At 43.7% G+C, this 288,358-nt stretch overlaps 3 protein-coding genes across 8 annotated transcripts; 1 reads left to right on the top strand and 2 right to left on the bottom strand.

Moving 5' to 3' along the window:
* Positions 1–38,311: 38,311 nt before the first annotated feature.
* pipox (pipecolic acid oxidase) lies at positions 38,312–77,208 on the top strand. 2 transcript variants are annotated; one of them, XM_080460214.1, is made up of 8 exons: positions 38,312–38,461; positions 49,712–49,860; positions 52,451–52,664; positions 54,116–54,298; positions 61,954–62,106; positions 71,504–71,653; positions 72,551–72,626; positions 75,376–77,208. In XM_080460214.1, the coding sequence occupies exons 1-8, from the start codon at positions 38,351–38,353 to the stop codon at positions 75,504–75,506; spliced, it is 1,167 nt and encodes a 388-aa protein (XP_080316340.1). In that variant the 5' UTR covers positions 38,312–38,350; the 3' UTR covers positions 75,507–77,208. The 2 variants fall into 2 exon arrangements, 1 of the variants encoding a protein (XP_080316340.1); XR_013935231.1 differs by having other exon boundaries at positions 38,340–38,461; positions 71,520–71,653; positions 75,376–76,710.
* A 37,050-nt stretch (positions 77,209–114,258) lies between these two features.
* Positions 114,259–238,453, bottom strand: LOC308107792 (unconventional myosin-XVIIIa-like). Of its 5 annotated transcripts, XM_080460297.1 has the most exons (43): positions 238,342–238,453; positions 236,209–237,316; positions 185,821–185,908; positions 184,928–185,034; positions 184,555–184,731; positions 182,732–182,942; positions 181,630–181,772; positions 181,442–181,542; positions 180,754–180,817; positions 180,456–180,600; positions 177,080–177,250; positions 174,820–174,910; positions 174,309–174,501; positions 173,878–173,964; positions 171,504–171,633; positions 171,258–171,417; positions 170,493–170,679; positions 167,016–167,220; positions 165,722–165,831; positions 163,576–163,641; positions 160,500–160,628; positions 158,789–158,932; positions 157,567–157,656; positions 156,333–156,452; positions 153,997–154,108; positions 151,387–151,514; positions 151,061–151,215; positions 150,230–150,353; positions 149,654–149,761; positions 149,470–149,562; positions 148,119–148,229; positions 146,606–146,710; positions 145,850–145,996; positions 145,061–145,174; positions 134,111–134,227; positions 133,550–133,633; positions 132,437–132,574; positions 126,952–127,137; positions 126,717–126,856; positions 125,389–125,433; positions 119,116–119,238; positions 116,527–117,956; positions 114,259–115,654 (listed from the first exon to the last, which is right to left on the bottom strand). In XM_080460297.1, the coding sequence occupies exons 2-42, from the start codon at positions 237,235–237,237 to the stop codon at positions 116,531–116,533; spliced, it is 7,404 nt and encodes a 2,467-aa protein (XP_080316423.1). In that variant the 5' UTR covers positions 237,238–237,316; positions 238,342–238,453; the 3' UTR covers positions 114,259–115,654; positions 116,527–116,530. The 5 variants fall into 5 exon arrangements, with proteins under 5 accessions (XP_080316423.1, XP_080316426.1, XP_080316424.1 ...); XM_080460300.1 differs by lacking the exon at positions 116,527–117,956; XM_080460298.1 differs by lacking the exon at positions 125,389–125,433.
* LOC308107350 (uncharacterized protein) lies at positions 187,693–198,839 on the bottom strand (the record flags this gene model as incomplete). The annotated part of the gene is made up of 6 exons (XM_080459671.1): positions 198,715–198,839; positions 193,761–193,840; positions 193,253–193,285; positions 190,887–192,068; positions 188,569–188,631; positions 187,693–187,827 (listed from the first exon to the last, which is right to left on the bottom strand). Exons 2-6 carry the CDS (start codon positions 193,821–193,823, stop codon positions 187,693–187,695), a joined length of 1,476 nt encoding a protein of 491 aa, XP_080315797.1. The 5' UTR covers positions 193,824–193,840; positions 198,715–198,839.
* Positions 238,454–288,358: the final 49,905 nt, after the last annotated feature.

Raw genomic sequence — 288,358 nt, 5'->3', positions numbered from 1 at the left:
TGTGCCACTGGACTTTAATTCAAGAATCGAGATCATCAAAATGAAGCTGTTACCCAAATATTAAAACTCTCCAGCTGCTCAAAGATAAAGATTGAATGGTTTTACCAAAATAAACTTTCCAACTAACACCTAACTATTTTTGGTGCAACCCTGATTATGGAGATAAGTGGAAAGAAATTATAAAAGAAAATACACCAGAAATCAATTGAAAACATGATTGGAGACAAAGACACAAAACGAAATGAGAAAAGATAGAGATTCAATAACAAATCACACACTCGAACAAACCCCGGCTAGCTCAGTTGGTAGAGCATGAGACTCACAATCTCAAGGTAGCGGGTTTGTGTCCCACGCTGGACGCTAACTTCCCGTGGGCTCACCACCTGCAGGAAAGGTTCTTAATGGGTGCAATGTGATCTGGGTGACAGTGCTCAGACTGCCACCCCCGCGACCCGGAAAGGGATAAGTGGGACAAAATGGATGGATGGACGCGAGAACAAATGTTTGAAATATTAAAAATGTAAAAAAGCTTCAACAATTATTAAATAACATATCAAGGACTAAACTTACAAAATAAACACACAACTACTTATATAAACGAGAATTGGGTGTAGGAGCTTAACGTGCAAATCACAGCAGATGATTGACTTAACATGTGTAATACACCAAACAACCACTAGTTGGTGGAACTGGAGGGAGTCTCCTGGAAGAGCCTGCTTCGTTTCTTTGTTACTCCAAAGTTTAAAAGTACAGAGTTAAATCAACAGCATAAATGTTAGAGAGAATGTGGAGAAGTTGATGTCGATCATTCACATACACGCACAAAAACACATACTCTACTAGTGTTGTCACGATACCAACATTTTGGTATCAATACCGATACCACCATATTTTTCAATACTTTCAATACTTTTCGATACATTTCCAAATAAAAAGAGAACACAGTTGTGGCTTTGTGGATGTAGCGGCAGCCATTGTTTCCCTTCTGTCTCTCTCTGTCTCTCTCTCTCTCTCTCTCTCTCTCTTTCTTTTATTTCTCTCTTTCGCCAGACTCTTGCTCTTTGCTGCTCTGTTAGTGATACACTTGCTGTCTTTTTACGGAGTTTCCACGGGTCGTTTGAGTCAGTTACGCATGCGCAATCTCACGTGGACGCAAAGCGCTTATTCAGTTGCGGATCTCGGGTTTTTTCTTTTCACACCTCTCGGAAACCGGAGTGCAAAAAAAAAAGTTAAAATTAAAATAAATATAAAAAAAGAAGCGATATTCTCCGCACTTTCAATTGTCCAAAACATCCCGTTTTGTGATCTACAGTGAATGAAACTATACTGTTGTGATACAACACAGAACCATATGCAAACTGTTGGCATCACTAAGAACAAGTTCTCTAAAAGTAACTTTATGGTGACATTCAATTGCAATTACATTGTGTGTATGGAAGCATGTGTGTAATGACAATAAAATGTTTGTGATTGTGATGTACAGTGAATATTTTAGTGGTGGTTTGCTGCTGACCACTGTCCAATAACTCCTCACTGGCTCGTGTCCAGCAGTCACAAGTCCAGGGCAGCGTAGCTCTGAGCCAGGCGTCATGCTGAACATCACTCACATCGACCGCTGATTTGCAAGAAATGTCCCCAGGTGCCCCGGGTGTGAAGATGAGTGGCAGCCGCAACATGACAGCTATCAATTAGGCTGTGCTAAGTATTAACACAGCAGCTGGGAATGTGAGATTTATTCCTGGAGCTAAGGTAGCATTTAGCACATCTGTGAGCAAAAATAGATTTAGAGGATCATCTATTGTCAAATGCAGACATAAATGAGAGACATTGGGCTCATTGTGTGACTATTCACATCACAAACTGTCATTTAAAGCCCAATACACTGGAGAGATGCTCAGAGTCGGCAGGATGTGGGATGTGATTATGTTCAATACAGCAGGTGCAGTTCAGAGCCCATCGCTTCCAATTTGCATCGAGTCTAATTAAACTCAGAGAAGCTCCGTCAGGAGAAATCTCCAACTGGAGGAGGCAGAGATATTGTAAAGCATCCTTCAGCCTGACTGACAGTGATGAGGGTAAACACTTCAGAAGCACGTCATACGCCTCAGAGGGGCAGCTATGCAAAGACCAGGGAGAGACAGAGAAAATGGAAAATGAGCCTACTCCATCCCTCCACCCCCATCCTCTCAGGAGGCGTCAGGAGCTCATGCCCCTTTTCCTGTGAGAGGAGAAACTCTGAAGCGTTCAATTGGAAATGGCTGTTATCAAAATTCAGAGAGGAACATGATCGGAGACAATTATAATGAAAGAGCAGTCTAGGCACCCTCAATAACCCTTGATGAGGGCGACGGGTGAGTTTGGATAGGTTAATCAGCCCTAATCAGAAAGCAGGTGTTGAACATGCAACCCTCACAATCCTCCCAGCAAATTATTTGATCGCCTCATTCACAGAAGTACGTCTTTTAATTAAACACAGTGTCCTTTTCTGCAGTTTTTTTTTCTTATTCAGAAGCGTGAAGCAGCTCTGATTGCATCAGATCACCGACACAAGAACAAATTACTTTTCTGCCATGGCAGAGACGATGAAGGGGGTGCGTGAGTGCTCACGATGTGGGGACTTCTCCTCCAATACATTTTCACTCAATTCTCCTCGTGCAATACTTGTGTGCAATACCTATTTTGCCTACGTGCAATTATGTCAATTTTAACTAGTTGACCACGGTACTGTATATACTGTTCATACGCGTATTTATTTTTTATCATTGTTTTGTTTCTTTATGTTGCTCCCATTTGTTACCCCCACCCCTCTGTACTTATATTGCCTGGTTTGTAGGGTATCTGTGCAACTGTCCACTATGCAGCTGTGACACTGCAAATCTTATTGTGTCGTCTCTTGTCTTCAGACGATGTGTTTTAATCTTCGACCACAGTTCGAGAGGTCAAAGGACCTTTGAAGTAAGTATTAGACAGCTCATAAACCTGTACACAATATCACAAACACTGCATCAAAGCTGTAGTTTATGGACATAGAGCTGGAGAATAGTCTGGAGGGGGGGCTAGAGGGGGAGTGTGGACATGACTCCTGGTCAGGCAGTGCCTGTACATTTATCTTGGATGTTATTTGAAGGGAAGAAGACAGAAGGTTTTACCTCTAAACTCAAGGGACATTGTCAAAATTGCTCTGATCCAGGTTCTCTCTCTCTCTCTCTCTCTCTCTCTCTCTCTCTCTCTCTCTCTCTCTCTCTCTCTCTCTCTCTCTCTCTCTCTCTCTCTCTCTCTCTCTCTCTCTCTCTCTCTCTCTCTCTCTCTCTCTCTCTCTCTCTCTCTCTCTCTCTCTCTCTCTCTCTCTCTCTCTCTCTCTCTCTCTCTCTCTCTCTCTCTCTCTCTCTCTCTCTCTCTCTCTCTCTCTCTCTCTCTCTCTCTCTCTCTCTCTCTCTGTTGCTGTTTCACACGTGACACTTGACATGAAATAAATGTTTGAAGGAGAATGTCCATCCGTGTGAACATCATGTCAGCCTCTGTGCTGTGAAGCATTACATGCAGATTCATTTTAAATGCTTCTGTGGTATTAACAGGCCAGTTGTGAGGATCGCTGTGAGCTTTTAGGCTTGTGCATATCAATTTCTGTATCAGACCGACAGAAACAGACTATCAACAGTCTATAAACGGACTTTCAAAGCAGAACTCATTGTCAGAAAGGCCTGCTGGAAAATGTAAAGCATCCAAAGTTCAAGGACAGTCAGTCACTGATCATCAGCCAAAAAGCCCGCAGTGAAGGTCTCTGCAGAGTTTTATTTAATGCAGATATGATTTCATACAATGCAGTAAAACACACTCTTCTTCGCACCAGTATGAGCAAAGAGCTGTGAATGTGTATAACAACGATAAGTGGCTGCATGTCGAAGCACTGCAGATTACAGACTGATCAGAGGATCGAAGGAGGGCCAGAGCTCACTTTTCACTCATCCTTGTCAACTGAGCCTAAAATACTCTGTGAAAACCTGAGCAAATATTTAGTGATGCTGATGATGGGCGCTGCAAAACCATGAAGAAGTGCAGGATGAGATGTCCCACAGCGTTCTGTTGTGTTGTGTCATTACTACGAGAAGGAATCAGTCTGCTAATTTACAAAGTGTTTCACACAGTGACTTCTCTAAATATGCAAACCATGTTATAAGCGTTTTAATCATTCATATATCAAAACTACACAAACACAAACGAGTGAAAACCAAGCACCATTCCACTCTGGAAAAACATTTTTCTCAACATGATGTGATGGTTTAAAAAGGTCAAATGTTTTGAATATGTTTCTTCTGTGGAGGAGTCGTGTGTTCAGCTCGCAATTTAACAGAATAACAGTTGTTCTCATTGCTGACCCGGAGTAATAATAAACTGATGCATATTTATTAAGAGTTTATGGTTCATTATAGACAGAAATATGAGGTGATGGTGAAATAAACAAGCAAATCAAATAAAACATTTCAGTTTCATCAGAGAAGAACCAAATAATTACATTCAGCAAATGTTTTTATCCAAACTAAGATATACCTAAGAATTGAACAAGATCGACATAATTACAGTTTCATGCTGATTCAACACAGACAATTTACATAAATGTCAGTGTATACTTACAGAAAATAATGTAGCTAAGCCTCAGTCTGACTTTTTACTACATCTTTATGTCGCTGGTCGCCACGATTTTCTGCTATTTATTTTCTATTTAAAGCAGTGATGAGTGTGTTCATTCTCTCATTGTGGATTCATACTGTCAGCATAAAAACAAACATCTTTTCTCTTCTATACACTTTTTTTTCATTTGCGCTTCTGAACCAACTATACGGGTAAATCTTTCCTTTCTTTGACGTGTAGTTTTGATTGAACTGAGCACAATTCGATAAATGAATTTTTTATTGTAGAATCACCACAATAAAAATAAAAAAACACATTAAAGATATTCTGCTGTTTGGACATAACAGCTACATGCTACAGACTGCGAACCTGAATCCTGCATATTGTCCATGATGCCAGGCTGATTACACAAATTGCAAACACAACTGCAGGTATAAGCATCCATCACAAGCATCCATCACAAGCATCCATCACAAACAGTCTCTGCATGACAAGGTTCGGACTTCAGGAAGCAGAACCGGATTTTATGAGAACTCCTTCATGTATGATGATAGTATTTGTATGTTGTGCATGCAGAATGATGGAGTGTGGTTGATTTAGAAGGATGGGGGGGGAACAGTGTGAGTTTAGGTTGTTTAGTAGTTGCAGCTATGCATGAAAATGTTTCTGTTATACCAATCCTTCTGTTTCGTCACAGGAAATGAAGATTGTAGAGGCTGAAAAACACTGACCTCACATCGACCAGGAGAATTCTTGTATTTCTCCTTTTTCTTTTGTTGTTGTTTTATTAAGCTGGTGAATGATTCTTTTTCCCTACACGCAAAGACCTGAGGCACAGATAAATAAACTCCAATATAGACCAGGAGCATTAAACAGGCGGCTTACGCTGACTGCTGTCCACAATAGTCTGAAGAGTGAATCTGGCAGGTCACATTTTATATTTTTTTCTTAAGCCTTTATTGACATACGCCTATATTTGGAAAATGCTGAATTTGTTCTTATAACCTCTAAACTAATGGCGGGAGTAGATTAAAGTGGAGCTGGTCACTGAGGTTAGTGTAAGCAGTGCAGGGCATGGTGAGATTCATGAAAATAGGTTTCACACTGAAACTTGCCCTCTTGACTTCTTTACACAGTGCATTATTTGGTATGTTTCAAGTGTGATGCCATTTCAATTAAAAAATGAATAAACGTAAATAACTATGATAACAACTACAATAACTATTCCTCAGTGTTTAATCGAGTGGTGCAGAAAATTCTGTTGGTTCAAAGACGATTCTGTCTAAAGTGCATGGAAAGTGAACATTTTGTAGATGACTCATGTTGTTTGATCTCCCACAAACGAACAACACGGGATGGTGTGTATAGTTTGACCGTGTGGAGCAGCAGGGATGAAGTGTGAGTGAGATGGAGAAGAGCAGAAGTTGTGAGGGTTTGTGATGCTTTTCTTCACACTGACTGTTTCACAGGCTGTGGCTTAAGGTGTTGGATGTGTGTGCAGACTTTAACAGGTATGTCTACAATCTGACTTTGTTTTGGGAGGAAAAACGTCCCCAGCAGCACAAGAAGGAGCGACAATGGAAATGATCAACATCGGCATGTGACTGGGCTGAAGATGATGTTCCGTCTGATCAAGCAAGGAGAAGCAGTGAACACATGAAGCGTCCTTACCTGCGGTGCAGATGTCCGTCACCACTCCGCTCAGAACAAACACGACAGCTAAATAGGCTTTCATGGCGGTCAAGTCTTCTTTGCTCCACCGTCCTTCATCAACGCTTTCCCAGCGGCGACACGGCGGACTGATCGGAACGATGCCGTGGAGCAGACAAGCGTCCGGAGCTGTGCGGAGGCGGAGAAGCCTGGAGCTGCTGCCGCCTACCGCCGGGCGGCGCTGCTGTGCGGCCACACAACACTGAAGACACCCCCACACAGCGGCAGCGGTCAAGCCAGCCGTCCCTGGGTTCTGTTTGGTGAAGTGAGCCGCTCCGAGATTGTTATGGTCGCTCGTATTCGGAACTTTACGGGAACGTCTCGGAGTGGAGTCAAGCTTTCGGTTTTCAAAATAAAAGGCAGTTTGAAACGATCTGGTCACCACGTTACCACGTTGTTGTTCTTTTTGGTTTTTTTTACCGCTTAAGGTTTTTTTTTTCTTGTAAAAATATGTGAATATTATTAAAAACGACAATTTAAAGTTCATAGAAAGAGCTGTACCTTTATCAGCTTATGTACTTATGGGATCCAGAAGGTCACATGACCTGGTAGATATTGAGCAAAAATACAGTATTTTTCATGGAAATGTGAATATTGTTTAAAAAAAAAAAAAAAAAAAGTTAGACCTTTAAACGCTAAATAAACAACATGTGTCTCAACAATCATTTAGTAGTTATACAATCCAACACTGATTTGGAGTCAGTGGGTCATATGACCTGGGAGCTATTGAGCAAAATTACAGTATTTTTCATACAAATTTTAATATATTTTTTTTAAATACCATTAAACGCTGATTAAACGACGTGTGTCTCAACAATCATAATTTGTTCTATAATCTATCACTGGTCTGGAGTCATAAGTCACATGACCAAGCATCTATTGAGCAAAATGACAGTAATTTTCAGAAAAATATGAAAATTCTTCATGGACACTATTAAACAATAATTAAAACATGTGTGTCTCAACAATCATAAGTAGTTATACAATCCAACACTGATTTGGTGTCAGTAGGTCACATGACCAAGAAGCTATTGAGGAAAATTACTGTATATTTAATAAAAATGTTAATATTTTTCATAAAGACCATTAAACACTAATTAAATGACGTGTGTCTCAGCAATCATAAGTAGATATACAATCCAACACTGATTTGGAGTCAATGAGTAACATGACCTGGGAGCTATTGAACAAAGTTACTGTATTTGTCATACAAATGTGACTTTTTTTCATAAAGACCATTAAACACTAATTAAAAGATGTGTGTCTTCACACTCGAAAGTAGTTATACAATTCAACACTTATTTGGAGTCAATGGGTCACATGACCAAAAATCTGTTCAGAAGTTCATCAGCACTGTTATCTTCTGGATTATCACAATGAATATTAAAATCAACCAATTACCACAACAGAGTCATAATCAATACATCCAGCAGACAGCAGTTTGCTAAAGTCACGAAAGAAGTTTGCATTGTCTTTGGGTGGTCTGTAGATGGTTATTAATATTGCCCGACAGGAAGAGCTCACCTGAAGAGCAACATGCTCTTCAGGTGAGCATGTTGAAAGAGTCAAACTTTCCATACGATAGCTGTTTGCATTGATACATATTATTATACAAAGAAGCTACTCCACCTCCTTTCTTCAACACTCTGACCTCACTGATTAACTGAAGGGTGGAGGATGGAGATTTCCCAAAACTAAGAGACCACACCTGGCGATAAATAATCCCAGGTTTAACAGTTTTGGTCGGACCGTGTGTGGTGTGCAGCCACTCGGCAACATCAACACACGAAACATGAACCGATTTCACTCGCGAACATCCTCACATCAGATGGGAAATCTCGCGAAACCTCTCGAGATCAAACGTGATTCCAGACATCAACAAACATGGAGGACAAAGAGGAAGTATTGGTGATCATCTGTGGTGTGTTTTTATCAGAAAAAAACACCTTTTAAAAAGAAGAGGCATTGGTCAAAGGAGTGGAGTAGCCATCCGCCGTTAATAAATCAAAGAAGAAGAAGAAAGGAGTGGAGACAACGGGAGCATGGTTGTCGGTCCGATCTGGCGTTTCCTCGCCACTACGTCACCTCGCCAAAATCGGCCTAATTGTCCTGCCGTGTGAACCGGGCATTAGGCTGACACACAACTGTTGTCAGATTAGATAGTAACTGTATGTTTGTTCTCACTGATAGGCTTTTGACCATGCTGCCGGATACTTGAGATGATCGGCATGTTAAACAAAGTGTTGTTAATTAGGTGGTGAATATGTGAAGAAGATGAAAACGGACTTTGCTGATGCCTTCTTGCATGCACATAAAAATATTTATTTACAAGGTTGGTAGCATCAGGAATCACAGACGATGGTGTAAGTCTGGGAGAGTCCACGCAGTCATTATGCGTTTCACCATCAAACAGCGGACTCTCCCCACTATTATACCTTTTCTGTCACACTCCGCCAGACCAGAATGTCAGGACATATGGTTCCATTTGGGGGAAAGAATTACATATCTTAACACCATTTCCTATCGAAAAATTCTCTTCCAATGTCTCACACAGACTAGCTGTCAAAACAAGAAGAAAATGATATACCTCATAAGCTGTTATTTATTTATAACATCATCAAAGGGTGTATATATATATATATATATATATATATATATATATATATATATATATATGGATTTGTATGTATATATATATACGAACTATATGGCTATTGGTTTAAGTATATGATTGTACAAAAGTGAAGCACCATATGCCTGAAATGAATTAATAATAAAAAAAAGTAGAGTTTTTTTCTGATTGATAACTTGCCTTTTGGATTGTATTTCACATATGGGTTTATCATTATAAACTTTCATTATAAATATTCATATTATTTTTCAACTATTTAAAATATCTGTGCAGTGCACCATCTGCTTCTCCATCATATATTTTTGTGTGTGTATTGTGTTTTATCATATATCACAAATCAGAACATTCTATTATTGTTTAGCCCATTATGAACATTAAAATACTCCAAACAATGTAATCAGTATCAGACCCACATGTATGACGTTTGCAGGAAAGAAAATCAGTTTAGTATTCAGCGAGTTATGATTGATTAATAGTGATGACACGTCATTGCTCCTGCCAAAAAGATTAGACTGAGCGGACAAGGCGACCGGACCACGATGGCGGCGCCACCATGCCCCGCAAACATTGTAGAGATCAACAACACGAACAACAAACCTGCGTTAATCAGTCCATATGTTGTCCACAAAACGAGCAAAACATGACTCGGTTGCTTTCTATCTTGGTCCATTAAAGTTAACCAGTCGGATTTACGCGCTCCCGTTATCACTTCCGGGTCATCACTGGGTCACCTCCGGACTTGTGCCCCTCCCTTTCTGGTAGAGATTGTATTTGTAAATTTGTATCGCAGATTGTAAAAGTGTTTAGCGTTTTGTTAATTTGTTTTCTAAAAAGTAAATATGTTTCGGGACTTGTAAATGTGTTATGGTAATGTAATTTTGTTTTATGATATGTAAAAATGTTTTCCAAAATGTAAATTTGGCTTATATTTTGTAAAAGTGTTTCACATGTTGTAATGTTGTTTTGCACTTCTCGGCCACCGTATGTTGTTGTGCAATCAAATAAATAACATTTATGAATAATACATTTTAAATCTATTAATCAAATTCATCGAGTGGGTTTCCATTATGGAGGGCTGACGGTGCCAAAATTAAATAATTAATTACACCATTAAATAATTAATTAAATGTGTCATTAATTAATTAAAATTGGAATTGAATATGTAAATGTATCATTAAATAATTAATTAAATGTGTCATAAATTAATTAAAATATTAATTCATTTCAGGGGGAAAAAAACCCTATAGAATTATTTCATTATTTAATTATGTCATTGCCTAAATGCACCACAATTAAATAAATAAATACACCATTAAATAATTAATTAAATGTGTCATTAATTAATCAAAATTGGAATTCAATGTATAAATGTGTCGTTAAATGTGTCATTAATTAATTAAAATATGAATAAATTTTATGTAAAAACATATCGAATTATTTCACGATTTATTAAATTATTTAATGGTCCGGTGTTGCACGGCTTCATGAATTAATTTTATCTGTCAAACTCGCCCATCAAACTTACGCCTGATTAGTTCCCCTGCACATCAAGTCAGAACACTACGTTGGGTTTGGCAACCGGTAAAATCCAAGAGGAAAACGTGGGCCTTGAACGCCTCATAAACATGTGATTTGCAGGACAAAATGTCAAAAACTTGCCCAGAGCTGCTCAGAGAAGTAGCAAATTTGATTGAGGAAGGTCTGAGGGCTCCGGCTCCGGCTCCAGCTCGGGCTCGGGCTCGGGCTCGGGCTCGGGCTCGGGCTCGGACTCGGGCTCGGGCTCCGGCACAGCTAATCAACACTTCGGAACACAAGTGTGTGTAAAATTTGACAATTTGATGTCGGATCTGTAGAGGAAAAAATCATATTAGCCGGAGTCTGGAAGGACCTGAAAGCCATCCCGGGTCACAAGGACTCCAACACCGAGCGGGTTCGGGACCAGGAGTGGGTGAATGATCTGAACAGTTTCTTCAACAGATTTGAACAGCCATCCAACCCTCCCCCGACCCATTACATCCCGCTGCAATCACCACCACCAGCTGTCCCCACCCCCATCCCACCCCCCTGCACACCGCTCTCTGCTTCCCTCAGTGTCAGCCACACCCTCACTCCCACAACTACCAACACACAGCCCCCATGCTCCAGCCTGTCCTTCACAACAGCCCAGGTGAGCAGAGAGCTGAGGAGGCTAAAGGTCAGGAAGGCAACCGGTCCAGATGGCATCAGTTCCAGACTCCTCAGAACCTGTGCAGACCAGCTCTGTGGGGTCATAGGGCACATATTCAACCTGAGCCTTCAACTGGGGAGAGTACCACAGCTCTGCAAGACGACCTGTGTGGTACCGGTGCCAAAGACCTCCCACCCCAAGGACTTCAACCACTTCAGGCCGGTGGCACTGACATCTCACCTGATCTCACCGGTTGGTCCTTCTCCATCTGCGCCCCCTGGTGAGCTCATCGATGGACCAGCTGCAGTTCGCCTACTAGCCAGGCATCGGGGTGGAGGACGCCGTCCTCTACCTCATGGAGAGATCTCTCTCTCACCTGGAGAGGGCTGGGAGCACTGTGAGGATCATGTTCTAGGATTTCTCCAGTGCTTTCAACACCATCCAGCCCACGCTTCTGGGGGACAAGCTGCAGCACACTGGAGTGACCCGCACCTCACATCCTGGCTCCTGGACTACCTGACCAACCTGCCACAGTTTGTGAGGACACGGGACTGTGTGTCTGACCTGGTCATCTGCAGTACGGGAGCTCCACAGGGGACGGTCCTGGCTCCCTTCTTCTTCACCCTCTACACTGCAGACTTCTCCCACAACACATCCACCTGTCACCTGCAGAAGTTCTCTGACGACTCCGCCATCGTCGGCCTCATCACCAACGTCGACAAGAAGGAGTACAGAGAACTCAACCTGGACTTTGTGGACTGGTACCAGCGGAACCACCTCCTGATCAATGCGGGTAAAACCAAAGAGCTGGTGGTGGACTTCCGCAGGCAGAGACCCACTCCCCCCACACCGGTGAACATCCAGGGAAAGGACATTGAGATAGTGGACTCTTATAAGTACCTGGGTGTTCACCTGAACAATAAACTGGACTGGTCTGACAACACACAAGCTCTCTACAAGAAGGGCCAGAGAAGACTCAATCTGCTGCGGAGACTCAGGTCCTTTGGAGTGCAGGGAGCGCTCCTGAGGACCTTTTATGACTCAGTGGTGGCATCAGCCATTTTCTATGGAGTGGTCTGCTGGAGCAGCAGCACTACGGCTGCAGACAGGAACAAACTGAACAAACTGGTGAGGAAGGCCAGCTCTGTCCTGGGCTGCCCCCTGGACCCTGTGGAGGTGGTGGGAGACAGGAGGATGTTGAAGAAGCTTTCATCCCTGATGGAGACCGTCTCCCACCCCCTACATGGTACCGTCACATCACTGGGCAGCTCCTTCAGTGACAGGCTTCTCCACCCGCGGTGTCTGAAGGAGAGATACCGCCGGTCCTTCCTCCCTGCTGCAGTCAGACTCTTCAACCAAGCCTGCTCCCAGTAGACCACTGCACACCACAACCGGACAATATCACTCCACTCCAACTGGGCAAGAAGTGGTGCAATAACTATAATAATCCATAAAAATTTATTTACTATGTGCAATACATCCACCCCCATATTCTGTACATGTCCACACTTATATGCACCGTGTGCATACTATTTGATATCTATTTCTATTTTATTATATTGTATTTTTATCAGTTTTTTTAGTTTCTGCTATGTGTGCTTCCTTTCTTTTTACTATCCTATCATTTGTACCACTGCAAATTTCTCCACATGTGAGATAAATAAAGGATATCTTATCTCATCTCATCTCATCTCATCTTATGCATGTAGTAATATAGAGGTGAAAATCATACTTGCTCATGTAGAAGGTGTCTAGAGACATACCAGCTTATGTAGTAATGTCTAAGCAGATCTATCAAACACCTGTGTTAGAGAGCATGTCTGTGCTGCACTCATGTTCTGTTTTATTGTCATAGCTGTTTTTTGTTATACATCCATAACTGTGTTTTAAAAAAAATGGAGCGCTCTATCAATGGTTCTAATCGTGTCATAAGCAAGGCCAAAAAGCTGAGGGTGGGTCAAGATGGCCTATAGGCAGATTTTTAACACTACGACACCATTAAAACTCCCAAACAAGGTAAAAACCCAGGGGAGGGGCTTTCCAGAGGGGATTTTTGAGGACACGATTAGATTCAAGTGTAGGATGGGCGTTTCAAAAATATAAAGGCAGGACCAGATAAGGGAATAAAAGAAGGGGTCAAGCTCTGTACAAACCAGTCTTTGACCGGTCTAAGACTATGAGTTTTGCCTGTTTTGGGGAATAAAACTCATTTGCAATCAAGTCCAGCTTCTCATCTGATTTTTGCTTCGAGGATCAGTTTTTACCAGTACAGTTGGAGAATTAGAGACAAATGCTCGTGGCATCACCTATCTACTCATCTGGCCCAGAACAACATACCTGATTAGTACCACGACAGACATCAAATCAACATCTGCCATTGTGCTGGAACTTTATTCTCAATATGTGTGTCACAGTTACCAGTGAGGTCCAAGCAGTCTGTGTCCCGGAGCTCTGTCCCAGATAAAAACCAGTGTGACTCGTAAAGCAGCGTTCTGCTCTGCAGTGAGGAAAAGCCAGAGTGTGACGGCATGTCCACTAAACATGTCTCTCCTGGTCCAGCAAAGATAAATAATGACCCATACCAGCATATATCTCCACTGTTCCACATCTTTTTCTTTTATCCTGTCATTTTTTTGATTGCAAGCTCATTTTCTACTAACTTGTCATTAAGTTCTCCAATTAATGTTGTAGGGATCTCTTACCTCATAAAGATCACGCGGTACCATTTATGTTGGGTTTTGTCAGTTTGGCGATCGATCAATTTTTTCTACTGCCGAGACCGATGATCACTCTCAATACAGGAAGAGTTCTGTTCCTTCATTTTATTTTTAGATTAAATTTGATATATTTGTTTATGTCATGTCCTGCTCCTCTGCAGTCTCATAGGACATTCATGGTGCTGCAGGTGTGTCTCCCTCTCCTCTGCAGCTTTCAGGTGGACATGCCAGGTGGTTGTGTTCAGAGAGGGGAGAGCCGGCGGGGTAATTACCTGGATTGGGCGCAGCTGCGGTTACCAGGTGAAGGTGGTTTCAGGATGAGAAGCTCCGCTATTCAACCGGGCTCCTCATTCCACCCAACGCGGGACCGTAGAATCTCATCAGTCATTCACCTGATCAGTCGGCTTTCTCTAAAGATCTGTTCCTTGCTCCTGACTAATCTCTGCACTTACTCTCTTAAAGCTCATGCCACTCCGGATCTGTTCGTCCGGACACAAACCAGCCTAAGTCTGACGTCAAGGGTCCAGCCAGTAAAACCCGCTCTCCTCTCGCCGCCTTGACTTCCGGCATCAAACTGCCGCCGCAGTCCGCTCCGTCCCGCTCTGCTCGGCTCTGGTGCCGCTCTGATCCAGTCCGTGTGTTACCTCTCTCCCAACCTACTCCTTTGAAGGGTCACCGAGAGAGACAACTCGGACCCTGGCAGCTGGGAGTGGATGGAATGACCATTCTTTCCAGTTCACATTCTATCATGGGCTGCAAGATTATCTCCAGGATGAAATCGCCACCCGTGACCGAACTGCGAACCTCGACCAGCTCGTAAACCTCAGCATCCAGATCGACAACCGTCTCGGTGAGCACCGACAGGAGCGAGCTCTTCGGGGGGCTCTCTCTGCTTTCCCCAGACAATCTCGGAAGGACTCCTCAGTTCCTGCCTTTGAGCCTGAGGCCATGCAGATTGGACACGCCCAGCTCACCCCACAGGAGAGACAACTTCGCCGGGCCAACGACGCATGCCTCTACTGTGGAGAACCTGGACACTACATTGCCCGCTGCCCCACGTGCCCGGGAAAAGGACGGGCTCCCCAGTTGCTAGGGGGTTACTGGTGGGCCGAACCCTTTCTGATGCCCCCCAGCGACTCCAATTATCCGGAACTCTCTGTTTTGAGACCCAGACTCTACCGGTTTCTGCATTGGTAGACTCTGGAGCCGAGGAGAACTTCATGGATTTCCAGTTGGACCAACAACTGAACATCCCATTGGTTCCGTTGGCATCCCAGTTAGAAGCCCGGTCTCTCAATGGTCTCCATCTGGCTCATGTCAGCCATAAGACTGTCCTGGTCACTCTGGTCCTGGCAGGAAACCACCAGGAGAGCCTCTCCTTCCACCTCATTAAGCACTTGTGCCCCCCCACTTGTTCTGGGATACCCTTGGTTACGCCATCACAACCATCCGATCGACTGGGTGAAGGAGGAGGTTAGTTCCTGGAGCTCCTACTGCCTGAATCACTGCCTAAGAATAACTCTGACTCCGTCTACTCCCCCCAGGACTGCTCCTCCTGAAATCACGGACCTCTCACCGGTTCCTAAGGCTTATCATGACCTGGCTCCGGGGTTCAGGGACAAGGCTCTCTCGTTCAGCAAGGACAAGGCTCTCTCGTTGCCTCCGCATCGGCCTTATGACTGCCCGATTAAACACTTACATGGAGCCACACTTCCTCACAGTCATCTGTATAACCTGTCTTGACCCCAACGCACAGACATGGAAACCTTTCGGGAGTCTCTGGCTGCGGGCATCATTCAACCATCATCGTCGCCGGTCGGAGTTGGGTTCTTCTTTGTGAGCAAGAAGGACGGCTCACTATGACCGTGCATTGACTTCCGGGGACTCAACGACATCACAGTCAAGAACCGGTATCCGTTACCCCTGCTCAGCTCCAACCTTCACTCCTCTCCACGGCGCCACTATTTTCACCAAACTGGACCTTCGGAACGCCTACCACCTGGTACGCATCCGTGAGGGGGATGAATGGAAGATGGCGTTCAACACACCACTTGGACACTTTAAATACCTGATAATTTCCAGGGTCTTATGAACAATATCCTAAGGGACATGGTGGATCGCTTCGGCTTCATCTACCTCGACGACAAACTCATTCACTCCCGCAACGCAAAGGAACACACTCAACATGTCCGCCAAGTCCTAGAGCGCCTCCTGAAAAACCGGCTCTATGTGAAGGCAGAGAAATGTGAGTTTCACAAGACCACGGTGTCCTTCCTTGGCTACATGATCTTGCAAGGGGAGATGAGCATGGACCCTTGCAAGGTCGCAGCAGTTCAGGATTGGCCACAACGTGAGAATCGGAAGCAGCTTCAGCGATTCCTCGGGTTTACAAACTTCTACAGGCGAGTCATCTGGGACTACAGCATGACTGCTGCCCCCCCTGACCTCTCTGACTTCCACTACAGGAAAATTATATTATTTGGTGTCACAGTAGTGGAATCACCAATAAATGAAAAAACAAGCGATTGGCAGCTCGTTGTCACCGCTGGAAATAGTGTGAGAGTCACAGAGAGATCAGTGAGTGCAGAGGTGGAGAAGAAGAATCTGATTTGAAGGTGGAGATTAGAGGAGAGTGACATCATGAGGTGCAGCACCAGAGCTCACTTCTGGACCCCAAAACTATGGAATCACAGGAGTGCCAAAATTAAAAGGAAATATATGTAGAAATATAAAGAGAATCAATAATACAAAAAATATACAAAAGTAGTCATATTCCTTTTCTGTATTGTCTTTGCTTATTCCATTTTGTCAATGCTTTTCCTGTTTTGTCTTTTCCATTTGTTTTTTGCCACTGCATTTACTCAATGAGTCAAGCCGTCTGGAAAAGACAAAAGCAATACAATGCAAATCAGCAAGGGCTGTGGGCAGGACTTTCTGTTCAGGGTGACTAGTCCTGCTTGCAATATTTGCACGTTATGGTAGGTTTTTAGGAAGAATTATTTTATCATCTTTGTCCTTGTTTTCTCATATTGTTTTCATATTTTTCATTGTTTTTATATGTTTATAATCCTGTGGTTTTTCGTGAGACAACGGCTGGAAATTAGCATTGTGCCAAATCTGGCATATTGGCAGACCTAGAACACGCTGGAGAGACTATGTCTCTCAGCTGGCCTGGGAACGCCTTGGGGTCCCACCATTGTCCAAATGGAACAAAAATAGTTTGTACTGCTTCCTTTTCTGAACTTAAACTAACCTCAAGTTGCCTTTTAAGAGAATACATGCATACATTAGTACATTTCATACTTGCCTGTAAAGAGGAGTTTATTACAGCCTCATATAAAGTCAACAATAATGATAATAATAATAACATTAAAGCAAACAGAGCTCTGGTATCAGAATAGTATCAGCAGATATACAAATTTGGGTATCAAGATCGGATCGGAAGTGAAAAAACGTGGATCGGTGCTTCCCTACTGCAATGTAGATGAGCAAGTTCCTGAAGCTGACACCTTCATCAGACACCTGAAATAAGAACATTTGATTGTCATGAATTGTGCTTCAGTACTTGTTTTCAAAATATCTTAGCTCAAAATCCTTAATGTCAAGCCCTGATAATCAAATATCAAACGCATTACTTACTCCAAATACTTTTCTACAAATAACGATATCGTTCCAAATAAGTCAAATCTAACATTTGTGCATAATTACTCAGCTACCCTCTTAAATACTGCATATGTTGTCAAGTTCTGTCTCTGTTTTAATTTTCTTATAAAACATATAGTAACCAAATATAATCTAATTTAGAATGTAAGTATGTTATAAAAAATATTTTTATGAATCAGCAATTTTTTTCTTTCCTGATCTGTTATGAAGGCCATTGTACAGCCTGACTCTCCTCCAACTGAACGATGTTTTGTATATCCTTTTGCATGACAAAAAAAACTGCACAAAATGCATTCTCTTGTTACAAAGGTGCGTAGACGCAGTTAGTTTTATATTTACTCGAAAACATTTACTTCTGAAAATAAAGCACTTATATGATTATTGTTTTTACTTCTATTTGATTGTTTTGAAATATCACTTGAATGAAAAAAAAATGATTACTGTTACATATTGAGAGTTTTTTTGAAAAGCTTCACTTTGACATAAAATATCCTTGAACCAAACTTTCAGAATAATTAATTTTATGGAAATAATTACTTGCAAATATAATTTTTTTCACATTTTGTCTCAAATGAAGTGATGCTCCTACCAATACATATAAAAAACGATTTCAAGATGTTACTCTAGTAGTATTCTCACCAAATACTATTCTACTATTTAGATTTTTATACCACCGGTATGAAATAACAGTGGGATATAGTCATCACCTCGTCTGTCTATCCGTCCGTAATCATTTTCGTATCTGGAGCATAACTCAACAACTATACTACTTACAAACTTCAAATTTAATATGGACCTTGCCCTTATTTTTACCCATTGTGCCTTTTGGGGGTTTCAATTCCATAGGGCAACAACTTTTCGACAGGACAGTATAATTAAGAAGCAATTTGATTCTTCGGAAGCAGTGGAAATTCCTGTTGCTCAAGTCCTATACAGGACAAAAAGTGCCGACAACGGTATCAAAAGCAAACAGTTTCACTATGTGCCACTAGTTGAAAGTCTGGAGCAATTTCTGTCACATCCCAGGGTTTGGTCAATGGTTGAAGTAGGCCCTAAAAAGTGCAATGAAGGATTTGTTTATGACATTACTGATGGTGATCTTTTCAAGTCACACCCTATATTTTCTATCAAACCAGATGCACTGCAGATAATTCTCTACACTGATGAAATCGAGATTTGCAATGCCCTTGGGTCATTCGCTTCAAAAAACAAGCTGCTAATGGTGAACTACACATTAGGGAATATCAACCCAAAATGCAGATCAAAACTGGCTGCCATCAGGCTCCTTGCAATGGCAAAATCTGCAGATCTTCGACAGTCTGGGGTGGACCTCATATTGGACATAATTAGGGAGGACTTGGGCAAATTGCACAGAGGTGTTGAAATGCACACAGCTGGTGGAAAGAAAACTGTATATAGTGCAGTGGTCTCGCTCTGTGGAGACACCCTTGCACAGCATGAAATGACAGGTTTTAAAGAGGGAGTTGGCTTTGCCTTCTGTAAATGCAGACACTGAGTGTTCCTTTGAGGACATGCAGGTCCATTTCAGTGAGGACATATTTACAAAAAGGACACTGGAGAGGCATGTGAAACAATGTGATGAAATTGAAAAGGTACAAACAGACTTGCTTCGCAACAGTCTAAAGACAAATTATGGAATTAACAGGAGGAGTAACTTGGTAGAGTTTCCACTTTTTGACATCATCCAACAAACGCCACAGAGCATTATGCATATGATCCTGGAGGGCATAGCTCCACTCGAAGTGAAATGTGTTCTGAATCATCTTATTCAGTCAGGAGAGGTGGATCTAGACTCTGTTAATTCTGTTATACTTGGTTTTGCTTACTCCCCTCGAGATGTTAGAGCTCGACCCACACCAATATCTGTTAACACGTTAACCTCCAATGACAACAAGCTGAAACAGTCATCTGGTCGAATGGTTGTGTTTTTACGGATTGTGCCATTCATTTTGCCAAACATGGATGTAAATGTACAAGGTAGGCTGATACTTGAGCTGATTGACATTGTGCAAATTGCATTCGCCCATGTTCTTTCAGTTGCAACCATCTCAAAGTTAAAAATACTGATTGAGAATCATTTGAAATGTTGGAAAGGGCTCTTTCCTGACCGCAATATTACACCTAAACAACATTATCTGATTCATTTGCCATCACAGATACAATCTCTGTGTCCAATGGTTCGGCACATCTGAATGCATTTCGAGTCAAAGCATGTCTTCTTAAAGCAAAAGGCCACAAAACAAAACTTTAAAAATATCTGCAAGTCTTTAATTAACCAAAACCAACTATATGAAAGCTGTCAAAATGTTGATCCTACAGTTCACTCTGTTTTTTCAAATGATCGTGAATTGGGACCGGTATCAGAGGTTGTCAATTTACAAATTCTCACTGAAAAATTAAGACTTTTCTTGGTCTTCAGTGAAGTTCAGCATGCTGTGTCGGTGAAATGGGTGACCATTAATGGTAAAAAATACACAGCCCGAAAGAGTTTGGTCTTAGCTAAAGTACTTGATACCAATGTCACACGGTTTGGCCAAGTAAAGAGCATATTTGTTGTCAATTCAAAATGCATTTGTTTCGAGTATCAGCTGTGTCGGACTATATGCTTTGACAGACATTACATGGCTTATCAGGTAGAAGTGCCACACAATGATCAAAACACGGCGTTAGTGGAGGCTGATAAATTGGTGGATTATATGCCTATTTTGTATTAGTTAAATACTACCTGACAGATGTTATAGAACTGCACCTTCTTTCCATGTAATCGACATCACTGTTGATGTAAGTGGGTACATTTATGTAGGATATGTAAATATACTCATGTGATATAATGTATTGTAAAGTATGATGGACCCGTAAAAGCAGCATTGAACTAATGTCATGTGAACTGTAAAATAAAGAGCTCTGACAGAATTTACATTTTTGTCTTTTTTGCTTTGATACTTGTAATTTTCCATCTATCATATTACTAGATTACGCAAAATCTTAAAACAAGAAGACTGGGCTTATGAAATGCCGGTTCAGGTCCTTTGATTGCTGGTCAGTCATTTTAAAATGAGAAAAATGCTTGTTTTAAGCCTCACAGTACTTATAACTAGTTTTTAATACTCAATGCCAAGACCATTTTAGCTAATAAGAAAATAAAGTCATAATCATCTTAAAACTAAATAATAATCTTAGCGGACACTTATTTTAAGCAAAAATGTAAAGTAATTTTTCACTTAATTTAAGAAATTATATCTTGCCTATATTTCAGTTTTTGCAGTGTATCATAATGTTTATACATGATTAGAATTTGGAATTGTGATTTTGGAAGAACTTTGACTGGAATAGTCGGGAACCATCAGATATTAATTATTAACATTCTTCATGCAGTGTTTGGTGTAGTAAAGTTTTAAAAGGTCTATATTTAAACACCTTGTGAGGATTGTTATCCTACAGCTGTGCCTCAACTGGTAAGTGATTATATAGAAGTAATGCAAAATGTTGCATTTTGTGATTTTCATTAGTCATGAAGCATTTTATTTTTACACACTGCTATAATAGATATGTGAATGGGAAGTATTTTTAACACCACACAATCTATTACGAAATTCATCCATTGGTCTAATCACATATCTTATCATTCATCAAGGAAAGTATAGCTGAATTAACATTTAATTACTGAAAGATGTGCGATTACTGACATCTATTTTACATTTAAGGTTGAGCGGTGCTGAAAGGAAGGACATGGGAGATTAACGTAGTGTGTGTGTGTATGTGTGCGTGTGCGCGTGTGCGTGAGAAACCGTGAACCACGTTGTGCTTGACCATCCGACCCTAAAGCTGCAGACCCACTGCAGTCTGAGCCACAGTGGGGCGGGGCGGGAGGGTACAGTACGGTAAAGTGCACCCAGGCCCAACTCTGTGGCGCGGTCCCACCACAGACAGTACGGTTAAGACATAGGCGGGGTTGTGAAAGACGCGAAAGCATATGAGTTTACGGTCCATATGGGTTTCCACGGCTTTGATAGCCAGTTCATGCACATCCTTCCAAAAACGTTTTAGTTTTCTGCATTCCCAGAAAATGTGCATAATTGAGTCAATATGTTTTACACCGATGACATTCAGAGAAAGAATTTACAAATGCCTACTTCATGCGAAGCGGGGTAAGATATATCCTATGCATGAACGGATAATTCTGTTGAATTATTTTATTACAAGACAGAGTGGTAAAGACATTACGACATATAGAGTCCCACTGGTCTTTGCTAAGTTCCTGCCCAAAATCCTTTGGCTATATGGTCTTTAGTGATGTCAAAGAAGAGCAGTGATATTCTAACAGAGCACCATAGATTGCAGAGACGTTCCCTTTTAGTGATGTCATCAAGATCTTCTCAAGACTTGTCAGACCCAGAGCCAGTCGTCCTTCCCTTATCATTCTATCGGTTAGATGGCAAGTTTGTAAATATTTGTATTAATCCTGTTTTGAGATTTCATATTCTCATTTTAGGTTTGCAAAGGATTTTAAAGTGCCTTGGGTGAACATATCTTGGCATTGATGAACATCAAGCTCTTTCCATTTTGTGATGAGGGATTTTCCAATTGATGCTGGCAGTTCTGGGTTACAGGATAGAGGGGGCAGAGCGCAGCAGGCCTGTAAAACTTGTCAGAAATTTAGTTTTTTTATATTGTTGATGAAAGGTAGTTATATTATAGAGTTTAGGAAGCGAAGCTATTTCAATCCAGTGAGTATTGCTGCATTTCAGTGTTCAATTAATCAAGCCTGTTGTCTGAGCTGCCTAGTAGCGAATCAGTAGGTCTGGTAGTTTGAGCCCTCTTTTTTCTCTGGATTTTGCTAAGGTTTTTAAGGCTATTCCAGGTTACGAATTTTTACAGATAAAGGGGTTAGTATTTTATTTATAGATTTAAAAAAACACTTTATCTAAGTAACATGGCAGTGCCTGAATCAGGTAGCTGAAATGCAGCTGTTTGCCCTTTTGATAACATTATTACGTCCAAGAAAATAAATAAGGTGTTATGGCTGGAGGCTGGTATGATGACAGAGAACCCAGAAGCAGACCAGAGGCGGAGTGGGTGCAGTTCGATGGTATTTTATTTACTATTAACACAAAAATAGACTTTCAGGTCCAGCAGTAGAAACAAATTCAAAAGGAGACCCTTAGTCTTTGTTGCCGGGATACACGGCGAGGGTGAAAAAGTAAACGGAAACACAAAAAACCCCAAACCTTGGGACAGCTGCTGCGAGTTCTCGACCCGAGAACCGGTCGTGCCTCCAGCAAGGGAGAGGCGGTGTCAGTGAAGGCAAGTCGGGAGGCTCCCAATGAACCCGAGTCGGAAGGCGCCAACAGATCGGCGCTGGAGCCCGGGAAGTTGCCGGCGGAGCGGCACTAGCGACTCGGAGAGAAGGTGCTAGACTGCAGGGGTGTCGAACTCCAGGCCTCGAGGGCCGCAGCCCTGCACGTTTTCAATGTCTCCCTCCCCTGAATGTCCTGATGGTTCATCACCACATTCAGCACAAAGCCAGATAACGAGCTGCTCATTGCAATCAGCTGTGTTGAATATGGGAGACATGCAAAACGTGCAGGGCTGCGGCCCTCGAGGCCTGGAGTTCGACACATGTGTGCTAGAGTGTCTCAAGTAGTAACTGGTACTGATCAGGATCATCTGGAAACTGGGTGGCTTGCTGCAGTGCTTAAGTAGAGGCAGCAATCAGGGGGCAATCAGCCACAGCTGCGGCAGAGGGGAAGGACCCAGAGAGAGAGAGAGCGACGCCTCCTCTGTGGACTCGTGAATCCCTACATAGGGAGCGTTTTCCAATGGTCTAGTTCAGTGGTTCTCAAACTTTTTACACCAAGTACCACCCAGAAAATACTTGGCTCCCCAAGTACCAGCATAATGACCAACACTATACATTAGCCTAGTAAGCCTAAGCATTCATCAAAAACAACTCCTAAAGAAGTATATTTAATATTGTCAGCCATTGTAACATTTTACACAGTTAGATTAGTAACACTACGCTTAAATATAGGAAAATAAAAGAATGCACTTAAATAATGATTCAATTAAAATATATTGAACAGAAAAGTTAAATAAACATTGTACTTAAATAAATGAAAAACAAATGAACAAAAAACTGTTCTTAAAGATTAAATAAAACTGTACTGTACTTAAATGTTAAGTAAAGAATGTACTGTACTTGAATAAAAAAAAATCAAAACAGGCTGCCTGAACTTCACACTCTGCTGTATGGCTGCTTTCTGAAACAGAAACACACACACACACACACACACACACACACACACACACACACACACACACACACACACACACACAGAGGAAGAACAATAAGATTAAGAATAAAACTATGATAAAAAAGATGGTCAATGGATTCTAGCGAATGTCTCTCTATCATTCTACTATAGATCTGGGATCCCCCCTCCCTTCTCGTGTCACATGGCCCCCGCTTGAGCCAATCGAAAATGAAATATGGCTGGCATTTCAGGAAATTATGTTTTATTCATGGACTGAGTGTTTCAGACGATAAACAATATGAAGAAGGTAACGGCTTTAAAAGCGATCGAAGCATCTCCTCTTCCACCGTCCAATTCATCCATATTTGTAATCAGCCGGCAGCGTAACGGCAGTTGCGGCACTTCGTGTCACGAATGCTACGCTTAGCGACCCGCTAACCTCCGGGACTCGACGTGAAAAGTCATTTTACACAAAAAATACTTAACTTTTTTCATGAGAATCAGCTTCGATAGGACTTTTCTCACAGAGCTGGCTAAATCCCGTGTTTTCAGGAGCAGTACAGACTAAGTTACGGGTATAAACGCTCTACCGTGCGTGGCCGTGATGCGAACCCAGAAATGAGGTCCCTTTGTCGGGGTCAGTCCACAGAAAGCACCGCTGAATAACCGTTTTCACATAAAAACTTTATTTTTTATAAGAACTCGATTGTATATGTCGTTATTCATGGTACAGTGGAGGAACTCTTGGAAATTCATGTTCAGAAACGTTGTCCGGCGCTGTATAGGCGGAGATGCCCACCTGTGCCCACCATCAGTTGGGCATGACAACGCCGACTAGCACAGCCTGTGACCCCGCAACTGATTAGTTAACGCGCCGGTACCAAATTTTCAAGAAAAACACTTTATATAGTGAGATATGAACGTAAAAGCAACAGCAGTGAAACCAGTCAAAATGAGCTTTAGGGCCCAAAGGGTTAAAAACCTCCTCCTCTTGCCATCAATTCTTACCTGCTACCGTGAATAACTGTTGATGTCAACGCATTTATATTTATTTCAGTGATCCTTTGGCGTACCACTAGAGGGAGCCCCGAGTACCACTAGTGGTACGCGTACCACACTTTGAGAATGACTGGTCTAGTTCTTCTTAAATTTTTTGGAGTAGTGGAGCATAATTTATATCATATAGGCAGGGGTGGACTGGGGCAAAAAATCAGCCCTGGCATTTTTGGCTCCAACCGGCCCACAAATCTGCAGATATATATATATATATATAAGAGACCGCTGCAAAATTATCAGTTTCTCGGATTTTACTACTTCTAGCTATGTGTTTGAGTAAAATTAATATTTTTATTTAATTCTATAAACTACTGACAACATTTCTCCCAAATTCCAAATAAAAATATTGTCATTTAGAGCATTTCTTTTCAGAAAATGACAAATGGTCAAAATAACAAAAAAGATGCAATGTTTTCAGACCTCAAATAATGAGAAGAAAACAAGATCATATTCATTTTAAAACAGCACAATACTAATGTTTTAACTCAGAAATCAATATTTGGTGAAATAACCCAGCTTTTTAATCACAGCTGTCATGCCTCTTGGCATGCTCTCCACCAGTCTTTCACATTGTTCTTGGGTGACTTTATTCCACTCCTGGCACAAGAATTCAAGTAGCTCAGCTTTATAAAGGAGTGGAGGCTGTTTCTGCTTTTCCCCGCCCACGCTCGGCCCGAGGGCTCCGGGAGTTCCTCGGGATGGTTACATTCTACTACCGATTCATCCACCGGGCAGCTCGCATCATACGCCCATTGTACGAGGCCCTCAAGGACAAGACCCCCAAGCAGGACATCGACTGGACTGCCGAGAGGGTCAAGGCATTCAGGGACATAAAGACCGCATTGTGCCAGGCCACCATGTAGGCCTGCCCATCACCTGGGGCCCCAGTCGCCCTCACAACCGATGTGTCTGACTACGCAGTTGGCGCTGTGTTGGAGCAGTGGGTCGATGGTGCCTGGCAACCACTTGCCTTTTTCAGCCACCAGCTGGTCCCAAGGGAGCGTAAATACAGCACCTTTGACAGGGAGCTGCTCGGCGTCTAGTTGGCAATCTGACACTTCTGCTTCATCCTGGAGGGCCGTGAGTTTACGGTTTTCGTCGACCACAAACCCCTCACATTCTCCATGTCCAAGGTGGCTGAGCCGTGGTCTGCCCGCCAGCTGTCATTCATCTTGGAATACACCACAGACATCCGACACATCACCGGCAAGTCCAATGCAGTCACGGATTGCCTCTCCAGAGCGATCATCAGCAAGATGCAGCTGGGTCTCGACTACTGACGTATGAGTACGGAACAGGCCTCGGACCATGGGATTGAGTCGCTCAAAGATTCGGACACTGGATTGCGCCTGGAGGAGGTCGCAGTCGGTAACTCGGGGGTCAAGTTGTGGTGCGACCTCTCAACCGGCAAGCCAAGGCTACTGGTCCTTGTCGGCTGGCAGCGGGCTGTTTTTGAGGCAATACACAGCCTCTCCCATCCCGGCAGAAAGGCGTAAGAGAGGCTGGTGGCTCAGAAGTTTGTCTGGAGGAGGCTGAAAAGGGACGTGCGGGCCTGGGTCGACTCATGTTTGGCCTGTCAGTGCGCAAAAGTGCACCGCCACACTAAGGCCCTGTTGGAGCCTTTTGCTGTCTCTGACAGTAGGCTTGAGCACGTCAACATTGACCCGGTGGGCCCACTTCCCCCCTCACATGGTTTCACCTACCTCCTCACGATGGTGGACAGGATGACCCGCTGGCCGGAAACAGTCCCCCTCGCCTCAACATCGTCTACCGACGTGGCTGAGTGTTCATCAGCACGTGGGTCGCGCACTTCAGGACACCTTCAGGTCTCTCCTCAGACCGGGGTGCGCAGTTTACATCAGGGATCTGGAACGTGATCGGCAGGGATCTGGGGGTCAAGCTGCACCGCACCACCGCATATCACCCCCAGGCAAACGGGTTGTGCAAGCGTTTCCACCGCTCCATGAAGGCGGGCCTGCGTGCCAGCTTGACGGACGGCAACTGGGTGGACAAACTCCCCTCCCCTGCGTGATGCTTGGCCTCAGAACGGCCCCTAAGGAAGACCTGCAGTCCTCGTCCGCCGAGCTCGTCTATGGCCAGGTGCTGCGAGTTCCGGGAGATTTCATTCCTGATCCCACGACACCCTGGTCTGCAGCCGGGCAGTGGTCTTCTCTGCTGGAAGTCGCCAGAGCGTTCGCACCTGTCCCAACATCACAGCAGGACACCCCTGTTTCCCGGGTTCCCCCCAACCTGCGCTCGGCGGAGTTTGTGTTCATCCGCAACGATGCCCACCACAAGCCATTGCGACCACCCTTCGATGGGCTGTTTAAGGTCTTGCAGGACGGGGGTAAGAGCCTGGTCGTAGACATCGGTGGTAGGCCTGAGACTATTTCCATCGATAGGATTAAGCCTGCCCACGTGGACGTTTCCAGGCCATTGGAATTGGCCCAGGCCCCGCGCCACGGTCACCCCCCGGTGCTGCGCCCCCTAACCTGGCTGGGCCCCCTCCCGCGCTGTTGATGCCGTTGCTGCCCAACCCTGTGGTCTGTCCGGCTGTGCCAGCCACCCCTCTCCCACTCTCAGCCCCTGCCACCTGTACTTGCCATGGTCGGGTCATCATCCCTTTCCGGCGCGGGGACTTTGACTATGGGTGAATTCTGGGGGGGTGCTTGTGTTGTGAGTTTGCATAATTCACCCATGGAACCTAAGTTAAGTTACAGAGTTCCAGGGGGACAGTTTATACCGTTGGTAATTTCCTTGTGTTGTTCTGTTTTGAGTAATTCATGGAGTTAAACGTCTGCTACGTAGTGGTTGTAAATGTCATTAACAGTCAGCTTTAGCATCGTCTTTTGACACGCCGCTTCCGACTCAATTATTGGCGTTATACAAAACCTGAAGAATATTATAATCAACTATATCATTAAATTTTAATGACTTGCATTTGTTAAGTAGTGGGTTTGATGGATCTTGTTGAATAATTATTCATGTATCTCGAGAAGCACTAACACATATTATGTATGAAAACTATACCAGAGCAATGTACTGAACTCATAAAGGTTTTTTAAAAATTGGAATGCAAACATGGGCGATTATAACCGTGTCAGCTAAAAGGTGCTGGACGAAGCCCAAAATAAACCAGACAGGGCCAGACGAAAACACCCTTAGTGTCAACAAGAGAATGAATTTATGACGGAAGGGGTCTCAAAACATGCCCAAGTGAAATACGGTTATTTTTGCACTAATGCTGAAATGGCAAAAAGAGATATGGGCGGCACCAGATGTGCACGGGGGACCCCCCCTTCGATGAAAATGGGAAGTACATGTTTGGAAGGAGGAACATCTGCAGTGTATATAAAGACCAAGCCCAAGCAAGTTATTTTTGTGTTCGATCGTGCCTAGCGAAGTGTCTGATCGTTGGCATCTGTCTGGGGACTGATCTGAGCACCGGGTTTTAGCAATAAAACTCTATTTTTGCATCCTGCTCCGCTCTCCCTGTCTGTTTTGTACGAGTAGACTAGCTGAGTACCAGTATAGTTACGACCATTAGTGTTACTATGTTCGATTGGTCTTCCACCCACGCATCTGGCCCAGGACAGCGTTCCACCAAGAAGACCACAACAATCTCTACAACTTATATTTTGTTTTCAGAGCCCTTTTTTGTAAAGTTTTACAGGTCGAGCCCCAAATTTCCACTTAATAAGTTAGATATGTTATAATCATTGTGTTATATAGAGTGAGTGAAGAAGATTGATTTAGAGACCATTTGACTTTATCTTAACACTGTGTGAGAAGGTGATATTCCTCTTTTTACAAGCATTTTTTTATCTATTTTGTGATCCATCATCTTCCTTTTTCTTGTTATAATATATGATTTTACAGTTTTTAATATACAACTCTATTACTTTTTCAATGACAGAGTTATATGCTGCATTGACATCATTTGCATATATTGCATCCTAGTTCTGCTTTTTCAGATCTTCATTTTTTGCTTCCAGGACTTTTAATGATCTAAATACTGAAAAAAATGGGTAGATGAAGTCAGTTGTTTTCTGTTCATTCAAATTTTCTAAATTGCCAATCTCTGCATATGATTTGCTTCTTATTTTTTGTAGTCTCAATTCCTTCAGTTACTCGTTCCATGAACAACTCTACACAAGACTCTGGTGGTTTATAAACACAGCTTACCAAAATATTGTTTGCTGTTGTAGATATTATTTCCACAGTTATCATTTATATTACATTATTTTATATCACAGTCATCTCATTAACCATATTACATTTCAGATTTTAATTTACATACAAAGCAACTCCACCTCCTCTCTTTTTATTTCTGTTTAGTGAGTAGCGATTATATCCCTCCATCTCCATCTCACTGCGATAATAGTCCATTTCTTTTCAGACTCACTTAGATAGTCATTTTTTTGTAAATTTACTGGACATACTTGAACTATTTAGATGGATAATGGATAGAGTTTTGTCTTCTACATTTTTCTCATTGAACGCTTCTTCATTATAATATTCACAGGTATTTGCCATTTTAAATATATTTTCAGCTACATGTGTATCAATGTCATATATTCTGTCTTCCTGTTCCATCACTTATCCATACTCAACATACTCAAACCTTATTATGATTGATGGCTTTACCTTACGGTTTTTGTGTGGAATATTGTGACATGCAGATACCGTGTTGTTCCTAAAACTGTGGCTGGCTTAAGGACAACAGATCTGAGATAGTTACGAATTAACAGAATTATTTATTAAACAAAGACATTCTCACCACATGGTCAGCTACACAGGACGGCCGTTCTCTCCCCAGCTTAAGGATGGAAAAGAGAGAGATTCTACACCAACATTGACTTTTGAATCAGAGAGGCGGACTTCCTTCCATCTCTGTGTACCGCCTCCTGTGACCACTTCCTGTGTTACACTCTGCACCAATCACAATGGTCTCTGTTCTCTGAGGCGGGCTCCAGTTTGCAGTGACTTCCTTGTTTACACATCAACAGGCTATTGCCTGAGTATGAATGAAACTACATTGTACAAAATGGAGGGAAAAACACATGGGAGGATGCAAAGCTTTTGTCTCTGTAACAGTGAAGCTAAAATGGCAGACTCCATAGAAGAATTCAAGTTAAAATAATCTGACAGTGTCTGGTTGGACATTGATTCCTTTTTTTTTTTCAAAGAAGTGCACGACTTGTTTAAGAGAACGAAGCTCCTCAGGTGGAGCATCTTCTCCTGTCTCTCCTTCTTAGTTCACAACTCTTGCATCTGAACAATGCTTTGTTTCCAGGCCAGATATAATCAGATCGTCTTTCCTCGAATATTGTTCCAGATCATCCACACGTTGTTGAAGCTGTGTTATGATTGCATCTTTTTTGCTCAACAGTTTTTTGAGTCCCTAAAGTTCTGCAACCAATTCTCTTATACTGGACATTTCTTTCGTCTTGGAGTTCAAGGATTGTTTGATGTCTTCTATATCTTGCTCCAGTTTATTATAGTTTCTCTGAGGTGGCATTTTATCCAGATATTATCAGTTCTAACGTCTGGCAGTCTTCACAAGGAGTTGTAGCAGCAGACAGGAGCACTGTAGATGTGTTCGCACAGCTGACAACCTGATGAGGAACTGCTGACGATGATTTGCCAACAAGCCACAGATGAGCCGAATAGCCGCTGTCGAGCTGCCAAGGACAAGGAACTGTTGCCGAGCCACCGAGGAACTCACAGATGTGTGGACGGAGGGACACAGCCGGCCGCTCCGGATGTCCACACGGGGATGTATCCTTGAGAAGCTCCCACTGGAGGCTCCACTGAGGTGCAGGGTGCTGCTTCATGTCTCCCAGTTGCTATACACTGTTTTAATCCAACCAATACATTTTTCACCAAGATTCGATATGTTCAGAACTGTGAATAGGTTTTGCCACATGACCTGAACACCAGGAAGGTGGCACCCGGCATTTGACATGAACCCACTACCTTGAGATTGTGAGTCTCATGCTCTACCAACTGAGCTAGCCAGGGGCTATTTGGTACTCTATAAATCAAATTCAATTAAGTTGAATATTTTATTTAATTTATATTTAATTTATATTTTATTTTATGTGATTATTTGAGGTTAATGTTCTGCTCCATGCTGTGAAGGTCTGTAACATCTGTAACATCCCTCTGACAAGAGAAGTGACTGCTGATGTTACAGTTGCACTTGTTAAGGTTTGAGAGCACAACCATGATTTGTTTGTTTCTTCTTTGGACAACACACTAGTCTAAATGAAGCCAGGCACATTTTCTCATCAGCTTACAATCGCTGTGTTCAACATATTTTCCTGGTTGATGTCAGTTAAAAGGGGGTGCAGGGTGCAACATGAGCTCAGAGGCGGAGCAGAGGATGCTGGAGCAACTTTATATTCAATCTAGAAACTATAAACCTCCCCGGTTGTGTGACTTTGTGCAGTTTGAGAGCTGAGATGAGTGGAATGTCTGCTGTATTTGAAGCACAGTTCTTCTGAAACCTCTCGCGATAGGGCCGTTTGCGCAAAATGGCAGCCACGCCTCTGTCAGCATGCCCCAAGGGCAGCTGTGGCTACAACGTAGCTTACCATCACTGATGTGAATAAATAATGGTCTCTGTACGCACTTTGAGTCAGTGTGAAAAAAGTGCTATATAAATCCAAGCCATTATTATTACTTTTGCCTTTGTTGATCTATTCTGATCCATCCTCTCTCCCACTCTGATGACATCACCAACTGTGGTCAGAACACTGTTTCATCATTCACACCCAGGATTACACAATACCATGAAAGTCATGTTTATGAGCGAACCTCCAATCATGTGCTACAGAAACAAGGTAACATGCTAATGTGTGCTTTGTGGACTAGCTAACATGCAATTGTGTGCTACATAAAGAAACCAACATGCTAATATACAGTTCATGGACTCGCTAACATTCTAATTTGCGGTTTAAGGACTAGCTAACATGGTAATGTTCGGTTTGTGGACTAGCTAACATACAGTTTATGGACTAGCTACGATCCTAACATGTAGTTTGGGGACTAGCTGAAATGCTAATGTGCACTGTCACATAAACAAGCTAACATGCTATCTTGTGCTACATTAATTAGCTAACATGCTAACATGTGGTTAGTGGAAGAGCTAACATGCTAACGTGCACTTTGTGGACTTGCTAACATGCAACATGTCAAAGACCCAAACTCCTTGTTTTTTATAATGACAATGTAAACCTTCAAAGTGGATATTAAGTGTTTAGTTAGGCGAGTGGTGACCTGGCTTTCAAAATAAAAGCCCCCAATCTTTTCAAAATGAAAGTCCTTAATTATTTAAAATTACACCACAACCCTAAAAAATAGATATTTAGGAATTAGCTAGATTACAGGTTAGTTGGTTAGTTTAATGCTAACGCTTTCAGTGCTTTTTAATTCTAATGCTAGGCTAGTTAGCTTAGCAGATTAGCATTTGAGATAAAACCATGGATACATCCGAATTGTCCCTCCTATCTCCTAATCTATCGATTTATCCTAAACCCCGGAAGTGTTTTGTGTGGCGGCCATGATAAGGAATGTCCAAATTCTCAATAAGCAAAGCAAAGGAGGCTCGTTGCTTCCTTTAGCGCCTCCTTTAGCATAAGAACCACCGATGCATCCTTTAGGAAAGGATGCGAGCTCATGCTGCCCCACAATTCCTTGCAGTGTCAACATTTAAAGGGACCCTCTCATCCTAGCGTTTACGGAAACTCACATTGTCAGAAAAAACACACAGATCATGTAAGTTACCAAAGCAATAATCTGCCTTGAACAACTTTAAATCATATAAAACCCATATGCGCTTTTTGTAGTCCATTTTCGGAAGCTTGTAGTGCTCTCCCCCACTATTGCAGACGTCAATAACTTGCGCCACCATCGGAATATCATGACGTCACTAAGTGAAAGTGCTGTCCGACTGCCACACCAGCATGATCGCCTTTCACCATCTCCTTTAGGAAGCCCTGTAACACCTTTCCTTAACCCTGTGACATCATCTGGGACTACAGATGAAAAATAGCCTGTTGGCTAATTCTGGCATATTTACCGGAATGTTTATTAATATGCATTGTCCCTGAAATAAAAAGGTATATCCACAGGGCTTAAGGTAAAGTCGATAGATAAGGAAATAGGAGGGACAATTCGGATGTACCCCTTATTCTAGATCAGGGCCACCTGGGGAGTAACCTGTCATTTTCAGGCAGATAACAGGTACCAGCCTAGCATGCTAGTTAGGATGCTAACAAGATTTGTTCAATTGAGTTGATATTTGGGGGTTGGTCTAAAGGGAGGGCTAGGGTTACGGATCACTAGCCGGGTCCCACCCACTTTTGACCCCACCCTAGGATTAGGATTACAGGACAAACCCTAGCTGAAAGTGGCTTGCTTTGCTTTATCTAAACACCATCCCCCACCATCCACGCCCACTATAGTAGATCCTTATCTCTGGAAACCAGAAAAATTAGAGTTAGGGTTGGGGTTAGGTGGTGGCCTGTATGCTACGAGCTAGATTAGAGTTTAATTGGTTTTCAAAATAAAAGCCCCCCACATTTTTCAAAATAAAAATATTTTTTGTTAAAACCTTCAAAATGTATATTTGATCAATATTTACAGGGGCCAGAGGCCATGATTGGGCCCACCCCGATGGGCCAGAGTCCAGAGTGCGAGGTTCCGATCAAGGCTCCTTGCAGCTTTAATTATTATTATTATTATTATTATTATTATTATTATTATTATTATTATTATTATTATTATTATCAGGGATGTATCATTGCAGCGCAATTAACCAACTTGAAATTCTTAAAGCAAAAAACTGCATATGCAAATAATTGTAGTATAAATGTATTTCACCAAACAGATAAACAGCAGCTCACTGTATGTGACTGTAACAGGCTATAGTAATTGTGTATGTTGTTTGGTAAATATGAAGCTTAAATTTAGCCAACAATTTGAGGATTTAACTATAAACAATCACCAAGTAACACACGCAATGATGATTGACAGGAGATTCTGAACAAACAATCACAAATCCACAAGTTCATTGTTTTCAGCTTAGTCATGGATTTGGGGCTTTTTATGTAGTTTCAGAACAAACCTTAAAACGAGGAGAGTCTCTGGATTTTTGGAAGTAAGAATTCCTATAGGCCCCTGGCTAGCTCAGTTGGTAGAGCATGAGACCCACAATTTCAAGGTCGTGGATTCATGTCCCACACCAGCTGCCACCTTCCAATGGGCTCACCACCTGCAGGATGGTTCTTAATCAGTGCAATGTGATCGGGTGACAGTGCTCAGACTACCCAGAAACAGATAAGCTTTCTTTCATAAATGTTTATGAGCTGGAGAGGCTCAGTAGTTTGTACACTCTTGTATAATGATGACAATTTTCTTTGTCCCAGTCTGTGCAGGTTTCTTGTCAAGGCTGCAGCACTGACCTGTGGACTGAGAAATAAATGATTAATGAACCTGCCATGTGCACTTTGACCAGCCTCTAGTGTGGCCAGCACAAACTGCTCACATCTCATAAATTAGTACCAAATCTTTGTTAATCTACAGTTATTCAGTTCTTAGGCAGAACAGCAAAAACACCGTTTTCCTTTTTCAGGTAAACTTGTTAAAGTAACTTGTGAACGTTTTGATTTTACTCAACCATGTCAGTTTCAAGCTGCCTTTGTTTTAGGCTTTTCCTTCAGCTTTGTTCCTCTCATAAAAGATTGATCCCTTATGGTTTTTCAAGTGTACTGGTGTTATGTTTCAAAATATGAACACTGTGTGTTCAAGCTCTAACCCGGGGAGTCAAACATATGGCCCAGTGATCCAAGTTGGCCCTCCAGAGGGTCCCGCAGGAAGAGTTTGTGTTTTATTACTTTTTATGATTATTTTGTACAGGAACATAATTACCTTCGCCAATGAAAGTTAGGGCAACGGTTATGTATTTTCCTGTTTTTATTTATTGGTTTATATTAATGCTGTCAAAAAGATTGCATTTATTAAATTAATTGATTTGAAATGTTTAACTCGTTAAAAAAATGTAACATAATTAACATAGTTTAGTTTACTTCTGCTTTGTTTTTTTAGTTTTTTTAACTCCCTTACCGGAGCAGCATGTGCAGCGTCTCTAGGCGCAGCACCAGGAATACAGAGCAGCACAATATAGACTGGAATTATATTAAGGCAGAAAGTTTCACTTTAAAAAGTTACATGACGGCTTATTGAGAAAGTGAAAGTCATTAGCTTTACTTTGAAAAGCGAATGTAACGACCACGGAAGTAATTCGACAACAAAACAGCAGGCTGCTATGTTGGCTGACCAGCAGCCACCAAACTGCTAAAACTGGAGGAAATACCGCAGGTAAAATATTGTGTGTGTGTGTGTGTGTGTGTGTGTGTGTGTGTGTGTGTGTGTGTGTGTGTGTGTGTGTGTGTGTGTGTGTGTGTGTGTGTGTGTGTGTGTGTGTGTGTGTGTGTGTGTGTGTGTAGTCTCTCTCTCTCTTGCTCTCTCTGGGTGTTACTTTCTCTCACACAGTGATGTTGCTACATGACAGGCCAGTTAGCATAGATATAAGCTAATGGATAATGTGCTAACTTGAGTCCACAAACCTATGTGGCGATGACAAAGGTATGAGCTCTACCGAGTGGAGTTCTAGTTTATTTATTTGTTGGTTTGTATGTATGTATTTTACCAACTTTTTCAAAAACTATTTACCCGAATCACATGAAATCTTCAAGGATGATTTGTCATCATCCAAGGACCAATCCATTAGATTCAAGAATGTTAACGGTTAACCGTGCAATGATCTCTCCTGCTGGTTCCAGTCAGGACTCTCCCTGCACTATTTTGAATCAATTGAAGACTTCTGAAGCAGTTACTGTTTCACCCTGATAATAGGGAGTTACAATTGTCTACTCAGGAAGTAACAAATGATGGATTAGTTTTTTAGCGTCACTCTGAGTCAACATGTTCCTGATTATAGAAATATTACAGGTGAAAAGAGGCAGTCCTGTAGATTTGTTTAATGTGGGAGTTGAAGGATCAGTCCTGGTCCAAAGTAACTCCCAGGTTCCTCACAGTGGTACTTGATGTCAAAGTAATACCATCCAGTGGTACTACACGTTTAGATCGTTTCTCTCTCAGATGTTTTGGGCCAAATATTATAACTTCTGTTTCAGAAGTACAAAATTACATCTCATCCAGGCTTTCATGTCTTCAAGACAAGTTGATCAGTATCATCTGGTTTCACTGATCAATAGATTTGTGTATCGTCTGCAAAGCAGTGGAAGTTAATGGAGTGTTTCCTGAAAATATTCCCCAGAGAAAACATGTATAATGTGAAAAGCATAGGTCCTAAGACAGAACCTTGTGGAACTCCATCTTTAACTTTAGTCTGAGCTGAATACTCATTAACATGAATGAAGTGGAACCTGTCTGATAAATATGATCGGAACCAATTTAGTGCTGAACCTTTAATCCTGATGATGTGTGCTAGTCTCTGTAATAGAAAGTTATGATCGATAGTATTAAATGCAGCTCTGAGATCTAACAGGACCAGAACAGGACCCGAACAGAGACCAGTCCTTTGTCTGATGCCATGAGAAGATCATTAGTAACTTTGACCAGAGTGTCTCTGTGCTATGATGTAAAACCTGACTGGAAAGACTCAAACAAGTTGTTTGTACATAAATGGTTATATAGTGAGTGAAACAACTTTTTGTAGGATTTTCGATATTAAGTGCCCAAAGATGACATGTACTGAAAGGACATAACATGGAAGAAATCCAAACAGGCAACTTCTTACAGGGTTTCAGTGTTAATTGATTAATTTAAATCAGAATGTTTAAATTATGAGAAACATATTTTTTGTCAAACAAATAGTTGTGGTGTGATCATCAGGAGACAAGTGAAGCTGCAGTGATGTTGGTGACACTACAACGAACACCAGTGCTGTTATTAAATATTTTTGTAGTAAATCTGTCTTCATAGTTGAAGCAGTTTGTAATTTGCTGCACACTGTCACACAGCCACTACTCAGAGAGAAAAATGTAATTTCTGCTGCTACTTTAGGTAAAATGAGCTTGTAGCACATTGCCGACCTCACACGGAAGGAAAAGAAGTGTTTGTGTATTGCTGACGTTTGTTAAAGAGTTATTGATACTGGAATTCAGAATCTGTCCAAATTTACAGAAGTCTATTTTTTGAAGTAGAGAGTTTCCTTAGTGTCACACGCAGTCACTTGACTATAAACTTGTCATAATGGGAGTATACCCATCTCGCAAATCTCAACTCCTGCACCAGCTCCACTGCTCTTGCACCACTTGGCTCCCTCCACCGCGTGAACAATGCACTGCTCCCTCATGTTGGACTTCACGGGTTGTGTGGCCATGGAGCACTAACCGGATGAAAAAAACCCTTCCAGGTCTGCTGGCACCTCCAATAAATGAAAGACTGACTGAGAAGATTAGCAAGGCACAGAGGACTTACTGGGGCAGTATGGAGACCCATGCTACCCCAGTGAAACACAGACAGCTAAAAGAATATATATAACATTGGGAAACCCCAATGTTATATATATAACATATTTAGACATTTACAAAAACACAAGACTTTTGAGAAAATGGGAACAGAACGCAGTAATATTAAGGTAGATAAAAACTTAATACTACCCACTGGTGGGCAGGAGGCAAACTACAAGTGAAAAATTAACCATATACAAAATCAAGATTACTCCCAAAACTTAGATGCTGACAAGAACTCGGGATTAACAAATTTCAAAAACACAACAAGTCACTTAAAAGGAATCTAGACAATGCATCAACTAATAAGCACCAAGTTGCCAGAATAAGATATAAAATCCAAGCTTGCACAAGACAGTAAACAATGACTGAGACTAATCCAGGCCGAAGTATCGGTCGGAAGCCTGCAACCACTATCGGATTATGTCTGATATTTGGAGAGTCATAGCTGCAGCTGCAGCCTGCACAAAAGGAACAGTTTTGTTTAAATGGAGTGTGTTTTGTTGAAAAATGAAAGACCCCAACAGTAGACACTAACCCAAAATGCTAGTAGATGTTAACAAGACTTTCTTCAAGCTCCCGTTGCAACATGACCCTCCAGGTTGTTCTCTCTCTTTCTGACTCACGACCGTATGCAGATTCTCCTTCTCTTTTTTGGGGATTTCTTTCTAAACATATCAATGCCACAAAGCTGAGGCTACATTCATGTGTATATGTACATGATCGTAGCGATTGTGCAACAGAGGAACAGCTTCTTCCTACATGTGTTTTTACTTTTCATATTCAGTTGTGACTTTTTTGTTTTTCAGAGGAAATCCTCCTGGTGGAAAGAGAGCAGGGCACAAGGCCCCTCCTGCATTAAGGCTGAGGGCGGATCTAATCTGTGTCTTTAAAAGCACACAGGGTTCACAGTATGTGTTTCAGTGTGTGAGTGTGTCAGTTGATACTTTCCCGACATGTCGACCAGCAGAGACTTTGACTGCATAGTGATTGGAGCAGGAGTGCAGGGCTCCTTCACCGCCTATCAGCTGGCCAAGAAGAACCAGAGAACACTGCTGCTGGAGCAGGTCAGTCACATTCACACACTGTAACACACTGTGACACTATGTAACAAACTGACACACTGTAACACACTGTGACACTATGTAACAAACTGACACTATGTAACACACTGTGACACTATGTAACAAACTGACACACTGTAACACACTGTGACACTATGTAACAAACTGACACTATGTAACACACTGTAACACACTGTGACACTATGTAACAAACTGACACTATGTAACACACTGTGACACACTGTGACACTATGTAACACACTGTGACACATTCACACACTGTAACACACTGTGACACTATGTAACAAACGGACACACTGTAACACACTGTGACACACTGCGAAACAATGTAACGCACTGTGACACACTTTAACACACTGCAACACACTGTGAAACACTGTGACAAACTGTGACAAACTGTGACACACTGTAACACAATGTGACACAATGTAACAAACTGACATAATGTGACACACTGCGACACACTGTAACACTGCAACACACTAACACTATGACACACTGTAACACAATGCAGCACACCGTGACACACTGTAACACACTGTGACACACTATAAGACACTGTGACACACTATAAGACACTGTGACACATTGTGACACAATGTAATGCACCATAACACGCTGAAACACACCGTGACACACTGTGACACACTGTAACAGACTTTAATACACTGCAACACAATGTAAAACACTGTGACACACACACACTGTGACACACTGTGACACACTGTAACACACTGCAACAAAATGTAACACACACACACACACACACACACACACACACTACAACAATGTAACACACCGTAACATGTTGTAACACACTGCAATTACAATGTAACACACTGGCACACTATAACACACTGTAACACACTGCAGTGAAGGAAGGAATGCTTGTATTTAACAGGAATGTTTCATCTGTGAACATTATTGTAATGTAGATGTTTGTTTTGTGCGTTATACTTGGTGGACCTGAAACTACATTGTTTCGTATTGAACTTCTTTTTTCATTTGTCTGTCTATTCACTCAATAATTTATTGTCAGATCATTGATAGCACCACAATGTACAGCGATGGCCCTCCATCACCTTTTATTTTATGAGAGCAAATTGTTAAATAAATACCTCAGATTTAATTACAGTCAGTTGATTTCTTTTATTCTTGTGTTAAATCCTAAAAATACATTGTAGATTGTACTGACAATCTAGAATATCTATATTCTACATATAATCCATGTATTTTAGAAGAATACTCTTCTTCTAAAATACAGTAGAACCTCTGAGGAGCAGACCCGGTAAGAGGGGACAACCTGTACTGAGCGGAAACGTCACTGTGCACAGACACATATTTAACTGTTAACACACCGTGATGAGGGGACAACCTGCTGAACATGGACAACGGACAGGTTTTCTTAGCAAATTTCAAGCTGAGCAGACACTAAAGTGGCCAGAATACTTGGGCTGGACCCGATTATTAGAATATTTAGGCTGCGGGTGCTACACGATTGCATTCATACTACACTCCAGGGCCTGGTTGTTCAAAACTGGGTTATTTCAACCACTGGTTAAACCCTAACCGCTTAACCTAAATCCCTAAATCCTGAACCCACTGTTAGCTAACCAACTGTTAAATATGCGTTGTTTAAAACATGGTTAGTCATCCCGTTAGTCGACGTCGTTGTCAAAGTCAACTGTGAGGTTAACAACAGTGGTTAACGTCCCTGACCCCACTCCGCCCAAGGCTCCGCCCACTTTTAAGTCTCTGCACTTCCGTGTTTTGTCTTAAGCATTGTGGTGGACGGCAGCACAGTGTTTTTATCTGGTCTATGAAACTACCATAAAACATGACAAACTACGCTGCTCCCAGAATATTAAAGTGGAACATGAAAACTGAGCTGGGATGATCGACGGCATAATGGTGCCTCATCTTATTTTTATTTTGACCCAAAATAACGACATAGAAAGTGGACTGAGTGACCATAGAGAAAAAAAGATAACAACGCGTAGGAACGAGATCATTTAATCTCTGGCCGTGACATTCCCATGAGAGAGGTCTGTATGTGGGCTGCGTTGCTCCGCTATGAGACACTCAACAGTACTTTTTAATGAAGCGATACTTTTGGTTCATCAGTAACTAAAAAACGAATTACATACTACTGTAAATGAAAGCTTGGATTTCTTTAGCCATAAAATAAGACTTTTAATGGCTTCATGTGAAAGAGAACTTTAATTGTCGATCAGCGTGTGTTTACATAGGTTGCTGTTGGAGACGGTTGTAGAGCTGCGTTCTATCATTGTACACCTCCATTCTTCCTCATGTTGAAGCATTTGATTCAGACACATCCAGAAATAAAGTGAAAGGAGCAGAAATTCACTATGTAATGCCGAAATGTTGAAAAATAAGCCCCAGCCTCCCTCATTTATTTATGGTAAAGAGGGTATATGTGATTCGGAGCTGCTGAGAATTAGATCCTCTCTTTATCGACCAAGGTAAGTTTAACATGTCTGTATTTCACATGCTTTAGTTAGAAAACACCAAGATCTAATGTGGTCAGTATCATTTGATCTCAAAGCTCCATAACGACAAATAAGACGGTATGGAGGTGACATTGGTGAAAAAATAGAATACGAGGGAAGGAGATAGTAACTCGGTGTCTCGAGTTATTAATTTGAGGTTACGAATGCTAATCTCATTCACTCGTGTTATAGTTTATTTTGTTCTCTATGGCCACTCCGGGGCTCCATAGAGACGTATCTCTTCATTAGAGTATTGACTTATATCAAAGTTAAGTCCACGGTACACGCTATCCTTCCTTTGTTGAACTGGCATCATGAACGCAGCGCTGCCAGTGAACGCCATGGTGAGGGTTAACCACAATGTTTAAAAGTTTGCGGAGGCCGGAGGTGAGTTAACTTTAACGTCAAGATAACACCCGGTTAAAATTAACCAAGTTTTGAACAACAAGATAGCAGTGCTGTTTAAGTTAATGCTCAGTTAAATGTATTCAACGGCTGGTTAAACGATAACCCAGTTTTGAACAACAGGGCCTAGGTTCACTTCCATAATCTAACGATCCCGAAGATCTCCGCAGAGGGTCATAGCGGAGCAGAGCGCACAGGGTGGAAGATGATTTTGACATCAAGCGTACTTAAGTTTCACTTTCACTTAACAGCAGAGAATATAAGGCCCATGGGCCAAAACCGACCAAGAGGCTCCAATCTGGTCCCATCAAGCAAGAAGGCTATAAAGGATTTATACAAGTTTGTTTTTTTTAAATTTCATTGTATTTTGCACCAGAATGTTTCATCAAAATTGACTTTATGTTGAGATTGTAATAATTGTCAGTACTAACTGTTTGATCTTGTAAAAATATAGACAATTTAATTACATACACCGTGTGCTACAACAGAAAAACTTTGAAGTGTAAATTTAAAGGTTATTATAGCAACATTTTACCAGTCTGGTCCACTTAGGATGAAACTGGACTGTCCCTGAAGTAAATTAAATCTTATTTAATAGTTATCTTGTATACATATGTATATATGTATTTATATTGTATAAATCTTGTATTGATTCAGGTATGTGCTTTTAAATAACCATAACATATTTGGTGTTTGGTTTGTTCAATATCAACTGGTCCTACAATTTGTCCTCGTGACCCGTCCCTCCGAAGAGAGGACACCTGTCTTCAGGGGACACTTGCCCTTGGATTTTAGGGCATCCCTACATCAGAGGTTTTACTGTATATGGAGCATTCTGTACATCCTGATTCACATCTTTAAAATCACTTGTGTTCTGCAGTAGTCAGGGATTTATGTTCATTTACTTGAGAATGTGATCTTTGGCATTCAGGCAGCTCCTGGCTCCTGGCTCCTGGCTCCTGGCTCAGACACAGGCAGCAGATACCAAGCTGTGCCATGCTGTGCTCTGGGTCATGTGACTGAAAGTGAGGATGTGCTGCCTATTTCTGGAAATTGTGGGAGTGGAGAAAAATGCCCACAGGGACTACTGATCACATCTCAGGATTATTTAATAACATGTGAATACTTTAGAATTACTTGTATTCCTCTATATCAGAAGTCTGCAATATTAATGACCAACAAGATGTTTTTACCACTTTACACCAAATATAATTCATCTGGAGCCACAAAACTTGTTTCGCCTTTAAATTGAAGAAATTAAATATACATTTTTATGTAGTTTCTGTAAAAAGACAGATTTGTGACAGGATTGTGAAATTGAAGAATTTTAATCCCGAACTGACGATAATTTATCTTCTTTTTACTGTTTTGCCTTTTTGGGGATTTTACAGTATCTGGTTTACACTGCAGCTGATTTAGAATTTGCTGTTCTTTTTTTTTTTTTAGCTGTTTTAGCAATTTCAGCAGATATACCTATTTGAATAGTTTGATCTGTTATAGACATTTTTAGAACTTTTAGCAAAGCATTTCTGCAGTTTGATAATAGCTCTTTAGTTTATAATTGCTTTACCCACATCAAACAGAGGTAAACCTGCACCACTGACAGTAAAAGTAACTCAACTTTTTTCAGTTGCAGTGAAAGACAGGAAGCGCAGCCTGCTCGACAGTTAAATAAAAGTGTTAATTTCCATATGATTGAAGAAAGCTTCATGGAGCCGCTACAAAAGGCTACTGGCATGTTTATTTGATGTGATTGTTATATAATATTCTCCAGATGTCTTTTATTCACACACCAAAGTTAACTTGTCTTGCTTCACAGACATTAATTTTCAGTCCTCATGAACAAATAGTATTTGGCGTGAAGGTGTTAACTAGCACAGCTGCTTAAACATAAAACACAACAAGTTTTCTTATCTCTGCTGATGCTGATATCGATGTGGTAACACAAAGAGTGAGTGAGTGTGTGTGTGAGAGAGAGAGAGAGAGAGAGAGAGAGAGAGAGAGAGAGAGAGAGAGAGAGAGAGAGAGAGAGAGAGAGAGAGAGAGAGAGAGAGAGAGAGAGAGAGAGAGAGAGAGAGAGAGAGAGAGAGAGAATTATTAATTCCGGCCTACTAAAACTCCCTGATTTGGTAAAATTCGAAACAGCTGAATAAATGCACAAAGCTAGAAACAAGCAACTACCAGAAAATGTACAGAACAGTGAGGGGGGTTATAACTCCAGGAGGAATCTGGACTTCAGATCCATAAGTGTTCAAACAACAATGAGGAGGAGGAGCTCTGCAGTCAGTATAATGAGGATTTGGAATAAATTCAGGCAAGACCACAGATTTACCCCAATGTAAACGACTCCTGTAATAGATGCAAGCAATTTCCAGTTGACCACTCCCACATGTTTTTTTTTCTGTCCGAGGCTTGCCACATTTTGGTCTGACATTTTTATGTCCCTTCGTGCAGCATACAAGACAACTATTACGCCTGATCCTCTCCTTGCCCTGTTTGGTACCCCCTTATAGCCTAGGGCAGGGGTGCTCAATACGTCGATCGCGATCTACCAGTCGATCGCAAAGGTAGTATTGGTAGATCGCATTACATTAAAAAAAATTGACGCCAGCCTATCATCCATCCCGTCTTTTGATTGATAAACAGGGCAGCCAGTCAGATGACATCTGCGTTTTTCTGACACTTAGGTCACTGCGCATGCGCAAACAACGGCGGTTAGTGCAGCAAAACTAACAAGCTTGTCAGCGAGTTACCGCCAATTTTCAGCCCTCGGTTTTTTCTCTTAAACCTAAGAAAGGGTAAAAAAATGAGTGGGGGAGCTGGACCAAGTAAGAAGACAAAAACTTATCACTTTCATACGGAATGGGAGGAGGACTTTTTTTTCATGATGACATTTTCGAAGTGCGTTTACCTCATCTGCCAGTCTACCATCGCAATACCAAAGAAGGGAAATGTGGAGCGGCATTTTCGGACTATTCATGGAAAATACGACACCGACTTCCCGCTGAAAAGCGAGCTGAGAAAGAGAAAGGTGAAGGAACTGAAATCCCAGTTGTCCGGACAGCAGTCATTTTTCACACAACAAACTTCAAAAGCGAAAGCCGCCACCGAAGCATCGTTCCGGGTGAGTCACATCATCGTTAATAACAAGAAGTCCTTCCAAGACGGAGAGATGGTAAAGGAGGCATTCGTTGAAGCAGCTGACTCATTGTTCCGAGACTTTAAAAATAAGGCAGAAATATTATCTTCGATCAAAGCTCTCCAGCTGTCAAGAAGTACAGTTCCACGGCGCTGTGAAGCCATGGCTGTGGATTTAACCCAGCAACTTTGGAAGGACATCGGAGATTGCGAGTGTTTCTCACTGCAGTTGGACGAATCTACGGACGTGAGTGACACAGCCCAGATGTGCATTTTCATTCGTATGGTGTTTAGTGATATCACTACAAAAGAAGAGCTATTAACAGTACTGCCCATGAAAGAACAGACGCGAGGAGAGGACATATTTCAGTCGTTTAAAAACTTTATGGAGAAAACTCAGCTCCCAGTGTACAAACTGATGTCTATCACCACGGATGGAGCTCCCGCAATGGTTGGCCGCTTGAATGGATTTATTGCCAAGTGCAGGCAGGACGATGATTTCCTGGACTTCCTAAATTACCATTGCATAATCCACCAACAAGCGTTATGCGCTAAAATGCTCAACATGAAGGAGATCATGGATGTTGCAACGAAGATCGCCTGTTCTATTCGCGCCAGATCTCTTCAAAGATGGTTATTTCGTGCACATCTGGAGAAGGCTGACTGCGACCACTCTGAGTTGTTGCTGCACACTGATGTGAGATGGCTTAGTCGAGGGAAATTCCTGCAAAGATTTCGAGAGCTCTGTCCAGAGATTAAGGAGTTTTTCCGTGTAGCTGGACATGCAGAATACACGCAACTAAATGACGGTCAGTGGCTGTTAGACTTGGCATTTTTAACCGATCTGACCAACATGTTGAATGAGCTTAATCTAGAGCTGCAAGGAAAAGACAAAACAGTGATCAATATGATCAGCTCAGTTAATGCTTTCAAACGAAAGATGCAACATCGCTCCTCAAAGCTGCAGCGCCATGATTTGGCAAACTTCCAGAACCTGGCGTCAGAGCTGGAGATGCAAGGGAAGGCCTGTGTGCAACTTGACAGTGCACACTACACAGAGCAGATTGACAATTGTCTGTCAGAGTTTGACAAACGCTTTCAAGACTTTTCTTTGCTCGAGCCAGTCGCTACATTCATGTGCTATCCTTTTCGGGAAGATGCTGAGGTTGATTCACTCGCATCAAAAATTGCAACACTGTTTCACCTGAACTCTTCTGGAGTGGAAGATGAGATTTTGACACTGCAAGCCGACATTGAGCTGAAGTCCAGAGCTCATGGACAGTTCTGGAACTTACTCACAGAGGTGAAGTACCCCAACATCAGGAAATGTGCTACCTCCTTGACTGCATTATTCGGCTCCACTTATTTATGTGAGTCAGCCTTTTCCCACATGAAGATCATTAAGTCCAAGTACCGTTCCACCATGACTGATGAACATTTGGAAGTGTGCTTGAGGCTGGCTGTCAGCAGCTACTGTCCGGACTATGCATCCCTGGCTGATTCAATTCAGTGCAAGTCATCAGAGTAAACTCGGGTAATGACAAAAAATGTACATAGTTAATTGTGTTGTGTTGTGCAATATTGGCTCATGCGGTTATGCATGTACATCAACATACATTGTAGATATAAAGAATCCTCAATATATTTAGAAATAAATATATGTTTTGCATTTTTGTAGTAGGTAGATCATTTTGACTTGATCATTTTATAAGTAGCTCGCATGCTGAAAAAGTGTGAGCACCCCTGGCCTAGGGCCTCCAAACCTGTGCAGACTGTCCTTGCCTTCACCACCCTGCTGGCCAGGCGACTCATTCTGCTGAACTGGAAACACCCTCAACCCCCGTCCCACCAGAGGTGGGATAAAGAGCTTGTATTGTCATTTAGACTGGAGAAACTATGATTTTCCCTTAATGGATCATTAAAGTCATTTGAAAACACTTGGAGACCTCTCCTAAATTATATAGACTCTCTGACACCTCTGTCTGATGCTAATGACTGAGCGCCCCCCCCCCCCCTGTTGATGTTGTTGGTTTGTTTTCATTTATTACTTAAATGTACTTTGTATCATTGATATGTCCTTGACCATTGTGCACTGATAAGTGCTCTCCTGTGGGTGGTAAACGAGGTTGGGAGGGAGGGAAGAAGGGTTAAAAAAACAAAAGGAAGTGTTTTTTTTCCCTGCATTACACTGTATTTTTGGAGTAGCCTGTGAAACTACTTCCAATAAAAAAAGTTATTAAAAAAAAAAGGGTTATGCAAGGGTATATGTACGTAGGTATATTTTTATGTTGGGTTTGGGTGTGAACAGGCAAATTGGGAAGGGGATTCACTGTGTGAATGAATGTATATTAATGCAAACTTGAAATTTTGTGTTTATATATGTGAATGTGTGTATGTAAATGTGTACAGTATATGTCTGTATAATGTACGTGTATATATAGTCTTCTATATTAGATAACATTCTTACTGTTATATTTACATGTATACTACTAACTATTCTCAATACAGAAACATAATTCTAAAATATAACTATTAAATATTGGAGAAGGGGAAGGATTTGACAAGATTACTTCTTCTTCTTGGATGTGTGGGATTGGATACCGGTCATGCGTTGTGATATTGTTGAGGCGCCGAAAGTCCCCACAAGGCCTCCAACTACCATCTGTTTTAGGGACCATATGCAAAGGTGAAGCCCACGGGCTGTCAGAGCGCCGCACATTCTCAAGCCGTTCCATAGTGCCAAACTCCTCTTTGGCAATCGCCAGCTTAGCAGCATCCAGCCAGCGAGGACGTGCAAAAACCAGCAGGCTAGTCGTGGAGATATAATGTTCCACACCGTGTTTAACAATGGAGGCTGAGAAGGTAGGGACTGTCAGTTCATGAAACTCAGCCAGCAGCCACTGGTACACATCTCCCTTGGCCAAGATATAGGCGAGAGATAACATCCCCCCTCCCCAACGTGCAGGAGTAAGACACAGCTGGCTGTCCTCTTTGCGCCGGTCTCTCGCCGTTGCGATGGCCACCAGTGCGTTCTCCTGTGGCTGGTGTTGGGGCTCCGCTGGCCACACGGCATGTACTCCGTACGGGTGTGCTGTGAGCAGAATCTGATCAGCTTCCTTTCCTGGGTGAAGAGGAATGAGGAGTCACCTGATCCCAGCAGCGCCAGCATATTTTCCATCAGCTCCGAGGGTTTACTGTCCCCCAAACTGTTGAGTGACAGCAGGCACTCCGCTAGTTCCGCGTCGGACAGCTGGAACAGACGGAGGAGCTGATTCTTGAGAGCGGTGAATTTGCTTTGCGCCGGCAGGTCTCGCAGCAGCCCCATCACTCGGCGGGTGGTGGATGAATCCAACGCCGCTACGACATGGTAGTAGCTAGAGCTGGAACTGGGCTTCGACATGCTGAAACCACGGCTCCGGGTCATGTTGCCAAAACTCAGGTCATTTGATGGTAGCGGCAAACTTTGCGGCCCCGCCGGCTTGTGCGTTCTTGATAGACATGTTAAAATATCAGATTCACCAATGTGGAAGCCATGAAAGAGGAGACGGACAGAGTTGTCGAGTTGTATTCTTTATTGCTTGACACAGCCGGACAGTAGACCTGTCAAACATTTCACCCGTGACATCACCGCACTTCCTCCTTTAACACCTACCGCATCACCAACCACACACCCCACACGTCACCGACACACCCCTTCCACTCTGAATGAGAGAACCTCTCTCAAGGTGCACCACAGTATATATATATTTTCATAAGCTATAATTTAATTATTTAATATCATCAAATGGTGTATATATTTTTGGATATGTATGTGTGTGGGTGTGTGTATAGAAATGTGACATTCCTGAAATAAATTTAATTAGTGGCTGGTTCTGGCTGGCTGGAGGGGTGCTGGCTCCTATTCCCCTGGCCAGGTGGAGAACATGTCCCATTGTAATAAGAACAATGCATAGGTTTAAAGTACCACTTTTCGGGACACTCAAAGATGCTTTACATTGCATACTTGACTGTGGTAAACTACATATGTAGCCGCAGCTGCCCTGGGGCAGACTAACAGAAGCGAGGTCCCCATTTTGTGCCATCGGCCCCTCCAACCACCACCAACCACTCACTTTCATAATGCATTCACACAGGCATTTTGGGGTTCAGTGTCTTGCCCAAGGACACATCATCAACCTGCAACCTTCTGATTGAGAGACGACCGCTCTATCAACCGAGCCATGCCACCACTTGTGATTTGACTCCCTCCCTGGGTCAGGATGGGCCTTCTTGTTGCGTTTGGGGCTGATACTTCTAAATCAATGTGTTAGGGTTATGGCTGTTATCGTTCCCCTTTATTACATGGAACAGTGGCCTGGAAGTGCAAAATACTACAAACGTCAGAAAACACTTCCAAATCCAGAAAACACTTCCCAATTCAAAAAACACTTCCCAATAGAAAAAGAACACTTCCCAATTTAAAAAAACGCTTCAAAATTCTAAAAACACTTCCCAATTCACCACAACACAACAGGAACCTGTAGTACCTGCTGAAGACAGGGTCGTCATAGATTGGATTGCTGTCAGTGACTCCTTATTATTGTATCCACAACAAACCATACAATCATTTTGTGTAGTTAAACAGGAACGGCATATTAAATCAAATCCAAAACAATCTATGAACCCGTCAACAGCATGTCTCCATTGCACTTAATTTTATTGACCACTAGATGTCCTCAAGCACTGTGTGTCATTGAAGCCTCCAATAATGAAGCATGCCCATGGCTAGCTCAGTTGGTAGCGCATGAGACTCACAATCTCAAAGTAATGGGTTCATGTCCCATGCCAGGCGTCACCTTACCATGGGCTCACCACCTGCAGGAAGGTTCTTAATCGGTGCAATGTGATCTGGGTGACAGTGCTCAGACTGCCACCCCTGTGACCCAGAAACAGATAATGAAGCATGAACTATCAAAGCTTCAATATAGCCTCGACCAGGCTTTAGTACCTGTAGACAAAGTATATTGTCTCTTAACTCTATTGGGAAGTGTTTTCTGAAGTTTGTAGTGTTTTCCACTTCCAGGCCACCGTAACATGGGGATGACAGGAGCTTGTTTTAAACATGTAAAGCAGCATGTGCCATGTGTAAATGAATAGTGTTCTGAGAATTAAGACTGATTGATATCATCGTCTCCTTCAGTTTGTCCTGCCCCACTCACGAGGAAGCTCCCATGGCCAGACGCGCATCATCCGAAAGGCCTATGAGGAGGATTTCTACACTCACATGATGAGCGAGTGCTACGAGCTGTGGGCTCAGCTAGAGAAGGAGGCGGGAGTCAGACTGTACAGGTAAGCAGTCAGTACAAACACAGAGAAAACCTATGAAAACGGAACATAGCAACAGCTTCACCACAGTACAGAGATTTGATATTCAAAGTGCTATGTGTGCACAAGAGCAGCAACTCAATCTACAGGAGCCATGCATGCATGACTTTCTCATTACCTCAAGCATCACTGAATCACCCGCCGACAGCTCGCAGGCCTTTCAACGTGCAACTGGGACCTTTTCATCTTTCAACTTTTGATTTCAGCAGAGCAGAGCAAGGGAGGGTGTTTGTGTGTGTGTGTGTGTGTGTGTGTGTGTGTGTGTGTGTGTGTGTGTGTGTGTGTGTGTGTGTGTGTGTGTGTGTGTGTGTGTGTGTGTGTGTGTGTGAGACATGACAGTGCCATGAAATGTGTTCTATCCCACAGCAACACTGATGAACTATTCACATCTCAGGATGACAGATAGTCATATCACACCCACGTTGTGTTCCCAAGAGGCACAGCGCAGCACAACATCTCATGACTGATTGGTCTGCATTCAAAAGCCACCTGTGCCCTTGTGCTGGGAAAGATATCTGCATCATGAAGAGAAATGTGAGAGAGAGGAAGGCAATGCTCACTTACCTCTGATCTAAAGTCAACCCTCCACCATTATTTTAAAAACTTTTTTTACATAGATGACAACATGTGTGTACATCTGCCAGCTGAATCAGTGTCACTGATCGCTCGTTTTGTCCAGTTGAGCCAGATAAAGTATCATATTTATGAGCCCACATACCCTGGTGTAGCTTTTCCTTCCACCGTCACACAGTCGTAAACACACAAGTGCACAGGGAGACAGAGTCATAAAATTCTCTGACAAATGGCCGACGCCTTAAGCTGGAGCTGTCTGTGCCTTATGGCTGCTGACAGATGTCGGGGCATCCTTTAGAAAACACTGCTGGCGCAGAGTGAGTCAGCCATCTATCAGGCAGATTACGGGATCAAAACCTGTTTCACAACCTGCCACTCTGAGACTCCATCACCTCAGCGTAGAGCCGTTGTATCACTGTCAGCTGTTTGGATAATGTACGCTATTTATGAGTATTTATCGCTCACTGGAGCTTTGCTTTTTTAATTTGATCCACTATTGCTGTTTTTGTCGAGTTAATTAAAATATTGCTGATAATGGAGGCAGCCAGCCTAGACTAGTCCAGCAATGTCAGAAGGTGGAAATTCAATGAGTTGTGAAAAAACTAGCTTATAGGTAGGACTGAATGATGTACTGCATATACACTGCATATTTATATACGTATGAATAGTAGTCCCCAGTTCATGACATATTGGTGGAAGAAGGTATACAACATATTGGGGCTTTACAGCAAATATATCTGAATTTAGCAACAACAAAATATGGGAGATGTCACATCGTCAAAGCTGTTGCGAAAAGAGAAGCACCAAAAGAAATTTTAAAAATGATTGAAAGACCCAATGGACAGTACAGCATGGAAATGATCTTATCATAAATCCCATAAATAAAACTTGTAAATGGCCAGCTGAGGTCCAAGTCCAGCTTGACACGTGGACTGGGTGAGATGGGGGATCAAAGCTCCAACCTTTGGATCAAAAGACAACACTCAATCAATTGAGCCTCATTCTCAGAGAGGCATTTTCTCTAACCCTAACCCTCTTAGCATTCAAACTTTAACTGAACCAGTCTGGAGTTGGTTTTGTTTAATCAGAGTGTCACGCATTTCAGCTGGCAGCATTTACATGTTACAGTGACACAGTGCCTTTGGAGCTATCAGTTGAAATAATGAATAATACATTTTATTTATCAACACCTTTCAGGACACCAGATGAACATGTAAAAATACAGTTAAAAAGCAAGCTAAATAAACATAGCAGCAGCATTGAAACATTCAAGGATTAGAAGTAAGCCAACATTTTTAGCATGAATACACTTGTTTAAAAGTATATAGTTTAAGATGAGTGGAAAGGTAGAGTTGGGTGACATTCGTATAGCAGGGAAATTGAATATTGTATTTATGGAAATATAACCAAGAAGGAGGAGATAAGATAATGATGAGGATGGGGCTTTGGACAGAGCCCTGGCAGACACCAGAGGAGAGGGGAGATGGCTGGGATCTGAAAGATGTTTACTGAATTAACTGAGTGTGATGAGAGAGGTAAGATTTAAACCAGTCCAGGGTTGTGTGATGATAATGTGATGGATGTTAATCTTTGTTAGACTTCACAATGTTTTCCACATTCTAGAATATTAATATAAATGTCCTGTGATTAATATGTATCAACAAGTTTTCTCTATTCAGATACTCTAAATTTGAAACATGGAGTAAGGCTTCGTAGCATGCAACCTTTATACCAAGAAATATATCCAGTACATTTCTTTCCCTCCCCCGATCTCATTTTGACATGATTTGTTTCAAACTCTAACTGATGTCAGGCTGAGAGCAACCACACTGAAAACCAGGTCTAGAATATAAACCACTTTTGCAAAAGATATGAACAAGTTATACAAGCAGTTATGATTGAAAAGCTTCTATATTTAATTGTGTCAACACTACGTCATGCAGGAGATGTGTGTATGAACTCTGCTCTCCTTCTCCTTCAGGCAAACAGGGCTCCTGGTTACAGCACCAGAGAAGGGACCGAGCTTCCAGCTCATTAAGAACACCCTGCAGAGGAACAAGGTTCCCATTGTGATCCTGACACGCAACAACTTCAGCCAGCATATCCCCAACGTTCTCCTGTCTGAGGGATACGGCGCCCTGGTAGATGTTAATGCTGGAGTTTTGTATGCAGATCGAGCTCTGAAGGCTGTCCAGGTACTCACACCGTGAGCTCTCACTGTGGAAACTAAAGCTTCTCTCATGATCGCTCTTCTTCTGGTGCTCTCAATGATGTTAGAGTACAACTTTTTACTTTTGTTTAACTCTAGAGGTTTCCACAATAGTGACAGTTTCTCACTGAATCCCATTTTTTTTTATGTCATTACAAATCATGTTGTCTAACTGCATCACAAACAAGAGAAAATTTAAATGAGAAACCAAACAAAGTAAAGATGAGTGGGTGAACCTGGTAGATAGTTCATTTTATTTCAAAGTAATGTTACGTGTGCTTACAGAATCAGATTGACCAGTATAAAATATCTTATTTTTCTATTAGTAGTACTGAGTGAAAAGTAACATCTGGTGCCAAATATAATGTACAACTCAGAACATCTGCGAGGATGGGAATGTTTTAAAGGAATATCCAAATCTCAAGTGTTTTTTCAGGGGCTGCCTTGAACATGACCTTTTAAATTCCTCATGTTGTAGTTCCATTTTGCAATTTCTAAAAATGTTTTCACAAACAAACAACACATCTCAACCAGGTACATCTTCAAATATATATTGATATATTTGTTGTCTTTATCGTGCAGGGCTGCAGTGGAAAATCAGCTACAGTCTACAATATGCATCCAACATCACAAAACATATCCTAGGAAAGAATGGCTGTTTTTAGACTGACAGTACTGAGTCCTGACCTACATTTATCTTAGAACTTTTGAAGAGAGTTGAAATGTGTCACTCCTGAAAGTGATGCAAACCTAAAAGAACTAAATGCATCAAAGTGGAGTGTGAGATATGTATAAAAGTACCTTATCTGGATCTCCAGCTTCCTCCTACAATCTGAAGACGTACCGGTGTGTAACTGATTACTCTAATATTGTGAGAATTGGTGTGTGGGTGTGTGTGTGTGTGTGTGTGTGTGTGTGTGTGTGTGGTTGTCTCTGAGTTTGACTTGAGATGTGCTGATTATCACTTGGAACATGCTTTACTTTGGTTTGAGGAGTGAGAATGGTTGATCTGGGACTTTGTAATTTTGTGGTGATGAATGCAAATGAGTTTAGGAAGAGCTTTATGGGTCGTTCAATGGTTTAGTGGAACAAAGGACCAAAACATTACCTCTTCCTGTAGGACTGCGGGGATAACATTATTCATCAGGCAATGACCTTCTGTTTGGTTGACCTAGTTTGAGAGCAACTGAAGTACTTTTAAAGTCTATTTGAAAGCATCATATTACCTTTATTCACAATAAACATAAATTGTTTCACATTGCAAACCATTGTAACATTGAATTAGTGTTGAACCTTCACAATAGGGAAGCATGGTTGACCTTCTGGGGCCTGTTCTGCTCTTGGTCAATCTCCACCACATTTCTTTGTTTCACACAGAACAAGTTGTAACCCGTCGAGCTGAAGGAAGTTTAATTTTCTGTTAATCTGTATTTCCAGGGCCAGTTTCAGAAGTTAGGTGGAGTCATAAGAGACCAGGAGAGGGTGACAGACATCAAGCCAGGCCCTGTGGTCACAGTGACAACCTCTGCAGGCGTTTATACAGCCAGAAGTATAGTGATCACCGCTGGACCCTGGGCCAACCAACTACTGGAACACACTGGTCTACACCTGCCCCTGGAGGTACTTAAACTCTCTGTGGCCCTGCTGCAAATATCTTTTATTAAAGGCCATTTCTTTTCCAAGGTGCAATACGTGTTGGTTTGTAATATAAAGAATTATAAATTATTACCCATTTTTCTAACCATGGGTTTATTTAGTTTTGCACAAGAGTGAATATGCAACATTTTCTTTTTAATACAATCTGAGGTAATGTCTAGAGATTAACAAGTAGATTCACTTCAAAACAACAGGTTTGGGTGCAAACAATTTACACAGCAAAGAGATGTCAAAAAACACCTTCTCTTTCACATCAACTTGAAACAAGAGACATAATTGTGTCCTTTTATTGAGGCCAGCCTAAATCACACCTGTGCCTGATCAGCATCTTGATCTGCCATCTGTGAGGTGGAGGGATCATCTCGGCAAAGGAGAAGTGCTCCCTGAAGGCCAATTCATCCTCCATAAGAACAAGAAGAAAGTTCGGCAGTGTGGGGTCCTGGCGAACAAAATGACGTCATTTCCATCGGCCAGCTCCCTAGAGCCGAACAAATTTGTTGCTGTGCCAACCGTCCTGGCCGAACTGTGTAGGTGCTGCACTGCCGAAACTTCTGTACTGCCGTGTGCTGCGCATGCGTGTTCCAGTTCGCTAATTACTATCAGTCATATTTTTATCATATTTAGCTTGTAAAATCGCCACTGTACGAGCGCCGCAGCTCGTTAAAATGTCGGAGTGAGGACTTACATGATGCACCTGAACGCATCACGAAAAGCTGTCAGTTCCTGTAGTTAATACTGGACCAACATCTCGCTCGGACAAAAACTCTCTTTTATTACTGAAACAATTCAGAGAAATGCATTTCTGAAAGCACTGGAGGCGAGAAATAAACTGTGCAGTTGGAAAATTAAAACGCCGCTTCACAGACGTGTGGCTGCTGTGAGGAGGCGTGGCCTGCAAGTTCGGCAGCTTCTTATTGGAGTATGATCAATCCTGCTAAAAAAGCTTTTTGTTCGGCAGCTGGTTGACGTCACTGCCGAATTTTCTTCTTGTTCTTAAGGGTTCAAAAAGGAAGTATGAAGGGGCTTTAACAGCGATCGAGAAATAGGACTTTCAAATGTCCTAGGTCTCATGAAAAATGGGAGCAAAAACAAAAGTGTTCCGTTTATATTTTTGTTTCAGTGTATATTGTTTAAATTTCTCAATATAAACTGTGAAGGTGCAACTGATCTTGAAATTAGCTGTTAGTATTGTGAAGTCCCACTCATGATAATGGAAAGGCTCCTTCAGAAAAGAAAAAGCTGCTTGTTAAACATTTCAGATGGTCACTGTAGTGACAGAATTACCTGTGGTGGTTACTTTGTCCAATGCAGCCTTTTTTCTTTGGTTTTTTCTCCCAACATTCAATGAACCAAACAATAGTTTCTGGTTTGTACCTCAAGTAGTTCAATTTCAGAAAAGTTCCTTATTTTCGTCCTGTTTGCCCTGATGAAGAAAGGTGAGAAAAAAAAAAATCTATAAAGAGGCCAGTTGTTGCCATATGTGGTCAATCAGAGTCGTTTTTCAAGGCAAATTATCCTGAAAGTACACGAGCACGGTGACCTACAGCAAGTTGGATTTAGCAACACTGATGACTTACTAAAGTGCATGTGACCCACGTACGCATATTTGATGAATATAGATTGTTTTTGTACTTACACTCATTCTAAATCTAACTTGTGAGACAGAATTTAGAACCTTTTCTGCACACTGATGATAAATGAGGCCACTGGCCACCTACAAATATTTTTCCGTTAACAGGGGTTGCCGATTCTTTATAGGGAAGCACTGATACCGATACCAGCATCGGGTCGGATACTGTACAGAGTACTTGACCTTGTTACAGATCCCCGACAAAACCGGCTAGGATTATGTGACATCATGTATCAGCAACGTCACCAACAGGTTTGCAACAGAGGGCAAACAACGTTCGGAGATTCATTAAAATTGATGTGAAAGAGAGAAATAAGTGAGACTAAGTTTTGTTCTACCGAAATATGAAGAGGAGGAGAAAGAGGGGGTCATTACTATACAATCATAGAATAAAATCAAGTAAATATAAAATACAAATAAATAAATGGACCCCCACAAACGCCCGAAAATCTTGAAAAAAAAAAAGGGACCTCAAATGGTGCATCCTAATGCATTGTGTACTACGAAATACTGCATTGTGACGTGATAAATTGTAGGACCAGATGATATTGAACGAACCAAACATCAAATATGTTATGTAAGAAACATTTATTTAAAAGCACATAACTGCACCAATATACAGATGTATACAATAAATATACATATATATAATATATACAAAGAGGTATACAAAATAAATACAAAATAAAATTTTACTTCAGAGGCCACATACAGTCTTGAGTTTCATCTTGAGTGAACTGGACCAGTAAAATATTGCTATAATAACCTTTGAATTTACACTTGAAAGTTTTGCTTTATTGTGATGCACAGTGTACTTGATGCATGGTTTTAAGCAGAAATCTATGTTTTGGGTGTCCATTCGAAACATCTGGGTGTCCATAGAATTAGCCCCACCTGTGTGGATTCTGCAAATGTAATTCCTCAGCATCTTGGAAAGAAAATTTGCCCAAATTCCTCCCCTCTGCCCCAGCATTTGAATGCATCGGGATGAGTCAGAGAATTTCGATCCAATCCTCTGATGACACCCTGTACTGGCCAGACACATCACTGTGCACAGACACATATTTAACTGTTAACACACCTTAATGAGCGGACAACCTGCTGGACAAGTTTTCCTGGCAAATTTCAAGCTGAACGGACACTAAAACAGCCAAAATACTTGGGCTGGATCAATTATTGGAATATTCAGACGTTGTGGTGGTGTCAGGAGATTAATTTTGAAATCGGAATAATCGCCGCTTCCTCGCAACACGGTGCTGCACTGTGAAGCTCCTCTCCTTTCCTCACACAAGCATCCAGTAGATCTCTGACGCATGCACAGTCGTAGAGATCGACCGCAGAGGGTCGGAGCCTCACCCACAGGGCGGATGACGATTTTGATGTCACACATACTCTGCGCACACGAAAGTTTAACTTTCCCTTTACAGCATAGCACATAAGGCCCGTGGGCCTAAACCGACCCGTAAGAGGCTTTTAGCTGGTCCCACCAACCAAGGTGCTTATAAAGTATAAACATATCCATACAGGTTGTTTTTTTTTACATTTATCTGTATTTTGCACCAGAATGTTTCATTAAAATTGACTTTATGTTAAGATTGTAATCATTTTCAGTACTAACTGTTTGATCTTGCAAAAATATCGACAATTTCATTACATACACTGTGACCACAACAAAAAAAAACTTTCAAGTATAAATTTTAAAGGTTATTATAGCATTATTTTACCAGTCTGGTCCACTGAAGATGAAAGTGGACTGTATGTCGTCCCTGAAGTAAATTAAATCTTCCTTCGATCCATCCATCCATCCATCGTCTTCCGCTTATCCGGGGCCGGGTCGCGGAGGCAGCAGTCTAAGCAAGGATGCCCAGACTTCCCTCGTCCCAGACACTTCCTCCAGCTCTTCCGGTGGGACCCCAAGGCGTTCCAAGGCCAGGGCGAGACATAGTCTCTCCAGCGTGTCTTAGGTCTGCCCCAAGGCCTCTACCAGAGGGACATGCCCGGAACACCTCCCTAGGGAGGCGTCCGGGGGGCATTCAAAACAAATGCCCGAGCCACCACAGCTGGCTCCTCTGGATGTGGAGGAGCAGCGGCTCTACTCCGAGCTCCTCCCTGGTGTCTGAGCTCCTCACCCTATCTCTAAGGGTGCACCCAGCCACCCTACGGCGGAAACTCATTTCAGCTGCTTGCATCTGGGATCTTGTTCTTTCGGTCATGACCCAAAGCTCATGACCATAGGTGAGGGTAGGAACAAAGATTGACCGGTAAATCGAGAGCCTCGCCTTTTGGCTGAGCTCCTTCACCACCACGGACCGATACAGTGACCGCATAACTGCAGACGCTGGACCGATCCGCCTGTCGATCTCACGCTCCATCTTGCCCCCACTCGTGAACAAGACCCCGAGATACTTGAACTCCTCCACTTGGGACAAGGGCTCCCCACCGACCTGAAGGGGGCAAGCCACCTTTTTCCAGACGAGAACCATGGCCTCGGGTTTAGAGCAAAGGGTACCGGACTCCATACTCCCGGAGCACCCCCCACAGGACGTCCCGAGGGACACGGTCGAACGCCTTCTCCAGATCAACAAAACACATGTGGACTGGTTGGGCGAACTCCCATGAACCCTTGAGCACCCGGTGGAGAGTATAGAGCTGGTCCAGTGTTCCGCAACCAGAAAGAAAACAGCATTGTTCCTCTTGGATCAGAGGTTCGACTAATGGCTGGATCCTCCTCTCCAGTACCCTGGAATAGACTTTCCTGGGGAGGCTGAGGAGTGTGATCCCTCTGTAGTTGGAACACACCCTCCGATCCCCCTTCTTCAAAAGAGGGACCACCACCACTCCAGAGGCACTGTCCGCGACCGCCACGCGATGTTGCAGAGACATGTCCGCCACGACAGTCCCTGCACATCCAGAGACTTAAGGAACTCAGGGCGGATCTCATCCACTCCCGGTGCCTTGCCATGCTTAGCAACTACCTCGGTGACTTCAGCTTGGGCAATGGACGAGTCTACCTCTGAGAACCCAGCCTCTGCTTCCTCAACGGAAGACATGATGGTGGGATAAAGGGGATCCTCGAAGTATTCCTTACACCGCCCGACGACATTTCCAGTTGAGGTCAACAGCTCCCCACCTCCACTGTAAACAGTGTTAGTGAAAAACTGCTTCCCCCTCCTGAAGCGCCGGACGGTTTGCCAGAATATCCGCGGGGCCGACGGATAGTCCTCCTCCATGACCTCCCCGAACTCCTCCCAGACCCGAGTTTTTGCCTCCACCACGGATCGAGCTGCGGCCCGCCTGGCCTGCCGGTACCTGTCAACTGCCTCTGGAGTCCTATGAGCCAACAGCGCCCAATAGGACTCCTTCTTCAGCTTAACGGCATCCCGTACATCCGGTTTCCACCACCGGGTTTGGGGGTTGCCGCCACGACAGGCACCAGAGACCCTGCGACCACAGCTCCAAGTAGCAGCTTCAACAATGGAGGTGGAGAACATGGTCCACTCGGACTCAATGTCTCCAACCTCCCCCGGAATCCGTGAGAAGCTCTCCCTGAGGTGGGAGTTGAACTCACCACCGGGTGGTGATCAGTTGACAGCTCTGCCCCTCTCTTCACCCGAGTGTCCAAGACACGTGGACGGAGATCAGATGACAAGACCACGAAGTCTATCATCGACCTCCAGATTAGGGTGTCCTGGTGCCAAGTGCACTTATGGACACCCCTGTGCACAAACATGGTGTTCGTTATGGCCAAACTGTGACTAGCACAGAAGTCCAATAACAGAACACCGCTCGGGTTCAGATCAGGGAGGCCGTTCCTTCCAAGTCTCACTGTCGTTGCCCACGTGGGCGTTGAAGTCCCCCAGTAGAACAACAGAGTCCCCAGTTGGAGCACTTCCATGTCCCAAAAGTCAGATCCTGTGTCCAGGGATTGGGTCGTCGAGGCCCCTGCCGTTAACTGCCACCCAATCCACATTGCACCTGACCCCTACGGTAGCCTCTGTGTGTGGTGGGCTCACAGGAGGAAGAGGAAGAGGGACCCACGTCATTATTTTGTATACATCTTATGCACATATATATGTATATATATTGTATACTCCTTTGTATCTGTTCAGTTATGTGCTTTTAAATAACCATAACATATTTGGTGTTTGGTTCGTTCAACATCAACTGATCCTACGATTTGTCCTTGTGACCCGTCCCTCAGAAGAGAGGACACCGGTCTTCAGGGGATTCGATTTTAGGGCGTCTCTACTTCAGAGGTTTTACTGTGCACCACATGGTATCAATTGATCAATCACGTTGTTCATTACTGGACATAAAATTAAACCGGAAGTCAGTTTGGAGTTTTGTACTCAAGCCAATAATTTGTTATATTTTTGCGAAAAAAGGTGAATTTAGGCAAAATTAGATGGTGACAAGTAGTGACGGACATTAAACACATAGTTTAGATGGCTTTAAGCAACATGTCTGCTAAGTTTTCGGCTGTCTTTTCCAAAAATTGACTGTCCTAAAACCATGACTTGATAAAACTATAATTTTGCAAGATCAAACTATTACTACTGAAATTACTCCAATCTCAACAAAGTCAAACACAGTGAAACATCAAAAAAACCCTCCTAAATATCCTATACAACCACCTTGTTTGATTTATGGGGCCAGATGTTTGACTGAAGTAAACTTCACAGCAGCACCGAGCTGCGGGAGAGGGTGTCCGCTAATTAAGGTGCTAACAGTTAAAATCTCTCCGTGAACCTGTCCGCTCTTATCTGGTCCCCTCACCCGAGTTTTGACTGTACACATATTTTAGACGGCTTTGAGCAAGCTGTACGCTATTTTTTTCAGCCGTCCTTTTCGAAAATTGACCATCCAAATGACGGCTGGAAGGTTCGCTTCCTAAAACTGTGCACTGATATGGACCTGCTGCTACTTAAACTGGCTTCAGCAACCAAAATACTGCCTGTGTTCAGTCTGTTCCACTGACCCTGTGTCCGGTGTTGTTAGGTGATGTTAGGTGATGGCAGCTATGTCTTAATCCAGAAGGCAGGAACTTCACTGCTGAGTGTGTTTTAGCAGTCTCTGTAGATTCTGTATACATTTTCACATTCATGCAGATAGACTATGCTTTCGGTTTGCGGACATTCTGATCAAATAATCATAACTAATAAAGAGACATCACATGCAAACAAAATTTTCAAATGAGAGTTTTTCATACAGTCAACACAGTTTACACAAGAAGTATCCACATTCTTTTTATAGTGTTTTCTAGAGACTGATTGGATGGAGCAATGAGCTCTCGAAGCTCAAAATGAAATGTGACAAAGTCTGCAAATAAAATAAATGGCTAGCCAGCTGAATAAATGTCTCTCACCACATTAACGGCTGTTTATGTTTACTAAGCTGAGCGGATCTACACCTGCTATCCAAACAGTTCCACAATGCAAAAAATTTCGGATGCACCATATTGCATTGTGTGTTTAGCATAGCCTCTACCCAGTATTTTGCATCTGAATATTCACAGCATATTCTATATTCATGAAGATAAATGTGCTATAGTGCATCTAGTTAGTGAATCAGCTTTTATGTGTGTGTCAATCATATCAAGTTCGATACACCTGCAGATATCTATTCAAGCTTTTTATCTCGGCAAGGTTTGCATTTAAGAGCTTCCATATCCTCTTCAATATAATAAATGAAAATACTGACACGATTCATATGTATGCCCTGAAGTTAGTAACAGGCAAGACAAATGACAAAACCGAAGCATTTTCTGGTGTGTGAAACTCTGAATGCTGTGGATCAAGTAATAGTTTCCTGGAGAGGTGGGACGACAAAGCCAAGCTGTCGATGCTTGTGCAGTGATGGGAAACTGGTCTGTACTTGGGACTGAAACATGTTTATGATAATGTTTGTAGTACAAAATATAAGTAATTGTTTATATGTGACAGTCAGGGCTGCCGTGAAAGATTCATCCATGGTTATTGTGTGACTGCAGGTATTGAAGATCAATGTGTGCTACTGGAAAGAGAAGGTTCCTGGCTCATACAATGTGAAACAACGGTTTCCCTGCTTCGTCGCACCTGAAAGTGAGGAGACCAATGTGCACATCTACGGCCTCCCATCCAATGAGTACCCGGGGCTAATGAAGGTATGACAGTTACTCAATCGCAATAAATCCCATTTTAATCTCATCTCAGAATTTGATTCAAGAAGCCACATTTTTGCAGTTTAAATTGATTTTGGTATAATAATGAATTAATAAATAGACTGACATACTTTACACAATAAAATCATATTTTGTATTTAGGTATTCTCATTTATATAGTTGTGTATAGTGTAAATATAGCAGAAGTAATACATTTAGCATTTAGCATTTGCAAGAGACTACATGTTTACTGTTAGCTGTTGGCTACACGTTAATATTACCTGGTGGCTACAGGTTAGCATTGTCTGGTGGCTACAGGTTAGCATTAACTGGTGGCTACAGGTTAGTATTAGCTGGTGGCTACAGGTTAGCGTTGTCTGGTAGCTACATGTGAGTATTAGCTGGTGGCTACAGGTTAGTATTAGTGGTGGCTAAAGGTTAGTATTAGCTGGTGGCTACAGGTTATTATCTGGTGACTACAGCTTAGTATTAGCTGGTGACTACAGCTTAGTATTAGCTGGTGACTACAGCTTAGTATTATCTGGTGACTACAGCTTAGTATTATCTGGTGACTACATGTTTACTGTTCGCTATTGGCTACGTCAGGGGTCCTCAATGCGCGCTCTCCTCGGATGTCCACGGATTTCAATTTCACGAACCGCAAAGTAAGTCAAAATTAAACAAAGAAACAACAAGAGCTGCAGCATGAAAAAACACAGTCAATCAGGAAAAGCTTCAGTTGAACTCTGACTGGACTGAACAGGTTAGTTTTATATTACCAGCCCATGCTTGATCTGCATGCAGACTGGAGCTGTGCGCTGCGGCAGGCTGCTGTTTGCCGTTGTGTATCGAATTGTTCTATCATTAATCTGTCAGGAATGTGGCGAATCGTGAGAATTTGTTATATTTAGTTGTGGATTTTGCTATGAGAGATGTGTCCAGCTGCCCAGAGCGCACTGCGAACCAGAGGAAATGAGAATCACCTTCTCAGGTGCGTCTCGTGGAGGCGGGTGTTCTCCCAGGGTGTAAAACAAGTCAGGTCTGCAACTGGGTATAAATATATATGACTCCACACACCCCAGTTATTCTACTAACAGCTACTGAACAATTCAGAAATTCCATGGAGTTGATCAGAGAGGAGGATGCTGCAGGGAGCGAATGCTGTCACGCTGTAGAACACATCGATGCACATCACAACTAATCCACACGCTCAGTTACAAACTTCACCAATACAGGTGATTCTTGATATTCTTGGAAGATTCATTGGCAGCTGAAAAGATGTTCCAGAAACATCAGGAATGTCAGGCCCATTTAAGAACTATATTTAGATGCATTACTTCACATTAAGAATGTGGCAGGAATGCTGGAAAATGTTATTGGTAACCGTCTGATAATACTGCGACAAGAAGAGTGGAGGATTTAGCGGAGGAGTGGTCTTCACCTCTGATCACTGACTTAAAGAAACAGAATCCAGAAACAGACTTTCTGATACATACAGAGGAATTTTATCATCACATCACTGTCACCTTTCTCACTGGTTTGTGAGTGAAGTCATTCGTTTTTGTTTATTTGGCATCTAACTGGTGTATTAGAACAAAAGTTACAACAGTAGTAATAATAAGTTCATTTATATAGCACTTTTTATACTTCAAATAATTAAAAACAATAAATGGATGAAATGAGAACAGAAACAAATGCAGCACTGAAACAACAATTACGGAATTTAAAAAGTAACAAACTGTAAATCTCTCCCTGTATTTCTGTTTCTGTCTTTCTCAGTGGGTAAATAATTAGATAGTTGGTTTTGTGAGTCCTTTTTTGGTTTTACACTTACTTTTTCAAGAGTGCTTTTTCATGTGACCCTCAACACAAACTTTGAAAATCCCAGGCTTAAATTATTACTACAAACACCTTGACTGCTACTACTATAATAATAATGATGATAACAACAATAATAATAGTAATAATGGTAACAGTAGCTAACATTTGCAATTAAAACAACTTTTACTGACATCGTGCAAAAAACCTGCAACAGTTTCGGCCCTTGATTTGGCATGCTGGTCTGATTTTGGCCCTCGGGGGGGAAATAATTGAGGACCCCTGGGCTACATGTTAGTATTATCTGCTGGCTACAGGTTAGCATTAGCTGGTTGTTACAGGTTAGCTTTATCTGGTGGCTACAGGTTAGTATTAGCTGGTGGTTACAGGTTAGCATTATCTGGCGGCTACAGGTGAGCATTATATGCTGGCTACAGGTTAGTATTAGCTGGTTGTAACAGGTTAGCATTATATGTTGGCTACAGGTTAGTATTAGCTGGTTGCTACATGTTAGCATTAGCTGGTGGCTACAGGTTAGCATTATATTTTGGCTACAGGTTAGCATTAGCTGGAGGCTACATGTTAGTATTAGCTGGTGGCTACAGGTTAGCATTATCTGCTGGCTATAGGTTAGTATTAGCTGGCGGCTACAGGTTAGTATTAGCTGGTGGTTACAGGTTAGTATTATCTGGCGGTTACAGGTTAGTATTAGCTGGCGGCTACAGGTGAGCATTATATGCTGGCTACAGGTTAGTATTAGCTGGTTGTAACAGGTTAGCATTATATGTTGGCTACAGGTTAGTATTAGCTGGTTGCTACATGTTAGCATTAGCTGGTGGCTACAGGTTAGCATTATATTTTGGCTACAGGTTAGCATTAGCTGGAGGCTACATGTTAGTATTAGCTGGTGGCTACAGGTTAGCATTATCTGCTGGCTATAGGTTAGTATTAGCTGGCGGCTACAGGTTAGTATTAGCTGGTGGTTACAGGTTAGTATTATCTGGCGGTTACAGGTTAGTATTAGCTGGCGGCTACAGGTTAGTATTAGCTGGCGGCTACAGGTTAGTATTATCTTGCGGCTACAGGTTAGTATTAGCTGGTGGTTACAGGTTAGTATTAGCTGGTGGCTACAGGTTAGCATTATATGGTGGTTACAGGTTAGCATTATCTGGCGGCTACAGGTGAGCATTATATGTTGGCTACATGTTAGTATTAGCTAGTGGCTACAGGTTAGCATTATCTGGTGGCTACATGTTAGCATTAGCTGGAGGCTACACATTAGTATTGAGGTGATACATTGGATAAGAACAACAATTTACATATCACCGAGAAACTCAAGTCAGACTTCCATCACACAGTTTTTTAAACTGAAACTCCCCTGTTTCATCCACACAGATGCTCTTCTGCATCTGTACTGCAGCTGAAAGAAGGAGCAGAAATTGTCTTCATACACGGTTTTTACATTTTATTTGAGACCCCTGCTTTAGGGCCTCCACCAAATCAATGGAAACTACAATCAACATTATAACCCTGGACAAAATAAAAACAACACTCATCTTCCTGTAGAGTCACTACAAGTGGATGAAGTGAAGGAACTTCCTCTCTGAGAAACCCTCTATAATGAAGGGTTAGAAATATAGCAAAGAATTGATCCAAGTATTTTCTCACTCTCAAACCAGGGATCTTGATATTATTGTGACACGCTGCCAATCACTATACCACACCCGGAGCAATGCACAATAATATTTTTGTCCTAAACATCCAACTCGGCTCATATTATTACAAATCCAAATAGTAGATAATACATTAGATATATTTTTCACCCTGCTCACATATAGTTCAGGCCTGAGAGCATGTGAAGTGTGATTAAAGTCCTCTGCAGAGGACGGAGACGTTATAGGGCCTGAGAGGATCCTTGGGCAGAATGACGACAGTCTCCTTGAACTGCAGCTGGTCCAGGACACATACTTGTAATTAACATGTACGCACTGGCTTTGTGAAATATCCGCAGAGCTAAAACAGGCTCCACCTTCATGACAGCATATTTCCTTCTCAAGTGCAGACGTCAGGAGCAGGATGTCAGACCCACACCATAACAAATGTTGTCAGTGATAATGTTAATGGTTCGGTTTCTCAGTATTAATTCTGAAAACAAGCAGTAACCTTCACTTTATTAAGGACAGTATGGTTCTATTTTTCACATTAACAATTTTGTATCATCTTGTGAAAAAGCTGGCATATCAAATGGAAGTGTTTAATTGATTATTTCCCCTTATTTGCTCCTTCCTTTAACTTCCTTAGCTACTGCACAAACATGAACCTGCTATAAGAAGTGATTCATTCTGCTAATATCAGGTTATCAGCTATGTGTCCTCTGACGGCACATCTTTATTTTTGGCTACTTGGTGCTCCAGCAGGGGATCAGTTGAACACATGCAGGGAAGAGAGGAGGACAGATGGCAATGGCAATTCATATTACTCATCCTGAGACACTAGAGCCACTGTGTGATCTGACCATTTAGCAAAGCGTTGAAAGGAAATACCATCATGGAGTAGAGAAGCAAAATCCATCCTGTGTCATTTTACAGAAAAATACATCCAGAGGAATAAAAGTAAAAACAGCACTCCTCTTTAATCTCTCCAGTTCTGTGCTGTGCTTGTTGTTTTGGAGTCTGTAGTATAATAGTATAATGTAGCTTCAGAACGATAGTGTGACACATGAGGCCCGTGGGCCACAACCAGGCCACCATTGGACCAACCACCGGGCCAACATCGGGCCACCACTGGACCAAAGACTGGGTCACTATTGGACCACCACCGGGCCACTTCTGGACCACCACCAGGCCGCTACAGGACCAACCACCGGGCCACTACTGGACCACCACCAGGTCCCTACGGGGCCAACCACCGGGTCACAACTGGACCACCACTGAGCCACTAATGGATCACCACAGGGCTGCCACCAGGTCCCTACTCGACCACCACTGGGTCACTCCTGGACCACCACCGGGCCACTACAGGACCACCACCAGGTAATTACTGGACCAACCACCGGGTCACAACTGGACCACCATTGGGCTACTAATGGACCACCACCGGGCTGCCACCGGATCCCTACTGGACCAACCACCAGTTCACTACTGGACCCGTGTCTATGGGGTCTGGTCAACAGGTCCCCACCCACAGGTGCGGATTAAAACATAGGTTGACGGTGTTATGGAATGCGCACTGACGTGAACCTGGAAATGTAGCATGAACAGTCAGATTTCTTTTTTTTTTGCTGGTGCTATGGAGGAGCTCGATCTAAACAATAATAACAATATTATAAGACATAATAAACAAGATATTTAGCCAAAGTGAAAAAGATGAAAGGGTTACAAGCCTGCCACTTAAACACTAACTAAAAGGAAACTTTAACACAAGTATGTCACTAATGGAGCCTCAACAGCAGCAGTAACCAAAACACACAGCAGGTTTTCATTTAGGCTTCACACACAAAGACACTAAACTCATGCTGCCAGTCACCAAAACCTCCACCGAAAGAAAAATATTTGGTTCAATGGATCTAATGACATATTAATAAACACTGCATAGAGATAACCAGGAGTCAGAATTCAGATCTCAAACACCAAATAGGCAATAATCATGCACTCACCATGAGATGTCAATAAAACGATACGTCGGTTGTTGTGGTTTAGAGCGAAGGCATCAGTGATTTCGTCACATTCTTTTCCATGTTTCATTACAATTAGTCAGTTGCACAGTCACCAGGAAAAATGTGCTCCAAATAACAGGAAGTTGTAAGTTCAGAGGTTAATGCATGCACTGCAGCGATTGGCTGAATCACATTACACTGCTTTTTAGTTTTAAAAAAAATACATAAATAAAGTGATTCAGTAGTAGTAAAGTGACACAGTCTCTGTTGATTAGTGCTCTTGCCAAATTCTAAAACTCTCCAAATTCTAAAAACTGTCCCTGAGTCTGTGAGCATGTGAGAGGGCAGCAGCTCAAACAGCTGTTGACCTGGGCGTGTTCTGGGTGTGTCCTGGGAAGTGATGCCGGTAACGTGTTACTTAAGGCGTGTTTCCACAGCACAAAAAGTGCGGGATTGGACTGGTATGGTCCGGTACGGTTCGGGTTTCCACCACAAGAATTTGGGATTTTCCGGAAAATACCGCTCCAAAGGTGGACGCTTTTCCGCTACCCCATCCATCGGGGTACTCAGGACCATGGAATGGGTCCGGTTTTGAGGAGTCGTTTGCTGATTGGTCAGAGAGTTACTACACGCCCTCAATATTTTAATATGTCAGCTGTATGAATCCTCTGCTGTTAACATATTCAGCTTTGCACTGGTTGTTTTTCTTGTTTAGTTTTTTGCTGCGCAACTTTCATGTTGATCCAGAAAGAGCAGACACGAGGCAGGACGGAGAATGGGACTCGCTACGGCCATAATCGATGCACTACCGAGTCCACACGTCGCATTGCTGGCCGGTGCTCCATTGCGTGAACCGCCGCGTGCTCCGGTTCCCCGACGCTGGAAGCTGCCGGTGCGCCGGGACGCCGGAGCCACGGTGTCTGTCCTGGCATCGCATCCGCGATCTCTGCCTCCATGCAGAAGTTGCAGCCATCACATCCAGCGGTGCGACACCGGCAGCGACATTTGCTCTCTCGGAACCAACACGGAACTTGCAGCTGCAACTCTGTGGCTGCAAAAAAAAAAATCGAAATAAAATAACTCAACAGCTAGTGCAAAGCAAAGTATGTAAACAACAGAGGATTCATAAGGTCCAAATCTGTCGCCCCGCCTGAGATTACTGTTGCAACGTTGCATATATGTGGAACTCTGCATTTTAGATTTTAACCCTCCCCTCTGCGGTGGAAACGCGACCCAAATTTCAGTCGGGATCTCCTTTGTCGTAAAGGCCCGAACCGCTCTATTCCTTCCCTGCACTTTTTGTGCGGTGGAAACATGGCTTTTAGTACTGTGTCTCAACGCCATGCCAGGAAGCTGAATAACTTCCACACCACCAGCCTCAGAAAACTCCTTGGCATCAGGTGGCAAGACAGAATCCCAGACACTGAAGTGCCAGCCTACTCAGTATACACACAATCCTAATTCAGTCACAGCTGTGCTGGGCTGGCCACATCATTTGCATGTCAGACCATCGGCTCCCAAAGAAACTGATGTATGGTGAGCTACAACATGGTAAACACTCCAGAGGAGGCCAAAAGAATCATTTTAAAGAACCTTAAAGCTTCACTGAAGGCCTTCAACATTGAGCCGAGCTCTTGGGAGAGCACAGCATGCGACAGATCACAATGTCTTGTGGCATCTTGTGATTCAAAACGGCGCCAAATCCTGTGAAGCTCACAGAACAGCTGCAGCAGAGCATCGCAGGCAGATCAGTAAGAACTGCACTAACAGGTCTACATCATCTGCCACAAGTCCCTGACCACGCTGCGCAGATTGGGCTCACGAGCCATCTGCTTACCCACAGATGAACCAATGAATCGATGGTCCTCGTATTGACAGACGAACACAAGAACTCTCATATGACCACTTTTTTCAGTAACGAATAATCTAACGCGTTACTATTTCAAAACCAGCAATCACATTAAAGTTACTTCTCCAAGTCACTGTGTTTTGCTATTGTGGCGTCCTGCACGACACTATTTTATTAAACAGAACCGGGCGCTCCTCAGTTCTCCAAACGGACAGAGACACACACAGCGCATGCAGACACTGCACGCTCACCTGATCCGCGCATTTCTCTACTTTCAGGCAATCACAGGCCAACTCGCTCTAACTTTGCGTTCAGATAACACAAAAGAATTGGAATTAACCACCGTCATCAATAAAGGTAAAGTCGATAAATAAGGAGTTAGGAGGGACAATTCGGACATACCTTGAGTCTCCTCCGCCTGTCACCCGTGTGTCTGGACGGCTCCTCCTTTATGGGCAGAGAGGTGAGGCGGCACACCTGATTCACATCAGGGGCTGAATCACCTCTCTGCCATAATGATTTAGAGCAGGGGTGTCAAAAACTCATTTCCACCAAGGGCCACATCAGCATAATGGTTCCCCTCAAATGGCCAAATGTAACTGTAAGACAGTATAAATGTACCTAAAAGTACACAAATATAATGTAAAATAAATGTAACTACTCTTTAATTTTAAATAACTCTGACTTTATTATTTATTCATATTACCAATATTACATATGCACTTGCATATATACAAAAAATGTATTTGCTAGTTGCATTGGCGGGCCGTGCATTTCAGACCTAGGCCTTCACTAGTGCTGGCCTGAGTCAATCCACCCCCCAATAACTTTTTATGGCTACAAAACCCATGTTACCATGCAGAAATGCAGTATAAAAAGCCTTTGCATCACAGATAGATACATGTGTAGCCAAAATAAATACCTTTATTAATGAAAAAAAATCCAAGTTCACATCTCTCCTGCTGCAGCTGCATAAAAAAGCGGCTGCTATTCCCGAAGCGTCTGGGGGTTGAGGAGGGTGACAGACGTCAGCTTTTCATGGTCTTGAAAATAATATAATGGCAAATAATGTAATCCTGAATCCTGCAATGGAGTTTGCAGTGAGCACAAGTAAGTTGCACCGGACCACCATGCGCTAGGAGCACTGTGGTGCGTTCAAAGACCTCTTGGAAAAGAACGTCTTAAAAATTGTTTTGACAGTAAATCTGCAACCAAATGTCTTCATCTTCCCCTTTAACCATTGTAGGTAAAAAATTGCATTGAGGTTTTTACAATACACATCTTCACGGGTAATTTAATATTTATTTCTTCATTTGATTGGGACAACACACACTAATGAACAATCATATACAAATTGGAAATGTGCCAGAATGTAGCAAAACTACAAATATACATCTTTAGTATTATAAAAATAATAGAATCGACATGCATTGTGGGAAATGTAGTTTATGGTCAATGCAGTTTTACAAAGATGTGGCAAGCCTGAAAAAACAAACCTCACTACTTGATAAAATGATTTGCAAAACAACAGTCAATGAAAGCGTTTTTTTATTCTTAACACCACTTTGCCCTGACCTTGGAGGGAGCAGTCGCCCCATCCCTCTCCGAACCTGCCGCGTGGCGCACCTCCTTGGGCCCCTGTGTCAGTGCCTCAACGCACTGCGCCCGGTGGGTGTGTTTGCCGCTCACGGCCGTGTGTGGTTTCTCACGTGGGGTAGTCCGCCGTCGGGTGGAACACGATTCGGCGCGGGGAACATCTTATTCTGGATATGCACAAGTGCAGAACTACTTCCGTGTCAACAAAGGCATATGTAATTACCGTTTTGTTCCCAATAGACGTGCTTCCCAAGGCGTGCTCTGCGCGTCTATTGACAGCAATACGGTAATTATTTTAAGCCAATCAGATATTTAAGCCCTCGCGGGCCACATAAAATAACATGGCGGGCCACACTTGAGTTTGAAACATGTGATTAAGAGCTTGTTTAAATAAAAACATGTTTTACACTTCTGTTATTCTCTATAATGCAACGTTCCGAGCTTTTGGTTCTCGCAGTAGTAACATCATATGATGTGTGCAGGTGTGCTTACATACAGGTAAGAAGGCTGACCCAGACCAGAGGGACCAGCAGAGCGACCGCTCTGACATCGCTATCCTGCAGCGCTACATCTCTCGATGTCTGCCCGGCCTGGTGCCTGAGCCGGCTGTGGTGGAGAGCTGCCTGTACACGGTAAACTTTTCTACATTCTTTACCGTCTCACTCACCTTCATGCCACCAGAATACATATTTAAAGGAAACACACCCAACCATTATTTACTGTCCTCTCTGTATCACAATTGCTAGTTTTACCATCCTTTTTTCATGAAAGTACTTCGTTACCTCCAGTATGTCACTTTTACATTATGATTGTTGAACATGAGCATAGTTTGGTACTGAAAGCTGCATAAAGCTTCACATTGATTTGAATCCACATTTCAGATGGACTTCTTGTGGTCAGAGTGGATCTCCTGCTCAAGACCTTTGGAGAAGCACAGCATTCCTCCTATTCTGTGTTCCCACCCAAAACTACACATCTTAAAAAGAAGAGGGATTGTTTTTTTCTAATATAAGAAACAAACTTGTTTTTCCTTTAAAACTGACTTCTGTAAAAAAAAAAGTATTAGCTGGATTAACTATAATTTGCTCATTTAAATCTCACATGTCTTATTTTTTAAGCCATATTTTGAGTTCAGCATGCTTTAAATACCTTGCGAGCAGAGCCGTTACTCAGGAGGTCATATGTTTCTGTCGCTTGTTTCTGAAGCAGCTGGAAAATCAGCAGCCACAACATGTGTTTATTTCTGATGGAATATGGAGGATCTTATAAGGATGAACTTAATTTCCCGTGTTACTATTTATATCTGTGTGTGTGTGTGTGTGTGTGTGTGTGTGTGTGTGTGTGTGTGTGTGTGTGTGTGTGTGTGTGTGTGTGTGTGTGTGTGTGTGTGTGTGTGTGTGTGTGTGTGTGTGTGTGTGTGTGTGTGTGTGTGTGTGTGTGTGTGTGTGTGTGATGGACAATGTTTTCTCAGTTTTCTTGAATCTGATTTGACAGTGAACATTGACGTTGTAGTGTTGGTCGGTTTGCAGGTGACACCAGACAGCCACTTTGTGTTGGACCGTCATCCCACCTACAAGAACATTGTGATCGGTGCAGGATTCTCAGGTACACTCAAATCAAAAACAACAAAAAGCAGGTGAAAACACAAGAGGGGAACCTCACCCAGCAGCGTGTCATCACCGAAAGACAGAATACAAGTGAAAGTTCAAGACTTGGGTTTGTTCTGGAAGGACCATGGCACAAGCCAGCCAAAGCTCCATTCTGATTGTAAACAGTTTTTTTACAGTAAGAGACGCAGAAATAAGATGGAGAATCGGAGCTGACAGAGACAGAGCTGCTAACAGAGTGGCATCAATACAAAACCACTCCGAATCTGAAAGGCTACAGAAAGCATGATCTCACATGTAACTTTGGTTTCATGAGCTGTTAATGGAAGACAGAGTTTTTGAACATTTCAATGCATCATAAAGGTATTGTTAAAAACCAAAGTCTTAATACTGAAATGTCACTTGTTTTTTTTTTGTTTTAGTTTTTTGAATAAATGCTAAAGACTTCTTAATATAGCAAAAGAATGAAACAGTGGAACCAGTGGCAAACGTTCCAAATGTTCCAAACGTTCCAAACACTCCGTCTCATCAATTGTTTGATCTTTGGGAACGATGAGAAACAAAACCACATGGAAAATGGCATCATGACAATGCATAGAGTGTGGTGTGCACTGGAAGGTTTTAGCTCACATCAGAATGGGAGTAGAGGGCGGTGTTAGGTGACAGGTAGGGTAAGAGGATGTGCTTGTCTTGTGTAGAGGAAATAAATCAGAAAGTGGAATGTGTTGTTTGGGGTTAGGGTTGGGGTTATTTGTCTTGGACAGTGTCCGAGCTACGGGGTGACGTGTACCAGCGACTCCCAGTAGAGTTTCCTGACCTGACAGTCTGACGTTCTCGGCCTCCATCACTAAACTGGAGTGGAACATTATATCACCATGCTGGTGCACCCTACACGTCCTTAACCTAATTACAACTGTAATTAATATCCTGCTCACAAAGCTGACTTTTCACTTCAGTGGGCACTGACAGGAGCCTGATGTTGGTAGAATAAAGAACAAACTAATGATTTCTGCTATTCTTGGAGTCCTGGAAGTGTTTTTGTGAGCTGTGCTCACTGTGCAGGGGAGACAGAGACAGTACCGCAGGTCTGGGCTCAGTGTCAAACAGGAGCTTTTGCAACACAGCACCAGACTCCTTTTGTTTTTACTCTTATCAAAGTCTGTTTGTTGCACATGTTAGTTTTTGTACATCAGTTAGAGAAGTGACTTGTATTCAATCAGAAGGCAAACATTAAAGATTAATGTCAGCAACATTTCTCCGGAGCATCGGTCAATCTCAATTAAAAAAAAAAAAAGCATGTTACACAGACAATGTTAAAGCTACTGTGGCATTGACGCCATGATCCTCTGGTCAGTGAACAGTCTAATCCCCAGGTCAGTAAACATTCTGATCCTCTGCTCAGTTTGATCCTCTGGTCAGTTTGATCCTCTGGTCAGTGAACAGTGTGGTCCTCTGGTCAGTGAACAGTCTGATCCCCAGGTCAGTAAACATTCTGATCCTCTGCTCAGTTTGATCCTCTGGTCAGTGAACAGTGTGGTCCTCTGGTCAGTGAACAGTGTGGTCCTCTGGTTAGTGAACAGTCTGATCCTCTGGTCAGTGAACAGTCTGATCCTCTGCACGTTGTCATGAGGTGAAAAACCTCTTCGTTTTTCTTTGTATAGGACAGCTCTGGTCAAACATGCGGGTTGCCACGGAGGCAGAGATGCTGTCCTCCGTCAGTATGGCCACTAAAGGAGGGTGTGGCTAGAAGCTACTATCTAGCAGTCGGAGATTGGAGCTGAAGAGGGTCTGTTGTGATGCTGCTCACATTTAACAGTTCGTCAGGACAGAAAATGTTTTCTTTAAACATCCAAACACTCAGGAGATGCATCTGATGGAGAGAAGTCCCTGGTCATTTTAACTCCAGACCACTGCAAACATTATGGAGTTTCACTAAGTGTTAAACAGCAGCTCCTTACATGCAGTTTCCACAGAGAAGTTTAAACCTTTTCATCATTTCTGTCCTTTTTGCAAAGCCAAAGGTGGCGGAGATGTCACGCTGGAATGCCTGAGTCACTTTGTATAATGTGTGTTGTGTGGAGGGCCGATCCATCACAGGAAAATAAAGGTTTCCTTCCCCACTTGTTCACTATGTGCCTTATGCATTTGTCATCAAAGCCCGGCCAAAGTGCTGTGCAGGGTGTTGCCATAGCTACACAGTCATGCTGTGTGCTTTGGCCATCTCCTGAGATTTTACATTCCGCTTTTCCAGTGAGATGAAAACGCATGTGTCCACACTCTCAGAGCCCAGTTTTGAGGACTTCAAAGACGGGCTGAATCCACAGGAGCTGAGAGACCTTTGTCTGATGCTGCTGCGCTGCTTTCTTCAAGCCCTATTGACATCCACGCTTTTCCTCTCAGACCTCAGCAACAGAAAGAGTCAGCCTGCTGCATTTTGAAAATAGGCTTCCTCTCATCTCAACACGTGCAGCTGTTATGCAGGGAAAGGACAAATCTCCCTTAAATTAATGTTTTTCACGTGTTCATGAAGTGAGTAAATGCTTGCTGACAGGCATCGAAACAGCTCTGCTCCTGCTTTCATGTGTTCACTCATGTGGAGTTTGAACCCGTGGCCTGACTCAGAGCCTGTATGTACTTATAGGCACAGACTGGAGGACATGTGCTCACGTGAGCACACTGATTTGAGTAACGCTGTTAGAAGGTGTCCATACCTACAATAGCTCACTAGAACTATCTCTCTCCTCTAGGTCACGGCTTCAAGTTTGGACCCATCATTGGAAAGGTTCTGTGTGAGCTCGCGCTGGGAGAAGTGCCGTCCTACAACCTGACACCTTTCAGCGTCACACGTTTCCATGGAAAGACCCAGTCAGCATTGTAGAGCTGCAGGTTTAGCCCAGAGAGAGCTGGACATTTTGATTCAGTTCAGCACTGAACCTTGATTTCTGATTCCCAGGTTTAACTAACCTAATAAACAGATCCTTGCTTCAGTCAATAAAATCTTTTTTATAGTATTCACAACCTTTTATTAAAGTATTTGCAACTCTCTTAAGAATATTTTCAGCATGATACATATGTGTTTACAGATGATGGATTAGAAGTAGAATCCTAAAATGTGATTCTATGATATTGACTGAGACAAAGGTCATGTCATTGTAAGCATGAATCACTATTTTAGTTTGTCTTTGCAGAAAGTTCAGAGTAAGAACTACTTCCAGCACAAAACTAGAGAATCTAAAATCATGGAGTCAGATTTAATTTTAAATGCCATGTTCAGCGGATTATAAATCACAATTTTAATCTGTTTAATAAAGCAGCAGTGTCATTTGCATCTCTGATAAAGAAATACACTCCATTGTGGTCTAGGGGCCTCATTTATAAAACCTTGTGTAGGATTCCTACTAAAAATGTAGGTTCGCCCAAAAGCTGAAAATGGCAGTCACCCAAAAAATTTGGATCTATAAAATCGTGCGTACGCACATCTGCACGCACCTTCCTTTTATAGATCTCAGTCCACCTGGAAGGTTGACAGCTCATCTCCCGCCCTCAACACGCCCACTTTCTACCATAAATGGTCAATGCAAAGTGCCTCATCAATATTATTGCATCTCAATCAGCCCGTCGATCACCAGCATTTGATGCTAAATCCTGACAGAAAAGATAAAGAAAATGAATTTTCCGGAGAGAGAAATAGTCATGGAGGAGGTGGAGGTCAGGAGAATGATATTATTAGGTGTCACAGTAGTGGAATCACTAATAAAAGAAAGAAATTATTGATCCGCATCACGTCATGACCGCTGGAAATAGTGTGAGAGCTACAGAGAGATTTCTGCCTTCACAGGCAGACTGAACAGTCCAAAAAGAAGAGTCTGATCTGAAGGTGGAGGCTCAGATGAGATTGACATCATGGGGGCAGCACCAGAGCACACACTGGACACCAAAACAGCCCCCATGGTTGTGACGGCCACCGTGTGTCAGAGTGTCGCAGAGGGAAGGAGACATTTTGGTGGAGACACAGCAGACCGATAAAGTTCAGTTTTATCTGTTTATTAAATGTATGAATTAAATATTTGAACATGGACTTGTGAAAAGGCTCAGTGGACTTGTATTGTACTTGACTTGTCTTGTATTCTCAGTCACTGGAGTTGGAGGCGGATGGTGGAGGAGGTCGTCTGTCTCCAGCAATGGTGCACTCCGAAACAGTGCGTCCATAGCGCATGGCTGTGCAGAGCATCCACACTGCAGCTCTACTCACGGCTGTCACCGCACTATTTATGTGCTTACTCTGAAATTAGACTGATTGTTACACACTGTGTCACAATTGATAATCAATCAGTTCTAGCCACCGCTCTGTACCATTTGAAGATGAAACTATGACATATGAACATGGTGCTGCTGATTCAGTTGTAATGTTCCACTAAAGAAACATCTAGAATATTACCTGGATCTATAAGTCTGATATTTGAAGATAATAAATGTATGAGATGAGTCTGGCTTCAATTCTCCACCTCACAATCAGCACTATCAGGTTCCCCTGTCTCCAAAATGTGCGTGTGCAAGATTAAAAGTTTACGTAAAAGTACACACATTCTGCCACCGATTTTTTTTTTTAGATCACAAACTTTGCGTAGGAAGTGGCGTACGCATCTTTCAGGGCCTGTTTTGTGCGTAAGCAACCTTTTATAAATGAGGCCCCTGAAGTTTAATAGAACTGAAGTCAAAATGTTTCCTATAGTACATGCATATAATATAATATAATATAATATAATATAATATAATATAATAAAGTCTGCCGCCCCAGGTGGCTCAACATCCCCTCTGTAGGGGCTTTGTTTTTCACAAAATTATATGTGAATCTCACACAACCTTATCTTTCTAATGGACAAATGACAATATTGAAAATAACAAAGTAAAGGAAACATATACAGTTCTAACTTGTAGTTCAGAAACTTCATAGATACAACACAAGCAAAGTCTTTATGAGCTGTGTTCTCTTCATTTTAAAGACATGGCTTGTGGCTGCACATAAATTTTAATTTAAAGTGGTTAGAAAGGTTACAGAGTTTTTATTCTTAACTGCTTTATGATATTGATGTTTTTCATCAAAATCAAAGTGCCTCTTTGAATTGAATGAAGTTGTATGAAGTGTGACAAAGTCAGAGAAGAAAAAAAAAGCTCCTCATGATGTTTTGGTGCATCTAATTTGGTTTCATCACATGTGTGTTTTTCACATTGAAGCTTTGTCACAAACACAGTCAGTTATCAGTTTTAGGACTATAAGAGACAGTGCAGCCTGCAGTGTTGTTCCGCCGCGGAAGTTTGTCGAGTACGAAGGACAAAGACACGGATCGCGGGGTGTTATTATTAATCAAGAAAATCCTGCTAAAATCACATGTCCATAAGCAGTAAGCAACCATATATAGTCAGAATTAAGTGATTTAATGTGATTTCACATCTATGGGCAAATGATGAGGGATGGATAGACATCTCTCCGTGAAAAAAAAAAATCTAGACTTTGATTTTCCACTTTTTCTGAAGCGCACAAATGTTTTGGGTTTTTTTAGCCCCCCAATTTTGTTTTTCCTTCAGTGGCATAAAACTCGTCCGTAGAGCCACAGACGTGTTGCAGAGAATCGGATAAAAACACACAGAGATCTTCTACCCACACATCTACACCATGTGACTGGTAACTCATGTTCTAACCTTGAACATTTCTTGTTAAATGTCAACAAAATGTCATTATTGTGAAAATTGTACCGTCAATGACAAATAGTAATGAATAAAATAAAATATGCAGCATAGTAACGTCTCCTCATTGACTCATGATGGTAAGTTGTGTGTGTGTGTGTGTGTGTGTGTGTGTGTGTGTGTGTGTGTGTGTGTGTGTGTGTGTGTGTGTGTGTGTGTGTGTGTGTGTGTGTGTGTGTGTGTGTGTGTGTGTGTGTGTGTCTGTGTCTGTGTCTGTCTGTGTCTGTGTCTGTGTCTGTGTCTGTATCTGTGTAAGCATCTACCTATCTGGTCGTCTGAATAAAGCTCGTTTCTAATGGAGCGTAAATTCACAATTTTTCATTTGTTGCAACTTATTTTTACAGAAGCTCTGAGAGTTCAGGCCAATGTTAAATCATTAAATTGTAGGAGGATACGAGGAGACGATTATTCTTGTCAAGCTCTGTACCTCGGCTGCCACATAGGGGGTGCCATTTTCCTTGGTTTTGGTTTTTCTCCCTTTCTTCTTCCTATCATATCCAGATGGGCATGTCCAGCTGTGGCTGTGGGAGTAGAGTGCTGGCTGGACAACGATCTGGGCTCAGTTGTTCAAAACTGGGTTATTTTAACCACTGGTTAAGCCCTAAAAGCTGGTTAAATCCTTAACCCGCCGTTAGCTAACCAACTGTTAAATATGCGTTGTTTAAAACATGGTTAGTCATCCCGTTAGCTAACGTCGCAGTCAAAGTTAACTGGGAGGTTAACAACAATGGTTAGAGTCCCTGATGCCACTCCGCCCAAGGCTCCGCACACTTTTAAGTCTCCACACTTCTGTGTTTTGTCTTAAGCATTGTGGTGGACGGCAGCGCAGTGGTTTTATCTGGTCTATAAAACTACCATAAAACATGACAAACTACGCTGCTCCCAGGATATTAAAGTGGAACATGAAAACTGAGCTGGGATGATCGACGGCATAATGGTGCCTCATCTTTTTTTTTATTTTGACCGAGAGAGCGACATAGAAAGTGGACATAGAGAAAAAAAGATAATAACGCGTGGGAACGAGATAATAAGTCGTTACCTTAAATTAATGAAGCGAGGGAACGAGAGACGCTCAACAGTACATCTTTATAATAAAGGAATACTTTTGGTTCATCAGTAACTACTATACAAAGTACATACTACTGTAAATGAAAGCTTGGATTTCTTTAGCTATAAAATGTGCCTTTTAATGGCGTGTCATGTGAAAGACAAATTTTATTGTCGATCAGCGTGTGTTTACATAGGTCACGGCTGTAGAGCTGCGTTCTATCATTCTACACCTCCATTCTTCCTGATATTGAAGCCTTTGATTCAGACACATCCAGAAATAAAGTGAAAGCACAGCGCTTGTTTGTTTGGACGCGGGTGGTGCTGCGGTCTCTCTGCTCCAGTCTGGCTCGGCACGAGCTTGTCATTGTTTCCGAGCTCTCTGTGCAGCTGTGAGCTGCTGTCATCGTGGCGCCTGACTCTTCCCACTGCAGCTCGCGCAGCACACGGCAGTGCAGAAGTTTCGGCAGTGCGGCTCCTACATAGTTCGGCCAGGACGGTTGGCACAGCTGAAACAAATTTGTTCGGCCAGAAGGAGCTGGCTGAAGGAAATGACGTCATTTTGTTCGGCAGGACCCCGCACTGCCAAACTTTCTTCTTGTTCTTATGGACGATGAAGAGGCCTTAAGTTGGGCTTCAGTTCTGTGTCTTGTTGCCAGCTTGTCTGTGTTGTTTCACCAGTCGCTCCAGCCTTGTTCCCTGTTTCTAGTCTCATGGTGGTTTTTGATCCTTTTTCTGTCCGATTAAGATTCCAGTCCAGCCCTCCTCTGACTTTTAAGATTTGTGATCCTTGCCTGCACAACCTCGACTCAGCTTCAGCGTTTTCCACCTCCCCTTTTCCCTTTACTGTCTAATAAAGAGACCGCGTCTCGCAACCAGCTGTATCCGACCTTTGAGTCCACACTTCACCCGTGATATAAAGCTATTTAACTTTACTTTAATGTTTAAATTGAGAGGTGAAGGTACTATTGACCATATTGTTTTGTCTCAATCATACAAATGTCTTCTACTGGTTCTACTGGAGGATGCTGTGGATTCAAACTAACACCATGAATTATGTTAATCCAGGACTGCTGAGGAACCTGAAGCCTGATCCGGTTAAGAAGAGGAACTCCTCTAGATGTGGATGGGAGTGAGGATTGTTTTTGAATGCTTGAATTATTGCATGCTTACATATTTATACAAGTGTTAATAACTTATTGAATTGGTAGTGTGTTCTTTTTTTGTTTTTATGGCCTTCTCAGAGAATTCATGATTGCTTCAGGGTTGGACGTGATTGTCACATAGGAAAAAAAAAATAAGGGGATACTCTAAAGGCCATTTGAATTACGAGAGAGAGAGAGAGAGAGAGAGAGAGAGAGAGAGAGAGAGAGAGAGAGAGAGAGAGAGAGAGAGACTTTTCAAAAAACATATTTATGTTCTTATTGAGGTGTACAAAATAACTTTTCACATCTATTTTGACATGTTTCATTTCATTCGTTCAGCTCAGTCTGGTTCAGACCTTGATGCTCCATCGATACAAAGTCTGTTCTTCCAGTGGAAACAGTTAAAAAATTAGCCTGACTCCACCCGGGTCAGGACCAGAACAGAACAGTCTGCCAGACCTCTGCAGATCATTAAATAAGGGTCCCCTGAATCAGGGGTTTCGCCCCCACACACTGCACATCCTCCACAGACTGGTCTTCAGATGGTCTCCAACCATTTCCCCAGCAAACGTTCTGCGTGGTGGACCAGGTGGACCAACCTCAGTCCGAGAAGATCGGCAGCAGCACCACAGTCTTTTGAAGCCCGCCAACTGGGTGGACCAGGATTACTGGTGTGAACTGGGGTCCCAGGTGTAACAGTACTCTTGACAGTGTGAGGTGGAGTCCTGGTGTCGACACTCCTGGAGGTCCAGTCCCACCCCCCAACAGGAGGTCCAGTCCCACACCACCACCAGGAGGTCCAGTCCAGCCCCCCAGCATTGGGTCCAGTCACACCCCCCAACAGAAGGTCCAGTCCCACCCCCCAACAGGAGGTCCAGTCCAGTCCCCCAGCAGGAGGCCCAGTCCAGCCCCCCATCAGGAGGTTCCACCCACAGCCAGTGAAGGAAGCAGTGGGAGCAATAAAATCATTTAAAACATTGAATTTTAAAAACACTTTGATAAAACAGGAACATTTCTCTCAGGTTGAAAACACTCAAATATGTTCATTTTAACAGAAAACAATCACAGTGGCGCATTCTGGTCTTGGAGGAGGTCTTGGGTGACTTTCACCATAAACCTTTCAATTTGAACACTTCCTGTTCATTGAGCCCCGCCTTTCCTTTCACTTTCATGTTGACTTTGGCCATGATTAACAAATGTTTTGGGTCTGGAAAAAACTCCTTAATACGTATACCTTTTTTGTTTGTTGTAGGAACCATTTCATTCCTGTAACTCCGTAAATATTTTTCACAGTCTCTTCTTCAGAGGAGTCACTGCTCAACTCTTCATTCTCCTCAGCTCAACTTCGATCAGCTTCAGAATCCTCTGGTGAAGTCACGGCTTTGCCTTTGTTAGAGTTCACTTTTTTTCCTTTAGGGCCGCTCTCTACGTCCTGTTTCCTTTTGGCTCTGAGCAGCCTGTCACTGTTCTCCTCCTCCTCCATCTCCACATCCAGTCTTGCTCCTCCCTTTACAGTTTTTTCCGACTCCTCCTGAACCTCAGTGCGACTGCTGTCCTCCTGAGAGGCAAGATGAGCGTCAGAACCTCCTCCACCAACCTCTTCTCCACCTGCACCTCCTTTAACAGTCTCTTCTCCACCTGCACCTCTTCCACCCATCTCCTCTCCACCTGTACCTCCTCCAACAATTTTTTCACTGCCTGCACCTCCTTCAACAGTCCTCTTCTCCACACACACCTCCTCCACAAACCTCTTCTCTCCACCTGCACCTCCTCCACTAGTCTCCTCTCCGTCTCCAGCTTCACTGCTATTCTCCACCTCCACCTCAACTCTTTTTGTTCAACAATTTAAAGGACCCTCTGCACTATTCCCCCTGCACTCCTTCCCTCCTGCTTCTCCTCCTTCCACTCCTCCTCTCCTTCCTTCACTTTTTCCTGTCCCACTGGCTCTTCAGTTTCTCCTCAGTCACTCTGCACACACTCTACTCAGAGAGAGAGAGAGAGAAAACATTGTTGTGACAGTCGGACCTCACTTCGACTAGGTGATGTAATAATAATCTGCCAGCGGCGAAGGTTCGTGACGTCTGCCGTGGTGAAAAAAACTACAAATTTACACAAATGGACTACAAAAAGCGCATTTCGACCACTTTCCCCTGTACCTCTAACTGCTGATATAAACTCAAATATCTCAAGGTTTGAATGTAACTCAAAGGAAAAGAGGCTGCCAGGCTACATGGAACTAAAGTGAAACTGCTTCCAGGTGAATAAATAATCAATGCAATCTGAGAAGAGGCTGCACAAAAAGTTTACTGTGTTTGTTTCACAATATCTACATAACATTCATAGTTGGGATCTGGGTTTTAGATAATTTAAAGTTGTTCAAGGCAAATTATTGCTTTGGGAACTTAACATGATCTGTGTTGAGTCATTGTGAGTTGCCCTGATGAGCGGGTCCCTTTAAATGTTGTCGCCACAAGAGATTGTGGGGCAGCATGAGCTGGTCTCCTTTTGGTAAAGGATGCATCAGTGTTTTCTATGCTAAAGGAGGTTGTAAAGCAGGGGTCTCAAACTCAATTGACCCAGGGGCCGCTGGAGGCAGAGTCTGGGTGAGGCTGGGCTGCATCAGGGATTCCACAAAAAAAGTTGTACAAAAATAAACATATAGAGACAACATCCAATGTTGTGTATTATATTAATGAAACTTTTGTCCATTGGACTAGTTCAACTAACAATGGACATGATATGTCCCGTGCTTCCAACGAATAAAATTGTTAAGTTCTTGAATTTATCCAAGTAAGTAAACACATCGTTTACTCTCACTTCGCGCATTGGAGGTCCACTTCAATCGTGGACCGCAATAACGTTACACTTTTGCAGCAAGGTGTGGGCTACAAAATATCGTCTCGCGGGTCGCGAGTTTGAGACCCCTGTTGTAAAGGAAGCATTGAGCCTCCTTTCCTTAGCTTATTGAGAATTCAAACGTCCTTTATCACGGCTGCCACTTAAACTCTTCCGGGATTAAGAAAAAGTGGATAGGAAAGGAGATAGGAGGGACTATTCGGATGTACCCATGGAGAACATGCAAACTACTTTCAAAGGAAAAGTGTGGGAGAGTGCCATCCACTGCTCTGCCGCTTCAAATGTAATAATGAAGGTAATGATAATAAAAGATGGATTAAAAATGAATTATTATCTATCAAGAAGCTCAGCAGCTCGTCAGTGTTAGGGTTAGGGTTAGTCAGAGTTAGGCAGCGGGCTCACTACGCTGCTGAGGAAGTGTCAAAGTAAGATAATCCCTGATTAGGTAGGTTTTCAATCACGGCTGTCAAACTCATCTTAGTCCAGATCTTTTGGATCAAACTCATTTGGAGTTGGAGATTTTGAAGTCAGACCTACAGCCACGTCTGGAACACCAGACTGAAGTGTGAGGCTGTGACAGCCTCTGGTTCTGAGTCACACACAAAGTTCAAAGAGACAAAAGTATAAAGATGGTTCCATGATGTGGAATTAAGCAGAAACTCAATGAGAGCAGACTGTGTTCATTCTTTATGAGCTTCACTCGTTTCAAAGCGGATATTTTAGCAGAATGAGGATGATTTGACAGAATTACCAGTAGTGAGTTTAAGATGATCTCAGAGGGGAGGAAGCCAACTGTTAGATCCATCTCACCAGTTACAGCTGTGACACCAGACAGATAGAGAGAAACTCTGAGAGATTGAGAGTGACAGTGGTACAATTTTCCACTTGGCCAGGCTTACAGTCTGTCTCTCAGAGAGGGAAATCTGCCACTGCTGCCACAGAGGTTTGAACTTTGAAGCTAAAACAAGCTTGAGATTGGAGGGGCATGGGCATTTTCCCAGAAAGCACAGAAATCCTGATGAATATTTAGAGGGTGTGTGCAGCCTGAGGGACCCTGTGCATGAGGCACAACACCCAGCAGAGTGTGACGACCGCTGGTCCTGAGACTGGATCATAACTGGACTCAAGAACAAATATGGAAACAAAACTCCAAGGCCAAATGTACCCTCAGTCTGACAAGCTTGAGCCTCAAACCAGCAGAGAAGGAGAGTAATGGCAGATCAAACTGCTGCTGGTATGCTTGACCTTTTATTTCCTGTTGTACTGCTTTTAGTTTTCATTCTTAGTCCCTGTCTGGTTTACATCTATGTGCAGTTCAGTCCTGTTTCTGCCCTCTTCTCTAATATCTACTCTGTGATAGGGCAGTTTGAATCAGTTCTCTTCTCCTCCATCATGTCTCCTGAACACACACCATATCTCCCTTCTGTCCTTCATGTCCACCAGCTCTCTGTCTTTCAGTCTCTCATCTGCTGCTGACCTTCCTCTTCTCTGGTTGTCTCTCAGGCTGTGTTCACACTGCAGGTCCTCATGCACAATTCAGATTTTTGCTGAGATCTGATTTCTTTGGGTGATCATTCACACTACATTTTAAACTCTGCCTACTTTAGACTGCAGTGTGAGCGTTATCCGACCTCAAACTGATCACATGTGCAGATGAAGGCATGACATCTTGCAGAGTACGTTGTTTACAGAGTGAATCTGAAATCAAGATTCAGACACAAAACCTCACAATCTTTCCAAAGATCCATCTCCTTTGTCTATGACATCCATTTCTTCCATTCTTCACTCAGATCTGAGTTGCAACCATATGACGGAGGCCTGGATCTGCTGTGCAAACATCAGAATTACAACATTCACACTGTCCCAGAACAGATAGATCTGGGTCACTTGTGAGTAGAAATTGCAATTGAGTCGCATTAGGGCCCCTGCATGCTCCCATAAGAACAAGAAGAAAAGTTTGGCTGTGACGTCAGCCAGCTGTAGGAAAAAAGAAATTGCTTGTTTTGGCAGGAGAGTTCATACTCAAAGAAGAAGCTGTCGAACTCGCAGGCCACGCCCCCTCACAGCAGGCCACGCACATTTTCTTCAGCCAGAGAGAGCTCGCCATTTTCTTGGGCAAGACCCTGGAGGGCCGAACTAACTTTTTATTCTTATGAAGTCTAAAGGGGACTTTACACACCTCCGCTTCTAGTTTCTTCCACCAATAGTGAACCAATTTACACCCTGATCATCAGCACCTGAGCTGCTCGTCAACTCCAACCTCACCAGTCCGATTCCGCCATGATCAAACATCAAACATGATGTTTGTGATCCGATGTTGAAACGTTTCTCTGTCTGTCTGCTCTTCCCACTCCCAGCCTTTATCCCCAGACGTTCACAGAAAGAGTCTCTCCAATGATGAGTTCTCTCAACTGTCAAAGTGGAAACACCAAACAGCTATGTATTTGGGAGCAGACGAGTGTCTGTTTCACATGATGGGAGGTTTCATAGCTCCTGTTTGTACCGAAGTTGCAGAGTGACTGTGAAAGCTTCTCCCAATGGTCCTGAATTATTACTAACGAAACTAATGAAAATCTCCCGTGAGCTGGTGAAGTTTAGTGGAATATGTTGTGAGCTGTCCTGTTTACTCGCTGTAGTCACTGCTCTCCATCTGGAAATAGACTTTATATTTTCATACCAGATCATTCCGTTTCTCTTGGTTAAAAGGCCTTTAACTGTACAACAGGGGTCTGCAATTAAGTTTGGCTTCCGGACAAATTTCTCTGACCAGCTTAATGGTGGACCAAAATTTCATTTTCGATAGGCAAACCTGTATTTCCTACTTAAAAAAACTTTTTTTTCCTCATCTATACTATTTTATATTGCACAGCAATGTAATTTAACAAAGTTATTTATTTAAAATTAATGAATTTGCTACAGGCTGTTATTACCGTGTTACCGCTTTGGCTCCACACTGTGTCTACATTATGAAACAGACAGTAACCCGCCGATAACAAGGCTGCTGTCTTTAATCACTTAATCACTCACACACACTGTCTCTAAGACTTAACGGTTAAATAATTACTATTTTAAGTGATAAACACTTATTTGAGCCTTACTGATGTATTAATCATTTCAAGGACATAATTATTTGGCTGTCTATTCGTAACGCAGCCTATTCTCAAGAGACATCCTGATGCTCCCCCTTGAACTGCCACCTTATCGCGGTGGGGGAGTTTGAGTACCCGAATGATCCTAGGAGCTATGTTGTCGGGGGGCTTGCCCCCCAGTAGGGTCTCCCAAGGCAAACTGGTCCTAGGTGACGAGTCAGACCAAAAGCAGTTCAACAAGCCCCCTATGAAAATACAACGAAAGAGGAAAGTGACGTCGCCCGGCGAGGCGCAGCCGGGGCCTCACCCTGGAGCCAGGCCTGGGGTTGGGGCTCGCATGCGAGCGCCTGGTGGCCGGGCCTTTGCCCGCAGGGCCCGGCCGGGCCCAGCCCGAAGGAATGACGCGGGTCCCTCCTCTTCCTCCTGGGAGCTCACCACCCACAGAGGCAACCGTAGGGGTTGGGTGCAATGTGGATTGGGTGGCAGTCGACGTCAGGGGCCTCGACGACCTGATCCCCGGACACGGAACCTAGCTTTTGGGACATGGAACGTCACCTCGCTGGGGGGGAAGGAGCCTGAGCTTGTGCGGGAGGTAGAGAGATACCGGCTAGATATAGTCGGGCTCACCTCCACCCACAGCTTGGACTCTGGAACCCAGCTCCTTGACAGGGGCTGGACACTCCACTTCTCTGGAGTTGCCCGCGGTGAGAGGCGGCGGGCTGGCGTGGGCTTGCTTATTGCCCCACAGCTCAGCCGCCATGTGTTGGAGTTCACCCCGGTGAGCGAGAGGGTTGCGTCCCTACGCCTTTGGGTAGGGGACAGGTCTCTGACTGTTGTCTCGGCCTACGGACCGAACAGCAGTACAGAGTACCCGACCTTCTTGGAGTCCCTGGGAGGGGTGCTGGATAGTGCTCCAACTGGGGACTCCATTGTTCTATTGGGGGACTTCAATGCCCACGTGGGCAACGACAGTGTGACCTGGAAAGGGGTGATTGGGAGGAACGGCCTCCCTCATCTGAACCCGAGCGGTGTTCTGTTATTGGACTTCTGTGCTAGTCACAGTTTGGCCATAACGAACACCATGTTTGAGCACAGGGGTGTCCATAAGTGCACTTGGCACCAGGACACCCTAGGCTGGAGGTCGATGATAGACTTTGTGGTCGTGTCATCTGACCTCCGGCCACGTGTCTTGGACACTCGGGTAAAGAGAGGGGCAGAGCTGTCAACTGATCACCACCTGGTGGTGAGTTGGATGCGCTGGACGGGGAGAAGGCCGGACAGACTCGGCAGGCCCAAACGTGTCACGAGGGCCTGTTGGGAACGCCTGGCCGAGCCCTCTGTCCGCGCAGTCTTCAACTCCCACCTCCGGGAGAGCTTCTCACGGATTCCGGGGGAGGTTGGAGACATTGAGTCCGAGTGGACTATGTTCTCCACCTCCATTGTTGAAGCTGCTACTTGGAGCTGTGGTCGCAGGGTCTCTGGTGCCTGTCGTGGCGGCAACCCCCGAACCCGGTGGTGGACACCGGAAGTAAGGGATGTCGTCAAGCTGAAGAAGGAGTCCTATCGGGCGCTGTTAGCTCATAGGACTCCTGAGGCAGCTGACGGGTACCGGCAGGCCAGGCGGGCCGCAGCCCGGGCCGTGGTGGAGGCAAAAACTCGGGCCTGGGAGGAGTTCGGGGAGGCCATGGAGGAGGACTATCGGTCGGCCCCGAGGAAATTCTGGCAAACCGTCCGGCGCCTCAGGAGGGGGAAGCAGTTTTTCACCAACACCGTTTACAGTGGAGGTGGGGAGCTGTTGACCTCAACTGGAGATGTCGTCGGGCGGTGGAAGGAATACTTCGAGGACCTCCTCAATCCCACCATCACGTCTTCCGCTGAGGAAGCAGAGGCTGGGTTCTCAGAGGTAGACTCGTCCATTACCCGGGCTGAAGTCACCGAGGTAGTTGCTAAGCTCCTCGGTGGCAAGGCACCGGGAGTGGATGAGATTCGCCCTGAGTTCCTTAAGTCTCTGGATGTGCAGGGACTGTCGTGGCTGACACGTCTCTGCAACATTGCGTGGCGGTCGGGGACAGTGCCTCTGGAGTGGCAGACCGGGGTGGTGGTCCCTCTTTTTAAGAAGGGGGATCGGAGGGTGTGTTCCAACTACAGGGGGATCACACTCCTCAGCCTCCCTGGGAAAGTTTATTCCAGGGTACTGGAGAGGAGGATCCGGCCGTTAGTCGAACCTCGGATCCAAGAGGAACAATGCGGTTTTCGTCCAGGTCGTGGAACACTGGACCAGCTCTATACCCTCCACCGGCTACTCAAGGGTTCATGGGAGTTCGCCCAATCAGTCCACATGTGTTTTGTGGACCTGGAGAAGGCGTTCGACTGTGTCCCTCGGGACGTCCTGTGGGGGGTGCTCCGGGAGTATGGAGTCCGGGACCCTTTGCTAAGGGCTGTCCGGTCCCTGTACGCCCGGAGCAGGAGTTTGGTTCGCATTGCCGGCAGTAAGTCGGACCTGTTCCCAGTGCACGTTGGCCTCCGGCAGGGCTGTCCTTTGTCACCGGTTCTGTTCATAACTTTTATGGACAGAATTTCTAGGCACAGCCAGGGACCGGAGGGGGTCTGGTTTGGGGACCACAGGATCTCGTCTCTGCTTTTTGCAGACGATGTGGTCCTGGTGGCTTCATCAAACCTGGACCTTCAGCGTGCACTGGCGCGGTTCGCAGCCGAGTGTGACGCAACTGGGATGAGGATCAGCACCTCTAAATCCGAGGCCATGGTTCTCGACCGGAAAAAGGTGGCTTGCCCCCTTCAGGTCAGTGGAGAGCCCTTGTCCCAAGTGGAGGAGTTCAAGTATCTCGGGGTCTTGTTCACGAGTGGGGGGAAGATGGAGCGTGAGATCGACAGGCGGATCGGTGCAGCGTCTGCAGTTATGCAGTCGCTGTATCGGTCCGTCGTGGTGAAGAAGGAGCTAAGCCAAAAGGCGAGGCTCTCGATTTACCAGTCGATCCTCGTTCCAACCCTCACCTATGGTCATGAGCTTTGGGTCATGACCGAAAGAACGAGATCCCGGATACAAGCGGCTGAAATGAGTTTCCTCCGTAGAGTGGCTGGGCGCACCCTTAGAGATAGGGTGAGGAGCTCAGTCACCAGGGAGGAGCTCGGAGTAGAGCCGCTGCTCCTCCGCATCGAGAGGAGCCAGCTGAGGTGGCTCGGGCATCTGTTTCGGATGCCCCATGGACGCCTCCCTCGGGAGGTGTTCCGGGCATGTCCCTCCGGTAGGAGGCCTCGGGGCAGACCTAGGACACGCTGGAGAGACTATGTCTTTCGGCTGGCCTGGGAACGCCTCGGGGTCCCACCGGAGGAGCTGGAGGACGTGTCTGGGGCGAGGGAAGTCTGGGCTTCCTTGCTTAGACTGCTGCCCCCGCAACCCGGCCCCGGATAAGCGGAAGAAAATGGATGGATGGATGGATGGACATCCTGATGCTGTTTTTATGCTGAGATAACATTGTGTGAGACAGTTAGAGATTGCGAGTTCGCAAGAAAAAATGTCACTGTCAAAAGCAATGAAAAGAAAAGATTCTAGTGAAGGTAGGACATACAAAGAAGAGTGTAAAGAAAAGTATGCATTCATCCTGCCTGATTTTATAAATTCCAAGCCAGTCTGTCTCGTCTGCAATGAGGTTGTTCCAGTTTGAAAGGAATATAATATCGGAAGGCACCACGAAACGAAGCATGGAAACCTCAGAAAAGCTGATCCACTCCAGACAGAGGCGTGGAAGCAGAAACTTAGCGCACTAACAGCAGCAAGGTCCTGGTTCGAAGACTGTGCATGGAATCATTATCAGTGGTCTGAGTCAGCCCAATTACTTTTCTCTGGCCATTGATGAGAGCACTGACAACACTAATGTAAGCCAGATGTGTGTCTATGTGCGATATTTTGATGGTAAGGACTTCAGGGAGGAGTTGCTGTCTCTAATTCCATTGGAGGAGAACATCACCGGGGACATTATAGTTACCAAACTGGAGCAATTGTTGAAGCTGCATTCACTGTCATTTGAGAAAACCAACCTGATTGTGACAGACGGGGCTCCTGCCATGGTTGGCGGTCACAGAGGTCTGGTGAGCAGACTGAAGGAGATTGCACCCCAAAGGCACCGATTGCATTGTCTCATTCACCAGAGTGTCCTGTGCGCCAGGCTCACTGGAGGGCTAAAATGTGTTATGAATAAAGTGATGCGTTTCATTCATTTTGTCAGGGGTACATCAAGCACTCAGCATTGGCTTTTCTGACGACTTGTGGCAGAGTCAGAGGAGGCCACTTACGATGACCTGCTGCTTCACAACGACGTGCGCTGGTTAAGCAAAGGCAAAGAGCTGGAGCGCTTGTGTGCGCTACAAGATGAGAACTGCAAACGACTACCTTGCCTTTCTAAATTGCCCCCATTGGAGTGACAGCGCCTCGCACGACTGCAGCCTCCAATGGTGTGTGAATGTGTGTGTGAATGGGTGAATGTGATGAGCTATGTAAAGCGTGTTGGGGCTGTTGTCAGCGAAAAGGCTAGTCCATTTATCATTTATTTATTTCTACAAGATGAAACGTCCATGTCTAATGTAGCATTTTTAACGGATATTCTTGGCCTGAACCAGCTTGACCTTCAGCTACAAGAGGGGGGCAAAACCATTATGGACCTGGTTGAAAAGCTGGAATCATTTACCAAGAAACTGGAGTTGTTCCAGTCAGACTTACCAAGTGGGAGGCTCCTGCACTTCACTACACTAAACTCACAGGGACGGGGACAAGGGACAGGGCAGATGGTTGATTTCATCAAACAGCTCCAACTTCAAGTCCAGTTTTGAGGACTTCTTTGTCACTGTCACTTTTTACACGTTACAGGTTTTATATGTTATAAATAAATAGATAGATAGATTACGTGTACACAACTGTTTGAAAGCAGCAGTGGACTGTGGGCCGACCCACACTGGGTTGGCCCACAGTTTGTTTTGAAGTTTTTTTCAACAAGACTGAGTGAAAAAAAAAAAAAAAACGTACTCAAAGTTTAATACTAAGGATAACAGGTTGTATGGGATGTGGGGTGTCTGTGTGTGTGTGTGTGTGTGTGTGTGTGTGTGTGTGTGTGTGTGTGTGTGTGTGTGTGTGTGTGTGTGTGTGTGTTTGCAACCATGCATATGTCTGAAATAGTTACAAAAAGTTAAATATACTCACAAAAACAAAAGTATGAAGACGTGTGTTATTGGTGTTTACACATGTATGAGAGAGTGAGAGCAAACTCCAAATAATCAATCTCTTTCTTATTGTATACATTTATTAATGTGCCATATCATATGGCAGTCTTTGTGAAAAAGCATAATACAAATTGTTTCAGGATGAAAACACGTACTTTTTGTGTGTAAAAATTCAGTGAGTGATGATTATTATAGTTGAACTAGAACTTCCTCAATAGAAATAAAGGGACTCGAGGCGCAGGGTGCCCCATCCAAGATGGCGTCGTGCTGCGATGTCAGCTCCAATAGGCAGCACCAGTAAATGAGGCACCTCTGTATATTATGTCCATGGGCTGCACACTGTTTGCTCTCATTATATTGTAAGTCAGCTAGGAAACAAGGCAGCCTGTCAGCAGGGAGGCGGGGCCAGCAGGGAGGAGTTGCCAGCAGGAAGGTGGGGTAAGCAGGGAGGCGGGGCCAGCAGGGAGGCGGGCCAAGCATGGAGGTAGCAGGGAGGAGGGGCCAACAGGGAGGCGGGGTCAGCAGTGAGGCGGGGCCAGTAGGAAGGTGGGGTAAGCAGGGAGGCGTGGAGGCGGGGCCAGCAGGGAGGCGGGGTCAGCATGAAGGTGGGGAAAGCAGGGAGGCGGGGCCAGCAGGGAGGCGGGCCAAGCATGGAGGTAGCAGGGAGGAGGGGCCAACAGGGAGGCGGGGTCAGCAGTGAGGCGGGGCCAGTAGGAAGGTGGGGTAAGCAGGGAGGCGTGGAGGCGGGGCCAGCAGGGAGGCGGGGTCAGCATGAAGGTGGGGAAAGCAGGGAGGCGGGGCCAGCTGTGAGGCGGGGCCAGCAGGAAGGTGGGGTAAGCAGGGAGGCGGGGTCAGCAGGAGGAGGGGCCAGCAGGGAGGCGAGGCCAACAGCCATGTTTGTAAGGTAGTGACCTGGGTTCTGAGGCTGCAGGAGTGAACACCGAAACATCTCCATTCGGGCTTTTCCACCAAAAAAATCCAAGCTTTCATTTACTGTAGTATGTTGTTTGTTTTTTAGTTCCTGATGAACTAAAAGTATCACTTCATTATGTAACCTACTCAAAATATCCTATGAGTTGAGTGTATTAATAAGCTGAATGCTATAGTATTGATTTAACTATGTTCTGTTTTGATGTATGATTTCCTGGTGAAATTTCCTACATTAAAATAAACAATTGGAGAAGTTATTAATGAAAGATTAAGTCACGTTGCCCTGCTTATGCTGGTTGTTTGTTTTTTGTGTGTACATGATTCGAATGCGAGAAGGACAGCCTGATTTCCTTGGGTGCAATGCCGGTGGAATAGAGACTGGCAGTGGACAAGCAGTGGATGAGTCTGAGGAGCCTCATCAGAGGACCGATTCATTCTGCATCCCTTCCATCCGTCGCACAGCTCATCCCTGAAATCACACCGCACCCTTTTCAAGGAAGGAAAGAACACACTACCTGGGTAGATGAACATTTTTTTTTTACATTTCATTTAGTTTGTTATTTTATCAGAGCTCTGATCCCAATATTTTCTTTCTTTATTTTATATTTCTGTTTGGAAAGGACCTGAGTGAAAATGAAAGTTTCCCAACTGAAAGGACAGTATAAAAAAAGGGAAACAAAAGAATCAAACTGGATCTAAAAGAATACGAAGTGTGATTTGTTCTGTGTTGTTGTTAAATAAATGCCGGCTATATGTTTTGACTTCTAAACTCGTTTGTTCTTTTCACATATTCTCCTCATTGAAAGTACATCTGATGTCTATCACCCTGAACGTATTAACGAACGGTTACATTATTATAAAAGTTCTGTGGGTAGAAAATAATAATGGAGCGTCTTGCAGCAGAGCGCCCCCTGCAGCCCAATGCAGACCTCAGCCTGTGGTCATAACGCCAAACAAGACCTGGAAGTGGAGTTAGTTACAATGATGTTACCATGAAAAGCCTGAAAAAACCACAATGGAAACTGCTTCTAGATTATGTATCGACAGAGCTGACTGACAGCAGAGGAGCTCTGCAGCACTCTGGAGGGCCACGGCTCCAAGACCGCAGACTAAATGAGCTTGTTCCCTTGTATTATTAACTTCAGGGAACGACTTATTATATCGTTCCCACGCGTTATATTCATTTTTTTCTTCATAAAAACTCCGGGGCTCCGTGTTAACTGTAGTTTTCAGAATGATGGTTCAGCGTCTCCTCCGCCTTGTAGGTAGCAATACCTCCAGCGATAACTCCGCCCCCAGCTGATGGCCCCGCTCTGGCTCCGCTCTGGCTCCGCTCTGGCCCAGCAACGATGTGGGGCCAGTGTAGCACCACTTTAGCCCCTGTTTGGTCGGGGCTTTGGCAGTGGAAAGACAAAGAACTGGTGCTAAGTCTGGCCCTGGATCCGAACTAGCACCTGGTTCTCTCAGGTGGAAAAGCCCCCCTTGGCACTGAGTCTCACCACATCCTGCTCAGGAGCTCTGCCTCACGCTGGAAGGACCAGATCCAAGAGTCAGCTCATCAATAACAATTGAAAGGTCTGTTTGAATGTGGGAAGGTTGCAGACAGCAATGTGCAGTCTTCCACCAGACGGAGATGGATTTCCCGGAAAACCCACCAGAGCAATACTGAGTGTGAGATTGACAGAAGGAAACTATTCAGGAAAGAAAAGGCTTTCATTTCAGTCCAGATATGAGTGAAATAGAAGGAATGACGACCGGTGGGAGCTGAGAGCAGCCTCACCTGGAAGTGCTGAGTCAGCACCGAGCTGCCTGTTGTTTCAGGTGGTTTTCCTCAGCGGGGAGGACGAGGGTCGCATACAGCTCCACAGCAGCTGATCCCCTGCACAGCGGCCTGCTGGTCCCAGGAACCTGGCTGCAGGCACAACAACACAAACAATTTGACCCGTCCAGGGAAAAGTGCATGACGGCCCCACCAAACATCAGCTGCCCCTGCCTGTCCAGGTGAAACCTCATGAACCGTCTGACACATTCTCAACCAATTCCAACTCAATCAAGCTCAATGGAACTCAGACCCTGAGGTGACATTTGAACCTTTTGAAGATACTTTTACTGGTTGTTGTTTGGTTTTCAGCCTGAAGCCCGGCCTGAAGCTCGGCATGAAGCTCGGCATGAAGCTCGGCCTGAAGCTCGGCCTGAAGCTCGGCCTGAAGTTCGGCCTGAAGCTCGGCGTGAAGCTCGGCCTGAAGCTCGGCCTGAAGCTCGGCCTGAAGCTCGGCATGAAGCTCGGCCTGAAGCTCGGCATGAAGCTCGGCCTGAAGCTCGGCCTGAAGCTCGGCCTGAAGTTCGGCCTGAAGCTCGGCATGAAGCTCGGCCTGAAGCTCGGCCTGAAGCTCGGCCTGAAGCTCGGCATGAAGCTCGGCCTGAAGCTCGGCATGAAGCTCGGCCTGAAGCTCGGCCTGAAGCTCGGCATGAAGCTCGGCCTGAAGCTCGGCATGAAGCTCGGCCTGAAGCTCGGCCTGAAGTTCGGCCTGAAGCTCGGCATGAAGCTCGGCCTGAAGCTCGGCATGAAGCTCGGCATGAAGCTCGGCCTGAAGCTCGGCATGAAGCTTGGCCTGAAGCTCGGCATGAAGCTCGGCCTGCCAGCGACGCTCAACACTTTCATCTGTTTCATTGATGAAGAAGCTTCCAGAGAAAAAAAGATGCAACAAGTGTAGAAAAGTTTTGAGGCCAGTTGAAATAAAGACTCCTGCTGGGCAGTGGGAGAGAAAAGCCGAGAGAATGCCCTCCACCCATCACTCCAACTCCATCCACCCATCACTCCAAATCCCTCCACCCATCACTCCAGCCCCCTCCATTGTCACTCCAACCCCCTCCACCATCACTCCAACCCCCTCCATCATCACTCCAACTCCTTCCATCCATCACTCCGACTCCCTCCATAATCACTCCAACCCCCTCCATAATCACTCCAACCCCCTCCATCATCACTCCAACTCCCTCCATCCATCACTCCGACTCCCTCCATAATCACTCCAACTCCCTCCATCCATCACTCCAACCCCCTCCATAATCACTCCAACTCCCTCCATCATCACTCCAACTCCTTCCACTAGGGATGGGAATTGATAAGATTTTTCCCATTCCGATTCTATTTTTGATTCTGTTTAACGATTCAATTCTTTATCGGTTGTCTTATCGATTTTTTTAATTAATATTATTATTTTTAAAAAGGAGAATTAACAGGTAGATTACTAGGGGTGGGAATTGATACGATTTTAACAATTCTTCTAATGATTCCTGAGTATTTTTTTGAGGGGAAAAAAAGTAGTTTTATACAGTCTTCTGCACCAAAAGGAACAAATTATTTTTTTCCAAACATGAAACTTGAATTACAATTTTTCCCTTAAAAAAGACAGTCAAATGTGTATTTGCCTTCATTGGATGCCCCCTGGAATTTACACTTTTTCAAATGTTGTGCTATTGACAAGTGAACCCTCTCTGGGAGGCGGAGCCTGGAGAGGAATGAGGAAGTGACGTAGCAGGAGGAACACGTTCTCTCGGTCTGCAGGGAATTCTGTTTTCATATTGTGTTGGTGCTTTTTTTGAGGGGATATTCAACACAGAATGATCAAATACATAGACATACAGTAGTTATCCTCTACTAGATGGTGTATGTCTACATAGTAGACATACTCTAGTAGATCGTTTACTGCTGTACATGGTGTGAAAACTAGAGGCTCACACATAGAGTGAAGATCTACTAGCATATGTCTATGCTGTCGGCTCGTTGGAGCAGACATTCACACACGGGACAGATTGACGGCAGAGTTCATTTTATTAAAAGTCCCTCATTAGTCCTCAAACAGGACATTTCTTCACTAAATGGACCATCTTCAGCAGCCATACAGTGCAGCGCTCTGGGAGGTGATGGAGGTCGAGGGTGGAGCTCAGGGAGCCATGGTGCAGGTTGTTTTGACTATCAGAGTAAACCGGAGTACCGGAGGAGAACCAGCACACGAGGGAGAGAGAGAGAACATGAAAACTCCACACAGAAAGGCTCCTGCCGGGATTTGAACCCAGACTTTTTTTGTTTTTTACCTGGACCTTGTGGCTGTGAGGCGAGAGGCTGTGGACTCTGTGGATTCAGGATGTGGTGAGTGAACATGTATTAACGTATCGTATTATTTTGTCATTTATCGTCTCCCACTTTAGACCTTCTTCCTCTCCATGTTTTCTCCTGGTTGAAGGAGCTCTGCGTCGCAGGGAGTGTGACGTAATGCAACATACCGCAACGTGACTTGACGTCGTGCTGGGAAATGAATCGTTAAGAAGAATCGAACACATATAAGGTGTACGATTCCCATGGAATTTATCAATTGGAACCGGTTCCCAGTCAGAACCGGTTTTCGATCACCATCCCTAGCCTCTAGTGGTCGCGTGGGTCATCGCAATCCCTCTTGACATCCACCTGGTGGACGCATCAAGTCATTGCGCCCTCCCTCTGTGCGCCGCTGGGTGCCCTAGTGGTCGTCACGGTCACCACACTGACCCGCCAATGTCTGCCTCCACCTGGTGGACGTTCGAGGTCATTACACCCATCACACACCCATCACACGCGCACACACACACACACACACACACACACACACACACACACACACACACACACACACACACACTCTTTGTACATAGTGTTTGCTGTTTAATAGATTAGATCTCCGTGTTAGATGTCGTTTGCTACTTGAATGTGTTGATTTATGAGATGATTTCCGAATTATTTATGAATTAATAAATTTTTTATTAATAAACGCCTGTTAGCTAAATTGAACGCTTCTTGGTGATTATTGTGTATTTATTGTTGACAATTCACTGGTTTGTAACAGTCTGTGCTCGGATCTCACACCTTCCATTCTATTTAAGATTGTTATATTTTATGCAGAAATATTAACTAACTTAAATAAACCTTTTTCCAAATGAGACTGATATTTTGGTATTAGCTATTTCCAGTTTATCTGGTGGTGCCACAATTTAGTATTAATAATAATAACAATAATAAATAAAAGGGGAAGGTGCTGCTAAACATACAGATTGTCTTCAGAGCTGCAGGTCTAATGTGCAGCATAAATGTGAACCATTGGACCACTCATTGGTCATGATGGAGCTTCTCACCATATAAATACTCAGAACACTGGTGGGGTATTGCTTCTGATCATCTAATCAAAACTTAACCAAACCTTTATAGTACTGTGAAATAATGAAATAATTATTGAAAATGTATCTTTAAATACAAATCAACCTGACATCAGTGGTCTGTGTCGGACCAAGGTACGTTTTGTTCGTTTGATTTGTTGGCAAAATCTACACAATCAGAAACAAAGAAACTGGTCGTTCTTTTCGTTTTCGAATTTGGGTCAGAAAACAAAAAAACCAGAATTCAACTTGTTTTTTTTCGTTGTCTGATTTTTGGACAAAAATCGAAAAAACAAATTCAAATCAATTTCCCATTTTCTTTTGTCATTGATGAAGTACATTAATGCTGTCATTGATGGGCGGAGCTTCAGCTACCCTTTTCTTTCTGATTGGTTCACGTTTGCCTGAACTTTTCACAGTAAAACTCTACGTTAACGCAACATACCTCAATGTCAAATAACCACTGCAGCCTCCAGTCTGTGTTGTCACCACTGGAAATATCGTGTTTGGTTATATATCAATGCACACATGCTCACTCTGCACTGGGTTATTTTTCCACACTTACTCCTGATTAACCCCGCAACTCCTGGATGTTAAACTGCCGTTTGCCGGCAACTAGCTGACACACCAAAAGCAGTTACAAAACAATACCTGCAGGTGGCAGTTTGGAGACATGTTTGTCCCTTAAAGACCTGATTTAATGAACGTTAGTGTATGTAAAAACGTAATATAAATCAAAAGACATGTATATGATCATCACTTTAAGATAGAAATATCAGCAAAATTGAACAGATTTGTGTTCTTAGACAATACATAATAAAAACCTAATTTTGATTTTCATTTAAAAGTGCAGTCTCTTCTAAATTACTTCTGGTGTGGTCTTGGCAGGTTTTGTCTTGAAGGTATGTCTCAGAAATATCCATATATAACATCCATAATATCAGTATTGTTTCCTTTTTAAAGATACAGTGACTCAGCCAATGTTTTCTTCTTGCTGCTGAAGCCTGGCGGGCTGTCAGGGTGGTGTTGGAGAGTGGAGCCGCACATCAAGCCACTGTCTGAAGTGTCGGGAAGAACAGCCTGTGTACACGGAGGTGGCTGGACTTTCCACAGCAGTGGCCTTCTTTAGGTCGCTGCCCTAAAGAGGACAGCAACTCACTGTGGTGCTCATGATTGTTCATATAAATATGTAAATATGCTCATTATTTCTGTTGTTTAGTGATCAAAATGATTCTGTTGTGTGATTTTGGTTGTTGCACTTGTTCTTTCTTTGATTTAACTCAGTCTTTAAAACTCTTTTTCAGTTCTTTCTTTATGTGTTTGAACACAGGCAAAGGTGCCGACACCAAACTGTTTCCTACATCTTTGAAAGACTTTTTAAGTTTAATACTCTGAATTATGAAAGCCAAGAACCAGATTTTTTTTCCGAGGTGTTTTTCATTCTTCTCTGGACAAAAAACATTTCATCACTGTCTATGTGTACAGACTGACAATGTTTATGCCTGAATAAGAAACCAATGACATTATTTCCTGTGGATCTTACAGCTAAATGTGTCAAACATCTCCAGCAGGAGAAACATTGTGAGTCTCCACAGTTCTTTAAGATGCAGGACTGGCGTTGCCATGCATGTATACTGTACTAGCATGTTGTTTTCTGTGACATAAACTGAGATCCGAGTCTCTGCATCGCTGAATTCTTTATGTTCGTCACACCTCGGCTGCAACAAAGTGTGCAAAGCACAAAAATGTAGATTCTAAAGTAATAGTTTATGTATTTAGTGACAATCGGTACCTATTGCAAATCACATTCACATTATATAAATTCTAAGTAAATATTTTAAGTACTGTAAAGCTCTCAAACTCCTCCAAAACTATCATGTAAAAGTTAAAAATGTATCTCATGAGTTACCACAATTAATGTAGAACAATCCCCAAAATGCTCACAATTTGTCTCTTGATGATCTCAATTCAATTCAATTCAATTTTATTTGTAAAGCGCTAAATCACATCAACAAACATCTCAAAGCGCTCTTACAATGATAGAGTACAACAGAACCCAACTAAACCCTTCCAAAGCAAGCAGATGTAACAAGCAACAGTGGCCAGGAAAAACTCCCTCGCATGGAGAGAAGTTCATAAGAACTCCCTCTTCAGGAAGAAACCGTGGGGCGGACCCTAGACTCTGGAAGGACGGCCATCCGCCTTGACCGGTTGGGGGGAGAAGTACATGGGATAGGACAGGGAGAGAGAGGAATAGAAGAGGGAGAGAGAGAGTGGCAGACAGGCGAGATAAGTACAAATACTAAGAAAAGTCTATGATGAGCGTTGGTCTGATGATGAACCAATCTCAGTCTGGAGTTTAAGGGCCGTGCCGTTGCGGTGGGGTCCCGGTGCTGTGGTGGGGTCGGGTAGTAGGACCGTCGTAACTCCACTCTGTGAGTCTTGGGTCTGATCCCCTGGATCCTTCTCCCCTCCTGTCAGGGAGAAAAACAGACGGTGGCAGTATCTGGTGGCTACAGTAATGTTGTTACACAGAGAGAAAGAAAGAAAGACAAGAAACAGAAGAGTTACTCCCTTTAACGGGAGAGAGAAAATCCCCTCAGCAGTCTAGGCCTATAGCAGCTCAACTTAGTGGTCCTATTTTATTCCTAAGGATAAGCTTTATCAAAGAGAAAGGTTTTTGTCTACTCTTAAATAAACTAATGGTGTCGGCCCTTCGGACCGAGGCTGCTAGTTGATTCCAGAGTAAAGGAGCCATATGGCTGAAACTCCTGCCTCCTGTTTTACTTTTATGGACTTTAGGGATTACCAACAGTCCTGCATCCTCAGAGCGAAGGGCTCGTGGAGGGTGATAAACTTCTAGAAGTTTCTCCATATAGGACGGAGCCTTCTGATGAAGAGTTTTATATGTGATCAGAAGGATCTTGAATTCTATTCTAGATTTAATTGGAAGCCAGTGTAAGGATGCTAAGACTGGAGAGATGTGCTCTCTTCTTCCAGTTCTGGTTAGTAAACCTGCAGCAGCGTTCTGCACTAGCTGTAAGGTCCTAACAGAGGAGTTTGGGCATCCTGACATTAGGGAGTTACAATAATCTAATCTTGAAGTCACAAAGGCATGAATCATTTTTTTCTGCATCTTTGAAGGACAAGAAGTTTCTAATTTTTGCAATATTCCTTAGATGGAAGAAGGCTGTCCTGGAGACATGTTTAACATGGGAAATAAAGGACAGATCCTGATCAAAAATAACCCCCAGGTTCCTAATATCACTGTTAGAGGTTAAGGTACTATTATCTAAGGTAATCAGACTATCTGAAAAGTTATCCCTGAGCTTTTTAGGACCTACGATTAGAACCTCAGTCTTGGATGTGTTGAGCATTAAGAAGTTGATAGACATCCAGGACTTAACGTCCCTGAGGCAGGACTCTAATTTAACAAGTTGGTCGGCCTGATTGGCTTTAATTGATAAATATAGCTGAGTATCATCTGCATAACAATGAAAGTTAATGTTGTGTTTCCTAATAATATTTCCGAGTGGTAACATATAGAGATTAAACAATATGGGTCCGAGGACGGAGCCTTGTGGTACTCCACACAGGACTCGTTCATGCATTGAAGATTTGTTATTTACATGAACAAATTGAAAGCGGTCAGATAAATATGATTTAAACCAGTTTAAGGCTAAGTTTTTAATGCCGACGGCATCTTCTAATCTCCTTAAAAGTATATTATGATCGACAGTATCAAATGCGGCACTAAGGTCCAGAAGAACTAAAACAGATAGAAGACCTCTATCTGAGGCCATTAGAAGGTCATTAGTAACTTTTAGCAGTGCAGTCTCTGTACTGTGGTTCATTCTAAAGGCGGACTGAAAGTCCTCTCACAGATTATTCTCCTGCAGATAATTATTGAGTTGTTTAGCGACTACTTTCTCCAGAACCTTTGACAGGAAAGGAAGGTTGGAGATCGGCCTGTAGTTTGAGAGAAGGCTTGTGTCTAAGTTTGGCTTCTTAATGAGAGGTTTAATAACTGCTAGTTTAAAGGATTGTGGCACATAGCCTATTGTTAGAGACTGGTTAATAATTGCGAGTATAGAATTATTAATTAGTGGCAGTGCCTCTTTCAGAATTCTAGTAGGAATTGAGTCCAACAGGCTAGTAGTTGGTTTAGCAGAAGAAATAAGGGAATTTAGTTCGACTAGTTGTATTTGCTGAAAGCATTCCAGATGACTGTTAGGTTTAACCAGTTCCTCTGTTATGGGGCTAACGGACGGTAGGGTTTGATGGATGTTATCCCTAAGCCTTGTCATTTTATTTTGAAAGAACTTCATGAAGTCCTCACTACATATATTGATAGGAATGGTGGGCTCAACGCTATTTTGGTTCTTGGTCAGTTTGGCTACAGTACTGAAAAGAAACCGGGGGTTGTTTTTGTTTTCCTCTATTAAGGATGAGTAGTAATTAGTTCTACTTCTACTCAGAGCTTTCTTATAAGTTTTGAAGCTATCCTTCCAGGCTATATAATCTATGTCTGTTTTTGTTGAACGCCAAGTTCTTTCTAATCTACGGGAGCGTTGTTTAAGCCAGCGGGTTGATGAGTTAAACCATGGGGATGACTTTTCCTGTTTTTTCATTTTCATTTTTTGAGGAGCTATGTCGTCTAGCGTTGTTTTTAGCATATCTGTCAGACTGTTTGTTAGGTATTCAATATCTGAGCTAGCAACAGTATACGGGTCAGGAAGATTCACTACTGATTCTATAGCAGAGGGAATTCTTTCCTTGAATTTAGTTACTATGTTATCAGAGAGAGACCTGGTTAACGCGGCTTTAACCAGAGGTTTATAACTATTTAGAACAAAGGCAAAGGTTATTAAGAAGTGATCTGACAGGAAATCATTGTGAGGAGAAATGGTCAGATGCTCTATATTCAAACCATAAGTTAGAATAAGGTCTAGGGTATGTAGATGTTTATGGGTAGGCCCGTCTACTACCTGAGAGAAACCTAGAGAGTCAAGTGTAGATCTAAAGCTGGCACTGAAACTATCATTTTCTACGTCAACATGAACATTGAAGTCTCCTACCATGATAACCTTATCTTTAGTCAGGGCTAGATCTGACAACAATTCAGAGAATTCAGTTAAAAAAGTTGAATAAGGTCCAGGAGGACGATAAATGATTACAAATTCTACAGAATTTACTATTTTATTTGACGGGTGTCGCATGGTCATGCTCAGACTCTCAAAAGAACTAAAGTTGGATTTTGGGTTAATATTAATTAGTAACTGAGAGTTATAGATGGCTGCCACGGCCCCTCCTCGACCACTTTCACGAGCTATTTGAGTGTTAGTATGACTTGGAGGAGAGGCTTCATTTAGACTAACATACTCATCTTTACGTAGCCAGGTTTCTGTTAATCCAAAGAGATCAATGTTGTGTTCGGTTATCAGATCATTGACTAGAAGAGCTTTGGATGATAAAGATCTAATGTTTAGGAAACCACATTTAATTTTTTTGTCTTGATTTTGTCTAGTTTCACACTTGATACGGATTAAGTTTTTGTAGTCATTAGAAGTTATTTTCCTAGGTTTAGATAGTTTTATACTTGTGGTGGTCCGAGGGATAGACACAGTCTCTATGGGATGTTTAACTAAGTTAGCTATGGTTGGTGACTGCCGAGAGGGAAACTCAGAGAGGCGTGTAGGACTGCGACTCTGTTGCCTGGTCCCCACTCTGGTGCGTCAGGATGGAGGAGCTAAGCTTTTAACTATGTTTCTAGATAAGAGGTACGCTCCATCCAACGTGGGATGGATGCCGTCCCTCCTGATGAGACCAGGCTTGCCCCAGAAGGACTTCCAATTATTAATGAAGCCTACCGAGTTACTGGGACACCACCCTGACAGCCAGCGGTTAAAAGATGAGGTGCGGCTAAACATCTCGTCACTGATTAGGTTTGGGAGGGGGCCAGAGAAAACTACTTCGTCTGAAGTTGTTGGTCTCAGAGTTGTTGGTTTCAGGCTTCAGCCCGTCGGGCCTCACTACTGATTTTACTACTGAGACTCGACTTCCGGGTTTTCCGACAAATCAAACTTGAAATAAAGAATTACCATCGAGAAGGTGGATTGGTGGTTCTGACATGCGCAGTGAGTAATTCGAGTGAGACGTCATCGAGTGCAATCCAACATGGCGGCACCCTGCCTGTAGTACAAACTTTTCCGTCTGACGGAAGGAAAAAACAAAACAAAACAAAATAACAAAAGGGAAATTAAGATCACAAACAACGCTGGAAGAAGAAACGATCGAAGATCTTCAAGCTTACTTGGACGAGTGCTACGACCGTCTCGTCATGCCTAAAACACCTCAAGCCGCGTCATCTAAAAGAAGCCGGCCGGAGAGCTCTTCACCCATGAGTTCCCCGCCGTCCAAACAATTCGAGGACATCCTGGACAGCATTAACACCAAGCTGTCCAGCTTCGATGCCCGGCTCGCCCTGGTCGAGGTGCTCCACCGCGAGTTTCAGGCTCTCCGGGACTCGCTGGAATTCAGTCAGCGGCAGGTGGTGGAACTGACCACTGAGAACCAGGGACTTCGGGACGAGGTGAAGTCACTCAATAAAGGACTGACCGGGCTGACGCAGGACAACAAGAAGATGAAGGAGTCCATCCTCGATCTTCAGAGTCGGAGCATGCGGGACAACCTCGTCTTCGCGGGTCTGCCGGAGCGGGCGGAAGAAGACACCGAGGCGTCGCTGCGGGACTTCATGCAGGTAAGTCTGAAGCTTCCAGCCGACACCGTGAGCAAGATCACCTTCGCCCGCGTCCACCGCCTGGGAGGAAGACGACAGGACAACCAGCGCCCGCGGCCCATCGTCGCCAAGTTTGACCATTTCAAACAGAAAGAGCTGGTGAAGAGTCGCGGCAGGGAGCTACGAGGGACGGACTTCAGTGTCAACGACCAGTTCCCGAAGGAGATCCTGGACCGCCGCCGCCTGCTTTTTCCGGTAAGAAGGAAGTTAATCGCTGAGGGATCCCGGGCCGTCATCACCGTGGACAGGCTCTATGTCAACGGCCAGCTGTTCCGAGACCCCGCTGTCACTCCCTGGCTCTACTGATGGTCCTCACAAGCTGAGTATGACCACTCTAACACACACACATCACAGGTTTACTCAGGTCCAGGTAAGAGTTTAACTGTAACATCAGTAAACATCATGAACAACGTATGTTAAAGCGAAGCTAATTAATATTACATCATTAATGTACACGATGTTTGCTATATTGCGGTAGTAATAATTATTATGGACTTGCACTGTCAGCACTGGGATATTAAAAAAAAAAAAATAAATAAATAAAAAAAAAAAGCACTGGGATATAATTAAAAAAAAAAAAAAAAAAAAAAGCACTCGTTACGTCACCGCTAAATGTCACCTATGGGTTTGAATTGGTTCTTTTTCTGTTTTTGGTTTCTCACTTTTCTTTTCTATTTCCACCCCCCCTCCCTTGTTTTGATAACAATACACTTCCACTGTTTTCACCACATTAAAACCTCAACATCACAATCCAACTGTCACCATATCACACACTCATATACTGACAGACACACACTACTACGTTTGAATAGCCAGTCAGACTTAGGGATCCTAAGTACACACGCACAGATATATGCATCCACACACACTCACACACACACACACATGCGGACAGACACATACAAAGATGCACGCATGCACACACGCACACACTCACGCATGCACACACACACACACACACAAACACACCCGTACACGCACGCGGACACACAGACACACACACACCCACATATACAGCATTAGAGAACCCACCTAGAAGATGAGTGTAGCTAGAAACACGCTCAGGTTTGTCACCTGGAATGTACGAGGAATGGGCACGCAAATAAAAAGACCAAAAGTTTTTGAACACTTAAACAAACTACAGGCAGACATTGTCTTGTTACAAGAGACACACACACCTACAACAGGACATCACAAATTGATATCACCACAATTCCCTCACACATACTCAGCTTGTTTTAACTCCAAGCAGAGAGGTGTAGCTATATTAATCAACAATAAAATACAATTCTCGTGTAAAGACACAATCACAGATCCAGAGGGAAGATTTATAATTATTCACATCTCTCTTCAGAACATAGAGATGTGTATCGCAAACATCTATGGCCCAAATGTTGATGACCCCTCCTTCTATCATAATTTCTTCACCACCCTCTCAACACACTCTGACAAAACACTGATAGTGGGAGGAGACCTCAACATCGCCTTCAATCAACAAGTAGACAGAGTTAGTAAAGCAGCAAACACCCGACACTGGGAATCTACAGACATAGTCCAGCAGTACATGAGTGACTATGGTCTTTGCGACGCCTGGCGCACCTCTCATCCCACTCTTAAAGAGTACACCTTCTACTCAGCAGTGCACCAATCTTATTCGCACTTAGATTACTTTCTGGTGAGTAAATCAGTGATTAAAGACATCTTGGACACACAGATTCACCCCATTACTATCAGTGACCATGCACCTGTCACTATGACAGTTACTAATAGAACAATCACCCCTCCTATTAGACAGTGGAGATTTAACACGTCACTGCTTAAGGATCCAGATTTCCTCACATTCTTTAAAAAACAATGGACAATCTTTTTAGAAACAAATGACCTGCCTGGTGTCTCTCCCTGTGTCCTCTGGGAGACGGCTAAAGTTGTCATGAGAGGTAAAATCATTTCTTACTCCTCATACAAGACCAAAAGAGAAAAAAAAAAGGAGAAAGAACTGGAAGATAAAATCAAAACCATGGAGACAGCTCATGCTGCCTGCAAAGACGACAGCCTATTAATGGAACTAAGAAAATTGAAAATAGAGTTGAACAAAATAATTGAACATAAAACACAATTTCAACTGCAGAGACTACGCTGGGAGAACTTTGAACATGGTAATAAATCCAGCAAACTTTTAGCCAATCAGTTAAAACGAAATAAAGAAAAATGTACAATCCCCTCAGTCCAAACTCAAAATGGTAAAATCACTTTTAACCCACAAGAAATAAACAATACTTTCAGAGAATTCTACAAAAAACTTTACTCTTCACAAATTGATCCTTCACAATCTGAAATAGAGAGCTTTCTGAGCACAGTCGACCTCCCAAAATTAAAAGAAGAACAGATCCAAGGTCTAGAAGCTTCCATCTCAGTAGAAGGACTGCAGGAAGCTCTCCAGCACATGCCTGATGGTAAAGCTCCAGGACCTGATGGATACCCCACTGAATTTTACAAAGAATTATGGTCTTTACTCTCACCTATTTTTTTCAGAATAATTGAGGAAATTAAAGAATCTTCAACTCTCCCCCAACATATGAACTGTGCAAATATCAGTCTTCTTCTAAAACCGGATAAAGATCCCACACTACCATCTAGCTATCGGCCGATATCACTAATCAATGTAGATCTTAAAATAATTAGTAAAACATTAGCAAGCAGACTGGAAAAAATCACACCCCACATCATACACCCAGATCAAACTGGGTTTATTAAAGGACGACACTCCACAAACAATACACGTAGATTAATTAATCTTATAGACCACTGCCACCACAATAAACAAAAAGCCATTATCACCTCCTTAGATGCAGAAAAAGCCTTTGATAGGGTAAATTGGAAATTTCTACTTGCTACACTACGGAAATTTGGATTTAGAGAATACTACCTCTCCTGGATAAAAATACTGTATACCTCACCCAGTGCCTGTGTTAAAACCAATGACCAAATGTCCTCAAGGTTCAATCTTGAGAGAGGCACCCGACAGGGGTGTCCACTCTCACCATCTCTCTTTGCAATTTTCATCGAACCACTAGCAGCAGCCATCAGACAGAATAATAACATAAAAGGAATACGAACAGCAAATATAACACATAAAATATGTCTCTATGCGGATGATGTGCTAATTTTCCTGCAAAACGCACAGACCTCTCTTCCAGAAACAATAGGGTTGATAGACAGATTCTCCTCAATCTCAGAATATTCTATAAATTGGAACAAATCAGTAGTCTTGCCTATCAACTCTACATTTCAGCAGACACCTAACACCCCACTAAAACCAGGGAACATCAAATATCTCGGCATTAACGTCTCAGCCAAACTCTCAGACTTGGTACACTTAAACTACACCCCCCTTATTAAAGCAATAGAGGAGGACCTCACTCGATGGAGGACACTCCCAATTTCACTTATGGGGAGAGTAGCAACAATCAAAATGATGATCTTGCCTAAAATTAACTACATCTTCTCAATGATCCCAGCAAAACCACCAAAAACCTGGTTTAACACTCTTGATTCTCATGTCTCAAAATTCTTATGGAAAAATAAACCATCACGTATAAGTTTAAAAACACTCCAGAACACCAAGGACCAAGGTGGTTTAGAACTCCCAAATTTTTATAATTATTATCTGGCCAATAAACTACTTTATGTTGTAAAATGGATCAATCAGAAACCCTTAGATGGAGGCTGGCTAGATGTTGAAAAAACATTCTGTGAAGATCTCCAAGTCAGAGAAATACCCTTCTTCAGTCCTGTCATCAAAAAGCACAGCTGCTTCAAAAGCATCAATATAAACACGTCGCTGACAGCTTGGTGGGAATTTCTTAAAATAAATGGATCTACACTCATTCCCTGCAAACTCACACCCATCTGGAACAATCCCGACATCCTGCAAAGAAAGAAACCAATAAACTTCCCAAGATGGCAAAATAAAGGAATAAGACACTTAGAACAACTTATCTCCAATAACTCTTTTATTCCATTTAATGAGCTAATAGAAACATATGGTATCAGTCAAAACAACTATCTGGAATATCTTCAGCTTAAGTCAATAATACAAACTAAGTTCAAACTAGAACAGATTAACTTGAACTTACCTCAGACAGTGACAAATCTCCTGAAGATCTCAGCACCTAAACCTCTTTCTAAAATTATCTCAATCCAGTCAGGTTCAAATATCTCAATATCCCTTCCCACCTTCAAATGGGAAGAAGATCTCAACATCAACAGAGACCCAACGTTTTGGTCAGAAATCTGTACAAATACATTCAAAATGAGCAAAAACCCCAATATACAGCTCATACAATACAAGATCCTTCACAGAGTTCATTACACGGGACAAAGGATGTTCAAGATGGGGCTCACTCCCACTAACATATGTTCAAACTGCACAGGTGATCTCCCAGATACCTATCTACACGCACTTTGGCTGTGAACGCCAGTCCAAACCTTCTGGCAAAAGATTTGTGAAGATTTATCGTTATGCCTGGGCCACCCTATTCCAGTCTCACCTTCACTTTGCTTGTTAGGAGATCTCACAGAAATTAAAAGAGAAAAAAATGAGTCCTGCATGCTCCTGGTTTCCCTAAGCGTCGCAAAAAAGGCGATCCTCATGAACTGGAAATCCAAAAGTAATTTGAATATAAAGTTATTTAAAAATTTACTTCTAGACCACATCACATTGGAGAGAATGTCTGCTTGTAGGAAAAATCATTTGACACAATTTGAGTCCACATGGTCTCCAATAATTAAATACACCATGTAGCCCTGTGGGGGGGGGTAGTGGCTCCACCCCGGGGCTCTGGGGACCGTCCGTGGCTGGGGCGTCGTGGCTTTGGTGGTTGGTGGCTCTGTGGGCTCGGGGGTGTCCTGGCATCTATGCTGGGGGGCTACGGCCTGGCCTGGGGAGTCCTGGGCGGGGGTGTGGGGGGGGCTCTGCTCTGGACCGGGGTCGGGCCCGCTGGGGTGGGATGGGGGGGCTGGGCGTCGGGCCCCGGCTGGGCTGTCGACTGGGGGGGGGGGTTGGGGGCGGGTTGTCCGGGCCCTGGGGGTGCGGGGCCTCCCCCTTCCCGGTGGGGGTGCCTGCTGCCGCGCTCCGGGTCTGCCTCATTCCCGGATTGGGGGGAGCGGGGGACGGGGGGGGCTCCGGGTTCTGGATGGACGGTTAACTGAGAGTGACCTCCAGGGCCTGATAGGGGTGTGCGTGTGCGTGTGCGTGTGCGTCTGCGTGTGTGTGTGGGTTGGGGTGTGTGGGTTGGGGTGTGTGGGTTGGGGTGTGGGGCTGTGTGGAGTGGGCGAATGAGGGGGGGTGCCCTGGCCACTGGCCTCCGGCTGGGCTCACACTGGGCCCTGCGGGTCTCGGACTCTGCTGTCTGGCCGTTGGGTGGGGTGGGGGCTCCCGGCCCGGGTCCCCTTGCGGCGCCTTGTTTGGGGGGGTGTGGCCCCCCGGGTCCTAGGCCGGCCGCTCGGGGGGTGGGGTGGGGCAGCGCGGGGGGTCCAGCTGGGCCAAGGTCCTAGCGACGGGGGGACCCCCTCCCTCAGAACCCTCCCTGCCTTACCTCACCTTATATTACCCCACAATAGGGAACAGTGGGGCGGTGCCTAGGTGGGGGGTCCAGGCTACTTAATGTCAGCGGTAGAACGCCCGGGCCCCGCTACCCCCCAATTTTAAACCGCACCATAGACACACACATCGCATCCACCTTTTCAAGACACAAAAACACACCCTTACATACATCCAACACACATATAGGGCAGGGGAAGGGCGGGAGACGTGGCTCCCCCCAGCACCTCCCGCTGGGGTCCCGCCCCGGCCCGGGGTGAGTGCGGCTGGAGTGCGGGGGGCGCGCTCCCTCGGGCGTGGCGCTTGTGGGGGGGCTGGGGTGCGGTGCTCCTTCTCCACTTGCTGTTGGATTGGTGGAGGTTGGGATACCGCGGTGGCCGGGAGGGGGCCCGGCCGGCGGCCTGAGGGTGCGAGAGTCATCACTCCCCCCCCCGTTCCGTGTGTGTGTGTGTGTGTGTGTGTGTGTGTGTGTGTGTGTGTGCGGGGTGGGTCATGGGTTGGGTTTCCCAATCAAGACCCGGGGGGAGGGGTTATGGGGCGGGTGGAATATGAGGCTCCTGGGGGTGTAGAGTTGACTGTTCTCCGACCGGGGCCTGCGCCGGACTTCGCTTTCCTGGGTCTGGGGGCGGGGCTGGTCCGGGGCGCGGCGGCTGGGGCCGTCTCTGCCTTGCCGGGTTGGGGGGGGCGGTGGGTGGGCCTGTTCCCGGGGGTGCGGTGGGACTCGCCGCCGGGGTTGGGGGGGCTCTCGGCCCGCTCGGCCCGGGGGCCCTGCTCCGGCCTTTTCTCGGCTTGGCGGCTTGGGTCGGGGCCTGGGGCCCTGTGCCCTTTGTCCTTCTCTTGTGGGCCTCTCTTGCCTGGGGGGGATTCCTCTCTGCATTCTCCGTCGGGTGCTTTTTGGGCGGGGGCGGGGCTCTCTGGGGTGGTTCGCTGGGGTCTCCCCGGGCCTGGGGGGCTTCTGTCTGCCGGGGTGGCGGTGTCCGGGCGCGGTGGCCTCGGACCCCGGGGTGTCACCACGGGTCCCCCCACAACAGTTCCGGCCACACCCAGTGGACAAGCCACACGCACTCACACACACATACACGCACACACACACACACACACACACACTTTCACTCCTCACGAAAGGTGCTTCTGAAGTTGCTTGTTGTCTGTCATCATTTGCTCAAACTTTAAAAATCATGTTCCTCTTTTGTTGTTGCCTCTTTGTTATTTCATGTTCCTGCTTCACGTTACTGTCTAGATAGGGCTGCTCAGGCTGGTTAATCTAGAAAATCATCTTACTGTCTAGATAGAGCTGCTCAGGCTGGTTCAATCTAATAACAGCTGGAAAGTATTTGGATGAGTGTGATTATTGCAAATAATATATGTAGCACAACAAGGACATTGTATGCTATCCCCTTCCCCCCTCCCCCCTCCCCCCTCCCCCCTCCCCCCTCGACTTTCTTCTCTCTCTTCTCTTCTCTCTCTCTTTGTGCGTTCCCCCCCGGTCGTGTACGGCAGCCATGCCAACTTCTGACGGAGAAGGCAACAGGAGGAGACTCCAGGTCTCTCCCTGTTGCAAGACCAAAATCTGTTCTGACTCCGAAGGCTCTCAATCACATCATATTGTTGGCCCAAGCTGCCGAACAGGACAAGGGCGGAAAGAGAGAAAAAAAAAAAAAAAAAGAAAAAAAAAAAAGATAAAGGACCAATGGCCGTCCCAGGATTAAGACTTCATTCAACAGATTCTCTTCCTAAATATGAATGGAAATGAACAACACAACGTAATAAATGAGCCATATTCGTGGCAGCGTTCCCTACAGACTGTTTTACCTCCTTCAAAAGAAGTCCTGTAATTAAAAACCCCGCTATCCTCTGCTGCCGTCTCCCCCCGAAACACTCACGGTACGTCCGAATTGTCCCTCCTAACTCCTCAACTATCGACTTTTCCTTAACCCCGGGAGTGTTTTGTGTGGCAGCCATGATAAGGACTGTCCGAATTCTCAATAAGCAAAGGAAAGGAGGCTCGTTGCTTCCTTTAGAGCCTCCTTTAGCTTAGGAACCACTGATACATCCTTTTGCAAAGGAGGTGAGCTCATGCTGCCCCACAATTCCTTGCGGTGACAACATTTAAAGGGACCTACTCATCCGAGCGTTCAGGGAAACTCATGATGTCGGAAAAAGGGAGCAGATTATGTAAATTATCAAAGCAATAATCTGCCTTGAACAACTTTAAATCATCTAAAACCCAAATGTACTTTATGTAGTCCATTTTCAGAAACTTGTAGTTCTTTCCCCACAATGGAGGATGCCACTAAGTTGCGCCGCCGTCGCATTATCATGACGTCACTAAGTGAAAGTGCGGTCTGACTGCCACATTAGCATGATCACCTTTCACTAACTCCTTTAGGAAGCCTCCTAACACCTTTCCTTAACCCTGTGATGTCATCCATGGGGTTAAGGTAAAGTCGATAGTTTAGGAGTTAGGAGGGACAATTCGAATGTACCCACAGAGGAAGGGCTTTGACAAGTAGCTGTGCTGCACCATCAAAATAAAAGAACGCTGCAATGTGATCTGGGTGACAGTGCTCAGACTGCCACCCCCACGACCTGGAAACAGATAAGCAGGAGACGATGAATGGATGGATGGATATATATATAGTGCTGTAATAAGTAGTTGAAAGTCATACTTCAGTGAAAGTACAGATACTTTGCTTGAAATCTACTTAGGTAAAAGTAAAAGTCACCCATAAAATAATCAGTTGAGTAAAAGTCTTAAAGTAGGTCATATGACACATACTTAAGTATCAAAAGTAAAAGTACAAAGAGACAAAACAGCAAGAAATATTTTTTTCTCAATATGTGCCACAAAAATGAACATAAGCTGTAGCAACCAAATTCAAAAAGAAAAAATATATTTGTACATACACAGTATAGGCTGCACTTGTCAATAAGCACATGTCCATGTTGTAACAGGGCATGAATTTCACTGTGGGATTGCGTTTTTTTTTCTTCTTTTTTAGGAATAAAACAAGTTTTAAACTGCCTCCGTGGCGGGGCGAAGGGCTGGACTGGAGGGAAAGAGAGAGAGGGAGAGGAAGAGAGGGCAAGTAAATTACTGCAAAAATACACAAACACTGAGGGTTTTATCTCTGGTCATAAAGTATTTGCTGATTGTGATTCTGAGAGATTTTCCTTTGAGGATGAAGCTCAGCCACTGAGGACAGAGCTACATGATGCACCTGAATGCATCACCCCTGTATTGTTGGCATGAAGCTTGTTCATCCATAATCCATAAATTAGCCTCATTGTTTAAGCCGTGAGAGGTGTCAACTTCCCAAAAAAACCCACGTCTCTTTCTCATCGCCACGGCCACATTTCTTCCTCTTTCTCATCATATTATACATGAAAACGTAGCTAGGGCCTTGTGCTTATAACAAGGGGCCACTTTTGTCTGGGAACTAAACGGTTCTCTCTAAAGAATCCTTAATTGGCAGCAAGTGCGCGATTTCCTCCGATTGACTCTAATGCATTTTGGGGAGACATTCTATTAAAATAAAGTGTATCATTAGGAAATCACTTTACCAGCCCTCATCTGTGAATGAATGTGTCTTTTTAACTATTTATTTGTCTAAAATCTATTTCCAGGGGCGAAATTCCCCAGGTGCTGTTGTCTGCATGTGTTTTTAACAAACGGCACCCTACCACATTATTATTAAAAGTCCTTCATATGTTGGACCACATGTTGGGCCGATCTGCTCCCTGGACCACGTTAGATCGTCTGCTCGAGGGTCCTGGTTCAGATGTGCATATCTGTGCTGAGGGAAACTAAAGAGAAACGTCAGCAGGATTGTGTCGTTTGGTGTTAAACTGCCCTGAACTCAGACTGGTGAGCCTCGACTCGTCATCCTCATCCTCCATCTTCACCGTGAGCTGCAGTGATTCAGAGCTGAAAACTGTAGTTTTTTTCTCCAAAATCACAGAAATACAACAAAGAAAGAACAGACTTTGTCTTTGGGTGTGTGACACTTGTTGAACACAGCAGTCAATCACTGGTTGTACAATCACCATCATTTATTTACAATATATTAAACTGTAATGCAAAATTTATAACAAGCAGTTCCATAATGAAAATAAACAGAAGCTATCTTCAGAGCCAGAATGAATCATACACATATTTATAGAGAAATACTGGGAGCAGTCAATTTTCTGCTGAAGCCAAACAGGTCAAAGGTTAAAAACATGGAAGTCAACTGCACAGAGAATAAAAAAGCAGAAATTACAAAAATCCAAACCTCTTTTATTCCACAAACTCCCAAACAGGTCGAAGCTCCACGCACGCGCGCACGCACGCACGCACGCACGCACGCACACACGCACGCACACACACACATTTCAAGTCTGCCAATCTTTGAACCTGATTCATGAGAATATATGATGAAAAACTTCCTCACACAGTATTTCCTTTGTTTTTCCCCACAATGGATTGAAATTGAAAGATGTAAAGAAAAGTCAAGGGGAAGCTGCCGCCTTGAAAAGACAAGCAGAGCAGGTGGATTCGATTAGTTTTTTCTTCTGATGGACTGTGGAGACTGTGTTGTCCTGCTCTGTGGAGGAGCTGATCACACTTATCACAGCTTCAACATGTTGCTCATTTTATCGGCTTATTTATTTTACCAAAACAAAAACATGGTGAACATTCCAAAAGAAGAGAACGCAGCTAATTCACGATTATAGATTTTGCTGTTTTTATCAAAACTGCAGCTTATGTTGACTTTTCCATACATATTTAAAGCATTTTAATTGTTTTATCTTTCTAAGCTGATTTAGCAGTTTTATCCACTTTTCATCCACGTCTGTTGTTTCTCAGCTTCTCTCCACATATGAAGCAGATCAGAGTGCCTTCATGCTGCAGCAGATAAACTAAACAATGTGAATTTAGGTTTGAGCATCGTTGAGCTGATGACATTTTATTCATGACAGGTTAGTACAGACCAATGTGTGAGAAGACTTTTCTCCTTGAATGTGCTGGTTTTCTATGACGCTGGTCTGTTCCCTTTGGAAGTCCATTTCAACAACATGCAAAGTTTCTTCATGAAGACAGAAGCCTAGTGAAAGCTCGCGTGAAGTGGAAATAAGACAAAGTGTGTGATGGAGGTAAAAGTCTGACTGAGGGACAACATCAACATCAACATCAACAAGACAAACTCAACAAAAGGCTTTTTGGCAACACGGTATAACGTAGTGTACTAGTAAATATAAAGAGAAATCGCTGCGACGACTCGGCTCCACTCCGACAGAGTCCAGCTCACACAGGATCAGGACCGAGATGAGGCTTGGGCTGACCCACCCCCTTCCTCCTCCTCCTCTTCATCATATCCATCAAAATAGTAGCGCGTTCGGCCAAGCGGGCTGGAGGGCAGACAAGGAGCACAAAATCACTATTTATTAAAGAAACTATGCAGACATGCACATCACACAACTATACGTTAGTTTAAAAGTGCAGAGCAGGTTTTAAAAACTGCTTTCTGTCCTCACCAACATCGTGGATCATCATAACATCTACAAACAGTAAAAATCTCATTCTCAGACACATTTTGAAACATGAACCCAGAAAATCCACAAAGTGGATTTATTTACACCAGCCCCTCCAGCGCCTGGAGCCAAAAAACACGTTGAACCTTGAAACTAATAAAGTTGAATGTGTTAACAAAAGTGTTGGCTAAAACAGCTAAAATCACTGAAAACGGCTAAAACTGTTCAAATGAAAGAAAACATTAAAAAAAAACCATTAGAAACGGTCATCCAGTAAAACTAGCTACAAAAGCTAAAATAGACAAAGTTGTAATAAAATCCTCATTTCATTGTGTAGTTATAAATATCAGAATACTTCAGTAATATCAATTGAACCTCTGACAGGACTTGCAGCATGTGAGCCGAGTTTAGTCTTTATGTTTTGAGGCTCCAGATGAATTGGACTTGTTGTAAAGTGGTCAAAATGACCCGTTGGGCTTCACAGACTCGGCCCATCGTGTGAATTGATGTTAGACTTCATTGGAAGGAACCGGGCTGAAAGCATTTTCACTCATTTTGATCAAAGTGATGCATGCAGAAACATCTGGGTGCCGTCGGAGACAATTTGAAACTTTAAATGTAGAGAAGTAAAAAGTAATTTCCACAACAAGCAAAGTTGCAGCACACGTGTGATCCAGGTCAGAGGTTAGAAGGTTAGGTCACACCATGCGACAAGACGTCCTCCAGCTGAAGTGGACGATGAAACCTACTGGCTCAGTCACTGTCGTGCCGGTACAGGTACTTCATCACCAGGCTGTCCACCTTCTTCTTCCTCTTCTTCTCCTCCTTCCTGTTGGGTGGCTGTGGCCCAGCCTCCTCCTCTTCTTCCTCCTCGGGGCTGGATGGCCTTCGAGTCGGGGCCTTCTTCACACTGCTGGAACTTCTATAGGAGATGGTGGAGGCGTCGGAGCTGGACTCAGAGTCTGAAGAAGAGTCTGAAGATGATGAGGAGGAAGATGAAGACTCATTCTTCTTCTTGGACTTTTTCTTTGCTTTCTGATGCCTCTTCTTGGAGCTGCTCCTGTGGCGGCGTTTGTCCGCGGAGCTGTCGGACTCTGAGCCGTTCTTCTTCTTCTTCTTGCCCCTGCTTTTGCTGCGGTGGCGGCGGCTGCAGCTGCTGGAGCTGCGAGACGACTTCCGACAGTCCACCGCAGATGCAGAACGCCTCAGGCTGCTGGCAGGCCGAACACCGTCTCCACCCCCTGGGCTTCTGCCGTGGATGCCATTCTGCGGTTTGTCTTCTTCACCGTCAGATTCTTCCAAGCTCCTGCGCTTGAACTTGATGGGTTTAAAGCTCAGCACCTCATTGATGGCCTTCTCCAGGTCAGGGTCCAGGTAGTTGCGGTGACTGACTGGTTTGATGTCCATGACCTCGTGGGGGTTGTCATCCAAAGCTGACCTGGCCTGTGGGGGGGGCATGGACATACTGCGGCCCGTGGAGAAGTGAGGACTGTAGGCCGATCTCTCAGTGAAGGCGACACTGCGACTATCGTCCATGTCAAATTCGCTCAGACGGCAGCTGTGTGCCAGAGACATGTGAGAATCAGCCTGACTGACGCTTCCGGGACTACGACCTCCAGACCTTCTGCTGAAGCAGGGGCTGCTGGGACTGCTGGCATACTGAGAGCGCCCTCTGCTGTCCTCTGTGAAGTATGAGCTGCTTCGACGTTGTCCTGCTGCGACGCTCTCTGGACTCAACGCGAGACGTGTGGACGCGCGACTGTGAGCCGGGAGTGAAACGGTGGATTCTCTGTCAAAGTGGCTCAAGCGGCTGTCGAGGCTTCTCCTGGTTCTGCTGGCTTCTGAGAACACCTGGGACTCTCTGCCACCCATCTCCTCCAGGACCTGAGACTTCCTCCTGGAGCCGGAGGAGAAGATTGCCTCCTGATCAGAGCTTTTAGCTTTGGATCTGTGGAAGGACAGGATGTCTTCTGACGCAGCGTCCTCCTTCAGGGCTGTGAAGAGGCCGTCTCCTTTACCATCAACAGAACTGAGGTTGGATCTTTTTCTGTAGCTCAGTGAGCTCATCACTGACACCGGCCGCTGGGTTTCTACCTCTTTGCTCTCTGTGTTCGCCTCTTTCCATTCCTTACCCTCTTTCCATTCTTTCCCTTCCTTTGCATCTACATTGACAGCATATCTATGAAGAAACAACAAAGGAGAGGACAGGAATGAAGACAGAGGGAAATGAAGGGTGAAGATGAGAGCAGGTCAGGAGGAGGGAAGTGAAAAGAGAAGACAAGCATGAAACTAGACAAATCATCAAAAAACACACAAGATGAGGAAGTCAGAACTGAAAATGAACAGGATGAGTGTAATGAAATAAGAAAAGAGAAGATCGGAGACTATCGGGAATCTAAGAGCTTCCAAACCTTCACCAGCTGGAGTAACGGCTTGCTATACCACCATCAGGAAGCTCCACCCCCCTTTACACACTGTGCCCCCCCCAATGTGGATGTGGCACCAGGTAAACACCACAACCCATCCAACTGAAGAGACGTCCAGTCAGTGTCTGTCCACTCCTGCCTGTCTGTCCGGGACATGTTCCTGCCAATACTGACCACTAAACACCCGATGGAGCAGCTCTCTCTAAGAAATAACTGAACTGATCATAAAGTTGAGTTTGATGAACAACATAAAAGATAATTTTGTAGTTGTAGGCACAACATTGGACTTTTTGGACCGTTTTATAACAAGGTTGGTCTTTCCTGCTTCAGTGGGTGAATGAATGAATACTTGCCCACACTGACTCAGTCAGTCGGGATTAGAGCCATGACTGGATGTTCTAGAACCATCCACCTAGTCAATGTCCCATAAAAAACATTAGATATCGATGGATTACATTTTATTCTGATCAGTGAATATGTGTAATTCTGTCACGTTTTTTTTTTTTATATTGAAAGAGACGATTCAAAGGTTTTTGGTATGATGGGACATCCTGGCAGGAACTGCCACATGCTCGGAGTTATGTGGTCATCTGAAGTGAAAAGAGACTACACAAGTCAGTATGAATGAATGAATCTCTTTCAGCAGCATGTCCCTGAATTCACCACCAATCAGACTCAAAGTTTCTAAGTTGAGTCAGCTAGGCTTAAGTTCAATCTGGGACAATCGAAGCCGTCAGCTTGCAGACACCTTCATTACATCCACTGGCCAATGGCTACGTCAATGAATCTACCACTGCTAGAAAAAGAGCCAGTGACAAGAAAGACTAATCAGGCTGAAAAATAGATTTGAGTCTCTTGTGGGTGAGACAATGTAAAGTTCTCATGCTGGTTAAACCGCTGCTTCATACTGACCTGGAACTCTTGAGGCTGCCATCATCTGAAAGATTCTTGGGAGAACCTTTATTTTTGGACAACCAAGACTTCACCCCGTCAATGCGATCCTCCACCTCAGAGTCTGTGTCTGAATCCCCCTGACTGAGGAGTCAGAAACAGAAGAAACACGTCAGAGGAAAGACAGAGAAGCAGGAGAAAAGAAACCACAACAGGCAAAGTCAGACATTTCCCATTCAGAGAAGACAGAACAAGGTCTGAAGGTCAGAGAGAGACGACAGAGAGAGGACAGAACAAGGTCTGAAGGTCAGAGTGAGACGACAGAGAGAGGACAGAACAAGGTCTGAAGGTCAGAGAGAGACGACAGAGAGAGGACAGAACAAGGTCTGAAGGTCAGAGAGAGACGACAGAGAGGAAAGAACAAGGTCTGAAGGTCAGAGAGAGACGACAGAGAGAGGACAGAACAAGGTCTGAAGGTCAGAGAGAGACGACAGAGAGAGGACAGAACAAGGTCTGAAGGTCAGAGAGAGGACAGAACAAGGTCTGAAGGTCTCCGAAGGCTCGGGCCGGTTAGTGTGGCAGCAAACTGTGGTGACACGTCTGAATAGAAGTACAAGAACAAGTCAAACATTACAAACGAAGCTCTGCTGCCGCGCAGACAGACAGACAGACAGACAGACAGACAGACAGACAGACAGACAGACAGACAGACAGACAGACAGACAGACAGACAGACAGACAGACAGACAGACAGACAGACAGACAGACAGACAGACAGACAGACAGACAGACAGACAGACAGACAGACAGAGGATTTGAAGCAGAGGTGGTACTGATGTGTGTGATGGCTGGAACCCGGAGCAGAGCGGTGATGATGTTGGTGAGCAGCTCCTGACAGCGGGGCACTGCACCGCTTCTCCTCTCAACTATCATCACACCTTCACTGACTGCCAGCCATGCAGTAAAATGGCTTGTCATCAAATTTGACACAGATGAAGAGAGCGCTGCACTCATTAAGTGCCATCAGAGCCCAGTGCTCGCATGGCACTCTGAAATTAAGTTGTTACAGCTTAATGGTCCTACAGAGACACGAGACTGTGGCTCCATATCTCTGCATCTGTTTCACAAAGCTCCTCTCTTATCGAGCAGCGCAGAAAAATCCCTCCTGTCTCTGGGACAGAGCACAATAAGCTGTATTCACATAAAGCCATGTCTGGAGGCCACGTCCTCAGCTCTGATCAACACTCGACTGCTTCCTGCTGTCACAGTCACACCATTGATTTAAATCGATTGAAACTCCTGAAACATTGTAGGTGACAACTGAACTGGACAGTCAATGACATAATATCAACAATATTGTATTTAGCCAAAAGACAGCTATTACTTTCTTTCGTTACATCCTATCATCTCTGATAAATAGTTGCATTTCAGTGCTGTTTCTAAATAAAACTGGGATTTATGATGTTATGTTGATATTTATTTCAGATTTTTATGCAGGAAGTGCAAATGAAGGCAACTGGACCTGTTGGGCTTTAAAGTCTGTTGTGATGCAGGTTTTGTGCTATAATTAGAAATGTGGCAGGATGAAGTTGGTGTGAAGGTTGGGAGACGACTTCCTCCCACCCCAACACATATTACAGAACATAAATGAACCTCTGAGGTAGAAAACAAACCACAGTAGTGGGCTCTGTTTAATTGAGCACTTCACACATGGTGTCAACCACAATTTATGTCCCGGACCAGCACAGCATTAGTTTTGCTGCTGAAGGCTGCAGGACACAAACACAGGCTGGGGAGATATTAATTGTGTGTGACGTTCTGCTGCCATTGGTTGTACATCTCTGTTACACACTATTACATTTATTATTAGCTTTTATAGACGGGCCAACTCTGCTCTGTGTGTCCCTGGCTCCTAAATCCAACATGATTTGATATGATCAGCATGGTCTTTAGAAAACAACTGAACTCATTCTACTCCCAGACTGTGTTTGGTTATTTCACACTTAATATATAGACTGAATTTTATCTGGTTTACTTTTGCTTTTCAGATCATAATGAGACATAAGGGAAATAAATCCTAATGTTATATAGTTATATTCTGGGCACATTAATAAAAGTCTAAATGTTACTGATTGTTCAGAGTATTTTCATTAGTAGATACAATGAAGTAAGTTAATATATGTATAATTACTTCAATAAAGACTGAACACGTTAGTCTGCTAGAGCCATGTGTCTCTTTGTTCAGCAGCATGTTAGAGACTGCTCTAGAGCCATGTGTCTCTTCGTTCAGCAGCATGTTAGACTGCTCTAGAGCCATGTGTCTCTTTGTTCAGCAGCATGTTAGAGACTGCTTTAGAGCCATGTGTCTCTTCGTTCAGCAGCATGTTAGACTGCTCTAGAGCCATGTGTCTCTACATTCAGCAGCATGTTAGAGACCACTCTAGAGCCATGTGTCTCTTTGTTCAGCAGCATGTTAGAGACTGCTCTAGAGCCATGTGTCTCTTCGTTCAGCAGCATGTTAGACTGCTCTAGAGCCATGTGTCTCTACATTCAGCAGCATGTTAGAGACCACTCTAGAGCCATGTGTCTCTACATTCAGCAGCATGTTAGAGAACGCCTTCGCGCCACGTGTCTCTTCGGCTGTAACCAGGTTCTCTTTCATGTTGCCTTGTATGTATAATCCACATTCATCGTAAACACAACTCTTTTCTCCTGGATATACAAAGTAAAAAAGTAAAACTGATTTGATAATGTGCTATGTCTCTTTTTTAACCTTAGCTTTTATTTACTGCTTTGATCCCCGTCGTCCTCTGGATGACCTTCATGAGGTCGTTGCCTGAAATGGTTTTCCAACAATCTTGAAGGAGTCCCAGACATGTTGAACACTTGTTGGCCATTTGGCCTTCACTCTACGGTCAAGTTCATCCCAAACCATCTCACAGGTGACTGTGGAGGCCAGGTCATCTGGAGCAACACTCTCACTTTGGAGGTGTGTTTGGGTTCATTGTCCTGTTGAAAAATAAATGATGGTCCATTTAAACAGAAACTGGATGGGATGGCACGTTGCTGCAGGATGCTCCGGTTACCATGTGGCTTCAATTTTGATTAAATCACCAGCATGGTGGGAACCATGTAGAAATCATCTGTTCACCTTTTCTCCATCGCACCAATACATGGCAGGTGGAACCAAAGATCTCAGATTTGGTCTCCTCGGACCAAAGCACAGATTTCTTCTGGTCCAATGTCCATTCTTTGTGTTTCTTGGCCCCAACAAACTTCTTGTGATAACTGCTTTTCTTCAGGAGTGGTTTCCTCTCATCTATTTGACCATAAAGACTCAGACACAGAGGAGACTGTGTGAATTAGACACAGTCTCCTCTGAACAGTGGATGTGGAGAGTGTCTGCAACTACTCCACATGCCTCTGTATGGCATTAATCTGAGCTCTAATCGGAGCTGCTGTTAACCTGGCTGGTGACCCGGATGAACTTATTCTTAGCAGCACGGGCAACTTTTTGTCTTGCTGTCTGTGTTTTGAATATGTAGTTATAAATTTCATATTTCAAATGATTCCCATATTTATACTGAGAACTGCCTTTCATCAACTGGACAATACAATTTCATCTTTCATCTGAAAGGCTCAAACACCAGAATAAACAGGTTTCTGGAGGTGCCAAAGGAAGCGGGGATCTTGGTCTGCCTGTTTTAGTTCTTTGTTATTGGGCAGCTAATGTAGTAAAACTTTTGCATTGGATTGCTATGTATGAAAATGAAGTGGACACAGACTAAACTCCGATGGAGCTTCTCTCCAAGCCTCACTCTCACTACTTGCCACAGCCATTCAACCCGATCAAACCCAACCATCAAACCCCGTGGTCACGCCTCACTTAACACACTTCAGTTTAGGAGGTGTTTTGGTTTAAAACAGGATAGTGGATTTCTCCCAATTGCAAATAATTTCTTCGCACCCTCTATGCTAGATAGTGCATTTCAGTTTTCGCAGAGACACAGGCTGTTTTTTTTCCAAGATATCTTTTCTCAGAAGATAACTTTTTTTGTTTTGAAACATTAATAAAGGATAATAATTATTTAAAATTCCTAGATTTGCAAAAAAGTAATTTCTCTCTTTTCCACATTCGATACCAAGAAGTCAGTTAGATGCAATACCTGATATGGGTCTCCATAGTTTACGAAATGATGCAGAGATTAAATAAAATATCTTGGGACAGAACAAAAGCAGCATGGGAGACGGATTTGGGGGAGGAGCTATCAGAAGTGGATTTAGGAGAAAAGCATTCGGAGGATGCCTGGCAGAAAAGAGCCCCATCCTTCCTCACTGGCTGAAGGATATGTTTTCCTTTCTACCTTTCAAAAAGTTAAAAAAATGAAATGTATTGAATTTTATCTTGACCTGAAGTCCGTTTATTGATTATGTTGAGAGCTTTTGTTTTGGTTGTAACTGATGATCAGCTGACTGTAACATTTATTCGGTTGAAAAACCTACTATACGGCTGAATCTGTCTTTAAATGATTTAAGTTGGACTATGAGACCCTGTCCAGAATGTTTGGTTTTGTTTTCTTCCATTTTGGGAGCTTTGAGGTGGAGGAAGAGGAGAATAGTACTGAGTGGAATAATATTAAGGCAGAAAGTTTCACTTTAACCAGTTACCTGATGGCAGATTGAGAAAGTGAAAGTCATTAGCTTTACTTTGAAAAGCTGAATTTAATGACCACAGAAGTAATTCTGCAGCAAAACAGCAGGTTGCCATGTTGGCTGACCAGAAGCCACCAAACTGCTAAAACTGGAGGAAATACTGCAGGTAAAATAGTAATTTCTCCTCTCTCTCTCTTTCCCTGGCTCTCCTGTGTACTGTGTGTGTGTGTGTGTGTGTGTGTGTGTATTACAGTATATTATTGCCACTCTGTTCATATAATAAGTTCACAACTTTGTTTCTAGAAATATTCAAATTTTCAAAGTGGTGGACCTGCACTCTAACAAAATGCAGACTTATGTTCGATGTTTATTAATTTATTAATGTATTTATTTAGGTTTTTATTACTTTGCTTATCTTGGAGAGAAACAGTTTCACCAAAAGCTAAAAGGACGTTATAAAAATAGTCTTTGAATTTAAATATAGTCTCTGTGTGTTGAGTCGACATTAATTCCATGGTTTTCCCTGAATAAATATCCATTACAAGCTTCAGTCTTGAGTAGAAAAACAATGCGATTAATCGCAATTAATTACAGAAAATTGTGTAATTAATTAGTTAATTTTTTTCATGGATTGACAGCACTAATTTCTATATATATATATATATATATATAAAATAATCACTTTTGATGAGTACTTGTCAGGTGGAAAGACATTTTTTTTTAATCATTTTGTGTATGTTCAGGGTGATATTTGAAAATAGAAAGGCAGCATGCCCAACAATCTTATTTTGCTAGTTTTCCCTATGTGTCAGGATACTCAATTCAAAATTTCATGTTTATATGACAATCTATGTAGTTGCTCTACTTTAATATTTCCATTTCCATAAATTCACCAGAAACATTTCTGTAAAAGGGGGTTTTCTGGCCCCTGAGAACAAATGGCCCCAAGGTGGGAGTGGTCGGTGTGAACTTGTGATGGCCCAACGTACAGGTTAACTGGAAAGAATAGTGAAAGATAAGTAGCAAAAAAACATCCCGAGGGATGGACCTGGCTCCCAGCCTACTCGTGATGGACACAGAACAAGCTCAATCTCTATCAGGCATAACGTGAGCTTTTTCTAAACAAAAATGTGTGTGTGTGTGTGTGGTGCTGACATGTCTTTTTCTACTCTCTCACTGTTGGACCTTGGTGGGGTCAGTGTGGACCTGCAGGAAGCTGCAGCAGCACAGTGTGGAGACGATGCATTAAGATGCTGAGCGCCTATCTTCATGCAGCTCACAGCTTCAACGCATGCAATGAGGGGAGCATCAAACAGAGTCGCTGGAGATGATGCACCATCCTGAGCCTTCACACACCCTTGTGTACATCAGTACATCTGACCCAACACGTCTTGGCTTCACACTGACGGCTGGAGTTTTAAAATTCAATTAAGATGCTTTTCAAAACTGGTATGTTCTTTCCAATTAGCCCAACATCTTTCCTTTGAATAAATGAACTGATTTCTGTGTATCAGCCAGAAGAGAAGATGAAGGAAGCCAGCGGAGGAGAAGATGTCTGTCTGCTCTCAGTGTTCACAGGCTCAGAGACGCTGCACCACTTCCAGGACGAAAACACAAAATACAGGCGATCAAGTTCCTCACGTTCTGTTCTTTCTTTTTTGATATTTTGTCACCATGTCTTGCAAACTGGTCGCGAAGATGAAGATGATGTAAACAAGGAGGGAAGAGAAAAGAACAGAAAATCAACAAAAACAACTAAAGTAACATTGAAAATGCACATAGAACATGAGTGATGTTGAAATCATCGCAGTGATTGTGGAAAATGTGATGACCCAGTTTAGTGTGTGCTGTTTTCAGCTCACAGCGTGATGAAAAGGAGCTCCAACTGTGACTGAGTGCAGAAATGACCACATGCAGACTGTACAGATCATATCAGTGCTCATTATCACAGCTTAGATTCACCTTCAAGATCTGCTATGGAAACACTTCAACCTGCAGTATTTCAAAGAAAGCAGCAGCAGGAAGTGGAAGTTAAAGCTACAATGGGTTTTAGAGTAACACAGCCTCTTACTCCCCCAGTGGATTGTTTTCCTGTGTTTGACATGTAACGATCAAAAGTCCAGAGCTGCAGTCCAAACAAGGGGAGCTTTGCTGAACATAGTCTTTTGATTTGAGTTGAAGGGACCGAAATCTCAAACCAGAGTGTGAATCCCTCCCCACTGTCTAGCTGTTTTCTCCTTTTCTCTCTGTCTGTCTGTTAACTCTAACCAGAACCGCAGGAATTCTCCTTCTCTGAGTCTGGTTCTGCAGAACATGGTGAATTGTTGGTTTTTCTCTGTAGAAGTGCCTTGGCATGACTGTTGTATTCAGAGCTGTTTAAATACAATTTCATTTACTAGAAAGTCTGACATGCTCTTCATTGTGTTGAACCAGTGAAAGGACTTCCACTGATATATTTTAGTGTGTGTTGAATAAATCAGCTAATGTTGTCTTTGTGAGGTATTTCCTTTGCACAGTCAGCGTCCCACAGACTGGCCCCTCTGGCAGGCCAGAAGGTCCTCATGAAGATATGACAAGAAAAGTCACATCATCTGAAACCCTCTGTTCACCCCACCAGTACGGACAAAACTGTGCAAACATTTGAGGAAACACTCAGATATTTGATTCCCTGAGGAGAGATGCTACTATCCACCACTGGAAACAATTCATTGCCAACTTTTCTTCAGTGTAAGCTCTGGCTGCTCTTCATCACCGAGGACTTCATGGAGGTAAAACACTCTTTTTACATTTGAAGGATAAGAACGTCCTCTATTTTTCAAGCTTTTCACTTTTGAAAAACACACAAGTTAATGGAAATGTTTTCAGTTTCTCAAGGAACTTTTTTAAGGAGATAAATTTCTAGTGAGTCTGGGCTGGCTGTCTTCTTCAGAAATGGCTTATTAAAGAGAGTCTCTGACAGCAGTTCATACCTGTTGATGAGGTCTTCGTTGTCGTCGCTCTCCATCTCGTCCTCGATGGCAGCCTGCAGGTCTCCAATCCGTTTGAAAGCCAGCTTAAGATCGGCCTGCAGGCTCTGATTAGCAGCCTCTAAGCTCTCAATGTCCATTTCCTGATAATTGAAGCAGAAACAGTGAATGGCGCAACGATAACGGTGTGGTCGGACTACAGTGCCTCCTGCTGAGGAAAAAAGGTTATCACACTCACCAGCTCGTGTTTCTTGCGGCTGGCCTCAGCCTCTTTCTTGGCCAGTTCTCCCATCTCCTCCTTGATGTCACGGATCTGCCTCTGCAGACGTTTGTTCTGCTCCTTCTCTCGGTTCTCACAGCTGCTGCGCTGGTCCCGTTCCTCCGTGAGCTTCTCCACATTCTCTTTGAGACGAGACACCAGGCTCTAAACACAAACAGCCACACACAGCTCAGTGATACTGGAAATAACACTGATTAAAACACTGTGTGTGTGAGTGTGAGTGTGTGTGTGTGTGTGTGTGTGTGTGTGTGTGTGTGTGTGTGTGTGTGTGTGTGTGTGTGTGTGTGTGTGTGTGTGTGTGTGTGTGTGTGTGTGTGTGTGTGTGTGTGTGTGTGTGTGTGTGTGTGTGTGTGTGTGAGACTGAATTCAAAAAGGACGAGGTGAAAAGTGTAATCTTAGAAAAGCTGGGACGGGATCATTAAAAGCCAATAAAAGTTAATAAAAGAGAACAAAAAAAAATTCCTTGTAGTGAGCGAAGGCAAAGTGTAAAACAAAAAATCCCCAAATTATATTTTGATGTTTAAATGTGGTGTTAACTGGATGGTGCAGATTAAAACGTTGTGGTGCGACTTGTTGGGAGCGCAGCTAAAAGTATTGGTGACACAAACGTGAAGAACACTCCACAACGCAAAGGTCACATCACTTCTGAAACCTCTTCAGAGGACAGAACGTCCCACGCTCTTCATCACTCCTGAAGCAGTTAGCCAGCATCAAGTCCTGTCAGCTAGGTTAGCCGCGGTTAGCAGTTGGCCACGGTGTCTGGACCCTGCTGCAGACTCATGTATGGAGTGTCAAAGACAATTAGTTAGTCATTTAGTTCTTTTCCACGAAAAAGAACCAGGTTCTAGTTCAGGGCCGGTGCCAGAGCCAGTTCTTAAAGGCCACGTCATTGCGTCACTCCAAAACATGACACGTCACTGATTTCACCAATGTAGCGCTGACAGCGCTCATACAAGAACCAGGAGACGGACTGTAATAGCGGTTTGGTCCGGATCGCTCCACCTAGTTTGGCCTGAACCTCGGCTGCAGACCAAAGAGCCAGAAAACATTGTGTCTCCCCACCGCTCTATTGTTGTTTTTTTTCACGTCAGTCTTGCTTTAGTCCAGAGCTCCGGAGTGGCCATAGAGAGAGAAAAAAATAATGCGTGAATGAGCTTGGGGTTTATTTTTCAACATTTCGACATTACATTGTGAATTTCTGCTCCTCCTTTCACTTTATATCTGGATGTGTCTGAATCAAATGCTTCAACATCATCCACGATCACGGATTAAATTATCTCGTTCCCTCGTATTATCAACTTCAGGGAACGACTTATCATATTGTTCCAATGGGTTATTACTTTTTCTCTATCACCACTCCGGGGCCCTGTGTTCACTGTAGTTTTCAGAAAGCCTGTTCAACCTCTCTTCCACCTTGTAGGTAGCGATAACTCTGCCCCCCGCTGATGACGTGTCTGGCTCCACTTTGGCCCAGCAACGATGTGGGGCCAGTGTAGCACCAGTTTAGCCCCTGTTTGGCCGGGGCTTTGGCAGTGGAAAGACACAGAACTGGTGCTAAGTCTGGCCCTGGATCCGAACTAGCACCTGGTTCTTTCCGGTGGAAAAGCCCCGTCAGAGACAGAGTGTGGGAGAAATGGAGGAATGTTGACTTTCAGTGTGAATTCAGAAGGAGCACCATCCTCACCGGCTCTCTGACTTTGAGCAGGAGGTGTCAGAAAATTTAGGATGACTTGAAGCCTTGGCTCAGTCCGCTGACAGAGAATGTGAGCTGGGTTTATCAGTATGAGAGGAACCACAGGTTCACATGTGATCATCACCTGTGGTATTTGGACTGAAGTCCTGCCTGGATGTAAAAACACGAGAGCTTTGGTTGATGTGGACTGGCCAGCCGCTGAAGTAAACAGGTTGGAGAACGGACAGAATGGGGTCGGTGTTGGAGCAATGAGCTGGACTTTGTGTGTGTGTGTGTGTGTTGGTATTGGACGTTGAACGGAGTTGAACTGGGTAAATTCTTCATGTGCCGAGACTGCGGCTCCTCTCTGAGCAGCGAGACCTGACCAATGGGTCTCTGTTAGCCACCGGCCCCATCCATATTTCACACCCTGAGTGGGCGCTGTACTTTACTTCCACACATTTGTATTGATTGAGCTCTGCTACCTCCAGCTTTGATGAGCTCTCTGAATCAGGCAATGTGAAATATTCTCTCCCTGCAGCTTCTATTGCTGGTGAGAAATGAGAAAAACAAGGAAACTGCAGAATAATAACCAGAGCCTGCTGTATATTCTTCAAACTGTGTACATTTCACCACAAGCAGGTAAAATGTCAAAAAGGCTCATCAGATGTGTTTATTTTGTGATGGAGGGCTGCACACAGAGACCAGGCCTGGCCGTGAACACATCACAGCCTAAACTGACCCTGGAAACTGAGCAGAGGGTCATTTCACCAGTTCCTCCCTCCAACTGCACAGATGGTGAGTTTTCCTGTCTCACTGGAGCTTCTGGGCTGAAGCAACAAGCTCAGCAGCTTCATCTGGCTCCACAGCCCCTCTGGACCGATGCAGATGTATTTGAATGATTGTCGGTGAAAACCTGTGCTGTGTTGTTGTTTCACTCAGTCACATAAAAATGAAAATTTTTTACTTTATTTGCATTTTCACAACAGATTATCTTTCAAAATTACTCTTCTTTCCCTGTTGTCCAAATGTCTAATTCAACTAATGAAAGATTGATAGTTGATCCAGTGTAATCTGAGTCTCCTCTCACTGCGTCTCCTTCCACCTCAGCTGAGAAACGTTGAGTTTCCAAAAAAAAAAGGATTCACTCAAGTCTCAGAGGAAAACATTATGCACGATTTACTTTCAGACAACCTGTTGCTTCCCCACAGGCAATACCGGAAAGGTTATAATGGAAGAGCGAAAACTGATAAAATTAAGCTGCAAGCACCCTTGATCGGGACCTCGCACTCTAGCCCGTCGGGGTCGGCCCAATCGTGGCCCCTGGCTCATTTAAATATTGATAAAATATACATTTTTAAGATTTGAACAAAAAATTATTATTATTATTTTGAAAAATGTGTGGGCTTTTATATTGAAAGCCAACTAAACTCTAATCTAGCTAATCCCGAAATATAAATTTTTAAGGTTTTTAGTGTAATTTTTAATAAACAAGGACTTTTATATTGAAGGAGTTTGGGGCTTTTATCTGGAAAGTCTCCTGCATACTCCCTTTTTGAACCCATAAGAACAAGAAAATTCGGCAGTGACGTCAGCCAGCTGCCGAAAACAATGTTTTTTCAGGAGGACAGTTCATACTCCGATAAGAAGCTGTCAAACTCGCAGGCCACGCCCCTCACAGCAGCCACACGTCTGCGAAGCGGCGTTGTAACTTTTCAACTGCAGTTTATTTCTCGCCTCCAGTGCTTTCAGAAACACATTTCTCTGAACTGTTTCAGTAATAAAAGAGAGTTTTTGTCCGAGCGAGATGTTGGTCTGGTTTTAACTACAGGAGCTGACCGCTTTTAATGATGTGTTCAGGTGCATCATGCAAGTCCACCCTCTGACATGTGAAAGAGCTGCGGGGCTCATAGAGTAGCGATGTTACAAGCTAAATATGATTAAAATATGACTGATAGTCATTAGCAAGCTGGAACACGCATGCGCAGCACACGGCAGTGCAGCACCTACATAGTTCGGCCAGGACGGTTGGCACAAATTTTGTTTGTCCAGAGGGAGCTGGCCGATGGAAATGGTGTCATTTCATTCGGCAGGACCCCGCACTGCCGAACCTTCGTCTTGTTCTTATAGAGTATGAATTGGCCTTTAGTGGTCACAGTTTGATGGACATAGTTTTGTGTAATTCTTCGTGTGAATGAAAATAAAAAATAAATAATAAATAAAGAAATGACAGCAATGTTCTCTCTCATCAAAAAGGTCATGATTTATGGAATTATCCCCACACGTGTTACATCGTCTTGTTCGACAGGTTCTTGTCGCGCTTCTGATCTGATCGCTTTTTCAATCAGTCACGGTTTAGCCACAGTCGCTGTTTGTTCGAGGTGTTCTATCACAGCTTTTTTTGAGGAGATATTTTTGTTTTCCCACGTAGTTGAATAAGTGGAGGCAGGCGGGGGATTCGGCATTTGGAGATTTGACGACTAATAAAATCGAAACCGCTCAAGATGTACTGAAGTTTTGAGCCGAAGCGTTTCCTCTCTCATTTAATAGTGTTTTGAAGCTGATACGACATTCGCCCTCAGAGGAGATAGTGTTTGTGTGAGGGCCTTTATTGGCTGAAAATGTTATTTTGAAAGGCAAATTGCGGACTTCCTATTGGAACAAAGGAGTTTTGGTTTGATCTCCCTACGACATTCCTACAGGCTGTAGTGGCAGTTTTAGTATTTCTAGGTGGCTCGAGAGAGCACATTTTGGCACTCTGGGGATTATTTTTTACATTTTCTTAAATTTTTTTGCCAGTTTTGAAGAACGTGTATGAGAGGTCAAAATGGGTTTAATGACGCAGCAGAATAATAATAAAAAGAAAGAAAGAAACATTAAAATTAAAATAGGAACCTTGCTTCAAGGCCTTCCGGGCTTCGTCCCTATCTATGAGAAACTACTACTGACAGTGACCTCTGCAGTAACCTCCACAGTGACCTTAGTGTTCTCTGCAGTGACCTTAAGCTGCTGTTCCACCGCAGTATGGGGCAGAGCGGGAGGTTACGATACGGCAAAGCACACCCAGGCCCAGGTTGTGAACGATTCGGAGACGCGTCCAGCAAAGAACACGGAAGCGGCCGGTGGCCGTCCAAGTTGTTCTCTGTGACTCAGGTTAAACTTTCTCATGGCAGCGTCCAGCTCCTGTTGAATTTCCTCCTCTCTTGTTCCTGAGAGGAACGTCTGTATCTCGTTAAAAGACCGCGACGTTGTGTTGCGCACCAACGTTTCAATAAACCCAGTTAACAAATCAACCAGCGAGCACAAAGCGGCGTATGTAAACAAAGACGGAGGATTTACGGCGGATGAAATAGTTAAATATTATGGGCAAGTCGAGAGTGGCGATCGTCACTACCAATCAGCAGACGGCTGCATTGTAGCTTCTCCTCACAGACCTGTTCCTCTGTGCCAGGTACCTCAACAGAGGGGTAGGGGTAGCGGAAAATCGTAGCCGGCGGTCGCGGGTTCTTTCCGTATCATCCACAACTTTTCAGCCGGACCGCGCGAAAACCAGTCCTGCCCCGCGGCGCTCTGGCACAGAAAGTGCAGTGGAACGGCAGTGTCCTCTGCAGTGACCTCCATAGTGACCTTGGTGTTCTCTGCAGTGACCTCCACAGTGACTTTAGTGTTCTCTGCAGTGACCTCCACAGTGACTTTAGTGTTCTCTGCGGTGACCTTAGTGTTCTCTGAAGTGACCTCTGCAGTGACCTCTGATCCTCCCCTGACTCTCACCTCGAGGCGTTTGACCTGCGTCTTCTCGAACTCCAGTTTGGTCTCCAGCTCTCGGCTCTTCGCCTCTTGGCGGCTGACCAGAGACTTCTCCACCATGGACTGCTCCTGGAAGTCCAGCTGGCTCTGCAGGGCTTGAATCTGACACAGGGATGTTTCTGTTAATGCTGCTGACAGACTCATGAGCAGAGTGACACTTTTGCTCATCATTTGTGGCTCCATATGAGAACATCTGTCTCACCAAACTGTCACCAATCACAACTTCTTATTCAAAGCTTCTCTTTGCTTCAGTGACCAAACCAACAAACAGCTCAGCTTTATATTCACTGCTGTTTTAAAGCTTTCTGCAAATACTGCAGTGATTTTAGCATCAGATACCAGTTTGAGCTCAGTAATTAGTGGAATCCTGAATATTTCTTGAGGTTTCGCACAACACATGAAGGCTGAGCATTCAAAACAATCTCATTGTCTGTGTTTACGTGGCCAGACATCACACTCCGTTTACATAAAGACTGAACAAAGTGATCATATTGATGAACCAAAAATAACCTCCCAATCAGTCAGTGGCTCCACCCCATAATGCTTTGTGACATGATCACATGATCACACATCCAGCTTCAGCAGGAAGTATTAAAGATGATTTGTTAGCTGGTTGTGTTTCTTTAGAAAATGAAACTCAGAGAATCTTTTCTCTCTTTCCAGAGTCTGATCAATAAAACGAAGCAGTGCTTCTTCTCAGTCCTCCACTTCAGCTTTTCTCTCAACAGCATCGTGAAGCAGCAACAGACATGCTCAGTGAGTAGAATCTGACTCTATGGAGACCGGATCAGAACCAGAAGAAGGATGGACAGGAACCAGAACTCTGGTTCTTCCTGAACAGATCGATCAGATCAGGATCTTATGATAGACCTGGTTATAGGAAGGTTTCTACTCTGTTCATACTTTACTTCACATCATTTGTTGTAGTTACACACAAAGGCAGGAAAAAAAACTTGAACAAAATAAATCATTGAAATCCTGGCTGCTGGTTGTCAGTCAGATTCTCTGACTCGGTATACAAACACTCAGGTGTGTAAGGGTTTGTTGTGTCAATCAGAGAGTGAATAACCAGAGTACCTTCTCCTGGATGTCCTGCTTCTCTCGGAGAGCCTCCTCCAGCTGAGCCTGCAGGTCACTAATCTGGGCCAGGTTCTGAGCCGACTGGAGCACAAGAAGAATAAAAACAGTAAAAAAGATGCACTTTTAGTGTTCAGGACGTCATCCTCCAGTCGAACCTGCAATCAAGGCCCAGAAAGCCACAGGAAGTCTGAGCAGGGAGGAATGAAGATACAGCGAGATCAGCTGACAGACGAGAAACAATATCAACCATCTTATGTTCATGTGACATGAGAGGAAGTGATGCGAGGAGGAGGAGGAGGAGGAGGAGGAGGAGGAAGAGGAGCAGGAGACAGGAGGAAGGAGGGGGTAGGAAGGGCAGGAGGAGGAGGAAGGGCAGGAGGCAGATGATCTGATTGACAGACGCTGTTCACACTGATATTATTATTATTATTATGTGTGTGAATTCACCATGTGACTCCTTCACATTTACTGCAGGTTTACTGGACTATCAGGATAAATTCAGTCCCAATTCAAATGACTCCTTTACATCGTTAAGCTTCATTTTACATAAAACCAGACCTGAGCAACAGCAGCCTTGTGTTTCTTCATCAGCTCGTTGAGGTCCTCCTGGTCCTCCTCCATCCTTGACTGGAGGTCGTTCTTCTCCCTCTGCAAACGGCTCAACTGCTCCTCCAGCTGCACACACACACACACACACACACACACACACACACACACACACACACACACACACACACACACACACACACACACACACACACACACACACACACACACACACACACACACACACACACACACACACACACACACACACACACACACACACACACACACACACACACACACACACACACACACACACACACACACACACAGAGAGACAGAGACAGAGACAGAGCGAGAGAGAGAGAGAGAGAGAGAGAGAGAGAGAGAGAGAGAGAGAGAGGCAAATTTAGATTTACAGGAAGTACATAACACATTTTTTTATCCGCCACTCGCACGCCCTGATTCGTGACTACTAAGGATTTATTATCTTCTGGTGCAGAGTATTAACTTATATTACTTCAGAACATGTCAGCAGCACTCTCAAACCACATGGATTTGTGGTGAAACGCGTGGTTCCCGGGGTGCAGTGGCTGTTACAAACATGGCGTCACAGAGTTCAGCAGAAGGTTTCCTCCGAAGAAAACCTTGATTAGCTTCCGTATGGCCCGCTTTGATCACAGTGCCCACCAGGGGTTACTCAAGGTCACAAGCAAAAGCAAAAAATCCAATTAGCGACTAACAGCTCGTCGCCTCGCACCTTCATTGGATGGGTGTCTGCCCAAGTGATCATATTTCCGTCACCACTGCCATATCTGTATACAAAAACCGAGTAGAGGTGGCAGCGGCAGGGATTTGGATAATTAATGATAACTAATCTGAAGATGTGAAAAGGCTAATGAATCCATTCATACAGTGGATGAGTCAGCAACAGACTCTCCAAACAGACTGCAGAACCAGGCAAAAACTGCTGAGATCTATTTATTCCTAATAAACTACCCACTGCTGAGATATAGCAAGGTGTACTTCAGTCACTAAAAATATCCATGTGGAATCTGGGGCAGGTTCATTTACATATCACACTCTCACAGTTTAAATCCACAGTTGGCCTCGCTGAGCACCAGCAGCTTCGGCTCTTTCTCATGTGGAAAACATTGTGATGGACACTTGAAAAAAAGGTGCCAGTCGACAGCATCAAATTGTCATTCAACACATAATGTTGAATGACTTCACAACACACAATAGGCTGGCAGAGCAATCTCAACACAAACACAGGGCTCAGCTCTTTGTTTTTTACTACTCAAATTGCCTTCCGTGAAACAATAACACTGTCGAAAAACGTGCACAACAATTTTCTCAGTACACTGCAATTACAATGAAAGCGGCCTCCACCTGAAAGCAATGTTTGCATGATTGGATCTTTGGTAAATTGCAGTGCCTGATGTAGCCAGGGTCGCAGCAAAGACAAATTCTCTATTTCTGAAATGACCATCTCTGTCATTCAGTCCTCACAGCAGAGCTGGCATGAGCCTAAAGGTCATCTTCAAAGACATGCCTGGAAGCAGCTGGCGGCGCCCCCCTCCCTGTCTGACCACCGCCACAGTTCTGAAGGCTGCACCAGCTGAAAAGCAACACTCAACTTCGTCAGACCTCCTAAAACTCAGCCAGAACGAACAGACTCCAAGCAAAACACGAGCCAGACTCATTATTCCACAATCTTCTGCAGGACGGGGATTTGTTTTTCTGATGCACACATTTTGACAATTGCACACCAGCTTGTGCCAGGGCACGTGTTCCCATGGTCGCCATCATGGCTGAGGATCACAAATCATTGGATTTACAACATGTTTTCAGCTGGTTGGCTTCAGTTATACGGTTCGTTTCTTAAGAAACGGAAGAACATTTTGTCCGTGTTATGTGGCAGCGATGTCTCCTCCATCCACCAGGCAATAGAAGCAAATGTGGCACAAAAATCAATTTGAAATGTATTAACAGAAATACCTTTTCATTTTCAGATTAAACTGCATATTTTGACTCATAATTAAAAATTAATAATCAATCATCCAAACTGCAATTTCATTTTCTTCTACAAGGCTGCTTATTCTGTGACTTAATTAAAACGAAAAAGAAAATGACAATGAAGATTTAATTTTCAAAAGACACTAAAGCAAATAGTGACTAAAATTCATTTTGAAATGTCAATTTTTGAGCCATATTTGTTTCCACACCAGGCGAGCTTTGCTTCCATTATTTTTATGAAGTATCGCAATACAAAGTGGTGATGTGGTAACATAGAACTTTTACATAGAATGGGATAATAACCAGGGCTCATCACCGATCAGTTCAATCAGATAGAAGTGTTTACATGACACAAGTTAATCCGAACAGTGTTTATTTCTGATTACATAAAGTCTATGTAAGCACAACTAATGTCCTCATTTATAAAACATTGTGTAGGATTCCTACTAAAAATGTAAGTGTGCCCAAAAGCTGAAAATGGCGTGCACCCAAAAAAATTCTGATCTATGAAACCGTGCATACGCACATCTGCTCGCACTTTTCTTTTATAGATCACACTCTAACTGGAAAGTTGCGCAGCTCATATCCCGCCCTCAACACGCCCACTTTCTACCATAAATGGTCAACGCAAAGTGCCTCAGTAATGTTTTTGCATCTCAATCAGCCCGTTGATTGCCGGCATTTGACACTAATTCCTGGGAGAATAGATGAAGAAAAGGAATTTTAAAAAGAGCAAAATAGTCATGGAGGAGGTGGAGGTCAGGAAAATGATATTTGGTGTCACATTAGTGGAATCACTGGAAAAAGAAAAAACAAGTGGTCAGCAGCGCGTCACCAGGCTGGACCCCTAAACAGCCTCATGGTTGTGACGGCCACCGTGTGTCAGAGTGTCGCAGAGGGAACGAGACATTTTGGTGGAGACACAGCAGACCAATAGTTTGTTTTATCTGTTTATTTAATGCACCACTCTGTATAATTTGAAGATGAAAGTTTGACATATGAACATGGTGCTGCTGATTCAGTAGTAATGTTCCACTAAATAAACACTATCTATCTATCTATCTATCTATCTATCTATCTATCTATCTTATCTATGATTATGTGGATCTAGGAGTCAAATATTTGAAGATATTAAATGTATGAGATAAATCTGGCCTCAATTTTTGGATCACAAACTTTACGTAGGAAGTGGCATACGCATTTTTGAGAATCCGTTTTGTGCGTAAGCAAGCTTTATAATCGAGGCCCCTGATCTTTGACGGAAGGATCTTGAATTAAAAATGTAGTATTTCTGATTAAAAGCCCTTTTAGAGTGAGAGACAGTGGTTTCCCTCCCCCTCAAGATTCAAGATGCACAGTGTTTATTGTCATGTGTACAGTAAAGAAAGATGTTCCCCTGTACAATGAAATTCTTACTTTGCTGCCCACACTGAACACCACATAATTTAAAAACTATAAAAACTATAATAAACTTAAGCAACAGAAATATAAACCTATACATTAAAACCGTGCAAAATACAAGTGATATATACAAGTGAATATGGAATATACAATTTAAGATGGAAGTAAAAAAATGCTAGTTTGTACATAAATGTGCAAGGTAGTCAGCAGTAGATGGGACAGATGTGAAATGTACACATGCACATCTTAAGTGCATATACAGTACAGAAATTGTGCAAATTCAGTGTAAATGAGAGGTATGGGGGCATGAATAATCCATTGGGCTCCTGTCAGCTGTTTCGGAGTCTAATAGCAGAGGGAACGAAAGAGTTCTTGAGTCTGGTGGTCTTGCATTTCACACTTGTGTACCTCCGGCCTGAGGGTAGAAGTGTGAACAGTCCATGTTAGGGGTGAGTGGGGTCCTTGATGATGGCAGCAGCTCTCCTGTGGACTCTGCGCTTGTAGATGCTCTGCAGAGAGGGCAGTAGAGTCCTGGTGATCTTTGCAGCGGTCTTCACCTCTCTTCAGGTGTTTGCAGTCCATGACAGTGGCGCTGCCGTACCACATGGTGATGCAGCTGGTCAGGATGGGCTCAGCAATGCAGCTGTAGAAGGCGCTGAGGAGCTTTCTTCACCAGCTGTGTGGTGTTGAGGGTCCAGGTGATTGTCCTCACTGATGTGGACCCCAAGATATTTGAAGCTGCTCACCCTTTCCACTTCCAGCTCCCGGATAGACAGTGGCTGATGAGGGCCCCTCTCCTTCCTCATGTCCACTATCAGCTCCTTCGTCTTGTCCGTGTTGAGGATGAGGTTGTTGTCACCACACCATGTCACCAGACTGGACACCTCCCTCCTGTAGGCCGCTTCGTCTGCGCCAGTGATATGTTCGATCACTGCAGTGTCATCCGCAAACTTCAGGATGGCGTTGTCCTTATGGGACGCGACACAGTCGTGGGTGAACAGGGTGTAGAGGATGGGGCTGAGAACACAACCCTGAGGAGTGCTAATGTTCGTGATAATGCTGACTGAAGTCCTGTGCCCAATCCTGACAGACTGGGGCCTGCCAGTCAAAAAGTCCAGGAGGCAGTCACAAAGGGTGGGGTAAGTAGAAAGTACAAAGGGAAAGCGGTTTGTGGGTGATGACTGTGTTGAAAGCAGAGCTGTCGTCAATAAAGAGAATCCTGATGTAGGAGTCTTTATTTTCCAGATGGGAGAGGGAAAAGTGAAGGGCAGCAGCAATGACATCCGAGGTGGACCTGTTGGGACGGTAGGCGCACTGCAGGGGGTCCAATGTGTCCAGTATACTGCTCTGAATCTGGGTCAGCACCACCCTCTCAAAGCACTTCATAATGATTGGAGTGAGTGCTACTGGCCTGTAGTCATTCAGGCAGGTGGGAGGGCTCTTCTTGGGGTGGGGAATGATGGTGGTGATGGTCTTGAAGTAGGAGGGGACGGTGATCTGGCTGAGGGAAATGCTCGTTGGCACATGCTATGAGGGCCCACCCAGGGATGTTGTCTGCTCCTGCTGCTTTGTGGGGGTTGATCTTCCTCAGGGCTGTGCGTACCAGGACTGATGAGACGACCAGTTTGGGGGGGGGTTATGTGGGTTCCTCCTCTTTGTGCTGGGGGTGGAGGTCTCAAAGCATGCGTAGATGGGGTTCGAGGTCGTCTGGCAGGCTGTCTGAGGGGCTGATGGTGCTGGAGTTGGTCCTGTAGTCAGTGGTGTGCTGCAAGCCTTGCCACATCCGCCCGGAGTCAGCAGTAGAGCAGAAGTCATCCAGCTTCTCTCTGTACTGCTTCTTGGCCGCTGTGATGGCCTTCCTCAGTTCCTACTTTCAGCTTTGTACTCACCCTCATTGCTAGAAGTAAATGCAGTAGAGCGAGCATGCAGCATGTGTCGTACCTGACTGTTTATCCAGGGCTTCTGGTTGGGAAACTTCTTGACTTGTACGGTGGGTACGATCTTGTTAACACAGGTGCTCATGTATCCAGTCACATACTCAGCACAGTCCTGTATACTGACAGAAGAGTCCTCCAGTGTGGTGTCAGCAGTATTTCCTGTGGAAGGCAGGGCTGTGCACTCAACCTGACAGATTGATCGGACTTATGCTGCTCAAATATTGATTTATATACACTCATTCACTTTTAATGAGGATGGGGTCTTCACATAGAGAAAATAATCCCATTTCCACCTGGATCAGTTTGTTACAAACGAGACATAATGTTATAATGATAATGATGAGGGACAATGAAAACATTTGGACTTTTATTCTGAAGTACTTTATTAGAATTGGCTAAACTGATTTCGTTTCCAGTGTTCTAGCTAAATAGTGTATATTTTTGTTACCTCAAATTGTGCAGGATCCTAGCATTATGTCTCCTGATATTAAAGCACTGATCCAGGTGGGAATGGGATTGTTTTCCCTGTGAGGAAGACCCCGTCCTCATTAGAAGTGAACAAGAGTGTGTAAATCAATATTTGAGCCGGGTAAGTCCAATCAATCTCTGTCAGGTTGAGTGCACAGCACTGCCCTCCACAGGAAATGCTGCTGTGTGATGCGTTTGAGTGCGCTTGGAAATACGGACTTCTTTCGAAGCGCTCTTTCACTTGGGGTGTGGACAGTGGCAGATTTGAATGGTTTACTGTGTTGGTGCTGAGCTCAATAAAGCTGCTGTGTGCATGTACATATACGATATGAGTAATATATTATTAAAGTAAACTGAAATTATTATAGAAAATTGTACTTGATCAACTAATATGTACTTTAAAGAATGTTATGTATATTTATATTACATCAAAGTGCTTGAAAAATTATAAACCAGCATGTTTATTTAGGATAAATGATTAATAATTTGACTCAAATAGTTGGTATTCTAATGTAAAAATATTGAGTACTTGCTAAATTGACTACGATAATTATGATCATATTTCTGTAACTTGTTTTGTTTGATTGATGTGATAATCATATTTCATCTTGTATAGTTACACTGGTGTTTGTTTAAAGGTTTTTCATCTGCATAAAATAAATGAGGAAAAGAAACTAATGGCCTCATAATTTGGGAGTGAATCCCAGCAGAAAATCTTTAGTGTGAGAAGTGTGCATACTCAACCCCAGGACTTAACAGTACTGTTCATAGTATTACAGTCCTGCACTACAGAGTCTGATAGAGCTGAGAACGCCACTAGTGACTCCCCTATCTTGTTTAAAAAAAATTTTAAATTATGAGGTGCAGTGTCATGAACCGGATCGAGCAGAGAACGGCTCTAGAAATCCTTATCAGATTAAGTAACAGTTCAGAAACAAGTAGACCGCAGTAACTTTGTATAAAAACAAGCAACCCAGCCATAGAAAAAACATTACAAGCTGAAAGCAGCTGCATGACAAAATACAGGTACATCTAAAAAAATTGGAATATCATGAAAATGTTCAATATTTTTTGTCACTCTTTTCAGAAAGTCAAACCCATATATGATATAGGCTCATGACGCAGAGTGAAATATTTCAAGCCATTATTTCTTGAAATGTTGATGGCTATGGCTTACAGATAGTGAAAACCTAAAATTAAGTGTCTCAGAAAATTTGAATATTGCATAAGATCAAGAAAAAAAGGATATTTTTGGGTTGTTCGCTGCCGTTTCTCCCGGGGGATTGTCCGCCGTCGGGGGGAACACGGGTCGGTGTGGGGAACATCTTAATCTGGATATGCACAAGTACAGAACTACTTCCGTGTCTGTGTGTCGTGGCTCTTGATGCGCTGACTCCAGCCTCAGTCCACTCCTTGTGAAGCTCCCCCAAATTCTTGAATGCATTTTGCTTGACAACCCTCTCAAGGCTGCGGTCATCCCTTTTGCTGGTGCTCCTTTTCCTACCACACTTTCTCCTTCCACTCAACTTTCTATGAAAATGCTTGGATACAGAACTCTGTGAACAACCAGCTTCTTTAGCAATGACCTTTTGTGCCTTACCTTCCTTGTGGAGGGTGTCAGTGACTGTCTTCTGGACATCTGTCAAGTCAGCAGTCTTCCCCATGATTGTGTAGCCTACTGACCCAGACTGAGACCATTTAAGGGCTCAGGAAACCTTTTTAGACGTTTTGAGTTAATTAGCTGATTAGGGTGTGACACCATGACTTTCCAAAATGAAACTTTTCCACAATATTCAAATTTTCTGAGACACAGAAATTTGGGTTTTCACCATCTGTAAGCCATAGTCATCAACATTTCAAGAAATAAAGGCTTGAAATATTTCACTCTGTGTAATGAGCCTATATCATATATGGGTTTCACCTTCTGAAATGAGTGACAAAAAATATTGAACATTTTCATGATATTAACATTTTTTGAGATGTACCTGTAAATGTGATAAGGCCAAGCGTTTTCGGCTTGACCTAATCACATGTAAAAGTTAAGCTGAACACATACATTTAGAGCAGCACAGCATCCAAATGTTTACAAAACAAGGAGAACAGCTGTGCGTGTTTAACACTGATCAGTCAGCCATCACATGATCAGACACCAGCAAAAAACAGACTTTCAAACATAAAAAACATTTAGAAAAGACATCTGAGCAAAGAAGTGAATGGAGACATTCACAGGATCCCGAGCTCAAAGACAGCAACTATAATCAAAACAAAACATTTAACAAGTCTTTCACTGAGCCGTACAAGTCTATTCAAAAAGAAATAACTCTATAAACTCAATAAACTAATTCCAAAGAAGAGGAGAAGTGTTTTCAGTTACTGCACACAGGTATTGTAGTGAAAAGCCTTTTCATTTTAAGTGTGTGTGTGGAGCTGAAAGCAAATTTCCCTCATATTCACTCCATCCTCCTCTTCATACACACTTCTGACCTGCTGCTTTGTCACTTAATTTTCTTTCTCCTTGACTCCACAGAGAACATTAACCTTTCTGAAAAAAATGTAACAATATGTAAAAAGCAATGTGTTCACCAGCCTTCAAAGGCAGAGGAGAAAAGATTAACCTTCATGGATGAAGTCATACTGACAGTGGCTCAGCTGAAGGAAAGAGAACGATGAAGAAGAGCTGGAGAAAAGACGCTGAATATCTTGTGAAGTCCAGGCCGCTGTGCAGAGCCACAACAAAGTACAACCATGAAAACCATAGCAAGTGAAAGAGAAAACCGATGAGCGGAACAGATATGAAGAAGAAAAATTTGAGGATCAACTCTAAGGTTTGTCCTTCAAAGCGTCTTCTCTTGCTGAAGGTCGAAACACACTGGACACACACTTACTGGACACACACACACAGTGGACACACAGTGGACACACAGTGGACACACACTTATTGGACGCACACACAGTGGACACACACACACACTGGACACACACACACACAGTGGACACACAGTGGACACACACTTATTGGACGCACACACTGGACACACACACACAGTGGACACACACACACACAGTGGACACACACACACAGTGGACACACACTGGACGCACACACACAGTGGACACACACACACACAGTGGACACACACACTGGACACACACACAGTGGACACACACTGGACGCACACACTGGACGCACACACTGGACGCACACACTGGACGCACACACACAGTGGACAGTTTAGTCTCAGTTTGAAAACCACATTGGAAAAAAAATGTGCACTCTCAACACAGCTTGTGGAAAGAAACTGTTCGAATGGAGCAGTGGAACATTTGATTGAGTGATATCTTTTCCCTGAAGGAAGCATTTCAAAAATGGCCCCGGCAGGATGGCCTGAGGCATCATTTACAATTTGTAAAGCTCGATTCAAGAGTCTAGCTTTATGTGTGGCCTCCAGGAGCGGCAAAGTACAGCCGATAGTCCTGCTGGCTGAGCCAACCACTTTGTTCAAAGCATTTTTTTCTTCCATAGACTTTCAAACCACACAGAAATACAATTGGTTAAGACACTCTCGATTACGCAATAGTAGAAGTTTAAAAGAATCTTAGCATTTTGAGTAAAATCACGGAGCTTGTATAAAAAGAAGAGGCGCTGTCTTGCTTTTTTTAGCAATGTTACTGGTATTGGAGCTCCAATTCAAGTCATGAGAAAGAGTCCTGTCCAAGAATTTAATCTGCACCTCAGAATCATTGATAGTAATAGGCACCTGATTGCCATTGTGACAAAAGTCGATAACAAGTTCATATGTTTTTGATGTGTTCAGAAGCAAGTTGTTTACCGTACTCCATTGAACTACATTTTCTACCTCCCCACAATAATGTAATTCATTTTTTGAGCTGATAAGCCCGATGATGGTTGTATCATCTGCATATTTAATTATCACATTACTTTCAAGAGATGCTACAAGGTCGTGAGTGTACAGTGTGAACAACAGGGGGCTCAAAATACATCCCACTGGGAACCAGTGCTAGCATACAGCTCATCAGAAATACAACCATTGATTTTGACCCTTTGTGGTCAGCAAGTCAAACAATTAAAAATCCATTTACTTTGAGTTTGTGAATAAGATGTGTTGGGACCATTGAGTTAAAAGCTGAACTGTAGTTTATGAATAGCATTCTAGCGTATGATTTCCCATTGTCAAGTTGCTTGTAGACAGAGTTCAAAGCAAAGGAAATGGTGTCCTCAACACTTCTACTTTCTCTGTATGCAAATTGGAGCGGGTTCACAGACAGAGGGATTTGATCTCTGATATAATCTAGCACCAACCGCTCAAAGGTTTTCATCAAGACAGACGTGAGGGCCACTGGTCAATAGTCCTTCAGACACGTCACAGGTGTCTTCTTGGGCACTGGAATTATAATTGATCTTTTAAAGCGACGTGGGACAGTGCACTTCCTGAGTGACATGTAACTGGTAACGACTTATTACCTCATTCCTACGCGTTATTATTTGTTTTTCTCTATGGTCACTCAGTCCACTTTCTATGTCATTCTCTCGGTCAAAATTAAAAAAAAGATGAGGCACCATTATGCCGTCGATCATCCCAGCTCAGTTTTCATGTTCCACTTTAATATTCTGGGAGCAGCGTAGTTTGTCATGTTTTATGGTAGTTTCATAGACCAGATAAAAACACTGCGCTGCCGTCCACCACAATGCTTAAGACAAAACCCGGAAGCGCGGAGACTTAGAAGTAGGCGGAGCCTTGGGCGGAGCGGCATAACGGACCCTAAACAGTGACGTTAACCTCACTGTTAACTTTGACTGCGATGTTAGCTAATGGGCTGACCAACCATGTTTTGAACAACACATATTTAACGGTCAGTTAGCTAACGGCGGGTTAAGGATTTAACCAGAGGTTAGGGCTTAACCAGTGGTTAAAATAACCCAGTTTTGAACAACTGAGCCCAGGTCACTAAGTGATCGCTAACTTAACACGAACAGCTGATCACTAGCTGATCACTAAGTGATCACCAAATGATCATTAACTGATCAACACATCACTAACCGATTATTTATTGATCAGTTACATCAGCAATTGATCACAACAACACAGTTTGTTTGTGAACCTCGGAGAAAACTCACCGCCTGTTTGGTTTTGGAGATGTCCTCCATCTGGACGTGCAGGTCTTCAATCTCCACCTCCATGGACTTCCGTGCTTTAACTGCAGCAGCACAGGTAAACTCCGACTCCTCCAGCTGAACCACACATGTGACAGGCGATCAGCCCACACTCATCCATTCACATCACAAGCTGCTTCCTCCACCCTGGACTAGATAAAGTGTGGTTTCACTCTCAGTCAAGATGAAGCTGTGGTGAAACATGTTGCTCCATCATAAAGCAAACACAAACTGCTCCATCCCTCTCAAGAAGACCTCCAAAGTGTCCTTTTCTTTTCAGAAACTCAGTTCTGTCTGTAACTTTGAGATGCTTTGGCTGGCAGATGAATGAAATAAAAACTGCACACAATTCACATTGTGAAGAGAGAAACATACGAGGAAAAGTCACAGGCCCAGTCAGGCCGCTACCTAAAATATATAACTAAATCCATACTAAAATAGAACAATGAGTACCAATGAGTGTGTTTGTGTCCAGACTCCAAAAGCATTTGATTAAATCCAACTTAGATCTGCAGAAGGTCAGACAAACCAAATTTTGGGAAACCTGTGATCCGATATTAAAACCTCAGATTGTAGTTACTCCAGTACAGAACATCTTTAAGTCTAAAAGGATTTGAAAGGGAAACTAGGAGCTCCAGACAAATGGAGTGGCTGGCAGAGACACTAAAACTGCGCAGGATGTTTGAACTCCCCCTACACTGCATCCGTGTGTCTCACACCGGTGAAGGCCAGATGAAGGGTGTGGGTCTCTACCTGGTTCTTGAGCTGGGCGATCTCCCTCTTGCTGGGTGCGTTGTTCTTGATGTGGTCCAACATGATCTGGGCGTCAGCCAGCAGAGCTTTAGTTCTCTTCAGGTCCTTCTTCAGACGCTTCTCCGTCTCCAGGTCACCTCCTCTTACCTGCACACATGCTTGGTGATCTACATGGTCTACACACTACAGGACTCTGAAACTAATCTAACAACCAGGCTGGACACATTCCAGACCCTGTGTGAAATGTGCTAAGTTACACACTCACACACAGATTGGAAGAAATAAACAAAAGCAACAGGAGATAATCAGAAAAGATATCAAGACTTAAGAAAGAACAGCAGAGAAAATATCAAATAATAAAGTCCAAGGCCGAGTCTTGGAGATCCAGCTGAGGAAGGTAATAACTGCAGCTGAAGGCTGAGCTGGTTTACGGCTTCTCAAACACCATCAGGTGTCATAAATAACACAAACGTTGACAGGATCTGAAAATCACATTGTGTGTTGTACATTTATTTATAAATTTCTATTAGTTAAACTCCGACCAGTAAAGGATGTAATAATACTGTGTGTGTGTGTGTGTGTGTGTGTGAGTGTACAATATTATTTGTGCCTATTTCTATATGTGCAAACTTTCAGTAGATCATTAGGTCAGTAGATCCTTCAGTCAGGAGATCATTCGGTCAATAGATCATTAGGTCAGTGGATGTAGTTTGATCTGGAGGTCAGTGGTTGGCGGAGGTGTGGAGGTGCTGTTACCTGGTCCTGTGCTGACAGAAGTTTGGACTCCAGCTCTCTCTTCTCCTTGAGCACCTTCTGCTTCTCATCGTACTCTTCCTCCAGCTGCACCTCCATTTGTTTCAGCTACACACACACACACACACACACACACACACACACACACACACACACACACACACACACACACACACACACACACACACACACACACACACACACACACACACACACACACACACACACACACACACACACACACACACACACACACACACACACACACACACACACACACACACACACACACACACACACACACACACACGATGATTTTCCGAGTCTGATTAGAATGCTGCTCCAACCCTTTCCATCTTTCCCCTCTACGTGTGTTAATGCTGATCATACTTCATTAACGATAAGGATAACGCTTTCACAGCTCATCTCTATCGCAGGTGTTGCATCCACTCCAACCTAACACAGAAATCCCTGATTGTTTGTCCTTCCTGGTGGAAGTGGACCATCTTTATCGTCATCTAACTGGAGATGTGGGTGCGGAGGTGTTGCCAATCTGTACCGGAAGATTCTGGGACATTGTGGACCAGATCAGCAGACGCTGATTTGCTGCTTGTGGAATGGTGCTTGCGTGTCAATGCGCTGGGCAGCTGCTTTGCCGCTCGCCCATCACCACTCGCCCATCACCGCTCACCCATCATCGCAGGACTTGGAAGGGTGAAGAATTGTGGGTGATGGAGATGACTTACACAGAATTGGATTAAAGTGAGGGAGAGTTGTCCCGATTGTCAGCCTCACTCTCTTGTCCAGTGCCAGACGAAAGGAGAGAGGAGTGAATGAGGGAGGGAATGTGTCCTACCCCAGTGAATGAGTGAGGGAGAGAGGGAGGGAATGTGTCCTACCCCAGTGAATGAGGGACGGAGGGAATGTGTCCTACCCCAGTGAATGAGTGAGGGAGAGAGGGAGGGAATGTGTCCTACCCCAGTGAATGAGTGAGGGAGGGAATGTGTTTTATGATAACAGGTAATTGTGAAAGAGATATTTACTCTGTGTATTCTGTGTATTTCTGCTTGTATGATGTATCTTGGTGTTGTATGTACTGTTGTTTCCTCTTTTACCCTCTGAAAAGCCCTTCCAGGGACCAGAGTTGCAAATTAGTGTCGAGCTATATACTCTATGTGCAACACATCAGATTTTATCTATGTATATTGCACTGTCCCTGATATATATATATATATATATAAAAAAAAAAAAAACTAAACAAAAAAAAACTAAAAAAACACAGTGGATGTCTACACCCCCTCCTCACCAGTCAACATCTGGTGAGAAGAGGAGCCGGTTTAGTTGCGGACGACCTGGCCCATCTACAGGTTTACATTGTTTACCAGCAGCAGCAGGACGATTCCATCTGATCTGAACAAAGACCTGACAGAAATCTCAGATACGTGTGTGTGTGTGCGTGTGCGTGTGTGTGTGTGTGTGTGTGTGTGTGTGTGTGTGTGTGTGTGTGCACGCAGACCTTCTTGCTGCAGGACTGTCGGATCTCCTCCACCTCGTCATCCTTGTTCTCAATCTCCTTTGAGTGAGTCTGACGCAGACGCTCCGTCTCCATTTCCAGACGCAGCTTCGCCTGAAAGAAGCCAAAGAGCCTTCAGGTGAGACGTGAGCAGCAGCCTTCAGGTGAGACGTGAGCAGCAGCGTTCAGGTGAGACGTGAGCAGCAGCGTTCAGGTGAGACGTGAGCAGCAGAGCTCAGGTGAGCTAAAATGAGCTCTAACAGCTAAAAGAGCTCGTTATGTGGTTCATGGGTTCGGGTTAGCGTTAGCTCCGACTCAGCACAGAAACCTGCAGTCACAGCAGCACTGTGTCGGTGGTTAGAAAAGCTTTCACAGAGCTCAGCTTGTCCTGCGCTGACAAACCTCCACAGCATGGTTGTGCTCACAGATCTGTCAGGTCAGAGATGGAAACATCTGAATCTTTCTGGGTAGATTTAAGTCTGAGCCCTGCAAACCTTCTGACCAAAACAGACTTTTTAATAACATTCTACCAGGTAATATTCATCTGGAGTCATACAACTGTATAACCTTTGAAATAAAGATAATAGAGCTCATTGAACTTTAGTTTTTCTGGATTTTAAGTTGCAGTTTATTAGTTTTGAAATGTTATTTGTTATTAGTGATTTTAGCAGTTTTATCTATTTTAGCAACTTTGCAATTTCAGACATTTTGGACAGTTTAAACACTTTTTAAGCTGTTTTACCTGTTTGACCGATTTAGGCTATTTCAGCAGATCGTTTTTCTATCCAGTTTTAGACACACATAATTCTGATTTTTGAGTGGAACTAGTCAACATGAGCTCAAAAAAGTAAAATATTAATAACACTAAGTGCACTAACGGCTCATCCTGTGAGCTTCATTTATCTCTGATGGACAATTTACTGCATCCTACACTTTATACAGACCGGCCTCACAAACAGTCTTTTAGTATGTCAATGACACTACAGTATATTCACTTTTTTCATGTTGGAAGTGTTACAGTGTCAGAGAACACATCCAAAATATGGAAAGCTTCAATAAGGGTAAATGTATGACATCTACTAATGGGACATTAATGCGTTTGTGATCAGCAGCTTCACAGTAGAGGGAAGAAAAGATTTGAGCAATAAAGTTCATATTGTCTGCATATGAGTACAGAGAGCATTATAAAACAGGTAATATGTGTGTGCGATTTAATCATGTTAACACCTGAAGAGCTGATCTGTTTGTGTGTTGAAAAGCATGAGTGAATGAATGGTGGCTGACTGCTGGTGTCTGGTGGGATCCGAGCTGCACGTTTCATCAGCGTGTCAGACTGAAGGAGACGAGGTCTTACCTGCTCCAGCATCTGGATGGTGCCCGCCTGCTCGTCCAGCTCCTCCTCCTGGTCCTTCACTTTGGCCTCCAGGTCCCGCAGCTGCTTCTTCACCTGCAGCAAGCAGGCACATGCACAAACATGAACTCATGAACCTCAGTTCATCATGTCCACATCACAACAAAGAATCCTTCAAGACACAAACCTTGGCCAGAGACGCCTCGTCCTTGGACTCCTGGGAGTTAAGGTCCTGCAGCTCAGCGTCCAGCTGGTCCAGCTTCAGGTTGACTGCACACACTTCCAGGTCTTTGTCCTGCACACACGCACGCACATTCAAAAACACACACAGACTTTTTAATCCTCTTTTTTATGATTTGTTGAAAGCGACGTGAGCAGGTCAGCATGAGGCTTATGATGTAACACAAGCTTCAAATATTAATACTCTGAAGCTGCAGGTACACCTACGTGTGATATTTAATACTCCAGATACAGACTAATAAAGAATACTCCACGTATTCTTTATTAACTCGGAGCAACTACAATCACACCAAAACAGGTTTTCAGGTAACAATCTGTGTGATCGAAAGACCTTAAGCTCATGATTCACAGGCTCCACACAGTGATGAGCAGGTCTGTATTGACAATACATGATGTCGATCAAGTGGAGTGGATGTGACGTGACACATCTTCAAATGTGAACTGAAGAGACCCAACGGAGGAGCTACACTTGGACACCATGTTGAAACTCTTCTGTATAAACACTTGTGACGTAAACACTGACCTCCAGCTGCTGCCGCAGGCTGAACAGGTCTCCAGCCAGGATGTCCTTCTCCCGGGCCAGTTTTTCCCTCAGAGTCCTCTCCCTCTGCACCTCCTCCTGCACCCCACTGAGCTCACCGTCGAACCTGGCGCAGACGCAGGCGCACACGCACGCACGCACGCACGCACGCACGCACGCACGCACGCACGCACACACACACACACACACACACACACACACACACACACACACACACACACACACACACACACACACACACACACACACACACACACACACACACACACACACACACACACACACACACACACACACACACACACACACACACACACACACACACACACACACACACACACACACACACACACACACACACACACACACACACACACACACACACACACACACACACAGGTTCAGTTCCACATAAGGAAAGAATCTCTCCCTTTGCTCATAATTCAATGATTTTTCTCAGAATTCTGAGAAAAAAGCCAGAATAAAAAAAACCATTTGGGACACATGGAGGCTCTAACCTCTGTGGGAAGCAGCCAAGGCTCCTCGTTGTCCTACTTTGCTACTTTTGACACTGAGCTGCTCTAAAACTCAACTCTGGCATGAAGGCGGCCTTAAAGATGTCCGACTATTCTCTCATCCTCAACTGCTCACACACTCCCGGAGCAATCTGTGACTCGGTTAAGCTGCTGAGGGTTCACACTTGATAGCGACTGGAATCCAGGCTGAACTGAACCATCCGTATCTGCCAAACCTGAAAGAATGCTGACGGGCTTTGTGTGTGTAGTTTCAGCTTCAGACACACTATGTGCTCACCTTCTCTGCTTCTTCTCCAGGTCATGGTTGCGGCTCTGTTGACCCTCCAGGTGAAGCTTGGTATCTTGCAGCTCAGCCGTCAATCTCTGGGTTTTCTTCTTCAGCTGCTGGATGTTTCTCTGGGCCTCCTCGTTGTCGGCCTGCAGGTCGCTGATCTGCATTCAAAACACACAAGCCATTAAACAATGAGTGAAAGAACCTGCTGTCATCTGGAAATAGAAGAAAAGGTGTTAAAGTGTAAAAGGTGGTGATGGAAGCTGCTCCGAGGAGCCCCAGTCTTGGCTGGTTTCTGTCCAGGGAGTTACATCCTCTCATCAAACCCTCACCCTCCTCTCCAGCTGCCGTTTGGTCTGCTGCTCCACCTCCAACTTGTCTTCGCTCTCCTGCTGCAGCCTCTTCTTGGTGAACTCGATCTCCCTGATGGCTCGTTCATACTTCAGCCTCCACTCCCCTCCTGTTACAAACACCACCACACATGAGCCTCGCAAGACTTAATCACGTTCATCTGGAGCCACAAAACATGTTGAACCTTTAAAATGAAGAGAACAAAGCTCATAAAAACTCGATACAATTCACATATACAAACAATGACGCCTTAATCAAGCTTCATAGCAGCATCAAACCTGTTATTATTGGTAGTTATTGAGTGAAGGTGGATGTGACAACTGCTCTGAATCCCCTAATGTTAATGTCCTCCTCTTTCTGGAGGACCTCTCACTCTAGAGCTCAAAGTTCTAGTTCACCATTTGTTCATTCTGCCTTTTGAATTGTTATCTTCTGTCTTTGCTAATGCCAACTTTCATTTGTTAGGTTTTTTCTTCCAGTTGATGGATGTGTTGAGTGTTAATGACTTACATCTGGTGCTAAGCTGCTACATGAAACTCCAGTTTCAGTCAATGTCAATATATCATTTTAGTTTTTCAAAAGAATCCTCCAGTCTAACTATAGATACAAGTACAAATATGAAGCTCATCTGAACTATGTTGTAAGTCTGATTAGTTGGTGGTATGTTTGCATAGAACAACTTCATAATGGCATTCATTATCTGTAATGATTTCATTTTAACATTTTGCTCAAAAACTTAGCTATGTCACTTTTTTAGAAAAATACAATTATATCTCAGCTCCAAAGAATTAACCTATACAAACTGGCTGTACATCAAATCCACAATAAAACCTCCATCATTTCACTTCTACCATTGTCCAAACACACAAAGCTGCATCCTCTCATTATGAAGATACTTGGAGTAATCAATGCTTCGTTCACAAAGCCTGCACGCTGTACAAGCACCACATGCAGCTCAGGCTGGCCTTTCTTTTTCACTTTGAACGGATCCATTTCTACCGTACTTCTTCACATTGGATTGTTGAGGGCTTTTGTCAGAGCATCGATCAGACGCCCACCGCAGCCACTCCTGCACCTCCTACAAAGAACACACACAGCTTTTTTTCCAGTCTGGAGGGATGTTTCTTCGATTGGACTGTTTGTGTGGGAGTATCTGGATGTACGGTTCATTGAGGGAGAGGGAAAAGTTCTGCACTGCTCTGTGTCGTACTGTAAACTAAAAAATATGAGCACTTCTCCGACCAGCACATGAAGTTAACCTGAGCTGCTTCGGTAATAGAGTGACACAGTGACTTCTCCATTCCAACAGGGAAAGAAACTTTGAACAAAATCATATTTTAGGATGAAGAGCTTCATGTCGGGATAGGTTGTCTTTTTACTTTAGAAACTAGTTGGAGACTTCTGTTGGGCTGAAGATTCCATTGAACTCCTCCAGAAGTTTCTCTGACAGAGGAGAAACACCAGGGACAATGAACAGGCCATAAAACAGCAGGGAAGAGGCCAAAGACCCTAGGAAGTTTCAAACCCCCAGGTTGGCAACCAATGGTAATGGTCAAACCCGACCCAGACACCACAGGGGTCCAAAATTCAACTTGGTGAGAATCCCTTCCTACCAACTCTCTCTGCTTCTCAATCCGACCACCAAGAGGGACACATGTCTCTGCTGCCTCGGGACGGTAAAGAGACCACCAAGTAGGTCCAACAGACAGAACCAATGCCAGCCCGCTGGACGAGCAGGACACAGTTTGGACTATTTGTCTTTCCTTTTTCCCTTTTTTGGGGGGGGGTTCTGGAGACTCGAGCCAGTGTCCAGCCCCCCACCTTCAGCTTTCACTGTCCACTCCTGCAGCTGAAGCCAGGCCTCTGAATTCAGGATGCTGAATTCAGACCCGGTAACAACCAGTTACCGCAGCCTCACAGAACCGCACAGCACCACGGACGGTGCTGTCCAGCACAGCACAACCGGACAGTAAGAGTTTTTGTCTGGGCAGAGAAATTGTTAGATTTGTTAGATAGAACCCTAACCCTAACCCTAACCCTAACCCTAACTGCCATGTCTCCTAGAAAGAGCGAGTCAAACGCCTCTAGTGGTCGCGTAGGTCATCGCAATCCCTCGACGTCCACCTGGTGGATGCATCAAGTCATTGCGCCCTCCCTCTGCGCGACGCCTGCCTCCCTCTGGCGTCCGTTCGAGGTCATCACACCCACTCACATTGACCCGCCAAAGTCTGCCTAAACCTGGTGGACATTCGGGGTCATTATGCCTATCACCCTCATCACTCCAGACCCAAACTAATAATTTTTCATTAATACATTATTTTTGATAATTTATTAACTTTTAAGTAATCACTCAATTACTTAAGGAGTTGTTAATGAGTAAATGACCGTTTACTTCCATTAATAATTTTTCATAAATTACTTCCAGTGATTTATTACTTTCAGTAATCTTTTACTTACAGTAATTTAATGCTAATAACCAACCATAAATCCCAACACTTCATTTAATTATTTGGACCATCCATCCACCCACCCACCCACCCAAGCTTCCTGTTTAAAGACAAGAGTTGGATGAGACGTGTTGAGTGTCTGACCTGAGTCGTCGTCGTCCATCTCTCCGTTGAGCTCTGATGCCCTGATGAGTCGTGCCTCCATCACTTCCATCTCCATGGACTCTGTCTGTTTCTTCATACTGTCAAACTTAGCCTGGCAGATGGAGGGTGGGGAAGCTGTTACTATGACAATGTCAAAACTCCTGTCGCCACAAATCTGAGGGTTTTCATGTGCTACGTTCCAAACAGACCCAGACGTGGTTGAAGTGGTGGTTAAACAGTCAGTGTTATCATGAGGGTCTTTGTTGAGACCATCTCCCCTGCAGCGCTGGGTAATCTGGGATTATTGACCAGTTTTACAAGCATACAAGCATAATTTCCAACCCCTCTGGGTGTCATCTGCTTCATTATGAACCGATGTTTCATTTTATTTAATAAAGCTGCTGTAGGTTGAGACTGTTGGAAGACCTACCGTAGACTGAGCTTCTATTTTTCCTCACTCACTGTTACGTGTTTATTACTCCCTCCACACTGGATATCCAACAGTGCAAAGGAAAGTTCCTTGTCAAAGCCTCCTCCCCTCATAGTGGATCTCTGTCTGCTGAACTGAATAGTGAATCCTTACCCTCCTACCCGAACCAGGGTTCGAATCCCTCTCCACAATCTGTCTGTCCTGCCCTTTTCTTCCCTTCGTCCCCTAACCTCAACCGAAACAGCAGTAAGTCGTCTCTGGCTTGGTTCTGCAGGTTCCTTCCTGTTAAAATTAAGTTTTTCCTTTCCACTGTCTCGCCACTCGCTTATGTGGATTTGTTGGGTTTTGCTGTTAGAGTGTCTTGAAATTACTGTTGTGATTGAAATAAAATTTTATTGAATTAATAACTAGCACAATTGTATAAGCACAGAAGAGGAAACTCTTAAATACAGACCATTTTGATCCTGAGCACACTCGACTAGTAAAATGTAGCCTCAATAATTCAAAATGTTTGTCATTGCTTTGGAGCAAAGTGTGCCATCTGTCACCTAATCTGCCAGCTAAGGTCTCAGTGTTGTGTGATGTCTGCTAATCTCACCATAACCACAGTACAAAGTGAGGTCAAAGAAAAGAAAAAGACTTTTCCATGGTCTAGATTAGACTCTCTGCCAGGGCCCCACATGTTTAGCATTGAGTATTTAAATTGAGTTATGTTTCTTTTTTAAAGACACTTATGTCATAAAAACACAACATAGCAGATAAATTGTCTTAGGATTCTTCTCTCAAACAATTGAAGGCTAATGTGCTACTTTTCAGTTTGTATGAAGGGAGGTGTATATATAAAGTGCCTGAACATCAAACGCCATTGTGAACCACAGACAGCCTTAGTAGCTTACTGCTAAAAGCCTAACTGTGCCATAAAATCTTATGCATCTCTGCTTGCCGTCACAACGTGGAGAGCCCTTTCGCATCAGCCTTCAGACTGCTCAGCTGGAGTGAATAATACTTCAGTGCTTCAATAGACACAGCAACATGGATTTGATGGAAAAATTTTAAGATTGTGGCTGTTTTGTGACGGTAAAAGAAGGAAAGACTGAAAACAACAAGCAGCAAAGAGCCAGTACACTGATGAATACATATCTAATAATACCCATGATTCCATGCTGGTTACTCGGGTTCAAGCTCATCTTCACCGTTTCTTCATGTGAACTGCACAGCAGAACCGAGTGAACTCTAACATGTGACACTGAGTTCAAACTGACCACAAAGGAAGAAACTGAGAAGACAATGCAGGGAAACGGCCTGGTTTGTAATGTAACGTACTGTAAAGTTTGCATCACATGGACTGATATTGACTGCTGTGTCTCAGATCTGCTGAACTTTCCTTAAATATAACCCATAAACATCATTCATGCACAGGCTGAAAGCTTCTCAGATGTATAGAAGACGAGGCTCTGAGTGGAGTCACTTTTGGGACAGAGAGCAGATCCTGATGAGGGATGAGAAAGGGATTTCTTTGTTCAGCTCCGTTCATCATAGAGAGCCACTCTGACATTCAGAAGGAACAGGCTTTAATACTGCAGGTTACTGTATAACTACTGAGAGCAGCAGATGGAAAAACACCAGTGCAGGTTCCTTTCCTGCATTCACCATCTCAACATTTTCTTTAACCAGCTTGGTCTCGTGGAGAAGCGCCCTTCTTCAGAACTCTGGTAGAATACAGTGCAAGTTTCATGTCCTCTGCATTAACGGTAATCTGTGGTGTGTTAGGTGACTGTACTGCACATGTACACTGATGGGGTTTCACTGAGAGCAGGGTCAGATGTGACGCTGTTCACCATGAAAACCTATAAAAATATTACAAACAACCATCACGGTGACAACGGTGCTACAGCTGTGTGTGTACCTGCATGTCCTTCATGTCCCTCTCCAGACGGAGTCTCTCAGATGTTTCTGTCTCCAGCAGCTGTGAGGCCGACTCCCCGGTGTTACGCTCATCAGCCAGCTCTGATGACAACTCTGTGATCTGAGCACGCACACACACACACACACACACACACACACACACACACACACACACACACACACACACACACACACACACACACACACACACACACACACACACACACACACCCACCCACCCACCCACCCACCCACCCACCCACCCACCCACCCACCCACCCACCCACCCACCCACCCACCCACCCACCCACCCACCCACCCACCCACCCACCCACCCACCCACCCACCCACCCACCCACCCACCCACCCACCCACACACACACACACACACACACACACACACACACACACACACACACACACACACACACACACACACACACACACACACACACACACACACACACACACACACACACACACACACACACACACACACACACACACACACACACACACACACACACACGAGGTGATGAATTCCTCGTATTATTCCTAATGGCCAAAAGAAGTTCAACTAGAAGCACAAAACGTTTTAGCCTGTCAAAGGAGCTCAGTGTTTACATGAGCGACATGTGATACCGTGTGTGTGTGTGTGTTACATCAACCAGCGTTAAAAAATAGCTCAATAATACAATAACTGCTTCACTTGATGAAAATGTCTATTAGTCTACGATGAGAAAATTGATATTTCAACATGAGAAATCATCTGAAAGCACACAGATGTGCATTTATAAGTGTCAATGTTCAACGATACCATCATTTTACTACACCTACCAAAAACCGGAGCTTTATTACAGTTTCTAATACTTTAGCAGTTTAGGCCATGTCATTTAGCATAGAGCCACTACGGAGGAGCTGTAGAGTCACTCCAGTCACTACAGAGGAGCTGTAGAGTCACTACAGAGGAGCTGTAGAGTCACTACAAGGGAGCTGTAGAATCAATACAGAGGAGCTGTAGAGTCACTACAGAGGAGCTGTAGAGTCACTCCAGTCACTACAGAGGAGCTGTAGAGTCACTACAGTCACTACAGAGGAGCTGTAGAGTCACTCCAGTCACTACGGAGGAGCTGTACTTATTGGAAGATAAAGCACATTTGCAGCTATAAAAGTAGAATTTCGACTGTGTGTGTGTGTGTGTGTGTGTGTGTGTGTGCATGTGAGTATGTGTGTACCCGGCTCTCCAGACGGTCTGTGTTGAGTCTCAGCTCGTTCCTCTCTTTCTCAACCTTCTCCAACTTCAGTTTCAGGTGCTGGATCTCCTCCTGGAGGAAACACAGGATCAACATGGAGACAATTCAGCAGACAGTTCACCATCATCAAACTCCTAGCACTAACAACACCATGGAGAAGTCATTTGACTTTTCTTCCTCTAGATACCAAAGAACAGTCAATTGACTCACAGACTTTCAGCTAACACCTCACCCTCAGCTGTTTGTTATGTAAACAAGGCCAATACTGGTGCACCACAGGAGGGGGAGCCAGGTATTGAAATGCACATGTGTACATGTATATTTATTGAAATCAGGAGAACCACATTGAGATTACTCACCTATTTTAGTACATAAAAAAGTTTGCTGTGTCTTATATTAATTCTAAATACAAAAATATTCTTAAAACAAATAAATAGCACAAAAGACAAATAGATGGAAACAATAAAAAGTACAGTCGCAGAGAAAGACAAAACTATAAAAGCCACCAAATACTTAAATATAAGTTAGCTAAAACAAGAACAAGGTTAGGTTTGTGTTTACATGTGCTGTAAAACGGCCCTAAACTCGCCCAGCATGACAAACTGTGAGTTTTTAATTTTTTTCTGTACAGCATTCCATAAACATGGAGCAGAATACATAAAGGCTTTTTTGCCCAGTTTATAATGGATGGTCGGAACTGTGTGTAAAAACAAGTCTTTAGACCTCAGACTGTAGTTATTCCTGGGACACATTATAGGTTATCACACACGCAAATATTCTACAATTTATTGCTGAGATTTATTGAGTGTGCTAAAAGAAGGTCTGAGCTTTGCCCATCCCCAAACACTCCAAAACATCCAAGGTGTGAAAAATTCCAATGCGCAAGTCAGATTCTCATTTTCACTCCCCTGCTGATCCTCAGGTAATGTCCTTTCATTTGTAAATAGAGTCATTTGACTTAGAGCTGGGACTTAGAGGAAGTCTGAAAAATCATGGTATTGCTAGTGCTAGACTGGGGATATCTAGAAGATAAGACTGCTGTGGAGTGGATGTTCAGAGACAATGTGGAGAGAGCATCATTCAATTCAAGGAAATACACTGAAATAGTCTTTAATCAGACTAAAGTAATAGAACAAGAGTCAATACATGGTGTTGAGGAGTTTTGTGGAAGTCATCACTCTCTCACTTCACTGGGTGAACCTACATCCTTTCCACGGATCTGCTCCTCCGTCAGCTGGACCTCGATCAGAGGACGGACCGTGGTAAACAGCTTCCACCACGGCCAGTCCTTCACGCCACCGTTCTTCTTGATGTTCTTCTGGATACAGCGGATGGCCAGATTCTGGATCTATGACACACAGACAGACAGACAGACAGACAGACAGACATACAACCTTCATTGTTAAACACCCAAAGTTTATCAGACAGGACATCAAATATCAGTTTAAAAATATTTAACTCTCAACAAGTGAGTTTCCCCATCATGTGTCAAAGACTGTTTAGAGACTTTCTCCTGTAGAATGAAGTTCAGAGGCTGAGCTTTAGTGTTAACCTCAAGCTTCTATAAAACGTGATCAGGTGTGTTTAGCTTCAGTTGACCTCTGATCATGTGTAAGCTCCTCTTTGCTTCCTGCATGGAATTTAATCTGTGTAGGTAAATGCTCCTTTCTTCTGTGGCTCTTGCTTCTTTATGATCTCCTGAAACAATGTCAAGAAGGTGCATTCAGACACAAGAGCCCTTCTCAGACTTGAAAACGATGGTTGTAACCATGGAAACGTGGGGAACGTTTAAAAAAAACTGTAGTTTGTGTGTGAGGCTACAGAGAGCAGTAGGATGTAAAGCTGTCAGCTCCTTGTCTCTGTTCTTCCTCATGGTGGCGCTATACTCAGTGTCTGGATGAAGAAATGTTCTCCACACAGCAGATGGTGGTGCAGTGAATGGAAGGAAATGTTCTCTTTGTTGAAGAGCTGCTCAATTCTAACAAACACCCTGAAGCCTCTATTATTGTTGTTCATCTCCTGACACATAAGGAGAAACACTGCCACACCTCAGAAACACTCATGCTTATGAACAGTTGTTTTATCTGTTCAGAAAATGATGCAAGCTATTTTTTAGAGACTCACAGCTGTTGTTGTGTAAACGTCGAGCTAAAATGCTCTGAAAGTTTCCCATTTTCACTTTAAAGCACTACATAAACAAAGATCCCAGTGACAACACAAGGGACAGGGATCACATGATCACAGCAGGAAACATCACGTCCAATACACAGAAGAGTGAACTGTGCTGTGAGGATGGAGAATTGTATAGAACGCCATCACGCTAAGCCCGGTGTCCTGTTAAAATCTGGTGACATCACCAGACAGCAGCTCAAAGAACAGCTTATTCACAGCTCGGTTACCTTGCATGAGGTTGTACGGAGGGACAGGAAGCTCACTGAGGACTGCCCTCTTCCTGTCTTTTACAACTCTGACTTCATGACTTTTTCTGAAGTCATTAGTAGAACTGCGGTCCTGAACACTTCATTAAAAAACTCATAAAGCCTGAATAAAAGAAAGAACAGTAACTGTGTCTTACAATTCTATAAAACCAAGATAAGATGAGGCTGTATCTTTCAGCTCTGTAATTACAACATCAGCACTATTCAGCCACAAGGACTGCAGATCTCAACATGATCATTTATCCTCGCAGAGAACCCACAGTGGCTTCACTCAGATGGAGGTCCAGGGACAGTGTGTCTCTCTTCTCCTACAGTGTGTCTGTCTCCTCCTACAGTGTGTCTGCTTCCTCTTACAGTGGACCAAAACCGTGTGTGTGTGTGTGTGTGTGTGTGTGTGTGTGTGTGTGTGTGTGTGTGTGTGTGTGTGTGTGTGTGTGTGTGTGTGTGTGTGTGGGTGTGGGTGTGTGTGTGTCTCACCTTCCTCTTCTTGAAGGCCTGTCGAGCGAGGTGTCCCCTGCAGGCGGCCTGGAACATGGTGATGTTCCTCCTAGTCTGAAGGTCCCGCTGCTCCTCCAGCCTGGACAGAGTCCCAGCCCTGAAGAACACCTGCAGGGAGGAGACAGGGGGTGAGGACACACACACCTGAAGACACACACACTTGAAGACACACACATCGAGCTGCAACTCTGAAAACACATACACGCACACACACAGTTTTAACTCGGAAATGTAGATGAATGACTTTGTACTTCATGATTTACATCCAGGAGAAATGGGGAACATTCATACATGTCACTTCTTCAAAGCTCTTGGGAAACAGTTTAAAATAACACATATCTCATCATTTCTGGATGTAGAATGATGTTTGGGCAGTCTTCTATAAAAGACCTCATGTCTTTTATAGAAGACTGCCCAAACATCATTGGAGTGATTGGGAGGATGCATTCCAACACAAACTGGGATATGAGAAGCTGAGCTAAAGTAAATGAGTCACACAGTGTGTTCATTAAAGGTCCCATAATATACCGTTTTTCAACAATTTCACATACTGCAGGTGTCAGAGGTCCATCAACATTGTTTTCAAAGTGTATTTCTCCAAATCAAGCCTTGGTCCTGAAAAGTCCCTCCAGTGACTCGCTGAGAACAGGTTGTTTCTGTGTCTGTCTGTCCACGCCGACTCCAGGCCTGGCTCGGAGAGAAGAGCTCTCCAGTGTTTCAGATTAAGTGGTTTCAATGTTAACTGGTGACCCTTTTAGTGTCTCTTATTGCTGCTAAGTAATAATTAATTCATCAACAGACATTTAAAAACCCGACATAAATCTGTAGCTCTTGTGGTGAACTTTGTTTAACAGCATTTACAGTGAAGTGTTCTTTTTGTGAGTCTTATTTTAATATATGCTGTTATGAGCAGCAACAATGGATGCTAAAGAAAGTCAGTCACCATTTAACATAAAAACCAGTTAATCCGAAACACTGATACAATGTGTTAATGTCTACGATTTCTGCCAAGAAATGTCTGGAGGTAATAATAATAACAATAATAATAATAATAATAATAATAATGCATAGGTTTCATATATACATATTCATTCATTCCATACTCGATGGCGGTAAACTACATATGTAGCCACAGCTGCCCTGGGGCAGACTGACGGAAGACAGGCTGCCATTTTGCGCAATCGGCCCCTCCGACCACCACCAACCACTTACTCTCAAACTGCATACACCCAAGCATTTTGGGGTTCAGTGTCTTGCCTAAGTACACTTCGGCATGTGGACAGACTGAAATGGGAATTGAATCTGCAACCTTCCGATTGTGGGATGACCGCTCTACCAGCCAAGCCATGCCGACCCGAGTAACAGCTTGCTGCTCTTTACTCCAAACACTGCCACATCTGACGAGTAAAGATATGAGGGATATAGATATCCTCCTCAGAACAGACAACTTTTTTTACTGCCAAAATCAGAGAAGCTGGGTAAAACTGGGACCTTAATGTCTTAATTTAGGCCACATCCACATGAGCCAAAACAATCTTTTTTCTCCCAGGGGTTCTCAAAAAGAATTCCGTCCACACCTCACTATGAACACGGCTCAACACGAGGCTTCAGGGCATGTAGTACATATGCCAGGCCTATAGGGGCGCTGTGAAACACCAAATACACCAAAGACACAGAAGAAGACATGGAGCAAATAGAAATTTAGAAGTAGACTCCTGCTCATAGACTTCAATATAACTCCAAGTTCTATAGGTCTATGGCCCTGCTCCTCTTCCGGCTAGCGTCAGGAGCTTCTGCAGCTCGACTGAAGCCTGCAGTCCGTGATTGTTGTGGTTATTAGATGACATCGCGGACCGCAATGGGGGTTATTGACATCATCATTTTTTTCACAGATGATTGTTTGATGATTACGACGGTCCTACTACCCGACCCCACCACAGCACCGTGACCCCACCGCAACGGCACGGCCCTTAAACTCCAGACTTAGATTGGTTCATCATCAGACCAATGCTCATTATAGACTTTTCTTAGTATTTGTACTTATCTCGCCTGTCTGCCACTCTCTCTCTCCCTCTTCTATTCCTCTCTCTCCCTGTCCTATCCCATGTACTTCTCCCCCCAACCGGTCAAGGCGGATGGCTGTCTTTCCAGAGTCTAGGGTCCGCCCCACGCTTTCTCCCTGAAGAGGGAGTTCTTATGAACTTTTCTTCCTGCGAGGGAGTTTTTCCTGGCCACTGTTGCTTGTTACATCTGCTTGCTTTGGAAGGGTTTAGTTGGGTTCTGTTGTACTCTATCATTGTAAGAGGCTTTGAGATGTTTGTTGATGTGATTTAGCGCTTTACAAATAAAGTTGAATTGAATTGAATTGTCTTCGCTGTCCACACCCCATAGAAAAGCCAAGGTTTTAGAATTTCCCCAATCTGGGACCCATGTTCAAAAAACCCAATTTTCGGGCTTCTAAAACACCGCCTCGTGTGGATGATCGGCCAAAAACGGTGCATTCACATGAACCGGCGTTCTCGTGTGGGCGGCTTCTTAGATTTGCAAAAAAAAAAGAAAAAAAGAGATGTGCTTCAAAAATGACATTTGATTGTTATATTTTTACACTCCAACACGGAAAGCCACACCACCAGCTAACTCCAAGGTCATTACTGTTACATTTAAACTACAATTTAAAAATACACTGTATGTAGTTGACGAACGATATACGTATTTATAGATTCAATCAGCTCCTAAAATCAGTTTGAATTATTTAAAAAAAATATTTTTATTGTGTCCACTGAGATGTGAATAAAATAAGATTGATCGCTATCATTTATCCACAGAGTAGATACATATGTCAGACTTTACACACTAAACATGAATATAAAGTCAGCGTGAGACATGAAGCTAGCAGGGTGGGCTTTTTTTGTGGTTTTTTTTAAAAGCTCAAGTTATGACAGTATTCAAACTAAAACTTACAAACAGGAAGACAACACACTATGTGTGGATTCACGCCTGAGTGAACACACACCTCTGATGATCTGTGTATGTGTGTGTGTGTGTGTGTACTCACCCTGCTCAGCCCCATGTGATAGTTGCTCTTTTCCAGCTCCAAAGACTCCAGCAGCTCCTCCACAGCCTGAAAAACAACAAGGCTCAGATGAACAACACCTACACACTCCTACACACACACACCAACCCCAGGAGCATCTTTACATTCATCATTTATTACCAATGCACGGGTAGTGGCTCTAGAGGTACTCTGTACAGCTCCATGGAGTGGCTCTGCAGGAACTAGATCTACTGACAAACCAGGCAGCAAAAGTTGCTTCTTTTAATCAAATTATTTCTTTCACATTCTGCTCTGAGAAACAAAGCTTTTATATAATTCCTCCAAATATAGGCCCTCCTCCTTCATCCCTGCTGTTCTCTCCCAGGAGAACACGGAACCATCAGTTCTCCCTCAGTGAGCCTTCTGAAGACTCATGAGCCTGGTCCACCACCAGCGCTCCATTTCAACACCCACACCCACCCACCCACCCACCCACACACACACCCACCCACCCACACCCACACACCCACACACCCACACACCCACACACACACACACACACACACACACACACACACACACACACACACACACACACACACACACACACACACCCACCCACCCACCAGAATCCATCTGAAAGCACACAGATGTGCATTTATAAGTGTCAATATTCAACGATACCAAAAACCGGAGCTTTATTACAGTTTCTAATACGTTAGCAGTTTAGGCCATGTCATTTAGCATAGAGCCACTATGGAGGAGCTGTAGAGTCACTCCAATCACTACAGAGGAGCTGTAGAGTCACTACAGTCACTACAGAGGAGCTGTAGAGTCACTCCAGTCACTACAGAGGAGCTGTAGAATCAATACAGAGGAGCTGTAGAGTCACTACAGAATCACTACAGAGGAGCTGTAGAGTCACTACAGAGGAGCTGTAGAATCAACACAGAGAAGCTGTAGAGTCAATACAGAGGAGCTGTAGAATCACTACAGAATTGGCTGTAGAGCCACATGTGGTTGAACAGCTGCAGGTTCTAGACCTCTGGTCTCAAAAATATTGTTTTTCCAAAGATAAAGGGAATCCAGTTTGGTGGATGAGGTTTAATATAGACATGTTTCCTCCACTCTGTGAAGGCTAATCAGTGCTGAGCTGCACGCCTGCTGAGCACAAAGCAGAGCAGACATTAATCATATGTTCAGGGATGTTCTTAACAACTCAGCCTCTCATACAATGGAAATGCAAAGATAATGAGACAGGAGAAGAAGAGTGGGAAAGAGACGAGGAGAGGAAGGAGAGAGTCGTAATTAATTAGTACAATGTCCGTAGGCTGCCAGCCGGCACAATCATAATTAATTACACAGACCAGCAGTCCTGCAATGGCAGGGGAGGAGGAGGATGAGGAGGAGGCAGCGCTAACCTGCAGCACCACCACACCAATACATCCCACGTTACTGTCCTGCTGTGCTTCCATATAGATACAGACTCACAGAGAAATCTCAAGCTTCAAACTGACTGTTGTTTGAAGCCACATTCCCTCAGAGCACTTTTGTGTGTATTGATTTATTAGTCATCAGGACTGTGGTGGAGCGTCAGGACGTCAGCAGTCATGATAACTTTGGATTGAAATGTGTGCTGTTGTGTCTGAAGGTGAGACAGGTTCATAGACTGATCATGTATGACTGACATTCTATATATTTAACTTTTTAGCTTTCAGGCACATAAACTCTAGAATTAACGGGATGATGCAGATTATTTCCTTTTCAGGTCAAACAAATTAAAACAAATCTATCAGAGGTAAATAACTAAAGAAGAACTCAAGGAAGAAAACAGCTGAAATGACTGGACAGAGAAAATAAAATAACTCGATGCGATAAAACAACTTTTGTTTTCAACTGTTGTTCTGAAACTTCATGACAACTAAACAAATAACGTGCAGGTTCACCTTCATAAACTGTGTTCAGTTTAAAGGCTCCATGTTCTGTTGCTTCACAGGAAGTTTATTTAGTGAAATCGTCTCTTTGGGTCTTGAATGTTTCTTTATAAGACTTCTTGAGAGAACAGGAAGTCACGGTGACCCTGATCTCATCAGATCCTACCTGATCCTACTGGGTTTCACCCGATCATGCCGATCCACACCATGTGACAACACCGGGTCATACCCACCCTCTTCTCGTCCGTGACGATGTAATGGCGGCCATGTTTCTTGGTCAGATGAGGAGCCAGAACATCAAAGCGTCGGCGGAATTCGGAGAATACCATGTGGTCCGGGTACCCTGCAAGAAGAGAGAATACATCTGAACCCAGCACACACCTGAACCCAGCACACACCTGAACCCAACACACATCTGAACCTGACACACACCTGAACCCAATACACACCTTAACCCAACACACACTTGAAACCAATACAGCGGAACCCAATACACACCTGAACCCAACACACACCTGAACCCAACACACACCTGAATTCAACAGCTTATCCCATCACACACCTGAACCCGACACACACTTGAACCCAACACACACACCTGACCCGACACACACCTGAACCCGACACAGCTGAACCACACACACACCTGAGCCAAACACACACCTGAGCCCAACACACACCTGAGCCCAACACACACCTGAGCCCAACACACACCTGAGCCAAACACACACCTGAGCCAAACACACACCTGAGCCCAACACACACCTGAGCCAAACACACACCTGAGCCCAACACACACCTGAGCCCAACACACACCTGAGCCAAACACACACTTGAGCCCAACACACACCTGAGCCAAACACACACCTGAGCCCAACACACAGCTGAGCCCAACACACACTTGAACACAACAGAAATCTGAAGTTATCTTTGTTGTTATTATTATCATGACAACAAAGTTTTCATGTTAACAGGTAAGATACCTGTTAATAATGCAAAGACTCATTACAATTAACTGTGTTTTTTTATCTGCACTCACTGACTTCACATTATGTCTCTTTAAACGCAGGCGTCAAACTCCCACAGCAGGATTTTCCACTGGTGGGTTATGACCCAGAAGTAGGTCCGTTTTCAGAGGGCAAGTTAACAGAAGCTAATATCACCTGTCTACACTCTGTAACAGCAAGCGATGATAATGAAATGTGAGTTTACAACTAGCAATTCAAACAATTTCCATTAAAATGCATCTAAAGGGAATCCTTAGACACAGATCTCTGGCTGCAGGAACCTGTTGGCCTGAAGGTTGTATGTTGAGATTATGTTCTGAGATTAGATATTGTGTGTGAGCTGCTTCAGGTACATCAGGTCTTACATCAGGCGTTACATCAGGTAGTCACAGAGACACTATCAAGCGGTGTCCTGAGAGAAAGATCAGTGCAGATGGTAACAGCATGAGTTCACTGCTGCTTTAAAACGAGTGAAGAGTGTGAGCGGGATTGTCTGCTTCAGGTGCGTCAGCTTGGTCACCTTGTCGGTAGATGCGCAGAGCGTCCAGCAGCTTGGACCCTCGAAGCTGAGCCCTCAACAGGCCCAAGTCCAGAGTCATGAGGCCGGCGTCCGGACTCTCTCCATGTGTCACTCGCAGGTCACTCCCGGCCACCGCCTCGGCTTTGGGGAGCAGACAATGGACGAAGTGAACCTTGGAGCGGCGCACCATGTCAATGAGTGCGTCCTAAGAGCAGAGGGAGTACAGTCAGAGGTATATCTACTTTATTCTACTATCTGCTATATTCTACTGTCATCTACTATCTGTTCAGTTCAATTCAGTTCAGTCCAGACAACTTCATTTATCCTACGAGAGGCAATTCATTTGTAGCTTCCCAGTGTCCATTCACATGCATGCATTGCATTCAGTCAATTAATATATAGTCAATAATCAAAACAATTTAGCATGGGACACAGAGAAATGTCAGAACAGCAAGATAAAAGATAAAGAACATAAGATAAAAAACAAGGCAGTATGAAAAACAGTAATAACAAAAAGAAAAAACACAGGAAATATAGTAGAAGCTCTGATGAGCTGTAATGAGTAGATGTCTCACCGTGCATGGACAGGTATTTAACTGTTAACACACCTCAATGAGAAGACAACCTGCCTGACGCGGACAACCGACGGGTTTTCCTCGCAAATTTCAAGCTGAGCTAAATGACCAAAATACTTGGGCTTTTTCTTTTACATTTCACTGTGTTTTGCACCAGAATGTTTCATTAAAATTGACTTTATGTTGAGATTGTTTTTATTTTCAGTACGAATTGTGTGATCTTGTAAAAATATACATGTACACTGTGCGTCACAACAACAAAAAACACACTTTCAAGTGTAAATTCAAAGCTTATTTTGGAAATATTTTACCGGTTCGGCCACTCAAGAGTAAAGTTGACTGTATGTGGCGTCTTTCATAACTTATTTGGTGTTGGTGTTGATATCAATTGGTCCTACAATTTGTCCTTGTGACCTCCGAAGAGAGGACACCCATATTCAGGGACACTTGCACTTGGATTTTAGGGCGTCCTTACACCAGAGGTTTCACTGTACATAACTTACTCTAAATAAAGTATTTTAAAGGTAATCTAAAAAGTCATTTAAAACAGGTGTGGTCTGTGTTTAAGAGCTTTATGGCAGATGGAAATAAAGGACTTTGAGTAGCGGTTAGTTTTCCTATGGGGCACGTCTGCCAGAAGGCATCAGAGAGAATTCTTTAGACAGAAAGCGGTCTGGTTGGCTGATGATTGTGCTTTTCCACCTACTTGTTGCTGCCGGATTGAGCCCAAATTCCTCTGAGGAGTTCCAATAGTTTTGATCTCACCTTGACGACACTGTTTCAGCTGTTTCTGTCTTTCACAGACAGCCCATTGTACCAGCAGGAAAGGAATTGTTTCCTTCTTAAATGAACTCTTTGTTGACCCCGTTTGACAATCAGCTCAGTGTTTATGTCGAATTGAAGCTGAGTCAAGTACAGTGCCAAGATGGAGAGAACAATTTCAACCTTTTAATTGTGAGTGATGCTTTCCTCTGGCATGTCATTGTTCAGCTTGAAATCAACAATTAGCTCCTTGGGTTTTAGTACATTTAAGTCCAAGAAGTTATCTTCACACCATTCCACAAATGCAGGTAAGGCCTTGAAGAAGACTTAGGGGGACTGTGTCACGGGAACATATTACAATATGACTGCCTTCCTGTGAAGTTCTACTGCTGTCTGTGTACAAAATGACAACCAACGGTGACAGGACACTACCCTGAGGTGAGCCCGTGTGTGAAAGTCTGGTGCGGGACTCAAGTCTGTTCACTAACATCTGCTACTATCTTCTACTATCTGCTACCTCAAACCTCCTCCAGGATGAGAAGACTTAAACCTGGTGCAGTAAAGAAGGATTATGTGCAGGAACACCACTGTTGAGCTTTAACAGACTTCCTGTTTTACTCACATGAATTGGTGGCGATTATTAATTTTACTGAATTGATGTCAAACACTATCCAGGTTCAATCCAGCCTGCTTAAAATTACCTGCAATTCCTAATTTGTCCACTGGGAGTTTCAGACTTCCAGTAACGGTGGAGTTAAAAACCGAACAGACTCAGGACTGAAGACGCTGCTACTTCAGAGAACGTGGATGCAGCTTGTAGGGATGTATCGGGTTCTGATACCAACGTATTTCACGGATCGGAGATTTCAGATAAATGAAAACTCGACTGTGCTTCACTGTTGCTGAAATCACTGCACAAGTGATTCCCTGCCGCTGCTCTGCTCGCTGGCTGCAAAATGTGAACTGGATTTCCTGAAGGGAGGCGGGTCTCAATGAGACATGGAGTAATGAGTCAGGACATCCAGTCCACAGTTTGCAGCCAGCCAGCAGGCTAGGGAAGTAGCACTGTGCCATCCAACTTTTCATGACAACATGTTGCTCTTTGGATGGATTTTACGCTCAAAACACCACAAAGCAACACAACAACGTGGATGTTTGCAACGCCATTGTACAGCGAGGTGGTTGCTCTGCCGCCAGACGTCACTGTTTTAAAATGCCAGCTCGCTGAGGAGAACAGCACTGAGAGAGGCATCGAAAACAGCTCGCTCCTCCGCTGTAGCAGTCGATTCACACCTTGTGATCGGGAGTTCACAGGTTAGAATCTTCCTGAGAATGACCCGTGACCTACCATCAGCCTGCCAGAACGCCGTAATGTGGCTCCTCACCACATCCTGAATATTGAATGGGTCAATGTGTAAAGAAGGAATTTAATAAAGTATGACTAGTTTTAGCTTAGTTTAGGAAGACGTGGATTTTTTTAATTTGGAGGAAAACATTTAAAATTCAAGATATTTATATCAGAGTTTATCAAAAGTGCATTAGACATTGTGGATGTGCTTATTCAGAGGTTAAAATCACTTCATTGAGGTTTGTTGCCCCGGAACAGACTTTTACAGTCACTGTTCTCAAACTGAAGTCCATGTACCAGCAGCAATACATGAGCTCCCTCTAGTGGTATATAGGTTAAACGTATTTATGAAAATTAAATTAATATAAAATAAGACACTTGATATTTAAAAAATAAAAAAATTGGCATAAGGTACATCAAATTCATATATTATCTGGGTATTATTTGTCCTTAATGTGTTTCTGCTCGACCCCACATCGAGTAACAGACTTAATCTGAAAATTTCGAGGTTTGGATGAATCAAGACTTTTGATAAAGAAACTGAACTTTCCTGTGTCTGTGAGTGAATTAATGAAACCATCAGTTCGTCATGTTCCTGAAAGATAAAGAGGAGCTGCATCTTGTCAGGATGAAGCTCAGTGTATAATCCTCATGTTGGGGGGAACTGTCAACAGATCCTTACACTACCAGTTCAGGTTGGTCGTAGTGGACACACTTGGTGAGACCTATATGTTCACGGGAGTAAGAAGTCTTTCTTCTGTGACCGGTTAAAGCTGTTTTTTCTTCACGTACCACTTGGAGTTTGACCTGGATACACAGACTCCTCTTCTTCACAGCAGCCACACCGGTGGTGAAGGTCTTCCTCATGCTTGTGGCTCTGCGCAAGGCAAGCTGAGAGCTGCCCTCCAGACCGGCAATGGAGCCGGATAGCACCGTGGCCCCGCTGGCTCGGCCCAGGAACAGACTGCTGATGTTCTTCCTGAGGAGGTAGGAGGAGCATCACATCAGCACATGTATAGAAACATTGCGGGCTACATCAAAATCATAAACCCTCGATTTGAAACAGAGGAAATACAAACTAATTAAATCACACTCCTCAACTTTTTGAAAAACCTGCTTTGCTTCATTGTTAACTGAATGAAGAGATCACTTTTATCTGACAGATACATGTGCCCTCCAAGTGCAACACACTGACATGAATCTTAAGGAAAGAAATGCAGGGGAAAGACAAAAAAATAAATATTTCTGCAACTCCATCTCATATCTAGAGAAAGGTTTACTGTGAACCCCCCGTTTCATTCATGTAATCGCCACTAAATCACTTCTTCAATAAGTTTCTCAAATATGTGACCACTATTTTAACTTGAAGGTGTTCAAAAAATGAATGCACAGATTAGGACACTAAAGTTTTAAAATTCAAATTACCCCTCAAATTACAAAAAGATGACAACAGGTTATAATCTGCACCTCCTTGGTCTCAAACAGTATTTTAAGTGGTTGTACTTTATATGAGTTAAAATTAAGGTGGAGTCGTTGTTTATAGTGTGTGTGTCTTACTTCTGTGAGTCCTGCAGCAGTGTGGCAGCGTTCTGAGATGCCGGGTTGTGTTTGGCGTGGTTCAGCCAGCCCAGCGTGTCGTACTCCACCCAGTCCGTACCGTGGCTGTGTCCCAGCAGGAAGAGGTGAGGCCTGTCTCCCCGCAGCAGCAGAGAGGTTCCTGCAAGGGGGACAGACACAGAGACACAGAGACAGTCAGCCTGGCTGCTGGACTGTTGGAGACCCTGTGACGAGTCGGCCCTTCACCCTGTGCTGAGCCGTAGTAGCTGAAGAGTCTGTCCAACAAGGTTTCCTCTGATCCTCCAGGCTGGACGGCTTCCTCCTCCATCAACCACAGCAGCCCCCGAGCCTCGTCCGTCCTCGCCAAAGTGCGGACCTGCAACCAGCAGCCTCTCAAATTCAGAATCACTCCTCTTATTATGCAGCAATCACAGTAGAGAAATGTGTGGCGAGCGGCCATCACAGGAACAACTGTGCAAACTTGGGATGTCCCGATCAGATCGGTAGATATTGGATCGGGGTCGATATTGGTGATTTGTGAGTGATCGGCAAATCCAGCCAATCACCCCGCCGATCTTAAAAAAAAAAAAAAAAAAAAAAAAGAAAACGCGGTCCGCAACGTCACCTAATAACCACAACAATCAGGGACTACAAGCTCCGGTCGAGCTGCAGAAGCTAGAAGCAGGCAGAGCGGGGCCATAGACCTATAAAACTAGAGTTATACATAGTGGTTTATGTGCAGAAACCTACTTCTAAATTTCTATGTGGTCAGTCTTCTTCTGCTTTTTTGTTGTGTTTGGTGAGTCACAATGCCCCTAAAGGCCTGGCATGTGTACTACATGCCCTGAAGCCTTGTGTTGAGCCGTGTCCATAGTGAGGTGTGGACGGGAGTTTTTTTGGGAGCAGACCAGGGAGAAAAAAAGATAGTTTTTTCGTCGTGTGGATGTACCCTCAGTTTACAACAACTAAAGAAAAAGCCGCACTGAAGCAGCAAACTCGGTGCAGCTTTAAAATAAAGGATTTTAAAATAAAGCATCAGTACCCACGGGGGAGCGATATGGCGAAAAAAATAACCCAGAAGGTAATGCTAGTTTGAAGGGAGACTGGGATATTCTGAATAGGTTTTTGAGAGAACTATGTTCAGAATACTTTTGTCAAATAGGTTTTACCACTTTGAAGTGGAATTAAGTGTTTATAATTCACATTGAAATGTAAATGTTTTGTGACAATTCAGGTCAAACCTCTCATACTGCTTTAAGTTAAACTGAAATTTAATACACAAAGAAGTTACATTGCCTAAGAGCATTTATGTTTAAGTCATTCTGAGAAGAATTTTGATTCAATAAGTGAGTTTTACAATAATTTCTAGCTAAACAAAGCTTCTGCCAATAGTGCTTTTAGCTTCAGACATCTTAGTTGCTCCAAAAATAGACTATTGAGTACCTTTGCAATAGCAATGTAAGTATCGGATCGGAACAGCATCGGTATCGGCCGATACTCAATTCTGAAAAATCGGATCGGTATCGGGGGCAAAAAAGTGTCATCGGGACATCCCCAGTGCAAACGTTTACAGTGGATGGCCTGAGGCATCTCTCTGATGACAGCTCGAACAGTTAGCATCTCATTTACTCTTTTTAACTCTTCTACACATCATTCAAAGCCCTCTTTATGAGCCATCCTTCCTGATGTGCTTTTCTTTCTATTCCAACGTGGAGACATTAAACCTGAAATGAAAACAGGCTTTAAACTGCCTGTTCACTTCAGAATGTGTCACAACTCTCATCCACTTTACCACCAAAAATCATTTAAAACATGTTTACCCTTGACTATGACTTAAATTTAATACAAACTACAATTGTGCTACACGCGGAGACTTAATCCGATGTGTCCGATTGATTAAAAAATAAACTTTTGGTGTTAAAGAAGTCTGCATTAAAAATCACAGATTTGATCCCAATTACTGAAGAATGTGGCATGAGTTTAAAAGAGGAAACTGAAGCAAGTGAACAGTTTCAGTCTGGATAGAAACGCTGAGATGACGAAGAGTTCATAAATTTCAAGTGTTTTTATGTTAACTTTTGTTAAATACATTCAGAATGTCAGTCTCTGCTCTAAAACAGAGGAAACAAATGATTCTTTAGTATTTCTGTTTCAATATGTTTTCATGATTTAAATACGGTTTTTTTTTTTTACTCTGGTTTGTTTTTATGGTGAAAACATTTAAACAATTGAAGGTCGTTATTGAAGAAGATCTGAGGAGACAAACACATTCACCACCTAAGAAGGAAAATTTGTTTGACTTGCAGGACCACATATTTTGGAACAGCATGGATTGTTATTTATGTTGATATTTTAACGTCTTGTAGGTTGTTTGAATGTGTCGTTTAGGTCTTAAATCAGTGGACCAACAAACGTTCAGACACTCAGTGACCCGTGTGTTGAGATTATAACAGCTCATGATGACTGAATGAACGTTTATATATGAAAGGTTTGGTTGTGGTGAACGTGGATATAAAGTAACTGTATGTCAGTGGGGGAGAATAGCTACAGCTGAGGGGAAGATAGGGCTGAAGGTCTCCTGTGAACACAATGAGACGAGCTGTGAAGGAATAGTGCTTACCAGAGCTTGAGCTGAGGCTTGATCAACAGCTGCTACAGACATAGAGGCACTGGACTCTATGTCATCTAAAGCGAGCTCTATGTTCTCCTAGACGCAGGAGGATAAAGGATTCGGTTAATACACCACAAGAAGAAATCACAAAGAGATCAGTTCTCTGAAATGTAGTGCTGGGATGATTCACATGCATTGTCTTAGCTTTTGATTTTCATTTGGAATAAAAACTGCTTTTGAATTTTCCACATAGAAATGTGCTTAATTACAGTTTTACATGTAAAATTCAACAAGGACTAGCAAAGCAGACTATTGTGTGATTAAATCATTTCCTCGCACAACAAATTATTACTACAAATAATCAATAATCCACAGATTAGGTTATGAGAGAGCTTCTGAAATATTTCTATAACAGGAATCAGCACTGCTTGTGTGTGTACCTCCTTGTACCGGTCCAGCTCGTGCACAAAGGTGCGCTCGTGGAACAGCGTTTGCAGCCTCTCCTGGGTGTAGTTGTGGCAGAGCTCCTCGAACGTGGCTCCACGCTGCTGTTGGGCCCAGCGAGGGTTCTGGAAACCTGGTGTGTCCACCACCAGCAGCGAGCACAGGGAGTGCTGGCTGGACTTCAGAGCCCTGATGCAAGCACACGTGCACACACACAAATCGTGTGTAAGTTGAGTAAACTGCTATTGCGAAGAGTTTTACATCAGCTGGAAGGAGGACCCGGGTGAAGTATAAAGGTAGAAGTATAGAGATCGGGATATTTGGGGCAGAAGGAACCAGAACAGTCATAATCATGAGGAGCATAGATCTGGCCACAATTCAGATGGAAACAGCAAACTCTTGCTGTGTCTTCGCCGTTTTTCCAGAGTAACTCACTACAATGTGATCAGTACTGAAGCTACTGATATAAAACTTTAATTCAGTTTGCTAAAAATGTGAAGACTTTACCTGTTGATGAGGGAGATGACGAGTGTGAAGAGCTCAGAGTACAGTCCTGATGCCATTGCCTCCAAACACTCCAGAGCAGTCACCTTGGAGCCTGAGACACAATCAGCAGACTCAGAGACCAACACTGCAACACTGAGCATAACACTGAACACAATTCGGGCTTTTCCACCAAAAAGAACCAGGAGCTAGTTCAGGGCCAGTGCCAGAGCCAGTTCTTAAATGAGCACCACCAAAGAATCAGTTCTTTTTCCACCGTTACCGGAGCCAAGTGAGAGCCACGTCATTGCGTCACTCCAAAACGTGATACGTCACTGATTTCAACAATTTGGCGCTGACAGCGCTCATCCAGGTACAAGGAGACGGACTGTATTCATTGGTTTAGTCCGGGTCGCTCCATCTAGTTTGGCCTGAACCTCAGATGCACCAAAGAGCCAGAAGACATTACGTCTCTTCTTGTCTCTATTCTTGTTTTTTCACGTCCGTCTTGCTTTAGTCCGGAGCCCCGGAGTGGACATAGAGGGAAAAAAATAACGCGTGTATGAGTTTGGGGCTTATCTTTCAACATTTGGGCGTTACATAGTGAAATTCTGCTCCTTTCACTTTATTTCTGGGTGTGTCTGAATCAAATGCTTCAACATGGAGGAATGGAGGTTTACAGTGATAGAACGAAGCTCTGAAAACGGTTTCCAATGACAACCTATGTAAACACACTCTGATTAAAGTTCTTTCACATGAAGCGCCGTTAAAAGGCTCATTTTATGCCTATAAAATCACAGCTTTCATTTACAGTGGTATGTAGTTTGTTTTTTAGTTGCTGATGAACCAAAAGTATTAATTCTAAAGAAGTTCTGTGGGTTAGAAAATAATATTGGTGCGTCTTGGAGCGGAGCGGGGCAGCGTCATACTGCCTTGCGCAGTGGCTGCAGCGCCTCAGCCTGCGGTCAGAACGCGAAATAAGACCTGGACGTGACGTTAGTTAAAATAATGTCACCATGAAAAGTGGGAAAAATAAATGACAATGGAAAACTGCTTCTAAATTATATCCGACGGTGCTGACTGACACCGGAGGGGCGCGGCAGAGCTCTCGAGAGCCGCGGTTCCGCGAACGCGAATTAAATAATCCCGTTCCCTCGTATCATTAACTTCAGGGAATGACATTATATCATTCCCACGCGTATTTTTTTTTTCTTTCTCTATAACCACTCTGGGGCTCCGTGTTCGCTGGAGTTTTCAGAAAGCCGGTACAACCCGCTTCCGCCTTTTAGGTAGCGATAACTCCAGAGATAACTCCGCCCCCAGCTGATGACGCGTCAGGTCCCAGTCTGGCTCCTCTTTGGCCCAGCAACGAAGTGGGGCCAGCGTAGCACCAGTTTAGCCCCTGTTTGGCCGGGGCTTTGGCAGTGGAAAGACAAAGAACTGGTGCTAAGTCTGGCCCTAGCTCCGAACTAGCTCCTGGTTCTTTCCGGTGGAAAAGCCCCTAATGACACTGAATCCTACAAGATCAACAACACAATAGCACTGAACACGATAAGTCTGAACACGATAACGCTAAACACGATAAGACTGAATTCTATAAGATCAACAACACAGTAACACTAAACTCTAGAAGTCTGAAAACAATGAGACTGAATACAATGAAGGCTCCTCCATGCTTTCTGCATTGCGCGTCTGCAGACCGTGCGCCGGCCGTGGGTGTGCACACAATTGTGTCCATCCTCCACTTCTGGGTTCGCTCGTTGTACCGCCTCAGGAACATCAAACACCTCTGCAAGACGTCGTTGTACCGCCTCAGGAACATTGCCAAACTGCGCCCAACACTGTGGCTGAAGCAGAAATGCTTGTCCACGCCTTTGTCTCCTCAAGGCTGAACTACTGCAACACACTCATCATCTGGATCTTTGGCAAGCGACTCCAGAGACTAACAGTACATTCAGAACCAGGATCTAGAAACTGCAGTACATCCAGAACCAGGATCCAGAAACTAACAGTACATCCAGAACAGTACAGATTGTTATAATGTAAAGTGCGTTATAAATCAAATGTATTATCATTATTAATATTATAAGAGTAAGCGTGTGTAAGAAAGTAAATGCTGCGAGTCCAGCTGAGACCAGAAAGTGTGAAGTACTAAAGGCTGTTCTTGATGTTTGGTTGATGGTTCCTGGTTTCCGCTTGTCTTTATTCATCTCTGGGCATTCAAGAGAATCTCACTAAATCTGTATTTTCTCATCATGTCCTCAGATTAAAGGAGAGTTTGTACCTGCACCATCTCCGTGCCCGCCATCATCTGCCCCCCCCCTGAAGGAAGTGGAGTGCTGCAGTCCTTTGGCCTGATGCTTGAAGATGGAGGAGGACAGCTCCTCTAAGGTGCAGCCGAGCAGGTACGCTGCTTTCTGGGCCCATTCATGACGAGCAAACTGCCGCCTCCCCGCTGAAGACAAAATAGAAAGTCAAAATGAAAAGAAAGTGGTGGTCACAATAAAGACAACAAGTAGAGTAAAACTAGTCAGAAACTGATTTTCTCTGTCTTCGTTAACCCAGAGAAGTATGAATGTGGCAACTCTGTACAGTACTAATATATATATATATATATATATATACGACATACAGCTGCTGCTCACAGGAACCACTGTCATCTGTATGCATTCATGCTTCATGCTTCAGTTCCACATCAACACAATGTTTCTACATCACTTCCTCTCCACACAGAGTAGGCCGAGAAGGAATGAAGATGACTGAAATGACTACAAAGGACAACTCACTGTAATCAATGTCATCAGGTTGTTTTTTTCAACAATATCAATTCTTTTTCTAAGTTCTGGTAAAACGACAGCCCTGAAATGAACACATGAAGGTGTTGTTTCATTTCCACATAGATCAATGTGTGGCTGAGGCTCTTGTATTCAGCTCCAATAATAACACAATGACATTTTCACACATCAGGTCTTTGAGAAACTTAAAAAAACATTTTCCTTCAAAAGCTATAACTGACTTTTTAGGAATGGAGAAACAATGTGAAAGTTCACCATAAGAAGACATATTCTTTCACAAGTTGTGCTGTTACAGGTATTGACCTATGTGCATGTGACCTATTTTCCCCAATACAACAGGAATGTGACTCAGATTATGAGAGGCCTGGTTAGGACCGTGGCTCAGTGGGTCATTAACACCTGTCCAGTTGTGAATGGATGAGTGAAGAGAGTCCAGTCAGTAATTCACACAAAACACTTTATTTTGATACAATTAAAAGAAACTCTCATGAAGCTACTACAGAGGAGCTGTAGAGCCACTTGTGGCTGTAGAGACATTACAGACCTCTGATTCAGGATTGAATGCACTTTTATAGTGTTGAAAGTCCGCTCTCTGTACCGTGGTGGTTTTCTATAAGATTTATGTGTGAACAACCTGCCTGAAGGCGTAAACGTGTGTGTGGTCTCTGTCTGAGTTGGCTCTGTGGAGTAGTGTGTGTCCCAGATGTAGTGCACGAAGAAAATAATCACAGAAAACTGTGTACTGAATCGTTCTCAGAGAGTATTTAAGACGTCAGATTGTTCAGGGTGGAAACCTGATCCTGGTTATTAAAAGGGAAATTATATTTGCTGCAGTGTCACACATGTTAATAAAAGCTGCACACTGCTGGATGAACCCTGAAGAGACGTCTCCATTCGGTCTCGAAGAGGTTCAAAGCTCACGTGATAAAGCTGCGACAGAAGCAACATGGGACTGCACTGGGAAATACACTTCTGAGGGACAGAGTCACAGCACTGAGAAAGAGAACAGGCTTGACTTTGTTAGCTGGAGAAGGGATGTAAGTGTGACATGAGCTGTGGGGAGACAGAGTGAGGCTTCAAACAGAGCGGCTCAAAGGAAGCAGCATGTACATCTCCACTCCAAACCAGGTGAGACAAGGAGCACAAAGAGCAGAGAAACAGGAGGAGGAGGACAAACAATAAAATTGCTAATGGCATGAGGCCTGGAGATGATGATAAACACATTGGGAGGAAATACAAACAGGAGAAGCTCTGAAATAAAGCTGTTGAAGAGAAAGACAGTCAACTTGAGTGTTGTTTTTCCATTACCTTCATCTCCGTCTGCTTGTGCACAGGTGCAGCATGCAAACATGCAAGTAAAGAGAAGGAGTTAGAGAAGACACACTGCAGACCTTCATCACTTCATCACACAGAGCAGAGATAAAGCAGCCATGTCCAGCCTGAACTTGGGACGGTCATGGCTGCAGGGCCGTGTCATTCGTCAACATGCTTGACTAGAGGGATGATTGTAGTACCACCGCAAATTATTTCTTGGAATAATTACAACAGAGATGAAAATACTGTCACACATTTGGCCCAGAGTCTGTTCACCGTGGGGAAGTTTGTTATGAAAATTGAAAAGCTATCATCAGTTTTTTTTATTGTTAGAATAGTGAAATATGGCTGTTGACTGTGTGTTATAGAAATGTCTCCCTGTGCTGTCTAGATATGACCTGCGATAAACAAACACTTCAGTATATGATGTTGTGAATTGAGTATAATAAAAATTCCAAAATACCAGTGCTTTCTCTTCCTGGAACTATGTTCAACCTATGTGAACCCCCGCCCGACCTCCCCTTCCCTCCCCTACATGTGAACTCCAAATGTCATGAGCTGAATTATTTACATCCCTTCTGTCGAATTTAGTGCACTGGTTGACATTTCCTCTACTTCACAGGAGAAAAGCATGCACGGTAAAAATGAGGCTGTTTTGAGCCCAGTATAACCCTCGATTTAGGAATAGCAGCCCACCACTCCTAAATGAATGTAGAGGAAACACTGGTGAGGGTGAATCAATGTAGCGGAGCACAGTGACGCCCCACCTGATTGGTCTAACGTGTCAACGTGGACAGGATGGATGGATGGATGAATGAATAAATAAATGAATGAATGAATGCACTTAATTTACCACAGTTAAGTCTTTCATGCTGTGTATATTCAGCATGATAATACAATTAAAATGGCTTAAAAGATGTACAGCAGTAAAACCAAATATCATGAAGATGTTTGAAAGTGAGCTGCACAGAGCAGAGATAAAGTCTGAGCCACTGCAGTAAGAAGCACAAGGAGGTCCAGGTCTGGTGGAACAACCAGGTTCTTTCTGAAGATTGTGGGTCAGACTTCAACTACAAACAGATGTTGCTGAAAACTTTCCTGAAGCAACTCTTCCACAGACAATCTGAGCATCACATCCCAGAAAATACAGCTGATGTTCACAAGCCCTCAGTCAAAAAGCAGTGAGGAGAAACTGATCAGGGAGGAACCGACCCTGTCTGAAAGCAAACCCTGACAAAACTGCCAAGTTGTGGAAGCTCCGACAGTCTCACACATCAACTGCGTCATCACAGAGAGGGAAACAACTCTTCCAAGTTTCAGCTGATTGCAGCTCTTTGTTCTGCTTCTCTCTGCATCGACAGGCCAGAACCAGCAGTGCTAGTCTCTCGTCAACACTTCAGACACCCATGAGAAGAGACTGGGATGTCTCTCAGCACATTTGAGCACAGATCACCATGCACACACAATTTCATGCAGTGCTTTTACATTGTCTTTTTCCTTCTCCTTCTTGTGAGACTTGATGTAGTCGGTCATCTGAGGGCAGGTTCCTACCTTTAGTGGCTCCTGCTGCCCCCAAATGGTAAATAGCCCCGAGGATGAGCCAGAGGGCCTTCTGCTCCTCTGCAGAGATACCCAGCACCTTCATGGCTGCCTGCAGCTTGGTGAACTGCTGCGAGGCTCTCTGCTTGTCTTCAGGCTGAGAACCATCAAACACATCTGACTTCAGTGAACTCTGAGAAACTGTAGTAGCAGCAAACTTTCACTTCACAGCAGCAGAGACAGGACGCAGCTCAGTAAGACACCACAAGTTGTGAAGACCGATCTCTGCCCGACCTTCAGGTGTGAATACCTTAGACTGTGGCAGGATCCCAAAGGCACTGTTCTCTGCAAGGTGATTAAAGTGCAGCTCCGTCCTGGTAGAAAGACAACACAGGGGGACTAGTCAGCTCCTTTGTACCATGGTCATGGTGCAGCAACAAGAAACAGCCTCAGTTCTTAAAAAGGACCAGCTTAATGCAATAAGTAATGTGCAACTACTGTATAAACCACATATCTGACATGGATCCATTAAAACCTTAGTCTACTCCCACTATGGCTCCTGTACTTTGACCTCAGCTGACCAATTTTTCTTAAGTCTCCTCTCTCTAAGATAACCTAGATTAAATCCAGTCATTTCCTTTCAACCTGCTGCTTTACCTGGAGCTTTGAGATGAGCAAAGAAACTACTGGTGAATAAAACTGGAGAAGGATCTAAAACAGCTAAAACCCCTAGACACAGACATAGGTAAAACTGATTTAAAAAAAGAGGTGAAACTAAAGTAGGTAAACAAGTCCCCCTGAAAAGGCTGAAGATTGTGGAACGGCTGAATTGGCAGAAATTATGGAAAATCAAAAAGGCCAAATTGCTACAAATGGAATCAGAAGGCAGACCAGCCAAACTTGCTCAACCTGTCCAGAATCTGTACAAACTAAAAGTGTGTTATGAGCTGGAGTCTGGTCTCAGTGAACAGAACAAACTCAGTGCAGCAGCTGCTCACCGCAGGCTGCTGTCTGCTCCGGCCAGCATGTAGTAGAAGACGTTGAAGGTGGATTCTGCTTCTGGACGTCTGCTCACCCTCAGCTTCTCCAGTAGCATCGTCTGCACAGCAGGAGAGCAGCTTTAAACACTGTGTGTGTGTGTGTGTGTGTGTGTGTGTGTGTGTGTGTGTGTGTGTGTGTGTGTCACCTGGATGGAAGCGGAGGCCACCTGTCCAGCCTGATCGAAGTCCAGGGACACGACATGTGAGAACCTGCTGGCGTTGGTGTTGATAGAGGTCGAACTGTTTCCGAAAGCTTCCAGGATGGTGTAGACGGCCTGCCACTTCTCCGCTGGCACACCCAGGAAACATCATCGCCATCATTATCCTTATCATAACTAGCACTATCAAGATCATCGGTCATCATCAATCAACATCATCATCTTCAGTGGAATCAGCTCTTCTATAGTTTACATCTATTTCACCTGAGGGCTTCAGCACGGAGGCGGGTGTGCTAACTCTGCTCCTGAGCTCACAGCTAACTTCTCGGTTTGGCAAACATCCAGAAATACCGGCGTAAGCGCTTTGCCTTGGATCATTGTTTATCTGTGTGCTCAGGGTTTGGCACAGGGATGTTGCTATCTGACAGGCGAGTTAGCATCCATGTGAGCAAAGGGCTAACATGCTAGTGATGCTAAATTGGTTCTGCAAATAAAGGGTTCATTAGCGAGGCAGTGCACTCTGCCGAGAACAGTTCTAGTATTTATTTGGACTGAATTCTAGTTATCATACTAAGAGGAGATTTGGAAAAGCAACATTTCTCAGCTGAAGTGTACGGCAGCGTGAGGGGACACAGTGAGAGGATCAACTATTCAAGCTCTCTTTACTTTAAGGACTTGTTTACAACATTTCTTTAAAGAAAAGAAAACTTTTCTTCCGCCTTGGTAGACTCTATAAAAAAGTGACAGTTGCAGTGGAGCAGGACATCGATTTAACAGACCCACCAAAAGTGAAGAAAGTTGTACGGTTACACTGGCTTTTGTAGTTGTGTAAACGGGGCCTAATTGCACATTTGGAGCTTCAGCTGGGAGAGAAGAGTCTTTTATTCAGACATAATGTGGTGGCAGCTTCATGGAGCCTCCACAGAGAGGTCACGGAGCCACATGTGGCAGTACGTCTGCAGACTTTTGACAGATTTATGGAGACAACATCAATTGTAGTGAGTATTTGACTGTTGTGAGCGTGTCAGAAGTGTCATGCTGAGAGCCAGACTGACATGCTGAACATGTCTGAGGGTGGCATGTCTCTCACCAGAGAAGATCTTGCCCGTGCTGCCAGCGATGGAGACCAGGTACTGGACCAAGTGCTGGCAGTTGGTGGTTTTGCCACTGCCGGACTTTCCTAGCAGCACGATGGACTGATCTTGGCGGGTGGTGAGCAGGTTGCGATAAGCTGACTGAGCCACGGAGTAGATGTGAGGAGCCGTGTCCTCCCGCCGGCAGCCTTTAAACATGTGCATCACCTGAGGAAAGAGACAGATGAGGTCAGAAAGAAGGGCAGCACGCTGAACAAGCTCCACAGTCACAGTGACATTAAGTCCTTCACATTCAGGGACTGAAACTATTTAAGAAAACCTGACAACTCTCCCACATGTCTTCACTTAGCTGGTAAAACGAGCCAGAAGAAACCAGCAGGATCTTTCAAATAGGGATGAGGCCGATCCGATCCAGTATCGGTATCGGGTTCTGATACCAACGTAATTCACGGATCAGAAATTTGCGATCCAACCTGCGGAGATTTACGATCCATGAAACCTCGTCTGTGCTTTACTGTTACTGAAATGACTCCACTAGTGATTCCCTGCTGCTGCTCTGCTCGCTGGCTGCAAAATGTGGAATGGATTTCCTGAAGGGAGGCGGGTCTCAATGAGACATCGGGTAATGAGTATGGAAATTCATTCCACAGTTTGCAGCCAGCTAGCAGGCTAGTGTAGTAGCACTGTGCTTTTCCAACTTTTCAAAACAACATCTTGCTGTTTGGTCCCCCGGCTAGCTGAGTAGGTAGAGCATGAGACTCTCAATCTCAAGGTAGTGGGTTCATGTCCCATGCCAGGCGTCACCTTCCCGTGGGCTCACCACCTGCAGAAAAGGTTCTTAATCGGTGCAATGTGATCTGGGTGACAGTGCTCAGACTGCCACCCCCAGGACCTGGAAACGGATAAGCGGGAGAAGACGGACGGACGGATGGATGGATGTTGCTGTTTGGACGTATTTTACACTCAAACCACTGCAAAGCAACACAGCAACGTGGATGTTTGCAAAGCCGTTGTACAGCGAGGCGTTTGCTCTGCTGCCAGACGTCACCGTTTTAAAACACCAGCTCCCCGAGGAGAACAGCACTGACAGCAGCATCAAAACAATTAAAAGCAGCTCCTCCAAGCTGTAGCAGGTGAATCACACCTCCGTGAAGCTGTGCCCTACACCATGCAAAACTCTGTGAAAATAGTCCCAATCATTTGTGCTGCGTTAGTACTGGAAACATTCTGTTTGTGCTGCGTTGCCAAAGAATTTCCCCAGGGATTAATAAAGTCATTCTGAGGTTTTAAAGATAGAACTAGTTTATTATGAGATGATGACGTCACGCAGACCCCCTCATTGTCCAAATGGAACCAAAATAGTTTGTACTGCTTCCTTTTCTGATCTTATACTAACCTCAAGTTGCCTTTTGAGAGAATACATGCATACATTCGCACATTTCATACTTGCCTGTAGATAGGAGTTTATTAAAGTCTCATATAAAATCAACAATAATGATAATAATATTAAAGCAAACAGAGCTCTGGTATCGGAATAGTATCAGTATCGGCAGATATCCAAATATCGGATCGGAAGTGAAAAAACGTGGATCGGTGCGTCCCTACTTTCAAACATGACATTACTTCAAATAAAATCCAGAAAATTATCTTTTAAATAAATATGAGGAGTCACGTTTGTGACACCTAAAAGTCCTGCAGCAGGATATCAGCCTGTATCAACATCAGATGAAGTTGTTCAGTAATGTGAAAACTACATGATAGTATTTTCAGGAGTGAGTGACATTTTTGTTTTGCTTCTGCTGGAGGTTCCTGCTCTCACCTTCTCAGAGTACATGGAGGGGGTGCTGAGTGGGTTGATGACCACCAGGTTGGGTCCAGCGTAGGAGTAGATGAGGTTTCCTCCGTAGCGCTGCCTCAGGCAGTGCATCACACTGGACTCATTCAGGTAAAGCAATGAAGCCAGGTCCTCGGACCGGTCGTAGGACGGAGGGTTGGCCTGTACACCCATAGAAAACCCCAGTGAGACAACATCTGTTACCACAGGCTCAGGTAAACCCTCATTTTAATGATGTATGAAATGCTTTGTATTTATCTGTGTATGACTATGTAAAAACAAATTCATGAGGTGTATTGAAACTGCTGTGTGTGACCCGATCAATACCACAGCTGAATGTGTGAAAGTGCAGTCTGACCTTCTCGATGTCATCTTCATCCACATCCAGCACGCTCCCATCATGCTCCAGTTTGACCCTGAGCCGGCCCTCGGGCAGCGAGCCAGGCTCCGTCTTCACCATGGTGGCTGTTCAGAGGCACAGACACTCTTTTTTCAAGACGTTTTCAAGAAGAAAAAACGCTTCAACACTTTTCATACAAACACATTTCCCCTTTAAAAAGAAAACACCACAGCTCAGTCTAATTCTAGTTGTAATCTACAAACAAGAAAATTGCATTGATGATTTTTCCAAAAATAAAATTACAAATAGGGCATTCACTAATTTTCTTAACAGTTTTCAAAGGATTCAGTTGATTTAGCTTTTTTACTTTTTTAATTTTACCTTTTTAACCAGAAGCTGTTTTTCCTTTTCTATGAGTTGTAACTATTTGATCTGTTTCAGCAGTTTTATTGGTTTCAGACCATCATAACTCTTCAGTAGTTTGTTTGCTCCAGGTGAAGTAGCAGGTTGTCAAAGTACATGAATAAAACTTCTTATTTCCCTCCGACACTTGTCTTTGGATAATTTGGAGCCACTGCATAGGCCACATGAATCAACTGTGTGTTTGAAGAGTTTAAAGTGTATATCCAGAGGCCTCTGAGGTGAGATGAAGCCAGGATGTGGAGCTGAGCCTGCACTGCCCCCTAGTGGCAGTCACAGGGAAGTGAAGGATCTCTAAACTGGGTAAGTAGAACTTTTCTAGTGTTTCAGGAAACTAAAACTGGTTTCATTCAGTCTTTTCTCAACCGGAGCATCATATCTGCACTCACAGACTTAATGAATGGTTTTTATTAAAGCTGACTGTTTTACATTTCTTGAAAGTTAAAGTAGAAGAATATCAAATTTGTGAACAAAACACAAGACCGTCTCACCCAAGGAGAAGCCTTCTTTGTGGACGAGCCAGACTTTCTCTGATCCATACCAGGCCTGCTCTGCTGCAATCTGCTCCTCCGTCTTCACCTGCAGGAACAAACTGTCTGATCAGTGCACCATCATGGACCGCTACACAGGACCACCTCAGCTCCACTTCACCCACTTTTATTCACACAGCAGAATACTTTTTAAATAGTTTAAACCTAACCAAGTGTCAGAATGACCAACAGTCTGTACTGCTGCCATGTGATCACAGCGTCTTTAAACCAGTGGAAACTAGTCCAGAGAAGAAACTGCTGATAAAAGTGAGAGAAGTAGCAGCAGAGGAACATCCGACTGTCTTCACACTTCAGTCAAACTATGTTCGATTCCCATAAGAGAAGAAAACATTGAAATAATGAGCATGCAGTCCACTCAGCATGCTAACACAGTGGTGTGTGAGAGAGAGAGACTTTAAAGCATCACTATGACAATCCTCGGGGGTAGAGAAAGGATGGGGGGGGGGGGGGGGGGGTACACACACTGAAACTCACTTTAAACAATTAAAATAAAACAAATGAAGTGAAAATGTGAGGAGTGTGAAGGCGACAGGCTGCAGGCACAGAGCACAACACTCCACAGTGAAGGTGATTGTGGGACAAGCCAGTGGAGTCATTCCAGTCAGGCACAAAGCAGGCCACACCTGGGACTGTGCTGCTGCAGCATGAGAAGCCTGCAGGAGGGCCAGAGGGTCCTCGTCCACTGAGTCCTGGTCAGTGGTCAGCATGAAAAGGTCAGAGGCCACAGGTATACATGAGCGCAACAGGAAGTTAGACCCACAAACACACACATATCAGCATGAAAGCAAAGTGCAGCTGGACTCCTGTCAGAGAGAGACCAGCAGCAGACACAGGAGACGTCTAGGAGCTCTGCTGAGCTTAATGTTCACTAATGTAATGTAAACTAAAGTTTATCATCATCCGAAGTGAGGCTGCACCCTGCAACTCTCTGTAGTAATAGCAGTAAATCAAACCCTTAAGTCCGATGAAGTTAATGTGTTCGGGCTCTGAGAGTTCTTCTAAATTCCAGATCTCTTTCTCTTGTTCTAAATGAACCAGCTGAGACTGGATCCATCTGCAGTTTCCTCCAGCTGTGTTACACAATTCAATGTCAAACTGTCAAATTCATGGTGAATCTTTCTTTGTCATTGCTGACTTCCTCACACACGTCACTCCTGCTCAGAACTGCATGTCTGGTTTTCAGAATCAACACACCCCCTTTGCAAAAAGGTGCATGTTGTTGGTAATTTGTAATACATCGTACAGCCTGACAGAGAACATCTCCTCTCTATAGTACAGAGTGATCTTTGTTCAGCTTCACCACAGAATAAAGAAGAAACAGCTGCAGACCATTTGAGGAAACCACACAATGACAGGCGAAGCACAGCAATGTGTAAAATAAAAACCTATTAATGACATGATGCATACAGAAGAGGGGTCTGAGAGTAATTCTATGTGACTGACTGTTCACTAATATTCACAAGGTCAGCTCAGGTTTCAGTGCTGATCAATTATTGTTCCAGAGTGCTGACTGGTCAGGAGGCCAGGACCTCAAAAAAACCTTAAAAGTCAGGACTGAATGAAGCTCCCTCTCCAAAACCTAGAGTTGTTTTACCCTACCAAGCTCAGAATGTGAGGAACTCCTGAAGTAGTACGACAGAATCATTTCATCTACCACTGCTGCTACATGTCCTGAAAAGATGGTTGCATGCTGGCTACCCGGTCAGACTGAATGAAGAAAAGAAAAACTACAGCTCGCCTGTGGGACATCCTGTAAAAACATTGCAATAGTTCACACATGGGACATGAGATTAAGTTAGAAGGTTCTGGGCCTTACGCGCTGACAAGCCACACGAGTACAAATTCCAGCCAGGAGACCCCGAGGACTGCAGGACGGCGGGACTTGGGGGAGTCCCTGCTGGGGTCCCTGCTGGGGCTGCGCAGTGCGGCCAGACGAGGAAACACTGACTGCCAGTTCAAGCTTAGCCACACAGAACCACAGAGACAGAGAAAGCAGTGAGTGAAGGTATGGAGAGAGGAAAGAAAACAAGACAAGGTCAACATGGAGATCGAATGATCACTAAGGAGCATGAAGGCAGAATGCAGGACACACACTGCTCAGAGGACACACACTGCTCAGAGGACACACAATGCTCAGAGGACACACAATGCTCAGAGAACACACACTGCTTAGAGATGGAAGGTGGAAAATGGAAATGGATTTGAGAAATAAAACCAAACAAAGAGCAAATGCTCTTTACAAGACGTCCATTGTTATGGTTCAGCTTGAATTAGCTTCGAAAAGCTGAAATGACATTGAGACTTTACTTGAGAGAGCAGATGGTCAAACTGGAGCAGCACTAAAGTATGGACAAAGCTAGAGAAGCAGAGAAATGCTGCTTTTTGTGGTACAGTGATGGTGGAGCACAAAGGAGCCATCACTACCTTCACAGGTGAGGGATGTACATATTTCTCTGGTGTCAAAACGACAAATTAAATATCAATTTAAAGAAAAAACTTTCTGACTGAACACACAAATCTTAAGTATGAACTATAGTTTGCTGTTAAATACAAAACCTGTGTGTGTGTGTGTGTGTGTGTGTGTGTGTGTGTGTGTGTGTGTGTGTGTGTGTGTGTGTGTGTGTGTGTGTGTGTGTGTGTGTGTGTGTGTGTGTGTTGAAGCACAGGTTAAGCACTCGAGAGATTTACAGGAGCACCGAAGATCCTCATCAGGCGTCTCTGAGCCTCCTCGGTGGGACTGAGCGGCGCCTCCTACAGGTCAGAGCAACAACACATTGACTCGAAGCCTACAGGTTCACAGAAAGCCACGCCCACAAGCCACACCCACACCTCAAACTCCACTCAGTTCGGTCGGAGGGAACAATACAGTTTACATGCAAAGATACAGTCTGTGACCAGGAGCTGGAAAATGACAGGAGTTAGAAAGAGATGTCTGCATGCTTCTTTAATCCTTTTTCTATGCAAGAGACCAGCAATGGAAAAAATATGAAAAGACATTGCAGACATTTTTGTTGTGGTATTTTCTTTGATTAGAAATCTAAAAATATTTCACTGGTTCTTTCAAACCCCCAAATAATTTGACTTGAAAATGGCGGTGGTGAAAGTCCTGATCCAGAGCTGCCAAACCTTCACGGAATTAATCTATATCCAAATCAAACTTTGGCTTATGTGGTTTCATACACGATCACATGCTCCTGCTCCAAAGCATGTCCCTGCCTGTATGTTGTATCTGTGCATGATAAATCCAAAGTACTGCAACTGGAACACACCGAGTGTTGAACTCTGAGTCCAGTCACTGACAGAGGCCCCAAGAATTTAATCCTCAGGGCGTGCTGTGCTGCAGAGGCTCAGTATGAATCCAAAGACACTCAGTGTCTGACCCTTCACGACTACATTTACGACTGAGCTTCCTGTTCTGAGAGTTCCTTCAGCGTCTCTCTGCAGTAGTCAGCCCTACTTGGACGTTCTGTTAGCCAGAACACATGCTGGGCTAACAGACTAATGAGCTGCATTATGCAGTGAGACAGGAATTGTCCTCTGTTTGTTCTGCCCGCAGGCTGTCGAAAAGAAGGTTCAGCTTAACAAATCTTAAAAACCTGCAAACGTACACAAGCATCCAGTCTCAAACTAATAACTCCTGAAAATAAAACCCAAAGTGTAGAAATTAAAAGGCTTCAAGAATTATTCTGAACACTGCCTTGACAAGTTCCTCCTCCAGTATCACAACCAGGAATATTAGTACCTACTGGAGAACTACTGAAGTTCACACTGAAGTAAACTCCCTGTGGCAGTACTGCAGCAGTACTGGAGTAAACTCCCTGTAGCAGTACTGTAATAAACTCCCTGCAGAAGTAAACTCCCTGCAGCCATACTGTAATACACTCCCTGTAGCAATGCTTTAATAAACTTCCTGCAGAAGTACTGTAATAAACTCCTTGTACCAGAACTTTAATAAACTCCCTTTAGCAGTGCTGTAATAAACTCCCTGTAGCAGTAAACTTCCTGCAGCCATACTGTAATAAACTTCCTGCAGCCATACAGTAATACACTCCGTGCAGAAGTACTGTAATAAACTCCCTGTGGCAGTAAACTTCCTGCAGCCATACTGTAATAAACTCCCTGCAGAAGTACTGTGATAAACTCCCGGTAGCAGTAGACTTCCTGCAGTCATACTGTAATAAACTCCCTGTAGCAGTACTGTAATAATCTCCCTGCAGAAGTACTGTGATAAACTCCCGGTAGCAGTAGACTTCCTGCAACCATACTGTAATAAACTCCCTGTAGCAGTACTGTAATAATCTCCATGCAGAAGTACTGTGATAAACTCCCGGTAGCAGTAAACTTCCTGCAGTCATACTGTAATAAACTCCCTGTAGCAGTACTGTAATAATCTCCATGCAGAAGTACTGTGATAAACTCCCGGTAGCAGTAAACTTCCTGCAGCCATACTGTAATAAACTTCCTGCAGAGGTACTGTAATAAACTCCCTGCAGAGGTACTGTAATAAACTCCCTGTGGCAGTACTTTAATAAACTCCCCGCAGAAGTAATGTAATAAACTCCCTGTAGCAGTAAACGTCCTGCAGCCATACTGTAATAAACTCCCTGCAGAAGTACTGTGATAAACTCCCTGCAGAAGTACTGTGATAAACTCCCTGCAGAAGTACTGTGATAAACTCCCTGTAGCAGTACTGTAATAATCTCCATGCAGACATACTGTAATACACTCCATGCAGAGGTACTGATGTAAACTCCCTGACCCTTTAGGAAGGGGTTTAAATTGACTTTAAATAGTGCCGAACTTGGGCTTCAGTGAATCAAAATGTTGTTTCATGGACAGACAGACTCGTCTCCAGGAACACGGTCAAAAGTCCACTGCGCTTTATCGTCATCGGTGGTTTCCACCAATACCTGGAGCCTGGAAGCAAACACTGCAGTGCTCTTCACCTCAAACATGCATTGTGACATGCACATTACTTTCCACACTTTAAACTGTGGACACTGTACCTGTGGGGGACTGACAGCAGGGGGGGCTCCTGAGGAGGGGGACATTACAACCGGACTGGAAGGAAGGGCGCTCATGGCAGCAGGAGCAGGTGGAGGTTTAGAGGTGGCTATGGAACGTACTGGAAGAGCGATGGAGGGAGCTTTTCGTTCTGCTGGGCTGGTAGAAGGTGGAGTGTAGCTGCTGAGCTTCGTAGTCCCAGCTGGTTTAGGTGCAGGTATGAAGCCAGGTGGAGGACCCAACGGAGTGGGCTTTGGGGCCGGGATGAATCCCGTCACCGCAGGAAAAGATTTGGGTCTGGAATGAGGAGCTTTGGAAGGAGCTGGGTTCACAGACGCAACAGGAGATATCAATTCTTTTCCACTTGCAGTGCTTTGCGTAGCTCTGTGATTAATGTCCTGGGCTTTTGGGGTGGTTTTCCCCTCTCTGAGCTCATTTTTCACTTCAACCAACTGAACTGATTCCTCTTTCCCATCATCGCTTTTCTCCAGTGTTGCTGGCTCTGCCCGTTCTTTGCGTATTCGTGGACGTGGCTCTCTTGTCCTGCCTCGCACCATATGACTCGTCAGACCTTGAGACACGTCATCTTTGTCTTCTGTTTTGATGGTGTCATGTTTGAAAGAGAATCCGGACTTCATGTGGACTCTGGGCCCTGGTGCTGGTTCTGGCACTACTACATTAGTGACTCTGCTTGTTTCAATAGCCTTGTCGGCGTTTTGCACTGGCACAGAGGTTTGTCCTTCTGTTGGTAGGACCTTCCTGACAACTCGACGAACCACTTTCACTACTTTTTTCCGTGTCAGACCTTGGTCCTCAGCTGGATCAGCCACCCTGGTGCAGAGTCCGGGTTGGCCAACGGTACCGTTATGTGTACCATTGACGATGCTTTTAGGCACTGTGCCGTTCCGCTCTTGTGAGCAATTGATGACTGGTTCAGGACTCACTGGAGCCGGTGGAGGTTCAGGACTCTTCAGTCTTCCTGGCATCTTTGACGGAGGCTCTGGGCTTTTGAAGCGCTCTGACACTTTGACAGGGGTCCTTGCTTTTGGTGGTGAGGGACTCCGAAGTCGGCCTACTGGCTCCACACTGGAAACTGGTGGAGGACTTTTAGACTGGAAGAACCCCCTGCCAGGGTCTAAAGCTGGAACTGAATTGGCCCGGCTGGACAAGCCCTCAGTTTCTGTCTACTCGTGAAGGAGTAGGAAAGCAAGTGTGAGGAGAAGAGGATCTATGAAAATGGTGTCAATAATAATAATGTCTGACAATAACAGATACATTGGTGTGTTGAATACATCTGATGGTACTCCAGCATCTAAGTGAAATAAACAGGAAACACTGACCTTAATCTATTAGAATCACTGATATAACATGTATATTTTGTCTTTTAGCGCCGTTGAATATAAAGTATCACAGAGTTTCATAGCAAATGAGGCACTCAATAGTTCAGTTGGACTTAGAAACATAACTAAACTCAATAGAAGAGATTATATTTGAAATCAAATTTTTATACAAGGTAGAATATTAAATTCTACAGTTTTATGGTCACTGTGCCAATATGCCTCATGCCCAATAATGTGTACATTAAAAAATCAAAAGGAAATAACATTCAAAATTGTCATTGATAAAATAGTTTACAATTACTCAAGTTTACATTTTTGTTTTCTAATAATTAAAACCGTTCTGAATGTACGATAGTGACATGCCCTCAGCAAAACTAAATATTTTACAATATACATGAAATGACTCCAATCATGTAAAGACTTGCTGAGCTCACAGCCTCAGGTCAGTGTGTATATTTTTGTTAAATCTCAGCTTTAACTCCCTCACCTGATGAGTCTATTCAAACAGGTATGCAAGTTTTTCATTTTGACAATAGGTACAAATGGATTTATACATAAATTACATTGATAGCACAAGTGAGTGCATACTAATATTCATATATCCATTTATTAAACTGATTGGATGAAAAATTGCTCTTGCTTATTTTATTTTGTTGACCTCTGACTGAAGAAATAAATAAATAAATATAAAAATAAATAAAAAAATTAAACTTTCTGTGGTGATTCCTGTCCCTGAATACCACTGCTCCAGTTTTGGGGGCTTTATATTTTCCTTGAAGTTTCAAAGGAAAGAAAATCTCCAGAGCAGTTTACATTACTGTTGCAATGTGTTCCGTTTTGGGGGATCTGTCATTGTGGGGGTATTTAACAGGGGCATTAGCTCTGTTTCTGCTGAGTGCACTGATGTTTTATTGTTTGTGATGTAGATTCATTCACTACATTCTGAAACAACATCCAACTTTTTAAAAGTGTGGACAGGTTAAAAAAACATCATCTCAATACAAAGTAAACTTGATGACAGTACTTACACTTTGGCTGTCAGGCTTGTTTTCCTCTTTGATCTAAATGTGTTGAAACAGGAAAGCAGATCAAAACCTTGAAACTACATAAAGCTGTTGTTCGTCACACATGGTGCAAACGCCACAACATGCTGAGTCAGCGCAGGAAGTCTCAGTGCCACTCTTCTATCATCACATCCACACACTCTCTGTATTTAAAGAACTGGGATTCAGGGTCGTCGGTGACCCACAAGTGCTTCTGTTAAGTGTCCAGCAAAGGTCACAGCAGATAGAGACGTTAGTCACACACACACACACACACACACACACACACACACACACACACACACACACACACACACACACACACACACACACACACACACACACACACACACACACACACACACACACACACACACACACACACACACACACACACACACACACACACACACACACACAGAGTAATCCACATTGTCAACCAACACTGACACCATGCAGTGTAAGTGTGAATAATCAAATGTTCAAACGCCACTTCCCTTTTGCTCCCAGAAGGAAAAGCGAGATGAGAATGCCATGTTGGCCGATCAGCTGTCATGAGCGGTGATCGATGATCTGAGATCAGGAGGAGGAGGAGGAAGGGATGGTGTTAAAGTGGGGCTCAGAGAAGAGAAATGTCAGGAATACACAGATGAACAATGTGTTTCAGAAGACATTGAAGATTCATTAAAAAGTTTGGTAGAAACTAAAGAAAAGTGTTTACAAAGATAGATTTAAAAAGTAGGTGGTATCAAATCATTTTAACCTAAACACTTCCCGACAGAAGAACTGGTCAACCTGCAACTTTAAAATAACTTTGTTTGACCTGTGAGAGACGGGATTGGATGGATGGATGGCTGGATGGCTGGATGGATGGATGGATGGATGGATGGATGGATGGATGGATGGATGGATGGATGGATGGATGGATGGATGGATGGATGGATGGATGGATGGCTGGATGGCTGGATGGATGGCTGGATGGATGGATGGATGGATGGATGGATGGATGGATGGATGGATGGATGGATGGATGGATGGATGGATGGATGGATGAAATTCCCAAGAAGATGTTTGCTGCATGAAGAACAGCATCTTCCCCTAAATTAAAGTGGTAACCTTCAGCTCACAACACCTCACAAGGCCCGCTTTCACATAAAAAGCTGTTTTGGGTGATCAGATCACAAGTGATGAGGCCGAAATACAAGTGTGAACAAGCACCAAAGCACTTAAACTCAAACTCACTCAAACTACTTCCCGAGGTGGTCTTGGACGCATCGGGAACAGAGGTTTTGTACTGTGGACAGCAGGGGTCTTCAATTCCAGGCCTGGAGGGCCGGTGTCCTGCACGTTTTGGCTCTCCTAGCTTCAGCACACCACATTCAGTCTAATGTTGATGTCATCAGCAACCTTGTAGAAAAGCCCAGTAACAAGCCCACATTGCATTCAGGTGTGTTGCTGCTGGGAGAGAACTGAAACATGCAGGCCTGGAACTGAAGACCCCTGCTGTACAGCATGCATCACAAATATGCTACGGGACGGTGGGGTAGCAGGAAAATAAGTCATACATAATACGTAAACATTAGTGCATGTAGTGTTTTCGTTTAAGGGAATACTTCAGTCTGAGTTATACTCTCTTTATCTGTGACCTTTTCCTGCACATGAAAGTATGAGAACAAAGGTCTAACCTCAACAATTAATGGTTGTTTAGAGGAAAAAAACAGGTTTAACCTTGAAAATGAAGCTACGGCAGCTCATAAAGTGGAATACAGAGTTTTACTACATGTTAAAACCTTTAACTTATGTTGTATGTATGAAACTTCAGAACTACAAATTAGAGCATAAACGTATCACACAACTGGAAAGCAGGAAAGGAGTTTTAGCCATTATTGCTTTTATCAAGATTTTTTTTGCCACTTTTCTTCTTCTTTTTTTTTTTACATTTTAGTCATTTTTGCCATTTTGTCATCATTTCATATGGTAAATGGATTTTATTTATCCAGAGCTTTTCAACCTTTACACAGACATTCACGCACCAATGGAGGCTGCTGCCATGCAAGGTGCTCAATCCATCCATTGGGGGCAATTTGGGGTTCAGTGTCTTGCTCATCATTTTTGTTGTTATCCAGTCTCTCTCCATATATGAAGTACGGGTGAACGAGCATCACAGTAAAAATAAACGATTTCAGTAAAAATGAATTAGAAAATTAACATTTATCAGCAGCATTAAAAGGCAGATTTTAGTTGACAAAGTACTTTAAGTGTCACATCTGTTTCCATGAGGATTTCCTTGGGATTGTTTGCTGTAAAATTTTATTTGGCCTGAGGATTAGTAAAGAAAAAGAAAAAACATTTACACAGGACAATGGAAATGGCCAACTTCACTACAGAGTGGTGTTTGTGTTGTGACTACCAAAGGTGTTTCATTCATGTGTACGGAATAAGGGAATAAACCTGCTCTGTACAAACAAATGTTGCCTGAAGGCGTTTGGCCTGTTCAGATGACCATCAGCAGGAGGAGTAAACTCCAGAACAACCATTACCGTGCTTTATCAGAGTTCCTGAATTAGCACCCTGACTCACAGCCTTATTTTAGTATTTGACAGTAGGGCCAACCGCCAGAAGAGATCCTCCAAAACACAGACCAATGATAAGAGTCAAATACAAAGAAGATTTTGGTTTTAAACGTCTCTAACTTTCCTTATGGTCCCGTTTACATGAAGAACATCACAGACTGGATCAGAACCAGTGTAGACTGGACTCTGTTCAGTGGAAGGATGGACAAGAAACAGAACGCTGGTTCTTTCTGAACGGACCCCATCAGATCAGGATCTGATGATAGACCTGGTTACAGGAAGGCTTTTACTCTGATCAGACTTTGCGTCACATTATCTGTGTCCATGTACACACAGCTGAAGCAGAATGCAGTGGGGATGCTGATATTCCATCGTGAAGGATTAGCAATGTGTGTGTGATTGAAAAGCAGGAGACATCATCTGATAAAATAGAGCCAACTGACCACAGTATACACACTATAACAACCTTATACTTAGAAGTTGTTGACACACCTTTACAAACCCGAGACCCAGAACGGACCAGCAGGGGGCAGTGAGGCTCTGAGCTGAATAATACTGATACAGCAGGTAAAGCCAGTTACATTATTGCTATCAAAATAGCATTAGTGTCAAAGCCAGACTGAGTTGAGTTGTAAAAAGATGCTAAAGATTTCAGGTCGTCCCTAAGATATTTTGTAAACAATGAAATAAATGTGTGCATCAAAAAATGATAACAGATCCCCAAACTATTCACCTCAAAGGTTAAAAACTGGCTGAAAACAAGACAAGAATGTACCCACTTATGAAATGCTACTATGTCTACAGGAAGGGAGGGACTGTGTTTTACTGTAGTGAAGGAGGGAGGGAGGGAGGGCAGAAATGTGTTTTACTGTAGTGAGCGAGGGAGGGCAGAAATGTGTTTTACTGTAGTGGGGGAGGGAGGGCGGGAATGTGATTTACTGTAGTGAGGGAGGGAGGGAGGGAGGGAGGGAGGGCAGAAATGTGTTTTACTGTAGTGGGGGAGCGAGGGCGGGAATGTGTTTTATTGTAGTGAGTGAGGGAGGGAGGGAGGGAGGGAGGGAGGGAGGGCAGAAATGTGTTTTACTGTAGTGGGGGAGGGAGGGCGGGAATGTGTTTTATTGTAGTGTATGAGTGAATGAGAGAGAGTGGGAGGGAAATAATGCATTTTATTGTAGTGAGGGAGTGAATGACGGAGGGAGGAAATGTGTTTTACTGTAATGAAGGAGTGAATGAGGGAGGGGGGGATGTGTTTTACTGTAGTGAAGGAGTGAATGAAGGAAGGAAGGAAGGAGAGAGGGAGGGAATGTGTCCTACCCCAGTGAATGAGTGAGGGAGGGAATGTGTTTTATGATAACAGGTAATTGTGAAAGAGATATTTACTCTGTGTATTCTGTGTATTTCTGCTTGTCTGATGTATCTTGGTGTTGTATGTACTGTTGTTTCCTCTTTTACCCTCTGAAAAGCCCTTCCAGGGACGCGAGTTGCAAATTAGTGTCGAGATATATATTCTATGTGCAACACATCGGATTTTACCTATGTATATTGCACTGTCCCTGATAAATAAATAAATTGAAATTGAAACTGAAAACCTTTTAAGGTTGTAGTAATTTTTTGCTCTGAGAAATGAAGAACTTTAAATTGGCTGATTTTACAAGTTATTAATCTCCTGATACTGTTCCACCCGAGCAGTGATGGTAATATTTTCTCTGATTCTCTGTTTGATGGGACTGATTCAAAGCTCAAAGCTCATAATGTGCTGATAGAAGCACAGAAACTCAGTTCATCTGTATACAAAACCAACCTGCACACAACACCCTAACTGAAGCCTCAGCTGCTGTCATCTGCTGGACACGGCAGTGACTGTGAGGTCGGAGCTGAATCTGAGCCACTGAAAAACTGATCCTCAACAGAGACTCTGTCAGACCAAGTCCCAACACCTGCTGCAGCCCAACAAGCAAACTTCATGTCACCTTCATCACCCCCAGTTTCTGTGTCAGAGCAATTATTTACAGTTATTACAGGTTACTGCAACCTCCAGTGGCTGTAATGAATAAATACCAGGAAGAAAATAAGAGAATGGATGGATGGATGGATGGATGGATGGATGGATGGATGGATGGATGGATGGATGGATGGAAGGAAGGATGGAAGGATGGACTGATGGACACAGGAGGTTCTTCTAAAAGTTTGTCTTTGAGTCCAGTGAATATTTATTTGTTTTCCAGTAATTTGTGTGCAGACAAATGGCCTCTACAAAGAGATGATTCTCCTGCAGATTGTTTGAGAGCCCATCTGGTCCTGTCAGTAAGTGAGACAGTGGAGAACTGTCTTCAGTCGAGACTCTGACATACTGAGGTCCTGTACAGAAACTATAAACCCTTTGCAGGATTTTGCAACACAACCTTTCTCAAAGAATAAACAAGACTGTTTCCAGCAGATGCTCTAATTTAAACTCCAGATACAAACTCAGTCTCAACACAGCTTTAACATAATACAACATTTACTCAGAAGGTGTTCCTAACATTGGCAGGGTCAAAAAAAGACACCAGGCACTTGATCTAGTCTGAGGAATAAGACAGAAGATCTGAACAGTGTTGAAGTGAGGCCTGAGAGCACCAGTCACATTTACCAGCAGCAGACCAGTTTAAACAAACTCACAGAACCATGGGAAAGGAAAAGATCTAACACAGCTCTCACATGGTGAAATGCTGCTTTCTGTGGGTTGCCCCCCTTCACTTCATGCTAGCCTATAAATAGAGCCATGGGCTGTGAAGCCACCGGGCCTGATGCTCGTCACACATTTCCTACTCAAACTTCATCCTACAAAACAGATTAAAGCCGCCAAACAACAGATCCTCACAAAATCTCACAAACCTGTAAAAGAAGCACTCCCCCAACTCCTGCGTGACAACCGTTAACACAAGTCTCCAGTGGCGTGAAGCGGCCGAGTCTGAGGAGGTCTGAGTGAGCGGTGGGACCCTGCAGGGCGGCGGTGCTCTGATAGGCCGGCTATTCCTGACGCTGGACAGACAGGAGAAGTGGGGACAGCTGTGGTGATACCACGGTGTCCAGCAGGGGTAAAAATAGGAGTCTGAGTTGGACGGGTCCACTCCCTCCACCTCCACCTCAAAAGAGCCCCGGCCAGCCCACCAGCTGCCCCCGACCCCCTCCACCACACAGCTGCTGTCAACTCAGCTGCTCCTGAGTGAGCATGTGTGTGTTTCTCTGTGGGCGTTGTAGACTCCGAAATCTGCTGTGAAATGAGAACGGTCTGTAAACTGAAACATGGATCACATCCGAACACGTCACCAAACTACCAACGCTCAGAGCAAAGAGATAAAACTGCTGAATGAGTCACAGCAGGTAAAATGGCTCAAACTAGTAAATATGATAAAATGACAGCTTTTTCAATATAATTTTATAAATATACACTTCAACATAAACTGCAGTTTATACATGAAATGTGATCTTTATACTGAAAGTGAAACATCGCTGATGAATTTTATTCAGTGTAAATCCTGCAATGTGTGTTTTGTTGCCAACGTTTTCAGAGTTGTGGTTGAAATGAAATTGAGAATCTACTGTAGCACTGCTGGTTCAGTCTTTCAGCATCAACAAGCTGATGTCGCTCTGTATACTTGAGCCTGTTTAAATCAAACACAGCTTTGACCTTTAGCGATAGTGTGAAGTCCTCAAACATTAATAGAAGGATGAAGTGAATGTGCCTCGGGAGGAGCAAATTAGGACAAAGACACACACGCACCAGGTGAATGGATTCAACGATTCAATGTGTGAGCCATTTGTTTCTCATAATGTTCTGAAACACATGCACAAATATACCAATAATAAACACAAAGCCGCATGTCTAACGTAGCTCATCAACAATGAGGCTGGAAGACAATCCTCTCTTTAAAATGACCCACCGTCAGTATCAGAGGACAGAATTGAACTGAGAAATAAAAAGGAAAAAAATAAATAAATCAGAAATAACACAAATACTCAGAGTACCACAAAAATTGCGAAACTGATACATTAAATACAACTATGGCACAGAGCTCTGTATCATAACATTAAGAAGTTATTATATTACAGCATGAACAGCTCCAAAACTAAGCACATCATGCTTTTCAATACAGCAGTGATGAAAGTGAAGAGTATTTACTTGCAGGTTCAACCTGGCGGCTCCAAGAGGAACAAAACAACAAAAAGACTGGTATTTCCAGCCTCAAACTCCAGATTGAAACAACTCCAGGCTGTTTGTAGACTGCAAGTGTCTACAGGAAGCTGATCAACACAGTACAGTTACAACAGAGTCGCAGCTCTTGGCAGCAGACAGAACGCTCACGTACCATCATCTTCAGGTGGGAGAGTCCTGCTCCACTGCATGTGAGAGGCCACACCTTCACTCTGGATTCCTGTCCCTCTGTAACACTGAACTCCTGTACGTCAGCCCTCCTCTACTGCCATACGTCTGTACACAGCAGCTGCATGCGCTTCCTTTGTGAAACTTTCATGAAGCAGAGAGGAGGAAGCATTTGAAGGAAGGCAGTGCTGAAAAAAGCAGAAGCGGACGAGGATGGGGTACCGGAAATAAAAAGCACGTCTTTCCACATGTTTTCTACTAAACTTTGAAAAGAAAAGAGAAAGCAAGCCGGTGCAGATCCATTCAGGTTTTTTAGAAAAGTGCTTGACAGTGCATAAACTCAATTTAAACATAGTCCATCCAAAATCAATCAATAGGTTCAATATGTATTTGCGGGTCTGTTTATACTTCTTTTTTTATATTGAACTTTATAACAAACGTTCTGCAAACAACTGGCACACAATGGATTTTTTTTTCATACTAATATTTAATGCACACTCCTAATCATACATATCCAAACACTAAGATGCTTCACCACTCTCACATACATCAATGAAAAAAATCTAAACAAAAATGATCCATACCTATATTTGTACATGAATAGAGTATGTCTAAGATATTATGCCAAACTCTTGGTTTAATGAACAAACAATGTTACCGGTGTCAGAAAAAGTATATTAAATCAACAGACTTCAACTAGGGGCTTATACACAATATATACATCAGATAAAGTCTAGTCTAATATATATATGTTTAATATATTCAATACAGTTTTTCCATTTAAAAAAAATAATGTGTCCTCCTCCAGTTTCACAGGGAAAGTTGACTTTTGCATCATATATATGTCATGTATGATATCAACCCAGTCTTCATCTTTGGGAACCTCTGTCTTCAACCATTTCCTGGTAATCGCCTTTTTACTTGCTATTAGCATAATTCTAAAGATGTATTTATCCCCATATCTAAAGGCTTTATCCAATTTTCCGAAAGACAAAACCTTGAACATGAGTGGAAGGTCAACTTCAACACCATGTCCATACATTTTTATAGATTTAATAGATGCCAATGGAAGGACAATCCCAGAACAGGTGGAAATGATCTGCTTTCTCAGCTCCACACTGCCTCCAACAGTTTGTATTTTGATACTGCATTTGTGCTGGTGTTGTGAAGTATCTCGAGGTGTTCTTCCACCCATGTTCTCTCCAAGATAAAGAGCAGCTTTGTAGCTTCATCACGATGGACCTCGGAGGAGCGTCCTTCGGAGGCTGTGAGACCAGAGCCCGGTGGGCTCTCTCAATCCTCATCTCAAATGAAAGGGGTAACTCCAGCTTCTCCCGGAGGAGACGCTCTACAAAAACCACCATCGATGCATTTCCCTCCGCTCCTTCTTTTACCCCATGGATACGTACAGTCTCCCTCCTTGCTTGGCCCTCGAGGTCTGTGATTCTGGTCTCTGTCTGCTTTTGAAGCTCCAGGTGCTCCAACGTGGCTTCCTCCAGGTTCTGGGAGCGTTCCACTGACTCCACGTCATCTATCAGGGTTCGATTCCAGAGAGAGAGCCTGAGAGACGGCTGCCACATCCAAGGACTCCCGACTCTGGGAGGTAGTGACGAAAAATAATTTTGCAGCTCGACCGGAGCTTGTAGTCCGTGATTGTTGTGGTTATTAGGTGACATTGCGGACCGCAGTGGGGGAAGAGGGGGGCGATTACGTCATCTTTTTTCCACGGATGATCGTCTTTGCGAATTTACCCACTCTGGAACCTGTGTTAAAAAAAAAACGTCTTTGGGCTCCTAAAACACCGCCTCATGTGGATGAGAGGCCAAAAACAGCTCGTTTAGGTTAACTGGTTTCCTGGTGTGGACGGCCCCTGAGCGTACTCCGCCGCACGTTTACTTTTTAGATGTCTTATCAAATTAGTGGTGTTAAACGAAGCTCTGGTGCTCCACCTCTCGGGACTGTGGCGAAGCAAATAGTACAACTGGCCATTGGACTAGTTTCGTTGTCATCCTTAAAATACCTCCAGACTGCTGACATTTTAGCCACTCGATGGCTTTAGGCTGCGAACATCAGTTTATGGCAGGTCGCAAACTGGGCTCGCTTTACGGCAGCTGACGTGAAAAAGTTTTTTTTGATCGGAGGGGCGATCGGCTGGATTTGCCGATTCCCGATCACTCACAAATCACCAATATTGGCCCGAATCCAATATCTACTGATCTGATCGGGACATCCCTACTTTATTGATTTATTGATAATGTAACTCGTGATGGTGGCAGCAGAATGAATTCTGAAGTCGACAAAAAAACATTTACAGAAAAATGCATCCAAACTCATCGGGAGAAGCTTCATCATGCAACAAGCCAATGACCCAAAACACACTGCCAACACAACTTCATCAGGGGGGAAAAGTCGAGGGTCTTAGACTGGCCAAGTCAATCACAGGACCTCGACCCAATGGAGCATGCATTGTACCTCCTGAAGAGGAGACTGAAGGGCGAAACCCCCAGAAACAAACAAGAACTCAAAGAGGCCTGGAAAAGCATTTAAAATGAAGAATGCAACAGTCGGGTGAAGTCAATGGGTTGCAGACTTGAAGCAGTTATTGCAAGTTAGGGTTATGCCACCAAATATTAAATGTTATTCACTTTAAGTGAATTTAATAATGTCTGTTCCAATACTTTTGCTCACTTGAAAAGTGGGTGGGTTCAAACGAAAGGTGCTCTGTCCTGAGTTGGGAACTCTACGGTCTGTATGTATATATGTATGTATGTACAAATACAGAAGAAATATATAAAAACATACCGTTTTCACAAACAAACGTGCCGATGTTTTACCATGTTGAATGCATATTAGAATGGGTGGAAATAACTTATATAGCACAATACTACAAATTCTGTAAATATGCTTTAAATAATAAGCAGTTCTGTGGCCTGTACTACGAAGCTGGATTTTCTCTTATCGAGATAACTTCAAGGATTAACCCTGGGTTTTCTGTACTACGACACTCGTTTACTTCTCTCCGGGATAAATCACTGTGCTAACTGACGCTGAAAGTCTAACCTGCTCCGGAGCAGGTTATGTTCTCGATAAGAGGTCAAAGCCTCGCTTCCTGACCAATCAGATCTCTTGGAAAATGCCCTGCCAATTCTTAAAATGATGGTGATTGGTGCGCAGGTTCAGCGTTGAGCTGCAGCGGAGATGATAAATTAATTCAGAGCGATCTTTTTGACATAATAAAATAAATCCTCATCACTGAGGCTTTGAAGGATGTTTTTATTCTTGACTTGTTCCAAGTCTGTTTATCTCCACAAGGGTTGATCTGGAATAATGAGATAAATGATAATGATCACACTTGACAGAACTGCAGAAACATGAATTTATGGAACCAGAACTACTCGTGTCGTCGCGGTGATGAATTAATATTCCAACACAAAACATTCTCACAAGAGAAACTCAGCCTCAAAACAACTGGATGGAAAATATAAACTAAAAGAAGAGCAGTAAGAAAGTTCAGCCCAACACGTTTCTGCTGTAATAAAGTGAAATTGATTGATCAGCGGACGTGCTGTTCGTTTATATCGCTGATAAATTAATCTAGTATAATCTCACAAAGTCAGGCATTAACAAGTCAGGAATGTTCTGGCTTTGGGTGCAGCAGCAGTGTTGCTTTTAGCTGCTGGATGTGTTTTAATTCTTCATATTCTCCGAGAATAATCGCTACTTCAGTAATCTGTAAACTGTGCTGCAGAGTTTCTCTGTGTGTCTGATTGGTCAGACGCTGCAAACTCCGCCCCTTTCATATGATCGCGCACACGTAGGTCTGGGTTGAACCAACGAGTTCATAACTGCTTCATACTAACGGTTATCAGGATTGCGCACATCTCAATAAGTCAACCCAGGAAACACAGAGAGATCCTGGATATGTTGATCACGGTTCGTAGTACTCTGGGCAGACGGGTCTCTCTTGTTTCCATTAGGATTGTTCCTCCTCACTTCAATTAAATCTTCTTGTCATTTACGGTCCTTTACAAAGATATGGAAGGAAATTTTCCCCTCATTCTTCATATTGAGGTTTGACCAACCAAAGGCAACACCTGATTTCTACATATTCTTTCTCAATCGGATTGTTTTCTTTATCTAATTGGTTCTTTGCATCCCTCATATACAGCGACACCATGAGTTTAATTTTACTGAGTACTTCTGAACAAGACGTATGTGTGATCCAGAATTGTCCATCTACTTGCAAAAACCAGAAGAACTAAGAACTAGTCTTCGTAGTTCACCATGCACTACTGTGCATGGTGAACTACGTGTTTCCACCGTCTAAACGTCTGCAGCAAGTGGATTTATGAGAATCTGAAAGTCTCACCCTCTGAGTCTGGTACTCGTTCTGGTTCTCTCATGTGGAATTGTTGGCGTTTCTCTGTAAAAGTGCCTTGAGATGACAGTGTTGGATTTGCTGCTGTATAATTAAAAAATGAATAGAATGTTTCATTAACACCCTTTAACCCTACAAGCTATGCTTACTGGGAAACACCCCCTTCTTTAAAGGTTGCTGTAATTCAGTTTAGTGCGTCAGTCCTGGATTTGTTTCTCCACCTATGATGTTCCACAGCCAGATGGAGCCAGAGCTCCAGAAATACAGAGCGCTGCGCTTCATCATGCCTGCACAAAGCCTCCATTATCTCCGTGTGGGAGGGAAAGTGATAGAGATGAAAAGGCCAGAGGAGGAGGAGAGAGTGGGCGAGGCCAGAGGAGGAGAGAGTAGGCGGGGCCAGGGGAAGAGGTGAGGACAGGGCCAGATGAGAAGGTGATTGTGGGTGGGGGCAAAGGAAGAGGTGATTGTGGGCCAGAGGAGGTGAGGCTGGGTGGGGCCAGAGGAGGAGGTGATGGTGAATGTGGCCAGAGAAGGAGGTGATGGTGGGCGGGGCCAGAGGTGTTGACAGGAGAGCAGCAGCATTCTGGATCCTATCCTGGTCTCCTGTCAAACAGATCTTCTCTCCACCATATGACCCGGAGACTTCAATCCAGCCCAAAAGGTTACAATCAGAAAAGACATTTTACTTGTGGCCATTTTTTGTTTTAATTTTTAAATAATTTCAGTTGTTTTAGCTATTGTAGCCATTTCTGGTTTATTAAATGTTGTGCTGGCACAGTAGCAGAATTTGTGAAAATGTACATGCTGAGAGCTGCAAGTCCAGTCATGCATGTCACCATTGGTGAGCCTGTACTTTACACCCTCTTCTTTTCCTCTCTCTCCCTGTCCTATCCCATGTACTTCTCCCCCCAACCGGTCAAGGCGGATGGCCGTCCTTCCAGAGTCTAGGGTCCTCCCCACGGTTTCTTCCTGAAGAGGGAGTTCTTATGAACTTCTCTCCATGCGAGGGAGTTTTTCCTGGCCACTGTTGCTTGTTACACCTGCTTGCTTTGGAAGGGTTTAGTTGGGTTCTGTTGTACTCTATCATTGTAAGAGCGCTTCGAGATGTTTGTTGATGTGATTTAGCGCTTTACAAATAAAATTGAATTGAATTGAATTGAACCAGTTAACCTTGTTGTAGTGGCTGTAAGGCTTCCCCACACTGCACGACAATAATTTAAATAATCATGTCCGCAGACTGTACGAACACACGCAGACTCGTCGGGGGAAGGTTGTGCAATCGTCGCTTTCATGTAAACATAAACGGAGCCTCAGCTGTTTGGCTCCAATGTATTTGGAAAGAAATCAAACCAAAAGGATGAGAATCTGGACATGGTCATTGCTCAGAGAGAGAGAACAACCTGGAGGGTCATGTTGCAACGGGGGCTAGAAGAAAGTCTTGTTAGCATCTACTAGCATTTTACATTAGCACCTATTGCGACCATTCACAAAGCCCAACTGATTTAAGCAATTCTGCAATTTACCTTAGTAATAAAAGAGATCTTGATCGCAATGGGTTTTATTTTCCTGGTAAAATAAATTCTAAATAAAATAAATTAAATAATTGTCAGAATCTTACAAACCTGACAAATTAATTCTTTCAGGAGTCCCACAAAGATGTACAACCATTATCGTGAGACCAGAAAATATTTTTTTTGATAGCGAGTTTATGTTTTATCATTTATATGTAGAACCAGATCAAATGATCTATTTACACACTTTCATACATTTTGCTGTGTGGCAGACACACTGCTGCCCACTGTCGTCGCCCTCCCTCTGCCCTCTCTAACAGCAGCCTATTGGGTCTGCCTCAGCATGGCCTCTCTGGGTAGATCAATGAGCACAGCCTCCACCTGCTCTGATGGAAGCAGACCGTCCACCAGAGTAGGTCAACAAAGCTGTCAGGAGCTCATGGTAGCAGTGCTAATGCACACAGATTACACCCTATTTCAATCATTCCTCTTCTGGAAGGCCACAATTGACGGGCTTGAACATGTTAGTGAAAGACAAATTGATTCATCGACTGAGCAGCTCTCACTACGATGCACAGCTACTTTCATTAACCCTGCGTGAGCAGCTCCATCGCTCTGTTTTACACGTTTACTGTTCGGCTCTGTTCAGGTTCTCTTTGGGCTCTGTTCAGGCTGTTTGGGTTCTGTTCAGGTTCTCTTTGGACTGTGTTCAGACTGTGTTCAGACTCTGTTTGGGCTGTCAGTAAAACTGTGCTGTTGTCTGTAAAATCACCAGATGTTGCTGGACCGTCATCTGGAGCTGCAAAACATGTTTAACCTTTAAAAATGAAGATAACATAGCTATAAAGTTGTTGGAATACTTTTAACATGAAAACAAAAACTGGATCTTGGGAGGAATTTATGAGGTTTCACAAAATTATAAAATTTGAAACTGGAGACATTTTATTATAATTTTATTATCATTTGTTATCCAAATAGCATTGGATTTAGTATAAAGTGCTGTCATACAGTTTTTTCATTACATTTTCTCTCCTGATGTTTCCCTTTTCTTGGACATTTTGGCAGCAGCCTCCGCCATCTTGCTGAAAACTTTGACTGTGCTAATGATTCAAAACAAGGTCAACTATTCTATTGGCTGCTTTTCCTGCGATTCAGGTAGATTACAGCCACAGGTAACTCATTACTGCCACACTGTGGTAGCTGCGAGAACAGATTGGTTAAAAATGTGAAAGAAAAAGGTCACTTATGGTAAAAAATAGTATTGATGACTAAATTAGTTGACAACTATTTTAATAACCAATTTTAATCGATTAGTTGTTTCAGCCCTACAGGGAGGACTTTCAGTATTAGGGTGGAGTCACACTTGTTGGAGCAGACCAGAGACCAAATGCCTCACGCATCAGCCTCCAGTTGAGCCAAAAGGCTTCTATAGTCACAAAAACTTAACCTTTAGCAGAGGGTAACACGTGTTGTAAGGCACTACAATGCTCATTCTTATGGCGTAATGTTTGTGGTCATAAAATCTTATCCAGGGTTCAGTGACGGCATCAGAAACAACAGTTAATAGGAGAAAATCTTATATGCCTGTCTCTCTCTCCTTTGGTCTCAGCGTCTCCATGGCAACAGACGCTGATCTCCATGAGGTGCCTCTCCCATCCACTTTGTATGAGATAGTTTCCAAAAGTTTTATTTTAGATTTTTTCGGAGACAGCTGAATCGTCAAGAAAAATTGTAGCAACCTAATTTCCCGAATGTTCGGTACGTTTTGATGTCCTTCTGGTGTCCGTGCTCCCAATGGCGCAGGACTAGTTACTCTGAGAAAAAACAGCAGAAAAATAATAAATTTAAACATCCTCGGATAGTAATCTTTGCATCTTTCCAATAAGGCAGGCATGAGAAATACTCAAACATGACAAATGGACAGCAGAAAGTCCATGACAGTCCAGTTGCAATGAAGAGTGAGTGTGTGGCAGTGAAGTGATTCAGCCCCTGATGAGAATCAGCTGTGCTGCCTCACCTCTCTGCCCATAAAGGAGGAGCTGCCCGGACACACGACGTGACAGGCGGGAGACACTGGCTGAAAAGCCTTGATGCAGACTTTCTGTGTGGGTTTTGGTTTCAGTTAATAAAAAGTATGGTGAACTGCAGTCCTGACTCCGCACCTATGTGGGTGAACCCGACGGTGGCATGGTCAACTGCCACACTGGCTCCCCGTCTTCCACCTGTTACGTCGTGTGTCCGGGTGGCTCCTCCTTTCTGGGCAGAGAGGTGAGGCAGCACAGCTGATTCACATCAGGGCTTGATCACCTCTCTGCCAGAGTGGATCACCACTTTATGCTGCACCTTGTGTGCTTCATGTGTGTCCTTAAAAAACAAAAAGGGATTCTTCAGCACCAAACAAAGCATGAAAGTCAGAAGTTGCTACTCCCACATCCGCTGAATGATTAATTGGAGTTCAAGAGGAGAGGGAACAGTTTGTCTTTAGAGATTTATCACACTGAGCCAGACAGCTGTGAGACACTTTCACATGAACCAACCCTGAGTGTTTCAGTCTGGTGATTTGCTTGGATTTTGTTTATTTGGACAGAACACCTACTACAGTGAAATAAAGAGAAGCATTTGTGAGAACTGATGACGTCCACATGTTTATAACTACATGATGTGAGAAGCCCTGAAGTTAACTAATGTACACACATTTTAAAGCCGGTGATCTGCTTTTAGGTACAATGCTCCAAAATGTTGCTATCATCATTCGTTATCGTTCTCCATCGAACACTACTATCATACTGAAGAATACAATCTACTACACATCATTAAACCAAGAGATTTCACTGGAGAGGAAACATTGAGTCGAAGGAAAGCTGCTTTCAGTATACTCATATTAATCTGACAAACAATTAAAGGAAGCAAAAAAACAACATCTTTAAGAAGTTCAAAAATTACGTGGCAAACACAAATGTCTTTCAATTCCCACGTGTGTGTGACGTCTCACTTCTCACACCTCCTGTCATGCTCTCTGTTGATAACCAACGAGACGGGCGAAATGTGAATGGATGACATTCTGTAGACCTGAAGCTCCACTGGAATCTGTCCAAGCATGTTTGTGCATGACGGGCGGTGCACCTCTCTGGAATGTGAAGCTTTCGTCAGCCCAGGAAAGTCAAACTTAAGAAAAACCAACATGTAGTCATACCAAAAACAAATTTCAGGCTGGACTGCGCTGTTGAATGCAGGGATGCTACTGATGAACAAGAAAAACAATCATTTCCTGTAATGTTCTCTCGCTCGCACGCACGCACGCACGCACGCACGCACGCACGCACACGCACACGCACACGCACACGCACACACACACACACACACACACACACACACACACACACACACACACACACACACACACACACACACAGAATTAGCAACCTTCCGACTGTGTGTTAAGAGTAATTTGAAGCTTTTAATCTGTCTGTCCCTGCAGGTTGGTGCAGGTTAAAGTTGTTTCATGTGGTTGGTGCAAGTTAATGTCCAAAGTGTTGGCTGCCCATGAGTGTACTCGAGTACTGCTGCAAGAAGAGTACTGCTGCAGGAGTACTGATGTCTGAACTTCTGTAGCTAAAACTGTAACTGATGAGTGAGCTTGGTGAAGATTAATAAGAGAGCAGGTTCCTCATTTATAAAGGTTGCTTACGCACAAAACAGGTGCTGAAAGATGCGTGCGCCACTTCCCACGCAAAGTTTGTGATCTGACAATTTATTTTGCGGCAGAATGTGTGTACCACTACGCAAACGTTGAACCTTGCGCACGCACGTTTTGGAGACGAAAAACCTGGCTGATTCTGAGGTGGTGAATTGAAGCCAGATTTATCTCATACATTTCATGTCTTTATTCCCGTTGGCTCACCACCTGCAGGAAAGTTCTTAATTGGTGCAATGTGATCTGGGTGACGTGCTCAGACTGCCACTCCCGTGACCCGGAAACGGATAAGCTGGAGAAAATGGATGGAGGGATGGATTTAATGTCTTCAAATATCAGACTTATAGATCCAGGTAATATTCTAGATGTTTCTTTAGTGGAACATTACAACTGAATCAGCAGCACCATGTTCATATGTCATAGTTTCATCTTCAAATGATACAGAGCGGTGGATAGAACTGATTGATTATCAATTGTGACACAGTGTGTAACAATCAGTCTAATTTCAGAGTAAGCACATAAATAGTGCGGTGACAGCCGTGAGTAGAGCTGCAGTGTGGATGCTCTGCACAGCCATGCGCTATGGACGTGTGGAGCGCACCGTTGCTGGAGACACCCCTTGCCTCCAACTCTAGTGACTGAGGATAAAACACAAAGTCCACTGAGCCTTTTTACAAGTCCCTGTTCAAATATTTAATTTAATAAACAGATAAAACTGAACTTTATCGGTCTGCTGTGTCTCCACCAAAATGTCTCCTTCCCTCTGCGACACTCTGACACACGGTGGCCGTCACAACCAGCAGTGAGCTCTGCTGCTGCCCCCCATGATGTCATTCTCATCTGGCCTCCACCTTCACATCAGATTCTTCTTCTCCACCTCCACTTTCTCCACCCCTTCTCTCTGTAGCTCTCACACTATTTCCAGTGGTGACAACGAGCTGCCGATCGCTTGTTTGTTTTCTTTTATTAGTGAGTCCACTACTGTGACACCAAATATCATTTTCCTGACCTCCACCTCGTCCGTGACTATTTCTCTCTCCGTAGAATTCCTTTTCTTCGTCTTTTCTGTCAGGATTTAGCATCAAATGCCAGTGAACAAAGGGCTGATTGAGATACAAAAATATTGACGAGGCACTTTGCATTCATTCATTAACCTTTATTTAACCAGGAAAGTAAAACAACCCATTGAGATCAGGATCTCTTTTACAAGGGTGACCTGGCCAAGAGGTCCGCTGCACACAACACGCCAATAGATTTGCGACAAATAAAACTGAATTAACATAATACAATAGTTAAAGTGCGATAGTGCAGAGATCCATAAACATAATTTTGATGATAAAATGCAGGTTTTAAGGCAAATAATAATAGAATAAAGAGCAATAACATTTTAATATAATTATTAAACAGTAAAAATGTAAAAAGGCATATTCATCAACAGTAAAAATCTTTAAGAACACGAGCACTGATTTATCGATCCTCGCTCTTTGGAGAGTAATAATGATCAGAAGTGATTTAAGGAAACGAGTTCGGACATTTTAGTTTCAGTTTGAAGGTTGTTACAGGCAGAGTGGGGCAGAGAAACTAAAAGCTTGCTTTCCCAGCTCCGTCCGAACACGAGGAACATGTAGATGAAGAATGTCATTGGAGCATTGACCATTTATGGTAGAAAGTGGGCGTGTTGAGGGCGGGATCTGAACTGCGGAACCTTCCAGGTGGATTGTGATCTATAAAAGAAAAGTGCGTGCAGATGTGCGTATGCACAGTGTTACAGATCCAAATGTTTTTGGGCGCACGTACATTTTTGGTAGAAATCTTACGCAACATTTTATAAATAAGGCCCCAGATGTTTACAGACTAGTCCAGTTCATCCTTCGATGTCACAACCTTTTCTATCATTTGTCTGTCAACTTGTTGCTTTTTCAAGATAGTATACTAAAATACAAATAGAAAATTAGAATAAATAAAAAAAACAGAACAGCTGAAGGACAAACAATGGTTCTGAATGGAATCCAACAAATCATATTTAACAAGTGGTCATAAAGTCAAATCTTCCCGTTCTAAAGACTGTGGATGTCGGGCACTGAATGCAATTTGACAATAATCATGTCAGAGTCAAATGAATGAACAGTCATGTCTTGTTTTCTCTAAGCACACTAATTCTGTGGGCCAGCAGTAATCTGTGAGGAATGTGTGGGCACAAACACCAGATGACGTCTTTGTACACAACTCTAAAGAATCCAGCACCCTCTAACCTCGCAGGCTGGGTCAAAGGTCAAAGAACTGCAGCTCCAGGATCCAGAGCCAGGAGAAGGAACAGACGGATGATCAGCCAGCATCACAGACATCACCGTTCACATCAACACTGGATTTAGGAACACCGCACTTCGTGGTCTTGCACTAGTTTGGTCTGTCAGACTTGTTTTCATCTTAAAAGCCCTCAGAGACTGAAGTCCTTTTATGTATTTGAAAGGTCCTTTAAAACCCCTGGAGAGTAGCTTCTCAACATTGTGGCCCAGGTTTATAGATCGGGCTGCTGGAGGAGCAAAACACAGAGCACCAAAAACTGATAAATCTATGTTCTGCACACCCAAAATGATATTGTTTTTAAATAAATCGCAGTTAATTCCTAAAAACTGTATGTTTACTGATTTTAAACATTTAAAACCAGGCTATAGTTTGGCTTATTTCCTCCCTGGTGGCCACAGGGCTGACGTCTGAAGCACACAAGCAGCTGGTATAAATTCGGGGCGAGAGAAAGAGCAACGCTGTATGCCGGCGGTGACAGGGGCGTGGACAATGTGCCTGGTCCACAGTTTATTCTGTGGCTGCCTGAGCCTCAGGGCTTAGGTCAGCAGAACAGGAGCTCGCTCTCCAGCCAGCTCTCACTGAATCAGACAGGAAATGAAGAGCCTCATAACCAAGAGAGCCTGTTTGTGGACAAAAACAAGCAGCAGGCCCCCAGTCTGCTCCACCTCATGGTTGGAGGGTAACAGTAGGACCTCATCAACGGCACACTGTTTTGAACACTGACAGTTGTGTGTCAGTATTATTGCCAATCACTGTATTACTCTGCAACACAGTGAGTCCATTCATTTCTTCTCATTCAGCACATCGTTCTAACTGTTGTGTTCTGTGTTTATCTCAACGGCAGTACTGCAGGGGGTTATATTTAAAGTTAAATATTGTTGCAAATTCAAAAGAATTGTACTGCGACACAACGACAAACACTGGCACTCATGCAAAGTGTAAATACTTTTAACACCAAATATTGGAGAAAATCTCATTTTTCTATGACATTACAGTGTTGAAGTGCTGAGCTGCTCCACACAGCCAGCAGCTGAATGCGACGACACATACTGGCATACAAACACACAACAATACAAATGGGAATATTTCCACGAATAATGGAGTTTTCCTTTACTATGGTGCTGCAGATGAAAATTAACAAAACAGAAAAGAGTTCAGTTTGATAATATTAGCGTGTCAATCAGTCCATCAAATATAAAGGATTGCCTCAAAAGAGTTGGATAGAGATCTGTGGAAAGACTGCAAGTCTACAGGACAAAAATCCTATATAACTGCAAGGCCTCAGTGACATCTGTAATACACTAGTAACTTAAAAATATAGACTCTTATCTCAAGTAAGTTTGCGACTTTTGTCGAGATAAACACATGAACTGAGATTGAAGTGTCAAGTCACATGGGAAACCTTCAAAACAATAAAAAGAAACACACAAACAGTTGCTACGAAGTCATTATCAAATAGATTTCCACTGGCTGTTTACTGTGTGAAAACAAAGAAAAACCTGAGAGGGAGACTTTAGAGCAGGGGTGCTCACACTTTTTTAGCATGCGAGCTACTTATAAAATGATCAAGTCAAAATGATCTACCTACTACAAAAATGCAAAACATATATTTATTTCTTGCTTGTTAGTTTTGCCCTATGGTGCAGTGCGCCCTATGTGTGTGTTGTTGTTGTAAAGCGGACGTAGTAGGGAACACCATGAGAACGTTAAAGGGGGAAGTGTGGGCGTGGATTGTATATAAATGAACGGGTATGTGCGTTATGCAGAACATCGTTGTTTTAACAACCCTGAAAATGGTGAAGAGACACGCTTATGAAGCACAGTTTAACTTTAAACTGAAGGCCATCAGCGGAGGAACATGGAAATCGAGCAGCCGCGAGAGAACTTGGTTCGCAAGTGGAGGAAGCTGGAAAACGAGCTCCGACAGGTGAAGAAGACGCAGCTGAGTTTCCGCGGACATAAGACGAGGTGGCCCGAGTTGGAGGAAAGACTCGAGCAGTGGATCATTGCACAAAGAACGAGTGGGAGAAGCGTTTCCACGGTCACCATTCGACTAAAAGCAGTAACGCTAGCAGAAGAAATTAAAATTCTCGGAACTCCAACCGCTGGACATCGGTGTGAACCGGCCGTTCAAAGTAAGGCTGTGAGCGGCGTGGGAGCGATGGATGACCGATGGAGACCACAGTTTCACTAAGAGTGGAAGGCAGCGCCGGGCGAGTTACGCCACAATTTGCAAATGGATTGTAGATGCTTGGGCTAGCGTGTCTGCTGGCACTGTTGTTCTAGCTTCATTTCCAAGGAGCCGCACGGCACGGAAAGTGACTCTGACAGTGAAGAAAATGAACCTGGTATGTTTGATGGAGATTTAGCGCAGCTGTTCAATTCAGAAACAGAGGACGAGGAGTTCGATAGGTTTGATTGATGACGATTACAGGTAAAAAGAATGTTAGTACTTTGTAATCAATACTTAAATAAAGCACAACCAAACTCAGTTTTGCTCCCGCTCTATTTTTAAATACGCACACTTGTATGCTTGTGTGTGTGTGTTGTTGTAATTCGGACACCATGAGAACGTTAAAGGGGGGAAGTGTGGGTATGGAACCCGCGCCCTATGAGCGTATGTAATGCGATCTACCAATACTACCTTCGGGATCGACTGGTTGATCGCGATCGACGTATTGAGCACCCCTGCTTTAGAGTATCAGTGAAACATTGAGCATGATGTGCTGTGGCAGAGCAGAACAGAGGAGTTTGACTCGTCCTGTCATTTGGGACAGGAGGACACTTGTGCAACGTCCTGACTCACCAGTACAGTGGTTCACCACAGTTAATCAGGCTACAGCACAATAAAGCTAACGATTGGCTTCATGAGCTGAAGGCTGACCGTCACAGAGCTCATTAAAGAGTGTGAGCAGGAGACCAGGAGCTGATGAGATGATTCACTGCCTGGCTCATTTCTTATGTTTGCACTAGTGACATTTGGCGGCAATGAGCAGGCCTGTAATTATTGCAGCGGAAAGAGCAACTCCCTGTGTCCCAGAGGAATCCTACAAACAGCCTCAGTCGAAGCGGACAAATCTCAGGCTAAATCTCTGACCACTCTTTCAGCTCAGAGATGACCACATCTCAGAGGAGCATCACTCAGTGGAGGTTAAGTAGGTCTTCCAATGGTAGTCACATTATGGCCTCTTGGTCCCTCTGTCCATCATACTCTTGATCTTTTCTCTACATGTGACTAAACCTCCTCAGGCTCACTTTTATATCTTTTGTACTAACGTTTCCACTTCAAGGATTTATCAGTGTTTCATTCGTCATCCTGTGTCTCCTCACATAACCTCTTATTCATGTCTGCTGCCTCCATCTGCCTCTTCTTCCCGTCCCACAGAGCCCCTCCATGGGTCTACATGTAAATAATAATAATGCATGGGTTTTATATAGCGCTTTATATAGACACTCAAAGATGCTTTACATTGCATTATTCATTTACTCCATACTCGATGGTGGTAAACTACATATGGAGCCAAAGCTGCCCTGAAGCAAGGCTGCCATTTTGCACCATCGGCCCCTCCGACCACCACCACCCACTTACTCTCACAATGCTTTCACTCAGGCAGTTTGGGGTTCAGAGTCTTGCCCAAGGCTGGACAGCTGTAGGCTGGCAGAGATGGGACTCGCACTTGCAACCTTCCGATTGGGAAACGACCGCTCTATCAACCGAGTCATAGACCAGGCATCGCCAACATGTTGCTCGAGAGCCAACAGTAGCTCACTAAAGTACCGATAACATGATGAGTAGCAGTGTGCAATATATACGTGTGACGATATGTAATTCTACATTATTTAAAATATACACTATTTCGAAAAGGAAAACAAAAGTCACGTAAACACCAATGGAGAGGTGCACGAGGTGCCCAGAAGCCAATCAGAGGGCAGGATTCAGTCACGTAGCGGTAACATCTTTGACCACAAGCGGCGTCAGTGGCAACGAAACACCCGGATGCGATTCTCACAAGGAGGAAATATGAAGGACATACATGGTACCCAGTGTACACACTACACCCACTGTACCCACTATGACCACTGTACCCAGTATGCACACTACACCCACTGTACACCCATTGTACCCCACTACAACCCACTACAACCAATGTACACCAGTACACCCACTGTGCTCACTACATCCCCTGTACCCACTGTACACCACTACACCCACAGTACCCACTACACCGACTGTACCCAGTGTACACCACTACACCCACTGTACCCACTACACCCACTGTACCCAGTGTACACCAGTACACCCACTGTGCTCACTACATCCCCTGTACCCACTGTACACCACTACACCCACAGTACCCACTGTACACCACTACACCCACAGTACCCACTGTACACCACTACACCCAAAGTACCCACTACACCCACTGTACACCACTACACCCACAATACCCACTGTACCCAGTGTACACCACTACACCCACAGTACCCACTATACCCACTGTACCCACAACTAGAGCTTGGCATCACCACTGACCTGCCAATACAATACGATTCCTATACATTAGGTCCCAAGTCGATATGATTGCCAATACCATTCAATTTTGCTTTGGTAATGAAAGAGACTCTCACAGAACTAATGCTGTAAATTCAATTGGAAACGTAACCCTCTAACCTGGTGTCTGAATGAATAACAAGATTAACATTAAGAACAAACCAATAATCAAATAGTTACACAGCCTCATGGTCTATATATTTTAATATGACTGACGGTCATTCAACACGAAAGTGCAACATAGACATACAGCAATATGTTGCACATTGCTAAATGTTTTTATATAAAGAAATTTCAAACAATAGTGTAACCCTAACCTCTTGAAGAGTCCATTTATATTCACAACATCAAAGATATGCAGCTGCTCAAAACATTGCTCAACACTCCGTCAAGCCCAGCAGGTCTGTGTGCTCTCTCTATCAATCATTCCAACTCCGACCTGGCGTACCCTGGCAGTGCCACCATTGGGGAGATCATTGTGTACGATGCCAATGGTTTGGTGCAAACCTTCTTCTTAACCAACACTTAATAGCAGTGTGTGGCAGCGAGACTCTTGCTCAGTGTGTGTGTAAACTCAAATAACCAGCAGCCAACCAGTGTAAATAAGAACAAAAAAAGACACTATCTCATAAAATCTTACCAAGAATATTTGTCTTATTTCACATAGTAAAGGAACTTATTTCTCGACAATTTTCAGTTTGATGCAAATTTTCACTTGAAATAAGTAGAAAAGAAAATCGCCAATGGATTTATTTCAAGTCAATATTTACTTGAAACAAGTGAAAATGGTCAAGAAACAAGTAACCTTTTAGGCGATGAGTCTTATTTTAAGTGTAATCAGACCTATTTTGAAAAAGAAATTGACATTTTAACTAGAAATATTCTTGGTAAGATTTTGAGTTTTTGCGATGGAACCTGGATAAAAGGAGATACTGTAGTGTACCTTTTGAAAACATACAGACTGTGACACTTAAGCCTGTCGCAATAATCAATAAATCAATATATCAATTAATAGCACAATAATTAAAAATGAGCTTGATAAGTTTGCCAGGCTCGATAATTTTTCATTTACCAAAGACGTCACTGTGAGCGGCGCTCATTCTGGTCTTAGTTAACGGCGCTCCCACAGTTTGATGTTGTTTTATAGAGTTGCCAGATTTGTGAGTCTTCCAGTAGAAAACCCGGGTAAGGCCCACTGTAAACGGGCCTTATTATGTAGGGGGAAAACAGCCAATCTGGCAATAGCAGCATCAGAGTCACACCGCCGCATACATCATCAAAATGCTCTACCTGAGTCTATCAGACTCTACCTCCACGATTAATACTGCATCTTCGTATGGTTACCATTCTTTCCGGACAACAAGCTGCTACTTTTCTTTTTTTTTAACATGCTTTGGACCCTGCTGCAGACGACTCGGCTTTTTAAGGGTTAACAAGCTTCATGCTGTGGGTGATGCGTTCAGGTGCATCACGCAACTCCAAAGCTCGCAGCAAGATATTGAAAAAAAAAAATTATGAACGAGTTAATTTTTGGAACTATGAACTGAACTAGTTCATAATAATATTTGTGAACTGAACTTTGAAATAGTACTTTCATGTAGAAACTAAACTTTCCCAACACTGCCTGTCAATCACTCTTGTGTGGGGAGGGGGGCACCTGGGGCACCTGGCACACCTGAGAGCAGCATGAGAGCCCCATGAGGAGTAGAGGGGGAGAGAGAGAGAGAGGGGTTGCTTTGATTATTTATTTTTGGATATTTACAATGTCTTTTTCATAATACAATTCCAATTTTAAATATTCTTATGAAATAAAAGTTTATTTATCTTTAAAAGGGTATACTTGCATTATTATACCATTAATAATATATTAGTGGAAACATGGTATCAAAATGGCAATATTATCATTTATTGCAATAATTTCTGGAACAATTTATTGTCCAGCAAAATTTGTTATCATGACAGGCCTAGTGACAATGCAGTGATTGTCTCATAAAGCTTAAAACAAACCACCTTGCTCGGAACTTAGGTGCTTTTTTAAAAGACACATGAATCAAGTGTAAAACGCATGACTCTTAATCACTACTTGCCAGGGACTGAGATTTCTCTGCAAGAACAGCAGCTGATTGACATGTTCCGGAGTGAGGCAGCCGCTTTTCGCCGTAACTATGTTGCCAGCGGGTAAAACATACCCTTTCAGAAGGAACACTGGTGCCTGGCACACAAAGATAGCATTTAGCTTGGCGAGCTAAAAGGGGGTAACTTGCTTCATGCTTCATCCAGCAGCTCAGTGGATTTTCAGAGAGTGTGGGAGGATCTATTTCTCTGTATCATTTAATTTCTTCTGGTGCCTTCTCACAGCCTGGACTGTGTTGGTCACATTGTTGGTAACAACACACGGGTCTTTGTCCGTGAGCTCCCACTCTCAAAGCGCCTCGGTCAGCAGCTCAGCAAGATGACTCGGGTTGTGGCTGGTTTCTACAACATGGGACACGAGGCACCAGTTACTGTCCAGGTAATGAGAGGTGATGGTCAGGTAGGAATCAGTAGCTCTGCTTGTACAGCTGTTGCAAGTGATTGCAACTCTCTCTGCTGATTTCAGTGCAGCCGCAACGTAGCATTTCCTCGTTGTTTCTGAAGTACAGGCCCGGATCCCTTGTGATCTGATCATCTGACTCTGATAACGTTACACTAAGCACTAAACCATGCAAGGCTTAAAGTGGCAGACCAAACAAAACAATGAACGGTCACATCAAATGCATGTAAAAATACAAATAGCTAGATTTATGTATCCATAATCTTTCCTACACATGTATCGATTAGATATTGAAATATCGATATTTTAACTCACCACTACCCACAACATAGGCTGTAGCCACTACTCCCACTGTGACCACTACTCCCACTGCACCAGCGTCACCTTGGCAGGGAAGAAGCTCCACCTCATCCTCTCTGTGTTTGCCTTCAGACAGTGGCAACGGCGCCCTGCTGGCAGCAGAGACTGTTGTAAATGTCCAGCAGGTTGGGGGGGTGGTTCTGATGGAGCTTCGCCGAGCAGACCCCACTCCTCAAGGCCAAGAAGTCTTGCCGGGTGCTGCTGCTCCTCCAGGTGATGATACTTCCTGTTGGATGCAGATGTCCAGACGCAGGAAAAAATGGTTTTGTGATATGATTGTTTGAGATTGTTCATAGAGTGATTTTATTCATCTGTTGCATCATAAAGAAACACTTGGATAAAGCACATCATCATGATTTTCCTGAGACTGATTGTCCTCACTGACTACTTCTGTCCATGATGATTGACCACTGCATGGACAGAAGCATGTTTATGATAATGTGCAACAGGAAGGGTTTGGGAGCTTTTAACCTTCGATGCAGTCCCACAGTTACATTGGCTCGGCTCTCCAGCAGCACATGGCACAACTCACTGCGAGTGTACGGGTCCTTTACAAGGCTTTACATGAACCCAGATGGTAAAAACCTCTCAGTCATCCAGCCTCTCCAGCTGCTTCATCTTTCGACTCCTCAACTTTATGCCTCGACATTTCTTTGATTTCATGATGTCACCCTTGTTTTTGGAGCAGGGCACAATGTGACCTGTGGCCACTCTCCTGGTATCTCCTCTTTATCCACGATCTTTCTAATCATCTTAGTGAGTTTCATGACCTTTACAGAGAGATCATCTGGTCCTATAGGTGTTCTATTTCCCATCTTCTTCAGAGCTTTAGTGATTTCAGCTCTTCAGATTTTAACTCTGAACTTCTTGTTTGTCTAGGATTCCCCTCATTTTTGAGCTGGTGGAAATACTCAGGGTGCCTTTGCACTGCAGCTATCTGGAGGTGTTTAAACTTTCTGACATAATGACTCTGAACTGTATTCATGATCTGAGTAAAGTGAACAGACACCTCAGGGAAATATTCAAAAATTTGCAGTTCTTCTTTCCCAGACAACTCTTCCTTTCAGGCCTCCTCTCCATTATTCATTACAGCTGCAGCATGGTAGTGAATAATTCAGTTTGCAGGAGAAAAGCAGGTGACAACCCGACCAGCAGTGAGCCATTCACATCCAGGACACCACAAGGTGGATGTGTAAACCACAACTCAAAACAGCTGGAGTACCAATAAAATGACACGCAGTCTGAAAAACACTCACAGACACACTGTCGAGGACATTATTTCAATTTTATTTTCAATTGAGTATTGTTTCGGTTATGTGAAATCATAAAATGAATGGAAACCAAATCTTGGTTTTGTCCTAATTAACAGCCAATTCATTCAGTTTGATAATATGGAAGATTAATAGTATCGGAGAACATTTACATTTTAATGTTGGAATCACAGAATAAAAAACAACGGATTATTGTTTGCTATTCAAAGCTTTGCGCCAACAGACTTGTGCCATCAGCTAATCAATCATTAAAATTTAAGGAACTTTATCAAGATAAATCCCCCAAAAATTAGTATATCCAGCTAGCAAAGCAGTGGTCTCTCTTTTAATACCAAACCAATAACTAATAATTCCCTGACTGAAGGGTCCTTGTGTCCTCACCACTGCTTTCCTAAAAATAACTCGCCAATGTTTTAACTGGGTATTTATGTGTAGTAACTTGCACTTAAACTACTACATACATTTAAAGAGCACTGCTGTACGAACAAGTACATGTTAGAGATGTGTAACTACCAGAGCTGTAAGATATGTTTCTGTATTTACAACATCCTCTTATCCACATGACCATCATCATCATCATCATCCAGACTGCTTCTGACAAATCCTCTTTATTCGTCACTGCCTGGTCACACTTATCCTTTTCTGACACATTCACTTCTTTTCTGCCTGTATCCTTCTAATACGCACGGCGGGTGGTTGAGCTGTTTATCCAGAGACTCCTCCCTCCACTTCATTCATCAGCATGGCCTCTCTTTGAGGCAGCGCTGCTAAATCTCATGTCTCTAGAAGGCGGCAGGATTAGCTGCCGCAGGATAGTAGTAACATCTGGTAGGAGATTCTGATCCAGCCACTTGGCTCTGAGCATGTGAGAGAGCTAAGTGAGAGGTGAATAAATGGGAAAGAGGATTAAAAGACTAATGGTGCTGGGTTAACACATTTGTTTAGTAAATTAGAGCATCAGACATGTAATCCTGTCACAGGTGACAGACTAGTGATCATAGAGTTGTACGAATTATAAAGAGCATAAAAGCTTCCCTCTAGTCTCTTCATTAAGATGCTCCCAAACAACAACATCCATCATCCAAACAGGAAGTGATCATCAGACACGCCGTGAAACTCAATCAATGCTTCTTTCATACCATTCAACATTCCCACTATTTGTGACAAGACTTCTTCAATGAAGTATCTGCACACAGTATCGCAAACCAATTGTCTTTGGGATATCAACATTTGCAATATTGGTGTCACAGACCACTGAGACAGGACAGCCTTGTGAAGGGAACAGCATGAATGGATCAATTTGCTCAGATAAGATGTGAAATGTCTTTCAACAGGTATGACCAGCTGCCCTGATTCAGTTACTTTGAGGTCCTTCCTACCTGGAACGATGAGACTATGCAGATACATGACTGACTAAACTGGGATAAATGACACTATAAACAACAAACAGTGTTAACGAGACACAAATGTCTGTTCATGTCTCATTACACTGGGTCCAAATAGAGAGAGAGCATTGTGACGTGGGAGTAGAGACCAGAGAAACAACCATCAGAGTGTTGTGTGGTGGCTGTCTCCTCTTAGATGTGTTTGCATTGTAAACAAGAGCAATCACAGATTTATGACATCCGCCAAAGGTTGACCTGAACTCAGAAAAAAAAAGTTTCCCGTTCACTTCCAAATTTAATGGAGACTTCCCTGGCCTAATATCTATCTGTAGTCAAAATCCGTGCAGTATAGGTCTGTATGTGTGTGACAGTTTTTAGGCTTTTATATATGTGACTGTACCCAACACAAGACTAAATCTGATGTTTTTTTCTACCGTCCATTGTGTACAGTTTAGTTGTGTAGCTTTTCTAATATGGAGAAACAAAACCTTCAAAGAAAATGTAAATGATTTGTATTTTCCTGATTCCAAAAAGTAAAACTGAAAAATAGGGCAAAGCCATATGACGTTGCTTTGGCCTACTGCTGACACCGTTTCGAAACACGGTTCCAACCGCTGCTGGTTAGTGTACCAACTAGCTAGCCAGCAGCTCATCTCACGGCGAGATGGTCCAAAAGAAAGCGGTGACAGCAGAGGAAGTTGCTGAAATTAAAAAAGTTCCTGGAGTTTCTGTCCACAGTGAGCTACAGCAGAAAAGAATCCTGGAGCTCGTTGAGGAAGTGAAGGCTCTCTGGATCCAGAACCGACTTGGAGACCAGAGCGACGAGCTTGAGAAGAAGTCCTGGATGAAGAACCTGATCGTGACCGAGCGCCGCATCAAACCCCTGTAAAACGCACGGGCGGCCGAGTGCAGAAAATACACCAACCGGTGTGTTGTCATTCCTCCGGGCCAGAGGGTGGCATTTCTGTTTCAAAATACTGCGAACAGGGAAGGAAGCTGAAAGGCAACAACGTCTTCATCAATGTGGATCCCACTAAAAGAAACTCAGACATTGCAAGAGAAGCACAAAGCTTGAAAAAACGTGGAAAAATCCAGAACGCATGGACTAACAACTGTAAACTATTTCTCAAACTGAACGGGATGTCGTAGCAAGTCAGGTGGTGGTCATCAGGAGCATGGAGGAGCTAGACAGGTACCAATGAACACTACATCCAGACTTTCAGGTGTGGCCACTCAACCACAACACACCACCATGACACCGTCTAAAGGACTCATTCTCCTGCACCAGGACACAAGCAGGGTTTTGGGACAAATCTGTTTAAAATGATTGCAATTTCAGAATCTTAGATGACCGCAGATTAGAACGTGGATTTTGAGTTGGATGGTTATGAACTGAACTTTATCAACAGAATGAAATCACAATTTCAAACATCCATGTGAACGCACAATTAGCATTAGCAATTTAGCATTTCCTTCTACTCCTTTTTGAACAGATTAACTTTTCTACTGCAATGTATCTGTATTTTCCTTTTCATTTATTTTCAAAAAAAACCAAAAATGAAATGAAAAATGAAATGTTTGATATTATCCAGCCATGAGGTGAATTTGAGTATAATGTTTTCCAATCTTTCTGAGTGTCCTCTCTGTAGGTCCTCTTGCTTTTTTACATCTAAAACACATTTATTAATGGTTCGATGGATTGAAGCCGGAGCTTTAATGAAGTGTGTAGCTGTAAGTCACCGATGAGACAGACAGACAATAAATGAATGAATTCACAGTTTGTAAAAGGAGCGAGCTTTATTATTCTCCAGTTATTTGAGTTAGTCAGCACATGCTGCAGGCGACCTTTCTGCTGGTCTTGTCGTACAGCCTGTTTCTGTCATCTCATTCATGGCTTTCACACTCACAACAGTCATTGCTGGATGTCTCAGGACTATATTCACACTTTTATAGTCCAGAAGAACCAGTTTGTCAGTCACTCCTACCTTTTTCCATTGCCATCACTTCATGGTATTGTGTGCAGCCATCTCTGATCATCAGTGCACATAATGCATTGATGTGCAGAAAGTCTCAACACTCAATGAGACACTCGCTCTTCATCACATCTCCCTGAGGTATCTCAGCCAACGCTGAAATTTGAACTATTAATGAGGAGCCTTACCTCCATTGTTCTAATTAAATGTAGTCTGTGAGTTTCTACTCGGGAAGCTGGTCTAGCTTAGACGACTGCTCATGTATTCAGACAGCGTGTTAATTTGAACAACCTGCAGTGTGGAAATGTTTGATCTAATCTGTGAGCTGCTGCAGATGTTTGATCCCAAACTGTCTGAAACATGGTACTCAGTTACAAAATGAAGTGTGTGAAGAGGGAAAGAGTCAGGATAAAGCAGTCACAAGTTATCTTCCCTTCTTCCCTTCACAGGATAGAAACAAGGGGAAGTTCGCCTCTCCCTTTAGGGCTCACTCTGGTATTTGTGGAATCTGCTCTGGAACAAATAGGCCACTTCCTGACCAGATCCCCCAGAGATCCTCTGGAGAAGGAAGAGGAATGAGCTACTGAGAACGCAGCCCGATGGAGGAAAGAAATAACTTCATGTTTGTTCATGCTGTCAATAAGAAGAATTATTCTAAATTTGTGTGTGCCGAGTGGTTTCATGTTTCTCTATTTAACAGCTTGACACACTGTTCAGACTCAAGCTCATTATTCAATGACATTGAGTTGCCTCCGTTATTAAACATTAAAGCCTATTTCTTAGAGCCGAGGCCTTAATTCAAAGATACGTGATGAAATACACCAGAGAGCCGTATGGATTTACTATAAGGCCATGCCATGATGCTGCAAGGAATTAAAGTTTTTACACAAAATATTGTACATCAAGTTGCTTTGTGATTGTATGGTGTGAACTTGGAATATTGTCAAACTGTCATTTTAATAAAATAAAGCTACTTCCACTCATAGTGTTTAGTATTCCCAAATGTAGAAGACATGACTATTAAAGGAGACATATCATGCTTTTAAATCCTTCCTTTTTACATATAAATCATACAGTTGTGGTCTATATAAAGCGGAACTGCAATGCTTGGGTCTGAATTCCTCATTATTAGAGCTCCACAGGCCCCTTTTCTACCCCTTTTCTGATGTGCTTCTGAGAGCAACTCGTTTTGGGGCGGTCTCTTCAAATGCAAATGAGACACTTCATACCCCGCCTCATCTCCAGGTTGCAGAGGTGACACTCGGTTCAACGCCACCCTGTTCGGCCATCTTTGTAGTTTGATAGAACAGATACAATTATCTAGCGGCGCAGAAACTTTATATTCACACATTATTTACAAAATGTCAACAACGGAAGATTTGTCCATCCAGCCATAGCGGAGCGAGATGAAAATGACGATGATGCACCTGAAGAACAACGTCTTCATATGGATGTAACGCAATGGTGTGTTACTATATTTACACTAACTTCTCCATCCATGCCCACTACTACAATACTGCCAGTATTACAACGACTATTTAACACAGAAGTTACATTATAATCTAAAACGAGCACACAGCGCTAACATATGAAGACGGTGCAACTGCTAATGCTAACAAAACAATGACAGGGACGTCTTATCATCACACTTTTTAGCGTTATATACAGCTTACCGAAGTGCTCTGTTCGTCGTCTCCATAGAGAGAAGGAACTGACCGCTCAATCAGACGAAGTCTTTCGGCAAATCCTTCTTTATACTGGCGGAGGTTGCTGAAATAGTCATCCTTAAAGTGCTTCGCGCACACAAAAATGACCTTACCCACAGATGTGGGTACATTTCTGTGAAAAATAAAACTCAACCAGGCACTTCGAAAAGGTTCTGATGCTGGGAGACGGTGTAACGAAGCTTGTGGGTTACTACATCCAACAACCGAACATTTCGACTTATCCTCTCGTAACTTCGGCACCCTTAGGTTGGACTACAAAATCGCAGCGAGAAACAAAAATGGCGGATTGCTCGAAGTGTCGATGTCCTAATTTGGCAGTTCCGCCGGGAATACTGTGACGTAATAGTTCAAAAAACGTAATAGAGAATAGAAAAATCGAAACGGATCGCAAAATATGACCAAAACAGAATATAAAGATATCAACAGAGCACCTGAAGAGACGACTTTGAACTTTTCTGTACTTCTAAACACTCTAAATATACAACATGCATTTAAGGGCTAAAAAAGTGGATTTAGCATGATATGTCCCCTTTAAGGCCCCTGCATAGTCCCTTTTTGAACCCATAAGTACAAGAAGAAAATTCGGCAGTGATGTCAGCCAGCTGCTGAAAAAAAAGGTTTTTCGGCAGGACTGTTCATACTCCAATAAGAAGCTGCTGAACTCACAGGCCACGCCCCCTCGCAGCAGGCCACACGTCTGTGATGTGGTGTTTAATCTTTTCAACTGCACAGTTTATTTCTCGCCTCCAATGCTTTCAGAAACACATTTCTCTGAACTGTTTCAGTAATAAAAGAGAGAGTTTTTGTCCGAGCGAGATGTTGGTCAGGAGCTGGCAGCTTTTCGTGATGCGTTCAGGTGCATCACGTCAGCCTTCACTCCGACATTTTAACGAGCTGCGGCGCTCGTACAGTAGCGATGTTACAAGCTAAATATGATTAAAATAAGACTGATCGTCATATGAGGATGAGCTGGAACACGCATGCGCAGCACACGGCAGTGAAGAAGTTTCGGCAGTGCGGCACCTACATAGTTCGGCCAGGACGGTTGGCACAGCCGAAACAAATTTCGTAATAACGTCATTTTGTTCAGCAGGACCCCGCACTTCTGAACTTTCGTCTTGTTCTCATGGAGTATGAAGAGGCCTTTAGTTTAGTCAGTTTGCTGGTGAGCAGAGCTCATATAACCAGAGGTCTGCAGCCACAGAGCCTACAGCTCCTCCATAGTGACCCTATAGCAGTGTTATTTTACTTTTAGTCTTAGTTTTTTGTCTTTTGGACAAAAATGCTTATTGGTTTTAGTCACATTTTAGTCATTTCTATATGTGATTGTTTTAGTCGACAAAAACTCAAAAAAACGCAACTTTTTTTTTACGTCGATGCGTAGCGTTGTAATTTGCATCGAGGAGAGTAGTCAGTCTCTCTGTGGGGGAAGCGTCGGCCGGCTGCTGCGCTTTCTGACTTTCTTTCACTTTTCACATTTTGTAGATGTGGGAGCATGGCGAATGACCGGGGGATCCCTCTAGGACAGTGATTCTCAACCGGTAGTCCGCGGGCCCCTAGTGGTAAGTGGTGTAATTGCAAGGGGTCCGTGAAAATCAAACATCTCTTAAAAAAAGATCCTATGACAGGGGTCCTCAATAGGCGGCCCGCGGGAGCCACCTGTCTGGCGGCCCATTAGCTGCACATTTCACAACATGAACTAAAGTGCGATTTGTGGGTAAAAGAAATGCGCTGCTCTACCTTTTTAATCCTCATCCCACATAGCAATCAAAGCCAGAGTCTAAGCGCATCTGACGTAATTCCGTCAATGCTGCTCCGCACGGACGTCCACGGATTTCAATTTCCCAACCCGCGAAACGACACGCCATCCAACAGTGAGTCAAAATTTTAAAAAAGAAACAACATGACCTGCAGCGTGAAAAAGTGGAGCAGGAAAAGCGTCAGTTGAACTCTGACTGAACTGAACAGTTTAGTTTTATTTTACCGTCCCATGCTTGATCTGCACGCAGACCGGAGCTGTCAGCAAAATGGATCAGGACTTTAACTTTCTGCATGCTGCCAGCTTTAAAGCCAAATACCCTCCAAAATCCCACAGCCGCAAAACAGAAAATGAAAACATAACGTGATACAAGCCCTCCGTGTCTACGGTATGTCGGCATTGGCACAAGTGAGCGAATCTCAATTCCTGACCACGGATCACGATTTTGACCTGAATTCTATGATTCAGGGTCAAGGCGTCACACCGTCACGGACAGTCGCCATCTTTTATCATGAGTTGCAAGAAAGAGCAGGAAACTGTGGCGGATCATCACGAGTCATTACGCACCATCACCACTATTGTTTCACAGTGTTGCAAACTAATATGCCCAAAGCTGCGCCCTGCGGCCGTCTACTGTGCATCATTGCGCATCGTCACTTTCATTATTCTGTCAGGAATGTGGCGAATCAGGAGAATTTGTTATATTCAGTTGTTGATTTTGCTATTAGAGATGTATCCAGCCGCCAGGGCGCACTGCGCACCAGAAGAAATGAGAATCACCGTCTCAGGTGCGTCTCATGGAGGTGGGTGTTCGCCCATGGCGTAAAACAAGTCAGGTCCGCAACCGAGTTTAAAAATATCTGACTCCACACACCCCAGTTATTCTACCAACAGCTATTGAACAGTTCACACACTGCTCAGCATTCAGAGAAATTCCATGGAGTTGATCAGAGAGGAGGATGCTGCAGGGAGCGAATGCTGTCACGCTGTTGAACACGTCACAACTAATCCACATGCTCAGTTGCAAACTTCACCAATACAGGTGATTCTTGATATTCTTGGAAGATTCATTGGCAGCCAAAAAGATGTTCCAGGAATATCAGGAATGTCAGGCCCATTTAAGAACTATCTTCAGATGCATTACATCGCATTAAGAATGGCAGGAATGAACTCAGGAACTCATCGTGCTGATGTGTAAACGCACCTTTAAGCAACTGCCGCTGTCGGTTAATACTGCGACAAGAAGAGTGGAGGATTTAGCTCACTGTAAATCCCTCCCTGTATTTCTGCCTCTGTCTCTCTCAGTGGGTAAATAATTAGATAGTTGGTTTTACACTTACTTTTTTCAAGAGTGCTTTTTCATGTGACCCTCAACACAAGTTTTGAAAATCCCAGGATTAAATTATTACTACAACCATCTTGACTACTATTACTCATAATACTAATGATGATAACAACAATAATAATAGTAATAATGGTAACAGTAGCTAACATTTGCAATTAAAACAACTTTTACTGACATCGTGCAAAAAACCTGCGACGGTTCCGGCCCTTGGTGTGGCATGCTGGTCTGATTTTGGCCCTCGGGGGGAAATAATTGAGGACCCCTGTCCTATGACATATACAGGGGTGGGGGGTCCTCAGAGTTTATCTTAAATATGCAGGGGGTCCAGGACCCCAAAAAGGTTGAGAACCACTGCTCTAGGAGAGCCATCGTTGACGGAGGGTGCGTGTGAGATATTGACAGCTCTTTACGCGATCGTGGGGGGGGTTACGGGATGTTTTGGACAATCGAAAGTGACTGACTCAAACGACCCGTAGAAACTCCGTAAAAAGAAATCGAGTGTATCACTAACGGAGCAGCAAAGAGCAAGAGTCTGGTGAAAGAGAGAAATAGAAGAGAGAGAGAGACAGAAAACAATGGCTGCTGCTACATCCACAAGGACACAACTGTGTTCTCTTTTTCTTTGAAAAAGTATTGAAAGTATCGAAATACATGGTGGTATCAGTATCAATACCAAGATGTTGGTATCATGACATTACTGCCATGTTACACTTCATTGCTGTTGGGTAGAAATCTTTTATCGCCATGTTTCAACTATAACTTCATCATACAACGTCACACAAAAGGAGTGAAAACAGCAGATCCACAAGTTCAACACATCGTAACACATTGTGAGCTTGGAGATCAGCTATTTTCACCAGTATTTACGATAATAAAAATGTTTATGAAATACAAGGTTTTCACCCAACAGCAAATAGATTCTGATCTACTAAAAACGATGTACAGTATTACACAGATAAAGTGGTAACAGTGAAATCAGTGTTCATTACTCCAACAAAAAAAAGCCAAGAATCAAAACATTTTTACTTTTGTAATCGTGCCTTTATTTCGGAGAATTTTCTAAAGTGCATTGAACACATGCTCAAAATATGAGCAATGGAAGAGGAACACATACACTCAGTCTTCAGGTGACACCTGTTCACACTTTGTTGGGCTCCTTCAATCGAAGCTTTACATTAGTTTGCTACATGTCTGCTCTGGCTATTTCTCACCCTGTATGTGAACAGAGGGACAAACCTACAAGTATTCTGAGTACTTGTGAGCACTCAGTACAGGTCTGATGGCCTGTGTTCCTGTAGGTTTTGGCATATTTCCTGCGTATTGTGTGTGAATGCTGTCCACTATCCTGTGATGACGTTAGCATCCTCTGTTGGTTTCTACAAAAAGCCCCAGGCAGGAAAGGTGGACCTGAACAGGAGACCAATCCTTTAAAACATCCTCCTCTTTCTTTTAAATGCTTTTGTATGAGAGCAAAATTCATTCTGAGCCTTCAAGAGACTTTCTGCCCACGGTTTGTGTTAAGTTATGTGCAATCTGTAAAAAGACAGTGAATGTCTTTTCTCACACCTACCACAGTGTGGATGAAGTGGCTGACTGATGATACATGAATGAAAGCTGCTGAACCACCAATATATTCAAATCCGGTTCGTAAACCTTAGAAATTTTACATGAACTAGGAAACTCCCACAATAAGATTATGAGCTGTGTTATCTTTGTTTTAAAACAGAGTCATGCTTTGCAGATTAGATTTTATTTCTAAGCTGGTAAAAGTTTTTTTAATATTTAGTTTAATAAACAAATCCTATCAGAGGTTGAACTTGCACTGCTGTTTGAGGAGACACTAAATGTTTAATCAGATAGCCTTGATGCCTCCTGAGCACAGAGGGTCAGGGTCTGGTAGGATTCCCTCAGCAGCAGCAGTAACCCCTGTCCTCTGTGAAATAATACAGACTTTCAGTTTTTCCAAGGCTAGAAATCACTAAATATTCAGTCAGCAGTAATGGTTGACTGGTTTTTACAAGTCTGATGGTCACTCTCAATCAGGGTTGCAAAATTCTGTGAGTTTTCAAAGTTGGAATCTTACCATCGGAATTAACGGGAATTAATGGGACTAAAACAGAAATTGATGGTTGGCCCTCAACAGGAAACTTAAATATAGTGGGGGAAAATATATTGTAGCATAATCTTGGCTAAACACAACCAGACTTAATGCAAGTACACTCCTCAATCACATGCACACAGCACTGCTTACTGCAGGGCTATTGAGGCCACGCCCCCTGCATGCACTGTGCACTCCATCACATGCACAGATGAGTGCTTGCTTAAACCCTGGAGGCCACACTTTTGAGCCCAAAGCACAAGACTATTGAAGCCACACAGTTGAGCCTGCGGATTATAAGTCAAGTAAGTTTTTTATAATATTATGGGGTAAATATATTTGATCTATAATGGTATTACTGTTTAACTTGCAAAAAATTAAATACAAATGTATTCATGCAGTAGCTAGCTGGCTGGTAAGTTAAGTGCTAAATGTAAGCTATTTTTCATTTCATTGACCATTTAAGGGGCAAGCTTATTATAGCTACCTTAAATGTGATGCTGTTTCTTCTTTCATTGAAAATTTTGAATGGGACTTTTTTTGGGGGTGGGGGTTGCGGGGCATTTTACTTCTTGATTCGGTAGGGGAGTTCACGTTCATGTTTTTGTTGTTCATTAAAATAACTGATTGTTCATTGTTCAAGAATTAAACCTTAAGTTCTACTCAAATCAATCTGTTGAAATGTCATGTTTTAATTGAATTATTTTACATGGATGTTTGCTTATGACAAAACACAAATATTTACATTTATGTTTGTATATGATAGTTTGTTTAAATTACCCCCAATTTCCAGTTAATTCCCAATAATTCCCATATACAGTTTCCAATTTGGAATATTTCCAAAATTCCCCAGCTTAACTTCCCATGGAGAGTTTCCGGAAATTTTCCACCCCTTTGCAACCCTACTCTCAATGTTCCAGGTGTCGGATCTCTCCCTGCGAGTCCAGATCATCAAGAGGTAGTCGTCGTACTTTGGGATTTCCTCCTGGAGAACGGTACTCTCTCTCTTCTGGGACACAGTTTTAACCAAACAACTGTTTTATTCACAGGCATGTGCTTCAGCAGTGTTTCTTTGTTGTTTTGAGTCATTTTTCTTGATTGTTGCACTTCTGACTTCTGTCCTGTGGTCTCCAGGTTTGATGTGATTTTGAAATAATGAAGCAAATATAATCCGTCGTCAGTAGGACTCCTCTGATGAAATATGTTTCTGTGCAGAGCATGAATAACCAGTGGAAACATTAGTTATTATAGTTGACATACAAGTGATGCTGCTGATTATGCAGGTGAAACACAAAAAGTCCTTTAAAGAGATCAACATTTTCAGTCATTATCTCCACACTTCTTAGCTTCAGGTGAGTCAGTGATGCAGTGGTTGGCACTGTCACCTTATAACAAAGCTCCTGGTTTGAACCTGCAATCTATGGTTATTTTGTGCAGCTTTCCTCCAGATGACCGATTTAATTACAATATTCTCCAGATATGGAGGAAAATAAAGTCTCCACACACACCCCAGTCTGTAAGTCATTGAGTTACAGTATGTGTGCAGGGTTCTTCTATGAATTCTCAATATTTTCCTGACCCACGATTAGCAGTAAAGTACAAGACTAAATGACACAGATATGACTTTCTCTGCTCTGGATCATTATGTACTGGAGAAAGGTGAGAAAATAGTCATTTGTGTAGATGTCTGAGAATATTGACCACAGGACGTACCAAGGTTTTGGAACCTCAGAATACATGTGGAAACATATTAAAGTCACAACTGCTTCCCGAATGGGTTGAAATAACAAGGACAGAGACAAAGCTAACAGGCAGGACGGAGGGAGGCTGCAGCATGCTGGACTGAAGAGCACTCAGGGTCCAACATGGAGAATTCATGGTTTGATTATTTTCTACTCAGATTTATCTCCACTTACATACCTTTTAAACTTGTGTGTATGTTTTCTCTTTTCAAGCTCTTTACAGATAATATCACTACAATTATTAACATGGCTTTCCTCTTTGTGTTGGGCTTTCTGCACAGATTTTATAAAAGCTGACACAAACTTTGGGAAAGTGACAAATAACCGAAAAATACAGAAAATCTAGAACAGTAAGTCAGATACGTGAAATTAGAGCAGAAAAGTAAATCACGACAAATACAAAATCTCTTTCAGCGCAGAAATCCTACATTTAATTAAAGATATCTTCACCAAACCATGACTGAAAATGGCTTTGTGCTTTAATAATCTCAGTAAGTCTGCAGAAGCATCTGAAATCACATCTACTAGCATGTTTGTCTTGACTGCTGCTCCTTCAGCATGCTTGTGTTCAGATTCTCCTTCACTGTGCTGGTTTTTATTGATCTCTCACTGCTGTTTGTCAGCATCTCTCCTGATGTGAGAGATGCTCCCACTCAGAGAAACAACAGCACTGTTTCTAACCACCGTTAAAGTCAAATGTCTTGTGAGCAACACATTTGCACTGGATTGTGTATCTACGCAGGCTGGAGCTGAAATCTGTCCACTTCTCCGAGCATCATTTCCACCCTGAGAGACCCTGTTGAGGTGGACTGACTGCACTCTCCTTCAGTGTGAATCAGCCACACCGGCTCTGGAGTGTGTGTATTTCCTGCTGCACGAAATGTTGCACATCAGGTTAGACAGGAGGAGCTCGGAGGCCCTGACCACAACTGTTTCAAAGGAATGATCACGGTCTGAGCAAGTAAATCTTCTCAGCAGAGAACAACTAAATCATACCAGCAGAAAATCTGAGCTTTCAAAGGGATCTGTGCTAATGCTTTAGAGGATTTTAACAAATCATGTTCTTTTCAAGGCACCAGAATAGAACATTTAAAAATACTCCTGTCAGTCGATACGCTGAATCAGCTAAATACAACTCAAAGACACAATGGCCGTGGTCGCACCGCGCACTACGTGGCGGGGGGGCTGGTGGTACGGTACGGCATGTAGGTGGGGTTGTGAACGATGTGGGTATGTGTCGGGTTTAGAATGCAGAAGCAACCAGTGGACGGCCGTCAGAGTAAAAGCCTTGAGCCTCCATTCTCCGTGACACAGCTTAAACTTTCTCATTGTGAACATCAGCGTCCAGCTCCTGCTGAATCTCCTCCTGTTACTGAGAGGAGCTTCTGCACCTCGTTGAAAGACCGAGATATGTTGTGGAGCGCCGACATTTCAACAAACCCAGTTAACAAAACAACCAGTGTGCATAAAACGGTGTATGTAAACAACAACGGGAGGGTTTACAGCCGATGAAATATTTAAATATTGCGGGCAAGTCGAGAGTGACGATCGTCACTACCAATCAGCAGACGGCTGCATTGTTGGCCTCCAACAGAACCACCAGAAATGGTGAAATGGTGACTTGGCGGTCATCGACCTCTAGGTCAGGATAAAAAAAAGAAACATTCCTGGACTTTAGTTTTTTTTTTTTTTTAAAACATCCTGTTTGTGGTGGACCCAGCAGAAAGAAGTAGTAGCAGCAAGAGTATCCGGTCTCCTTCCAAAATCAATTAATCTTGAAGTGGTCATGTTTGTGTATAATCAGTGACACCACAGTGAATTCCTTCAGGTGAAGCAGTTTACTGGAAACCAGTTCTCACAGATGACGAGTTTAATAAAGCACAGCTTCACCAGTCACACGTCATTTTAAAAAGGACCACTTCAAGTTTTTCTTCCTCTTGTTGAGGGAAACATGGATAAAGCACGACGCACGAGGAGGAGCTGGCAGCTGGGAGTGTGCTATGTACAAAGTGAGTCTTCTGAAGCACACACACACACAGACACACACACTCACAGATACTAAAGAGTCCTTTAGAAAGAAATTCTGTTGTGTGAATGAGAAGTTAATATAAAAATGTTTATTTCCATATTATGTAGAGTCACAGGTTACAGAGCTCTGATGCCCATTAGACCTCATCCAGTCCTCCTTACCTGGTAAAAAAGAAAAAGAAAAAAAAGTGTGGTAATAAAGCCAGGATGAGACTTCAGGCCTGGCAGTGCCCGTGATTATTAAATAAATCTGGAATGTGGTTACAAAAGGAAACCTGTCTTAATGAGGAGTATTTGTCAGAGAGAAGGAGGTGAATTACAGTCACACAGAAAAACCTCTGCTACAACTAAGGCGCTGTCCAAATAAGCAAAACAATCTTTTTTTCTCTTCTGGCGTTCTTAAAAACAATTCCATTCACACGTCACTATGAACATGGCTCAACACGATGTGGTACATATGCCAGGGCTTTAGGGGGTGCTGTGACTCACCAAAAACACAGAAGAGCACACAGAAAGGAAAAGAATACTCCTGCGCCTCTTCGTCGTACTTGTGAAATTCAACATATTGCCTCATTGAACCTCCAGTACAGTAGCTTCTGCGGCTTGACCTGGAGCATGTCGTCCACCATTGTTGTGGGGTATTCAGTGACGCCACAGATCATGGAGAGGTTCGCGGCAGGGAGCAGAAGAGGGCGATGACAACATTGTTTCCCTTAGATGTGCATCTTTGACGGTGCACACCTCAAATCCGAGCTGGCGTTTTAGAATATCCCTACTCTGGGACCGTGTTTAAAATAAAAGGTTTTTGGGCTCCTAAAACTCTGCCTCGTATGGATGATCTGACAAAAACGATGTGTTTACATGAAATGGCGTTCTTGTGTGGACAGACCCTCAGATTAACCTGCAAACAATCTTTATACTACTTATCCAATCACACAGAAACCAAGTCTGAAGCTGCTGAAACTGATCTGTGCAGAAAACACATGGATATGTAGTGAGGAGCCTGGTGAGCTGATGGTCTCCAACAGAGAGACCAGAGGAAGAGAATTCCCACCCGGAGTGGTGTCTGATACGATGTGTGGGTGATTTGCAGCAGCTCGCACTGAGGAAAGCTTTAAAATCACACAGAACAACACATGTCAAGCTCCAGCTCCCACATCAGAATGACATTTGGAGACATGAAGCCTTCAGAAAGTAGACAGAAAGACAAAGCGGAGTCCAGCTGAGTCCAGCCTGTTTAAGACCTGCACAGGAGGTTCTGTGACTACGTGGAACTCAGAGAGCAGACAGTGTACCTGGTGTGAACCTGGTGTGAACCTGGTTCCTGCAGAGCAGAGCTCACCTGTCGGTCCTCCCGGCGCAGGCCCTGGGTGTTCCTCAGCCAGCAGCGGCTCAGCTCACTCAGCTCCAGGATGGGCTGCACCTTCAGCCTCACCGTGTCTCCAGACTGACGGATCATCTCCACGATCTCGTCGCGGCTCTTGTTCTCCACGTTGCGTCCGTTAATCTCCACCAGCCTGTCACCAGGCACTAGACCCAGAGCCAGATCCTTGGTGCCGGCGCCGGGCTCTGCGAAGTGGACCACGCGTCTGTACACACCTCCGTCTGGGCTGCGGTCTAGCATTGTTGTGCGCCGCAAAGAAAACCCGAAGTCTCCGGTGTTGCGGCGCTGCAGCTCCAGCTCACGGGTTTCTGGAGCGCTCGGAGCCACCAGGGCTGGAAGCTGCAGCTGAGCAGGGAACGTCTTGTCCACCAGCTGGGGGATGCGGACCTTCTTGGTAGGCGGTGGTCCGAGAAGCTGCTGCTGCTGCTTCAGGCTGTGTTTTCGCAGCATGCCGAAAACTTTGCTCTCCACCTGCGGAGACGGAGCAGCAGAGTTCTGGCCGGAAGGCGTGGAGCCCTCGGAGGGGCTCTCCTCTTTGCTCCTCTGGGAGAAGGAGAAGCGTTTCATCATTTGGCCCACCTGGGCAGAGTTCTGCTTGGCGAGGGTGCCGAAGTGAGCCACGCGGTCCCGCACAGAGCCACGGTGCCCGTCCTGGGTTCCTCCCAACTCCCCCTTCAGGTCGTCGGTGGAACTGGCGGCGCTCAGCTGCTCGTCCAGGACCATGCTGCTGCGGTTGCTCAGGCCGTCGGACTCAATGTCGGTGAGCGTGAGCTCAGTGCCGCTGGCCACTTTGATGGGGATGGGGTTGGAGATCTCCAGCTTGTTTTTGGACTCCCGCTTGGACTCCCTCTTCAGGTTGAAGAAACCCCTCCTCATGCTCATCTCCTCCAGGCTGCGCAGCTCCGCAGCAGACATCCGCTCCTTCTTATCCTTCTTCTCCTTCTTGCTCCCCTCCCTCTCCTTGTCCTTCTTCATCAAATTGAACATGGTGGTGAAGTCACAGTGCCTCTGCTCCTCACTCTGTTACACACCGTCCAGCTGTGCTGTTTTCAACAGGGCCGGACCCCTGGAGAGACGGGAATAGTAAGTCAGAGGAAACGCATGCATACATCATCACAACTGGACAAAAGGATGTGAAGCAGCTGCAGTGGTTAGGACGCTCTCCTCACCAATAATGGCAGTTCAAGTCTTTCAACAGGGGTCTCTCATCGCATTGCTGAGCTTTCACATATTTTTTATTTCAAATTTGGTTTAACATAAGATCATTCTTACATTCATTTATTTAGTCCAAAGATCTGGACTTTACAGCTGCTGTATAGAATCATAACGGTCAACCTGTAACCTAACGAGTGAAGTCCTCAGCACATCACTGTGAGGAAAATACAAAGTGTGACATGGTGTCCTCCACACTGCATACACCAACACTTCCTGAGGACACCAGAATCCAGCACACCTCTGCTTTGTACCTGAGGTTCCACTGTACATGAGCAAGTAGGTTTCTCTGTATCTGAGCAGGTTCCACATAGGTGAAGGTTTTCACCTCAACCACCTCAGTCACACCTCAAGTAAACAGACATCAACACTGTCATCTGCAGACTATTAACAAACCCGAGCATCACGTATTGTCTGTGTGTGTGTGTGTGTGTGTGTGTGTGTGTGTCTGTCCTAACGCCTTTGCAGTGTTTACAACTACTGTATCTGTGGATGTGATGAGTTAAATGAACTGAACACACACACAGAGACAGAGACAGAGACAGAGACAGAGACAGAGAGAGAGAGAAAGCATGACAGGGCTAAACCAGCAGTAGCTTCTCGGCTATATTAGCCGGCTGTGCTAATGTTCGGGAGGTGGAAGAAGCCTTAGCGATCCAACATGTAAGTGTTGGGTGGAGGGCATTGAAGCAGCTCAGTCAGATTAAGCCCGCAAGGAGTGAGAATGGCTTTGTTCAACTTTGAGAGGAGCTAACTCGCTAACTAGCCTAATTGGCAGTCTGATGCGGTGCAGCAGAGAACATGACTAACCCACATTCTCTCAAACTTCAACAGTCCCCCGAGCAAAACAGGTTAATCGGAGCAGCACAGTTTACTCACTGTTTCCCTGGACAGAAACGGGGCGGCTGGAGCAGTGTGGAAGGGCGCAGCTCGTCCTCCTGGAGCAGAAGCCGCAGACTGTATGTTAGCTAACACCGAAGCTGCTCCCTATGGAGGCTGTGGCCAGCGGCTCCCCCTGCTGGCAACAGGCTGCAGCTACAGCTGCTGCCTGACTGTCACACTGCATACACACACAAACAAAAACACTGTACACACACACCCACACACAGACCGTGTGCTCGCTGTGAAGGCTGCAGGCTATGGGCAGCGGCTCCCTCTGCTGGTCACAGGCTGCAGCTGCAGCTGCAGACTCACTGTCACGGTTTACTGTAGCCAAACTCTAACTGCGTCACCATGTATGTGTATATAATATAAGATGATCTTATTAGGTGCTCTCTATTCACTGGCTGTTTAAACGTTATAATTTTCATCACTGGGGGAGTGATGAGAAAAAGTTGGGTTTCAAAAGAAAGAGGTGAGAAATTATGTGAGGGTTATCACAGATTCTTCAGTGGTGTTCTCCAGTGATTAGAGCTGATCAGAGAGGATGCCACAACACCACCGTGAGTCTACCAGGGAAAGCTTCCACACATTAATAGCAGGGACAACCACAACCCTGAAGACTAGAAGACAACTCCTTCCAGCCGAGGCAGAGCTGCTGTAGAGATATACCTTTCTCGCTGTGGAAGATAACGCTTCGCATGAAGTGAATGAGTAGCATGTCAGCATATATTATAGGTCCTCACAGGAAGAATGGGAAGGTAGGCTTTCCACCCTGAAGTTTATAGGCGTATAAATCGTGACTGTCAGGGGATCCAATAACAAATCTAATATTCAAAGAAATATTGATAATTCTGTTTGAACCTAAAATGTGTGTGAGGATGGAGAGACGGTCAGCCTGAACATGTGTTGCTTCTCTTCACCTCCCAAACTCTGAACATGTGGAGACTTTAATGAAAGCAGAGAGGATGAAAATAAACTGCTGAACACTGAGCTCCTCTTTTCGGCAGACATTTTTTGTCTGACAGGTGGACGAGGTATGTGAAGAAACATTAAAAAGTTAACCAAATAGAATGCGACTGGTACCACTGGAAAGAAATGTCTTCAGATGTCTTGATAAATGAGGAATTTATAGGCAAACAAAGTTTATGAATTAGTGCAATTTTCTTAAAGGTAATTGGTGCACAGATCTGTGACTGAAAACATAACTTTTTACATAAAAATACTTAGTACGTAGTTTCTTTAATAATCAAGATACCTCAATGAAACTTTCAGGGAAGGTGTATCTCTTTATACTCTTCAGTCTGAAGGAATAATAATATATATTTGTTCTTGGTCTGAAATAAATGTGATAGTATTAAGATTGGAGCTGCGCTGCCACACCTTACTACTATACTACTACCTACTACCACACCATATTTATTGTATTAGTCAGTTTTTATCCATATACATAATTTTTTTAATAACATGGTAAATGTGTCACGTATTTTTATTATACTGGTCATAACAGATCAAATCCAGTCACTTATTTCTCCTCCTCTTCCTCTTCCCACTCAGTCAACTTTTTTTCATAATAAATTATGAAACTTTGGGATTAGAAAGTCAGAATAATCCCAAATACGTCGCTTTACTTTTCAAAAGTGTCACTGAATCCGTTGATGTAGTTTTTATGTGTTGAAGTCAAGTGAGTTTTTAATACATTCCGGACACAGTCTGAATGTTGACAGAAGGGAAAAATTAAAAATGGCGGAGGACGAAGAGTTTCCCGACTACATGTTTCGAGGGAATCGCGAGGAATTATGCGACGCTATCCAATCGAAATGCATATTTTCCAGGTAAGACGCAGCGCGTCACTGTCCGAAATGAAGATCACAAATCGGGAAGAAAATAACGGCCGCGATCTTCACATACCTAGGTGGACCTCAGGAGGTTGTCTCCCTTCAGAAGACTGTCAGGTCTCCTTCTGGGTCTTTGAAGTTGCTGTTTTTGCCTGGTTTTTGTTACTCAGCTGTCTTGTCCCCATCACTGCACACTTGTCCTTCCTCTCTACCCACCTCCGGGTCTCTGTCAATGCATTTCACCTGTTTTTGCTTGTAGAAATGTACAAAGTGCAGGAATGGAATGGTATGGTTCGGTACGGTTCGGGTTTCCACGGCAAGAATTGTTGATGTTACCGAATTAACCACTAGAGAATGAAGACTCCTTTGGTCAAACTTATTTTGACAGTTCTCGGTGAAAGGTAAACCCCACCCCCTTTTGCCCCTCCCTCCCTTCTGGTCTAGGTCAATTGTCACAACCCCACCCCGTTTTCCCACGCTTTGGCCCCCATTACCCCCCCCCCCCCCCCCCCCCACACTCCTTTTCCCGCCCTTTTTTAAATTCTAATTTCTTGTCATGTTTTATCAGAATCAGAAACATCTTGTGCCATTGTGCTAAACCCTGTACATTATGGATGACATCAATGAATGTCGAGGTTTATCCAGTCTTATTGAAGCTGTAGAAGAAATAAATTGAGATGGTGTCTCAGTCGACAAACACTTTGCCCAGTTAGAACATGCTTTGGAACACATACATTCAGTGGGTTCATACGATGATGATGATGATGATGATGATGATGATGATGTTGATGATGATAGCTATAACCATGAAGATGGTCTAGCAGCCTTAGAAAACGCTTTACAACAATTAAATGCCCTCAATGAGCCTGAGGACGATGTAGACGCGGGACAGGTGGGAGTTGGGCCCATCCCTGAAGCAGACACTGACGCTGGTGGTAACCCATCTGCTCCAAATGAAAGAGGGGGACCTGAGACTGATGCCAGTGAGGTCATTCGGCGTGTAGGCTTAAACAACGTTCAAATTAGACACGTGATGAACATTCCTCAACTACCGCAAGGTGAGGTTAATTATGTACAGTTCTACAATGGTGCCCTAGAATATTTTCAGAGGGGCATTCAAGATGTTATAGGAGAGCTCGAACAGGGGGACGTTTTGCAATTGGAGTTGTCGGGTGATAACGTACACAACTATGAGCTGATTAACGTCAATCAACCCAAAAATGCCTGGGAGGTATTTCAAGACTTGTTAGATGGATTAACTCAATCAAATGTAGAAATTCTGAATGACGACAGACTACTATTAAGGGCACAGATCGTAAGAAACCCCCGAAGTGGGGGGAAAAGGAGACTGGATAAAACTCTAGATTCAGAGATTCTAAAAAAGAAAGCGTGCCACATATATGTTGTAAACAATGAACAAAACCAGCTTTGTTTTGCCATCAACTTGGCCCATCTGACTAACCCCAGCCACACCGATAGCCAAGCTACAGAGTTGGGGATAAAATTCCAACAGAAGGCTGGCCTGACTGATCAGGATCAGGTCAAATTTACCGATATTCACAAATTTGAAACAATACTCGGACAAAAAATGGTGGTGTTTTACAGAAATAAGAACGATAAACACATTTCACATTTTGAGACTGATTTCCAAAGCCTTCAAAAACTCTGTACTTGTGGCTTTTTGAAAATCACTGCTATGGCCTCAAATGTCAGGTAGGATTCACCGGATGTAATTACATCCGCGAATATTGCTTCAAACCACACAACAGTCATCACACGCATCGCTGTGAAGGATTCTGCCACGTGTGTCGCGACACTTCGTGCACAGGTGAAGATTACGCCACCATTTTCTGCAGAGGTTGTAACCGGTGTTGCCGTTCGCCCGCTTGTCTGAGACGCCACAGAGAACCAAATTTACAGCCAGAGGTAAACCTCCGAGTGAGTATCTGTGACACGATCAAAAAGTTCAGAATGCAAACAACAGAATTATGCGTCGCGGACGAAAGAGGGTAAGAAACACAAGTGCGTCCCGCCTAAAAGCAGAATCGGTGACGAGAGGCTGTCTTTACAAACAGATGTGACGAAGGCTCACAGGTGTTTCATACAGCCCAACCCTCCCACCAAAAAACACAGTGAGAAACTGATTTTCTATGACTTTGAAACATATGTGGACGAAGCACGAGTCCACATCCCGTTTCTGGTTTGTACCAAAACTCTGCAGGGGGTATAACGGTCGTCTTATGGGCCTAATTGTATCAAGGATTTTCTGCTAAAATATCACAGCCCCCGACATCGTGGGAGTGTGCTTATATTCAATTCAATTCAATTCAATTTTATTTGTAAAGCGCTAAATCACATCAACAAACATCTCAAAGCGCTCTTACAATGATAGAGTACAACAGAACCCAACTAAACCCTTCCAAAGCAAGCAGGTGTAACAAGCAACAGTGGCCAGGAAAAACTCCCTCGCATGGAGAGAAGTTCATAAGAACTCCCTCTTCAGGAAGAAACCGTGGGGCGGACCCTAGACTCTGGAAGGACGGCCATCCGCCTTGACCGGTTGGGGGGAGAAGTACATGGGATAGGACAGGGAGAGAGAGGAAAAGAAGAGGGAGAGAGAGAGTGGCAGACAGGCGAGATAAGTACAAATACTAAGAAAAGTCTATGATGAGCGTTGGTCTGATGATGAACCAATCTCAGTCTGGAGTTTAAGGGCCGTGCCGTTGCGGTGGGGTCACGGTGCTGTGGTGGGGTGGGGTAGTAGGACCGTCGTAACTCCACTCTGTGAGTCTTGGGTCTGATCCTCTGGATCCTTCTCCCCTCCTGTCAGGGAGAAAAAAAGACGGCGGCAGTATCTGGTGGCTACAGTAATGTTGTTACACAGAGAGAGAGAAAGAAAGACAAGAAACAGAAGCTCCAAATGTAGAGTTCCTCCCTTTAACGGGAGAGAGAAAATCCCCTTAGCAGTCTCCTATTTTATTCCTAATGATAAGCTTTATCAAAGAGGAAGGTTTTAGTCTACTCTTAAATAAACTAATGGTGTTGGCCCTTCGGACCGAGGCTGCTAGTTGATTCCAGAGTAAAGGAGCCATATGGCTGAAACTCCTGCCTCCTGTTTTACTTTTATGGACTTTAGGGATTACCAACAGTCCTGCATCCTCAGAGCGAAGGGCTCGTGGAGGGTGATAAACTTCTAGAAGTTTCTCCATATAGGACGGAGCCTTCTGATGAAGAGTTTTATATGTGATCAGAAGGATCTTGAATTCTATTCTAGATTTAATTGGAAGCCAGTGTAAGGATGCTAAGACTGGAGAGATGTGCTCTCTTCTTCCAGTTCTGGTTAGTAAACCTGCAGCAGCGTTCTGCACTAGCTGTAAGATCCTAACAGAGGAGTTTGGACATCCTGACATTAGGGAGTTACAATAATCTAATCTTGAAGTCACAAAGGCAGGAATAATTTTTTCTGCATCTTTGAAGGACAAGAAGTTTCTAATTTTTGCAATATTCCTTAGATGGAAGAAGGCTGTCCTGGAGACATGTTTAACATGGGACATAAAGGACAGATCCTGATCAAAAATAACCCCCAGGTTCCTAATATCACTGTTAGAGGTTAAGGTACTATTATCTAAGGTAATCAGACTATCTGAAAAGTTATCCCTGAGCTTTTTAGGACCTACGATTAGAACCTCAGTCTTGGATGTGTTGAGCATTAAGAAGTTGATAGACATCCAGGACTTAACGTCCCTGAGGCAGGACTCTAATTTAACAAGTTGGTCGGCCTGATTGGTTTTAATTGATAAATATAGCTGAGTATCATCTGCATAACAATGAAAGTTAATGTTGTGTTTCCTAATAATATTTCCGAGTGGTAACATATAGAGATTAAACAATATGGGTCCGAGGACGGAGCCTTGTGGTACTCCACACAGGACTCGTTCATGCATTGAAGATTTGTTATTTACATGAACAAATTGAAACCGGTCAGATAAATATGATTTAAACCAGTTTAAGGCTAAGTTTTTAATGCCGACGGCATCTTCTAATCTCCTTAAAAGTATATTATGATCGACAGTATCAAATGTGGCACTAAGGTCCAGAAGAACTAAAACAGATAGAAGACCTCTATCTGAGGCCATTAGAAGGTCATTAGTAACTTTTAGCAGTGCAGTCTCTGTACTGTGGTTCATTCTGAAGCCGGACTGAAAGTCCTCTCACAGATTATTCTCCTGCAGATAATCCTTGAGTTGTTTAGTGACTACTTTCTCCAGAACCTTTGACAGGAAAGGATGGTTGGAGATCGGCCTGTAGTTTGAGAGAAGGCTTGTGTCTAAGTTTGGCTTCTTAATGAGAGGTTTAATAACTGCTAGTTTAAAGGATTGTGGCACATAGCCTATTGTTAGAGACTGGTTAATAATTGCGAGTATAGAATTATTAATTAGTGGCAGTGCCTCTTTCAGAATTCTAGTAGGAATTGAGTCCAACAGGCTAGTAGTTGGTTTAGCAGAAGAAATAAGGGAATTTAGTTCGACTAGTTGTATTTGCTGAAAGCATTCCAGATGACTGTTAGGTTTAACCAGTTCCTCTGTTATGGGGCTAACGGACGGTAGGGTTTGATGGATGTTATCCCTAAGCATTGTAATTTTATTTTGAAAGAACTTCATGAAGTCCTCACTACATATATTGATAGGAATGGTGGGCTCGACGCTATTTTGGTTCTTGGTCAGTTTGGCTACAGTACTGAAAAGAAACTGAGGGTTGTTTTTGTTTTCCTCTATTAAGGATGAGTAGTAATTAGTTCTACTTCTACTCAGAGCTTTCTTATAAGTTTTGAAGCTATCCTTCCAGGCTATATAATCTATGTCTGTTTTTGTTGAACGCCAAGTTCTTTCTAATCTACGGGAGCGTTGTTTTAGCTCGCGGGTTGATGAGTTAAACCATGGGGATGACTTTTCCTGTTTTTTCATTTTCATTTTTTGAGGAGCTATGTCGTCTAGCGTTGTTTTTAGCATATCTGTCAGACTGTTTGTTAGGTATTCAATATCTGAGCTAGCAACGGTATACGGGTCAGGAAGATTCACTACTGATTCTCTAGCAGAGGGAATTCTTTCCTTGAATTTAGTTACTATGTTATCAGAGAGAGACCTGGTTAACATGGCTTTAGCCGGAGGTTTATAACTATTTAGAACAAAGTCAAAGGTTATTAAGAAGTGATCTGACAGGAAATCATTGTGAGGAGAGATGGTCAGATGCTCTATACTCAAACCATAAGTTAGAATAAGGTCTAGGGTGTGTAGATGTTTATGGGTAGGCCCGTCTACTTCCTGAGAGAAACCTAGAGAGTCAAGTGTAGATCTAAAGCTGGCACTGAAACTATCATTTTCTACGTCAACAAGAACATTGAAGTCTCCTACCATGATAACCTTATCTTTAGTCAGGGCGAGATCTGACAAAAATTCAGAGAATTCAGTTAAAAAAGTTGAATAAGGTCCAGGAGGACGATAAATGATTACAAATTCTACAGAATTTACTATTTTATTTGACGGGTGTCGCATGGTCATGCTCAGACTCTCAAAAGAACTAAAGTTGGATTTTGGGTTAATATTAATTAGTAACTGAGAGTTATAGATGGCTGCCACGGCCCCTCCTCGACCACTTTCACGAGCTATTTGAGTGTTAGTATGACTTGGAGGGGAGGCTTCATTTAGACTAACATACTCATCTTTACGTAGCCAGGTTTCTGTTCATCCAAAGAGATCAATGTTGTGTTCGGTTATCAGATCATTGACTAGAAGAGCTTTGGATGATAAAGATCTAATGTTTAGGAAACCACATTTAATTTTTTTGTCTTGATTTTGTCTAGTTTCACACTTGATACGGATTAAGTTTTTGTAGTCATTAAAAGTTGTTTTCCTAGGTTTAGATAGTTTTATACTTGTGGTGGTCCGAGGGATAGACACAGTCTCTATGGGATGTTTAACTAAGTTAGCTATGGTTGGTGACTGCCGAGAGGGAAACTCAGAGAGGTGTGTAGGACTGCGACTCTGTTGCCTGGTCCCCACTCTGGTACGTCAGGATGGAGGAGCTAAGCTTTTTTCTATGTTTCTAGATAAGAGGTACGCTCCATCCAACGTGGGATGGATGCCGTCCCTCCTGATGAGACCAGGCTTGCCCCAGAAGGACTTCCAATTATTAATGAAGCCTACCGAGTTACTGGGACACCACCCTGACAGCCAGCGGTTAAAAGATGACGTGCGGCTAAACATCTCATCACTGATGAGGTTTGGGAGGGGGCCAGAGAAAACTACTTCGTCTGAAATGGTCCGCGCGTATGTGCACACTGACTCTACATTAGCTTTGAGGACCTCAGACTTCTTCAGGCGAACGTCGTTTCCACCGCAGTGGATTACAATCCGTTTAAATCTCCGTTTACTCTTGGTCATTAGCTTTAGCTGGGACTCTATGTCGGCTGCTCTGGCCCCAGGCAGGCAGCTAACTGTGGCCGCTGGTTGTCCTAGGTTAACGTGTCTCACTATTGAGGAGCCAATAACCAGCGTGTCCTTCTCAGCCAGCGTGCTGCTGAGTGGGGCAAACATATTGGAGACACTGACGGAGTGTAGCGGGGGTGTCCGGTAGACTTCTTGCTGCTACGTTTACCCCTGGCAGTCACCCAACCGCCCTGTTCCCCCGGCTGCTCGGGGGCCACTGAGGGGGGGCTAGAGTTAGCAGCTACCTACGCTGCTAAGCTAGAACGCTCCGCTCCAGCTAAACCTGGCGGCTGCCTAATAGCTACAGGGCTAGCCCTAAGCTCGACAGAGAGGAGACGTTCCTCAAGCTGACTCAGCCTCGCCTCAAGTGCTACAATAAAGCTACACTTTTCACAGGTCCCTGTGTCAGTAACTGAGGTCGAGGTGTAGCTAAACATCTGACATTTGGAGCAGGAAAAAATAGGAGGAGAGGAGGAAGAAGCCATGTTGAGACAGGTGCTAATAGGAGCTAAAACAGAGCACAAACAGAGAGAAATTGGAAGGCAATCACCTTTTCGGTTTAGGAATCCGGTTCTTTCCCTCCGGTTCTTTTCGTCCAGTAGTTGGGTTTAGCCGCTCACCTGCTCTGAGCACCGCTCACCTGCTCTGAATCAATATAGCGCATAACTCGAAAGGATTTGACAGCTATTTGGTTCTAAACGGGATGCTTGAACTCGGTCTGCAGCCCCGCCTCCTGATGACGGGTAGTAAGGTGCTTTGTTTGAGCGGGAAGCTAGACGTTACTGTCGTAACAACATAGATATTCTGTGAGAAGGGTTGTCTCAGATTCAGACGCGAGTTTCTCGGTGAAACACAGGCAGACCCGTTCAGCTTCAAAACAATTGCATCAGAGTGCATGAAAGTGTTTCTCAATAATTTATACCATCCGACACCTTGGCCGTGCCGTCCCCGGACGATTACAGGCGTCATTGTAAGAGATATTCTAACGTCTCCATTCAGTGGCTACAATGGGAGGCTGAAAGCCAAAACCACTTTATTCAGCATGCCTTAAACAAGGGTGAGAAGCAAATCGGGAAATTCTTTGAAGACGGCTACGGTGAAATTAACGGAGAGAAATTTGCCTTTGAGTTTTTAGGCTGTTTCTATCACAGGTGTCCGTCTTGCTTTCAACCTCATGCTACCAACTCGCTCACGGGGACTCAGTATGAACAGCTGCATGCGGCGAGCGAGGAAAAGTTGGAAACGTTAAGAGCGAATCAGGGAGTTGGCACCGTTGTGATGAGAGAGCACGCCTGGCTGAAGATGCTCGAAACGCAGCAGTCGGTGCAAGATTTTCTCCATAGTTTCCAACCCCCGGACCTGTTGTCACTGCATCAGGCTCTTTTCGGGGGGAGAGCCAACACGTTCAGATTGAGGTACACGGTAGGTTCCGACGAAATCATACATTACGTCGAGATCAACTCTCTTTACCCGTTTGTCAACAGCACTTGCCCCTATCCCCTGGGGCACCCCACCATCATCAACAGACAATTTTGACGATCCTCAAAAGTACTTTGGCTTCATGAAAGCCACGGTGATAACCCCTCACAGCCCGTATTTCCCGGTTTTACCCTACAGAACCGCTGCCGGTAAAATAGTGTTTACCATCTGCCGAATATGTGCTGAAAGCAGTCTGCAGGACGCGCCCTGCTCGCACGACGATGAAGCCACAGCTCTGACGGGGGTCTGGGTCAGTCTGGAGCTAAAATAAGCTCTAGAGAGGGGCTACAGACTGACCAAAATCTTTGAGGTGTGGCACTCTGAGAAATGCAGCAGTTCGATTTACGTGGACTACATGCGTACATTCCTGAAGGGTAAACAGGAAGCCTCGGGGTATCCCCCGGGGGTTACTGACGGCGAGAGCACAGAAAAGTACATTGCGGAATACAAAGTGCATCAGGGAATCTCTTTGGACCCCAGTAAAATCCAGGTGAACCCCGCCAAAAGAGTGCTCTCCAAACTGTGCCTAAATTCCCTCTGGAATTTGCTCAGGACCAATCTCACACAGACTAAGATCGTCGGTGAACCCGATGAATTTTTCAGAATGTTGTTTCCCAGCGCGCACTTCATTAAATATTTCAACTTTGTGAATGACCAAACGGCCGTAGTTCAGTGGACTCACGGGGACAAATGCGTCGTCCCACCAGGGACATCGACCAACATCTTTATAGCCGCCTTCACGACCGCGCACGCCCATCTGATGATGTACGACTATCTAGAGCAGCTGCAAGAGCGAGTCTTGTACCCCGCTTCCACTGGGAGAATACTTGGGTCAGTTGACGGATGAGTTGAAAGGCGATACCATTCGGGAGTTTGTGTCGGCCGGTCCAAAGAGTTATGCCTATCAGACGAGACAAAATAAAGTCATTTTACGTGTTAAAGGTGTCACGCATACTCGCGAAGCTTGCGCAGCCGTGAACTTTGACAGTTTCAGTGAGTTGGTAAAAGGCTACTTGGAGAGGGATGACGAGGGCTGGGTCATCGAAATTCCACAGCACAACATTGCGTGTGATAAAAAGTGCTTTCTCCTGAAAAATGCCATTTTTCAAAAGCAACGTAGAGAGGTATATGACAAAAGACGTCTCTCTCCGGGCGGAAAGACCCTGCCGTTTGGCTTCTGATTTTTGTAAATTAATGTAACCCCTTATAAATTATTTTTTTTAAATCTCACTACCGAGCGATGTGGAGGCACTTGATTTTGATCCGAGATTGAACGTCCCATTCTCGTTTTTGATCGTCGGGCCGAGCGGTTGTGGGAAAGGTTATTTTGTAAAAAATGTACTGCAACATTGTGAACACGTCATGAATGCCAAGCCCGACAACATTGTTTTGATATATATGTCATTTCAAACTATGTTCACCGACCTGCTGACGATGAATATATGCAGCCCAGTGGAAAATATTAATAAGTATGCCCATGACAAAGAAGTGAATGAATAGTTAAAAGCATATAAAAAATGGATTAAAAGACATATTTTTTTGGTTTAACAATGTATGAAATGTGTAAAAGTTTATTTGAATGTTTCATGTATTTCATTTAGTTTATTTGTAAAACAAATGTTAAATCTGAGTTGTCTGTGGCGAGATGTCTGTGGTCCCGCCTGCAGCTTGCTTGCTGCTGATTGGATAATAGGGATCCTGAGGTGAACAACAGTGAGGTGCAGTTGAGCAGGTGGGTGGTTTTTTTTCACAAGGTTGAGAAAGAGGAGAAGGAGACAGAGCAGCAAGAAGGTGGTGTGTTAAATAAAGTTTCAAGGAGTTCTGCATCGAAGTGCATAAACTGCTCCTGTTAAGGGATGCTTGACCAAGCCACCTGCTTAATGACACCTCGGCTGAAGCTTTAGCCAAAAGCTTCACAGTTGAACTACTCATCTGACCGGTGTGCAGTTACTGGGGAGAAACTACGTTTGACTGCATCCGCTCACCACCGCTGGTCTCTGGACTGTCCACTCCAGCATTGTTTTCTCCCAGAAAACAGTTTGTCAGCACCAGATAGCCCTTTGAGCCCCCCTGGATGCTCAGAGTTCCTCTGGCTACGTGGGACTCCTACCTCCTGCATCCTACCTCCAGCATCCATCAACCTGCCCCTTGCTCCTACTCTGGATGAACACTTGGTTTGCCCCCACCCCTGGCAAGGTATTTCTTGGATTTCCCTTTCACTCGTTTGGAGAACGAGTTTATTTTTTCTATGGAGTTCAAGTGAACAGGTCTGCAACGGGTTATTTTGATTTAAAGAACTTTTAAATGGCTTTTAAAGGGCTTAGCCAAGCCTCTTGGGTTGTTTATTGGTGAATATAATTTTTGTTTTTAATAAAGTAAGACATTATTTGGTCACTTTTAACACGATTCCTGTGTGACATTGTTTGAGGAAACTATATTCCAAGGGTTTAAAGTCCGTAAGTATTAATCACTTATACTCAATCTATTTCTATTGCTACTGTTCCATTCTGTTTTCAGTTTTTGACATCTGCTAAGGACATTGCTCTGAAGCCCACAGTGTCTTTTCCAGCGGCACGTCCAGGAGAGCTAGTAGAGGAGTCCTCTGTTCGCTTGGAGCGCCCCATCAATATGCTGGAGTGTGTTTTGGAGCAGCAACCGAGATGGTCTGCACTTATTGCCAGAGTTTATGGGCAGGCTCGTCTAAGTCAGGCAGCTAGGGTCAGGCCTCCTGCGATGTTTGCGGTGAAGGTGGGCACACTACTCGGTACCATTGTAGGAACAATCACCTGTGCTTTGTCTGCTACACTGCTTATCATACACGTGCCCAGTGTCCCAGAGCTGTTACTGCCAAACCCAGGGGTTTGGAACCTGCCACTCAGCCTGAGGGAAACTAATTGGAATGCATGTGATGGGGGTGTTAGGCCTCAGTGTGACCCCTCTATGATTGTTGAAGATATTGATGCGGCGTCGGTCTTCCAGAGTGTATGTGAACAGAGAGAACGAGCGTGCAGACCAATATTTCGGAACATTCGGAGACTGAAACAACATGAGTTGTTCTATGAGAGTGTAACACTGGGTGGTAAGGGGTCAGTCAGAGCTATGCTCGACAGTGGGGTCTATGGCCTGTACCCTGAACTTGAGTCTTATGTCTCAGTTGTTGAAAGACGCAGTGTTAGAGGTACCTACCTTGGAGCCCACTGACATTGTTCTGATTGGACGTGGGGGCTCAAAGACAATACCACTTGCTGTTTGTGACCTGGACATGGAGCTCTATGACTGTAAGGTGGTTGTGCTGACGGTCAGCAACCGTCATTGGTAGCAATTTGCTAAGACACCTGGTTTGCAACATGAAGGTGAACAGCAGCCCCTCCTCATATGATGACAGATGTGTTGGTCAGAATCAGCTGTTGAGTTTGATGGCCGGGGTGGAAGAGACATCAGGGCGAACAGAGGCTGTTCAAGGACAGAGTCGGGACTATAAAGTTAAAGAGAGCTGTTACATTAGAGCCCATTACTTAAAATCTGGTCTGGGGAAAATTGCAACAATGGAATGGTGATTTGGTAGGCAGCACAGTTGTGATGCAGCCTACAAGGGCAAGATCAAGACCTGGAACAGTCATGATTGGAAGAACTGTGTCTTTCCTGCGGAATAATGGCTGGCTGCCAATGAAAGTGATAAATCCTTCCGAAAGGCCAGTCGCCCTGAGGCGTAATGCCAAGTTGGCTGATGTATTTCAATGTGAGGAAGTGGAAACTTTTAGCTCTCTTAAAGCCGCCAGTGACCTGCAATCTAGCATACAGCAGATAGTTCAGTTGTCGATCATCACTCCAGTCTGTTGCGATGAGAATCATAGCTTAGTCTCAGACACTTCCACTCTGCCTGATCCCCCTGTGCCAAAGGAGCCATGTGCCCAGACTGACCCTTTGAGTTCAGTGCTTCACAATTTAGGCTTGTCTGATGTGGATGTTGACTCTTGTGAAGTGACACCTTCTACCAAACAGAGACTAATCAATCTTGTAGCCGAGTACCAGTCCATCTTCTCCAGGGACAAGTTGGACTGTGGAAAAGCTACAGATTGTGTTCACCGGATTCAAGTTGTAGATGAGAAACCGTTTTGCTTACCATGCCAACGCGTGCCACCTAACCAGTATGAAAAACTAAGACAGGTGCTGGAAGAGATGGAGAAACGAGAAATCATCAGAAAATCCAGTAGTGAGTTTGCATCACCCTTGGTATTAGTTTGGAAGAAGTCAGGTGACATGAGGGTTTGTAATGATTTTCGCTGGCTCAATGCACGAACAATCAAGGATGCTCACCCTCTTCCTCATCCAGCAGATGCTCTGGCTGCTTTGGGTGGTAACGCATCTTTCTCGATGATGGATCTCACGTCGGGATACTATAATGTCGAAGTACATGAGGCAGACAAGAAGTTTACAGCTTTCACATCACCATTTGGATTGTATGAGTACAATCGGATACCTCAGGGGTTGTGTAACAGTCCTGCAACGTTCATGAGAATGATGCTGAGCATTTTTGGTGACCAAAACTTCTTTAGCCTGTTGTGTTATCTAGATGATGTCCTGGTGTTTGCGGCCACCGAAGATCTCGCATTGGAACGGTTGGAGATGGTCTTTCAGAGACTCAAGGCGCACAACCTCAAACTTGCCCCGCAGAAATGTCATTTCCTGCAGAGGTCAGTCAGATTTCTGGGACATGTTGTCAGTGCTGATGGCATTGGATCTGTTCCTAATAAGATTTCTGCCATCACATCCTTGACAGAGTCAGATCTTATGGAGCAAGACACCAACATTCCATCTCCATGAAAAATTTGTTCATTCCTTGGAATGGTGGTGTTTTACCAGCAGTTCATAGAAAACTGTTCTTCAGTAGCCAAACCACTGTTTAGACTTATGTCAGGCACGACCAGCCCACGTGGGAAAGGAAGGAAAAAGAAAGTGCAGAGGAAGCTGAGTGCTGATGACTGGACTGATGAATGCAGACAGGCTTTTCAGCAGCTGAAGCAAGCCCTGCTAGATCAGGTTCATTTGGCTCACCCAAACTTCAGTGAAGCTTTTCTACTGTCAGTGGATGCTTCTACGAATGGTCTTGGTGCTGGGCTATCGCAGGTTCCTGTCGATGGGTCAACTGCTAGACCAATTGCCTTTTCAAGTAAGTCTCTGAATCATACACAGTTCAGATATCCCGCACACAGGTTGGAGTTTTTTGCATTGAAATGGGCAGTGTGTGACAAATTCCATCACTGGTTGAGAGGTCACCGGTTCACAGTTTTGACGGATAACAATCCATTAACTTACATCCTGTCAAAAGCACAGTTGGATGCCTGTGAGCAGAGATGGATTGCTAAGCTTGCACCCTTTCAGTTTCACATTAAATACATCCTTGGGCCCAAAAACGTGGTTGCTGATGCTTTGAGCAGGGAACCGTTTGTGCAGCCGAGCACATTTCATCGACTGACAAGGGTGCTTTATGAGGATATGTTAGCTGAAGCTGCAGCAGTGTGCACACATGGTGTACAGAAGGCATTCTGCTGGTCTGTACACCCAGTTGACAAACCCCTGCAGTGTGGTCAGCCGGTTGTGTCTCAATGTGCTGTAGTTGTGCAAGGTGGATCACTGTCATCACAAGACGTAGCTGCTGTTTTCCGTGCACACAACCAGACTCAACCAGGTGTGAGTCCCCATGCGCTCTTGTTGCCACAGTTTTCACAGACTGTGTTGGCTTCAGAACGAGTTGGGTTAGAGGTGTTGTCATGTGACACGGTGGAAAAACAGCGGGGTGACAGAGTATTGAGCAGAGTGATCTTCTTTGTGGAGAGGGGGCGAAGACCATCGAGACGAGAACGTGCTAAAGAACCCGCTGAGGTTGTCAAGCTTCTAAAAGTTTGGGATAAGTTAACATTGAAGGATGTTGTGTTGTATCACAAAGAACCATGTAACGAAAAACAAATCTTGTCCATGATGAATCCGACCACCAGGGGCACCAGCGAACACTGTATCTGGCACGGCAGAGATTTCATTGATTGGGTTTGAGTACGGACGTGACAGAGCATGTGAGGTGTTGCAGACGCTGTGTAGTGAGCAAGTCACCAGAGCCTGAAGCGAGGGCACCTTTGGAAAATATAAGAACATCTGAACCGCTTGAACTGGTCTGCATCGATTTCTGGACAACTGAGGATTCGGCTAACAAGTCTCTGGATGTACTTGTCGTCACAGACCACTTCACAAAGATGGCTCACGCTTTCTTGTGTCCCAACCAGTCTGCAAAGGCAGTTGCGCACCAGCTGTGGTATAACTATTTTTATATTTATGGTTTCCCCAAGTGTCTGCATTATGAAATTGCTCACATTTGCTTACAACAGTACAGTTCACGAATGAACTGGCTATGCACCATTTCTGCTGATGTTTGGGCGGGTGCAAAGACTTCCCATTGACGTTATTTTCGGTTCAGTCATTAACAACCCGGAAATTGGAGACTACGACCGCTACGTTCTGTCACTGACAAAAGACCTTAAAGAGGCCATGGATGTCGCACAGTCGACAGCATGCAAACAACTGCAGCGTGACGCTGATCTGTACAACCGAAGGGTACCAGTAGAAGTGGGTGACCGTGTGTTACTGACTAACAAAGGGGAGCGTGGTAAGAGAAAGCTTGCTGACCGTTGGGAGAATGCGATCTATGTTGTGGTCAGAAAGAATGATGACAGTCACACCTTTAAGATCCAGCATGCCACAACTGGTCAGGAAAAGGTTGTACACCGCAATCTGATAATGCCAGTGAACTTTCTTCCTTTGCATGAGGCTACTCCACAAGACGAGATGCAAATGTCCACCATGTCGAGCTAAGTGGATCTTAGTGATGAGAGGGAGTTAGCTACAGATGTCTCTGTGGAGTCTGCAGACTATAGGACCAGAGAATGGGTGTCTGTCCTGCCATCTGAGAGTCTGGAGGATGTTGAGCGGTCTGATGTAGCGTCTGTACCATCTACTGGCATCAGTTTGTCTGGCTCGATTGTCAGCCAGTCAGGTCATGGTCCCTCACAGTTTGAGCTTCCCACAACAGAGGCTTTGGCAGTAAGTGATGATGGTACGGATGCTGACCTGAGCTTGGCTACATCTGGCAAGGCACTTGACTCCGTGTCAGGCACACAGGCTCAAGACATGCCTGAGTTGGCAGAGCACAATGCGGAGCCAGCTATTACAAATGTTGAAGTTAGGAGCCGTGCTGTGTCCAGAGCAGATAGATTGCTGAAGCCAGTTACAAGACTTATTGAGATGATGCACCGGAGGACAGTGATGGGCTCATAAGTCTGTTTATGAGTTGTTTTCGTTTTGCGATATTTCCAGAAAAAAGTAGGTAATGCTTTGTTTTTAGTTAATGTGTTATCAACTAGAGATGAGTTTTATTTGTGGTTTTATTTCCTGAATTGAGGTAAATTATAGTCACTATGTTCATGGATATGTATAATGGCATTTTTTTGTTTTCCCTGTTTGTGTTGACTGAGTCCGGCCAACTCCTTTTCGCACTAACTCATTTATTGAGTAGTATTGTACTGGGTTATTGTGACTGTGATTTTGTGTATGTGCCCTCATCCGTGGAAAACAGATCAGTAACTGATTGATAAGATATGTATTTTTGTGTGTGTTATGAACTGTTATGGTTCCTTGGTTTGTTTTTGTTTGTACCTAGGATATTTTGCTGGTCAAAAAAAAAACCCAACAATTTTTGTTCTTTTCCTTGATTTTTGAAGTGCAAGTTTCTGTGTTATTTAATTCCACTTGTTATGAATTTGGTTAATGAAATATTTCAATGACTCTATAGCGCTTCCCTCAATAATTGTGTGTATATGCTGCTGCTGTTACGGGTCCCAAAGCTTGTGACCACAATAACAATGAGATTTTGGGTTCAATGCCTCCCTGGAAAACACAGGTAAATGCTTAATGAATTGGAGACGCGAACCGTTCATTTCCTTCCCAAAAGTTCTTCTCATTTATTCAACAAACTTATAAAATCAATAAACATCAAACTCCTGTGCATAACATATGTATCTGTATTCCAGTGTCCTTGTGTTTCAGTCACAGTATTTAGTCCACATAAAGTGCTAAAATATGGTTTTCACAATTTCTCCACGGACATTAATGTTGGGGCCTGAGGATTCCATGATCTCCTCTGTAGATTCAGTGAACTGTTTCTCCAGGTTGCTCCCCCGAAAGAAAACACCACAACAATGGATAGGCCATAAAACAGCAGGGGAGCGAGCCAGACCCCGGAAGTGGCCAATGAGGACGCTTGAATCCGACCCGAACACAGCAGGGGTCCAAACCCAAGTTACTGAGACTCACGTTCTACAACACTAACCGCCATTCTCAACTAGCCATGGAGGGAGAGACATCTTTCTCCCTCATCAGAAGGGTAAAGAGAGCACCAAGCAGGAACAAAGAGACAGAACCAACGCCAGCCCGCTGGACGAGCAGGACCCAGTTTGGACTACATCTTCTGTTTTCCGCTATTTTTCCTGTTTTTGGGAGATTCTGGAGACCAGAGCCAGTGTCGTCTCCTCCCAAGATCATCCTCTCAGTTGCACTCCTGCAGCTGGAGCCAGGCCTCTGAATTTCAGGACGCTGAAATTAAGACCCGGTAACAACCAGTTACCACCGCCTCCCAGAACCAACAGCACCATGGACGGTGCTGCAAAGAACTATCAGGGTGAGAGCGTTTGTCTGGGCAGAGAATAGTTAGAATGATGTTCTGTTGAAAATGCAATGTGTTTCCATGTGCCGCTCAGAAGGCAGCAGCCTTTCATGTTGTTTGTGTATGCGCATTCACGCGCACTAAGTCCAGAACGCTGGTTTTCCACCTCAGAACCAGAGGTCCAAGTGAGCTCCAGGCCCACTGGGAGCTCTGTGTGGAGGAACCAGGGTTCAGAACCGAGCCTCACAGAATTCTCTGTCTTTCTCTTGTCTTCATCCTCTCTCATCTCTCCCTCCTCTTTCACTAACCCGCAGCACCCCACTTATCTGATCAAGATAAGCTCACACTACTGCATGTCAGCTGCTGCAGAGCAGATCTGTTTTGATCACAGGAGTTCTAACTGCAGGACCCGACCTTCCCTTAGGACTCTGGTGATCAAAACCAGGCCAACGGAACCGCCCGTTCGTTACGCCCTCGGTAGACTAACTCGCTCCGAGACCGCCCTCGCGCACGCGCGCTCGACGGACGTCTTGTTTATCTGGCCGCTAAGCAACCGCCGCGTCCCCAGAAAGAGCGAGTCAAACGCCCCTAGTGGTCGCGTGGGTCATCGCAATCCCTCCTGACATCCACCGGGTGGACACATCAGGTTATGGCGCTCTCCCTCTGCGCGCCGCCGCACGCCCCTAGTGGTCGTCACAGTCACCGCATTGACCTGCCGACGTCTGCCTCCACCTGGTGGACGTTCGAGGTCATCACACCCCCTCGTCACGCACGCACGCACGCACGCACACACACACACACACTCTTTGTACATAGTGTTTGCTGTTTAATAGATTAGATCTCCGTGTTAGATGTCATTTGCTATTTGAATGTGTTGATTTATGATATGATTTCCAAATTATTTATGAATTAATACATTTTTATTAATAAACGCCTGTTAGCTGAATTGTACGCTTCTTGGTGATTATTGTGTATTTATTGTTGACAATTCACTGGTTTGTAACAGTCTGTGCTCGGATCTCACACCTTCCAATCTATTTAAGATGGTTATATTTTATGCAGAAATATTAACTAACTTAAATAAACTTTTTACAAACGAGACTGATATTTTGGTATTAGCTATTTCCAGTTTATCTGGTGGTGCCCCGATTTATTATTAATACATAAATAAGAAATTTATGCAAATTAATAATTTTTTTTATTAAAAATTATTTTTGATAATTTTTCTTTTTTTGTTTTTAAAGTAATTATTCAATTACTTTAGGAGTTGTTAATGAGTAAATGACCGTTTACTTCCATTAATAATTTCAATTTTTTATAAATTACTTCTAGTGATTTATTACTTTTAGTAATCTATTACTTACAGTAATTATATGCTAATAACCAACCATAAACCCCAACATTAACCTTGTTAAACATAAATGTTCGAAGTGTAATTCAGTATCTACTGACTACCAATAGTGCAATTCAAGCAACAAATCCATATATAAAGTCCATTTCAGTGGTCTAAATCTGATTTCAGTATAAAACAATAAACACATGACATAGAATAACACTGATAAACTCAACACATTCATTAAATACAAAACCACAAAAATATAACATTAATCCCTTAAGTCTTTAGTCTAAACATGACTTAGAAACTGTTTAATCTATTACAAAAATAACTTATGCAAACATTTCTTAAACTTTTCACACATTTATCAAACATTCAGGATTTCAGAGTGTCATATGCTGCTGATTTAATGTCTACATTCATATCAATATGTACGGGAGACTACACAAATACAAACACCGTAAACTCATAGCGCGGGGTGTCTGCCATGTGGTAAAATGACTCTGCATGCACACTCACGCTGCTACACTGCGGGCTGAAGTCCGCTCGTTAACTCTTACCAATTACATTGAAACACACCCACAAACCACTTTTCACTCCCGATACAAAACACAGAGCTTTCTACCATGGTTCTATGTAAGTTTCAGAGGGTACTGACCTGGAAAACACAGGTAAATGCTTAATGAATTGGAGACGCGAACCGTCCATTTCCTTCCCAAAAGTTCTTCTGAGGAGGTGGGCGGAAACCCACACTTAAGAGGACCCTGAGCAAACAAAACCTGAGAACATTGGTTCCGCTCTCTTTCTTCCTATTAAACTGAGCATTTAGGTACTGTAATTGTGAAAAAGATACTATGTGTTTTATCTCACTCAGTGAATGTCTTTTTTTGTATTTACAAAAAAGTGCTTAATCATATACTGTTTTTTAACATTAACATAAATGGGATACACATTTTGAGTGCATCACACTGCCAAGAGGCCAGCATTGTCAGTTCACCGGAGGCGTGCACGAGGTGGATTGTTGCGCACAGCACAGCGTATAAATACTTTATATTCATACTTGTTCAATATGTAATCCTGTGTATATTGTATATTACCGGAGTGTTGCTTTTCATGCGTTTGATGTGTGTCTCACAAGTTTAAATGTGCATCTGTGTTTAATACACTCTGGGGGCTAGCTTGTTAGCCTCCGGTAACAAATGTGTATTTCTGTTGTAGCGTGCTGTGTGTAAACACCCATAGCGAGCCGGGAACCTGACCGGCACTTGTTCTTTCATATCTAGAGAATAAACGACGACACAAAGACAGTTCCAGCCTCCCGTCTTCATTCAATAAAAAAAACACAACAGAGTCGAGGAGTACTTGAGCCAGCCAGCCACCGGCAGTGAAGTGTGGTTGTGCATGGTTACACATGCATAAATGATATCAAACGTTAAAAAGTACACACAAGTCATATATAAATAAATTTGCTCAAAATATTTACGTTCGAGTTGTTTTTCAAACGATACCTCATCACATCAACAAACAAAGCGTATAGACTCAACATATACTCCTACATCGAGGTTATTTTCAGTCCATTCCGCAATTATTTTTTCAAAGGTTTCTGACGTGCGCAGGCCACTCAGGCCCACGGTGCACTGTACAATCGTTTCACAGGACATAGTTGTAGAACTGGTTCTCACTCTGTCCAACATGTTTTCCACTCGTACTTCGAAGCTGTCGTCGCCCGTCTCACAAGTTAAAAAGCAATGCATTAATAGTTTAGATTAAAACACTGAAGTTATGAGTTTAGAAACTTATATATCAGTTAAATGTTAAAAGACAGTTAAAAGTGTTAGAATAGTGTTAAATAGACATGATTTACTCCATTCTTCATTGTTAAAACTGAGATTGAATGATGTTTATCTGTGATCCACTGAATGCTCTGAGTTAGACTATCTGGGATCAATTGGTTTAGTCTCCGCCCACATCAGGAGGACCCGTGCTGTTTCCTCAATCTACTAAATGCTCTTGATGAGGAAGCAGACGCGAATCACTTGTGTGAATATTTCTCCTCATTTCAGGTATGTTTATAGTCAAAAACACAGCTTACATGTCTGAAATAAGTCACTAAGAAGTAAAGAGTTTCATGACGTTGTAGCTTTGATATTTGAGTTAGTGAAGAGTCAAGTTTTATGAACAGTAGGGGTGCTAGCAGACGAGCCCGTGCTCCTTGCCATCGGACACTCCGTAGCTGCGTCAGGTGCAGCGTGTTCTTTTGTTAGTTTCTGCTTTATATGAGCAAAGATGTGTTTAAAATGTGTTTGACTGTCCTATGTAGTTTGATTGGTACCCTTTGATTAGCTCAATACAGGTTTAAAACTCACCTATTTGATGCTTGAAAGAAGAGTGACAAAATGATTTATTGATGTTAAAAACTGTTTGCCATTGTTCGTTTAAAGGAAATGTTTGCAGCGTTTAAAATGTGTTTTATTGCCTTATATAATTTGATTTATGCACTTTGATTATCTCAATACAAGTTCAAGACTTATAGATTTTTGATGCTCGAAAGAAACGAGTGAGGAAATGATTCATTGCAGTTAAATACTGTTTTTCATTGTTTAAAGGAAATATGTGTTTCCTACCTCCACTTGTATTTGTTTTGACCTAAGAGAGTGTTGTAAATGTGTACTTTTTTTACATTGTTATATTTTTGTAAACATGTATTCATTATTCTACTGAATGCTCTTGATGAGGAAACTGACGCGAATCACTTGTGTAATTACTTCTCTTCATTTCAGGGGTGTAGCATCCGCAATGTCCAGTCTGTTTTCTATAACTCTGTCAATAAGCCCAATCAGTTCGCAGATGAGCATGTGATCCGACAAATGTCCAAAGCAATTCCCCATACCACCTTTTTTTTTAAAAAACAGGTCACTGCTGTCCCAGTACTGTTTAATCGTTTACATCTGTCTCAGTTTCACCTTATCTTCCGCCACCATGGTCTCGTACATGTTGTCGATAGTTTTCATGATCTGCTCTTTAGCTCCCAGCTCATGCAGCAGGGCTGTCGCAGTGGTGCGCACTCTGCCATCGTCCACATGGATGTTGTGCATGGTCAGCAGGCGTTGAATGGCTGGAACGGATCGCGGGGTACAGAGCTTTCTTTTCAGCGTGAAAAAGTGCATCTGGTAGAATGAGTCGTCAACATCCTCCAGGCAGATGTGTTGTCTTTGACTGGGATGATTGGTCAGACAAGCGTTGCACAAATCTTTTTGAAACTTTACGATCACACTGTTGAGCAGATGGAGGAACCCCGCTTTCACGCTGTCGAAGAAAATCGAAGTCAACCCTCCATCCAATTCGTCCCCGGGGTCCCTCTCAAGAGCTCCGGCAGTCTGTATCGGTGAATGTGGACAGTCACATGTCAGCATGCTAGGCGGGTCATCCAAAAGCACACTCTTTGGTTCAAGATGATGCACAAAGTACTCGGGATGGAACTTGGTCGAACCGACTCCATAGGATGATCTAATTCCATCAACGGTCCTGGAGAAGGTGGTAGAAGAGTCTGCAGGTCCAGGCTGAAGATCGGTGCCCCGCCGGGCTGCGATGCGTCCAAGTCTCGTGCTGCAACCCCAGAGGGTTACATTTTACATCCGGGGATACATTTTCTATGTCGGAGGAGGAGGACGTTGTTGACGTCGATGCTGCTGCTGTTTGTCCAATGGCCTGCTTGTCACAATAATATACATGTAGACACATAAGGGGGTGGGGCTATGTTACGCCCCCTCCCCTAAAAGACCAGCCGTTTTTTTTTTATCCTCAACAGGTTCCTCCAGTCATGGCTGCTATGAAACAGGGTGTTCAACTGCTCGTCCAGTTCAGCGTACTTTTCTAACCACGCACCCAATGGCACTGAAAGCAATGTGGTATACACCCCACATACAGATGCGAAACAATCCAAGATGAACTTTTTCTCTTGGCCCTCGTTGGCGGGTTCAGGAAGCTGAGACACGCGAAACGTCGCTTCGAGTAGACGATCCCTGGTCTTCATCGGGATCACATTTCACCGACTGTGCCCCCGCACGGTGGCGAATGTAAAACTCGATACACTGCTGTACCACCCCCCAATCGTTGGCATTCAGGTTTAGCACCATGTGTGTCGTGTTCACAGCCTCATCTTCCTTCTGTTGCCAAAAACACATTTCTCCGATCTTGTACTTGAAGATAAATCCCCAGGCCCCAATCCATCAATAGGGGGTCAGCGACCAAGACTTCTGCAAAGACACCGGCGTTGGCTGCTGAATCCTGCGCAAAGAAATCATCTGCTTCTTTGGTGTAGCAGGGGTTGAGGTCTGGTATATCACCAACGGGGTTTTGCTGATAGACCGTGCACTCTCATCTGACCTGTCACTCGCCATCATTTTTGGCACTGAGACTCGACTGACACTGACTTACAAGCTCCAACTGCGACTGCGGTCCGTAGTAGAACGGTCTGGGGAAGGCTTCTCTGACTCTGCCTATGAGGGAAGAGGGCGGGGGGTAAACAAAAGGGGGGGGGGGTTGTGACCTTTGACCTAGACCGGAAGGGCGGGGCGGTTACCTTTCACCTAGAACTGTCAAAATGAGTTTGACACTTTTCCATCACCCTTCTGTTGGGGTACTCAGTACAATTGAATGGGTCCGGTTTTGAGGAGCCTCTGCTAATTGGTCAGTGGTCAATTACTACACGCCTTCAATATTCTAATATGTCGGCTATATAATTCGGGGGGGAACGCTCAAAGAGAGAGAGAGAAGAGAAGTAGAAGTAAGAGAAGTAAGAAATAACATGTTTTTCTAGATTAAACCAGCCTGAGCAGCTCTATCTAGACAGTAACATGATTTTCAAGCAGGAACATAAATTAACAAGGAAGCAACAAAAAAAGAAGAATATGATTTTGATAGTTCAACGAATGATAGCAGAAAACAAGGAAAATCAGCAACAAATCTCATGAGGAGTGGAAATGCGTGTATGTGTGTGTGTGTCCACTGGGTGTGGCTGGAACTGTTGGGGGGGGGATGTAGCGACACTCCGGGTCCCGAGGCCATTGGGCCCAGACACCGCCACTCCGGCGGCCGGCAGCCTCCCAGGTCCTGGGGGGGCCCCGGCAAACCACCCCAGAGAGCTACGCCCCAGCCCAGAAAGCACCAGACGGAGAATGCAGAGAGGACAAAGTGGTCATATGAGAGTAACGCGTTACTAATTAACGCGTTACTGGCATCAGTGCTCCGGAGCAGGCGCTACAGCGGTAACCGAACTGGGGTCGCAGCTCCGGTGCACTACCGAGTCCGCTCGTGACATCACGACGCGCCGCTGGCCGGTGCTCCATTGCGCGGGCTGCCGCATGTCTGCACACGCTGGCTCCAGACACACAGAGCTACGGTTCACCAGCCAGCAGCTCGAGACACGATGTGATGCAGTGGGAACCAACACGGAAGTTGCAGCTGCAGCTCTGGCTGCAATAAAAATAGCTCTCAACCCCGCCTACATTTTAATCGTACTTTCTGCGGAGGAAATGCGCAGAAAGATTTCAATCAACAAGCTCCTTGTCGAATGACAGCCATCGTACACCAGCAGGCATCGTACACCCATGAGACATAGGCATGCCCAATAACCTCCACAACCCAATGGGAACGGCGTTGTGTAGGGAGAGCCGAAGCCGATGTTTACACCTCTAGTGGCCACTGACAGGCCACAGGGGATCAGCAGATGCCCGCGTACCATAACCAGCCAGCTTGAGTGGTTGAATACTGCACATACTGTAGAGGAAAACACCTTGAGGGCAAAAGATGCGTCTCTCCACAAGGTCATTGCAGAACCATTCGCAGCGCACCTCAGGCAGGACTCATGGACAGATGGGGCTTGCACTTCACCTCCAAATCTACCTGGGGCCATGGCCAAAAGTAATGTTGTCTAGAGCCACTTCAGGTCTGCCTGGTCCAAGGGCTCAAATGGAGAAACCCGAAGGGCCTCTAGCACAGGTCCTCTGTCTGAGCCATTGGTCAGCTAAGTGGGTGGAGCCTACGGTCACCTTTTGGAAAAAGTGTCACACTTTCATCATAGCCATCCAAAGCATGAGAGCATTAATGTCAGCATGAGAGCAATGGCAGCAACACACACCCTTAATGTGGATGGAGACCATCCTTGGTAAAGAAGCTCCTGTATGAACTGCAGTAAGGAGGAGACAGGACAGTGTACGGTATCTAAACCACGACCCTGGCACCAGTAGTCACCAACCTTTTTCAAACCAAGATCACTTTACCAGCCATGGTGAGCTGGGCAAAAATATTATTTTTCTAACATTTATTATTTTCATCACCAAAATAATAATTTTTTTCATTTATTTTCCATTATTTGAATAATATAGCAATTTACACATTTTGAATAAAAAACATTTTGATTCATGTTGATGTTGAAACATTCCAATGTTTATTCAACATTTCTTTAATACATTCCTAATACAGTATTGTTTTCCAAATCTCTGGAAATTCCCAAATAAGATTCAAGGAAGAAGTAAGTAGTGCAACTTAATAGTTGGAGTGAACAAAGACATGCCACATTAAAACAACTAATAACCATTTGACACACAGTCCTAGCTGCATTATCCAGACACCGTCTAGATAATAAAACTGATCGGTACACCGTGTGTTGGAAATCAAAACCTATGTGTTATGATTTTTTTTTCAATGCCACCAGCAGTGTGTTATTACTTTTAAACTTTTAGTTGGATTAAAATAAGTGTGCATGTAATTGTTTTCAGAGCACAGAACCAAAGTACGAACCAGCACCAGTCCCCGGAGCATTTGGTCCCGAACTACAAAGGAAAGTAAAGAGTATTATTTTGAAAATGCATGTTTATGTTTCCATAAGTCTGCATTGAGTTTTATTTTGAAAAATGCTTCGCTTCACTCAACACTTATTAACGCCGTCATTCCTCCTCTGTCCTGATGGTCCAGGAAACATTCTGCTGCTTCAAATCGTCTGGTTTGCTGTTTTGAAGATGACAATTCTACCACCAGCAAAGTTACATAACCAATAGATACTTAGAAAGTCTTCAATACTGTGTCACTCAGTTTACCACCAGTGACTCAACTAAATGCAAGAGATGCCAGTGGGGAAAACCAAGATGGCGGTGTTGCGGGCGCCGCCATATTTATTTCTCGGTCGCCGCCATCTTGAAATGGTGCTATGCGGAAGCATGGACGGAAATGACGCAAAATGACGCGCCGGAAGTGACGTGTGTAGAAGCCGACCCACCAGATGTGACGAAATGGACTGAACGTGAAGGAAGATACGTACACGAACGCCGACCCACAGGAAGTGACGTGCAGGACCAAACATGCAGGAAGTTACGTAGACGACACGCAAATGCCGGAAGTGACGTGGCGAGACCCACTCGACCTAAATTAAATCGGCGCACATTTGTTTTTTCGTCTTTGGATTCGTCACACGTGTACTCGAAGCTCAACGGAGTAAAGGATTGTCTTCTGTTAAGGTAAACAATTGCTTTCTTGTCTATGTAGAACATATCAGCCTGCACTAATAAGAATGAAATGGTAGCTGTAGTTATATCAGTATTAATGAGAGTAGGAATAGTTTTATAGTTTTGTTAGGAGCAATGTACATAAGATCAGCTCGAATGTTTATGTTGCTCTTTCTATCTTTGTCCCATGTGTTGGTTTATTAAAAACCTGTAATTTATTACCACAAGAAAACTTGCTAAAGTAAATGTGGGTTGAAAAGCTGTTTGTTGAAATGAAAAGAAGTGGCAAAAGGACCTTCTCACTCCATCAACCGCATCACTCAGGCTGCCAGCATGGAGCCAGACTCTGCTCAGCCTTGTTGGCTTTTAGTTTGAACTAACAACATATAACACACATGAACCATCACTCATCCTCCTACATACAGTATCTACTGATAAAAAGATCACACCTAATACATCTGATTCCTCAGCCTCTGCCTCGTGAAATGATGTTAGAGTATTGCTTTGTCTCCAGCCATTGGTTCATTGTGTGTGTGTGTGTGTGTGTGTGTGTGTGTGTGTGTGTGTGTGTGTGTGTGTGTGTGTGTGTGTGTGTGTGTGATCACTATAAAATTGTTCTTCTCTCCTTTTCATCCATTCATATTAAGTTTTTGTTTTTTTTGTCTGTTTCTTTATTTATAAGACATAAAGAAAAAAAATATTTTTTTTAAATTACGTGAACACATCTTTTGTTTTGCAGGATTTTATATCCACATGATGACATTCTGGAATGGGTGGAGTGCACAGTTTGCAGAGGCTGGCTGCATGTCGATTGTGCCGGAAAATCCACAAATTTTCCCAATGTATCATTCAGCTGTGGATGCAACACCCAAAAAGAGAGCACAGGTACTACAATAGTTGGTTCAGTAGTTCAATAGATGCATGTGGTATGGCAGAAATGAGTGAAACACCTGGCTGACATATTGAGCTGCACTCCTTTATGTTGAATAGAACAGTTTGATGGTCACCTTGTGAAAGCAAAATGTCAGCTGATTCAACAGTTGACTGATTCCTTTTGTTAAATGACAGGAACAAATAAACTCCAGTAGTTTTGACTTTAATCAAAGTGTAAATGTCACAGTTGGTGCTGCTTTTTATCTCATTTTATTTTTCTGCACGATCATTGAGGTGTTGAAGGGCAGTGATCCTGACTGTATTCTCCAGAGAGCAGATCAAGGTGAATGAAACTAACTGTGCTGTTAGTAATTCTATTCTCTAGTGCTGAATATATGTTCTCTCTTTGCTCTTTGTCTTCAGACCTTACATGATGATCTCATGGAGTCGAGGGTCTGTTCAGACAGAATAAACCTCTGGAAGATGCCGTCAGCATCACTTTCCCTGAAGCAGCACCTCAAACTGAGGATGTTTCCTTTCAGTGAGCAGCAGGTAAGAAAACATCTCATCAGTCAAGTTTGAGAGTTTTTACTTAACATAAGTTTGATTTGTTTACTTTTATTCCGTCAAATAAAATAGTAAATTCTGTAGAATTTGTAATCATTTATCGTCCTCCTGGACCTTATTCAACTTTTCTAACTGAATTCTCTGAATTGTTGTCAGATCTCGCCCTGACTAAAGATAAGGTTATCATGGTAGGAGACTTCAATGTTCATGTTGACGTAGAAAATGATAGTTTCAGTGCCAGCTTTAAATCTACACTTGACTCTCTAGGTTTCTCTCAGGTAGTAGACGGGCCTACCCATAAACATCTACATACCCTAGACCTTATTCTAACTTATGGTTTGAATATAGAGCATCTGACCATCTCTCCTCACAATGATTTCCTGTCAGATCACTTCTTAATAACCTTTGCCTTTGTTCTAAATAGTTTTAAACCTCCGTTTAAAGCCGTGTTAACCAGGTCTCTCTCTGATAACATAGTAACTAAATTCAAGGAAAAAATTCCCTCTGCTATAGAATCAGTAGTGAATCTTCCTGACCCGTATACTGTTGCTAGCTCAGATATTGAATACCTAACAAACAGTCTGACAGATATGCTAAAAACAACGCTAGACGACATAGCTCCTCAAAAAATGAAAATGAAAAAACAGGAAAAGTCATCCCCATGGTTTAACTCATCAACCCGCGAGCTTAAACAACGCTCCCGTAGATTAGAAAGAACTTGGCGTTCAACAAAAACAGACATAGATTATATAGCCTGGAAGGATAGCTTCAAAACTTATAAGAAAGCTCTGAGTAGAAGTAGAACTAATTACTACTCATCCTTAAGAGAGGAAAACAAAAACAACCCCCGGTTTCTTTTCAGTACTGTAGCCAAACTGACCAAGAACCAAAATAGCGTCGAGCCCACCATTCCTATCAATATATGTAGTGAGGACTTCATGAAGTTCTTTCAAAATAAAATTACAACGCTTAGGGATAACATCCATCAAACCCTACCGTCCGTTAGCCCCATAACAGAGGAACTGGTTAAACCTAACAGTCATCTGGAATGCTTTCAGCAAATACAACTAGTCGAACTAAATTCCCTTATTTCTTCTGCTAAACCAACTACTAGCCTGTTGGACCCAATTCCTACTTGAATTCTGAAAGAGGCACTGCCACTAATTAATAATTCTATACTCGCAATTATTAACCAGTCTCTAACAATAGGCTATGTGCCACAATCCTTTAAACTAGCAGTTATTAAACCTCTCATTAAGAAGCCAAACTTAGACACAAGCCTTCTCTCAAACTACAGGCCGATCTCCAACCTTCCTTTCCTGTCAAAGGTTTTGGAGAAAGTAGTCGCTAAACAACTCAATAATTATCTGCAGGAGAATAATCTGTGAGAGGACTTTCAGTCCGGCTTCAGAATGAACCACAGTACAGAGACTGCACTGCTAAAAGTTACTAATGACCTTCAAATGGCCTCAGATAGAGGTCTTCTATCTGTTTTAGTTCTTCTGGACCTTAGTGCCGTATTTGATACTGTCGATCATAATATACTTTTAAGGAGATTAGAAGATGCCGTCGGCATTAAAAACTTAGCCTTAAACTGGTTTAAATCATATTTATCTGACCGGTTTCAATTTGTTCATGTAAATAACAAATCTTCAATGCATGAACGAGTCCTGTGTGGAGTACCACAAGGCTCCGTCCTCGGACCCATATTGTTTAATCTCTATATGTTACCACTCGGAAATATAATTAGGAAACACAGCATTAACTTTCATTGTTATGCAGATGATACTCAGCTATACTTATCAATTAAAACCAATCAGGCCGACCAACTTGTTAAATTAGAGTCCTGCCTCAGGGACGTTAAGTCCTGGATGTCTATCAACTTCTTAATGCTCAACACATCCAAGACTGAGGTTATAATCGTAGGTCCTAAAAAGCTCAGGGATAACTTTTCAGATAGTCTGATTACCTTAGATAATAGTACCTTAACCTCTAACAGTGATATTAGGAACCTGGGTGTTATTTTTGATCAGGATCTGTCCTTTATTTCCCATGTTAAACATGTCTCCAGGACAGCCTTCTTCCATCTAAGGAATATTGCAAAAATTAGAAACTTCTTGTCCTTCAAAGATGCAGAAAAAATGATTCCTGCCTTTGTGACTTCAAGATTAGATTATTGTAACTCCCTAATGTCAGGATGTCCAAACTCCTCTGTTAGGACCTTACAGCTAGTGCAGAACGCTGCTGCACGTTTACTAACCAGAACTGGAAGAAGAGAGCACATCTCTCCAGTCTTAGCATCCTTACACTGGCTTCCAATTAAATCTAGAATAGAATTCAAGATCCTTCTGATCACATATAAAACTCTTCATCAGAAGGCTCCGTCCTATATGGAGAAACTTCTAGAAGTTTATCACCCTCCACGAGCCCTTCGCTCTGAGGATGCAGGACTGTTGGTAATCCCTAAAGTCCATAAAAGTAAAACAGGAGGCAGGAGTTTCAGCCATATGGCTCCTTTACTCTGGAATCAACTAGCAGCCTCGGTCCGAAAGGCCGACACCATTAGTTTATTTAAGAGTAGACTAAAAACCTTTCTCTTTGATAAAGCTTATCCTTAGGAATAAAATAGGAATAAAATAGGACCACTAAGTTGAGCTGCTATAGGCCTAGACTGCTGAGGGGATTTTCTCTCTCCCGTTAAAGGGAGTAACTCTACATTTGGAGGTTCTGTTTCTTGTCTTTCTTTCTTTCTCTCTGTGTATCAACATTACTGTAGCCACCAGATACTGCCGCCGTCTTTTTTCTCCCTGACAGGAGGGGAGCAGGATCCAGGGGATCAGACCCAAGACTCACAGAGTGGAGTTACGACGGTCCTACTACCTGACCCCACCACAGCACCGTGACCCCACCGCAACGGCACGGCCCTTAAACTCCAGACTGAGATTGGTTCATCATCAGACCAACGCTCATCATAGACTTTTCTTAGTATTTGTACTTATCTGGCCTGTCTGCCACTCTCTCTCTCCCTCTTCTTTTCCTCTCTCTCCCTGTCCTATCCCATGTACTTCTCCCCCCAACCGGTCAAGGCGGATGGCCGTCCTTCCAGAGTCTAGGGTCCGCCCCATGGTTTCTTCCTGAAGAGGGAGTTCTTATGAACTTCTCTCCATGCGAGGGAGTTTTTCCTGGCCACTGTTGCTTGTTACACCTGCTTGCTTTGGAAGGGTTTAGTTGGGTCCTGTTGTACTCTATCATTGTAAGAGCGCTTTGAGATGTTTGTTGATGTGATTTAGCGCTTTACAAATAAAATTGAATTGAATTGAATTGAATTGAATTCCTCTGTATTGCAGCAGATCTTGGAGATGCTGAAGGAGAGGGAGGAAGTCACAGGAATCCAGAAGGAGGACCTGAGACTCATCCGTTACGTTTTGATGTTTTGCTCCCAGAAGTAAGATGATCAATGGAATGGAGGACATCATAGAAGTAGAGTGCTCAATATTTTGAGTTTTTGGAAAGCTATCTACATACACCTTGTCAATGTTTTTCAGATCATCATCAACATCCTGATGGCCAAAGGTCATACAAGGCTTGAGGCAGAGGTCATCAGAGCCAGAGGAGAAAGTTCTAACATGCTGTCACAGGGGAACCAACCGTACATGATGAACAAGAGAGCCTGAACGCATCCGGTGATGTAGTAGTAATCCTATATCTTCCTACTACATCCGGTGATGTAGTAGTAATCCTATATCTTCCTGTGTTCACCTGATAGTAGAGTTAAGCTGCACTGCTGTCGCTCATCACCATCTTATCTATTGGAATCTGTACATTTACATTTGCATAATGTCTCTAAAATCAAGAATATATTGATAGAGTGACACTGAGAAGCTAATCCATGCATTTACTTCCAGAGTAACTATTGTAACTCCCTATTATCAGGGTGTCCAAGTCACTGCTTAAAAAGTCTTCAACTAATTCAAAAGATCTTAAAGAACTGCTGGTCCCAGATCTCCCCAGAACACTTGGTTCTCAGAGTGCTGGCTTACTGGAGGTTCCTAGGTTTTCTAAAAGTAGAATGGAGGCAGAGCTTTCAGCTTTCAGGTTCCTCTGATGTGGAACCAGATCCCAGTTTCAGTTAAAGAGTCTGACACAGCCTCTCATTTGAAGGTTAGGATGAAGAATTTTCTATTAAAGTTTACAGTGAGAGCTGCTTCAGGACACCTTAGACCATTTTCTAGTTAAGCTGCCAGAGGTTAAGACTGCTGGAGGACCTAAACTGAGCTTATTTCCTTTCTTATTCACCACTATTACATGTCACTAACATTTACCTTTCTCTCCTGTAGTCTGTGCTCTCAACCTCCCTGCCGGATGTCTGACAGTGGAGCTGAAGGTGGATTGAAGCCTCCTGTCCTGATCAGTCTTCACAGAGTGGATCTCTCTCTCATCTATCTGTCTGTCCTCTGTCCTCTATCCCCTCACCCCAACCGGCCAGCAGGAAGCCTCCACCTCTGAGTCTGCTTTCTGCAGGTCTCTTCCTGTTAGAGGGAGTTCTTCCTTTCCACTGTCGCTCACGCATGCTCATGTGGATTTGTTGGGTTTTCTGTTAAAGTGCCCTGTGATTGTATATATAATAAAGAACAATGACATGCTTTATGATGGTTTATTCTTTTAAAGGTGTCATAGGTATTTGTTGAAGGTTTGTCATGGACATTTCCTCCTTTCCTGCTGAAGAAACTACAGTTATTCTCCACTCTTGTTGTTTGTTTTGCTTCATGCAGCCACACATTGTCACTGGATGAATGAAGGAGGCAGATCAGTTTGGTAGCTGACCTCTGACCTCTGACCCTGAGCTTCACTGTGGTTACAGCTGCAGTGTCTTGCTGAAATAGGCTCAGAGAGAGTTAGACAACTTAGTCAATCATGTACGCAGCAGGTGTATACAGAATAAACATGTTACATGGCTCGCCGACAATCTGGGATATAAAATGACACAGGTGCAGTGATGTGAAATGTAAATGTAAAGCAGAATTTAGATTGTGATTGTGCTTTTGAACAAAATGGCGGCGACCTGCAGGAAGCGGCCATATTTCATGTACTACCGCCTCCCACCAAGAGTGGCGCTGTGGTGGTGATTCAGAACAAAATGGCGGAACAATGTGGCGGCGATCATAAGGAAGCAGCCATATTGTCGGCCATTTTGGATTCCCCACTGGCAGCCTCTCACTAAATGTGGCAGTGTGTTAGGGTGGTTTTAATTAAAAAGGTTGCAGACAACGCCACCTGGGGAATTTCGCCCCAGGAGGTAGTTCTTCTTCTTTAAAAAAAAGACTTGCAGATTCGCTCACAAATCAGGGCTGGAGACGTGATTTCCCACACTACAAATTTATTTTAAATGAAAAAGGGGTACTGTAATCAATAAAACCAGGGCAACCATAAGATACAATGAACAGGTGGGTTTGCTATTGCTGGGGAGGAGCAAAAGCCCCATTTCCACCACACAAAAGGTGCAGGGATGGAACGGGGCAGTACGGCAAAGCTAACCAGAGCCAAATCTGGTGTGCGTTTCTTCCGCAGAAAGTACCGTTAAAATGTAGGCAGAGTTGAGAGCTCTGCAGATATATAACGTTGCAACAGTAGTCTCAGCCAGGGCAGCAGATCTGGATCTTATGAATCCTCTGTTGTTGTTGTTTACATACTCTGCTTTGCACTAGTTGTTTTCTTAACTTTTTTTTTTGCAGCCAGAGCTGCAGCTGCAACTTCCGTGTTGGTTCCCACTGCATCACATCGTGTCTCGAGCTGCTGGTTGGCGAACCGTAGCTCTGTGTGTCTGGAGCCAGCGTGTAACGAGTAATCTAACGCGTTACTATTTGCAAACCAGTAATCAGATTAAAGTTAATTGTCCAAGGGTGGTGGGGGGGCCGGCTGACGGGGGTGCGGCTCAGGGGCCCTGCTCCAGTCGGTCTCAGCTTGACAGCTTGGGTCGCCCCAGTGAAGTGACACCGGCGGCACAAAGCCGGTAAGTGCCAGTTTCGCGCCGCTGGATGTGATGTCCACAACTTCCGCGTTGGGGCAGACATCACAGACGTGATGCGAGGACAGACACCGGGGCTCGGGGCTTTGAGCAGCTCCGGTGTCCCGGTGTGGACGCGGTTCGAGTCCGATCGTGGCATCACGTTGCACCGGAGCTCTGAAGCCGCCCATTTTGTGGCAGCCCGCGCAATAGATCACCGGCCAGCGACGCAACGTGACGCAACGAGCGGACTCGGTAGTGCATCGGTTACTGCCGTAGCGTCTGCTCCCGAGTCCTGGTCTCCATTCCTGCACTTTTTTTCTGTGGTGAAACAGGGCTTTGGAATGCCCCCACCTCATCAAAAGCCCTTGGAGAGATTCTCTTCAAACAGTCTTCTTGCTCTGTGGACATCGGCGAGAAAGGATTTGCGTCCCAGCAGCTCAGCTGTAGCCCAGCCTGCTAACAGCTAATACCAGAGGCCTGCAACCAAAGGCCTCAACTCCTCTTCTGACCGACCACGAGGGTCAGAGCTTCCCCCGGATCCAGAGACCAGCACCCAGCATCTGATCTGCCATCAATCAGGAGAGACCAACCACTTTTATGAAGATGTGTTGATTCTATTACATTGATTGAGTTCTATTGATAATGCTATTAGGAGTAGTTATCAACCGGTGAATCAATGTTCGCTCTTCCCAGTGGCGACTGGTCATTAGGGGCAGGTGGGGCTGAGCCCCACCTGGTGTCACCAGAAAGGACTGCATGCAAAGTATGCTATTAATTCTTTAAGATTATCTACAATATTTTCATGTCTGAGTAAAACTTCCTCTTACATAGCACATAATTACTGTGTGAGGACTGTTCTCCCTGGTTGCGGTTTCAGGTTGTGTTTTTTTCTGATCCACACTGATGGTGCATTTTTGGGGCTAGCCCCTCCCTCACCATGCAGTGTGTATTGCATGCAGTTAACTGTAAGTGTTCATACTCAGGCTGTGGCTTCATTCATTCAGTTCACGCGAGTCGTCACAAATACCAGTTGATATTAAATGAACCAAACACCAAATATGTTATGGAAGAAACATACTTATTTAAAAGCACATAACTGATATAATATAGAGATGTGTATGATATATATACATAAATACACATGTATATAATGTATATAAATATGTATATAAAATAAATACTAAATACAATGTTACTTCAGGGGCCACATACAGTCCACCTTCATCTTGAGTGGCCGGACCAGTAAAATATTGCTATAATAACCTGAGAATTTACACTTGAACTTTTTTCTTTGTTGTGGCAGACAGTGTACGTGATGAAATTGTCTATAATTTTGCCGGATGAAACAGTTAGTACTGAAAATGACAACGATCTCAACATAAAGTCAATTTGAATTAATTATTCTGGTGCAAAACACAGTGAAATGTCAAAAAAAACCTCCTGAAAATTCTATATAACCACCTTGCTTGGTGGTTTGGCCAGATTGGAGCCTTTAGTGACTGGTTCGAGCCCATGGACCTCATGTTTGCCTTAAGTGAAACTCCCCAGTGAAAGGAGCCGAGGGGCACCCAATCAGTGCCTCTGTTGTTGAGATATACAGAAAATGTCAACTTGAAATAATTTTTCTTTATTGCTTAGGATTGCTTGCTTGATTGATTGATTGATCTATATTTATTTCAAACGTAAAAACAAAACAAAGAAAACAGAGTTAAAAAAATGTCTAAATAAATGAAACAAATATAGAAAAGATACCATAATGAATCTTTGCTACATGCTAATCTGTCTTTACATGATGGAAAAGGCGTAAGATGAATTATAAACTTATTTTATTCTCCCCCTTTGCATCTTTATCTGCTCTGTTCTTGAAAACAAGAATTTAACATCAACCGTCAACAGAGTTATTACACCCAGACAACCAACTGTATGTAAACAACAACCAACATTTCCACAAACAATTTGTTCCATAGTTTTACTCCACGGATAGTACCACAGAAACTTTTCAAGGTGGTGCTGACTTCATGAATTCTTCAAATAATGTATAAAGCAAAGAATACATTCAGAAATTGTTATCTGAAAAAGAGTTATGATTTAAGACGGTTTTGAAGGTCAATACAGTTTAGGGTTTTCATTGCTCTTTTGTGCAGAGTGACCAATCTTTGTAATGAACTAGGATATGTATTTCCCCAAACCTCCACACAGTAAGTTAAAGAAGATAAAACCAGTGAAATATTAAGGATGTAAAGTAATGTCTGGTCTAACATGTCTTTTGCTTTGGCGAGGACTGAGAAGCTTCTAGATGGTTTGTTTTCAACTTCTTTAATGTTTTATTTGAGATTTCCTGCAAATTTAGTTGACAATTATCACTCCAGGGAGTTTGTTTTGATTCACTCTTTCCGTATGTACACTCTCCATCTGCACCTTCACCCGATTATTTTTTTTAACATTTTTAAGTTATGATTTTTGTTCACAGATTTAATAACTTATTTTTGTCAAACCATAATTCAATTTTCTTTAACTCTGAATTGATTAAGTCCAAATGTTCTGCAAACCCTCATCAGTTTCTAGAATATTTGTGTAATCATCAAATGATACAAATTTCACAAGTTGAGATGCATTATATATGTACATTATAAGATTAGATCTATAATCTAGAAGATTGGTTTTAGTGTTCTTGGTGATGTCCCTGTGTGTCACTTTCCTGGACAAAGGAAACTGTCAAGAGTTTTTTTTTATTTTTTTATATCTAAAATATAGTTATATTATTGACAATACTATAGAGTATAAAAGCAAAGATTCAAAAAATATACAGTATATTTATTCATGTGTTTGAGAGCACATGGATGTTAAGGTGTTGAAGGTGTTGATATAATGAGCTGTATGAGCTGATTTAATCTGAATAAACCGTATACATCTCAATGCGAGTAACAACTCAATTGCTCATTAGGTATATTTTCTTCTTTTCTTCTTTCTTTCTTTTTGTCAACTGGTCTCAGCATAGACCTTGAGAAGTGAATGTTTAGGTAAGGAGTGTAGAGATGGGACTCCATATGGCTGGACACTCTGTCCATGAGGCTTGTGTATTGTGTTCCCTAATATGGAACTATACGTTCCGACATCATGGTCAGCTGGAGGGTTGTGTCAGAATGGTATATAACACACAGATGGCCGCTGCTCGGGGAGTCACCACAGCTCCTGCAGATACAGCTGTGATCCTGATGCCACCAACCTTGGAATTAAACACATTATTTTTATGCATGCAAGAAGTCCTTTTTCATTCTCTTCACCATCTTATTTCACAACTTTGAGTTTATTCTTACAGCAGGAATTAAACCAAAAATATCAACGTGGTTCATGTGTCCATGGACATGTAGTGGTCCTGCAGCCCACAGGGGGGCAGTAGCACAACACAGTGGAGCAGCTCCTCCTCTTGCTTTGAGCAAGGTTGTTGAGGACTTTAACCCAGCAGACCTATGGATCCTGTTCATTATGAGCTCTGATTATTAACACAGGTCGCTGCAAAGCCGGGTCAGCTGTGTGTGTTAGGAGAGCTGCTCTGGTAATTACTCAGGAGGACATTCCTCTGCACACAGTCCTCCTTTCACTGCAGAGTCAACGCAAAGAAACACACTCCAACCGTCATTTCTATGGCACGCACGCACGCACGCACACACACACACAAAACACAGCAAAAGTATAAAAAAACACTTTCATTTCAAAGTACTGGGTGGCGGTTTGGAGCCAAACAGCTGTGTGTGTGTGTGTGTGTGTGTGTGTGTGTGTGTGTGTGTGTGTGTGTGTGGCGGTGCTTGTCAACAGGCAAGGCAGGCAGCTGCTTCACAGTAACGTCTGAGGCTCTGTCCACACCACAACGCTGCTTCATGAAAACAGTTTTTTTTGAAAACGGGTTCCAGAGTGGAGAAATTTGAAAACGCCGCCTCAGCATTGACTTGTGGACGGACCCTGCGCCAGTTTCGGCCATATCTGAATGGGAGCCACTTCTTCCTCCGCACTAACCATGCGTCGACAGGTTGTCGCCAGGAAGAATGGAGTCAGGAGGTGCAGAGGGTGGCAGCCGCACGCCCCATCGATAGTGTGGATGGATGGTCCACATTGACCACTGGGCAGCTGAAGCAACAGCATGAGGCTGATGCAACTCTGGCATTAGTGAAAGGCTGGCTGGAGGCAGGGTAGCGACCCAAGTGGGCAGAAGTGTCGGACCTGGATCCCGAGGTGAATGCCTATCCTAACCCTAACCCTACTACTACAGTAAAGACTACAAAAGCTGCACCGATTCAAATAGAAGTGCTCGTCTGGTTTACTAGTACAGTAAAGACTAGAAAAGCTGTGCCAGTTGAAAAAGAAACGCCCCGTCAAGTTTTTAAACATAACCTTCTGTTTTGGCTGGAGGTAGGTCCAGGTCTGGATGGGACGGCGTCTGGGTCCGGACCCGGACTGCAGTTCACCATTTGCTGACCCCTGTACAAGATTAAGGAAGAGGTTACTCCCAGGAGCCCCCAATGTCTGAATAACTGTCTGCATTCCACCTTACCCCCGTCTGTTCCCTCAGAACCTGCTTTTATGGGCCACCTTGCCTCACAGTTGCCTGTACAACCCGTCTTGCACAGGAGGCTGCTGAGGGACAGGAGGGGGACTGGGAGAGGGAGGGAAGGCTCCTCCTTGTACAAGTCCTCAGTAAAGGATTTCACTCATATAGTACTTTTCCCCCGCGCAAGCAGTCCCCAAAGTGCTTTACAGTGTTAAACACATTCACCCATTCACACACCAATGGAGGCGGCGACCATGCAAGGCACTCAGTCCACCCGCTCGGAGCAGTTCGGAGTTCAGGATCATCTGGACAAGTGGAGATGAGAATCGAACCGGCAGACACTTGCTGTAACAACTGAGCAACAGCCGCCCCTGGTGTCATAACCAGAGTCTTCTTCATCCCCCAACAACCACCACTCCTCCTCTTCCTCCTCCTCCTTCTCCTCCTGGTCCTCCTCCTCCTCCTTCTCATCCTCTGTCAGCTTCTCCTCCTCTTCTTCCTCCTGCTGCTCTTCCTCCTACTCCTCCTCAAGTACAGTAATGTGAGTAAATGTAATTGGTTACTTTCCACCCCTGCAAATAAGTCATTATTCGGGACCGAGCCCGGAAGGCCAGGCCAGGCAGCAAGGACCGTATTAAAGTGTTTCTTTTTTGTTTCTAGATTATTATACTTATGCGCCATTGGACCCCAATTTGACCCCCTGAACATGCTCAAAAACTCACCAAATTTGGCACACTCATCAAGACTGGGGGTTAATTTATACATTTTCTTAATTTTTTTTTGCCAAAGTGCCAAAATGTGGTCTCTAGCGCCACCGAGAAACACTAAAACGGTCACTGCAGTCCGTAGCAATGTCGTAGGAAAATCAAATCAAAACAGATCTGGTCAAAACCAAAATATCCCGCGCTGATACCCCTGACGTAAATCCAACACAAAGTCTTCAATTTGCCTTTCAAAATAAGATTTTCGCTCAAAAAATGCAAGCGCTATCTCCTCTGAGGGCGACTATCGTATCGGCTTGAAAACATGATTAAATGACAGAGGAGACTCTCCTGCTCAATAATTCAGTACAACATTTTGACTACTCGGGTGATTTTGATTTTATTAGCCGTCAAAGCTCCGAACGCAGAATCCCACTGCCTCTATCCTCCCATTCAATAACATGGGAAAAAGAAAAAAACTCTCAAGAAAGTCCCCTGATCGAACACCTTGAAGAAGTGGCCACTGTGGCTAAACCATGACTCTGATCGATAAAATGAACAGATCAGAAGTGCGATAAGAACCTGCCGAACAAGTTGATGTAACTCATGTGGGGAAAATTCCATAAACCATGAACATTTAGATGATAGAAATCAATGCTGTCATTTTTTTTTTAATACGTCGATTTCAAGCGACATTTATCATTGAGTCAGATGGAGCAAAATCGTGCGTCTGCGTCAAACTGCACCTCCTCGTGTCTAAAGTTTACGTAAGACTACTTTCCAAAATGGATGTGAAGTGTTTAGCTAGGCTAGGGGTGGGTAAACTGTCGTTCAAAATAAAAGCCCAAAACTCCTTCAAAATAAAAGTCCTTGTTTATTAAAAATTACACCAAAAAACTCAAAAATGTATATTTAGGGATTAGCTAGATTAGAGTTTAGTCGGCTTTCAAAATAAACTCAATGAATAAATGAATGCATGAATGGTTTATGGTTTATTTTATTTAGTTTTATTCATTTGTTTCACAGGGTCCTCTCTTTAAACCTCCCTGCTTCTTGTTTGCTCTCTCAAGTTATTCTTTTATAGAAAGTTTCATTTGTAAATGAGGTGCTTCATCTGAACAAAGGGATTTTCACGAGATAAACCACAGGTAAAGGTCTTGTAAAGCCTCTGCTGTGTTTGATCTCTGGCTGTCTGATTGGATCGGAGAACAGTGTCAGTGTAGGTCAAAGGTCGCAGTCTGATCTATAGTCCATAGATGTTCTGTCAGTACCCCTCCAACGGTATTTGAGGAGAAGCTGATGACTTGTGTGTTGTATTTGCTTCGAGCCTGCTCCACAGTGCTGCAGTGCTTAGTGACTGGATTAGTGCATCAATTAAGAGTTATTGGATGCACAAAGACACGCAGATTGATTTGGATTCTGGAGGAGCTCTGCAAAGGTTGTTTGTATGGGGACCATATCAAACTGGACTCAATTGACACCTCCATGCAGTTCTCCTTCACTAACAGATCAACTCTTTATGTTTGCTGCCACTGCTTTGAGAAGTGTGTGTGTGTGTGTGTGTGTGTGTGTGGGGGGGGGGGGGGGGGGGGGGGGGGGGGGGGGGGGGGGGTGAATGTGCTTCCACTATATGACTTTACCTGAACTGTTTGTAACTTTGGAGGATCAATGTTAGCAGCATCATACGGACCTGGGGTGTCAAACATCAGGCCTGTCGGCCACAATCAGCTGCACGAGGCTCGTATCCAGACAAAAAACCAACACCCACAAAGCAGCTATAGGAGAAGTTTTTTGGACATTTCACTGTATATTGCACCAGAAGGTTTCATTAAAATTAACTTTATGTTAAAACGGTGGTCATTTTCCATAGAAGTTGTTTGGTTTTGTGAAATTATAGACATTTTCATCACCTGCATTGTGGCAGGTGAGCCCGCAAGGTCCAGGCACAGAGACATGGAGCCAGATTTCTAGTTCACTATTTCGTTATTAATTACTTCACCACACAAACACGCACGCACACTGCTGCCTCAGTTTGTGTGTTATGCAATTGCCACACACACTCACACACACACACTGCTGCCTCAGTGTGTGTGTTCTCCAATTATCACACACTGGCTCGGCGGCTTCTCCCTTTTACAGCGAGAGAGAGATCAGCTTCGAATATGTGTCAAGCTTATTTTCTACAATGCTTACCCAGCTTGAAAGGACACAGGCTGATTCCATGTTTATATGTCATTTGACCCAAACTTAAGTTAACTCTACGCCATAGTGTTTGGCCTTACCATTTTGTTTGTGTAGAGATGCCTTAGTCAAGATATATTAGTTACTATTTGATGCAATTGATATATATTGTGATTTCATAGTGTAATTTATGTTAAAACAATGAAGAATAAAATCAGTAAAATCTTAAGTGTAATAAATATTGGTTAAGAGTTTGAGAAATAAGTTTACATAAAGACTAAATTGAATAAATAAGTTTGCGGGTAAAATACATTGTTAAAAAGTAAGACATTGATTTAAACAGTTAAAATATGTAGATCAAAGTACATGATTTAATTCTACAAATAGAAATAGTTAAACAATTAAGGTTGAAAAAATTTAATATGAAACAGCAGAAAATGTATTTAATAAATAAATTATTTAAAATAGTAAAAAGCTCAGGTTGTTGATTTAAAAACATTTGAATAGAATTCATTTCTTCTTTCTCTCTTTTTCATCATTTTCTTTAAGGTTTTCAACCTGCTACAAACCTACAACAAACGGAATGAACTTTTAAAAGCTGAGTTGGCTTCTTACTTGTGCTTCATCCATGTCCTTTCAAGCTGGTCAAGCATTGTAGAAAATAAGCTTGACAGTTGAAAACCACTCGTGGACCAGGAAGAATAAAGGATAAAAGGCTTTTATAATCCATTTGTGGATGCAATGGCAACGGCTGAAGAGAAGTCAATTAAACAACTCAAGAAGGAGCAAACAACCTCCAAGAGCCTTTTTACTCATCAAGCCAATCATCTTTCACAGGAGACAGAGTCCATGGCTCAACAAGAATTATTGGACAAATTCAATAAATTGTTGGACCGACTCAATTAGCTCCTCAAAACAAATGACAATTATTTGGCAGGCATACTGTCAGACATGGTAAAAGAGGAGGAAGAACTGCAAGTTCTCGAGCATCAGAAGGAAATCGAGGAAACCGCTAAAGAAGCTGAGGAAAGATTCAAGCTCGTGAAGAATATGGTGCAAGAGACTTTGTGGAGAAATTATGGCGAACATGAAGTTATGGAAACCAGTGAAGGGGCCAAAGAGATTGGACAACAAGTATGAGATTTACCTGTGATTTAGCACAAATTTTGAAAGTTATGGTGTTCACATTGGCTTATTGAGGAAAAGGCTCAGAGAAATCAACAACACCAAGCGTGCTTGGGAAAAGTAGATTCCTGGAGAGGAGAGAAGAATTATCAATAATAGAATCAAAGGAACAAAAGCTTTGAAGAACATGTTGGAACTAAGAGAGGCAGAGTTCCGTACTGCAAGACGAATTACAGATCAAGCTTCAGGTGCCAGTAATGGTGGAAACGAGGTACCACCGACTCCTGCCCCAGCGCTAACAAACCCAATTGTCAGAATCAAACCAACTGCACTTCCCATCTTCATTGGCAACAGTAGGGATTACTACAGATTGAAAAAGGGCTGGGAAAACTTGCAAAAACAAGGCAAACCCACTGGATCTGTCGAAGTTAAAAAGATACAACTGGTGGATAGCATTGAAGACAGGCTTGTCAAAGATCTGAGACTGTCGACATACTCCTCTGGTGAAGAGATGTTCAGAGTTCTTGGAAACAAATACGGGAACAAGTCTGCAATTGCACTTGAGATACTCGAAGACTTGGAGAGATTACCTCCTATTCGAGGAAATCAACCACGTAAGGTGATTGATCTCGTCCAGGCAGTTGAGAAGGCCGTAACTGATCTCAAAGAACTTGGCAGCACAAGTGCAATAAAACAATCCACTGGCCATACGAACCATCGAAAGTAAACTCCCTGAATTTGTGAAGCGAGACTGGCTTGTTCACATGATGGAGCCAAGCAATGGAGTGACTAACGACAACCATTTCGACATACTTGTGAGGTTCCTTAAAAAGCAGGAGGGCGTGCAGGAGCAGTTAAAAGACAAGTCTGACAACTTTCCAGCTAAAAGGCCAGAGAAAAAATTTGCCTCAACCAAGACCACAAAAAAGGAGCTTGCGAATACATGTGGAGTGTGTGGTGATGAAAGGCACTATAACAAACTTTTCTACTGCAGAAAAATTAAGAATCTAAGTGTCCCAGAGAAGAGAGCCACACTAGAACGACTAGGGGCGTGCAAGATGTGTCTTGGTTGGCATAGAAGGAAGGAAGACTGCAAGGATACCTAACTTTGCAGGGATCAAGAATCCAGAAAGGGGGGTCCTCCAGATCACCATTACTTTCTTGTCTAAAAGAAAGCGAAGTGTAATCACAGAAATATTGTGATTTCAACAAGAGAAGCCGTGCTGCAGGGACGAAAGGGAAAGGGACTTTCCGAACCTCCTGTCATATTAATGCTTATGGAGGTCACAGCGATTGCAATGCAGAAGGTCGGAATGCTCATTGACCTCGCTTCGGACACGAACTATATCCCACACAAGGCCGCTGAACGGCTCAGGCTTTGAAGTGAGGGAGTGACTTTAGTCCTGTACAGTGTTGGTGGAATGACTTTGACGGTGAACACAAAACGGTATTTACTCAGAGTACGCACTCGCACGGCCTCAGGTGAACAAAGGTCACATGAACTCATTTGCTACGGACTGGATGAAATCGCAAAAGTCCACAAAGAAGTTGCACCCATAAAGCTTCAAAGATTTTTCCCCAAAGTCAATCTGGAAGACCTGAAACATCCGAGGAAAGTTGAATTCCTAATCAGTCACCGTGAGGGAAGACTTGCTCCCCAAAGAGTGAAAGTTGTCGGGGACCTCGTCTTGTAGGACAGCCCTCTGGGCAAGACTGTAGGTGGAGCTCACCCTGCTCTATTTAAACACATTGAGATTGCTGCACATCACTCAGAGACCCACTTCGCTCGATCGATCCATACAGCTGCTGTCGAATATAAGGACATAAGAAGCGACGGCCGCCTGTCACAAGTTGATCTGACAAAAAAGGTGGAAAACACATTCGTCGCAGCTGGCTCAACAGAGACTTTCTTGATTGGTGGAGATGGTAGAGTATTGGTGCAAAATGTGGGGGTTGTTGATGTGGCAATTGCCAGCCAGGGGGCAAAGAAATCACACTGGCAAAGGAAGAGGAATTGGGGATAATAAAGGAGGGACTAATATACGTCAAGGCAGATGTTCACGCCGAGAGTCCACATTGGGGCACAAAGTATCCGTGGACACAAGATCCCAGCTCGCTTCTGTAAAATTACAGAGTGTAAAATAATCCGGAGGGGGTTTATTCCAAAAGTGTTTTGTTCCTTAAACGTCACGAACCTCACTGCCAGGTTGTCGCGGACATGAACAGTCAACTCTCACCTCTGAACTCCACGTCATCCAAACACGCCCACATTCTGTGTATTACTACATGGTCCAGCTGCATGTAAAGTAGTGCATGACATCACATCTCTCCTTCTTTGAGTTCTGTTAAAACTCTGGACACAACTTAATCAATAAAAGTAAATTCTAATCTGATCATTCTTTCAAATCTATAACACATTCTACATCGCTAGTCTCAGAACTTTGTGAGTCAAAACATTTGCATTAGAATACATTCTTCACTGGAGGAAACACATTTTCCTTTTTTTTCTCTTTCTTTTAAACAGGCTATCTATTAAATGAACATTTCCCCCAACATTCTATGTTCAGGTTCCATAGTTGACCACACATAGTCTCCATATCGATCAGGTGGTTTCACCACTCTGCCACTGCTTCTTAGAGTCTGTGGAAACACTGGTTCAGTGACAGGTGCTTGTTCTCTTTGTGTAAATGTGTCAGGTAAGTCCGTTTGAGTGTGACTCTCTGTGTTTGTGTATGTATGACGATTCACTGGTGCCCATCCTGACTGAGGAGTTGGTGTGGCTTCTAGAATGGGTCGGAGGTGGTGCCTGTTTCTTCATAGTTCTCCATGCTCAATCTGCACTATGTATGACCGAGGAGTAGCAGGCTTTGTCCATCCCCTCTCATTGTCCAGCTTGACCGAAACACGGGTTCCTGAGTGAAGCTCAGACAAGGGTTTTGTTTTGTACCTGGAGTTGTAGTTCCGGGTGTAGCGCAGCTTTGTACGACTGTCTGTCTGCTGCACCTTCTGAAGATCTGGACATGCCGGCTGCAGGTTCGCCTCCAGGGTGGGAAGTGTTGTGCGAATCTGTCTACCCAGCATCGGCTGTGCAGGACTTGCTCCTGTCACCTGCAGCGGTGTGGCCCTGTATGATAACAATGCTAAGGCAGGGTGTGTCTGTCCGAGGATCTGTTTAGCCGTCTGCACAGCCCTTTCAGCTTCTCCATTGTTGTTGTTTGTCTGAAATCAAACTTGTTAACGAACTCAGCTAAAATAGTACCTGAGAATTGGGGCCCATTGTCAGTGATCAGTTCATTTGGGCAACCCCAACTTGAAAATATGTTTTTCCAACTGGCGATGGTTGCAGTGGCAGACATATTAGTGAGATGAGCAATTTCCAAGTACCTTGAAAAGTAATCCACCACAATAAGAAAGTTCTCTATTTTATGATGACAAATGTCTGCTGCCACCTTCTCTCATGGGTGGCTGGGGGGCGGTGTGCAGATCAGTGGCTCTCTTTCTGTTCTGTTTTTAGGACTAGGTGAAACAATCCAGATTAAACAACAATCCTGAGATATCAGTGGTGACAATGAGTTGGGATGGTTTTGACACTGTTCCGGTAGCTGGTTTACTTATACCGGGCCACCACACTCTACATTTAGCTCTCTCACGGCATTTCACAATTTCTTGGTGGCCATTATGTATGCGTGCCAGTATTTCAGCTCTCATGCTCTGGGGTATCACTATTCTGTTGTTATACACCACTAGTCCTTGTGAGAGTGTCAAGTGGTCCCGATGTGCATAGTAGGCTTTTACCTTGAATGGCACATGTGGTGTATGTTGTGGCCATCCACGTGACACATACTGTTTCACCAACTGCAGCTCTTCATCCTGTAGTGTGTACTGTTTGATCAGGTCGAGCTTTCTGGGGGAGATAGGCCATGTCTCTCGAACTGCTTCCTCGTACACCTCCAACTCACTGGTTAGTTCAGCGATGTCCTGCGTCATCTCCCGCTGTGGATGTCTGGAGAGCGTGTCTGCGATGGCCAACTGCTTTCCTGGAACATACTCAGCTGTTGGATTATATCTCATCATGCGCAGCAACAGTCTCTGACATCTCATGGGCACTGAGTCTAGGTCTTTGCTGTTAATGAGTGGTTTGTGATCACTTTGCAAGATGAATGGGTTTAGGCCATACAAGTACCTTGAAAACTTCTCACATGCCCGAACTGCTGCGAGGCACTCTTTTTCTATTTGTGCATAGCGCTTTTCAGCATCAGTCATTGTTCTCGAGCATTGCGCTACAGGCTTTAATTGTCCATCATGTGACTGCAGTAAAACTCCGCCCAGTCCATAGCTGCTCGCATCTACACTGACTACAGTGTCTCTGTGTACATCAAAATATGCTAAAACAGAGGCCTCTGTAATTAGCTGTTTGACCCTCTTCCTGTGCAGCTCCCCATGCCCACCTTACTTCGGCTTTGAGCAGGTCAGTCAGTGGCTTGGTGATCTCTGACAGGTGCGGGAGATACCTGCCGAGGTAATGGATCATGCCGAGAACTCTCCGGAGTTCGTGTATGTTGGAGGGTGGCTGGTGCTGGGTGATCGCTTGGACTTTGGTCATGTCAGGCCAAATTCCTTCCTCATCGATACTGTGGCCCAAGTAGTTGAGCTGTCGCTGTCGCAGTACACACTTGTCATGGTTCAGCTTTAATCCCGCCTTTTCTAGTGTGTTGAGGGTGTTCTTTAGCCGCTCCTCATGAAGCTCAGCAGTCTCAGCATATATCAAGATGTCATCCATGTATGCAACAACGCCCTCAAGGTCCTTCCCTCTGTCATTTCTTGTTGGAAAATTTTGGGAGCGCTGGTGATTCCAAACAGGAGTCTGTTGAAGTAGTAACGCCCGAATGGTGTCATGAACATAGTCAGTTTGGCGCTCTCCGAGTCCAGGGGAATCTGCCAAAAACCGCTTGCAGTATCAAGGAGAGAAAACACTTTTGAATTAGACAGTTTAGGCAAAATGTCATCAGTTGTGGGCAGCATAAATTTCTCTCTCTTGACAGCTCTGTTCAAGTTCTTTAAGTCAACACATATCCTTATTTGTTCTTTGTTTTTCTTCGGCACAGCCACCATTGATGCGCACCATTCAGTAGGCTCTTTAATTTCTGTGATTACACCGCGGGCCACCATTCTGTCCAACTCAGCTTTAACTTTGGGTAGCATAGGCACCGACACTCGTCTTGCTGTTGACACGCTGTAGGGAACTGCATCTTCTTTCAAAGTTATTTTTACTGGCTTGATCTTCAGAATACCAACATTGGTAGGATAAAGAGTTTTAAGCTCTTTCAACTCAGCAACTCGTTTCACTAAGCCCATTGCTGCGGCCACATTTCTTCCTAAAAGTTGGCTGCCATCTGCACTTTCAATTTGAACCGTTTCTGCTTTCTCTTAGTGATGGCTGTGAAATAGCCTAAACAGTTCAGTCTGCCTCCTGGACTATCGAGTGCATTGTCGACTCTCTTAAGTTTGGGCTTGTTTTTCATTAGACTAAAAGTCTTTTCAGAAATAACACTCAGTATCGATTTTAAAATCTATGAAGATGTCTTCATTGGAATCGGTAACTTCACAGTCCATGCATCATTGGAATCTTCCACTTGTGTTACTTCGCCCAGAAATGGTGTGTCACTCTGTTTGTAGCTTTCTGCACTTTCGCTGACCTCATTGACGACCACAGAGCGACAAACAGCAGGATAATGTCCCCTCTATCTGCACAAATGACATTCTGCATTCCTGGCTGGACATTGTTCCTCTTTTGAGTGTGATTTTTCACACCTGTAGCAGCCTTTTCCTCGCTTGTATTATGTTGGTTTCCAGCTTGACTTCCCCCCCCCGCCCGCGCTGAACATGGCGGTGCTCTGGCTTGGCTGCATATTGCCCTCTTTTAGCAACTTCATTAAGCAGCGTGCTGCTGCAGCCGGGACGTGCACCTTGCTCGTTAACATGTCCTTTAATTTGCTCCGACTGTCTCACTAAGCTGATCGCTTTTTCTGAAGTGAAGTCCGGAGTCAATTGCAACCTTGCAGAGAGTTCTTTGTCCAATATTCCGACCACTAGCCTGTCTCAAATGTTTTCATTCTTCACTTCTGCAAATGCACATGTGTCCGCCATTTCGTGAAGGCTCCTGATAAACTCTTCTGCACTTTCTCCGTGTCTTTGCACTCGCTGGAGAGAGCGGGCTCACTCGTGGATGACGTTAACTTTAGGAATGAAATAATTGTCCATGTTGCCCATTACAATGTCGTATTTCTGATCATCGCCCCTCTCCGCAAATCTGAACGTCTTGAATACTTGTTCTGCTTCTTTCCCCATTGAATATAGCAGAGTACAGACCTGTACTTCTCCCGTTTCTTTGTGCAGCTTCATTGCGATCCGATAGCGTCCAAAGCGCTGGCGCCATTCCGGCCAAAGTTGAGGACGGGTGAAATCAAATTTGTAACTTCGCCATCCTGTAAGATTACTGAGTGTAAAATAATCCGGAGGGGGATTATTCCAAAAGTGTTTTATTCCTTAAACGTCACGAACCTCACTGCCAAGTTGTCGCGGACATGAACAGTCAACTCTCACCTCTGAACTCCACGTCGTCCAAACACGCCCACATTCTGTGTATCACTACGTGGTCCAGCTGCAT

Source organism: Lipophrys pholis, assembly GCF_963383615.2.
Source record: "Lipophrys pholis genome assembly, chromosome: 3".
Lineage (NCBI taxonomy): Eukaryota > Metazoa > Chordata > Actinopteri > Blenniiformes > Blenniidae > Lipophrys > Lipophrys pholis.
Note: the sequence above shows the minus strand (reverse complement) of the source record. Positions and strands in the feature narration are given on the sequence as shown.

Excerpts from the sequence above, each read along its gene's own strand:
- pipox (XM_080460214.1), top strand. The coding sequence starts at position 38,351 with ATGTCGACCAGCAGAGACTTTGACTGCATAGTGATTGGAGCAGGAGTG. Across the intron at positions 52,665-54,115 it reads GAGCTCTGAAGGCTGTCCAG|GGCCAGTTTCAGAAGTTAGG; the intron begins GTACTCACACCG and ends CTGTATTTCCAG. Across the intron at positions 71,654-72,550 it reads TGGAGAGCTGCCTGTACACG|GTGACACCAGACAGCCACTT; the intron begins GTAAACTTTTCT and ends GTCGGTTTGCAG.
- LOC308107792 (XM_080460297.1), bottom strand. The coding sequence starts at position 237,237 with ATGTTCAATTTGATGAAGAAGGACAAGGAGAGGGAGGGGAGCAAGAAG. Across the intron at positions 156,453-157,566 it reads CAGACCGTCTGGAGAGCCGG|ATCACAGAGTTGTCATCAGA; the intron begins GTACACACATAC and ends GTGCGTGCTCAG. Across the intron at positions 149,762-150,229 it reads GCCTGCGGCAGCAGCTGGAG|GACAAAGACCTGGAAGTGTG; the intron begins GTCAGTGTTTAC and ends GCGTGTGTGCAG.